The following is a 259761-nucleotide window of genomic DNA, read 5'->3' as shown; positions in this document are numbered from 1 at the left end:
TTGCCGTCCCATAAAGTGGGTAGGCTATCATAAAGAACTGTTCTGTCTCACTAATGGCTCGCTTAGCCCTAAGCAGGTGTATCTCGGGGTGGTCCCGTAAGTCAGTGTAATGGTGAATATAAGGCACCACATATGCCAAATGACATGATCCTGCCCAATTCCAGGGAAGCCACGGATAGGCATTGTTTCCACAGACAAAATAGGTACCATTATATGCAGTCACCTCGCTTATATAAGCGGCGGAGAGGCTAACCGGGACGGTGGCTTTCGGGCACTGGATTGTGACCTGTACCATGGCCCAAGCGTCATTAGTGATATCAATCTGCTGTATACGGTAGCTACGGCCAACAGGTATGGTTCCATTTCTTATCAGGCAGATAGATCCCCTTTGTTGATTTTTCACAATGAAGTAGGGTGGGGATCCTGATCTGTCATAGCTGGGCTGGTAATGTTTCTTAAAGATTGATAAAGTGCACCCTCCGCCCCCTAGCCTTAAAACAACATCACTATTGCTAATATTAAATGTACCCTGCATAGTGGTACCCAATGGGGTTGTGAATGTCAGTTTCCTTGTCCCTTCCTGGGTTCCATTCTGATTTAAAATCCATTCTATTATTTCCGGAGCTGATAAAAGGATAGGGAATAAAGGAATTCCTCCCTTTCCTCCGTGCATGGGAATGTGTGAACAGACCCAGCACTTGCTCAGATTCGATTGTGATGCATACAGATAAGACATATACACAAAGGTGTTCATACAATAAATAGACAGAGTCATCATGACAGAGATGTTCACTGTGTCCCATCCCTAAATTCTCATAATTCCATCTATACTTTCCCGCTATGGCTAACAGGGCCAGGGTCGTGAGAAGTAGCATGAAAAGCATCTTATCACTTATTAATAACCCGCGCGACCATTATAAAATGTTCCAAAGGCTATACCGCCCGCGCGCAACTTTCAGCGACCCCGTTCAGCTTGCTTGGAGGTCAGTCTTTGTCTGTACATTCCTGCAATTGGAGTCTATCACATATTTTTCCAATTAGCTTCAGCATATTCTTTCAACTGAGTTTAATGCGCAATATTTCCATATACCTTTCCCTCTTATGTCTATACAGGTACAGGTATCTTCACTAATTATAACTTCATACAGCCCATTCCATTTTAATACAAACCCTGATTTGTCAGGTAGTGTTTTCACTAGGATGTCAGGGAGCATTTCAAGCTTCCTCTCCGCGTCTGTTATTTCCTGATTGTCTTTTAACAATTTGCGCATCCCTTTTAGTTGGGTGCTTAGTTCCAAAACATATCTCCTGATTTTATCTTTTAGTGGACCTACATCGGTCCCACCTGTTATGATGCTTTCTGGTAATTGCATCACCCGTCCTGTCATTAGTTCATAAGGGGTTAATCTGGTTGTCCGGTTTGTGGTAGCCCTTAATCTCATTCGTATGGTGGGCAATACCTTTGTCCACATTTTTCCCCGATGTCTGTATGGCTTTAGCCATTGCATTATACATTTAACTACATGTCCCCCTTCCATAGAAAGCTTAGTGTGAATCAAATGACACTTTGCACTGGCTGCAGCTGGACATCCATTCATTTGTATATAACCCTATCAAAAGATATCGCTTTCCCTATTAAAATCACATGCCATACAGCTCCGAGTTTTATATGATGTATTCTTATATCTAATTTGATAATTTGGTTGCGCGTAAACATTACAGTACTTCACAAAGTACCACTAAAACACCAACATTTAGCTTGGAATAAATAGCCTTTTCTCCTACAGAATTATGTTTTTATCAATACACAATATATTATATAAATTGGTTAAGGCTTTTCAGGATTTGATTTTATTCTCGGGTCTATATGACAGTGATTATACTGTATAATAATCGAGCGACAGTTGTATCATGCCACTTTACACCTCATAACTGTGAAATCCAAACCCTCTTAATTTAAGTTGTTTCTATTTTTAAACTGAGCTCCAGATCAAAAGCCCCCGCATTTTAGAAAAATAACAGGCGCCAAATCAAAATGAAAGTAGGTACAATACATACTAGTTAATTGATTAAAATGTTTTGGCTTGATTCCTAGCTGGCTAGGTTTTAAGCTTTGCAGTGTTTTTATATTTGGAAAACCTTGAACAATAGATGGCACATGAAATTCCAATGGCAGTTCATATATTTTAACCAGTTACAGAATACTACACTATCAGACGTTCGTAAATCACTATATTCTGTGGATCTTGATACTACATTCTAACTGGGCAATTTGTATTGGTCTCCAGAAGTTAGTACTGTAGTCAGGCTTTCCTTTGGATGGGCTAGTCAGAACTATCTTCAATGTTAGATGATGTAATTTGTTGCATGTTAACGAAACATCATACAAGCCTTAAATTTCATATTGGTCCAAATGTTATTTAGAACTAACTGGCAACACAAGTTCCAACAATTCATGGTGTTCAATGGTTGGCAACAAATGCAGATTAAAAATACTCAATGACAACATCTTTATCTGTATTAACAACTGAGGTTTTAACTAATTAATCTCCCGCTGGAACTTGGAGTAATCAGAACTACGATTCATTTCACTAACTTGATATACTTTAAACTGACTCATAGACAGTATATTTACCTCATTCTTTTGTTTCTATTTTTCTACTGCTCCACAAAATTACTTTTTTTTTCCCTAACTTCTCAACTAACTCTCTTATAATTTCGACTTCAAGACAAGGAAAGAGCACATGGTCCTTCCGAGGTTTAACTCCTTTCTTAACCTTAAAACATTAAAACGAACAACAACAAAACATTCACGCAACCACTTTGTTAAACACACAGATACACATGGAAGCTTCCAACATTTATTCAAACTTAACATCTTAAACTGGGATAAACACTTGAGAATACAGAACGTTGATTAACAGTCGCTTTTATTCTTCTGTCTTCCAAACTGTAATTAAACTCAAAACAGAAGTAAATTCAAGAAATCTTATCATTTTACTTCCCCAGCCGCCCCCCCCACCGAGGTTAAACCAAGGTTATTAAACTCGCACACAGAGAAGCAATTCACTTTGATCTGCTATACCCTGTTCCACCACATGAGGCTCTCGATCGCACAATTACATCCTCCACCTTTCTCTCTCTCTCTCTGTTAAGAGAGACTTACAACCTGCTTGTTTTCTTTTAACCCTTTACTCCCCTCTTTGGTCTATCACGCTTCAAACTAACCAATTTAACCTGATTTGAGTCCCTTCTGTCTTTGCAGCGGCACTGGCGCTGGTGTCCGTTATATTCATCGGGGCAATGACGGCTACCTTAGATTTCTGGTGATTATCTACACTGGGTCAATTCCACCAATCCTCCTCCTGTTCATCCGTATCGGTATTTTGGAACAACATTGGCAAGCCAGATACCTCCGGTTTTTTATCTTTCCTTTGTTCGGCTTGCCGTACTAATCCTTTTTTCTCAGTCTCGTCTGTCCTTTGCAATCTCTCTTGTTCTACTCTATCTCTTTTGTCCTTCTCATATTTCTCACATTCCTACTTCAACCTTACCCAAGTCTTAGGGTTTCCCTCATTATCACATACATTGATCCCTTTTCTGCGTGCATTTTTCCCCCTCTTAACTGTTTTGTTGTGGTAATTCTGCTCCAGTAAGTGGGCGCATTCCCTAATACCCTCTGAATCTACCCTCTGAATCTGTTTTAAACTGGGTGAAGGGTTTATAATTTGCTTTTGGCTGCGCATCTGTTCCCCTTCGGGTTACTGGCGCTAAGTTGTGTTCTAGCACTTCCCACTCCTCTGGAGGAGCGGTTGGTCCCTGTTGTGCGGACTCATTAAGAGGTAGAGGAACAGTTTCCCCTCTCCATTGCTTGTCTTCTAACACGGGTTTTGTTCCTCCAGTTCCCTTATTCTGGATTCTAACTCTCTAATCTTTTCTTTATCTTGCTCAATTAGTCCAGCTAACTGAGGTATTAACAATACTCCTATCTTCTTTGTCTTGTTTCTCTTTTCTTTATCTATCCACTTTCTCTGCTGCTCTAAGGTCTGAGACGTATCCCAGCCATCCTTTTGCATCCTCTTTATTAATGCTTGTTTCATTGTCATGTACACTTCAATGAGAGGACCTGCAGATCCCCTCTTTACTTCATTATCTGCCATTTCGCAGACTTCACTACCCCCCTTTGGAGCCCTACAATCTCGGGTGAAGTGGCCTGGTTTCCCGCAATTGTAACAGGTACCTTTTGATTTAGTGGCCAATTGGTGAACTAAGAGAACTCCAATTTTCTTAGTTCTGTCTTTCTTTTCCTTTTCCAACCATTTCCATTGTTGGTTCAATGGGTGGTCTAAATCCCACCCCCCTTTGTTCATCTGTTTAATGAGTTTGTCCCTCTTAGTCATATATTCATTTATCAGGGACCCCGGGGGCCCCCACTGTCCTTGTCCCGCCATAACACCAATAAGTTTATACTCACCACCTGGAGTCTTCTATTCTCCTTTCTCCTAGGTGCTCTTATCCGAGTTCGGTGATACCTGTCAGGGGTGATCAGATCCCTCCGTACCACCACTTATACTATATTTTTATTAAGCCGGCTTTTACATGGAGGCTTTTCCTTCAACTCCGGCGGTCACTCAGACAGTTTCTATCTCACTCACGTCTGAACATCACACTTCAGACAACCTTTTTCTAGACCCTAACACACATTTCAATTTCCTGACCTCAGTGTGGGGGATTTCCCCTCTTAACATTCAGTCTAAGGCTGGGTGTTAGAGTCAATTGCCTCCTTGTCCGTATGTGCTCAGTTCAGTCATCTTTCATTAGTTCAGACACTCTCTCATCACAGATGATCACCCACTGTATTTTGACCGACTTTACTACGTTCGGTAATCTATTCCGGTGTCCCGGTCATGGCCATTCGACCGGACCTGTAAACAGATCCCGGGTTTCGGCACCAATTGTTGTAGGTAAAATAATACCTCTGAGAATAGTGGTAAGTCAAAGTACAGTGGTTTATTTGCACAATTGTGGAAGAGGTCCGATGCCTAACACGGCCTCAGACCTCTCAGTGAATACAGGTCAAGAGCACACATTTATACATATATTTTCACCCCTGGTCACGTCCTCATCTTCCCACGATTATTGCTGTCTCAGCGATTCCATCCTTTGCGTAGTCTGCGTAGTCGTGGCCGTCTCAAGGCTGTGTTTTGTCGCCTCTATGTGGACTCCTGTGGGTTGTTTAGATTATAAGTTTGCACAAACAGGTTAACTAAAACACAAGAGCCTATATAGCAATTTATATCAGTAGATGAATAGCATATAATGAATATATGAATCTATTGTTATACGATGACAGAAGGCATACATGTTAGCTCCAGCGTGTTAAACAAAGGTACATAATAGAAAGGAACATAAAATGGAGTCTGCTTAGCCACATTCCTGATATACAATTAGCTGGGAACAGCAAGGATAGCTGTCTCTCTTATCTGGTTTGGATACATGTAAACAGGCTTTATAGACATGAAGACACCGAGCTCTAACGGAAACATGAGCCCTAGAGTGCTTCCCACACAATCTCTAAGTATCATAGAGTTCACTCTAAGTGTTACAGAGTTCATTGACCCATTCCCGTCTTCACCTCTATTAAATCTCCCTTCCTCAAAGAACAGCACAAGCTTCTTCAACCTAACCTTGTTAAAATACCTAATCTCTAAACCCATTCTAGTAAATCTCTGCTGTCTCTCAAGAACCCTTAAATCATTCCTGAAGTGTGGTGACCAGAATTGGATGTAGTACTCTAGATGTGGCGTAATCAGATTATAAAGATGCAGCATAACTTTCCCGCTTTTGTACTCAAACCTCAATTTGTGAAGCCACAAAATGTTACAACTAAAAAATAAAATCAACTTGACTTCACATCAGAGAAGTAAAATAATTTACAACGTCTATTTTATACTCATAACATTCAGAATTAATTTGAGACAATTTAATTAACAGGCAAACGTAATCAAACACCACATTATATATTAAAGGGCAGATATGACCAAGACAGAGCCTTCGGATTTCTCAACAGCCCTTGTCAGTACACATGGCATGTTAAATTTCTGTCTTTTGAGGGATTTCAACTCTTTCAAAGATCTAGCCTCCGAATTCCTTCAAAAACCTTTCCACTAGGACTCCCTCAATGACTGCTCTTTCTAAATGGTTCAATCTCCTCCCAAGACTACGTTCTATTGGAGTCACAAAGCTATTTCTAATTACTGTCACATTTCGAGCTCTTTCACAGACTTTACCTTCTCTAAGCTGGCACTGCCCTGGTTTTCTCTGAACTCCAGAGTCCTGGCTGCACCGAGCTACAAATGGCTCCTGGAGTTTCTCTGAGCCCTAACTGACTGACACAGAATCAGTAACTTTCCACCATCTTCTCAGTTGGACCTCAGTTGTGCCTTTGTCCTATATGGACCACTGTTGTGTGTTTGTCATACCTGGACACATCCCCTTCCAGTTTGGTTCCTCCCCTCGGCACCTAGTATAAAGGTGGCTGTCTCCTCCCCCTTGTTCAGTCCAGGTCGGTTATTTGTTGGGATGTGCTCCTGATTCTGTTGTGAATAAAAGCCTACACTTGTATTGGCACACAGGCAGTCTTTTGCCTTATTGATAGCGCATCAATTTTATTCACAACAGTTGACCAACATGGAGCAGTTTCTAAAACCCGACAAGTTAACATTAGACCCTCAAGAGGTCGGAGCCTCTGATAAATTCGATCATTGGTTGGGCTGCTTCGAAGCATTCGTCGACATCGCTACGGCCATCGACACCGACGACGCTAAACTCCACGTGCTCCGCGCCCAGGTAAGCGAAGCTGTCTACGGTATCTTCCGGGACGCTGCTACATACGCGGACGCTATCGAACTCCTAAAAGGGCAGTTTCGAAAGAGCCCTAACGTGGTCTACGCCAGACATCTCCTAACTACCCGCAAGCAGCAGCCAGGAGAATCGTGCGCCCAATTTCTGCGCGCCCTGCGGGTCCTAGCTCGAGCTTGCGACTGTAAGGCTGTTACAGCAGCTCAGAACATGGAGGACCTGATCCGCGACGCCTACGTTGCGGGCATTGAGTCTACATACATTCGGCAGCGTCTGCTTGAACAAGATGGCCTGGATCTCCGGAAAACGGCCACGATGGCTGAAACGCTAGAAGCGGCCTCTCACAACCTCGGGTCCTACCCCGCATCCCGTTCTATCGACAGCTCCACCACGACGGCTGTTCCGGCAGGGCCCAAATGTTACTTTTGTGGCCTATCCAAGCACCCGCGGCGTCGTTGCCCGGCGAAGGATGCGATCTGCTCCGGATGCGGTAAGCTAGGCCAGGCAAAGCCGATTCCAAAGCCTCGTGGTGCCACGTGTGTTCCCCGGGCGCAGCCATCTTTAATGCAGGCGGCGGCTGCGCGCGAATCGCCATCTTTAATGCGGTCACTGGAAGTGCGGGAATCGCCATCTTTGATGCGGTCACCGGATGCCCGGGAATCGCCATCTTTGAGACTGTCATCAAGACGCGCCGAGCAGGAAGCTTTATCCGTGACATCATCAGACGCGGACGAAGATGGATTCTTCCTGGATTCGACGGTGGCATCGATTTGCCTGGACCAGTCGCAGCCTCATCAACTCTCCAAGTCAATAATGGAGATCAAGGTAAATGACCATGCAGCAAACTGCCTGTTCGACTGCGGGAGCACAGAAAGTTTTATACACCCTCGCACAGTGCGTCAATATGCCTTTCCCGTGCGACCCTGGAGCCAGACCATCTCCATGGCCTCGAATTCCCACTCAGTGGAGGTCCTCGGGTGCTGTTTGGTGACGCTGACGGTACAGGGCACAGTCTACGAGCGTTTCCGGCTCCTCGTGCTGCCGCGACTCTGCGCAGCTGTACTGCTGGGGTTAGATTTCCTCAGCCATCATAGGAGCGTCACCCTGCAGTATGATGGCCCTTATCCCCCGCTCTCCGTCTGCAAGGCGCTGTCACTGCAGCGCCCCTCGCGCACCACCTGCAGACTCTCTCTCCTTCAGTCCCTGTCTCCACTGTAGTGCGCCCAGAGCCTGTTGCGGCCCTCCACCTCCCAGCTCCGGTTCCCACTGTTCTCCATACGCCACCAGGGCCACAGCTCACTCCTCTCGCCCCTATGTACAGCTCGCTTGAGTCGCCGGAGCCATCGCCACGCAGTACCCGACGACTGGACGGGATGACGGATCGGTCCGCTTCACACCACTTGGCGCCTTCTCTCGACGCTCACTGTACGGAGCCTGGCCCGACATCGCTCCCTGCTCGGACGACTCTGCAACCTGCACTACGACGATCGCGACGGCGGATCAAGCCATCGGTTCGTCTGGACTTGTAATGTTGTTTCCGCTTCACCCCCATGTTGTTTTTTAAAGGAAGGGGTGAATGTGGTGGACCTCAGTTGTGCCTTTGTCCTATATGGACCACCGTTGTGTGTTTGTCATACCTGGACACATCCCCTCCCGGTTTGGTTCCTCCCCTCGGCACCTTGTTCAGTCCAGGTCGGTTATTTGTTGGGATGTGCTCCTGATTCTGTTGTGAATAAAAGCCTACACTTGTATTGGCACACAGGTAGTCTTTCGCCTTATTGATAGCGCATCACTACCCGGGACTTCACTGAACCCTAACTGCTTGGAGCCTGCTAAAAGTTGCTTGACCTGTGACCCACAAGGTCCAAACTGCAACAAACCCCTTCTACCAGCAAACACACAGATAAATTGAAACTAGAGAAACTTCTTGTTATAATGACCATGGTGGATACGGGGAATTGTCAATAGATCTCCCTGTGGACCTCGTGGAGCATGAATTCCCCTACTGAGCGAGCGGAGGCTTGCCCAATAGAGCGAGCGGAGTTTAAAACCAGCTGTCTCTTCCAGGACCGGGCATTGCCGGTCTCAGGGTTTTTACTTGTGTACTCTAGCCACAGAAGCAGTGCTTTATTCACTGTGTACATAAAGGGTGTTGGTGACGGAAGAGTGGCCTCAGCGAGCTTATTACATTGGCGACAACTAAAACAACTTTTCTCTTCCCTCTGGATCACCTTCATTGGCAAAACAAGCAATTATCCTCCAGTAAGAAAAATTGTCCGTCTTTGGTAAACATGAGGCCTATAACTTGGTAAAAGGCAACTATGACCTGAAGCCCTCTATTACACTCCAGCTATACCACTTTAACACAGCAGGGTGAACCCCTGGGAAATCTGTCACTGAACTTTTCACCAGGTTACAAAAATTGGCAGAGGACTGTGAATTTGGGCCATTCCTGAATGATATGTTGCAAGATAGATTGGTATATGGAATTAACAACGTGACTGCTCAAAAGAATTATTGGATCTAAAAAAGGCAATGGGGGAACTCTATCACTGGAGAATGCAGTGAAAGGAGCTCAGGAACTACAGAGGGCGTCAGACAGCAATGTCCTCTGATTAGGGGAAGGGACCTCATGCTGTGTTCATTCTTCATTTGAGAGCTTTTGTGTAAGTAAATTATCAGAGAATCCATTACAACATTGGAGCCTAGGTCATATCACCAGGCAGTCAAGGAAGGGCAGTGATGGTTTTAAGACTACTCGGGAGCATGTTCCAAAATGTTATAGATGCCAGACAATGGACTATTTCAAGCACTGCAAAAGACCACAACCAAGGCAAAGTTATAAGTACTGTTTAGGAAAGAAGCCAAGGCCAGTATTAGACTGTACCTTGCAGGTATATCCACTACTGGAAACAGAAATGATGCAATTAAACTGCATGTCCACAATAGAGGTCACCCCCATAATGGTGGAGATGTTAGTAAATGGCCACCCATTAAAAATGGAGGCGGACACAGGTACTGTGGTCTCCGTAAGCAGACCTCTGATCACCTCTGAACTGATATTTAGCTCCTGAGTTTAGAAGATGCGAAGGCCAGGCTAGCCACCTACATGGGGGAGCCATTACAAATAAGGGGCACTGTAGTGACTTACAGGCAGAAATCAACTCGACTCCCACTCATCATTATGTGTAGACAAGGATATAGCCTGATGGGAAGAGATTGGCTCCAGCACATCAGACTGAACTGGCTGAAGATCTTCAGGCTGGGCATGGGGGAACTGTACAAAGTTATCAACAAGTACCCTGAGGTTTTCCAGGAAGGACTTGGAAGAATAAGGGGAGCCAAAACCAAGATCTACATAGATCACAATGCTACATCTAAGTATTTTAGGGTGAGACCAGTTCAATATTTTCTGTTGGAAAACATGGAGACAGAACTTCAATGCCTGAAAAATCTGGGCATAATAAGGCACATACAATTTGCAGAGTGGGCCTCATCTGCTGTTCCTTTCCTTAAATCAGATAGTTCGGTCCGACTTTGTGGAAACTATAAGCACACAGGTTTTTAAACTTGGTAGATACCCCATGCCCTGATCGAAGACCTGTTAACAGGTGGTCAAGCATTTTCTAAATTGGATTTAAGACAAAATATCTCAAAGCCTTGTTCATTGTGGCTAGGGACTTCAACCAGGCCAAGCTCAAGAGTGCCCTATCAAGATACCACCACACGTCTCTTGTTCCACCAGAGTCCCAAACATTCTAGACCACTGCTTAACAAACATGCCTACTGCTCTATCGCCTGCCCGCACTTTGACAAATCAGACCACAAGGTGATGCGCTATCAATAAGGCGAAAGACTACCGGTGTGCCAATACAAGTGTAGGCTTTTATTCACAACAGAATCAGGAGCAGATCCCAACGGGTAACCGACCTGGACTGAACAAGGGGGGAGGAGACAGCCACCTTTATACTAGGTGCCGAGGGTAGGAGCCAAACTGGAAGGGGATGTGTCCAGGTATGACAAGCACACACAACGGTGGTCCATATAGGACAAAGGCACAACTGAGGTCCACCACATTCACCCCTTCCTTTAAAAAAAAAGACACGGGGGTGAAGCGGAAACAATATTACAAGTCCAGACGAACCGGTGGCTTGATCCGCCGTCGTGATCGTTGTAGTGCAGGTCGCAGAGTCGTCCGAGCAGGGAGCGATGTCGGCCCAGGCTCCATACAGTGAGCGTCAAGAGAAGGCGCTGGGTGGTGTGAAGCGGACCGATCCGTCGTCCCGTCCAGTCGTCAGGTACTGCGTGGCGACGGCTCCAGCAACTCATGCGAGCTGTACACAGGGGCAAGAGGAGTGAGCAGTGGCCCTGGTGGTGTATGGGGAACAGTGGGAACCGGAGCTAGGGGGTGGGGGGCCGCAACAGGCTCTGGGCACACTACATTGGGGACAGGGACTGAGGGAGGAAGAGGCGTAGCAGTCTCTGAGTGGACAACACCAGGGACCGTGGGGCGGAAAGACGTGGTGACCTCAGGGGCACCCGCGGGTGCCAAGTCACGGACAGAAACCGTGTCCTCCCGCCCATCAGGGTACGCTACGTAAGCGTATTGAGGATTAGCGTGGAGCAATTGGACCTCCTCGACCAAGGGATCTGCCTTATGGGTCCGGACATGCTTCCGAAGCAGGACGGGCCCCGGGGACATCAGCCAATCCAGGAGCGAAGTACCCGAGGAGGACTTCCTGGGAAACGAAAACATCCGCTCGTGAGGGGTCGTATTGGTCGCTGTGCACAAGAGTGACCTAATGGAATGTAATGCGTCCGGAAGGACGTCTTGCCAACGGCTGACTGGAAGGCCCCTAGACCGTAACGCTAATAGAACGGCCTTCCAGACGGTTGCGTTCTCCCGCTCTACTTGACCATTGCCCCTGGGGTTATAGCTCGTGGTGCGGCTGGAGGCAATGCCTTTGGCGAGCAGGTACTGCCTCAGCTCGTCACTCATGAAAGAGGACCCACGATCGCCATGAACATAGGCTGGGAAGCCGAACAGGGTGAAGAGCTTGTTCAGGGTCTGAATCACTGTAGCCGTGGTCATGTCCGAGCAGGGGAAGGCAAAAGGGAAACGTGAGTATTCATCAATGATATTCAGGAAATAAACATTGCAGTTAGAGGAGGGGAGGGGGCCTTTAAAATCAATGCTAAGGCACTCAAACGCGCGAGTGGCCTTTACAAGGTGCGCCCTACCTGGCCGGTAGAACTGCGGTTCGCACTCAGCGCAGACCCTGCATTGCCTGGTAATCGTCCGGACTTCCTCGAGGGAGAAGGACAGGTTACGGGACTTGACAAAATGGAAAAATCTGGTGACACCCGGGTGACAGAGGTCGTTATGGAGGGACTGTAGCTGGTCTAGTTGGGCGCTGGCACATGATCCACGGGACAGGGCATCTGGGGGCTCATTGAGCTTCCCGGGCTGGTACATGATGTCATATCTGTAGGTGGAGAGCTCAATCCTCCACTGCAAGATCTTGTCATTCTTAATCTTGCCCTTTTGCCTGGTGTTAAACAGGAAGGCAATTGACCGCTGGTCCGTAATTAAGGTGAATCATTGGCCCGCAAGATAATGGCGCCAGTGCCGGACGGCTTCCACGATGGCCTGGGCCTCCTTCTCGACCGAGGAGTGTCGAATCTCAGGGCCTTGTAAGGTCCGGGAAAAGAAGGCCACCGGACGGCCCCTCTGGTTAAGGGTGGCGGCCAGGGCAAAGTCAGACGCATCACTTTCCACTTGGAATGGGATGGATTCGTCCACAGCATGCATCGCGGCCTTCGCGATGTCCGCTTTGATGTCGTCGAAGGCCCGACGGGCCTCCTCCGCCAGGGGAAAAGAGGTCGATTTTAAGAGCGGACGGGCTTTATCCGCGTAACGGGGAACCCACTGGGCATAATAGGAGAAGAAGCCCAGGCATCTCCTCAGTGCTTTGAGGGTAGTAGAAAGGGGAAGCTGCATGAGGGGACGCATACGGGCTGGGTCGGAGCCAAGGACACCATTTTCTATCACATACCCAAGGATGGCGAGGCGGCGTGTCCGGAAAACACACTTCGCCTCATTATATGTGAGGTTCAGGAGAGTGGCCGTACGAAGGAATTTTTGTAGGTTGGCATCATGATCCTGCAGGTCATGGCCGCAGATGGTGACGTTATCCAGATACGGGAAAGTGGCCCGTAGCCCGTGCTGGTCTACCATTTGATCCATGGCCCGCTGGAAGACTGAGACCCCATTGGTGACACCAAAGGGGACTCGGAGGAACTGGTAGAGGCGGCCATCCGCCTCAAAGGCAGTATATGGGCGATCCTCCGAGCGGATAGGGAGCTGGTGGTAAGCCGATTTCAAATCGATCGTCGTGAAAACCCCATAGTGCGCGATGCGGTTGACTATGTCCGCGATACGGGGAAGAGGATACGCATCTAGTTGGGTATACCTGTTTATGGTCTGGCTGTAGTCAATCACCATGCGGTGTTTCTCCCCCGATTTAACTACGACCAGAGACTGGTGCTGGCCTGGATAATCCCTTCCCGGAGCAACCGTTGTACCTCGGACCGAATGAAGGCCTGGTCATCCGCACTATAGCGTCTACTCTTGGTGGCTATATGCCTACAATCCGGGGTGAGGTTATCAAATAAGGGGGGGGGTGATCTTGAGGGTCGAGAGACTGCAGGTGGTGCGCGAGGGGCGCTGCAGTGACAGCGCCTTGCAGACGGAGAGCGGGGGATAAGGGCCATCATACTGCAGGGTGACGCTCCTATGATGGCTGAGGAAATCTAACCCCAGCAGTACAGCTGCGCAGAGTCGCGGCAGCACGAGGAGCCGAAAACGCTCGTAGACTGTGCCCTGTACCGTCAGCGTCACCAAACAGCACCCGAGGACCTCCACCGAGTGGGAATACGAGGCCATGGAGATGGTCTGGCTCCAGGGTCGCACGGGAAGGGCATATTGACGCACTGTGCGAGGGTGTATAAAACTTTCTGTGCTCCCACAGTCGAACAGGCAGTTTTCTGCATGGTCATTTACCTTGATCTCCATTATTGACTTGGAGAGTTGATGAGGCTGCGACTGGTCCAGGCAAATCGATGCCACCGTCGAATCAAAGAAGAATCCGTCTTCGCGCCGTCTGATGACGTCACAGATAAAGCTTCCTGCTCAGCGCATCTTGATGCCAGTCTCAAAGATGGCGATTCCCGCGCTTCCAGTGACCGCATCAAAGATGGCGATTCCCGCACTTCCGGTGACCGCATTAAAGATAGCGATTCGCGCGCAGCCGCCGCCGCCTGCATTAAAGATGGCTGTGCCCGCGGAACACACGTGGCGCCACGAGGCTTCGGAAGCGGCTTTGCCCAGCAGACTTTAGCGAAGTGGCCTAGCTTACCGCATCCGGAGCAAATCGTGTCCTTCGCTGGGCAGCGACGCCGAGGGTGCTTGGGTAGGCCGCAAAAGTAACATTTGGGCCCCGCCAGAACAGCCGTCGCGGTGGAGCCGTCGGTAGAACGGGATGCAAGGTAAGACCTGGTATTGTGAGAGGCCGCTTCTAACGTTTCAGCCAACGTGGCTGTTCTTCGGAGATGTAGGTCATCTTGTTCCAGCAGGCGCTGCCGGATGTATGTAGACTCAATGCCCACAACGTAGGCATCGCGGATCAGGTCCTCCATGTTCTGAGCTGCTGTAACAGCCTTATAGTCACAAGCTCGAGCTAGGACCCGCAGGGCGCGCAGAAATTGGGCGCACGATTCTCCTGGCTGCTGCTTGCGGGTAGTTAGGAGATGTCTGGCGTAAACCACGTTAGGGCTCTTTCGGAACTGCCCTTTTAGGAGTTCGATAGCGTCCGCGTATGTAGCAGCGTCCCGGAAGATTCCATAGACAGCTTCGCTTACCCGGGCGCGGAGCACGTGGAGTTTAGCGTCATCGGTGTCGATGGCCGTAGCGGTGTCGACGAATGCTTCGAAGCAGTCCAGCCAATGATCGAATTTATCAGAGGCTCCAACCTCTTGAGGGTCTAATGCTAACTTGTCGGGTTTTAGAAACTGCTCCATGCTGGTCAACTGTTGTGAATAAAGTTGATGCGCTATCAATAAGGCGAAAGACTACCTGTGTGTCAATACAAGTGTAGGGTTTTATTCACAACAGAATCAGGAGCAGATCCCAACAAGTAACCGACCTGGACTGAACAAGGGGGAGGAGACAACCACCTTTATACTAGTTGCCGAGGGGAGGAGCCAAACTGGAAGGGGATGTGTCCAGGTATGACAAGCACACACAACGGTGGTCCATATAGGACAAAGGCACAACTGAGGTCCACCACACAAGGCTATGCTCCTGATCCCAGCTTACAAGCAAAAACTGAAACGGGACAATCTGATTGTGCTGGGACCTTTGCTGTTTGTAATATATATATAAACGATTTGGAGGAAAATGTAACTGGATTGATTAGTAAGTTTGCAGACGACACAAAGCAATGAGGACCATCAGAGGATACAGCAGGATATAGATCAGTTGGAGACTTGGGCGGAGAGATGGCAGATGGAGTTTAATCCGAACAAATGTGAGGTAATGCATTTTGGAAGGTCTAATACAGATAGGAAATATACAGTAAATGGCAGAACCCTTAAGAGTATTGATAGGCAAAGGGATCTGGGTGTACAGGTACACAGGTCACTGAAAGTGGCAATGCAGGTAGAGAAGGTAGTCAAGAAGGCATATGACATGCTTGCCTTCATCGGCCGGGGTATTGAGTTTAAAGATTGGCAAGTCATGTTACAGCTGGGGTAGAATATGGCCCTCCTCTCCTCCACTGCATCCAGCAGCTGTCCTGCTCCCTCTCTAAGAACTGTGGAACTGCTCTACACGGTGCCATCTTCCTGGCATGACTGACTGTGTGCGCATCATTAGCGCCTCAATATAGGCCCTGTTTAACAGCGGACAGCTGCAGCCACCTTGGGCAAGTCAGATACCTGGAACCATCTTGCTGGCATGAATCACATGGAGGCTCCTTCATTGCATTAAGTGTTCCCATTTTCTTGCTATTATGACACTTAGAATTTTTTTGGGAAGATTCCGACCTTTGATTATGAACCTGAAGAAATTCAAACAGACAAAATAACTTTAGCAAAGCTACAGCTAAAACAGAAATTACTAGAGCTAGAATTCCAAGCTAGGGAAAGGGAAGAAAGAAAAATGGAAAGAGAGAAAGAGGAAGAAAAGCAGGAAGAGAAAACAGTAAGAGAAGAAACACAGAAAGAGAGAGAGAAAGAGAATGGGAGAAAGAGGAAGAGAGAATGAGCTTTCTAAATATAACAGCAAAACATTGGAAAATGTTTGAACAGTGTGCCCCCCGTGCCCACTGAAAGCACTCCTAATCTTGGTCCATGTGTCAGGTTATTCAAGCTTGCCAATTAATCCTTTACAAAGAACAAAGAACAGTACAGCACAGGAAACAGGCCCTTCGGCCCTCCAAGCCTGTGCCACTCCTTGGTCCAACTAGACCAATCGTTCGTATCCCTCCATTCCCAGGCTGCTCATGTGACTATCCAGGTAAGTCTTAAACGATGTCAGCGTGTCTGCCTCCACCACTCTACTTGGCAGCGCATTCCAGGCCCCCACCACCCGCTGTGTAAAAAACATCCCTCTAATATCTGAGTTATACTTCGCCCCTCTCACCTTGAGCCCGTGACCCCTCGTGATTGTCACTTCTGATCTGGGAAAAAGCTTCCCACCATTCACCCTATCTATCCCCTTCATAATCTTGTACATCTCTATTAGATCTCCCCTCATTCTCCGTCTTTCCAGGGAGAACAACCCCAGTTTACCCAATCTCTCCTCATAGCTAGAATACCAGGCAACATCCTGGTAAACCTTCTCTGCACTCTCTCTAACGCATCCACGTCCTTCTGGTACTGCGGCGACCAGAACTGGACGCAGTACTCCAAATGTGGCCTAACCAGCGTTCTATACAGCTGCATCATCAGACTCCAGCTTTTATACTCTATACCCCGTCCTATAAAGGCAAGCATACCATTTGCCTTCTTCACCACCTTCTCCACCTGTGTTGCCACCTTCAAGGATTTGTGGACCTTTAGTTTGATGAGGACTTAGTGTAAAAAAATTGTAAAGAGGTTGGCTCTGATTGAGCCTGCCCCGCCAGCAATTTAGTGCCTCAAAAATCGAGGTATTCAAGAGATCACTTAGAACCCCCTCCCACCAGTAGCAATCCTCTCCCCTCAACCTTCTGCACCAGGGGTCAGCACCTGGGCTTAATGCTCTCTCCCCTGAGCAATGCACACACCTTGTTCCTCTGGGAGGTCTGCTCCCCAGATTTGTGCCTTGGGAGATCAGTTGGGTTTCACGCTGCTCTGGCCTCATGCCAATGTGAATGGATGATGAGGCTTGATAATTGTTATTGTATTCAAATAATGTTTCCAACATTCAACGTCAAGAAACATGATACATCACTGGTGGTGGGAGGGGACAATCACATTTATGTCGGTGTGAAATACAATTTGGACCTTTCATAAGATTTTCCACTCCCATCGCCAACCATATCTGACCAAAATGGAAGCAAAAAATTCAGTCCTCAGAGTGGAGGGGAGAAAAACTGGCAGTGAGAAGTAGAGAAGTATTAACTGAAAAGGAAGATATATGAGAGAGCAGTATCAAGGGAAATTGAATACTTAGATAGCTTGATAGAATTAAAGTAGGCAATATTAATTATTAGATGGGGGCAGAGTAAAGGGATAGTAAAAAAAAATAAAGAAAAGAATTAAGGTCCATGTATGTGAATACACAGAGTGTGGTTAATAAAATTAATGAACTACGGTAATATAAAAGCAAATTACTGCGGATGCTGAATCTGAAACAAAAACAAAAAATGGTGGTAAATCTGATAGCATCTGTGGGGAGATAACAAAGTTAATGTTCTCAGTCTAAATGACCTTTCATCAGACGATCCTCTCTGACAAAGGGTCACCCAGAAAATTTAACTCTATTCGCTCTCCACAGATGTTGTCAGACCTGCTGACATTTTCCAGCATTTTCAGTTGATGAACTATGGCACAGGTTGACAAATTGAATTAAAATATTATTGCTACAGCAAAGACCTGGCTCAAAGAAGGGCAAGACTAGGCATTTAATATTCCTGGGTGCAATTTGTTTAGGAAAGACAGGAAAGGAAGAAAAAGTGGGTGAGTGAGAGCATTGCTTAAAGGTAGCATTACAATACCAGAGAGAGAGGATGCTCCGGGGGGTCAAGGACAGAATTTTTCTGGCTAAAGGTAAGGAATGAAAAAGATTCAATAACATTGATTGGTGTAGTATACAGATCATCAACAATTGGAAGGGATGCAGAGAAACAAATATGTAAAATATATATACCAGGATGTTGCCTGGTATGGAGGGTCTTAGCTATGAGGAGAGATTGGGTAAACAGTGGTTGTTCTCCCTGGAAAGTCAGAGAATGAGGGGAGATCTAATAGAGGTGTACAAGATTATGAAGGGGATAGATAGGGTGAACAGTGGGAAGCTTTTTCCCAGGTCGGAGGTGACGATCACGAGGGGTCACGGGCTCAAGGTGAGAGGGGCGAAGTATAACTCAGATATTAGAGGGATGTTTTTTACACAGAGGGTGGTGGGGGCCTGGAATGCGCTGCCAAGTAGGGTGGTGGAGGCAGGCACGCTGACATCGTTTAAGATTTACCTAGATAGTCACATGAGCAGCCTGGGAATGGAGGGATACAAACGATTGGTCTAGTTGGACCAAGGAGCGGCACAGGCTTGGAGGGCCGAAGGGCCTGTTTCCTGTGCTGTACTGTTCTTTGTTCTTTGTTCTTTGTAAAGAAATTACAGAGAAGAGCAAGAATTATAGAGTAATTATAATGGGGGACTTCAATAAACCAAATATAGACTGGAATAGGAATAGTGCAAAAGGACAAGAAGAACGAGAGTTCCTGGAGTGTGTTCAAGATTAATTTCTGCAGTAATATAATTCTGGTCCAACAAGAGAAGCACACATTGTTGGACCTGGTTCTGAGGAATGAGTTGGCCAAGTGGATCAAGTATCAGTGGGAGGGCATTTAGGGACAGTGACCATTGTATCATAAGATTTAGGTTGGCCATGAAAAGGATAAGGGACAATCCAGAGCAGGGATAATTAACTGGGATAATTAACTAGGATGAGAATGCATTTGAGTCGAGTGAGTTGGAATCAATGTGGGCAGAAAAGACGGTGGCTGAATAATAGGTCACCTTCAAAGCGATAGTATTGCAGGCAATGTTAACGTATATTCCCTTGAAGGGGAAAGGTAAGAGAAATAAATCCAGAGTGCCCTGCATGATGAGAAAGATAGAGGTGAAGATGAAAAGGAAGAAGTGGGGGTCACGCATGCAAGTGCAGGAGTGGTTGTGTTTTTACAAGCTCTGGTGCTATTCACGGAGCTCTAGAGGTCTACAACACAGAAAAAGGCCCTCCAGCCATCTTTTAATCCACTTTTTATCCTGATGCACAATACATAATTATCCAATCCTGATGTATAATCTGTGCTATGATTCTGGAAGATCATGTCTTTATGCGAAGAGGAGCCCAGTTAAGTCTAGAAAATCCTTGTTTGATCGAGGTGGTTGGAAATAGCTAAGGTGGGGCTCAGTTTGTAGTGGCAGTTTTGCTGGTGAACAGGCGTATGCTTCAGTGATGCTGTTGGCATTGAGATGATGGCTGCAATTATGACTGAAGATGTGGACGATGGTCTCGGCTCCCTGGCGCAGATTTTTGGTGCTCACTTTGACGAACTGTGAGATATCCTAAAGAGAATGGAGAAGTGGAGAGGAGAATCCTGTCAATGGAGAGGGCAGTTCCCTTGGTGAAGGCTCACCTTCAGTGCTTGGAAATCCTGCTGCTTGGTGTGTCATACATGTTGGCTGACTCGAGAGATGGGGCCAGAGAAGGAGTATCCATGCGTTCAGTCTCCTGAGGGGTGCTGGGGATGAATTCCGGCTGAATCTGAGAATTGGCTGCCATGCTTTCACAATCCTGATTTGAAGGTTGGGCATCTCAAGTTCAAAGAAGCACATTGTATCCGGTCTTTGAAGCATGGGTCAAAGACTCCAACCACTGGCCTTACATTGTCTTGTCATCAGTATTCATCGAGAAGGGTTGGAGGCAGCCAGATGTGTCAGGTCCTTGCCACTGGGCTAGGCTTTTCTTTGATGGGGCTTTGAGCTAAGACATGACAGAGGTGCAGAGGCTTCGGTGAAACTTTGGATATATCCTGGATGTTGTTCAATGGTCCTGTCATGGCTTTGGCTAGTTGGAACATTCTCTCCATATCTACTTAGGTTTTCTCCGGGCACTCCTGTTTCCTCCCACAGTTCAAAGATGTATGGATTAGGTTGACTGGCCATGCTAAATTGTCCCCTAGTGCCGGGGGACTAGCTAGGGTAAATGCTTGGAGTTATGGGGCAAGGGCCTGGTTGGAATTGTGATCGGTGCCGACTCAATGGGCTGAATGGCCTCCTTCTGTACTGTAGAATTCTATGATTCTATGATACAAGAGGTGATGCCTACTACAACGATTGCAATGGTTGATAATTGGAATCATTTGTATGAATATTCATTTGTCTTTTCTGTATGTTTATGTGGAATAATGGTCACTCTGGGGATTTTTGGGGATTTGTTGCATTTTGTAGCAAATGTAAAATGAAAAACTTCTAATAAAATATCCTTTAAAAAAAAGGAAAAAGTGCATATATAACAGATGTCGGGTAGAAAATACAATGGAGAATCAGGCTGAATATAGAAGGATCAGTGGGAAAGTGAAAGAAAGAAACTAATAAAAATAACAAGGAGAGAGCATGAAAAGAGACTGGCAGCTAATATAAAAGGGAATCCCATGGTTTTCTCCAAGTAGAAATAAAAATAGAAATAAAAGTGTGATGGAAGGAAGACTAGGGCCAATTAGGGATAGCAGAGCTATTAAATAAGTACTATGCATCTGTTTTTACAAAGGAAGAAGATGCTATCCAGGCTGAGATGAGAAAGGAGGTAACTGATACACCAGAAAAATTTACAATTGGGATGGGGGCAGTATTAGAAAGACTATCTTGATTTAAAATTGAAAGGTACCAGAACCAATCAAGATACATCCAAGGATGCTGAGGGAAGTGAGACTGGAAATTGCAGAGGCATCGAATGATAATCTTCCAGCCATTCTTAAACACAGAGGTGGTGCCATAGGAATGGAGAATTGCAAACGTTACACCCTTATTCAGGAAAGGCTTTAAGCATAAAGCCAGCAACAACAAACCAGTCAGTTTGACTTCGATGGTAAGGAAACTTCTGGAAACTATAGTTTGGGACAAAATTAATAGTCACTTAGACAAGTGCAGGATAATTTTTAAAAAGCCAGCATGGATTCATTAAGGGAAAATCATGTTTAACTAACTTGCTGGAGTTTTTTGAAGACACTGTTGATGTGAAGTAAATTGATTTTGAAAAGGCATTTGATACAGTGCCACACAAACAGACTTATGAGCAAAATTCAAGCTCATGGAATAAAATAGAAAATGAGCACTTGGATAAGAAATCAGCTGAGTGACAGGAAACAGAGAGTAGTGATAAGTAGTTGTTTTTCCGATTGAAGGAAGGTTTGTAATGAAGTTGCCCAGGGGTCAGTGTTGGGACCCTTGCTTGTCTTGATACATATTAATGACCTATATGCAGGGCATGATTTCAAAATTTGCAGAGAATACGAAGATTGGAAACATTGTCAACTGTGATGAGGATAGGCTTTAACTTCAAAAGGAGATAGACATGTTGGTGTGTTGGGCAGACAAGTGACAAATGAAATTTAATGCAGAGAATTGTGAGGTGATTAATTTTGGCAGGAAGAATGTGGAGAGTCAATATAAAGTAAAGAAAAACGTTCTATAGAAGGTGCGGAACAGAGGTGTATATGTATATTAGTCATTGGAGATAGCAGAGCATGCTGAGACAGCAGCTAATAAAGTATATAGTATCTAAGGCTTTATTAACAGGAGCATGGAGTAAAAGAGTAAGGAGATCACGTAGAGCGTGTATATCACAGTAGTTTTCTGGACACCATATTTGAGGAAGGGTGTGGAGGCTTTGGAGATTCACAAAAATCATTCCAGAGATAAAGAACTCTAGCTATGAGGATAGATTGGAGAGATTGAGACTGTTTATCTTGGAGAGAAGAAGGAGACTTGCTAGAGCTATTCAAGATCCTAAGGGGTATGGATAGGGTAAACAGTGAGAAACTCAAGAGAGCATCGAGAACTAGAGGGCATAGGTTGAAAATAATTGTCAAAAGGATTAAAAGTGATGTGAGCACTTGGATAAGAAATCAGCTGAGTGACCTTCATCCAGAAGGTGTTTGGAGTCTGGAATGATCTTCCTGAGAGGGTGGTTGAGGCAGTTTCAATCGAGGTACTCAAAGAGAATTGGATTGCTATCTGAAAAGGAAGAATGTGCAATGTTCAGGCATAGGTGTGGGTCCAGGTACAATGCTCTTTTAGAGACCCAGTGCTGACTCAATGGACCAAATGCCGTCCCTCTGCAGTGTAAAGATTCCATGATTCTACGTGCTTTTTTGAAGATGCAGGGCAGGATATACGGCCTAGCTTGTCCCGAAACCATAAAACCCCGCCCGAGGTCAACAGCCATTTCCATGGTCCAACCCTCGCCCGCTCCAATTCTTGTGGTGGGCGAGACGGTAAAATGTCTAATGTTTATTTTTTCTGGCTGGCTTTTTAAAAATAAACTGAAATCCTTTTAAGGCAATGGAGACTGCAAGGTGGTGACAATATACAAAATTGCATTCCACTAGGTGAAATAGGAGTGTGAAATACCTCCAATTCCTGTTGGTCTTACACCATCCTGAAACTTTTCAAAGGTTTCTGAGATGAAAATGCAATTAGTTGTTCCAAAAACAATGACTGCTGCAGATGTGGATTCATAAAATTTCTCTGGAAGATACAGCCAGCAGGATATTTTAAGAGACTGTTATCAAGGCGAGAGATCAGAAGTCAGAATGTTGTACTGAAAATAGGCTGCAAAAGGTGTTTTTTCTATCCTCTCTCTCAAAAGTATTGTGGCTAGATTTGCAAAGTAAGAATCCTGAGAAGAGAAATCCACTGCAAACCAAGATTTGTGGGAATAAAATGCAGAAATCTGCACCATGTAAATATACCCAGGAAGACAACTGAACAAAATGGCTGCAATGTGAAATCATTGTATTGAGACCAACTGAAATACAGCTAACCACATACCCCTTTGTTTCACCTTCATCACAAACTGAAACAATCCTTAAGCCTTCTGCCATCTGTACTAGTATGTGTGGGCCTGGGGAATATGTATGGTTGCGATTTACTAAGCTTTTTTAAATTCAGAAAATAGTTTCAATAAACTTACCCTGTTCTTCAGTTAACCTAAAGAATCTATTTAACTAATTTTTTGTAATCTAAAAGCATACATAGTGGGACTCCCAGTATTGGCACAGCATATCCTCTCTAAATTCACAAAACAAATCCTGTTATTGTCAGACCTACAATGGTAAAATGGCGAGTCATTTTTACTCCTGCTCATGTGGTCATAACAATAACACCTGGATGCATGCAGCTCCAAAACACTCAATAAGCTCAAGAACACCATCAAGGGTAAAGCAATCCAATTGACTGGTACCTGTCATGGATCTGCCAGTAACAGCAGTAACAAGAGCTTAACAGAGCCTGATAAGATGTGATCTGCCCAGCAACAGTTCAAAATCTGCCTAGTGACAGCAGTAGCCGGCATTCAAAAGATGTGTTTTAGTTTATTTAGTTGTGTCACAAGTAGGCTTATATTAACACTGCAGTGAAGTTACGGTGAAAATCCCCTAGTTGCCATACCAGTGCCTGTTCGGGTACATTGAGAGATAATTTAGCATGGCCAATGCACCTAACCAGCTCGTCTTTTGGACTGTGGGAGGAAACCAGTGCACCCGGAGGAAACCCATGTAGACATGGAGAGAATGTACAGACTCCACACAGACAGTGACCCAAGCTGGGAATTGAACCAGAATCTCTGGCATTGTGAAGCAGCAATGCTAACCACTGTGCCACCGTGCTTTGCCCAGTAATGAAATTAGCAGGCATTTTGATAGAACCAGGTGTAAATCACCCTATTAGTAGGAAACAGCTTACCTAGATGACTGAGAGATCAGTAGAGATATACACAAGCTAATCTCTAGAGCCACAGAATTTGAGAAATGCCGACATACAAATACACAGAAGGAAAAATCAAAGAGGTAAAATGGTATAATTGCCAGCACCCTCAGAAACAGGCTGTTTACATCTAGCAGTCGAGAGGCAAGTTTACATCTAGTAGCCTGAGAGGCCAGTCCAAAACTTGTAAACCTTTACAAAGGTTTCCGCACTGACTTGGCTCTAAGACTTAGATGTGGGTCCAGCCTCCTAGCCTGGACTGAGTTTTGTAAAGGCAGTTTAAATATCTTTGCTGAACCAGGAAAACATGTTTTGCAGACCCAATACTCAGCCTTTTATTGTGTGGTAACTATGAGCTGGATTTGTCTTATCGATTTATCTAATTTGGATGTTGTTTGCAAAGGGGAGAGTCTTAAGGAGTTCAGGAATAGATATATTTTGGAACAAGGGATAATTTCTACATAAACTATGTGTGTTTAATGATTCATATACTGAATTGTCCTTCAACATCACCTTCCAAACCCGTGACTGTTGCGAAGTTGGGTAGAGTAATTGTAGATTGGTGTTTGTAAAATTGTAAAATGCTAGGTAGAAAGCATTGCATGGTCCCCTTAAAAGGTAGTGCTTTTTCTGTGCTTAGAGAGTTTTTAAAAATGCAAGTACATAGAGAGCCCAAAATTTGTATTGAAAGGCCAAGCAGCCGTTTTTACCAAGACAACAGGCTTTTGAATTTAGCCAATCAATTTGAATCAGGCACTTAGATACCAAGAACGTATTAAATTTAAATCTGATGGTTTTGACAACCTAGGACCAATCCTATTGTAGGAATATTGATATGGCATCATAGGTATAAAAGAAGGGGAAAGTGGGACAAAAAGAGGGACCAAATGCCACCTGCCAGAGATAACAGCTCACAGTTCTCAGAGAGAGAGAATTGCTGGCTTTCATAGGTTCATCCATGTCTTAGGGAAAGCACCATCGAGATAGCAAAAGTACCAAAGAAGTAAAAAAGAAATTCCAGACAGAAGAATCAACAGAGAAGGCCCAGAATATTTCGGAAGACACAAAACCTGGCTATAATTTAAAGAGTGACTAAATTATATTTTTGTTAATGTATGGGAATTGTATTTATTGGAATAGCATACCATTAGAATCTTGTTTTATTCAGGAATAGTTAATAGAAGTGTTTGGTAATAGTTTAGTTAATTTGTCCACTGTTAGTTTAAACAAAGAACAAAGAACAGTACATTACAGGAACAGGCCTTTTGGTCCTCCAAGCCTGTGCCGATCACATTTACCTATCTAGACCAATCGCTTATATCCCTCAATTCCCAGTTTGTTCATATGCCTATCAAGATAAGTCTTAAATGTGGCTAATGTAACTGCCTCAACCACCTCATTTGGCAGTGCATTCCAGGCCCCCACCACCGTCTGTGTAAAAAGTTTCCTCCACACATCTCCACTGAACCTTTTCCCCCTTATCTTGAACTTGTGCCCCCTTGTAATTGTCATTTCTGCCCTGGGAATAAGCTTCCAACTGTTCACACAATCTATACCTTTCATAATTTTATAAACTTCTATCAGGTTGCCCCTCAGCCTCCATCTTTCCAGGGAGAACAATCCCAGTTTATTCAATCTCTCCTCATAGCTAATACCCTCCATACCAGGCAACATCCTGGCAAACCTTTTCTGCACTCTCTCCAAAACCTCCACATCCTTCTGGTGACCAGAATTGGACACAGTATTCCAAATGTGGCTCACCAACATTTTATGCAACTGTAACATAATTTGCCAACTTTTATACTCAATGCCCCATCTGATGAAGGCAAGCATGCCATATGCTTTCTTCGTCACCTTTTCCACCTGTGCTGCCACTTTTAAGGATCTGTGGACCTGCACGCCCAGATCTCTCTGTGTCTATGCTCCTGATTGCTCTGTCATTTATTTTATAGCTCCTACCGTGGAGTGTGTGGGAAACAGAGTGTGAGCTATAAGGGCTTTGGCTCACAGGGCTTAGGCAGAAAGGGCGAGCAGGGGTGAGTTTAATTCATTTTTGCTGTTTCTACCTGGTACTGGCAAGGTATCTAGAGGGGATGGGTGTGCAGGCAGTGCTATGTTCCTCTTGCAGTATGTTTGAGGTGAGGGACGACGTCAGTGTCCCTGCTGAATACACCTGTGGGAAGTGCACCCATCTGCAGCTACTCCAAAACCGTGTTAGGGAACTGGAGCTGGAGTTGGATGAACGTAGGATCATTAGGGACGCAGAGGTGGCCATAGACAGAAGCTTTCAGGATACAGTTACTCCGAGGAATGAAAATAGATGGGTGACGGTGAGAGGGGCTGGGAGGAAGCAGTCAGTGCAGGGATCCCCTGTGGTCGTTCCCCTTAGCAACAAGTATTCCGCTTTGGATACGGTTGAGGGGGACGACATACCAGTGGTGAGCCGCAGTGAGAGGATCTCCAGCACTGTGTCCGTCTCTGTGACTCGGGAGGGTAAGGGGGAGAGCGGGAGGGCAATAGTTATTGGGGACTCGTTAGTTAGAGGGATAGATAGGAGGTTCTGTGGCAGCAAAAGAGACTCGAGGATGGTATGTTGCCTACCGGATGCCAGGGTCCGTGACGTCTCGGACCGTGTCTTCCGGATTATTAAGGGGGAGGGGAAACAGTCACAAGTTGTGGTACACACTGGTACCAACGACATAGGTAAGAGAAGGGACGGGGATTTAAAACAGGAATTTCGGGAACTGGGATGGAAGCTGAGAGCCAAGACAAAACATGTGGTCATCTCTGGTACGTTACCGGTGCCACATGATAGCGAGTTGAGGAACAGGGAGAGAGTGCAGTTAAACATGTGGTTGCTGGGATGGTGTAGGAGGGAGGGTTTCAGATACGTGGATAATTGGAACACATTCTGGGGAAGGTGGGACCTGTACAAACAGGACGGGGTGCACCTGAACCAGAGGGGCACCAATATCCTGGGAGGCAAATTTGATACGGCTTTTCAGGGGGGTTTAAACTAATTTGTCAGGGGAGTGGGAAAAGGAGTTGTAGTCCAGAAGTCAGTGTTGAGGGTGGTGAGGTATTGGGGAAGGTATCAAGGTCAAGGGTGGGTACTGGTAGACAGGAAGGTGGGTTGAAGTGTGTCTACTTCAATGCAAGGAGCATCCGGAACAAGGTAGATGAACCTGGGGCATGGATTGGTACTTGGGACTACGATGTTGTGGCCATTACGGAGACGTAGGTAGAACAAGGACAGGAATGGTTGTTGGACGTTCCGGGGTATAGATGTTTCAGTAAGTGTAGGGAAGCTGGTAAAAGAGGTGGAGGAGTAGCATTGTTGATCATAGTTTAACGGCTGCGGAAAGGCACTTCGAGGGGGATCTGCACACTGAGGTAATATGGGCTGAAGTTAGAAATAGGAAAGAGGCGGTCACGTTGTTAGGAGTTTACTATAGGCCTCCAAATAGTAATAGAGATGTGGAGGAAGAAATTGCTAAGCAGATTATGGATATGTGTGGGGGTCACAGGGTAGTTGTCATGGGGGACTTTAACTTTCCAAATATTGATTGGAACCTTTGTAGGTCAAATAGTTCGGATGGGGCAGTTTTTGTGCAGTGTGTGCAGGAGGGTTTCCTGACACAATATGTGGATAGGCCAACAAGAGGTGAGGCCACATTGGATTTGGTACTGGGAAATGAACCGGGCCAAGTGTTAGATTTGGTTGTGGGAGAGCACTTTGGAGATAGAGACCACAATTCGGTGTCTTTTGTTATTGCAATGGAGAGGGATAGGGCCGTACGGCAGGGCAAGGTTTACAATTGGGGGAGAGGTAATTATGATGCGATTAGGCAAGAATTAGGGGGCATAAGATGGGAACAGAAACTATCAGGGAAAGTCACTAATGAAAAGTGGAGCTTGTTCAAGGAACAAATACTGTGTGTCTTTGATAGGTATGTCCCTGTCAGGCAGGGAGGAAATGGCCGAGTGAGGGAACCATGGTTCACAAAAGAGGTGGAATGTCTTGTGAAAAGGAAGAGGGAAGCTTATGTAGGGATGAGGAAACAAGGTTCAGATGGCTCGATTGAGGGTTACAAGTTAGCAAGGAATGAGCTGAAAAAGGGGCTTAGGAGAGCTAGGAGGGGACGAGAAGTCCTTGGCGGGTCGGATCAAGGAAAACCCCAAGGCTTTTTACTCTTATGTGAGGAATAAAAGAATGACCAGGGTGAGGTTAGGGCCGGTCAAGGACAGTAGTGGGAACTTGTGTATGGAGTCAGTAGAGATGGGCGAGGTGATGAATGAATACTTTTCTTCAGTGTTCACCAAGAAGAGGGGCCATGTTTTTGAGGAAGAGAAGGTGTTACAGGCTAATAGGCTGGAGGAAATAGATGTTTGGAGGGAGGATGTACTGGCAGTTTTGAATAAACTGAAGGTCGATAAGTCCCCTGGGCCTGATGAAATGTATCCTAGGATTCTTTGGGAGGCAAGGGATGAGATTGCAGAGCCTTTGGCTTTGATCTTTGGGTCCTCACTGTCCACGGGGATGGTGCCAGAGGACTGGAGAGTGGCGAATATTGTTCCTCTGTTAAGAAAGGGAATAGAAATGACCCTGGTAATTATAGACCGGTTAGTCTTAGTTCGGTGGTTGGTAAATTGATGGAAAATGTCCTTAGGGATGGGATTTACGACCATTTAGAAAGATGCGGATTAATCCGGGATAGTCAGCACGGATTCGTGAAGGGCAAGTCGTGCCTCATAAATTTGATTGAATTTTTTGAGGAGGTAACTAAGTGCGTTGATGAAGGTAGGGCAGTTGGTGTCATATACATGGATTTTAGTAAGGCGTTTGATAAGGTCCCCCATGGTCGGCTTATGATGAAAGTAAGGAGGTGTGGGATAGAGGGAAAGTTGGCCGATTGGATAGGTAACTGGCTATCTGATCGAAGACAGAGGGTGGTGGTGGATGGAAAATTTTCGGACTGGAGGCAGGTTGCTAGCGGAGTGCCACAGGGATCAGTGCTTGGTCCTCTGCTCTTTGTGATTTTTATTAATGACTTAGAGGAGGGGGCTGAAGGGTGGATCAGTAAATTTGCTGATGACACCAAGATTGGTGGAGTAGTGGATGAGGTGGAGGGCTGTTGTAGGCTGCAAAGAGATTTAGATAGGATGCAAAGCTGGGCTGAAAAATGGCAAATGAAGTTTAACCCTGATAAATGTGAGGTGATTCATTTTGGTAGGACTAATTTAAATGTGGATTACAGGGTCAAAGGTAGGGTTCTGAAGACTGTGGAGGAACAGAGAGATCTTGGGGTCCATATCCACAGATCTCTAAAGGTTGCCACTCAAGTGGATAGAGCTGTGAAGAAGGCCTATAGTGTGTTAGCTTTTATTAACAGGGGGTTGGAGTTTAAGAGCCGTGGGGTTATGCTGCAACTGTACAGGACCTTGGTGAGACCACATTTGGAATATTGTGTGCAGTTCTGGTCACCTCACTTTAAGAAGGATGTGGAAGCATTGGAGAGAGTGCAGAGGAGATTTACCAGGATGCTGCCTGGTTTGGAGGGTAGGTCTTATGAGGAAAGGTTGAGGGAGCTAGGGCTGTTCTCTCTGGAGCAGAGGAGGCTGAGGGGAGACTTAATAGAGGTTTATAAAATGATGAAGGGGATAGATTGAGTGAACGTTCAAAGACTATTTCCTCGGGTGGATGGAGCTATTACAAGGGGGCATAACTATAGGGTTCATGGTGGGAGATATAGGAAGGATATCAGAGGTAGGTTCTTTATGCAGAGAGTGGTTGGGGTGTGGAATGGACTGCCTGCAGTGATAGTGGAGTCAGACACTTTAGGAACATTTAAGCGGTTATTGGATAGGCACATGGAGCACACCAGGATGATAGGGAGTGGGATAGCTTGATCTTGGCTTCAGATGAAGGTCGGCACAACATCGTGGGCCGAAGGGCCTGTTCTGTGCTGTACTGTTCTATGTTCTATGTTCTAAGACCATTCAGTTCCAAATGTGTATAGATCCTATGGCTACGAGAGGACACAGGTTTAAGGTGCTGGGGGGTAGGTACAGGGGAAATGTTAGGGGGAGGTTTTTCACACAGAGGGTGGTAGGCGAGTGGAATCGGCTGCCGTCAGTGGTGGTGGAGGCAAACTCAATAGGATCTTTTAAGAGACTCCTGGATGAGTACATGGGACTTAGTAGGATGGAGGGTTATAGGTAGGCCTAAAAGGTAGGGATATGTTCGGCACAACTTGTGGGGCCGAAGGGCCTGTTTTGTGCTGTAGTTTTTCTATGTTCCTATGTTTCTATTCCTAAGAATCTTCTCCAACAGTTTCGCTATCACTGACGTCAAGCTCACTGGCTTATAATTACCTGGGTTATCCTTGCTACCCTTCTTAAATAATGGGGCAACATTGGCTCTCCTCCAATCCTCTGGTACCTCACCAGTGGCCAACAAAGAAACAAAGATTTTTGTTAGAGGTCCGGCAATTTCATCTCTTGTCTCCCTCAGTAATCTGGGATAGATGCCATCTGGCCATGGGGATTTGTCTACCTTAATGCTTTTTAATTCACCTAACACTTCTTCCCTCGTAATGATGACTTGTTCTAAAGGGTTTACACACCCATCCAAGACACCATCAATCAACGTGTCCCTCTCCTTTGTGAATACCGATGCGAAGTATTCATTAAGGATCTCACCCACTTCCTTTAGTTCTACACATAATTTCCCTCCTTTGTCCTTGAGTGGACCAACTCTTTCTCCAGCTACCCTCTTGTTCCTAATATATGTATAAAATGCCTTGGGATTCTCCTTAATTCTGTCTGCCAGGACATTTTGTGACCCCTTCTTGCCCTCCTAACTCTCTGTTTGAACTCTCTTCTACTTTCCCTGTATTCTTCAAATGCTTCATCTGTTTTAATTGCCGAGACCTCATTTTCTTTTTGACTAGACTCGCAATTTCCCTGATCATCCACAGTTCCTGTATCCTGCCTTTCCTGTCCTTCCTTTTCATCGGCTCATGCCTGTCCTGCACTCAGATCAACTGCTCCTTAAAAGACTCCCACATGCCAAATGTGGATTTAACTTCAAACAGCCTCTCCCAAACAACAGCCTCCAAATCCTGCCTAATTTGGTTGTAGTTAGCCTTCCACCAATTTAGCACCATAACCCTAGGACAACACTTGTCCTTTTCCATCAGTATCTGAAAGCTTACGAAATTGTGGTCACTGTTCGCCACATGTTCCCCACTGCAACTTTGATGACCTGGCCAGGCTCATTTCCTAGTACTAGGTCCAGTATGCTCATCCCCAGTCTCTACACTTGCTGACCTACTGTTCTGATTCCCACTCCCCTGCCACATTAGTTTAAACCCACCCGAACCATACTAGCAAACCTCCCAGCCAGAATATTGGTCCCCCTCCAGTTCAGGTGCAACCCATCCTTCTTGTACAGGCCCCACCTTCCCTGGAAGACATCCCAATGATCCAAAAAACTGAAACCCTCCCTCCTGCACCAGTTCTTTAGCCACGTGTTCAGCTGCACTATCTCTCTGTTCCGAGCCTCACTAGTATGTGGCATGGGGAGTAATCCTGAGATTACTACCCGAGAGGTCCTGCTTTTCAATCTTCTGCCTAACTCCTTAAATTGTTGTTGCAGGACCTGGCTACTCCTTCTACGTATGTCATTCGTGCCAATGTGGACAATGACATCTGTCTGATTTCCCTCCCATTTTAGGATGCTTTGCACCCGCTCAGAGACATCCAGGACCCTGGCACCAGGGAGGCAGACTACTATACCGGAGTCCCTTTCACGGCCACGGAAGCACCTATTTGTGCCCCTAACTATTGAATCCCCTACCACTATTGCTTTGCTATGCTTTGTACCCACGGGCTGTACAGCAGGGCTAGCCGTGGTGCCTTCGCTCTGGCCACTGCTGTTGCTGTCCCCTGATGGAACTTCCCCCTCATCAGTATCCAAAACAGCATACTTGTTAGATAGGGGGACAACCATAGGGAACCCCTGCACTGACTGCCTACCCCATCTGGCGGTTACCCATCTATCGTCCTACATCTTGGGTGTGATCATATCTCTGTAGCTATTGTCTATAACAATTTCAGCTAATTGTGTGCCCCTCAGTGCCTCCAGCTGCTGCTCTGATCGATCCATGCGTTTGGTGAGCAACTGCAACTGGATGCATTTCCCACAGATGCAGTCCTCAGGGACATTTGAAATGTCCACGGTACCCCACATCGTGCAGGAGTAGCGCACAACCCCGCCAATTGATATCTCCCTCCCTCTATTGGTTGTTAGATTTTTAAAAACTAAATACTAGTTAGGCCCTTAAAAGAAAAAATAATACTGCTGCTGCTCTCACGAATAGACCCCCTAAAATTAGTGTGTCTCCTTACTGAGGTTGGTATAAATATTAAGTCTAGCTTGCTATCTTCTAGTGTAAAAAAAAACTCTTACCTTACAAAATATAGCTCAGATTCTCTCCTGTGAACCTGGGAATGAACGGGTTAAGGACACGGGTCACCTGATTTATAAAGAACCAATCAGGAACCTTTCTCTCTTTTGAAAGTCTGACGTCAGCGGAAGGTTTTCTTGGTGCTGCTGAAAATACACTTACCGGTCGCTAGGCTCCACCCTCCGGACTCTTCTCCCGCGATTCCCTGGTTGCTCCTGCTGCTAGAGTTCCCGAGAGAGACTGATAAATAAATTGTTACGTATTCATTTTATAGTGAGTGTCAGGGATTTATTTAACCACGAGAAGTGGCTGAACCGCAGGTCACACCACATCACACATTTTTTTTACAGATTATAAGGCAAGATACTCCTCTTTGAGTGTTTCGGTGTTAGTTCTCAGAGGGAGGGGATCAACCTCCACTTTATAACAGTGACCACTGCCTAGAAGGTCAAGTCACAGTAAGAAGTTTAACAACACCAGGTTAAAGTCCAACAGGTTTATTTGGTAGCAAAAGCCACACAAGCTTTCGGAGCTGCAAGCCCCTTCTTCAGGTGAGTGGGAATTCTGTTCACAAACAGAGCATATAAAGACACAACCTCAATTTACATGAATAATGGTTGGAATGCGAATACTTACAACTAATCAAGTCATTAAGAAACAAAACAATGTGAGTGGAGAGAGCATCAAGACAGGCTAAAAAGATGTGTATTGTCTCCAGACAAGACAGCCAGTGAAACTCTGTGGGGGTTACAAATAGTGTGCCATGAACCCAATATCCCGGTTGAGGCCGTCAAGGGCAGCAGATGCATGGCAAGTAACATTCACGCCACCCAAATGCCAGGCAATGACCATCTCCAACCAGAAAGAATCTAACCATCATCCTTTGACATTCAATAACATTACTATTGCTGAATTCCCCGCTATCAACAACGTGGGGCTTACCATTGACCAGAATTTGAATGGGACAAGCCATACTACATACTACAGCTACAAGAACAGGTCAGAGGCTAAGAATCCTGTGGCAAGTAACTCACCTCCTCACTATCCAAAGCCTGTTCACCATGTACAATGCGTAAGTCAGGAGTGTGATGGAATACTCTCCACTAACCTGGATGAGTGCAGCTCCAATAACACTCAAGAAACTCTATACCATCCAGGACAAAGCAGCCTACTTGATTAGAAACTTTCCACAAACATCCACTTCCTCCACCAACTAGGCAGTGGCAGCAATTTGTACCATCTACAAGATGCACTGCAGGAACTCACAAGGCTCCTTAGACAGCACGTTCCAAACCCATGACTGCTACCATCTAGAAGGACTAGGGCAGCAGATACCTGGGAACTCCATCATTTACAAGTTCCCCTCCCAGTCATTCACTATCCTGACTTAGAAATATATCACTGCCCCTTCATTCTCTGGGTCAAAATCCCGAACTGTCTCCCCAAAAGAACTGTTTTTACTTAAACTACAGGGACTGCAGCCATTCAAGGAGGCAGCTCACCATTTTCTCAAGATTAAATAGAGCAACTCACACCTCTGGACATGTAAAATAATCAGCTTCACACATGGAACGTTGGCTTCAGATGTGGCATCATTTCAGATTCATTTTAGTGAGCCTGACATTCGTGATGCGGGTGGGGACAGTCAAACTTATCTCGATGGTGTTCATGAGTCCTCTGTGCAGTTTAATGCTTTCCCTTTTATAGTGTGTTGACGTGATGTTTTTGGAACGGCTGAGATTGAGATGGAGATGGTTGGAGAGGGTTAACGTGTCCACTGACTGTGTAGATTTCTGTGTTGCTGGTTTTGCAGCCAGCCTCCCACTGATGCATAGATGGCACTGTGTGTTTTACTGACAAATTATCATTCCCGAACAAAGGGGCAGCTGATTTGTTTCATCGCATATTGAAAAAATATATTTACTGACATAACAAAGATAATTCGCGGGATCTGATGATTCTCTATTCATTGTCTGCGGAAATACTCTTCACCGAAAGAGATCTGCTGCCGTCCGAGAACAGCAGCAAGCCATGGATTCAGAATACCCTTCCTTTGAAAATCCTCTCTATACAGAACTGAAATATTTTTGCAAGAAGGTGAAAGGAGCTTGCATGGATTTGAAGGAAGATCTGATTCCCGACAAAGATGATCGATATTATAGGTGGGAGATCTCCCCTCTTTACCAGTTTAGTTAGTTATATAATAGATTTTTAACCGGAGAATTATGAAATAATTCAATGAATGCAATTATTTTTTGATACATTGTAAATCAATATTGACTATTGCAAGAAAATATTTCCTAATGTGATATTTATTTTAATTTCACTTCTTAATATTCCATCTTGAGAGATCGGCAACGTGTCTCTCAATTTGATGCTCATTTAGAGGGAGAAGTAAATTGCGGTAGTTTCCACCCACACTGGATTGCATTACATTGAAATAAAGGGCGACTGAATTGTTTATTGCAGGAGAAATGTGTTACGATTTGTCGACGAAGCTGATCACTAATTAAATCTTGCTTCCTGTTGGAATCTATAGCAACCAGAACAGTAGGTTGCAAATGTATTCAAGATGTACTAGGTGTAAAAGGCCAAGCAAAATTCAATCTTAACCCACCCATTGCTTCCCTTACGCAGGTGTACTGTTCTCAATGCGGTCTTGTGCCCGCGGAGGGGGAGCAGCAATTCCATAATACGTTACTACCATATGTTCGAAGATATGTTTTAATAACTCAGTTGCTGATGGTTACAGAACTGAGAACATGGCGGGGTTATGAATTAATCATGAAATGGTGGACGTATTACATTTAGTATATGTTTAGCTTTCATACATTCATACATATTTCTTTTACGTTTTATAGAGGTGCGAATGTGTCATATTTTAAAATCCGGACTGAGGAGAAAAAAGTGAAGGAAGGTCACAAGTAGTCTTGTTAAAATCGGAATTGTTACTCCAACATATTAGGCCCGATTTTACCATCAACTTGTGCCCGTTTTCGGGCGTGAAAAATTGTTAAAGTCAGGTGTGAGGCGAGTAGCGCGATCTGCGCCCGCCTCCATTTACCAAGGCCCGAAAATGGACGCGATCGGGACCGCGCCCAAATTGGCACGACGGCCATTTAAATGCATTTGAATGCATTTAAATTGAATTAATGGGCTGCACGTCCAACTTTACTGGCACTTCCCCCTTTACCACCGGATTCGCCAATCCCGAATCGGCGCGAATCAGACATGCTCAACAGAGTCTGATTCAGGCGCTCCATCAGTGAGGGTTAGTGAGGAGGTAAGTGCGTAGTGTCTGATGGCTCTCTGCTGCTCACAGGTATCCTTTCATTGCAGCCATTTTCTTTCTCGGGTTGGTGGCGGCTCTGCTGGGGGGTGGGGGGCTGTTGCTCTGCCGGGTCTCCAATGTCCAATTTGCAGCACGGACCCAGGTCTCAGCACTGACCTCGGGTCTTGCGGAGCTGCTGGGTCCTAGCGCACTCAGCTCATGTCCAGCTAAAGGATGTGCACAAAGCCCTTGCAAATTGCACTGCTGTGGCTTCTCAACTTTACAAGGAGCTGTAATTTTGGGGAGCATGTGACTGGGGCAATTAGGGAGGGCTGTGATTATGGGGAGCATGTAGCTGGAGGAATGGGGGGCTGTGATTATGGGGAGCATGTGGCTGGGGCAATTGGGGGGCTGTGATTGTGGGGAGCATGTGACTGGGGGAATTGGGGGTATGGACAGTGACTGTTGATGTGCTAGGGGCATGCAGCATTCTTTAATCTTTACATGTGTTCCTCCTGACACCCCCCCGCCCCGGCCTTCAGAGTGACGAGATGGCTTATGCGATGCAGCCAATCAATCTTGCTGTTCTTTTGGTTGCTGCTGGAGCTGAGGAGGAGGAACTGGAGGAAGAATTGTGGGCACAGGAGGTCCGGGCCTCACCACTTGCAAGAGTAGAGGGAGATGACCACCAAGAACAATACAATACAATACAGCACAGGAACAGGCCCTTCGGCCCTCCAAGCCCATGCCGCTCCCTGGTCCAACTAGACCATTCTTTTGTACCCCTCCATTCCCACTCCGTTCATATGGCTATCTAGATAAGTCTTAAACGTTCCCAGTGTGTCCGCCTCCACCACCTTGCCTGGCAGCGTATTCCAGGCCCCCACCACCCTCTGTGTAAAATATGTCCTTCTGATATCTGTGTTAAACCTGCCCCCCTTCACCTTGAACCTATGATCCCTCGTGAACGTCACCACCGACCTGGGGAAAAGCTTCCCACCGTTCACCCTATCTATGCTTTCATAATTTTATACACCTCTATTAAGTCTCCCCAGAGGCAGGAGGTGGCCACCATTCACCCAGAAGGGGGATGCAGGAGAAGGAGGGAGCAGAGAGCCTGGCAGTTTCGTGCACGTGTCTTTTGAACAGATGCCGGACACCGTGTGCCGCTGACATCTCTGCCTCTGAAAGGAGACAGTGCAACACCTATGCAACCTGTTTCAGGACCTGGCACCGAGAGGCAGGGGGGGCACCCACTCTCGGTGGCTGTCAAATTGACGGCCACTCTGAACTTTTATGCAACTGGCTCCTTCCAGACCCCTAGCAGAGATGTCTGCGGCATCTCCCAATTAGCTGTTCACACCTGTGTCAAGCAGGTCACAGAGGCCCTGTATGCCCGGGCTGGGCAGTACAACAAATTTAACCTAGGCCAGGCCCATCAGGGTTCACAGCCATTGCAGGAATGCCTACCGTACAGGGGGCCATCGACTGCACACACGTTGCTCTCAAGGCCCCCCCTACAGAATCCGCGGAGATTCATCAACGGAAAGGGGTTCCACTTCCTGAATGATCAACTAGTGTGCGACCATAAGATGAACATTATGCATGTCTGCACAAGACATCCAGGTAGTGTGCACAACAGCTTCATTGTCCGGAACTCAGCCATCCCGGAGGCATTTGAGGAAGAGCTGAGGCTGTGGGAGTGGCTCATGTGTGATATGGGTTTTCCGCTTCAGAAATGGCTGATGACACCTGTGCGGAGCCTGTTACTGAGGTGAAGACCCGCTATAATGAGGTCCATGTAGCTACCCATGTGATAAGGGAGAGGTGCATTGGGCTCCTCAAAATGCAATTCCGGTGCCTGGACCGATCTGGTGGTGCCCTCCAATATAGACCAGTGATCTCTTCCCGCATAGTGGCTCTACAGAGAGGTGACATATTGGAGGAGGAGGAGGATGTGGAGGCTGACCAGCTGGGCATCGCTGGGGAGGATGACTGGCAGGAGGAGGAGGAAGAGGAGGAGGAGGAAGAACATGCCGAGGAACACCAACCAGGCGCTGGAGGGCTGGCAGCTCAAATGAGGCATGCGAGGGCAGCAAAGGAGGCCCTGATCACCAGGCGGTTCAGTCGCTAGGTTTTTGTGTCTATGGGTTCCATTCCACCTCCCCCAAAAGCCCTTCCATCTCCTGCAACATTGTCACACCAGAGTGGTGGGCCTGGGTACTCTGTGTTAGCAAGTTTTTTGGCAGGCAGGAGGGTGATGATGACTCGCAAAGCATCATTATAATGATGCCCTCGTGCAAACTAGTCTGATTCCTATGTGAGCTCCGCATGTACGCTGGCACCTAGGCCTACGTCTGTGTAGTGGGCAAGGGATCTGAAACCCCTTACAGGGCCCTGGAACGGGTGGAGTGGGGAACGGGAGGGAATCACTCGTGGGGTCTGGGGAACCAATGCCTTCCTTTCCTCAGTGACACAGCAATGAGGCATCATTCCGGCGATCATCAATGGAAGAGGATTCCTATTCGAGACAAATCTGAGACAAATTAGTCACAGGTGGATGGTGAAAAAACATTTAGTTGCAATAAAGTTGTTTAAATCAGACATTCTAACATAAAAACTTGTGAACAGAAAATGTTAAGGTGCTTAAATATCTTTGTAACTAGTGCAACCCTTCACCAGTGCCATCTCAGTGCAACTACAACTTCCTAACCTTATGTGGCCTACCATACGTCTCAGTGGCTCCCCACATCGGAGGTGGAGGGGGCCAGCTTCCTGCCTCGCCCCGTTGCCTGTAATGCACGTGGCGGGCATCCTCTGGAGGCCCTGGACCTTGAGGGCTCTGGCCTGCTTCCAGGTGTCTGGGATGTTTCCATGACACCCGCTTCATCATGTCCCTGAGATTTACCGGTGTCAGGAAGGGGGGAGTCAGAAGGTGTAGCCACAGCCACAGTCTTCTGGCTGGAAGGCCCCGGCATGGGCTCTTGCCCTTCCTCCTCCCTTGGGGTTCATGTGGGCTCCTGGGTCACTCCATGGGACGGTGCTTCTGAACTGAGCTCTAGAAACCCCTACCATCACCTGGCACTGTCAGTCCTGGAGGACCACTTGCATCCTACTCATGGTGGTCAAGCCCTCTGCGATGGCCACTTGAGTTGGGGGCCACTCTCAATGGCTGTAGCAAATGTCCCCTGAGATTGGGCCACATTCTGCAACCCCTTAGCCATGGCTCTCTGAGACTGGACCATGCTCTGCAACCCCTCAGCCATGACCCTCTATGACTGGGCCACGTTCTCAAGGGCTGCTGCCATAGCCCGCTGTGTCGCAGTGCTGTCCTCCTGGGTCTCCTGCAAGCTCTTGAGCCTCTCAGCCATGGGCCGCAGAACCTCGAGAATCCTGTTCAGTCTCTCAGCTGTGGCCCTCTGGGACTCTGCTGTGGCCTGCTGTGACTCAGCCATCGCTTGGAGCCTGCCACTTATGGTGACGATTCCCTGCCCCAGGCTTTCCACTGCAGCCGCCACCCTTGCAGTGTTGGCCTGGGAAGCACGCAAGACAGCTGAAAGCTTTGGGACTCCTCCCAACAGCCTCGCAGTTGGTCCAGTGTGGCTGTCAGCCCCTCCTGCATTCCCTGGCTCTGATGCTGCATCTCCAGCAGCTGAGGGAGAAGTGATCTCAGAGGACCAGCATGTAGCCTGGGGCCAGCTGAGACCTCGCCTCCAGCAGGTCCCCGCATGCCAGAGGCTTCCGACGTTCCCTCCTCTAACCGATGTACATTATCAGATGCGTTGTGCTCACCAGAGAGTGACCCAGAAGCCTCACCACTAACTGGACCCACCGATGTGCCAGTATCTGGGATGGTGAGTTGTGAGGTGGCAGCTGACACCAAAACGGTGCCACCCTCGGAGGTCCCTTCACCCATATCCTCCAAGCATTCGTCCGAGCTGTCTGGACCAAGATGGGTGGGAGCCACAGTACGGGCCTGGAGTCTGGGGCGTCCGGATGTGTCCCTGCAACACAGGGCACAAGGTAAGGAAGGGAGAGGAATCCCGGATGTCAAGCACATGATTCACATTTCTCCATTGAACACAGAACAAAGCACCAAGAAAATTACATCACAGGAACAGGTCCTACGGCCCTCCAAACCTGTAGTGACCTGATTTGTAACCCCCTAGCCTTCTGGTGACCATATGCCTCTATTCCCATCCCATTCACATGGCTGTAAAGATGCCCTCAAAGGTCACTATCATATCTGCGTCTGCAACCTCCCCCGGCAGTGAGTTCCAGGGACCCACTACCCTCTCTGTGCAAATAAACATGCCTAAAGGAGTTCATCTTCTTTAAACCTTGCCCCTCGCACCCGAAACTTGTGCCCTGAGAAGTTGTCTCAAAGTGAGTGGAGGAATGACAAGTGCTCACGTCTAGATGGCAGCCCAACCATGCTGTCGCTGACAGCCCGCATCTCCCCTTCTCTTGAGAGCTCCAGCGCCCGCTCCTCAAAAGGAGTAAGGACCTGGATGTCTGGCTCACCACCCCCTGTCTTCGCCCTCTCACGGGTGTTATGGTTGGTCTTCTCCTGTGGAGACAGAAGGAGCCATGGAAGAAATGGTGGCGTGACTCCTGCAGAGTACCACGTGGGGTTGCAACAAGGATGAGTGTTGAACCCCATCTTGCATCTTCCCCCAAGTCTCCCCCAGATCCTCCCATCCCCAGCACCCTGCATGTTTCCAGCCCCTGATCCCCAAGCAGCTTCTTCCTATCCCCCCCTTAGAAGGCGAGCGCAATGGGGCTCTTCGGGGGGGATAGGAAGAAGCTGCTTGGGGATAAGGGGCTGGAAACATGCAGGGTGCTGGGGATGGGAGGATCTGGGGGAGACTTGGGGGAAGATGCAAGATGGGGTTTCAACACTCATCCTTGTTGCACGGATGAGGTCATTGACTTTTTCCGGCACTGCTTCGCGGTTCGGGGGGCCAGTGCCCTGGCATTGACCGAGGCGGCAGCTTCCTCCCAGGCTGCATTCCCATCAGAGCCTCTGGGTCTGCATCCTCCTGGGAGGGAAGAGGGTGTCCCACTTTGCCTCTGCTGCATCTAGCAGCCTCCCGAGGTCGCCCTCAGTAAATCGGGGGCCTTGTCGTGTGCACATTTTGTGCAGGAATGCCTGCCTGCACGTCCATTCTTGAGTTTTTAATGGAGCTGCCCCTCATTAGGGCAGATCAGCTGCAGGCAGTTTGGCAGACCATTCCAGCAAGTTACATGCAGTTTGCTTGTTAGCATTGAGGGGAAGGCAAGTGAGCACTTGCAGGTGTGCTGCTGGGGAGTGGTGGATCAGTGCCTCAATGATTGGGGACAGGAGTGCGGTTACAAGTGGTGTACCTCAGGGATCTGTTTTGGGGCCACTGCTGTTTGTAATATTTATTAATGATCTGGATGAGGGTATAGTTGGGTGGATTAGCAAATTTGCTGATGACACCAAAGTCGGTGGTGTGGTAGACAGTGAGGAAGGGTGTCGTAGTTTGCAGGAAGACTTAGACAGGTTGCAAAGTTGGGCCGAGAGGTGGCGGATGGAGTTTAATGCGGAGAAGTGTGAGGTAATTCACTTTGGTAGGAATAACAGATGTGTTGAGTATAGGGCTAACGGGAGGACTTTGAATAGTGTGGAGGAGCAGAGGGATCTAGGTGTATGTGTGCATAGATCCCTGAAAGTTGGGAATCAAGTAGATAAGGTTGTTAAGAAGGCATATGGTGTCTTGGCGTTTATTGGTAGGGGGATTGAATTTAGGAGTCGTAGCGTTATGTTGCAACTGTACACAACTCTGGTGCGGCCGCACTTGGAGTACTGTGTGCAGTTCTGGTCCCCACATTACAGGAAGGATGTGGAGGCTTTGGAGAGGGTGCAGAGGAGGTTTACCAGGATGTTGCCTGGTATGGAGGGGAGATCCTATGAGGAGAGGCTGAGGGATTTGGGATTGTTTTCGCTGGAAAGGCGGCGGCTAAGAGGGGATCTTATTGAAACATATAAGATGATTAGAGGTTTAGATAGGGTGGATAGTGATAGCCTTTTTCCTCTGATGGAGAAATCCAGCACGAGGGGGCATGGCTTTAAATTGAGGGGGGGTAGTTATAGAACCGATGTCAGGGGTAGGTTCTTTACCCAGAGGGTGGTGAGGGATTGGAATGCCCTGCCAGCATCAGTAGTAAATGCGCCTAGTTTGGGGGCGTTTAAGAGATCCGTAGATAGGTTCATGGACGAAAAGAAATTGGTTTAGGTTGGAGGGTCACAGTTTTTTTTTTTTTTTAACTGGTCGGTGCAACATCGTGGGCCGAAGGGCCTGTTCTGCGCTGTAATGTTCTATGTTCTATGTTCTAGGGGAGAGAGAGGGAGGTGTCACACGGCTATCAGAGTCCGGAGGAGATGGGGGCCTTGTGCGGGAGGGTCCAGGGTCGGGTGAGGGGGATCACTCTGCCTGATATCTGTAGGGGGAAGGGGGATCACTCTGCCTGAGATCAGTGGGGGGGAAGGGGGGTGCGCTGCCACTCTGCCTGAGATTGGTGGGGGGGAAGGGGGTCTGCTGCCACTCTGCCTGAGATTGGTGGGGGGGAAGAGGGGTCCGCTGTCACTCTGCCTGAGGTGGGTGGGGGGAAGGGGGGTCCACCGCCTCTCTGCCTGAGATTGGTGGGGGGGAAGGGGGAGGGGCCCACGATTGGTCTCAGTGGCGGAGGGGTGGGGCAATGTCTGTGGGGGCCAGGGGGAGGCATTATCCGGCCCAGGAAGGATGTGGCAGGGGAGCGTCATTCTATCATTTTTTGTCTGCGCATGCCCATTTGGAGGCGCCGATCGGAGCTGCAGGATTTTGGGCGCGTTAAGCCCCGCTCACAGGCTTGTGCAGCCCGGTTCAGAATCGCTGATATTTCTTCAGGCAGCATGTGTATGGGGGCGCCTGAGAATGGGTCTAAAAGCCGGACCTGAAACACTCCCATTTCAAGTCCATCCAGCACTTAGAATCAAAATGGTAAAATAGGGCCCATTGAGTCAGATTTTGAATCTATTGATCCCATTTGCACTGGGAGTAGGGATGTTGATCTGATATCTGATGGAAAACCTTTTATTTTAGGAATAATAAAAACAGAAAATGCTGGATAAACTCAGGAGGTCAGGGGCAAGGAGGAGTGCCCCTTGGATAGTGCCAGCATGGCACCCTGGCATGCCCACTGGGCACTCTGACACTGCCCACCAGCAACCAGGCAGTGCCAAGGGACAGGGCCTGAGGGGGCGGGGCCTACTGGGGCAGGGCCAGTCTGGAGCGGGCCAATTGGCAGTCGTGGGGGGGCCGCTGCCACTCTGCAGTTGCAATCAGTGGCAGGAGGGAGGGGGCACGTTGCCATCCTGCAGTTGTGTTAGGTGGGGTAGGAGGAGGGGAGCAGTCCGGGCAGGGTGGGAGCGCGGTCGGTCGCGGGGGCCAATCTGTTGGGGGGGCCACAATAGGCCATGGAGGCCAGCTTATATAACAGAGGCTGCGTGACAGGTCTCTCTGCTCTAAGAGAGACCTGCGCATGCACAATGGCGTCCTCTGCTGCTACCAGCCAACATTCAGTCGATTTAAGCCCCCCCCCCCCCCCCCCCCCCCCCCCCCTACAGACAAGAAATGTATTTTGAGGTTTTTGTCTGCCCTAATTGCATAAGATTGCAGATTTGGACGTGCACAAACAATGGATCAGAAACTTTCCCAATTTCATGCTCCTTCTAGACTTCAAATTGTTTTCACAAGATCACCATCCCCTTCTCCCTCCCCCAGATGTGGCTGAAAGAATAGAGCCTCAGGAGAAAAGAGTGAGTTTCATACACAGATTGTACAGCAATAGCTACTTGGCCTTTGGATTTTGATGGACTGCTGATGTCTCTTGTCCTGTTCCAGGATGCCCAATTGCAGGGAGAAGCTCTCAAAAGTTGCAATGGTACCATGAAAGTTGAAATGCCATTTCAATAGAAAACACCGTTCAATAATCAGCAAGGAGATACATAACTTCAAAGCGCCTCAGAGAACAAAAGAGAAAGACCGTCTAATACAGGTTTCATTCTGTTAAACCTCAGTCAAGAGTTGAAATGTTTAATACTAGGGGGCATGCACTTAAGGTGAGAGGCAGAAAGTTCAAAGGAGATGTGAGGGGCAAGTTTTTTACACAGAGAGTGGTAGGTGTCTGGAACACACTGCTGGGGTGGCGATGCAGGCAGATACAGGTATTAGATAGTGCGCAGGAGGCAAGTTACCTGGTGGCTGAGCTCGTAGTGAAATTGAAGAATCCACACTGCATTTCCAAAACTCTGAATCTGTTGACATAAAAAAGCATTGTGAGAGTAATGTTAGGAGCTGATGCTGCCAGGGAAATCAACAAAGTTCCTCTTTCTGATAGAACATAGAACAGTACAGATAGGAACAGGCCCTTTGGCCCACGGTGTTGTGCCGAACATGACGCCAAATTAAACTATTCTCTTTTGCCTGCCCTTGGTCCATATCCCTCTATTTCTTGCATACTTATGTGCTTATCTAAAAGCCCGTTAAACATTCCTATCATATCTGCCTCCACCACCACCCTTAGCAGCACATTCCAGATACCTACCACTCTCTGTGTAAAAGACTTGCTCCTCACATCTCCTTTGAACTTTACCTCTCTCACCTTAAGTGCATGCCCCCTAGTATGAGACAGTTCAAGTCTGGGAAAAAGATTCTGACTGTCAACCCTGTCTATGCCTCTCATAATTATATAGATTTCTATCAGGTCTCTCCTCAGCCTCTGCCACTCCAGAGAAAACAACCTTAGTTTGTCCAGCCTCTTCTTAAAGCCCATATCATCTAATCCAGGCAGCATTCTGGTAAACTTCTTCTGCATCTTCTCCAAAGCCTCCACATCCTTCCTGTAATGTGGCAACCAGAACTGAACGCAATACTTACTCTAAGTGCAGCCTAACCAAAGTTTTATAAAGCTGCAACATGACATCCTGACTCTTGTACTCAATGCCCTGACCAATAAATGCAAGCATGCCATACACCTTCTTTACCACACTATCTACTTGTGGTGGCACTTTCAGGGAGCTATGGACTTGAACCCCAAGATCCCTCTGTATCATCAATGCTGTTCAGGATTCTGCCATTAACTGTCTACTTACCCTTAACATTTGATGTCCCAAAGTACAGCACCTCACACTTGCTTGGATTAAACTCCTCCTGCCATTTCTCCATCCATATCTGCAACTGATCAATATCCCGCTGTATCCTTTGACACCTTCTACACTACACACAACTACACCTATCTTTGTGTTTGCAAACCCATCTACGTTTTCATCCAAGTCATTTATATATATCACAAACAGCAGAGGTTCCAGTATGGATCCCTCCAGAACACCACTAGTCATGGACCTCCAGCCAGAAAAAACACCCTTCCACCGCTACTCTCTGACTTCTATGGGCAAGCCAATTTTAAATCCAAGCAGCCAAGTCACGATGGATCCCATACATCTTAATCTTCTGGATGAGCCTACAATGAGGGAGTTTGTCAAACGTGTTACTAAAATCTATGCAGACAACATCCACTCCTCGACCCTCATCGACCACCTTCATCACCTCCTCGAAAATATCAATCAAGTTAGGAAGACAAGACATGCCCTGCACAAAGCCATGTTGACTTTCCCAAATTAGGTCATGTTTTTCCAAATGCATGTAAATCCTATCCCTAAGAATCCTCTCCAATAGCTTCCCAACCACCGATGTGAGACTCACCGGTCTTTAATTTCCTGGATTATCCCTATTTTCTTTCTTGAACAGAGGAACAACATTAGCTATTTGCCAGTCCTCTGAGACCTCTCCAATGCCTACCAAAGATACAAAGATCTTTGTCAGGGTCCCAGCAATCTCCTCTTTTGCCTTTCTCAATAACCTGGGGTAGATGCCATCGGGCCCTGGGGACTTATCCACCTTAATATTCTTCAAGAAACCCAACACAATTTCTTTCTTGATCCCCAAATGCCTTTGTATATTAGCATGCTCCACACTAATCTCACTATCCTAATTTATGTTGGGAAAGTTGAAATCTCCTAGAATAATTACCTGATTATTACTCTTGCAGACCTCTGTGAACTGTCTACATATTTGGTCCTCTATTTCCCATTGACTCCTTTGGGGCCTATAATGTATTCCCAATAATGTGGCTGCCCCCTTTATATTCCTGAGTTCTACCCACAAAGCCTTGTTTGAAGACCTTTCCAATATATCATCCCTCCTTATTGCAGTAATTGCCATCCTAATTAATAGTGCTACACCACCTCCCTTTTTACACTCTCTTCTGTCTTGCTTAAGGATCTTAACCCCCGAATGTTGAGTTGCCAGTTCAGCCCTTCCCTCAACTGTGTTTCTGTGACAGCAACAATATCACATTTCCATGTCAAACCATGACTTTAACTTATCAGTCTTAACTATTACACTCCTGGCATTAAAGTAAAGACCATCCAGCATTGCCGTACTCTCTTGCCACTTAACATAGCTGAACTCACTCTGACTTGCTTCCTTTACTGGAGCACGATGTGGTTAGCACTGCTTCCTCACAGTGCCAGGGACCTGGGTTCCGGTCTTGGGTGACTGTTTGTGTGGAGTTTGCCCATATCTGCATGGGTTTCCTCTCACAGGCCAAAGATGTACAGGTTAGGTGGATTGGCCATGCTAAATTGTCCCTTAGTGTCCCAGGATGTGTAGTTTAGGGGGATTAGTGGGGTAAATGTGTGTGGTTACAGAGTTGGGGTCTGGTTGGGATGCTCTGTTGAGAAGCAGTGCAGACCGGATGGGCCGAATGGCCTCCTTCTGCACTGTAGTGATTCTATGTCTCTATTTTACCAATACTTTGTGTCCCTTCCCCCTGCCAGACTAGCTTAAACTCCCTCCAACAGCATGAGAAACCTACCCCCAAGAATGTTGGCCCAATGTGGTTCAGGTGCAGACCATCCCGTTTGTACATGTTCCACCTTCCCCAGAATTGGTCCCAGTGATGCAGGAATTTAAAACCCTCCCTCCTCTTGTGCCACACTTTCAGCTGTCCTATTTCTATACTTGCTAGCATGTGGCACCGGGACTATTCCAAAAATTACAAGCCCTGCTTTTTAATCTACTGCCTAGCTCCCTGAATTCTTGATGCAAGACCTCATTCTTCACTTTTCCACATTTTTGGTACCAGCATGTACCACGACCTCTAACTCATCACCCTCCCCTTTCATGGTACCCTGCAGCCGTTCAGTGACATCCCTGACCCTGACACCAGGGAGGCAACACACCATCCTGGAATCACTTCTTCGGTCGCAGAAACGCCTGTCTCTCCCCTCACTAAAGAATCCCCTATCACTGTTGCTCTTCCTTTCTTCTTCTTCCCACCCTGTACAGTAAAACCACTTATGGTGCCAGAAGTTTAGCTCTGACTACATTTCTCTGAGATACCAGTGCCCTGATCAGCTTGCAAAATGGAATACCAGTTAGTGAGCGGGACCCCAGGAGACTCCTGCATTACCTGCCTGTTCTTTCTGGACCATCTGTTCATCGCCCATTCCTTTCTTTCCTCTAGTCCCTTGAGCTGTGGTGTGACCACCTCTCTAAACATGCTATCCACATAACTCTCAGCCTCTTGGATGTGCCACAGTATCTCCAGCCACTGCTCAAGCTCCGAAACACGGAGCTCCAGCCCCAGCAGCTGGGAGCACTTTCTGCACATGTGGTCATCAAGGACACTTCTGCATCCAGGGCTCCCCACATACAACAAGCTACATATAACATTCCACTCGGCTACCCTCCCCAGACATGTCTTAAATTTACAATAAATGCCTTAGTCTATAAGAAATCTAGTTGGAGATAATACATAATACCTTTCTTAATACAATAATACATTTGGAGTTTAGAAGAATGAGAGGTGACTTTATTGAGACATATAGGATTCTCAGGGGGCTTGATAGGGTAGATGATGAGATGTTGTTTTCCCTTGTGTGAGAGTCTAGGGCCAAAGGGTATAATCTCAGAGTAAGGGGTTGCCCATTTAAAACTGGGATGAGGAGGAATTTCTTTTCTGAGGGTAGTGAATATCTGGAATTCTTTACAACAGAGAGCTGGGTCATTAAATATGTTCAAAGCTGAAATAGGCAAATTTTCAATCGGTAAGGGAACCAAAGGTTATGGGGATAAGGCCGGAAAGTGGAGTTGAGGATTATATCAGATCCGTCATGATATCATTGAATGGTAGAACGGACTTGATGGGCTGAATGGCCTACTTCTGCTCCCACATCTTAAGGTCTCTGATTCCAGTATCTGCAGTATTTTGCTCATTTTACCAGACTAAAACCTGGAATTGACAAGTTGTCTTATGGGAAAGGTTGGGCGGACTAGGCTTATATTCCCTAGAGTTTAGAAGAGTAAAAGGTGACTTGACTGAAAGATATAAGATCTTGATGGGTCTTGACAGGGTGCATGTGAAGAGGGAGAATCTAGAACTCGAGAGCCACAGTTCAAAAATAAGGGGTTGCCCAGTTAAAATGGAGGTGAATTGTTTTCTTTCAGAGGGTCATGAGTCTTTAGAACTCTCTTCCTGAAAATGTCTTTGAATATTTTTAAGCCAGAGGTGGAGAAATCCATGGTAAGCAAAAGGGTGATAGGTTACACTTCTGATTCTGAATTATTGAAAGATTTCTCAGGACTTACCATAGCATAGAACATATATAGAACATAGAACAGTACAGCACAGAACAGGCCCTTCATAGAACAGTACAGCACAGAACAGGCCCTTCGGCCCACGATGTTGTGCCCAGCTTTATCTGAAACCAAGATCAAGCTATCCCACTCCCTATCATCCTGGTGTGCTCCATGTGCCTATCCAATAACCGCTTAAATGTTCCTAAAGTGTCTGACTCCACTATCACAGCAGGCAGTCCATTCCACACCCCAACCACTCTCTGCTTAAAGAACCTACCTCTGATATCCTTCCTATATCTCCCACCATGAACCCTATAGTTATGCCCCCTTGTAATAGCTCCATCCACCCGAGGAAATAGTCTTTGAACGTTCACTCTATCTATCCCCTTCATCATTTTATAAACCTCTATTAAGTCTCCCCTCAGCCTCCTCCACTCCAGAGAGAACAGCCCTAGCTCCCTCAACCTTTCCTCATAAGACCTACCCTCCAAACCAGGCAGCATCCTGGTAAATCTCCTCTGCACTCTTTCCAGCGCTTCCACATCCTTCTTATAGTGAGGTGACCAGAACTGCACACAATATTCCAAATGTGGTCTCACCAAGGTCCTGTACAGTTGCAGCATAACCCCACGGCTCTTAAACTCCAACCCCCTGTTAATAAAAGCTAACACACTATAGGCCTTCTTCACAGCTCTATCCACTTGAGTGGCAACCTTTAGAGATCTGTGGATATGGACCCCAAGATCTCTCTGTTCCTCCACAGTCTTCAGAACCCTACCTTTGACCCTGTAATCCACATTTAAATTAGTCCTACCAAAATGAATCACCTCACATTTCTCAGGGTTAAACTCCATTTGCCATTTTACAGCCCAGCTTTGCATCCTATCTATGTCTCTTTGCAGCCTACAACAGCCCTCCACCTCATCCACTACTCCACCAATCTTGGTGTCATCAGCAAATTTACTGATCCACCCTTCAGCCCCCTCCTCTAAGTCATTAATAAAAATCACAAAGAGCAGAGGACCAAGCACTGATCCCTGTGGCACTCCGCTAGCAACCTGCCTCCAGTCCGAAAATATTCCATCGACCACCACCCTCTGTCTTCGATCAGATAGCCAGTTACCTATCCAATCGGCCAACTTTCCCTCTATCCCACACCTCCTTACTTTCATCATAAGCCGACCATGGGGGACCTTATCAAACGCCTTACTAAAATCCATGTATATGACATCAACTGCCCTACCTTCATCAACACACTTAGTAGCCTGGAGGTTTAAAAGATTTGGCATACACACGCTAGGTCTCTCTCCTTGAACTCTGGGATTAGAAGCTGGACTTCAAATAGAGATTCAACGGAATCTTCTCCTGCAGTAAAGGATTTTACGTTTCTACCCTCAGCTTCCAAGCTGTTCCTTGGACTTTTTTTAAGCAAACAATTTTCCCCTCAGCCTCCAAGCTTCAAATCAGGTCAGACTACTTTGCTGAACTTTCCCTCAGTCTTCCAGCATTTTAGTTTTTCTTTGCATTTTCTGCAAGGTCTTGGCTTTCTTCATAAGTTGCCACCACGTTGTAGGGTGCTGGATACAGTAGGTCTGCAGAAGTCTTTGTGATGATACATAAGTTAAATAAAGTGTCTATTGACTCCATAGAATCCTTAGAATTCCTACAGTGCAGACTCTTAGAACTACTTACAAATATGCCACAAAGAATACAAGACTGCAGCATGTCTCCATGTTTCCGGCTCCACACAATTCTGTCCAAAACTAGACTGACCTTGGGTGTCGGTCATTTCCTGTCTGATATCACTGTGTTGGTGGTACTGTACTCTGTCCCACATCTATAGGAAAAACCTTTTTGTTGATGATGCACATACACAGGCACTTTTGGCATTGAATGCATCTCCCATTATAGAATCATAGAATCCTACAGCACAGAAGGAGGCCATTCGGCCCATCGAGTCTGCACCGACCACAATCCCACCCAGGCCTTATCCCCATAACCCCATGCATTTACCCTAGCTAGTCCCCCTGACACTAAAGGGCAATTTAGCATGGCCAATCCACTTAACCCACACATCTTTGGACTGTGGGAGGAAACCGGAGCACCCGGAGGAAACCCACGCAGATAAGGGGAGAATGTGCAAACTCCACACAGACAGTGAGCTAGGCCGGGAACCGAACCTGGGTCCCTGGCGCTGTGAGGCAGCAGTGCTAGCCACTGTGCCACCATGCTGCCCCATTGATCCAACTTTTTGCAATTCCAGAAGATCACCTTGCAGTGAATTCATGTGATTTGAGTTTTTCCTACTGGGCCAAGCATGCAAATAGTTGCACTGTTTTTTAAATTAGAAAAAAACTTACATATGTCAAGGCTAAATGGCACAGTAGTTAACACTGTTGCCTCACAGCACCAGGGACCTGAGTTCAATCTGGCCTTGGGTGACTGTGTGGAGTTTGCATGTTCTCCTCATGTCTCCGAGGGTTTCCTCCGGGTGCTCCGGTTTCCTCCCACAGTCCAAAGATGTGCAGGTTTGGTGGATGGGCCATACTAAATTGCCCCTTAGTGTCAGGGGGACTAGCTAGGGTAAATGCATTGGGTTATGGGGATAAGGCCTGGGTGGGGCAATGTTTTCACACAGAGGGCGCTGAGTGTCTGGAACAAGCTGCCAGAGGTAGTAGTAGAGGCGGGTACAATTTTATCTTTTAAAAAGCATTTAGATAGTTACTTGGGTTTGATGGGTATAGAGGGATATGGGCCAAATGTGGGCAATTGGGATTAGTTTAGGGGTTTAAAAAAAAAAGGGCGTCATGGACAAGTTGGGCCAAAGGGCCTGTTTCCATGCTGTAAACCTCGATGACTCTATGATAGGACAGGGGGCTGGAGTGAGCCTGGATAAGATGCTCTTTCAGAGGGTTGGTGCTCGATGGGCCGAAAGGCCTCCTTCTGCACTGTAGAGATTCTATGGTTCTATGTCTGTTCTCCCGTTAACAGAGACTGGAGCTCCTGTGTTCATTTCCATCTTCAAGGGATGTCTATTCACAGTAATTCTATCATTATTGGGCAAGTTTTGTTGTGATATTATTCAGTTCTAATGTCCTTTTCTCTGGAAGAGGGAATACCTCCATGCTACGGTCGGTACTGGCCTCGGCTTTTTTTCTAGGCAGGTCACGTTTCTAAAAGTTTGCCTTGGCTGTATCCTTCGTCAGTGTTTGCAATAATCCGTCGTCTGAAACTGCATCTTTCTGGAATACGTTCTACAGTATACTCTTGTGGTCGCTACTGCCTTTCCTTGACTGACTGATGGTGACATTAGCTGTCCTGTATCAAAAGAGGCTCTTGAACACCTGATTTACACATGCACTCTTCACTGAGGACTAATTCCCCCTAGTTAGAGGACATTGCTGCCTGATGCCCCCTGTAGTAACATAATAAACATAAAGAACATATAAAAGCTAGGAGCAGGAGTAGGCCATCTGGCCCCTCGAGCCTGCTCCACCATTCAATAAGATCATGGCTGATCTTTTTGTGGACTGAGCCCCACTTACCCACCCACTTACCATAACCCTTAATTCCTTTACCATTCAAAATTTTATCTATCCTTGCCTTGAAAACATTCAATGAGGTAGCCTCAACTGCTTCACTGGGCAGGGAATTCCACAGATTCACAACCCTTTGTGTGAAGAAGTTCCTCCTCAACTCAGTCCTAAATCTGCTTCCCCTTATTTTGAGGCTATGCCCCCTAGTTCTAGTTTCACCCGCCAGTGCAAACAACTTCCCTGCTTCTATCTTATCTATTCCCTTCATAATCTTATATGTTTCTATAAGATCTCCCCTCATTCTTCTGAATTCCAATGAGTATAGCCCCAGTCTACTCAGTCTCTCCTCATAAGCCAACCCTCTCAACTCCGGAATCAACCTAGTGAATCTCCTCTGCACCCGCTCCAGTGCCAGTATATCCTTTCTCAAGTAAGGAGACCAAAACTGTACACAGTACTCCAGGTGTGGCCTCACCAGCATCTTATACAGCTGCAACATAATCTCATTTTTAAACTCCATCCCTCCAGCAATGAAGGATTTGCCTTCTTAATTATCTGCTGCACCTGCAAACCAACTCCTTGAGATTCCTGCACAAGGACACCCAGGTCCCTCTGCACAGCAGCATGCTGCAATTTTTTACCATTTAAATAATAGTCCATTTTGCTGTTATTCCTACCAAAATGGATGACCTCACATTTACCAACATTGTACTCCATCTGCCAGATCCTCGCCCACTCACTTAGATTATCTATATCCCTTTGCAGACTTTCAGCGTCCTCTGCACACTTTGCTCTTCCACCCATCTGGTGGAGTTCTTCGAAAATGTGACTAAACACATTGACGAAGGGAAGGCGGTAGATGTGGTTTATATGGATTTTAGCAAGGCGTTCGATAAGGTCCCCCATGCAAGGCTTCTAGAAAAAGTGAGAGGGCATAGGATCCAAGGGGCTGCTGCCCGGTGGATCCAGAACTGGCTTGCCCAAAGGAGGCAGAGAGTGGGTATAGATGGGTCTTTTTCTAAATGGAGGTCGGTCACCAGTGGTGTGCCCCAGGGATCTGTTCTGGGACCCTTGCTGTTGTCATTTTCATAAATGACCTGGATGAGGAAGCGGAGGGATGGGTTGGTAAGTTTGCCGATGACACGAAGGTTGGTGGGGTTGTGGATAGTCTGGAGGGATGTCAGAAGTTACAGAGGGACATAGATAGGATACAAGACTGGGTGGAGAAGTGGCAGATGGACTTCAACCCAGATAAATGCGTAGTGGTCCATTTTGGCAGGTCGAATGGGATGAAGGAGTACAATATAAAGGGAAAGACTCTTAGTACGGTAGAGGATCAGAAGGACCTTGGGGTCCGGGTCCATAGGACTCTAAAATCGGCCCCGCAAGTGGAGGAGGTGGTTAGAAGGCATATGGTGTGCTGGCCTTTATCAATCGAGGGATTGAGTTTAGGAGTCCGGGGATAATGATGCAGCTATATAAGACCCTCGTCAGACCCCACTTAGAATACTGTGCTCAGTTCTGGTCGCCTCACTATAGGAAGGATGTGGAAAAGATTGAAAGGGTGCAGAGATTTACAAGGATGTTGCCTGGATTGAGTGGCATGCCTTATGAGGATAGGCTGAGGGAGCTCGGTCTTTTCTCCTTGGAGAGACGAAGGATGAGAGGAGACCTAATAGAGGTATATAAGATGTTGAGAGGCATAGATCGGGTGGACTCTCAGAGGCTTTTTCCCAGGGTGGAAATGTCTGCTATGAGAGGACACAGGTTTAAGGTGCTGGGGGGTAGGTACAGGGGAAATGTTAGGGGTAAGTTTTTCACACAGAGGGTGGTGGGCGAGTGGAATCGGCTGCCATCAGTGGTGGTGCAGGCGAATTCAATAGGGTCTTTTAAGGGACTCCTGGTTGAGTACATGGAGCTTAATAGGATGGAGGGTTATAGGTAGGTCTAGAAGGTAGGGACGTGTTCGGCACAACTTGTGGGCCGAAGGGCCTGCTTGTACTGTAGTTTTTCTATGTTTCTATGTTTAGTGTCATCTGCGAATTTTGACACACTACACTTGGTCCCCAACTCCAAATCATCGATGTAAATCGTAAACAATTGCGGTCCCAACACTGATCCCTGAGGCACACCACTAGTCACTGATCACCAACCAGAAAAACACCCATTTACCCCCACTCTTTGCTTCCTGTTAGTTAACCAATCCTCTATCCATGCTAATACATTACCTGTAACACTGTGCACCTTTATCTTATGTAACAGTCTTTGGTGCGGCACCTTGTCAAATGCCTTCTGGAAATCCAGATACACCACATCCACAGGTTCCCCATTGCCCACTGCACATGTAATGTTCTCAAAGAATTCCACCAAATTAGTTAAACATGACCTTCCCTTCATGAACCCATGCTGCATCCTACCAATGGGATAATTTATATCCAGATGTCTCGCCATTTCTTCCTTGATGATAGATTTAAGCATTTTCCCTACTACAGAAGTTAAGCTAACCAGTTTATAGTTACCTGCCTTTTGTCTACCTCCTTTTTTAAACAGTGGCGTCACATTTGCTTGTCAGGAGAATTTTACACAATCTATAGTAACTGAGCCCCTTTCTCTGCGTTCTTAACTGATGAGGCGATTTCAATGGTTTTATTTAAAGTCCAAATTGGTTCTGCCACCTGCTTCATTTGGGTACTTAGGTCATTTATGCCACATACCAATCTGTCTCATATTTCATTAAGAGGTGATCTGAAGTTGCAATGCTCAGCCAATTTCCACAATCAAACCAAGATCTCAGTGACAGGTTCCCTCGGAGTTATTGCTGAAGGAAATGCCTGGGATTATGGATGGTGTGACAGGGTCAGATGCTTTGTTGGAGAATGTACAGTCTCAATGGGCCGAATGGCGTCCTTCTGCACTGTAAGGATTCTATTCTAAGAGTGAAGGTTTCAACACAGTTCCTTGGAGACACTCTGGGGAGGATGTCTCTAAGATAGGATCGTTCCCCATCACAGACTACACTTTTGTTGGCGAGGTGTCAGATCCAGTTGAATGTCTCTGTACGGTAATTTTCTGTGATTTATTGTTGTTTATTAGGGGCAGGAATACCACTAATTTTAAGGGAAAGGTCAAAATGAAATAAATTGTGTAAAATTCTCCTGACAAGCAATATAGCTGCAGCAAACTGCTTCCGTGCTCTGACCATTGACACCATGATGCAGAGATGCCGGCGTTGGACTGGGGTAAACACAATAAGAAGTTTAACAACACCAGGTTAAAGTCCAACAGGTTTATTTGGTAGCAAAAGCCACTAGCTTTCAGAGCACTGCTCCTTTGTCAGGTAATTGGGAGTTCTGTTCACAAACAGGGCATATAAAGACACAAACTCAATTTACAAAATAATGGTTGGAATGCGAGTAATCAAGTCTTAAAGGTACAGACAATGTGAGTGGAGAGAGCGTTAAGCACAGTTAAAGAGATGTGTATTGTCCACAGATAGGACAGTTAGTGAGATTTTGCAAGCCCAGGCATGTCGTGCGGAACTTGGCTATCAGTCTCTGCTCAGCGACTCTGCGTTGTCATGTGTCGTGAAGGCCGCCTTGGAGAACGCTTACCCGAAGATCAGAGGCCGAATGCCCGTGACCGCTGAAGTGTTCCCCAACAGGAAGAGAACACTCTTGCCTGGTGATTGTCGAGCGGTGTTCATTCATCCGTTGTCGTAGCGTCTGCATGATCTCCCTAATGTACCATGCCTCGGGACATCCTTTCCTGCAGCGTATCAGGTAGACAACGCTGGCCGAGTTGCAAGAGTATGTACCGTGTACCTTCTGTCGTATGCTGGAGAAGCTACGACATCCTCTCCGGAGCCTTCAACATGTCATTGATGAAGACGAACATCTCGCCAAGGCCATCCCCACACCCCCACTTCTTGCCTTCAACCGCACAACCTCAAACAGACCATTGTCCGCAGCAAACTACCCAGCCTTCAGAACAGTGACCACGACACCACACAACCCTGCCACAGCAACCTCTGCAAGACGTGCCTGATAATCGACACGGATGCCATCATCTCACGTGAGAACACCATTGATGCGCGTTATCACACACGAGGCTTGATGCTCAGGAAATAAAGGCTTTTATTTGCTGTAACAAGGCAGCTACTAATTATATACACGATCCCAGACTGAGGGGTCCCAGACAGAGCAGAGACCTTTATACCTCTCCCAGGAGGCGGAGCCCGACTGGGATGTACCACAATAACTATGATACAAGGTGTAACAACCCAACCCTAACCCCAACAGCAACAAGTAGAACAACCCATCCCTAACCCCAACAGCAACATATATACATACTTGTAGTACTGGCCAGACCCTGGCTCCGTACTATCTAGTGGGAACCACAACCACTAGGTACACGGTACATACTCTTGCAACTCGGCCAACATTGTCTACCTGATACGCTGCAGGAAAGGATGTCCCCAGGCATGGTACATTGGGGAGACCATGCAGACGCTACGACAACGGATGAATGAACACCGCTCGACAATCACCAGTGTTCTCTTCCTGTTGGGGAACACTTCAGTGGTCACGGGCATTTGGCCGCTGATCTTCAGGTAAGCGTTCTCCAAGGCGGCCTTCACGACACACGACAACGCAGAGTCGCTGAGCAGAGACTGATAGCCAAGCTCCGCACACATTAGGACGGCCTCAACCGGGATCTTGGGTTCATGTCACACTATCTGTAAGCCCCACGACTTGCCTGGGCTTGCAAAATCTCACTAACTGTCCTGTCTGGAGACAATACATATCTCTTTAACCTGTGCTTAACGCTCTCTCCACTCTCACCTGTACCTTTGAGACTTGATTACCTGGAAAGACTTGCATTCCAACCATTATTTTGTAAATTAAGCTTGTGTCTTTATATGCGCTATTTGCGAATAGAACTCCCACTTACCTGACGAAGGAGCAGCCTCTGAAAGCTTGTGTGGCTTTTGCTACCAAATAAACCTGTTGGACTTTAACCTGGTGTTGTGAGACTTCCTTCTGCATTGACACCATGGCAGCCTCGGACCAGGACCACGGCGCTTGCGCCTGACGTGTGGCTGTGCGTGCGGCCGGCTGGCGGTTGTGAGGTGTAAGGGTTGAGTGACAGGAGGAAATCAGCAGAGTGTATTCGGGATCATGGAGTTGTAAGTTCAAAAGGCTGGCTTTCATGTTTTGGGGAAAGGGGAGTGAGACGGTTCCCAGTTCCTACTCCAGCTCCCGGAGTAGGACCAGCGGTCCCGGTCGCTGGATTCCCGGTGAACCGGGGCCTACACACCCGGGCGGTGAGGAGGCGGGAAGGGAATTGTGGAAATTCAATCAATTGGAGCTCCCGGTTTTGCAGCCTGGAAAGATGCGCCAGGTTTGGTTCTAAGATAACATGCAGAATATTCAACTTCTGGAATAGGACAAGGATCATTAACTAATTAAAAACTAACTTTAGGATTGATATGCGGAAGTTCTACGTCACGCACTTGAACAGAATCTCAAGGTGGAACTGTAGAGGTGAAAACTGGAATAATTCAGTTTCTGACAAGAGTAGGAACATTCGAAGATCCAGTTGCCATGTTTCCCAATGGGGGCATAAGTACTGTTCAGTATTTATCTCCCTTTGTGAAATTTCGGTCTCTTTCGTTAAAACGTTTATAGCTTTCACTGCCCAATAAACAGCTGGATAGTGGGAGGAGCTACCACTGTGGAGTAATAAAATTTTGGTAAGCTAATCGAAAAGGTGTATGATAAGTGAATTATCGGTGAAATAAAACTTCAGCAAAAATTAAACTATTTTAATGTGTACTGGTAAGAACGAATGCTTTTGTGAAATTTCCTGCCAAACTGCATTATGCTTCTTATCCTTTTGTTGGAATCAAGCTTTTTACTTTCATCATTCCTTAGACTTTGCAACTTTTTAAAGGTGACTGGTATTTTGGGGACATGGAATATTTATTGCCAGATTGTTAGTTCAGAAGAAGCTTTGTGCATATTTGCTACGATCTTAAAAGGGGTAATCAACACTTTTCTCATTCCTGTACCAATCTTGTACCAGTAATGTCATTGAAACGTTCAGTAGTTGGTGGAGAAAAATGATATTGAACTATGTGATGAATGAGTGTGTTTCTCATCTGAGCTTGGGGAAAAATGTAGTTTTCTTTTGGCTAACAGTGAACTTTACTAGCTGCATGATGTTTATGGTATGTTTGCTTCATGGCTGAGAAATATTGGATAGTTGGTTTCTAGAAGATCCTTTTAGGCAGGAAAGAATTGGATTTAAAAATCTTGCATGGCAAGTTGCTGTAGGTTTGGGGTGCTAATGATACAGTGAGGGAAAACAGGCATCTAGGATCTGAAAAAACAAGGCAAGCAACTATATTTCTTTGGATCAGAATGAAAAATTGTAGCATTATCACAAGGAATAAGAAGGAAGTGCAAATTAAAGTATGTGCTACGATCCCAGTTGGTGTTATAACTGGACGGGAGGATCCCAGAATGGAATCCTAGCTCAAAAGATTATAAGTTTTTAAATTTTTGATTTTATCAAATGTGGAGGAACAAAGAGTAAGAGGACTGCTAATTAGTTTTTAACAAAATAAAACATTTATTAAACATTAAAAAAATGATTTTAATACAATACTACTCTATTCAGCAACTGTTTATACCTGTCTGGCAGAAAAGCAAAATGGGTAAGAGGGCCAATCCATGGCTTACAAAGGAAATTAAAGAGAGTATCCGATCTAAGGAAGAAGCATAAAGATTAGCCAAGAAAAATAATAGGTCTGAGGATGAGAGCAGTTTAGAATTCAGCAAAGAAGGATCAAGGGATTAATTAAGAAGGGGAAAATACAGTACGAAAGTAAACTTGCAGGGAACATAAAGACTGACACCCTAAGAGTTTCTATAGATATTGAAGAGAAAGAGGTTGGTGAAGACAAATGTAGGTTCCCTACAGACAGAAAGGGGGAATGTATAATAGGGGACAAAGAAATGGCCAAGCAACTGAATGCCTTCTTCACCACTCAGTCCACCTGTGACTCCATTTTCAAAGAGCTATGAACATGTACCCCTAGATCTGTTTGGTCTGTAACTCTCCCCAACACCCTACCATTAACTGAGTAAGTCCTGCCCTAGTTCAATCCACCAAAATGCATCACCTCGCATTTGTCTAAATTAAACTCCATCTGCCATTCGGCAGCCCTCTGGCCCAATTGATCAAGATCCCGTTGCAATCGGAGATAACTTTCTTCACTGTCCACTATGCCACCAATCTTGGTGTCATCTGCAAACTTACTAACCATGCCTCCTATATTCTCATCCAAATCATTAATATAAATGACAAATAACAGTGGGCCCAGCACTGATCCCTGAGGCACACCGCTGGTCACAGGCCTCCAGTTTGAAAAACAACCCTCTACAACCACCCTGAAGCCAATTTTATATCCATTTAGGTACCTCACCCTGGATCCCTGAGAAACTTTCAGAAAGCGTTTGACAAAGTCCTGCACAAAAGATTATTGCGCAAGATTAAAGCGCATGGGATTGGGGGAAGTGTATTGAGATGGGTAGAAAACTGGTTGACAGAGAGGAAACAAAGAGTAGGAATTAATGGGTGCTTTTCATATTGGCAGGCAGTAACTAGTGGGGTGCCACAAGGATCGTTGCTAGGACCCCAGCTATTCACAATATATATTAGTGATTTGGATGAGTGAACAAAATGTAACATCTCAAAGTTTGTAAATGATACCAAGTTGGGTGGGAGGGTGAACTGTGACGAGAATGCAGAGATCCTTCAGCATCATTTGGACAGGTTAGGTGAGGGGGCAAATCAATGGCAGATGCAGTATAATTTGGATAAATGTGAGGTTATTCACTTTGGAAGCAAAAACAAGAATGCAGATTACTACCTGAATGGCTGTAAATTGGGAGAGGGGAGTGTGCAGCGGGACCTGGGTGTCCTTGTGCACCAATCACTGAAGGTAAGCATGCAGGTGCAGCAGGCAGTAAAGAAGGCAAATGGCATGTTGGCCTTCATTGCAAGAGGTTTCGCGTACAGGAGCAGGGATGTGTTGTTGCAGCTATACAGGGCCTTGGTGAGGCCACACCTAGATTATTGTGTGCAGTTTTGCTCTCCTTTTCTGAGGAAGGATGTTCCTGCTCTCAAGGGAGTGCAGTGAAGGCTTACCAGGCTTATTCCAGGGATGATGGGACTGATGTATGAGGAGAGCCTACGAGAGAGCGAGCTATCTTGGATCTGGTTTTGTGCAATGAGACAGGTAGGATTAAGGATCTTCTTGTGAAGGATCCTCTTGGGATGAGTGATCATAATATGGTGGAATTTCTGATACAGATGGAGGGTGAGAAAGTAGGGTCCCAAACCAGTGTCCTCTGCTTGAACAGAGGGGAGTACGATAGGATGAGGGAGGAATTGGCTAATGTAGACTGGGCGAGCAGACTGGTAGGTAGGACAGCTGAGGAACAGTGGAGGATTTTTAAGGAGATTTTTTAAAGTACTCAGCAAAAATATATTCCGGTGATAAAGAAGGACTGTAAGAAAAAGGATAACCGGACGTGGATAACAAAGGAAATAAAGAAGAGTATTAAAATAAAATCAGATGCGTACAGAGTGGCCAAAAATAGTGGAGAATTAGTGGATTGGGAAAGCTTTAAAGAAAAACAAAGAACGACTAAGAAAGCGATTAAGAAAGGAAAGATAGATTATGAAACTAAACTAGCTCAAAATATAAAAAATGATAGTAAAAGTTTTTACAAGTATATAAAAAGGAATAGAGTGGCTAGAGTGAATGTTGGACCCTTGGAAGATGAGAGGGGGGATTTAATAGTGGAAAACGAGGAAATGGCTGAGACTTTAAATAAGTTCTTTGTGTCGGCCTTCACGGTGGAAGACACAAATAGTTTGCCGAATATTAGAGATCGAGAGTTGGTGGGAGGGGAGGTCCTTAATACAATTACTGTTACTAAGGAGGTGGTGCTTGGTAGACTAATAGGACTGAAGGTAGACAAGTCCCCGGGCCCGGATGGAATGCATCCCAGGGTACTGAAAGAAATGGCTGAGGTAATAGCAGATGCGTTAGTAGTAATTTATCAAAATTCGCTGGACTCTGGGGTAGTGCCGGCTGACTGGAAAACAGCTACTGTTACGCCGCTGTTTAAAAAAGGAAGTAGACAAAAGGCGGGTAACTACAGGCCGGTTAGCTTAACGTCCGTAGTTGGGAAGATGCTAGAGTCCATTATTAAAGAGGAAATAACAGAGCACCTGAATAAGAATGGTTCGATCAAGCAGACGCAGCATGGATTCATGAAGGGAAAGTCGTGTTTGACGAATCTACTGGACTTTTATGAAGATGTCACTAGTGCGGTTGACAGAGGGGAACCGGTGGATGTGGTGTTTTTAGATTTCCAGAAGGCGTTCGATAAGGTGCCTCACAAAAGGTTGCTGCAGAAGATTGGGGTACACGGAGTTAGGGGTAAGGTGTTGGCGTGGATTGGGGATTGGCTATCTAACAGGAAGCAGAGAGTTGGGATAAATGGGTGCTTTTCTGGTTGGCAGTTGGTAACCAGTGGCGTGCCGCAGGGATCGGTGCTGGGGCCTCAAATGTTTACCATTTACATAGATGATCTGGAGGAGGGGACTGAATGTAGGGTATTCAGGTTTGCTGATGACACGAAGGTGAGTGGGAAAGCGAATTGCGTGGAGGACGCGGAAAGTCTGCAGAGAGATTTGGATAGGCTGAGCGAGTGGGCGAGGCTCTGGCAGATGGAATATAACGTTAGCAAATGTGAGGTTATCCACTTTGGAAGAAATAATAGTAAATTGGAATATTATTTAAATGGAGAAAAATTACATCGTGCGACTGTGCAGAGGGACCTGGGGGTCCTTGTGCACGAATCACAAAAGCTCAGTCTGCAGGTGCAGCAGGTGATCAAGAAGGCGAATGGAATGTTGGCCTTTATCGCGAGGGGGATAGAATATAAAAGCAGGGAGGTCTTGCTGCAACTGTACAAGGCACTGGTGAGGCCGCAACTGGAGTACTGTGTGCAATTTTGGTCCCCTTATTTGCGAAAGGATATATTGGCCTTGGAGGGAGTGCAGAGAAGGTTCACCAGGTTGATACCGGAGATGAGGGGTGTAGCTTATGAGGAGAGATTGAACAGATTGGGTCTGTACTCGTTGGAGTTTAGAAGGATGAGGGGTGATCTTATAGAGACATATAAGATAATGAAGGGGCTGGATAGGGTAGAGATGGAGAGATTCTTTCCACTTAGAAGGGAAACCAGAACTAGAGGGCACAGCCTCAAAATAAGGGGGGGCCGGTTCAGAACAGAGTTGAGGGGGAACTTCTTCTTCTCAGAGGGTAGTGAATCTCTGGAATTCTCTGCCCATTGAAGTGGTGGAGGCTTCCTCGTTGAATATGTTTAAATCACGGGTAGATAGTTTTCTGATCAATAAGGGAATTAGGGGTTATGGGGAGCAGGCGGGTAAGTGGAACTGATTCGCTTCAGATCAGCCATGATCTTGTTGAATGGCGGGGCAGGCTCGAAGGGCCAGATGGCCTACTCCTGCTCCTATTTCTTATGTTCTTATGAGAGGATTGTTTTCCTGGAGTTCAGATGAATGAGGGGGCATCTCATAGAGACTTAAAATTCTAACAGGACTAGACAGGCTAGATGCAGGGAGGATATTCCCGATGGTGGGGGAGTCTAGAACCAGGGGCCACAGTCTGAGGATTCGGGTTAGGCCATTTAGGACGGAGGTGAGGAGATATTTCTTCACCCAAAGAGTGGTGAGCCTGTGGAATTCATTACCACAGGAAGTCATTGCCAAAACATTGAATGTATTCAAGAGGTGGCTGGAAAGCACTTGGGGTGAATGGGATCAAAGGTTATGGGGAGAAAGCAGGATTAGGCTTTTGAGCCTAATGATCGTAATAAATGGCGGAGCAGGCTTGAAGGGCCAAATGGCCTCCTCCTGCAAAACATCATCTATGTTTTCTATGTTACTCCTTTAGCTTAACACTTACACACAGGTTTAAGGGTTACTATAGATAACGAAATACAATTGAAGCTGCAATAATCTCATCAGCACACAAAGTCAGTATTTGTGGACTTCTCCTCCGAATCCCCCCAGATGATTGTCATATGAGAGGGTCTAAATTCCACTTCCAGAAATAAACTTTAAGTAATCAGCATTTCAAAATCTACTTTGTGTTTTCCAAAGACCCGATTGGCTTCCACTTCACCTTTGGCAAAGACTCATTGCCAGGATTTCAAACCAACTCTTTGTCCCTTCCACAAGATCACTGTTTATCTACCTTTTAGGTCTCAGTCACTAATTTGCTATTTGTCACAGACAGTAATAAAACAATTACTGAAGTTACTGTTAGAAAGCCTTTTTCTAGTTGATCTCGAATCTATCTTGACTTTTCCTGGTTGTTTTAACAGAAGTCTGTTCTCCAGTAGCCTTTGATTACTGAGTTTTAGATGATCCAAAATCATCATCATTACAATTCTCAGCTTCAAGCAAATCTGAGTGATGCATCCTCTCTCTCTCTTCCAGTCTTCAACTCAATTGACCATTTTTGCTACAGATTTCTGCACAAAGGGAACTTTCTACTTCTCCCATAGGTTGCTTGGCAATTATCGGTAGTCTGCATTCTGAAACTCTAAAAACACACTAGAGTCTTGGTTGGATATTGAAATGAAACCCCCACACAGACAAACATTGTTTCCTCAGTCTGAAAACTAATCACAGCTTCCTTGCCAGCACAGAAACATTAAATTAAATGACTGTACCTTATTTCTAATGTTTACCCCTACAAATATAAATGCTAAATGGGATCGATTTTGAACAGATCTAGCAACTCAAAACTGGGCATCCATGAAGCACTGTTAGCGCCAAATTGTATACAGCCACAATCTGTAGTCTCACAGCCTGGCATACCTCCCATTCTATTTTTACTATCAAGCTGTGAGATCATCCCTGGTTCAATGAAGAGGGGAGGAGCAGTGCCAAACATACCTAAAAGTGAGGTATTAATCTGGTGAAGATACAACGCAGGATAGATGAAGATGCACTAGATGAAGCTAAGAGAATCCTCAACTAATGGGTCAGATCTAAGCTCTGCAGTCCTGTCACATCCAGTCATCAATAATTTTGGACAATTAACTAACAGAAGGAGGAGGCCCCACAAAGATCCCTGACCTCAATAATGGAGGCACCCAGCACATCAGTGGAATAGACAAGGCTAAAGCATTTGCAGCCAGAAGTGCTGGGTGTCTGACCCATCTCTGCCTCCTCTTGAGGTCCCCAGCATCACAGATGTCAGTCTTCAGCCAATTCACTTCACTCCATGTGATATGGAGTGAAGTGAATTGGCAGCGGCACGGTAAAGTGATATGGGTGGCACAGTGGTTAGCGTTGCTCCCTCACAGTGCCAGGGACCCAGGTTCAATTATTGGCTTGGGTCACTGTCTGTGTGGAGTTTGCACATTCTCCCCATGTCTGCGTGGGTTTCCTCCGGGTGCTCCGGTTTCCCCTCAGTCCAAAGATGTGCGGGTTAGGTGGATTGGCCATGCTAATTTGCCCCTTAGGAGAACTAGCTAGGGTAAATGCATGGAGTTATGAGGATAGGATAGGGCCTGGGTGGGATTGTGGTCGGTGCAGAATCGATGGGCCGAATGGCCCCCTTCTGCACTGTAGGATTATATAATAGACAATGGCTGAAGATACTGTGTACTGCAGAGGCTATAGACCCTGACAATATTCCAGCAACAGTACTGAAGACTTGTGCTCCAGAACTTAGTCAAGCTACAACACTGGCATCTGCCTGGCAGTGTGGAAAATTACCAGGTATGCATTGTTCACAAAAAACAGGTTAAATCATACCTGGCCCATGACTACCCCATAAGTCCACTCTTGATCATCAGCATAGTGATAGAAAGTGTTGTTGACAGTGCCATTAAGCAGTATTTACACAGTAATAAACTGCTCACTGATGCTCAGTTTGTTTTGGTCACTCCTAACCTTATTACAGCCTTGTCGTACATGGACAGAAGAGTCTGAAGAGGACTGCAGAGATGAGGTGAGAGTGACTGCCTTTGACATAAGGTCACATTTGACCAAATGCAGCACCAAAGAGCCCTGGCAAAACTAAAGTCAATGGAAATTAGATGGAAAACTCTCCACTGGTTGGAGTCATACCTTGCACAAAGGAAGATGGTTGTGGTTATCTGTCATCTCAACCCTGGGACAATGCTGCAGGAAAGATAGGGTTGCTAAGAAGGCGTACAGTGTGTTAGCTTTTATTAGAAGAGGGATTGAGTTTCGGAGCCATGCTGTCATGTTGCAGCTGTACAAAACTCTGGTGCGGCCGCACTTGGACTATTGTGTACAGTTCTGGTCGCCGCATTATAGGAAGGATGTGGAAGCATTGGAAAGGGTGCAGAGGAGATTTACCAGGATGTTGCCTGGTATGGTGGGAAGGTCTTATGAGGAAAGGCTGAGTGACTTGAGGCTTTTTTCGTTGGAGAGAAGAAGTTTAAGAGGTGACTTAATAGAGGCATTCAAGATGATCAGAGGATTAGATAAGTTGGACAGTGTAAGCCTTTTTCCTTGGATGATGATGGCTAGCACGAGGGGGCATAGCTTTAAATTGAGGGGTGATAGATATAGATCAGATGTCAGAGATAGGTTCTTTACTCAGAGAGTAGTAAGGGTGTGGAATGCCCTGCCTGCAACAGTAGTGGACTCGTCAACATGAAGGGCATTTAAAGGGTCATTGGATAAACATATGGATGAGATTGGAATAGTGTAGGTTGGATGGGTTTAGATTCGTTTCACAGGTCGGGGCAACATTGAGGGCCGAAGGGCCTGTACTGCGCTGTTATGTTCTATGTTCTAATACCTAGGCCCAACCATCTTCAGCTGCTTCATCAATGAACTTCTCTCCGTCATAAGATTTGAAGTGGGATGTTCACAGTTGACTGGGCTTGTTGATGGTATAGTAGTAATGTCACTGGTCTAGTAATTCAGAGATCTAGGCTAATAGTCTTTGATACATGGGTTAAAATCCCACCATGGCAGCTGGTGGAATTTAAATTCAGTTAATCTGGAATATAAAGCAATGATGACCATGAGACTATCATCGATTATTGTTTAAAAAAAACCCATTTCGTTCACTAACATCATTTACGGAAGGAAATTGCTAGACTTATCTAATCTGGCCTGTGACTCCAGATCCACAGCAAAAAATACTCTCAGCTACTTTCTGAATGGCTGAGCAAGTCACTCAGTTTATGGGAAATTAGAGATGGGCAGCAAATGCTAGCCTTGTTAGCACCACCCACATCTCATGAAAAGTAGTGTATTGTGATGAATAGAATACTGATTGGTGGACAGAAAACAAAGAATAGGAATAAATGGCTCTTTTTCCAAATGATGTGGAGATGCCAGCGTTGGACTGGGGTAAACACAGTAAGAAGTTTAACAACACCAGGTTAAAGTCCAACAGGTTTATTTGGTAGCAAAAGCCACACAAGCTTTCGGAGCTCCAAGCCCCTTCTTCAGGTGAGTGGGAATTCTGTTCACAAACAGGGCATATAAAGACACAGACTCAATTTACATGAATAATGGTTGGAATGCGAATACTTACAACTAATCAAGTCTTTAAGAAACAAAAATTCTAAAGAAACCAAAAATTAAGAAACAAAAGTTCTCCACTCACGTTGTTTTGTTTGGTCCCCAGTCATCGCCGTGCCCAGTGTACCTGAGAGCCTGTTCCTCTATTTCCACCCAGTCTACCCCATAATCGTTTTCCCCTTTTGACTCTATTGTCCCAAGTGTGTATCATTCCTTTCTGTGCTGAAAGCTGGGACTTTAATTTAGCAGTCTCATGCTGGCATTTGGAATGGTCCACATTGTGGACTTTATTTTCTTTACCTGCTTGGTGCAGGACTTTGAGCGTGACCTGTAAATTTGTGCATTTTTCTGATGATTCAGCTGCAGCTTTTTGGGCTATCTCAGGATTGCTGATTGCAACTGCGTCTCTAGGTAAGCCTTTTCACACTCGGCCTGGGACTGGCCCATGAGCAGTAAATTTGCCTGGTTTTTACCATTTTTTTAAACCTTCTATTAGTATATTAATGATAAAAGGTAAATTAAGGAAAAACTGGGACCTATCAGAGATGAAGAATGGAATTTGTGTGTAGATACAGAGGCTGTGGGAAGGGTTTTAAATAAATATTTTGTCTTCATGTTTACAAAGGAAAGGGATGATGCAGATTCAGTAGTCCAATGGGAACATTGTGAGATATTGGATGGGATAATCATAAAAAGAGAAAATACTCGAAGGGTTGGAATCCTTGAAAATTGATAAGTCGCAAGGGTCAGATGGATTGTTTCCGAGGTTGCTGAGGTTCAGGAAGGAGATTGCAGCTGCTCGGAGGATGATTTTCCAATCATCACAAGATACAGGGGAAGTACCGGAGAAGTACAAACATAGTTCCATTGTTTAAAAAGGAATCGAAGGAAATACCAAATAATTATACGTCAGTTAGTCTTACAAAGTGGTAGGCAAATTAGTAGAATCAATCCTAAGAGAGAGGATTAACTGTCACATAGAAAAAGGCATGGATTTGTCAGGAATGGTCAGTATGGATCTGTTAAAGGAAGGTATTGCCTCATAAGCTTGGTTGAATTATTTGAGGAAGTGACAAGGAGGGTTAGAATCATAGAATCATAGAAACCCTACAGTGCAGAAGGAGGCCATTTGGCCCATCAAGTCTGCACCGACCACAATCCCACCCAGGCCCTACCCCCATATCCCTACACATTTACCCGCTAATCCCTCTAACCTACACATCTCAGGACACTAAGGGACAATTTTAGCATGGCCAATCAACCTAACCCGCACATCTTTGGACTGTGGGAGGAAACCGGAGCACCCGGAGGAAACCCACGCAGACACGAGGAGAATGTGCAAACTCCACACAGACAGTGACCCAAGCCGGGAATCGAACCCAGGTTCCTGGAGCAGCGAAGCAGCAGTGCTAACCACTGTGCTACCGTGCCGCCCATTGATGACGGTAGTGCAGTGGATGTTGTATACGCGGATTTTAGCAAGGTGTTTGACATGATCCCACACGGCAGATTGATTAAAAAATTAAAAGCCCATGGGATGCCCATGGGTAATGTGGCAAACTGGATCAAAAGTTGGCTTAGTAACAGGAAACAAAGGGCAATGGTCGCTGGACGCCCTTGCAAATGGAAAGTTGTTTCAAGTGGTGTTCTACAGGGGTTGGTGTTGAGACTCCTGCTGTTTGTCTTATACAGAGGCTGTATAACATAAACTTGTGCAAGAAAGACAGGTTACACCTGAACTGGAGGGGCACCAATATCCTGGCTGGGAGGTTTGCTAGTATGGTTTGGGTGGGTTTAAACTAATGTGGCAGGAGGGTGGGAATCAGAAGAGTAGGCCAGCAAGTGTAGAGACTGGGGATGACCATGGTACCAAGGCCAGGTTGCCGAAGAGGAAGAGCAGGCTGGGGAAAGTCGAATTCAGTGGGCCCAGAGGTCTGGAGTGCATCTGCTTCAATGCAAGGAGTATAACAGGTAAGACATGAACTTAGAGCCTTGATTCTTGTGTGGAACTTGGATGTGGTTGCAATAATGGAGATTTGGTTAAAAGAGGGACAGGACTAGCAGCTAAATATTCCGGGATATAAGTGTTTTAGGTGAGACGGTGGGGGAGTTGCAATACTGGTTAGTGAACATATTACAGCTGTACAGAGGGAGGACACTTTGGAAAAATCATATAATGAGACACTTTGGGTAGAACTCAGAAACAGGAAGGGGGCAGTCACTATGATGGGGGTGTGCTACAGGTCTCCCAACAGCCCACAGGAAGTTGAGGAATGGATATGTAAGCAGATTGTGGACAGATGTAGAAGTAATAGGGTTGTTGTAGTGGGAGACTTTAATTTTCCTCATATTGACTGGAATCCCTTCGGGCTAGGGGTCTGGATGGCGAGGAATTTGTTAAGTGTGTCCAGGAAGATTATCTTTGGAATGATACGTGGATAGTCGGACTAGAGAGGGGACTATGGTGGACCTAGTACTAGGGAATGAGCCCGGCCAGGTCATCAAAGTTGCAGTGGGGCAACATGTGGCGAACAGTGATCACAATTCCGTAAGCTTTGGATACTGATGGAAAAGGATGTGTGTTGTCCGAGGGTTAATGTGCTAAATTGGGGGAAGGCTAACTACATCCAGATTAGGCAGGATTTGGAGGATGTTGTTTGGGAGACGCTGTTTGAGGATAAATCCACATTTGGCATGTGGGAGTCTTTTAAGGAGCAGATGATCTGAGTGCAGGACAGGCATGTGCCAATGAAAATGAAAGATGGAAAGGCAGGATACAGGAACCCTGACCAAAGAAATTGCGAGTCAAAAGAAAAAGGATGTATACATGAGGTCGAGGCAACTAAAAACAGACGAAGCATTTGAAGAATATAGGTAAAGTAGAAAAGTGCTCGAACAATTTCACAGTAACTTCATTGCAGTGTCAATGTAAGCCTTACTTGTGACTAATAAATAAATTTTAATTTTTTTACTTTACTTTCCAGGGAGTTAGGAGAGCAAAAAGAAATGTCCTTGGCAGACAGGATTAAGGAGAATCCCGAGGCATTTTACACATATATTAGGAACAAGAGGGTAGCTCGAGAAAGAGTTAGTCCACTCAAGGACAAAGGAGGGAAATTGTGCATAGAACCAAAGGAAGCAGGTGAGATCCTTAATGCATCGCTATTCACAAAGGAGAGGGACACATCGATTGGTGGTGTCTTGGAGGGGCTTGTAAACCCTTCAGAACAAGTCATCATTAAGAGGGAGGAAGTGTTAGGTGAATTAAAAAGCATTAAGGCAGACAAATCCCCGGGGCCAGATGGCATCTGTCCCAGATTACTGAGGGAGACAAGAAATGAAATTGCTGGGTCTCAAATAGAAATCTTTGTTTCCTTGGTGGCCACTGGTGAGGTCACAGAGGTTTGGAGGATTGCCAATGTTGTCCCATTATTTAAGAAGGGTAGCAGGGATAACCTGGATAATTATAGGCCAGTGAGCTTGATTTCAGTGACAGTGAAATTGTTGGAGAAGATTCTTAGAGATAGGATCTAAAGTTAAGTTAAAGTTTATTTATTAGTCACAAGTAGGCTTACATTAACACTGGAATGAAGTTACTGTGAAATTCCCCTAGTCGCCACATTCCAGCACCTGTTCGGGTCAGTACACGTCTTACATACTGTGGGAGGAAACCAGAGCACCCGGAGGAAACCCACGCAGATACGGGGAGAATGTGCAAACTCCACACAGACAGTGACCCAAGCCAGGAATCGAACCTGGGCTCCTGGCGCTGTGAGGCTGCAGTGCTAACCACTGTGCCACCGTGCCGCCACCAATATGCATTTGAACTGAATGGTCTTGATAGCGACAGACAGCATGGTTTTGAACGAGGGAGATCATGTCTCACTAATTTAATTGAGTTTTTTGAGGAGATGACAAAAATGATTGATGAGGGAAGGACCGTGGATGTTGTCCACATGTACTTTAGTAAAGCATTTGACAAGGTACCTCATGGCAGGCTGGTGCAAAAGATTAAATCACATGGGATCAGGGGTGAACTAGCTAGATGGAATCAGAACTGGCTTGGCCATAGAAGTCATGATGTGGAGATGCCGGCGTTGGACTGGGGTAAACACAGTAAGAAGTTTAACAACACCAGGTTAAAGTCCAACAGGTTTATTTGGTAGCAAAAGCCACACAAGCTTTCGAGGCTCTGAGCCCCTTCTTCAGGTGAGTGGGAATTCTGTTCACAAACAGAACTTATAAGACACAGACTCAATTTACATGAATAATGGTTGGAATGCGAATACTTACAACTAATCCAGTCTTTAAGAAACAAAACAATGGGAGTATCCGCAAGCCCACGGATAACCTCACGATGCTCCACTTCTCGGATACTCCCATTGTTTTGTTTCTTAAAGACTGGATTAGTTGTAAGTATTCGCATTCCAACCATTATTCATGTAAATTGAGTCTGTGTCTTATAAGTTCTGTTTGTGAACAGAATTCCCACTCACCTGAAGAAGGGGCTCAGAGCCTCGAAAGCTTGTGTGGCTTTTGCTACCAAATAAACCTGTTGGACTTTAACCTGGTGTTGTTAAACTTCTTACTTGGCCATAGAAGACAGAGAGTAGTGGTGGAAGGGTGTTTTTGTCTGACTGGAGGTCCATAACTAGTGGTGTTCCACAGGGATTAGTGCTGGGACCGTTGCTGTTTGTAATATATATAAATGACTTGAAGAAAACATAGCTGGTCTGATTAGCAAGTTTGGGGATGATACTAAGATTGGCGGAGTTGCGGATAGTGATGAAGATTGTCAGAGAATACAGCAGGATATAGATAGGCTGGAAAATTGGGTGGAGAAATAGCAGATGGAATTTAATTTGGACAAATGTGAGGTGATGCATTTTGATAGATCCAATTCAGGTGGGAGCTATAAAATACATGACAGAACCATCAGGAGCATAGACACAGAGATATCTGAGTGTGCAGGTCCACAGATCCTTAAAAGTGGCAGCTCAGGTGGAAAAGGTGGTGAAGAAAGCATATGGCATGCTTGCCTTTATCGGACGGGGCATTGAATATAAAAGTTGGCAAATTATGTTACAGTTGTATAAAATGTTGGTGAGGCCACAATTGGAATACTGTGTCCAATTCTGGTCACCACACTACCAGAAGGACGTGAAGGCTTTGGAGAGAGTGCAGAAACAGTTTACCAGGATGTTGTCTGGTATGGAGGGTATTAGTTTTGAGGAGAGATTGAATAAACTCAATCCATTGTTCTCCCTGGAAAGATGAAGGCTGAGGAGCGACCTAATAGAAGTTTATAAAATTGTGAGAGGTACATATAGGGTGAACAGTTGGAAGCTTTTTCCCAGGGCAGAAATGAGAGGTTGGGTAAACTCGGTTTGTTCTCACTGGAATAACAGAGATTAAGGGGTGACCTGGTAGAGGTTTACAAGATTATGAGTGGCACGGACAGAGTGGATAATCAGATGTTCTTTCCTAGGATAGAAAAGTCAAGTACTAGGGAACGTAGGTTTAAGGTACGTGGGAAAAAGTTTAGAGGCGATGTGCGAGGCAAGTTTTTTACACAGACGATGGTGAATGTCTGGAATGCATTGCCCAGGAAGGTGGTGGGAGCAGGTACGATAGCGGCATATAAGGGGCAACTAGATGAATACATGAATAGGATGGGAATGGAAGGATACAGACTCCGTAAGTGCGTACGGTTTTAGTTTAGGCAGACATCATGATTGACGCAGGCTTGGAGGGCCGAAGGGCCTATTCCTGTGCTGCACTGTTCTTTGTTCGTACCATGTTGTGGTCACTATCACTAAAATGCTCCCCCACTGCCACATTGAACACTTGCTTGGCTTCGTTCCCCAGAACCAGATCCAGCACTGCTCCATCCCTTGTTGTGCCTTCAACATATTGATACAAAAAACTCCCTTGAATAAACTTCAAGAGATCTGTCCCGTCCAAACACTTTACAACGTGACTATCCCAATTTATATTGGGGATGTTGAAATCCCCTAGCATAATTACCCAATTATTATTCCTACACACCTCAATGAATTGTCTACATGTTTGCTCTTTCCTGCTGACTCTTTGGGGGCCTATAAACACTCCCAGTAATGTGGCTGCCCCCTTTATATTCCTAAGTTCTACCTACAAAGCTCGTTGTCTGTGTGGAGTTTGCATGTTCTCCCCATGTCTGCGTGGGTTTTCTCCGGGTGTTCCCACAGTCCAAAGATATGCAGATTAGGATGATTGGCCACGCTAAATTAACCCTAGTGTCAGGAGGATTAGCAGGGTAAATACGAGGGGAGCGGGAATAGGGTCTGGGTGGGATTAAAACGGACAGCAAAAGCTTCTGTAAGTATGTAAAGAGGAAGAAAGTAGCTGAAGTGAATATTGGTCCCATGGAAGATGAGGCTGGGGGGGGTTAATAGTGGGGAGCGCAGAAATGGCTGAGACACCAAATCAATATTTTGCCTCAGTTTGCATGGTGGAGAACATGAGTACCATCCCAATAGGAGTAGAAAATGCAGAGGTTATAGAGAGGGAGGAGGAAAAAAACTACTTGGCACACTGTTGGGATTGTAGGCAGCCAAGTCCCCAGGGCTTGATGGCCTACATCCTAAGGTCTTAAAGGAAATGGCATTGGAAATAGTAGATCTATTGGTTACAATATTCTGAAATTCCTTGGATGCAGAAAAGGTTCCAGTGGATTGGAAAAATGCTATTATAATGCCCTTATTCAGAAAGGGAGGGAGGCAAAATGTAGGAAACTATAGGCCAATTAGCTTAACATCTGTTGTTGGGAAATTCTTAAAATCCATTATAAATGAAGTAATAACAGGATATTTAGAAAGTCAAAATGTATTTCAGAGTCAGTTTGGTTTTATGAAGGGTAAATCATGTTTTGACTAATTTGCTCGAGTTTTTCGTAGATGTAACAAGTGAGGTGGATAATGGGGGTCTGGTTGATGTAGTATATCTGGATTCCAAAGCATTTGATAAGGTGTCACACAACGTTGGTTTACATGGGATTAGGGGAAATTTAATAGTTTAGATAGTGGATTAGCCAACCAATAAAAAGCAGAGAGTCGGAATAAATGGGTCTCATTCTGGTTGGCGACATGCGCCTAGTAGGGCACTCCAGGGTTTGGTCCTTGGGCCTCAACTATTTACCATCTATATGAATGACTTGGATGTGGGGATAGTAGGTACCATAGCCAAATTTACAGATTACACTAAAATAGGTGGGATAGTAAGTTGCAATAATGAAATAGAAATTTACAGATGTTATGAATAGGTTAAGTGAATAGGGCAAAAGTTGGCAGATGGAGTTTAATGTGGTTAAGTATGAGGTTATCCATTTTGGGAGGAAAAACACAACGACAAATTATTATCTAAATGGAGAGAAACTATGGAGTGCTTTGGTGCAGAGGGATCTGGGCGTCCTCGTGCATCAATCGCAGAAAACTGGTATGCAGGTCCAGCAGATAATAAAGGCGGCAAATGAAATCTTGGTATTTATTGCTAAAAGTATAGAATATAAAAGTAGTGAATTTGCAGCTACTGTCCAAAGCATTAGTGAGACCGCATTTGGAATATTACATACGGTATTTGTCCCCTTAATTGAGGAGAAATGTAGTTGCATTTGAGGTGGTTCAGAGGAGGTTGACTAGATTGCTTCCAGAGATGAGGGATTTGTCTCTTAAAGAGAGATTGGGCAATTTAGGCCTTTACTCCTTGGAGTTCAGAAGAATGAGAGAAGATCTCGAGGAACGATGGAGGTTGAGGGGCGACCTGATATAAGTCTACAGGATTATGAGAGGCATGGACAGAATGGATAGCCAGAAGCTTTTTCCCAGGGTGGAAGAATCAATTACTAGGGGGCAGGGGGCAAGGTTTAAAGGAGATATACGAGGCAGGTTTTTTACACAGGGTGGTGAGTGCCTGGAACTCACCGCCGGTGGAGGTAGTGAAAGCGGATACAATAGTGACTTTTAAGGAGCGTCTTGACAAATACATGAATAGGATGGGAATGGAGGGATATGGTCCTCAGAAGGGTAGGGGGTTTTAGTTAAGTCGGGCAGCATGGTCAGTGCAGGCTTGGAGGGCCGAAGGGCCTGTTTCTGCGCTGTAATTTTCTTTGTTCTTTGTTTTTGTTTTTGTTTTTTGTATCTAATTGAGGTGTACAAGATGATAAGAGAAATTGACAAAGTAGATGTGGAGAGGATGTTGCCTCTTATAGGACAATCTAGAACAACTGGTCATAGTTTTAGGATAATGGGTGGTAGATTTAAAGCAAATTACTTCTCTTAAGGGTTGTGAGTCTGTGGAATTAAATACCTCGGAGCATTATGGATGCCGGGAGATTAAGTACATTTAAGGAAGTAGTGGACAGATTTTTAATTTAGTATAGAGTTGAAGAACTATGGTGAACGGGTAGGAGTTGAGGCTGAGATGAGATCAGCCATGATCATATTGAATGGTGGAGCAGGCTCAAGGGGCTAAATTGCCTACTCCTGCTCCTCGTTCTTGTGTTCTTATGTTCATTGCAGGAGAATTTGCGTTTGTTGCCATTATAAAGGGCTTGGTGAGACCAGACCTGGAGTACTGCATGCAGTTTTGGCCTTCCTACCTGAGAAAGGGTGTAATTATCATAGAGGGAGTGTGGCAGAGGTTTACTAAGCTGGTACCGGGGTTGGCGGGTCTGTCTTATGAGGAGAGATTGGTTCCACTGAACCTGTATTCACTAGAGTTTGGAAGGATGAGACTGATTCAAACATATAAAATTCGAAGAGACTTGATAGACGAGATGCAGGGAGAACATTTTTCTCTGGTTGGCGAGTCTAGAACCTGGGAACACAGTCTCAGGATATGGGGTAGACAATTTAGGACTGAGATGAGGAAAAATCTCTTCATTCAAAGGGTATGGTGGGTGCCTGGAACTCGCTGCCAAGGGAGGAAGCACTAGGAAGCAGATACGATAGTGACTTTTAAGGGGCATCTTGACAAAGACCCGACATGAATAGGATGTGAATAGAGGGATACGGTCCCCGGAAGGGTAGGGAGGTTTTAATTCAGTCGGGCAGCATGGCTGTGCTGTAATTTTCCTGTGCTGTAATTTTCTTTGTGCTTTGTTCTTTGGGAGTGAACCTGCAGAATTCTCTGCCACAGAAGGCTGTGGAGGCCAAGTCACTGAATGTATTGAAAAAAGAGCTAAATAATTTTTTAGCTTTTCATGGCATCAAGGGGAGAAAACGAGAATCTGGTGTTGAGATAGCAGATAAGCCATGATCATATTAAATGACGGCAGAGAAGGCTCAAAGGGCCGAATGGCGTCATCGTGTTCCCAGTTTCTATGTTTCTATGAATGGGTTATAGTATGGTATCGGCAGTTAAGCATTTAGAATTTGGTGGCATATATGACAGCTTATGATGTAACTTGAGAAGATTCTATTGAATGTAACTTTAGTTCAATCATTATAGATATTTTGTTTCTTTTTTATATTGACATTTTGCTGATCTGTTCTTTGCAGGATAGCACCAATGCGATTATATACGCTCTCAAAGAGGCACTTTGTTTTGGTGTTTGTTGTGTTCTTCATCTGTTTTGGGCTGATAGTTTTAATCGGAATAGCTGGTAAGTACAAAAGTACGGAACTTGAATTTTATACACCATATCGAGACACTAATTGTTAACAAAGCTCAAATAATATCTTTATGAAAAGGGATTTTGCTTTCCGAGATGTGATCATTTTTCTGCACGTAGTGATAGATCGTTTTTGAAATTTGACCTTGAAACATATGGGTGACATTGAACATTTTCTTTATGTCTATCCCTAATTGCCCTGAAAGAATTGAGTGAACAATGACCAACTTGTGTTTTTACAACAATCTGGTAGCTTTCATGTCATTTTCTTTTTGTGTCAGTCTGCAAATTACCTGACATTGTCCCTGTCAACAACTTCAGCCATAGAGCAAGCTCACATTTGTGTGTATATTGTGTGCATTTTGGGCACAATCCAGAAAATATTTCTTGTTAGAAACCCCAAATTTTCTGTAAACCAAGATGTGTAATCTGGCATAAAGACAGGAAGTGCTGGAAATGCTCAGCAGGTCTGGCAGTGGAGAGAGAAACAATGTAAACATTTCAAGTCCAATATGACTCCTCTTCAAAATTTATATGATCTGGCATAGGCTCATGATAAACTGAGTTTTTTTAACTATTAAGCTTCACATGGTTAAAAACATTGAATTACCACCATAAATTCTTGACCTCTTCAACTGGGAGACCATTAACTTTCGAACAAACCATGTAGCATAAATCTAAATTATTGAAAAATAAAATTAAATAGAAACAAAAATAACGCAGCTGAATTCAATTAAGTAGCAAAATGCTCTCAAATTATTGATTCCTTTCAATGTCATAACATTTCTAAAGGTTTTGTAACCTGTGATGTGATATGTGCCTTTTTGTGCAGTGAGGGGTGTCGAATTTATCGGAGTTTGCACGACCCAATCCACAGAGAGGCAATTGTTTGACAGTTGGAATTGACTGTTGGAGTCCGGGAGTCACTGAGTTTACAAGCTTTCTTGCTGTCCTGTGTATATAGTCGCTTTTCCCAAATAAATCTCCTGGTCGTTTATCTGTTGTTAGTCAATTTCTTGCAGTTATTACATTTGGCCATGAGGTAAAGCAGAACTTTTTTCTGTCATCTGCTACAAATCGGAAGAACAGACCTTGAATCGCAACTCTCTTAAGAAACAATACTGCAATAACTTGAGTGCCAATATGTCTTTAATTGGGAAGTTGGAACCATTTGACCCTAAAATAGAGCAGTGGATCCAATATATGGGGCATCTCTGATTATTTTTTAGGGCCAATGAAATTGGGACACAGGAAAAGCAGAAGGTAATCCTTCTAGCAGCCTGTGGGGCTCAGACTTATCATCTAATTTGAAGTCTGACTTCTCCAGAGGCCCCAGGTACAAGAATGTTCGAGCAGCTGGTTGAAATGGTCAAAGGGCATGATCATCCAAAACCATCAGTGATAATGCAGTGATATAAACTTAATTCGATAATGAGAAACCCAAGAGAAATGTTAGCAGCATTTATGGCACAGTTAAGGCAATTAGCTGAACAATGTGAATTTCGATCAACACACAACGAGATGTTAAGAGATAGGTTAGTTTGCAATGTGAATAACATCACAGCAGAGGCAGAAATTAGCTTGATAAGATTGCTCGGGCTGCAGAAAGCGCTGAAAAAATATACAGTTAGGTGGTGTCAACCAACTTTGGCAGGAAGCCACAGGAAGTTGTGGCACTTATGATGAGGGTGCTGAAAGCCATGAGTCAAAGAGCAGTGAGCAAGATGCACAGAGATACAGAAAGTCCAGTGTGCAGACCAAGAACTTAGAAGGATGCTACCGGTGTGGGGGAGAGCACCACCTGGAAAGCTGTAAATTTAAAGACGCAACTTGTTCTGCCTGAAACAGAGCGGACATATTAGGATTAAATACAGAGCCAAAGAAAACTTATCAAGGGCTAACATAAAAAGGAGTATAACTCTGGTGTATAGTTTGATAAACGACTCTAATAAGAATCTGAAGCTTACAGAGTAAAGAATACTAAAGTGAGCAAGTCAACCCCAATTGAGATAGATATACAGTCATAGAGGTATACAGCACAATTTGGATCTGCAGCAGTCAAAGACAAACCACCTAATTATTTTAATCCCATTTTCCAGCACTTGGCCCATAGCCTTTGCCTTGGCATCGCAAGTGCACATCTAAATACTTCTTAAATGTTATGAGGGTCTCTGCCTCCACTACTCGTTCAGGCCGTGAGTTCCAGACTTCCCACCATTCTCTGGGTGAAAAAGTGTTTCCCCACATCCCCATTAAACCTGACCTTAAATCTGTGCGATTCATCACACCACCAAGGCAAAATATTTCCTCCTGTCTACTGTATCTATGCCCTCATAACTTTATACATCTCAAACTTGTGACCACCCCTCACCCTGCTCCTTCAGCCCAGACCACACCCTGCTAAATCTCTTCTGCACCTTTTTCAACGCTATCATCCCCCTCCTATAATGTGGAGTACAGAAGTGCACACGGTACTCTAGCTGTGGCCTAACCAACGTTTTATATAGTTCCAGCAAAATGTCCCTGCTTTTAAACTCTGTCTCAGCTAATAACGGCAAGTATACCACATGCCTTCTTAACCGCTTTCTCCATCTGTTCTACTACCTTAAAGGACTGGTGTACATGCATACCACAGTCCTCTGATCCTTGGTGCTTCCCAGGGTCCTCAAGGTGTTAATGGTAAACAGTTGACCACTCAAAATGGAGGTGATATATGGGCTTCTGTCACTGTTGTGGAGGGCAGACATATTGATATTTACAAGGTGAGATCCAGCCCCTTAAATTAAAACGTGCAATGGCAAGGCGGGCCATGGACACTGGAGAAGCCTTGAAGATACTCGGTACGACAGCAGCACCAGTAACCTACCAACGTCAGTCAGCCCAGTTACCGATCATCATGGTCAAGTGCCAAAGCATCGCCATCAAGCCCACTCCTCACAACCATCACCCTCCCCCTCGTTTTATAGGCATCACTTTCACCCCTCCTTCAGAGGCATTGCCCTCCTCCCCCTTACAACCATCACTGCTTCCACCCTTGCAGCCATTGTCCCCTCCCCCTCAGCCACTGCTCTCCCCCTCACAGGCTTTGCACCCCCTCCCCCTTTACTGCCATTCCCTTCCCCCTTCCCTCATACTTAACACCTCCCCGCCCCCCCGCGCATAGCCATTGCCCTGCTATCAAACACCCCCCACCCCCGGCATTACCCTTACACAAGCATTGCCCACCTGTAAGGGGTTTTCCTGTGAGATTGTGAATTGCTAAAATTAAAGCTAAACACAGAAACTCACGAAACAAATGTCCTGTTCCAAGACGTGTCATTTATTGACCAATCGATCGAATGGGAGAATGATATTGAAGGGACATGAGATTGCTTTAGCAGAAAAGGCAAAGGAGAATCCAAAGAGATTCTACAAAAACATAAAAGGCAAAAGAGTAACTAGGGAGAGGGTAGGGTCTCTTAAGGATCAACAAGGTCATCTATGTGCGGATCCACGAGAGATGGGTGAGATCCTAAATGAATATTTCTCATCAGTATTTACTGTTGAGAAAGGCATGGATGTTAGGGAACTTGGGGAAATAAATAGGGATATCTTGAGGAGTACATATGACAGAAGAAGGTACTGGAAGTCTTAAAGTGCATCAAGGTAGATAAATCCCTGGGATCTGATGAAGTGTATCCCAGGATGTTGTGGGAGGTTAGGGAGGAAATTGTGGGTCCCCAAGCAGAGACATGTGAATCATCGACAGCCACAGGTGAGGTGCCTGAAGATTGGAGGGTGGCAAATGTCGTGCCTTTGTTTAAGAAGGGCTGCAGAGAAAAGCCTGGGAACTACAGACCGGTGAGCCTCACATCTGTAGTGGGTAAGTTGTTAGAAAGTGTTCTGAGAGATAGGATCTACGTGCATTTAGAGAGGCAAGGACTGATTAGGGAGAGTCAGTTTAGCTTTGTGAATGGAAAATCATGTCTCACAAATTTGATTGAGTTTTTTGAAGGAGTAAGCAAGAAGGTCGATGAGGGCAGTGCAGTTGACGTTGTCTACATGGACTTTAGCAAGGTCTTTGACAAGGTACCACATGGTAGGTTGTTGCATAAGGTTAAATCTCATGGGATCCAGGGTGAAGTAGCCAAATGGATGCAAAATTGGCTGGATGAGGGTAGTTTTTCAAACTGGAGGCCTGTGACCAGCGGTGTGCCTCAGGGATCAGTGCCGGGTCCACTGTTATTTGTCATTTATATTAATGATTTCGATGAGAACTTAGGAGGCATGATTAGTAAGTTTGCAGATGACACCAAGATTGGTGGCAGAGTGGACAGTGAAGAAGGTTATCGAGGATTGCAGTGGGATCTTGATCAATTGGGCCAGTGGGCTGACGAGTGGCAGATGGAGTTTAATTTAGGTAAATGCAAGGTAATGCATTTTGGTCGATCGAACCAGGGCAGGACTTACTCAGTTAATGGTAGGGCATTGTGGAATGTTATAGAACAAAGAGATCTGGGGTACAGGTTCATAGCTACTTGAAAGTGGAGTTACAGGTGGACAGATTGGTGAAGAAGGCATTCAGCATGCTTGGTTTCATTGGTCAGAACATTGAACCTAGGACGTCTTGTTGAACTTGTATAAGACATTGGTAAGGCCACACTTGGAATATTGTGTACAGTTCTGGTCACCCGATTATAGAAAGGATATTATTAAACTAGAAAGAGTGCAGAAAAGATTTACTAGGATGATTCCAGGACATGATGGTTTGAGTTATCAGGAGATTCTGGGACTTTTTTCTCTGGAGCGTAGGAGGCTGAGGGGTGATCTTTTCGAGGTCTGTAAAATAATGAGGGGCACAGATCAGCTAGATAATCAATATCTTTTCCCAAAGGTAGGGGAGTCTAAAACTAGAGGGCATAGGTTTAAGGTGAGAGGTGAAAGATACAAAAGAGTCCAGAGGGGCAATATTTTCACACAGAGGGTGGTGAGTGTCTGGAACAAGCTGCCAGAAGTACATAGAACAAAGAAAATTACAGCACAGGAACAGGCCCTTCGGCCCTCCAAGCCTGCACCAACCATGCTGCCCGACTTAACTAAAACCCCCTACGTTTCCGGGGACCATATCCCCCTATTCCCATCTCATTCATGTACTTGTCAAGATGCCCCTTAAAAATCACTACCGTATCCGCTTCCACTACCTCCCCCAGCAACGAGTTCCAGGCACCCTCCACTCTGTGTAAAAAATCTGCCTCGTACATCTCTTTTAAAACTTGCCCCTCGCACCTTAAACCTATGCCCCCTAGTAATTGACTCTTCCACCCTGGGAAAAAGCTTCTGACTATCCATCTGTCCATGCCTCTCAGAATCTTGTAGACTTCTATCAGGTCTCCCCTCAACCTCCGTCGCTCCAGTGAGAACAACCAAGTTTCTCCAACCTCTCCTCATAGCTAATGCCCTCCATACCAGGCAACATCCTGGTAAATCTTTTCTGTACCTTCTCCAAAGCCTCCACATCCTTCTGGTAGTGTGGCGACCAGAATTGAACACTATTCCAAGTGCGGCCTCACTAAGGTTCGATAAAGCGTCAACACGACTTGCCAATTTTTAAACTCAATACCCCGGCCGGTGAAGGCAAGCATGCCGTAAGCCTTCTTGACTACCTTCTCCACCTGCATTGCCACTTTCAGTGACCTGTGTACCTGTACACCCAGATCCCTTTGCCTATCAATACTCCTAAGGGTTCTGCCATTTATTGTATATTTTGTATCTGTATTAGACCTTCCAAAATGCATTACCTCACATTTGTGTGAGTAGTAGTAGAGGCTGGTACAATTTTGTCTTTTAAAAAGCATTTAGACAGTTACATGGGTAAGATGGCTACAGAGGGACATGGGTCAAATGTGGGCAATTGGGACTAGCTTAGTGATTAAAAACAAAGGGGTGGCATGGACAAGTTGGATCGAAGGGCCTGTTACATAAGAACATAAGAACATAAGAAATAGGAGCAGGAGTAGGCCATCTAGCCCCTCGAGCCTGCCCCGCCATTCAATAAGATCATGGCTGATCTGAAGTGGATCAGTTCCACTTACCCGCCTGATCCCTATAACCCCTAATTCCCTTACCGATCAGGAATCCATCTATCCGTGATTTAAACATATTCAACGAGGTAGCCTCCACCACTTCAGTGGGCAGAGAATTCCAGAGATTCACCACCCTCTGAGAGAAGAAGTTCCTCCTCAACTCTGTCCTAAACTGACCCCCCTTTATTTTGAGGCTGTGCCCTCTAGTTCTAGTTTCCTTTCTAAGTGGAAAGAATCTCTCCATCTCTACCCGATCCAGCCCCTTCATTATCTTATAGGTCTCTATAAGATCCCCCCTCAGCCTTCCAAATTCCAACGAATACAAACCCAATCTGCTCAGTCTCTCCTCATAATCAACACTGTTTCCATGCTGTAAACCTTTATGACTCTATGACTCGAATAGATGGCTCAGCACCCCACTAGGAATCTCTGGCAAACCCAATACTGCTCTAAAAATACAATGCATCCGGAAGGCCAATTTTCTAATTTCTCATAATTTTATTTCCTACTTTTCCGGTGGGCATGATCCAGTCAAGATTAATGCAAATTGGCCCCCGCCTCCCCTCGCGGCCCCGGCCCACCCGCCGGGGCCATGCCGGCTCCGGCCCCCCTGCCGGCAGAGGGCCAGCCGCCGGCCCCCCCCCCGCCGGCCCAGCAACCTCCCCCGCTGGGGCCCCGCAGGCCCCGCAATCCCCCCCGCCGGCCCTGCGATCCCCCCCGCCGGCCCAGGGCCCCGCCGGCCGCGGCCACCCCCCCACAGACACGGCACCAGGCACCTTCCGGCCAGGCTGGCCCCGCACGCCTATCGGCCAAGCTCGGCCGGGCCGGCCCCGGCCCGCCCCTCGGGCTTGGGCTCGGGCCCGGCCCCACCCCCCGGTCCGGCTGGCCTCGGCCTGGCCGGCCCTGGCCCCCCCTCCAGCCCCTGCCCCCCCCCCCCCCCTCCAGCCCCTGCCCCCCCCCCCCCCCCCCCCCCCCCCCCTCTGACCCCGTTTTCCCCCCCTCCCTCCAGCCCGGCCGGCCCCGGCCCCCCTGTCCGGTCCGCCCCAGGCCCCCCTCTGGCCCGGCCCGGCCGGCCCCGGCCCCCCCTCTGGCCCGGCCCGGCCGGCCCCGGCCCCCCCTCTGGCCCGGCCCGGCAGGCACCGGCCCCCCCTCTGGCCCGGCCCAGGCCCCCCCTCCGGCCCGGCCTTCCCCCCGGCCCGGCCGGCCACTGCCCCCCCTCCGGCCCGGCCAGGCCGCCCCCGCCTCCCCCGGCTCGGCCCGGCCGCTCCCGCCCCGGCCCGGCCCGGCCGCACCCCCCCGGCTCGGCCCGGCCCCCCCCACCACCCCCGCCCCGGCCGCTCCCGCTCCCCCGACCCGGCCCGGCCGCCCTTGCCCCCCTGGCCGCCCTGCCCCCTGGCCCCCCCCTATCTCCTGCCCGGCCGCCCCTCCCTCTGGCCCCATCGCCCTGCCCCTCCCCGCCCGTCGACCCGCCCCTCGCCATCCCGCCTTCACCGTCTGTCCCGCCCGCTGCCCCGGCCTGCCCCGCTCGCCGCCCCCGACTGCCTGCCCCACCCTGCCTGACTGCCCTCGCCCCTCCCCAGCCGGCCCCGCCATCCCCCCCCCTTGCCGGTCCCGCCACCCCCGTCAGCCGGTCTGGCTGCCCCCCCCCCCCACCACCCCTCTCCTCGCAGGTGCTGCTCCTGCTCCTCAAAGGCTCTCCCTCCTCTCACAGCCATCGTCTCTCCTTTCACAGGCATCACTCTTCTCCTTTCCTCACAGACATCACCTTTCCCTCACAGCCACCCTCTCGGGTGACACTACCGCTCCGCAGTTGACTTTCATTGTCACAATTGCCCTTACAGCTAATATTGCCGCTGTTGCTGTCGTCATTCGTCTGGTCACAGAGCATTTTCATCTTGCACTTATAAGCGCAAGAAGTATAAATTTTTTTTTCCGCTTTGAAATTTGGTTTTCTTGCATCTGTCCTGATGAGTTGAAGACAAAAAGCTTCCAACAGTATGTTTCTTATTTTCAGCAATACTTCCACCATTATCAGCACTAATTGGGTAGAGGAACTGGCTAGAATGCATTTTTTCGATGCAAAATAGGAGAGAAATTAATATGGAATATTTTCCAGTATCTCTTAAAATTGAGGCAGGTGGAAAGAGTTGCACTGATCTCCCTCATTGCTCACCATTCCTCCCCATCTCCTCACCATCCCACCTGAGATAGTTGTAATTTGTTTCTCATGATCTATTCCTTCTGATTGTAGGTCCAGAAATTATCTCATCCAGAGCATTGCCGCCAATTTCAGCCAAAATCAAAGATAGTCTGGTGAGTGTGTGCTGTGAAGCATTTTTTTGTTTCATACAGGATTTGGGAATCTGCGAACTAGCTTTCACTGTTCTGCATCCTTTGTTCCTGTTTGCTTGTTGTTGCCAGGGTTACTATGTTGGGGTCTTGGTTTACTGATCATAAAACAAATTATAACCCGTGAAATCATTGGATACTGTCAGTGATGCAACATAAAACCTGCACCAGGAGATTCCATGTTACATCATGGTAAAAGTTCTGGTTGGAAGCTTTTTCCCAGGGCAGAAATGGCAATTACAAGGGGGAACAAGTTCAAGGTAAGAGGAGAAAGGTTCAGTTGAGATGTGCGGGGCAAATCTTTTACACAGAGGGTGGTGGGGCACTGCCAAGTGAGGTGATTGAGGCAGACATGTTAGCGACATTTAAGACTTATCTGGATAGGCACATGAACAGGCGGGGAATAGAGGAATACAGGTGGTTGGTCTAGATTAGACAACGTGGTCAGCGCAGGCTTGGTGGGCCGAAAGCCTGTTCCTGTGCTGTATTGTTCTTTTGTCATCGCCCTCTGTCTCCTCCAATTTAAAGTTCAAAGTTTAATTATTAGTGTCACAAGTAGGCTTACGTTAACACTGCAATGAAGTTACTGTGAAAATCTCCTAGTCGCCACACTCTGGCGGCGCCTGTTCAGGTACAGTGAGGGAGAATTTAGCATGACCAATGCACCTAACCAGCACCTCTTTCAGACTGAGAGGGGAACTGGAGCACCTAGATGAAACCCACGCAGACATGGAGAGAATGTGTAGACTTCGCAAAGACAGTGACCCAAGCCGGGAATCAAACCCGTGCCTGGTGCTGTGAAGCAGCAGTGCTAACCACTGTGCTGTCCGTTGAATCCACTTTATCAAATTTTGAATCCACTTTATCAAATTACCATGTATCCCATGTGCATTTGCCTTCTTTATAATTCTCCCATGAAGAACCTTGTCAAAGGCTTTGCTGAAATCCATGTAAACTCCATCAACTGCACAACCCTCATCTACACACCTGGTCACCTCTTCAAAGAATTTAATCAAATTTGTTTGGCATGACCTCCCTCTGACGAAACCACGCTGACTATCCGTGATCAAACCTTGCCTCTCCAAATGGAAATTGTTACGACGCAGAGGTTAATCTCCTGAACCTCGCGTTGTAATCTGCTGTAATTATTTGGGAAGGTGTTATCTGTTCTTAATTAACGGTTAGAGGTTCATTAATATAAAGGCCTGACACTTGCTTTAATTGAATAATTAACGTATTTTATTTAAACAGCCAGGAACTTTAAACAGCCAGAAACTTTAAATCACGGGTAGATAGTTTTCTGATCGATAAGGGAATTAGGGGATATGGGGAGCAGACGGGTAAGTGGAACTGATTCGCTTCAGATCAGCCATGATCTTGTTGAATGGCGGGGCAGGCTCGAAGGGCCAGATGGCCTACTCCTGCTCCTATTTCTTATGTTCTTATTAACTAAACAAGTAACATATTAATTAAAGTACGTTTCAACTGAAATGCTGTACAGATGATACAAGGAACATGCATTACCAAAACCGTAATAACGGAAATAGAATAAATCAAAAATAATATATACCCAGGTCTGATAGCATTTGGAGGTTTTTGGAGTTCTTCGGTAGTTGTCCGCTGTCTGTAGGTCTTTCTGACTCAGTATCCTTCTGTTAGATAGCTGGATAATTCTCTTAAGAGATATTTAAACTGGCAGAGTGGTGTAATGCTCTAGAAATGAATGCTGGCTTATTTGACAGGCTGCCCTGGCCTCTGGAGATGTTCTTCCAGGATGTGCTCCCTTGAAATGGCTGTTGCTTTTGCCTTTATACTTGCTATGACCTCACAATTTTCTTACGCCACGATTGGTTTGAGGTTGTCAACACTATCAAATTCAAATCTGATAGGGTCTTAATTGTTGTGTTTTCTTTAAACTCATAGGCTGTTAGCTGAATGTCTTCTCTAAACTCATAGGCTAACAAAAATGCAAAAACCTGCAGAGCTGGTTACCAAGGCAACCATGATGCTTTCGGTCCTTTTGAAACAAATGTTGCAACCTGCAGTTTGTGTGCACAGAACTCAAAAAGAGCTTTTAAAGGGACCACACTGTTTTCTTTCCTTCTAACATTCTTTATAATTCTTTTCTATATAAACATTATTTATATCTTTAAAAACTCAACTTCACAACTAGATTCTATCCTTCAGAATTTTCTCCATTATTTTCCCTACCACTGATATGAGACTCACTGGTCTGTAGTTCCCTAGCTTATCTCCTCAATCCTTCTTAAATAGTGGAACCACATTAGTTGTTCTCATTGGATGAGTATTTGAATAGAAACACTGTGCAGGGGTACAGGGAAAAGACGGGAATGGCACTAAATCATAATGCTTATTTTGGGAGCTGGTGCAGACATGATGGGCCAAATGGCTTCTTGAGCTGTAACAATTCTGTGATTCTGAGATTGAATACATGCATTTATGGGCAAAGGAATAAAAACATATTTCAAATAACTGAGCTTCAGGAAACTGGCATCAAGCACAATCTAGAGCTGAACCCAAGCCAGTTTTTAGTATTCATTGTCAGTCTGGGTGACAAGAAGGTAAATTTTGGATTCAAGGAGATTTGAAGCATTTAAACTGAATTGTCCAAATCCCATATGGAATTGAATTGATTGTAATGTCAGTCAGTTGGTAGCTACTAATACCACCAAGTAATCGTTAAAGGTTAGCATTTAACTATTTTTTCCTTTGTCACCAGACTGGCCCTTTAAAGTTGCAAACACCTGGGTTATCCACGTACAATCAAGAACTCTGGTTAATGTGCCGCTTTGAACTGAACAAGTCCGCAGGTATGGTCATCCAAGTAAGGGGCAAGTTATTATACTTCATTTTATTTTACAAGTTTTTTAACAAGGCCTTTGATAAGATACCGCATGGTAGGTTGTTGCACAAGGTTAAATCTCACAGGATCCAGGGTGAGGTAGCTAAATGGATACAAAATTGGTGTAGTAAGAGTTTTAACAACGCCGGGTTAAAGTCCAACAGGTTTATTTGGTAGCAAATACCATTAGCTTTCGGAGCGCTGCTCCTTCGTCAGATGGAGTGGAAATCTGCTCTCAAACAGGGCACAGAGACACAAAATCAAGTTACAGAATACTGATTAGAATGCGAGTCTCTACAGCCAACCAGGTCTTAAAGATACAGACAATGTGAGTGGAAGGAGCATTAAGCACAGGTTAAAAAGATGTGTATTGTCTCCAGACAGGACAGCCAGTGAGATTCTGCAAGTCCAGAAGGCAAGCTGTGGGGGTTACTGATAGTGTGACATAAACCCAACATCCCGGTTTAGGCCGTCCTCATGTGTGCGTAACTTGGCTATCAGTTTCTGCTCAGCGACTCTGCGCCGTCGTGTGTCGTGAAGGCCGCCTTGGAGAACGCTTACCCGAAGATCAGAGGCTGAATGCCCGTGACCGCTGAAGAGAACAGTCTCGCCTGGTGATTGTCGAGCGGTGTTCATTCATCCGTTGTCGTATCGTCTGCATGGTTTCCCCAATGTACCATGCCTCGGGACATCCTTTCCTGCAGCGTATCAGGCCTGCAGCGGAGCAGTTGAACCAGGAGCACTCCTCGTCACATGGATGTCTCGGCACTCTACACCAGCATCCCCCACGATGATGGCATTGCTGCAATGGCCTCAGTACTCAACGCCGACAACTGCCAGTTTCCAGATGCAATTTTACATCTCATCCGCTTCATCCTGGACCACAATATCTTCACCTTCAACAACCAGTTCTTCATCCAGACACACGGAACAGCCATGGGGACCAAATTCGCACCTCAATATGCCAACATCTTCATGCACAGGTTCGAACAAAACTTCTTCACCGCACGGGACCTTCAACCGATGCTATACACTAGATACATCGATGACATTTTCTTCCTTTGGACTCATGGTGAACAATCACTGAAACAACTCTATGATGACATCAACAAGTTCCATCCCACCATCCGGCTCACCATAGACTACTCTCCGGAATCAGTTGCATTCTTGGACACACGCATCTCCATTAAGGACGGTCACCTCAGCACCTCACTGTACCGCAAGCCCACGGATAACCTCACGATGCTCCACTTCTCCAGCTTCCACCCTAAACACGTTAAAGAAGCCATCCCCTACGGACAAGCCCTCCGTATACACAGGATCTGCTCGGATGAGGAGGATCGCAACAGACACCTCCAGACGCTGAAAGATGCCCTCATAAGAACAGGATATGGCGCTCGACTCATTGATCAACAGTTCCAACGCGCCACAGCGAAAAACCGCACCGACCTCCTCAGAAGACAAACACGGGACACAGTGGACAGAGTACCCTTCGTCGTCCAGTACTTCCCCGGAGCGGAGAAGCTACGGCATCTCCTCCGGAGCCTTCAACATGTCATTGATGAAGACGAACATCTCGCCAAGGCCATCCCCACACCCCCACTTCTTGTCTTCAAACAACCGCACAACCTCAAACAGACCATTGTCCGCAGCAAACTACCCAGCCTTCAGGAGAACAGTGACCATGACACCACACAACCCTGCCACAGCAACCTCTGCAAGACGTGCCGGATCATCGACACAGATGCCATCATCTCACGTGAGAACACCATCCACCAGGTACACGGTACATACTCTTGCAATTCGGCCAACGTTGTCTACCTGATACGCTGCAAGAAAGGATGTCCCGAGGCATGGTACATTGGGGAAACTATGCAGACGCTGCGACAACGGATGAATGAACACCGCTCGACAATCACCAGGCAAGACTGTTCTCTTCCTGTTGGGGAGCACTTCAGCGGTCACGGGCATTCGGCCTCTGATATTCGGGTAAGCGTTCTCCAAGGCGGCCTTCGCGACACACGACAGCGCAGAGTCGCTGAGCAGAAACTGATAGCCAAGTTCCGCACACACGAGGACGGCCTCAACCGGGATATTGGGTTCATGTCACACTATTTGTAACTCCCACAGTTGCGTGGACCTGCAGAGTTTCACTGGCTGTCTTGTCTGGAGACAATACACATCTTTTTAGCCTGTCTTGATGCTCTCTCCATTCACATTGTTTTGTTTCTTAAAGACTTGATTATTTGTAAGTATTCGCATTCCAACCATTATTCATGTAAATTGAGTCTGTGTCTTTATAAGCTCTGTTTGTGAACAGAATTCCCACTCACCTGAAGAAGGGGCTTAGAGCTCCGAAAGCTTGTGTGGCTTTTGCTACCAAATAAACCTGTTGGACTTTAACCTGGTGTTGTTAAACATCTTACAGAACATTGAATACAGGAGTTGTTGAAGTTGTACAAGACGTTGGTAAGGCCACACTTGGAATATTGTGTCCAGTTCTGGTCACCCTATTATAGAAAGGATGTTATTAAACTAGAAAGAGTGCGGAAATGATTTACTAGGATGCTCCTGGGACTTGTTGGTTTGAGTTATGAGGAGAGGCTGGATAGACTGGGACTATTTTCCCTGGAGCGTAGGAGGCTTAGGGGTGATCTTATAGAGGTCTATAAAATAATGAAGGGCATAGATCAGTTAGATAGTCAACATCTTTTCCCAAAGTCTAAAACTAGAGGGCATAGATGTAAGGTGAGAGGGGAGAGATTTAAAAGGGTCCAGAGGGTCAATTTTTTCACACAGAGGGTGGTGAGTGTCTGGAACGAGCTGTCAGAGGTAGCAGTAGAAGCGGGTACAATTTTGTCTTTTAAAAAGCATTTAGACAGTTATACGGGTAAGATGGGCATAGAGGGAATGGGCCAAACGCGGGCAATTGGGACTAGCTTAGTGGTTTAAAAAAAAGGGTGGCATGGACAAGTTGGGCCGAAGGGCCTATTTCCATGTTGTAAACCTCTATGACTATATAGTTTGAACAGGTGTAAATGACTGATTGCCATCCAGTCTCAGATCTCAAATTTTAGACTGCAGTGTAGATTTTGAGATGAGCAGGAGGGCTCACCTTAACTTTCTTCATGCTGAACACTTTGAAAGGAGAAAATTAAAATTATGGACAAGGTGCTTTAGGACTGATTCATCATTCTGATTGGGTGTATTGTAGGAAATTGTAAGTGTGCCATCTGTGAATTACGACTAATCAAAATGAAGTTGAAAAATCATGTACTGTGATCCTGCTGTAAACTCTGTGCAACTGCTGCTCTCTGCATGTAGAGTTTCCACAATACTGGTGCACACAGTTATGGAAGGGGTGCAGAAATTGAAAATTTGTTGTTGCCAGTAGCCAACCACTTTGTGTGTCCATTATACTTAGCTTTCAGTTTTTCTTTAGTCTCACTTTCTTAATTCTGAATTTACAGCTATGTTGATTCCCCAGATTGGACACCTCTGATGAATCAAAGAATTATAATGAACAAATTCAAATAAGAATCCTGATCTCCTAGTAGGGGCATAGGAACAGGACTAGGAATAATATCTCGTATTCTGTAAGATCATGGCTGATCTGTGATCCAATGCCACAAACACATCTTTTCCCCACTTTCTTTTAATGCCTATTAACAAAAATACATCAATTTCCAATTAAAACTTAACATACAAATATAGAAACATAGAAAATAGGAGCAGGAGTAGGCCATTCAGCCCTTCAAGCCTGCGTTGCCATTCAGTATGATCATGACTGATCCTCAACACCATACTCCTGCATTCTTCGCACAGACCTTGACACCTTTAGAGTCTCAAAATATAATTTTTTATTAAATGTATTCAGTGACTTAGCCTCCACAGCCTTCTGTGGTAGAAAATTCCACATGTTCACCATCCTCTGTGTGAAGAAGCTTCTCTTCATCTCAGTTCTAAATGGCCCACCCTGTATCCTTAGAATTTACAGACCCTTGTACGAGATGCACAGTCTGAGGAAACAACATCCCTGCATCCAGTCTGTCTAGTCCTGTAAAAGTTTGATACGGTTCAATGAGATCCCCGCTCATTCTTCTAAACTCCAGCAAATACAGGCCTACTCGACCCAATCTCTCCTCAAATTACAATCCTGCCATTCCAGGAATCAGTGAGCTCTATACAGCTGCAGTAAGAAATCCATGCTCCTGTACTCAAGTCCTCTTGCAATGAAGGTCAATATACCATTTGTGTTCTTAACAGCTTGCAATACCTGCAAACATGCTTTCAGTGACTGTTTACAAGGACACCCAAGTCCCTTTATGCCCCAATCTATCCCAAATTCAATAATACTCTACCATTCTGTTTCTCTATCCGAAGAGGATAATTTCACATTCATCCATGTTATAAAGAACAAAGAAAAGTGCAGCACAGAAACAGGCCCTTCGGTCCTCCAAGCCTGTGCTGATCATGATGCCCTAACTAAAAAAAAACCTTCTGCCTTACTGGTTCGTATAAAGAACAAAGAAAAGTAGTTAGTTATAGTTAGTCTTGCTAGTTATACAGCATCTGTCATGTATTTGCCCACTCATGCAGCTTGCCTAAATTACCTTGATGCCTCTTAACATCCTCTTCACCATTTGCATTCCCATCAAGTTTCATATCATCAGAAAAGTTGGAAATGTTACATTTGGTTCCGTCATCCAAATCATTGACATATATTATGAATAGCTGGGGCCCAAGCATCGAACCCTGTGGAATCCCACTAATCGCCACCTTGCACTTCAAAAAAGACCAATTTAATCTTACTCTCTGTATCCTGTCTGCTAGTAAGAGTTTTAATAACACCAGGTTAAAGTCCAACAGGTTTATTTGGTAGCAAATGCCATTAGCTTTCGGAGCGCTGCTCCTTCGTCAGATGGAGTGGGAAATCTGCAGATTTCCACTCCATCTGACGAAGGAGCAGCGCTCCGAAAGCTAATGGCATTTGCTACCAAATAAACCTGTTGGACTTTAACCTGGTGTTGTTAAAACTCTTACTGTGTTTACCCCAGTCCAACGCCGGCATCTCCACATCCTGTCTGCTAACCAGTTCTCCATCCATGTCAATATTCTACCCCCAATCCCATGTGCTTTAATTTAGCACACTAGCCTCTGTTGCAAAGTTGGATAGAGTAATTGTAGCTTGGTGTTTGTAAAATTGTAAAATGCTAGGGAGAAAGCATTGCATGGTCCCTTTAAAAGATGGTGCTTTTTCTGTGCTTAGAGAGTGCAGTAAAAATGCAGGTACATAGGGAGCCCCAATTTGAAACATTTAATCGAAAGGCCAAGCAGCCGTTTTTACCAAGACTTTTGAATTTAGCCAATCAATTTGGATCAGGCACTTAGATACCAAGAACCTATTAAATTTAAATCTGATGGTTTTGACATCCTATTGTGGGAAATATTGATATATCATCACAGGTATAAAAGAAGGGGAAAGTGGTACAAAAAGAGAGAGCAACTGCCACCTCCCAGAGATAACAGCTCTCAGAGAGAGAGAGAATCGCTGACTCTTGTAGCTTCATCGATGTCTTGGAAAAAGCACCATCTAGATAGCAAAGGTACCAAAGAAGAAAGAAGTTCCAGACAGAAGAATCAACAGAGAAGGCCCAGAATATTCCGGAAGACACAAAACCTGGCTGTAATTTAGAAAGTGACTAAATTCTATTTTTGTTAATGAATGGGAATTGTATTTATTGGAACAACATACCATTAAAACCTTGTTTTATTCAGGAATAGTTAATAGTTAGAAGGGATTTATTCGGTTTGTTAATAGTTTAGTTAATTTGTTCATTGTTAGATAAATAAGTTGTTACGTGTTGATTTTAGGATGAGTGTCAGGGAGTTATTTTGTATTTAACAACAACAATTTGCTGAAGCGCAGGTCACACCACTTTTTACAGATTATAAGGCATGGTACTCCTTGGGTGTTAGTTCTCAGGGGGGCGGGGGGAATCAATCTCTGCTTTATAACACCTCCCCCCTTATGTGGGACTTCATCAAAAGCTTTCTGAAAATCCAAATACACCATTTCCTTATCTATTCTGCTAGTTACATCCTCAAAAAAACTCCAGTAATCATAGAAATCATAGAAACCCTACAGTACAGAAAGAGGCCATTCGGCCCATCGAGTCTGCACCGACCACAATCCCACCCAGGCCCTACTCCCATATCCCTACATATTTACCTACTAATCCCTCTAACCTATGCATCTCAGGACACTAAGGGCAATTTTTTAGCATGGCCAATCAGCCTAACCCGCACATCTTTGGACTGTGGGAGGAAACCGGAGCACCCGGAGGAAACCCACGCAGACACGAGGAGAATGTACAAACTCCACACAGACAGTGACCCAAGCCGGAATCAAACCCAGGTCCCTGGAGCTGTGAAGCAGCAGTGCTAACCACTGTGCTACCGTGCCGCCCAGTAGGTTTGTCAAACATCAATTCCCTTTCATAAATCCATGCTGACTTTCCCAACTCCCATTGATATTTTCAAAGTGAGGGTTGTCACATCCTTTAGCATTTTCCCTACCACTGTAGTCTGTAACTCCCTGTTTTCTTCCTCCCACCTTTTTTAAATAGCAGGGTAACATTTGTCACTCTCCAGTCTGCCAGGACTATTGCAGAATCTATAGAATTTTAGAACATGACAACCAATGCATCCACTGTTTCCATACCACTTCCTTTAGTATCCTAGGATGTAGATGTGTAAGGGGAGACGGTGGCCCAGTGGTATTGTCACCTGGGTTAGTAATTCAGAGCTCTGAGGACCCGGGTTCGAATCCCACCATGGCAGATGGTGAAATTTGAATTCCAATAATGTTCATAGATTCCCTACAGTACAAAAGGAGGCCATTTTATGGGGCGGCACGGTAGCACAGTGGTTAGCACTGCTGCTTCACAGCTCCAGGGGCCTGGGTTCGATTCCCGGCTTGGGTCACTGTCTGTGTGGAATTTGCACATTCTCCCCGTGTCTGCGTGGGTTTCCTCCGGGTGCTCCGGTTTCCTCCCACAGTCCAAAGATGTGTGGGTTAGGTTGATTGGCCCGGTTAAAAATTGCCCCTTCGAGTCCTAAAATGCGTAGGTTGGGGGGATTAGCGGGTAAATATGTGGGGGTAGGGCCTGGGTGGGATTGTGGTTGGTGCAGACTCGATGGGCCGAATGGCCTCCTCCTGCACTGTAGGGTTTCTATGATTTCTATGATTCTATGATTTCTAGATTGTCAAGCCTGCAGATTTATTGGCTTTCAGTCCCATCAATTTTTCCAGCATTTTTTTTGAGGCAATATTAATTTCCTTCAATTCCACCTCCTGACTAGATCCTTGGCTCCCTGGCATTTCTGGGAAACTATTTGTATCTTCCTCCATGAAGCCAGATCTAAAGTTGTTGTTTAATTGCTCTGCCATTTCCTTGTTAATATAAATTCTCCCGTTTCGGACTATTAGGGACCTACATTTGCCTTCATTCATCTTTTTCTATTTAGTAACTATAGAAACTTTTATGTTCCTTGCAACTTTACTCTCATAATCTGTTTTCCCTCTTAATCAATTTCATGGCCCTCCATTGCTGAATTCCAAACTTCTCCCAATCATCAGGCTTGCTTCTTTTTCTGGCAATTTTAAATGACTCCCCTTTGGATGCTTTTCTTGTTTTTTTGCACCAGAAAGGAAGGTATAACTGTTGCAACACATTTGTTTCTTAAATATCAGCCATTGCCTATCCACTGTCATTCTTAATAATGAGTTCTCCGATCTATCATAGCCAATGCATGGCTCATACCTTCATAGTTTCTTGTGTTTAGATTGAGGACCCTAGTTTCAGATTGGACTTCTTCACTTTCCATCCTAATGTAAAATTCTATTATGTTATGGTCACTGTTCCCAAAAGAACCCTGCACAACGACATTATTGTTGATACAGTGGTTAGCACTGCTGCTTCACAGTGCCAGGGACCCGGTTTCGATTCCCAGCTTGGGTCACTATCTGTGCGGAGTCTGCACGTTCTCCCCGTGTCCTCCCTGTGTCTGCATGGGTTTCTTCCAGGTGCTCCGGTTTCCTCCCACAGTCCAAAACACATGTTGGTTAAGTACGTGGACCATGCTAAAATTCTCCCTCAGTGCACCCAAAAGACGCCGAAGTGTGGCGACGAGGGGATTTTCACAGTAACTTCATTGCAGTGTAAATGTAGCTGTGATGTGGAGATGCCGGCGTTGGACTGGGGTAAACACAGTAAGAAGTCTCACAACACCAGGTTAAAGTCCAACAGGTTTATTTGGTAGCACAAGCCACAAGCTTTCGGAGCACTGCCCCTTCATCAGGTGAGTCTCCCCCCTCCCTCGTGCCGGCGTCTCCCCCCTCCCTTCGTGCCGCTGGCTCTCTCCCCCCCCCCCCCCCCCCCCCTCTGTTCGTGCTGCCGGCTCCCCCCCGCCCTTTGCGCCGCCGGCTCCCCCCTTCCCTTTGCACCGCCGGCTCCCCCCCTCCCTTTGCGCCGCCGGCTCCCCCCCTCCCTTTGCGCCGCCCCCTGGTTTGCACCCCCATCTCCCCGCCTTGGTTTGCACCCTCATGTGCCCCCCCCCCACCGGTTTGCACCCCCATGTGCCCCCCCCCCCCCGGTTTGCACCCCCATGTGCCCCCCTCCCCCCCGGTTTGCACCCCCATGTGCCCCCCCCTGGTTTGCACCCCCATGTGCCCCCCCCCCTGGTTTGCACCCCCATGTGCACCCCCATGTGCCCCCCCCCTGGTTTGCACCCCCATGTGCCCCCCCCCTGGTTTGCACCCCCATGTGCCCCCCCCCCTGGTTTGCACCCCATGTGCCCCCCTCCCCCCCGGTTTGCACCCCCATGTGCCCCCCCCTGGTTTGCACCCCATGTGCCCCCCTCCCCCCCGGTTTGCACCCCCATGTGCCCCCCCCCCCCCCCCCCCCGGTTTGCACCCCCATGTGCCTCCCCTCCTGGTTTGCACCCCCATGTGCCCCCCCCCTGGTTTGCACCCCCATGTGCCCCCCCTGGTTTGCACCCCCATGTGCCCCCCCCCGGTTTGCACCCCCATGTGCCTCCCCCCCGGTTTGCACCCCCATGTGCCCCCCCCTGGTTTGCACCCCCATGTGCCCCCCCCTGGTTTGCACCCCCATGTGCCCCCCCCCCTGGTTTGCACCCCATGTGCCCCCCTCCCCCCCCCCGGTTTGCACCCCCATGTGTCCCCCCCTCCCGGTTTGCACCCCCTTCTGCCCCCCCCCCTGGTTTGCACCCCATGTGCCCCCCCCTGGTTTGCACCCCCATGTGCCCCCCCCCTGGTTTGCACCCCCATGTGCCCCCCCCTGGTTTGCACCCCCATGTGCCCCCCCCTGGTTTGCACCCCCATGTGCCCCCCCCCCCCGGTTTGCACCCCCATGTGCCCCCCCCCCGGTTTGCACCCCCATGTGCCCCCCCCCCGGTTTGCACCCCCATGTGCCCCCCCCCCGGTTTGCACCCCCATGTGTCCCCCCCTGGTTTGCACCCCCATGTGCCCCCCCCTGGTTTGCACCCCCATGTGCCCCCCCCTGGCTTGCACCCCATGTGCCCCCCCCCCTGGTTTGCACCCCCATGCCCTCCCCCCCTGGTTTGCACCCCCATGCGCTCCCCCCCCGGTTTGCACCCCCATGCCCTCCCCCCCCGTTTTGCACCCCCATGTGCCCCCCCCCCCTGGTTTGCACCCCCATGCCCTCCCCCCCTGGCTTGCACCCCCACGTTCCCCCTCGTTTCCATTGGATTGAGAATTGGCTGACTGACAGAAACGAGGGGGTCGGAATAAACAAGTCCTTCTCTGGCTGGCGAAATGTAACTAGTGGGGTGCTGCAGGAGTCAGTTCTCAGACCTCAACTGTTTATAATCTGTATGAATGATCTGCACGCAGGGACAGAGTGTAGAGTAGCAAAATTTGCGGATGATACTAAAATAGGTAGGAAAGCAGGCAGTGAAGAGGATATAAAGATTTTAGAGACGGATATAGATCGGCTAGGAGATTGGGCCAAAAAATTGGCCGGTGGAGTTAAGAACAAAGAAAATTACAGCACAGGAACAGGCCCTTCGGCCCTCCAAGCCTGCACTGACCATGCTGCCCGACTTAACTAAAACCCCCTACCCTTTCGGGGAGCATATCCCTCTATTCCCATCCTATTCATGTATTTGTCAAGACGCCACCTCTGGCAGCATGTTCCAGGCACCCACCACTCTCTGCGTGAAAAACTTCCCCTGCACATCTCCCTTAAACTTTCTCCCTCTCATCTTGAATCTGTGCCCCATTGTAATTGACACTTTCATCCTTGGAAAAAGCCTCTAACTGTCCACCTTGTCTATGCCTCTCATAATTTTGTAGACTTCCATCAGGTAGTCTACAAAAGTAAAAACAATCCTAGTTCATTCAACCTCTACTCAGAGCTAACACTCTCAAGACCAGGGAACACCCTGATGAACCTCCTTTTCACTCTCTCCAAAGCTTCCATGTCCTTCTGATAATGTGGTGACCAGAACTGCATGCAATACTCCAAATGTGGCCTAACCACGGTTTTATATAGCTGCAACATGATTTCCCAACTCCTGTACTCAATGCCAGGCTGATGAAGGCAAGCATGCCATATGGCTTCTTAATCTCTTTGGCCACCTGTGTTGTCACTTATAGAGAACTGTGGACCTTCACACCCAGATCCCTCTGTATGTTAATGTTCCTAAGCTTTTTGCCATTTACAGTATAATTCACATCTAAACTTGATCCTCCAGAATGCATCACCTCGCATTTGTCTGAATTAAACTCTATTTGCCGTTTCTGTGCCCAAGTTTCCAATCTATCTATATCCTGTTGAATCCTCTGACAATCCCTGGCACTATCAGCAACTCCACCAATCTTTGTGTCATCTGCAAGCTTGCTAATCAGACCCCCCACGTTTTCCACCAGATTATTTATATATACTACAAACAGCAGAGGTTCCAGCACTGATCCCTGCAAAACATCACTAGCTACAGATCTTCATTCTGAAAAACACCCTTCCACCTCTACTCTCTGCCTTCTATAACCAAGCCAGTTTTGTACCCATCTAGCCAGCCCATCCTGAATCCCATGTGATTTTAGTTTTTGTACTAATCTGTCATTTGGGACCTTGTCAAACACTTTACTAAGGTCCATATAAACTACATCCAAAGCCCTTCCCTCATCAATTATCTTTGTCACGTCTTCAAAAAAACTCAATCAAGTTGGTGAGACATGACCTTCCCCATACAAAACCATGCTGCCTGTCACTAACTAGTCAATTTTCTTCCAAATGTGCATATATCCGGTTCCCCAGTATCTTCTCTAAAAGGTTCCCCAGCACTGACCACAGGCACACTGGCCAAAATTTCTTGGATTATCCCTGCCTCCTTTCTGAAACAAGGGAACGACATTGCCTATTCTCCAGAACTCTAGAACCTCACCTATGGTCAAAGAGGATGTGAAGATATCTGTTAAGCCCCAGCTGTTTCATTCCTCACCTCCCACAGTAACCTGGGATAGATCCCATCTGGCTCCAGGGACTTGTCTACCTTAATGCAATTTAGGATATTCAACATTTTCCTCCTTCAATATATTGACATTCGCTAGAGCATTCATAGACATCTATCTCTGACTTCAACACCTGTCATGTCCTTCTCCTTGGTGAATACCGATACAAAGTACTCGTTAGAGGTAGAGAGAAAATAGGGAACAATAGACCAGTGAGCCTAACGTCGGTACTGGGGAAGTTGCTGGAGTCTATTATCAAGGATCTCATAACTCGGCATTTGGAAGGCAGCAGTATAATCAGACAAAGTCAACATGGATTTACAAAAGGGAAATCATTCTTGACAAATCTATTGGAATTTTCTGAGGATATAACTAGTGAAGTTGACTGAGGAGAACCAGTGGATGTGATTTGTTTAGACTTTCAGAAGGCTTTCGACAAGGTCTCACATAACAGCCTACAATGTAAAGTTAAAGCACATGAGATTGCAGGTAAATGTCTTGAGGTGGAAAAAAAGCTGGTTAGCAGATAGGAAGCAAAGAGTTGGCATAAATGGGTCTTTTTTCTGATTGGCAGTCAGTGACTAGTGGGGTTCCGCAGGAACGCTAGGCTCCTAACTGTTCACATTATATATTAATGATTTGGAAGAAGGAACTGAATGTATTATCTCCAGATTTGCAGATGATACAAAGTTGGGTGGGAGGTGAGCTGTGAGGAGGATGCAGAGATGCTTTAGTGTGATTTGGACAGGCTGAATATGTGGGCATCTGCATGGCAAATGCAGTATAATGTGGATAAATGAGAGGTTATCCACTTTGGTAGCAATAATAGGAAGACAGATTATTACTTGAATGGATGTAAACTGAGAGATGTGAATATTCAATGAGACCTTGGAGTCCTCGTGCATCAGTCGCTGAAACTAAGTATGCAGGTACAGCAGGCAGTAAAGAAGGCAAATGGTATGTTGGCCTTCATAGCGATAGAATTTGAGTATAGGGATAGGAATGTTTTTGCTGCAATTGTATAGGGTGTTGGGGAGGCCACATCTGTAATATCGTGTGCAGTTTTGGTGTCCTTATCTGAGGAAGGATGTTCTTGCTATTGAGGAAGTACAGCGAAGGTTTGCCAGGCTGCTTCCTGGGGTGGCAGGTCTGTCATATGAGGAGAGACCAAATCGGTTAGGATTATATTCACTGGAGTTTAAAGGAGTGAGAGGGGATTTCATAGAAACTTACAAAATTTTAACAGGGTTGGACAGCGTAGATTCAGAAAGAATGTTCACAATGGTGGGGGAGTCCAGAACTAGGGACCATAGATTGAGGTTAAGGGGTAAACCTTTTAGAACTGGGGTGAGGAGAAATTTCTTCACCCAGAGGGTGGTGAATGTGTGGAATTCACTACCACAGAATATGGTTGAGGCCAAAACATTGTCTGATTTCAAGAAGAAATTAGATATAGCTCTTAGCTCTTGGGGCTAAAGGGATCAAGGGATATGGGAGGGAAGAGGGGATCAGAATTCGATGATCAGCCATGATCAAAATGAATGGCGGAGCAGGCTCGAAATTGAAATGTCAAATGGCCTACTCATGCTTCTTGTTTCTATGTTAAGGATCTCACCCACTTCGTGTGGCTCCTTGCATTATCCTTGAATGAGCCTATCTTTCTCTTGATACCCTCTTGCTCCTAATATCGGCATAAAATGCCTTGGGATTCTCTTTGACCTCGTTTACTAAAGACATTTCATGGCCTCTTTTAGCCCTCCTAATTCCACATTCATGTTCCTTCCTACTTTCACTCTACTCCTAAGGGCTTTGTCAGTTCCTTTTTCCTTTTGAGTAAGCTTACAATTTCCCTTGTCATTCATGGTTCCCGAATCCTGCCATTTCTATCCTTCATTTTTGCAGGGACATGCCTGTCCTGCACTTCAATCTGGAGTATTGTGTCCCGTTTTGGTCTCCTTTTTTGAGGCAGGATGTGGTGGCATTGGAGACAGATCAGAGGAGGTTCACCAGATTGATTCTAGGAATGAAAAAACAAAGAACAAAGCACAAAATAAATTACAGCACAGGAACAGGCCCTTTGGCTCTCCATGCCTGCACCGACCATGCTGCCTGACTGAACTAAAACCCCCTGTCCTTCCGGAGACCATATCCCTCTATTCCCATCCTATTCATGTATTTGTCAAGACGCCCCTTAAAAGTCACTACCGTATCTGCTTCCACTGCCTCCCCCGGCAGCGAGTTCCAGGCACCCATCACCCTCTGTGTAAAGGTATAGATGAGAGGCGGTGAATTTAAAACTGAGGTGAGGAGGAACTGCTTCTCGCAAAGGGTGAATTTGTGGAACTCGCAGCCCCATGGAGTATTGGAGTCTGAATGGTTCAATGGTTTCACGAAGAAGATAGATATAGTTCTAATGTTTTAAAAATGGGATATGTGGATATGGGGAGCAGGTGGGGTGGTGGACTTGAGACCAGGAAAAGATCAGCCATGATCTGATTGAATGGCAGAGCAGGCTGGAAGGGCTGAATTTGCTGCCATGTGCTCCTAATTCATATTTTTTGATGTTCCCCCCTCCTTTGCACCCCCATGTTAGGAATGGGTTAACATACCTTCCAATTAAGTCCGAAGATGATGTCAATTATCCAATAGAAGTCACTGACATATAAAGGGGTTACAAATGGCACTGGGAATTGGGGTGAATTGCATTTGGAGTTGATTCAGATAAAGGTAGTTTTGAAGAAGCAAAACGCGTGTTTCATTTGCTGAACAGCATCTCCCTCCTTTGCAGCCCCCAAGTCCCCCCTCCTTTGCAGCCCCCAAGTCCCCCCTCCTTTGCAGCCCCCAAGTCCCCCCTCCTTTGCAGCCCCCATGTCCCCCCTCCTTTGCAGCCCCCATGTCCCCCCTCCTTTGCAGCCCCCATGTCCCCGCTCCTTTGCAGCCCCCATGTCCCCCTTCCTTTGCAGCCCCCATGTCCCCCTTCCTTTGCAGCCCCCATGTCCCCCCTCCTTTGCAGCCCCCATGTCCCCCTCCTTTGCAGCCCCCATGTCCCCCCTCCTTTGCAGCTCCCATGTCCGCCCCAGGCTGGCGCCCCGCCCCAGGCCGGCGCCCCACCCCGCCCCAGGCCGGCGCCCCGCCCCAGGCCGGCGCCCCGCCCCAGGCCGGCGCCCCGCCCCAGGCCGGCGCCCCGCCCCTGGCTGGCGCCCCGCCCCGCCCCTGGCCGGCGCCCCGGCCGGCGCCCCGCCCCACCCCTGGCCGGCGCCCCGCCCCTGGCCGGTGCCCCGCCCTGCACCTGGCCGGCGCCCCGCCCCGCCCCTGGCCGGCGCCCCACCCCTGGCCGGCGCCCCGCCCCTGGCTGCCACCCTGCCCCGCCCCTGGCTGCCACCCTGCCCCGCCCCTGGCCGCCGCCCTGCCACTGGCCGCCGCCCCGCCCCTGGCCGGCACCCCGCCCCTGGCCGGCACCCCGCCTCTCGCCGGCGCCCCGCTCCTTGCCGGCGCCCCGCCCCGCCTCTCGCCGGCCCCCCGCCCTCTCCGGGGCTGCCCCCACGGCGCCCCCTCCGTGGCATGGACAGAGTAGATAAGGTGCTGCTGTTCCCCTTAGTTGAAGGGTCAGTCAGGAGGGGACATAGTTTCGATTTGAGAGATAGGAGGTTTAGGGGGGATGTGAGGAACAACTTTTTTGCCCAGAGTTTGGTGACGGTCTCAAATGCACTGCTTCAGAGGCAAGTTGCCTCACACCTTTTAAAAAGTATCTGGATGAGTACTTGGCACATTTTAACAATCAAGGCTATGGGCCAAATGCTGGTAAATGGGATTAGGACGGAGGACAGATGTTTCTCACATGTTGGTGCAGACTCGATGGGTCGCAGGGTCTCTTCTGTACTGTATGATTCTATGATTCTAACTCTACCCCATCCAAATCATTGACATGGATTGTGAATAGCTGGGGCCCATGTACTGATCCTTGGTGTACCTGCCAATCTGAGAATAACCTGTTATTCCTCCTCTCCGTTTTCTGTCCATTAACAAATCCTCAATCCATGCCATATATTACTCCCAATCCTATGTACTCTCATTTTATTTACTAATCTCTTGTGTGGGGGAAAATGTTTGAAATTTTGAAGATGTATATAAGGTTTTGCATTCTGAGAACCAAATTCTGGGGCGGCACGGTAGCATATTGGTTAGCACTGCTGCTTCACAGCTCCAGGGACCTGGGTTCGATTCCCGGCTTGGGTCACTGTCTGTGTGGAGTTTGCACGTTCTCCTCGTGTCTGCGTGGGTTTCCTCCGGGTGCTCCGGTTTCCTCCCACAGTCCAAAGATGTGCGGGTTAGGTTGATTGGCCATGTGAAAAATTGCCCTTAGTGTCCTGAGATGTGTAGGTTAGAGGGGTTGGGTGGGTAAATATGGAGGGATATGGGGGTAGGGCCTGGGTGGGATTGTGGTCGGTGCAGACTCGATGGACCGAATGGCCTCTTTCTGTACTGTAGGGTTCTATGATTCTATGTTTCTAACTCATAAACTGAAATTTGCAATATGCACATGAAAAATCCCATCCATTTTGTAAGGATGGTTATGACCCATGCATGGATTCAACTGTGGATTTGATGAGAATGCCAATTACCAATTATACTTGTAAATGCTATACCCAGCTTGTTGGACTCAGATAATTCACCAATCACAGTGGCAGTTTGTGAGCTATTCAGGGACATGGCTGACTCATGCATAGGCTTCATTTAATTTTAAAACTGGATGTGGGTAATCTTCTTTGGAATAATATATGAACAGTAAGGGTGTCTATTAAATCACATTTTGATTTTCTTCAGGTGTAGAATTCACAAAAAAGATTTCAATGATGGTTGCAATAAATGGAGTCATGCAAGATACCAGTGTACCAAACATCAGAGTTGATGCTCACAATCACACCCGATCACTTCACTGTACAAATGTAAGTTTTTGTAACTATTATTTGGAACTGTGATGCATAGTACTTTTTTAATTTTATGCACCTTCTCATATTTCCAAAAATGTATGTCATGATGGGAATTGAATAGCTCACTGAACTAACAGTGTAATTTCTTCCTTGGCACAGCTTTTGAATCCATTCTTGGCTAATGGAATGAAAGTCGCTCTGTAAAGATCTGGTGTTAGCAGTTTCAACACAGTTACACAGAAACATAGAAAAACTACAGCACAAAACAGGCCTTTCGGCCCCACAAGTTGTGCCGAACACGTCCCTACCTTTTAGGCCTACCTATAACCCTCCATCCTATTAAGTCCCATGTACTCATCCAGGAGTCTCTTAAAAGACCCTATTGAGTTTGCCTCCACCACCACTGATGGCAGCCGATTCCACTCGCCCACCACCCTCTGTGTGAAAAACTTCCTCCAACATTTCCCCCAGCACCTTAAACCTGTGTCCTCTCGTAGCAGCCATTTCCACCCTGGGAAAAAGCCTCCAAGAGTCCACCCGATCTATGCCTCTCAACATCTTATATACCTCTATTAGGTCTCCTCTCATCCTACGTCTCTCCAAGGAGAAAAGACGGAGCTCCCTCAGCCTATCCTCATAAGGCATGCCACTCAATCCAAGCAACATCCTTGTAAATCTCCTCTGCACCCTTTCAATCTTTTCCACATCCTTCCTGTAATGAGGTGACCAGAACTGAGCACAGTACTCCAAGTGGGATCTGACGAGGGTCTTATATAGCTGCATCATTATCCCCGGACTCCTAAACTCAGTCCCTCGATTGATAAAGGCCAGCACACCATACGCCTTCTTAACCACCTCCTCCACCTGCGGGGCCGATTTTAGAGTCCTATGGACCCGGACCCCAAGGTCCTTCTGATCCTCTACCGTACTAAGAGTCTTTCCCTTTATATTGTTGTTAAACTAAAACATTCACTTTGATTTACTAGGGAGTATTTTCACTTCACTGGTTCTGATGAAAATTCATCAACCTAAAGCATCAATTCTGATTCTCTCTGCCAGATCTACTGAGTATTTCCCACATTCTGTTTTTTTTTCAATTTCCAGCATCAGTAGTGTTTTGCTTTACTATTTTTGCATTATTGGGACTGGAGAAAGCAGAGGTAACTTTACCCAACATTTACTGCTGGAGGTGCCTGATGCAGGTACTGGGTGTGGTTCTGTTGGAAATCACCCCACATTGATTAGTAGAGGGTCAGGACTGGTGGAGACATCCCTGACTTAATCCTTTAACCTTATCTGCAAATAGTTCAATTAATTTGCTCTGTTGCATGACTGCAATCTCCTTCAGCCCTGTCTCTTTTGCATCCTCTGCTTTTCTGACCACTGTACATTCCTCTCATATTCTAATAAACTATCCTTTGAACTTTCTAAGTTTAAAAATAACTCAATGACTTGATTTTTAGGAACAGTAATATTACTGAGTGCTTTTTGACTGGGCCTTTTATTTAGAATCATAGAATCCACAGCGCAGAAGGAGGTCATTCGGCCCATCGAGTCTGCACCAACCACAATCCCACCCATACATTTACCCTAGCTAGCCCCCCACCCGACACTAAGGCGCAATTTAGCATGGCCAATCCACCAAACCCACATCTGATCTAAATAAAATCTATTAAAAATATATACATATGCAGCCTGTTATATACTGTTCAGATCAGTCATTTCATTTAAAAGATAACTCACATCATTGACCTTGATTACTGAGTTTATTGAACAGGAAATTATCCTGTTGTGGAATTCAAAGACAGCATCAGATGTTCTGTGCTGCCAATTTTGGAAATTAGCCATGTTCTGGTTGATCACTTGTTCTAGTGGTCCTGCAGCATCTACAGCTTGCCACCTGTAGAATCATAACAGCACAACAGGAAGCCATTTGCTCTTTGTTTGTGCCAGCTCTTTGGTAGATTTGTCCAACCAGCATCACTTAACTATTTTTTCCCTGCAGTTTCTTTTGCCTTCAGGAATTTGGCAGTATGGTGACACAGTGGTTAACACTGCTGCCTCACAGCGCCAGGGAATCAGCTTCAATTCCTGGGTCACTGTCTGCGTGGGTTTCCTCGGGTGCTCCGGTTTCCTCCCACAGTCTGAAAGATCTGCTGGTTAGGTGCATTGACCATGCTAAATTCTCCCTCGGTGTACCTGACAGGTGCTGGAGTGTGGCGACTAGAGGATTTTCACAGTAACTTCATTGCAGTGTAAATGTAAGCCTACTTGTGACTAATTAATAAACAAATACTCATCCAGGTACTTTTTAAAGGATGTGAGGTATCCCGCCTCCACCACCCTCCCAGGCAGTGCATTCCAGACTGTCACCACCCTCTGAGTAAAAAAGTTTTTCCTCAGATTCCCCCCCCAAACCTCCCTCCCCTCACTTTTAACTTGGGTCCCCTCGTAACTGACCCTTCAACTAAGGGGAACAGCTCTACCCTATCCCCCCTGTCCATGCCCCTCATAATTTTGAACACCTCAATCAGGTCACCCCTCAGTCTTCTCTGCTCCAATGAAAACAACCCAAGCCTATCCAACTGTTCATAGCTTAACATTCGGGCATCCAATTCCTGAGGTTGGAAGATACAAAGGCCAGACTAGCCACCTACATGAGGGAATCTTTGCAAATAAAAGGCACAATAATGGCCCCAGTAACTTATGGGCTACAATCAGCTTGTCTCCCTCTGATTGTTGTATGGGGACATGGACCCAGCCTTATAGGGAGAGATTGGCTCCAGCAGATCCAGCTGAAAAGGTTGGAGATCTTCAGGCCAGATGTGGGGGTACTCTACGAAGTTATTAGTAGATACCCTGGAGTTTTTCAAAGGGCTTGGGAAAAGTCAAAGAAGCCAAGGCCAAGATCTACATGGAGCCCAAGCTGCAGCTAGGTATTTTAGACCAGAAGACCATAAGACATAGAAGCAGAATTAGACCACTTGGCCCATCCGCCATTCAATCATGGCTGATATTTTTCTCATCCATATTCTCCTGCCTTCTCCCCATAACCCCTGATCCCCTTATTAATCAAGAACCTATCTATCTCTATCTTAAAGATACTAATGACCTGGCCTCCACAGCCTTCTGAGGCAAAGAATTCCACAGATTCTTCACTCTCCATCTGAAGAAATTCCTCCTCATCTCTGTTTTAAAGGATAGTCTTAAAGGATTAAGAAAGGGAATAGAAATGACCCTGGTAATTATAGACCGGTTAGTCTTACTTCGGTGGTTGGTAAATTGATGGAAAAGGTCCTTAGGGATGGGATTTACGACCATTTAGAAAGATGCGGATTAATCCGGGATAGTCAGCACGGATTCGTGAAGGGCAAGTCGTGCCTCACAAATTTGATTGAATTTTTTGAGGAGGTAACTAAGTGTGTTGATGAAGGTAGGGCAGTTGATGTCATATACATGGATTTTAGTAAGGCGTTTGATAAGGTCCCCCATGGTCGGCTTATGATGAAAGTAAGGAGGTGTGGGATAGAGGGAAAGTTGGCCGATTGGATAGGTAACTGGCTATCTGATCGAAGACAGAGGGTGGTGGTGGATGGAAAATTTTCGGATTGGAGGCAAGTTGCTAGCGGAGTGCCACAGGGATCAGTGCTTGGTCCTCTGCTCTTTGTGATTTTTATTAATGACTTAGAGGAGGGGGCTGAAGGGTGGATCAGTAAATTTGCTGATGACACCAAGATTGGTGGAATAGTGGATGAGGTGGAGGGCTGTTGTAGGCTGCAAAGAGACATAGATAGGATGCATATTTGGAATATTGTGTGCAGTTCTGGTCACCTCACTATAAGAAGGATGTGGAAGCGCTGGAAAGAGTGCAGAGGAGATTTACCAGGATGCTGCCTGGTTTGGAGGGTAGGTCATATGAGGAAAGGTTGAGGGAGCTAGGGCTGTTCTCTCTGGAGCGGAGGAGGCTGAGGGGAGACTTAATAGAGGTGTATAAAATGATGAAGGGGATAGATAGAGTGAACGTTCAAAGACTATTTCCTCGGGTGGATGGAGCTATTACAAGGGGGCATAACTATAGGGTTCGTGGTGGGAGATACAGGACGGATATCAGAGGTAGGTTCTTTACGCAGAGAGTGGTTGGGGTGTGGAATGGACTGCCTGCAGTGATAGTGGAGTCAGACACTTTAGAAACATTTAAGCGGTTATTGGATAGGCACATGGAGCACACCAGGATGATAGGGAGTGGGATAGCTTGATCTTGGTTTCAGATAAAGCTCGGCACAACATCGTGGGCCGAAGGGCCTGTTCTGTGCTGTACTGTTCTATGTTCTATGTTCTAAAGCTGGGCTGAAAAATGGCAAATGGAGTTTAACCCTGAGAAATGTGAGGTGATTCATTTTGGTAGGACTAATTTAAATGTGGATTACAGGGTCAAAGGTAGGGTTCTGAAGACTGTGGAGGAACAGAGAGATCTTGGGGTCCATATCCACAGATCTCTAAAGGTTGCCACTCAAGTGGATAGAGCTGTGAAGAAGGCCTATAGTGTGTTAGCTTTTATTAACAGGGGGTTGGCGTTTAAGAGCCATGGGGTTATGCTGCAACTGTACAGGACCTTGGTGAGACCACATTTGGAATATTGTGTGCAGTTCTGGTCACCTCACTATAAGAAGGATGTGGAAGCGCTGGGAAGAGTGCAGAGGAGATTTACCAGGATGCTGCCTGGTTTGGAGGGTAGGTCTTATGAGGAAAGGTTGAGGGAGCTAGGGCTGTTCTCTCTGGAGCGGAGGAGGCTGAGGGGAGACTTAATAGAGGTTTATGAAATGATGAAGGGGATAGATAGAGTGAACGTTCAAAGACTATTTCCTCGGGTGGATGGAGCTATTACAAGGGGGCATAACTATAGGGTTCATGGTGGGAGATATAGGAAGGATATCAGAGGTAGGTTATTTACGCAGAGAGTGGTTGGGGTGTGGAATGGACTGCTTGCAGTGATAGTGGAGTCAGACACTTTCGGAACATTTAAGCGGTTATTGGATGTTTATCCAATGTGTCTATCCATGTGTCTACATGGTCTACATGATGATGTCTATCCATGTGTCTACATGGAGCACACCAGGATGATAGGGAGTGGGATAGCTTGATCTTGGTTTCAGATAAAGCTCGGCACAACATCGTGGGCCGAAGGGCCTGTTCTGTGCTGTACTGTTCTATGTTCTATGTCTCTTTAGCCTGAGGTTGTGTCCTCTGGTGCTAGTATTTCCTACTAGTGGAAACATCCTCTCCATGTCCACTCTATCCAGGCCTCGCAGTATCTTGTAAGTTTCAATAAGATTCCCCCTCATCCTTCTAAACTCCAGTGAGTACAGACCCAGAGTCCCCAACTGTTCCTCATACAACAAGCTCTTCATTCCAGGGATCATTCTTGTGAACCTCCTCTGGACCTTTTCCAAGGCCAGCACATCCTTCCTTAGATTCGGGGCCCAAAACTGCTCACAATACTCCAAATAGGGTCTGACCTGAGCCTTTTACAGCCTCAGAAGTACATTAGAAGTAAAACATATAGTTACACAGACTCGATGGACAAGAGCCCTCTCGACATGAATGCTAACATTGCATTTGCCTTCCTAACTGCTGACTGAACCTGCATGTTAACCTTAAGAGAATCTTGAACAAGGACTTTCAAGTCCCTTTGTGTTTCTGATTTCCTAAGCATTTCCCCATTTAGAAAATAGTCTATGCCTCCATTCCTCCTACCAGAGTGCATAACCTCACACTTTTCCACATTGTATTCCATCTGCCACTTCTTTGCCTACTCTCCTAACCTGTCCAAGTCCTGCTGCAGCCCCCCTGCTATCTCAATGCTACCTGTCCCTCTACATATCTGCAAACTTAGCAAAAGTGTCTTCAGTTCCTCCTTCCAAATTGTTAATGTACATTGTGAAAAGTTGTGGTCCCAGCATCAACCCCTGAGGCAGACCACTAGTCACCAGCTGCCATCCTGAAAAAGGCCCCTTTATCCCCACTTTCTGCCTTCTGCCAGTCAGCCAATTCTCTATACATGCCAGGATCGTACCTGTAACACCATGGACTCTTAACTTGTGTAACAGTCTCCTCTGCGGCACCTTATCAAAGGCCTTTTGGAAATCTAAATAAATCATGTCCACTGGTTCTCCTTTATCTAATTTCCTTGTTACCTTCTCAAAGAACTCTAACAGATTTGTCAGACATGACCTCCCCTTGACAAAGCTGTGCTGACTCAGTCCTATCTTATCATGCACTTCCAAGTACTCCACGATCCCATCTTTAATAATGGACTCTAAAATCTTGCCATTTTAGAGCAAGACCAGTCCCTTACTCCATGTTGGAGAACTGAACTGAGTGTCTTGCAAGCTTGGATATAATAAGGCCCATGCAAATTACAGATTGGGTAGCGCATGTGGAATCCTAGAATTCTACAGTGCAGAAGGAGGCCATTCGGTCTATCGAGTCTGCACCGACCACAATTCCAACCCAGGCCCTATCCCCGTAATCCCACATATTTACCCTAGCTAGTCCCCCTTACATTAAGGGACAATTTAGCACGGCCAATCCACCACATCTTTGGACTGTGGGAGAAAACTGGAGCACCTGGAGGAAACCCACGCAGACACGGGGAGAATGTGCAAACTCCACACAGACCCAAGTGACTGAAGCCGGTAATTGAACCCCCGGGTCCCTGGCGCTGTGAGGCAGCAGTGCTAACATACTGTGCCACTATGCTGCCCCGACTAGTATGTAATCGCTATTCTTAAGCCTGACAAATCAGTTAGTCTTTTTGAGAACTATAAGCTAACAGTTAATTGGGTCTCCAAACTGGACAGGCACTCCATGCCCCAAATCTAATATTTGTAAGCTAAGTTAAGGCAGAAATATGTTCTCCAAGTTGGACATGAGCCATGCCTATCTTCAGCTTGAAATGGAAATATGTGATGATTAACACGCACAAGGTACTCTGTGTGTATACCTGTTTGCCCTTTGGGGTCTCATCAGCATGTGCCATCTTCCAAACGGTTATGGAAAACATTTTTCAAGGGCTACCCAAGGTAGCAGCCATGGGGCTTCAGAACAGGAACACCTGGCTAATGTAGAAGGAGTCTCAGTGTTGGGTCCCTTATTGTTTATTATGTACATAAATGATATAGATGATGATGTGGGGGAACAATAAGTGAGTTTGCAGATGACTTATAAAATCCTAACGGGACTAGACAGGGTAGATGCAGGGAGGATGTTCCCGATGGTGGGAGAGTCCAGAACCAGGAGTCACAGTCTGAGGATTTGGGGTAGACCATTTAGGATGCAGATGAGGAGACATTTCTTCACCCAAAGGGTGGTGAGCCTGTGGAATTCATTACTACAGGAAGTAGTTGATGCCAAAACATTGAATGTATTCAAGAGACAGCTAGATATAGCACTTAAGGCGAATGGGGTCAAGGGTTATGGGGAGAAAACAGGATTAGGCTATTGAGTTGGACAACCAGCCATGATCGTGATGAATGGCGGAGCAGGCTCAAAGGGCTAAATGACCTCCTCCTGCTCCTATCTTCTATGTTTCTATTTCAGCTCGATCTCTACTTTTGCATGTAGAGCATATGGGACTGGCCTTGCTTTAAAATATGTCGGTTGGACATCTGGGTCTCTGTAAATCTTTGCTTTGGCCTCTTTTATCTTTCCGAGGCCTGCTTGGAAAACTTCAGGGTACATTCCTATTACCTCATACCTCACCAGTACCCACCTTGAAAATTTGCTGTCAATTCAGGCAAATATTTTGTAACTAGTCCTTTCCCAAAAGGCTGGGCACTGGTCCTTGCATTACTGTCAATGCGAGAGGGGCTATCTGTTGCCCATACGTGACTGGAGTTACAGTTGTCCCGATTATGCATAATGGCTCTCCTGTATACATTGCCAATCTTGCCTTGGTATTTTACAGATTAAGTGATAAATTGCCCAATCGTAATCGCCTAAATTGATGTTCCCCTACGTTGGATATCGCTGCACCTGTATCCACCTCAATGTTTATTGGGTGTCCATTTACTTGGAGCTGGATCTGTATAGGGGCCACTTTGGGTGTGGTGATGCAATTTAATTGTACTATTTCCTCTTTTTCAGTTTGACTTATCTGTCAAGCCCTATTTTGAATGGCTTCACCCTTCGATCTGGGCGATACAGGCTCTTTGTTTCAGTAACCTGGCTTGGGGTGGGCTCCAATCAACATTCAATGTTGATCTGCTGGTCATTTGTTAAATTGTGGGACTCCTCCTTGTCTGTGACAGTTGGTGTCTCAGTGAGGGAGTGTTGCTCGGGCTGCAGTGGAGAGTGACAGTTGGGGAAGTGTGGGGAAGTTTTTTTTTTTTTTTTGTTTTTTTTTTTCTTTTCTTTTTTTCTTGCTGGTAATGGCTTCAGGGATGGCAGTTCAGGCAGTATGCTGCATCTCCTGTGGGATGTATGTGGTGAGGAAATCCAGTAGTGTTTCAGGAGATTTTAGTTGTAAGAAGTGCATTAGATTGCAGCTTCTGGAGGAGCGTGTAAAGGAGCTGGAGGGGGAGGTAGAGGAACTCCGCATAATTCGGGAGGCGGAGGTGGAAGTTGATAGGAGTTATAGAGAAATAGTAACTCCTAGAAATGAGGCTTGGGTCAATGCCAGGAGGAGGGGTAAGAAGCAATCGGGAAGACAATCCCCTGGGGCGGTTCCCCTCCATAATAGGTTTTCGGTGCTGGAGGCTACAGTTGAGAAGGAATCAACTGAGCATAGAGAGCAGATCTCTGGGGGTGAGCCGAGTGAGAAAGCTCAGGTGGTTAGGGGCTGTAAAAGACTGGGCCTTGTGATTGGGGACTCCACAATTAAGGGGACTGATAGGAGGGTCGGAACTAAAGGTAGGGACTCAGGGTTGGTGTGTTGCCTACCAGGGGCTGGGGTCCGGGATGTGTCTGACAGGGTATTCAGGACTCTTAGGGGGGAGGGAGATAAACCACAAGTTATTGTACATGTGGGGACACACGACATAGGGAGGATAGGGGAAGGGGATATTAGGCAGGGATTTATGGAGTTGGGGTGGAAACTAAAGGCCAAGACTGACAGAGTGGTTATCTCTGGACTCTTGCCTGTACCACGGGATAGTTTAGAGAGGAATAGGGAGAGGGAAGGTTTGAATTCATGGCTGAGGGGATGGTGCAGGAGGGAGGGGTTCAGGTACTTAAGCAATTGGGGCTCGTACTGGGGAAGGTGTGACCTCTATGAGAAGGATGGTCTACACCTTAATCAGAAGGGGACCAATATCCTGGGGGGTAAATTTGCTAAGGCCATGCAGGGAGGTTTAAACTGATTCGGGGGGGGGGGAGGGATCCTGAGTAGTGGGGCTGAAAGTGAGGGATGTATGGATGGGGACTGCAATGCACGGCATTGCAGAGGTGGGGTGGAGCAGGGTTTGAAATGTGTATACTTCAATGCCAGGAGTATTCGCAATAAAGTGGGTGAACTTGCAGCGTGGATCAGTACCTGGGACTTCGATGTTGTGGCTATTTCAGAGACATGGATAGAGCAGGGGCAGGAATGGATGCTGCAGGTCCCGGGGTTCAAATGTTTTAGTCGAAGTAGGGAAGGAGGTAGAAGAGGGGGAGGGGTAGCATTATTGGTCAGAGATTGTATCACAGTGTCAGAGAGGAGGTTTGATGAGGACTTATCTGTTGAGGTAGTATGGGCGGAGATTAGAAATAGGAGAGGAGAGGTCACCCTGTTGGGAGTCTTTTATAGACCTCCTAAAAGTTCTAGAGAGGTTGAGGAAAGGATTGCGGAGTCAATCCTGCTTAGGAGTGAAAGTAATAGGGCAATTGTTATGGGGGATTTTAACTTGACTAATATTGACTGGAATTGTTATAGCTCTAGCTCGTTAGAGGGGTCAGTTTTTGTTCAAAGCGTGCAGGAAGGTTTTTTGACTCAGTATGTAGACAGGCCAACTAGAGGTGAGGCTATATTGGATCTGGTGCTGGGAAATGAGCCAGACCAGGTGCTAGACTTGGAAGTTGGTGTGCATTTTGGTGATAGTGACCACAATTCGGTTACGTTCACCTTAGTGATGGAAAGGGATAGGCATGAACCTCGGGCCAGTGGTTTTAGCTGGGGGAAGGGTAATTATGAGGCTATTAGGAGAGAATTAGGAAACATAGGTTGGACTAGGAGATTACAGGGACTGGGAACGTCCGACATGTGGAGTTTTTTCAAGGAGCAGCTACTGCGAGTCTGTGATAGGTATGTCCCTGTCAGGCAAGGAGGAATTGGTAGGGCTAGGGAACCGTGGTGCACCAAAAAAGTTTCTTTGTTGGTTAAAAAGAAAAAGGAGGCTTATGTTCGGATGAGACGTGAGCACTCGGGTAGTGCACTAGAAAGCTTTAGATTGGCTAAGAGGGAGTTGAAGAGCGAGCTTAGAAGGGCTAAAAGGGGACATGAGAAGACTTTGGCGGATAGGGTTAAAGAGAATCCTAAGGCGTTCTATAGGTATGTCAAGAACAGAAGGTTGGTTAGGGCAAGTTTAGGGCCAGTTATAGATGGCAGAGGGAAGTTATGTGTGGAACCGGAGGAGATTGGTGAAGCATTGAACCAATATTTCTCTTCGGTGTTCACGCAAGGGGACATGAATATAGCTGAGGAGGACACTGGGTTGCAAGGGAGTAGAATAGACAGTATTACAGTTGATAAGGAGGATGTGCAGGATATTCTGGAGGGTCTGAAAATAGATAAATCCCCTGGTCCGGATGGGATTTATCCAAGGATTCTCTGGGGGGCAAGAGAAGTGATTGCAGAGCCTCTGGCTCTGATCTTCAGGTCGTCGTTGGCCTCTGGTATAGTACCAGAAGATTGGAGGTTAGCGAATGTTGTCCCATTGTTTAAGAAGGGGAACAGAGACTTCCCCGGGAATTATAGACCGGTGAGTCTCACTTCTGTTGTCAGCAAGATGTTGGAAAAAATTATAAGGGATAGGATTTATAGTTATTTGGAGAGTAATGAATTGATAGGTGATAGTCAGCATGGTTTTGTGGCAGGTAGGTCGTGCCTTACTAACCTTATTGAGTTTTTTGAGAAAGTGACCAAGGAGGTGGATGGGGGCAAGGCAGTGGACGTGGTATATATGGATTTTAGTAAGGCGTTTGATAAGGTTCACCATGGTAGGCTTCTGCAGAAAATGCAGATGTATGGGATTGGGGGTGATCTAGGAAATTGGATCAGGAATTGGCTAGCGGATAGGAAACAGAGGGTGGTGGTTGATAGTAAATATTCATCATGGAGTGCGGTTACAAGTGGTGTACCTCAGGGATCTGTTTTGGGGCCACTGCTGTTTGTAATATTTATTAATGATCTGGATGAGGGTATAGTTGGGTGGATTAGCAAATTTGCTGATGACACCAAAGTCGGTGGTGTGGTAGACAGTGAGGAAGGGTGTCGTAGTTTGCAGGAAGACTTAGACAGGTTGCAAAGTTGGGCCGAGAGGTGGCGGATGGAGTTTAATGCGGAGAAGTGTGAGGTAATTCACTTTGGTAGGAATAACAGATGTGTTGAGTATAGGGCTAACGGGAGGACTTTGAATAGTGTGGAGGAGCAGAGGGATCTAGGTGTATGTGTGCATAGATCCCTGAAAGTTGGGAATCAAGTAGATAAGGTTGTTAAGAAGGCATATGGTGTCTTGGCGTTTATTGGTAGGGGGATTGAATTTAGGAGTCGTAGCGTTATGTTGCAACTGTACACAACTCTGGTGCGGCCGCACTTGGAGTACTGTGTGCAGTTCTGGTCCCCACATTACAGGAAGGATGTGGAGGCTTTGGAGAGGGTGCAGAGGAGGTTTACCAGGATGTTGCCTGGTATGGAGGGGAGATCCTATGAGGAGAGGCTGAGGGATTTGGGATTGTTTTCGCTGGAAAGGCGGCGGCTAAGAGGGGATCTTATTGAAACATATAAGATGATTAGAGGTTTAGATAGGGTGGATAGTGATAGCCTTTTTCCTCTGATGGAGAAATCCAGCACGAGGGGGCATGGCTTTAAATTGAGGGGGGGTAGTTATAGAACCGATGTCAGGGGTAGGTTCTTTACCCAGAGGGTGGTGAGGGATTGGAATGCCCTGCCAGCATCAGTAGTAAATGCGCCTAGTTTGGGGGCGTTTAAGAGATCCGTAGATAGGTTCATGGACGAAAAGAAATTGGTTTAGGTTGGAGGGTCACAGTTTTTTTTTAACTGGTCGGTGCAACATCGTGGGCCGAAGGGCCTGTTCTGCGCTGTAATGTTCTATGTTCTATGTTCTATGATGCCGGGATATCCTGACTTCCTTGCTTGTTCACTCTTCCTTGTTGGGGGTCACAAATGTGTTCAGCTGGTGACCTGGTTCTGTGGCATGAGGGTCATCCAGGCCTGAGGATGGTGCTATAGAGTCATAGAGCAATACAGCATGGAAATAGGCCCTTCGTTCCAACCAGTCCATGTCGACCATGGTGCCCTCTCAGCTAGTCCCAATTGCTCATGTTTGACACAGCTCTTGGGCTCCTTTTTCCATGCTTTCATGAGACAAGTTCTATGGCTTTTTTTTGGTCTAGGTTTGGCTCTGTTAAAAGTCTCCTTTGGGTCGCTAAATCATTTATGCCACATACTAAACAATCTCAATATTTCAAGTAATGCTGGGCCGTACTTGCAGTGTTCCACCAATTTATGCAATCGTGTCAGAAATTCCACCATCGGTTCCCCAGAAAGTCTGCTTGTTGTACTGAACCTATACGTTGAAGTGTAATGGATGGTTTAGGATTATAATAGTTTGCTACCAAACTAGTGGGTATAGCAGACAAACAATTATTATCTGCAAAATACATGGCCTTTCGATCTGTGATGCATCTCCTATTAAAAGTCTATTAAAAGTCTTTGAATTCGCTGCTGCCAGATACGTCAGATTTTCTATAATGCTGAAAGTTGCAGTCCCACAAGCTGAAATTGGGATGACCTTTTGCCAGTTATCACCTATTCCATTCTGCCGCCAATGGCAGAGGAGCTGGGAGACATGGTTTTGTAGCCAGGGCTGAATATATGCAGAGGGAATCATCACCAGTTGGGTCCTTATACAAAATAGATTCTCCTAAGGTCCTCTGATATCTTAGTTGCCATCAGCCAGTTCTTGGTGATATACGTACATCGACAGAACCTTGAACATTGACTCCACATTTCCTCTCGGTACTGCCCATTTCCTGCAAGGGCGAGAGTGAACATCAATGAATCGAACTTCATATGGTTGAAACCCATACTATCATAATCATGGGCCTCATTTTGCAAGTATGCATGGTAATAAGTCATTCACAATCTGACATCCTTACATGAATTGTTCCACAGGAGCAGGCTGAGGGTAAGGGAGCTTGTTTGTGCATTATATTTATTTATTTATTTTTCAGTTAAATTAGTGAAACAAATCGGAGGTTTTTTTTCAAAACAGGAAGTAGGCCCAGCAGCAACCTGGGAAGGTTTTGGAGGGTTTAAAAGTAGGCCGCACCTTTGAGCGGGCAGCGTCGTTAGCGGGCAGCAGGGGGCAGAGTGAGAGCTGAAGGGCTTTGGCTCAAAACGGGCTTCGGCGAGAACAGGCAGAGGCGAGAGTAGGTTTTTTTTTCTTTTTCAGAAAGTTTATTCCTGTATTTCCCCAGAGTAAAAAAAAATGCCAGGCAGGATGTTGGAATGCTCCTCTTGCAGGATGTGGGAGATCAGGAAGACCTCCGGTATCCCTGACGACAGCACCTGCAAAAGATGCATTCAGCTGCAGCTGCTAGCAAAGCGTGTTAGGGAACTGGAGAAGGAGCTTGATGACCTCCATCTAATTCGGGAGAATGAGAAGTATATAGACAGTAGCTTTAGGGAGATAGTTACACCTAAGCAGCAGAGCACAGGAAATTGGGTTACTATAAGGAGAGGAAATGGCAGTGTGAAAGGACAGGCAGAGCAGGGTTCCCCTGTGGCCATACCCTTCCACAACAGGTATACTGAATTGGATACTGTTGTGGGAGATGCTTTACCTGGGACAAGCTACGACAGCCGGAACTCTGATACTGAGTCTAGTTCTACAGCGCAAAAGGGTGGGATGAAGAAGAGGAGAGCAGTAGTGATAGGGGACTCAATGGTCAGAGGTACGGACAGGAGGTTCTGTGGTCGGGACAGAGACTCCCGCACGGTTTGTTGCCTCCCAGGTGCCAAGGTCAGCGATGTCTCTGATCGCGTGCACAGCGTTCTAAAGTGGGAAGGTGATCAGCCAAATGTCGTGGTACACATCGGTACCAATGACGTGGGAAGGAAGAGTGAGGAAGTCCTAAAGAGTGAGTACAAAGAGCTTGGAAGGAAGTTAAAAAGCAGGACCCCAAGGGTAGTAATCTCAGGATTGCTACCTGAGCCACATGCCAGTGAGGGCAGGAGCAGATGCTTGGGCGGATGAACACGTGGCTGAGGAACTGGTGCAGGGGGCAGGGTTTCCAATTCTTGGATCATTGGGACCTCTTCTGGGGCAGGTGGGACCTGTACAAGAGAGACGGGTTACACCTAAACTACAAGGGGACCAATATACTTGCCGGGAGATTTGCTAGTGTTATTGGGGAGTGTTTAAACTAGATTTGCAGGGGGATGGGAACCAGAGTGCCAGAGCAGATAGTGGAGCAGGGGTAAAAAGACAGGTTAGTTCAAGCAAAATCACAAATGGAAGGGTAGAGTGTGTTGGAAATAATCTTTTGAGGTGTGTCTATTTCAATGCCAGGAGTATTGTGGGGAAGGCAGATAAGCTGAAGGCGTGGATAGACACATGGAAATATGACATTATAGCCATTAGTGAAACTTGGCTACAGGAGGGGCAGGGCTGGCAGCTCAATGTTCCAGGGTTCCGATGTTTCAGGCGGGATAGAGGCAGAGGGATAAAAGGTGGGGGGGGGGGGGTGGCATTGTTGGTCAGGGAAAATGTTACAGCGGTACTCAGGCAGGATAGATTAGGGAGCTTGTCTACAGAGGCCCTATGGGTGGAGCTGAGAAACAAGAAAGGTATGACCCCATTAATGGGGTTGTATTATAGACCACCCAATAGTCAGCGAGAATTGGAGGAGCAAATCAGCGGAGAGATAGCTGACAACTGCAAGAAACACAAAGTTGTGACAGTAGGGGATTTTAATTTTCTACATATAGATTGGGACTCGCATACTGTTAAAGGTTTAGATGGGGTAGAGTTTGTAAAATGTGTTCAGGAGAATTTTCTACATCAGTATATAGAGGTGCCAACTAGAGAGGATGCGATATTGGATCCCTATTGGGAAATGAGTTAGGGCAGGTGATGGATGTGAGTGTGAGGGAACACTTTGGATCCAATGATCATAATGCCATTAGTTTCAACCTGATCGTGGATAAGGATAGATCTGGTCCTCGGGTTGAAGTTCTGAACTGGAAAAAGGCCAAATTTGATGAAATGAGAAGGGATCTGGGAAGTGTGGATTGGCACAGGCTGTTCTCTGGTAAGGATGTAAATGGAAAGTGGGAGGCCTTCAAAGGAGAAATTTTGAGAGTGCAGAGTTTGTATGTTCCTGTCAGGATTAAAGGCAAAGTAAATCGGAATAAGGAACCTTAGTTCTCGAGGGAGATTGTAACACTGATTAAGAGGAAGAGAGAGTTGTATGAAATGTACAGGCAGCAAGGAACAGATCAGATGCTCGAGGAGTATAAAAAGTGCAAGAAGCTACTTAAGAGGGAAATCAGGAGGGCTAAAAGAAGACGTGAGGTTGCTTTGGCAGACAGAGTGAAGGAAAACCCAAAGAGCTTCTATAGGTATGTTAGGAGCAAAAGGATAGTGAGGGATAAAATTGGTCCTCTTGAAGACCAGAGTGGTAGACTGTGTATGGAACCAAAAGAGATGGGGGAGATACTAAATGGTTTTTTTGCATCCGTATTTACTGAGGAAACAGGCATGGAGTCTACGGAAATAGGGCAAACAGGTAGGGAGGTCATGGAACCTTTACAGATTAAAGGGGAGGAGGTGCTCGCTGTCTTGAGGCAAATCAGAGTGGATAAATCCCCAGGACCGGACAGGGTATTCCCACGGACCTTGAGGGAAGCTAGTGTTGAACTTGCAGGGGCCCTGGCAGACATATTTAAAATGTCAGTATTCACGGGGGAGGTGCCGGATGATTGGAGGGTGGCTCATGTTGTTCCGTTGTTTAAAAAAGGTTCCAAAAGAAATCCGGGAAATTATAGGCCAGTAAGTTTGACGTCGGTGGTGGGCAAGTTATTGGAAGGTGTGATAAGGGATAGGATCTACAAATATTTGGATAGACAGGGACTTATTAGGGAGAGTCAACATGGCTTTGTGTGTGGTAGGTCATGTTTGACCAATCTATTAGAGTTTTTCGAGGAGGTTACCAGGAAAGTGGATGAAGGGAAGGCGGTGGATGTTGTCTACCTGGATTTCAGCAAGGCCTTTGACAAGGTCCCTCATGGGCGGTTAGTTAGGAAGGTTCAGTCGCTAGGTATACATGGGAAGGTAGTAAATTGGATTAGACACTGGCTCAATGGAAGAAGCCAGAGAGTGGTTGTAGAGGATTGCTTCTCTGAATGGAGGCCTGTGACTAGTGGTGTGCATGATGTGGAGATGCCGGCGTTGGACTGGGGTAAACACAGTAAGAAGTTTAACAACACCAGGTTAAAGTCCAACAGGTTTATTTGGTAGCAAAAGCCACACAAGCTTTCGAAGCTCTAAGCCCCTTCTTCAGGTGAGTGGGAATTCTGTTCACAAACAGAGCTTATAAAGACACAGACTCAATTTACATGAATAATGGTTGGAATGCGAAGACTTACAACTAATCAAGTCTTTAAGAAACAAAACAATGGGAGTGGAGAGAGCATCAAGACAGGCTAAAAAGATGTGTATTGTCTCCAGACAAGACAGCCAGTGAAACTCTGCAGGTCCACGCAACTGTGGGAGTTACAAATAGTGTGACATGAACCCAATATCCCGGTTGAGGCCGTCCTCGTGTGTGCGGAACTTGGCTATCAGTTTCTGCTCAGCGCCTCTGCGCTGTCGTGTGTCGCGAAGGCCGCCTTGGAGAACGCTTACCCGAATATCAGAGGCCGAATGCCCGTGACCGCTGAAGTGCTCCCCAACAGGAAGAGAACAGTCTTGCCTGGTGATTGTCGAGCGGTGTTCATTCATCCGTTGTCGCAGCGTCTGCATAGTTTCCCTAATGTACCATGCCTCGGGACATCCTTTCTTGCAGCGTATCAGGTAGACAACGTTGGCCGAGTTGCAAGAGTATGTACCGTGTACCTGGTGGATGGTGTTCTCACGTGAGATGATGGCATCTGTGTCGATGATCCGGCACGTCTTGCAGAGGTTGCTGTGGCAGGGTTGTGTGGTGTCTTGGTCACTGTTCTCCTGAAGGCTGGGTAGTTTGCTGCGGACAATGGTCTGTTTGAGGTTGTGCGGTTGTTTGAAGGCAAGAAGTGGGGGTGTGGGGATGGCCTTGGCGAGATGTTCGTCTTCATCAATGACATGTTGAAGGCTCCGGAGGAGATGCCGTAGCTTCTCCGCTCCGGGGAAGTACTGGACAACGAAGGGTACTCTGTCCACTGTGTCCCGTGTTTGTCTTCTGAGGAGGTCGGTGCGGTTTTTCGCTGTGGCGCGTTGGAACTGTTGATCAATGAGTCTAGCGCCATATCCTGTTCTTATGAGGGCATCTTTCAGCGTCTGGAGGTGTCTGTTGCGATCCTCCTCATCCGAGCAGATCCTGTGTATACGGAGGGCTTGTCCGTAGGGGATGGCTTCTTTAACGTGTTTAGGGTGGAAGCTGGAGAAGTGGAGCATCGTGAGGTTATCCGTGGGCTTGCGGTACAGTGAGGTGCTGAGGTGACCGTCCTTAATGGAGATGCGCGTGTCCAAGAATGCAACCGATTCCGGAGAGTAGTCTATGGTGAGCCTGATGGTGGGATGGAACTTGTTGATGTCATCATAGAGTTGTTTCAGTGATTGAAACAACACGAGGACGGCCTCAACCGGGATATTGGGTTCATGTCACACTATTTGTAACTCCCACAGTTGCGTGGACCTGCAGAGTTTCACTGGCTGTCTTGTCTGGAGACAATACACATCTTTTTAGCCTGTCTTGATGCTCTCTTCACTCCCATTGTTTTGTTTCTTAAAGACTTGATTAGTTGTAAGTCTTCGCATTCCAACCATTATTCGTGTAAATTGAGTCTGTGTCTTTATAAGCTCTGTTTGTGAACAGAATTCCCACTCACCTGAAGAAGGGGCTTAGAGCTTCGAAAGCTTGTGTGGCTTTTGCTACCAAATAAACCTGTTGGACTTTAACCTGGTGTTGTTAAACTTCTTACTAGTGGTGTGCCGCAGGGATCGGTGTTGGGTCCATTGCTGTTTGTCATCTATATCAATGATCTGGATGATAATGTGGTAAATTGGATCAGCAAGTTTGCTGATGATACAAAGATTGGAGGTGTAGTGGACAGTGAGGAAGGTTTTCAAAGCTTGCAGAGGGATTTGGACCAACTAGAAAAATGGGCTGAAAAATGACAAATGGAATTTAACGCAGACAAGTGTGAGATATTGCACTTTGGAAGGACAAACCAAAGTGGAACGTACAGGGTAAATGGTAGGACTCTGAAGAGTGCAGTTGAACAGAGGGATCTGGGAATACAGGTACAGAATTCCCTAAAAGTGGCGTCACAGGTGGATAGGGTCGTAAAGAGTGCCTTTGGTACATTGGCCTTTATAAATTGGAGTATCGAGTATAAAAGTTGGAGTGTTATGGTAAGGTTATATAAGGCATTGGTGAGGCCGAATTTAGAGTATTGTGTACAGTTTTGGTCACCTAGTTACAGGAAGGATGTGAATAAGGTTGAAAGAGTGCAGAGAAGGTTCACAAGGATGTTGCTGGGACTTGAGAAGCTGAGTTACAGAGAGAGATTGAATAGGTTGGGACTTTATTCCCTGGAGCGTAGAAGATTGAGGGGAGATTTGATAGAGGTGTACAAGATTTTGATGGGTATAGATAGAGTGAATGCAAGCAGGCTTTTTCCACTGAGGCTAGGGGAGAAAAAAACCAGAGGGCATGGGTTAAGGGTGAAAGGAGAAAAGTTTAAAGGGAATATTAGCGGGGGCTTCTTCACGCAGAGAGTGGTGGGAGTGTGTAATGAGCTGCTGGATAAAGTGGTAAATAAAGTGGTAACTTTTAACATTTAAGAAAAACTTGGACGGGTTCATGGATGAGAGGGGTGTGGAGGGATATGGTCCAAGTGCAGGTCAGTGGGACTAGGCAAAAAATGGTTCGGCACAGACAAGAAGGGCCAAAAGGCCTGTTTCTGAGCTGTAATTTTTTATGGTTCTCTGGAATGTCTGTGACTGTGCCATTCCTGGCCTCAATATACTTTTGCTTACCACACAAAGCACATCCTGTGACAGCAGAATTAGTGGGTACAACAGACAAACAATTATTATCTGCAAAATACATGGCCTCTCGATCTGTGATGCATATACCTTGGACAATGTGTGACAGTGCAACGCGGAAGAATGCCTTGCACTTCTGCTTGAGATGCATCTGCTACCCAGTGTCTGTTAGTGGAGTCTGATTGTTGAATCTCGCTTAAAATCAAGCTTGGATGGTCAGTGAAAGAGTTTTTGACCTTTTGAATCTTATGTGGTACAGCAGAGAAGGAAGAAGTTCTTCAAAGCATTACAAATCAGCTGACATCCTTGATCCCGTTGACGGCATGGATCTCAAAAAGCCACCTTCATTATTCCTACTAAGAGCACCTTCATAATTTTACCATTCTTTTTGAGATCTCTAGTGTCATGTACATGTAAGTAATATATTAAAGAAGTGCTTAAATATGCTATATACAACGTGAAAGGTATAACAATGGTGAACCCTTTGATGCTCAAGGTGAGATGGCACCCTTGCTCTCACGCACTTCTGCAAAGAGCTCATGTGTTGCTTGTTTGGACGCTCCTGGCTGCAGAAATCAAAATTAAACTGGAGCGTGGTAAATAGGCTGGAGGATTCGAGAACAAGTTTACAGGATGTCCTGGAGAGATCTAAGGATGTACTCAAGGGGACACTGTGAGATGAAAGGGATCAAGATAAAGATTCAACGAAAGTCAGTGGCTTGTCCAAGGAGTCTGAAGGTATGTCCGACGCCATACACCATTCGGCTGAAGGTAGAGGCCGATTTGAACGACTGTTGATCATGGAATCCGTCTTGACTCGTGAATGAACCTCCCCAATCGTGCCCCTTAGATATTTTTAAAGATCGGATTTGTGGAACTTGGAATTGTCCCATCTCTGCACACCTCACCAGGGAGTAAAAATCTCTTGTTCTCTCTGCACAGATGCTGTCAGACCTGGATGAGTATTTCTAGCCTTTCCTGTTTTTATTTTAAATTTCCAGCATCAGATGTATTTACCTTTTATGGAGGAGAAGTACTAATCTTTCAATTAGGCGCTGTAGTCTTCTGTCTTCTAAACAACTGTGTATCATTGCGCTGCCGCTGCTGGTGGGTTTGTTTTGTCAATGTACATACCCAGTGATGGTGATAGTGGTGACCAGGACAAAGTCACATTCATGGAATCATACTTTGTAAGCAATGTCAGGCTGGGGGACAGCTCTCCCAATTTTGGCATGAGCCACAAACTTTTCTAAATGCCTGTTCACTCTTTTCCTGATTATGGATTCCAAAGCCTACCCCACAACTGATTTTTTTATTAACTAGCCTGTGGTTGCCAGGACTGTCCTTACACCTGGATATAGAACATAGAACATAGAACATAGAACATTACAGCGCCGAACAGGCCCTTCGGCCCACGATGTTGCACCGACCAGTTAAAAAAAAAAACTGTGACCCTCCAACCTAAACCAATTTCTTTTCGTCCATGAACCTATCTACGGATCTCTTAAACGCCCCCAAACTAGGCGCATTTACTACTGATGCTGGCAGGGCATTCCAATCCCTCACCACCCTCTGGGTAAAGAACCTACCCCTGACATCGGTTCTATAACTACCCCCCCTCAATTTCAAGCCATGCCCCCTCGTGCTGGATTTCTCCATCAGAGGAAAAAGGCTATCATTATCCACCCTATCTAAACCTCTAATCATCTTATATGTTTCAATAAGATCCCCTCTTAGCCGCCGCCTTTCCAGCGAAAACAATCCCAAATCCCTCAGCCTCTCCTCATAGGATCTCCCCTCCATACCAGGCAACATCCTGGTAAACCTCCTCTGCACCCTCTCCAAAGCCTCCACATCCTTCCTGTAATGTGGGGACCAGAACTGCACACAGTACTCCAAGTGCGGCCGCACCAGAGTTGTGTACAGTTGCAACATAACGCTACGACTCCTAAATTCAATCCCCCTACCAATAAACGCCAAGACACCATATGCCTTCTTAACAACCTTATCTACTTGATTCCCAACTTTCAGGGATCTATGCACACATACACCTAGATCCCTCTGCTCCTCCACACTATTCAAAGTCCTCCCGTTAGCCCTATACTCAACACATCTGTTATTCCTACCAAAGTGAATTACCTCACACTTCTCCGCATTAAACTCCATCCGCCACCTCTCGGCCCAACTTTGCAACCTGTCTAAGTCTTCCTGCAAACTACGACACCCTTCCTCACTGTCTACCACACCACCGACTTTGGTGTCATCAGCAAATTTGCTAATCCACCCAACTATACCCTCATCCAGATCATTAATAAATATTACAAACAGCAGTGGCCCCAAAACAGATCCCTGAGGTACACCACTTGTAACCGCACTCCATGATGAATATTTACTATCAACCACCACCCTCTGTTTCCTATCCGCTAGCCAATTCCTGATCCAATTTCCTAGATCACCCCCAATCCCATACATCTGCATTTTCTGCAGAAGCCTACCATGGTGAACCTTATCAAACGCCTTACTAAAATCCATATATACCACGTCCACTGCCTTGCCCCCATCCACCTCCTTGGATATAGAGTCATGGAGATATACTGCACAGAAACACGCTCTTCGGTCCAACTCGTCCATGCTGACCAGGTTTCCTAAGCTGAACTAGTCCCATTTGACTGCATTTGGCCCATATTCCTCTAAACCTTTCCTATCTATGTACCTGTCCAATTTGTTGTGATGCAGAGGTTGATCCCTTTTTGAGAAGCCACGCCAAATCACCCAAAAAAGAATACCTCGCTTCGTAATCTGTTAAGTGTTTGGGAAGGTGTTAACTGTTCTTCATTAACATTTAGAGGTTCATTGATGGAAATACCTGACACTTATTTTAAGTAAATAATTAAAACGTTATTTATTTAACCAACTGCTAACTTTAAGTAAACAAGTAGTATATCAATTAAAGTAGGGTTCCACTGGAATGCTGTTCAAATAAATACAAGGTTCATTCATTACCAAAGAAATAATAATGACAGAAGTTAGTCACTCTGAAAGAAATATACAAAAAGTTTTATGGCTTTGGAAAAACCTTTGGAGTTCTGGTGATTTGGATGAGAATATAGGGGGCATGGTTAGTAAGTTTGCAGGTGACACTACGATTGGTGGCATAGTGGACAGTGAAGAAAGTTATCTCCAATTGCAACGGGGTCTTGATCAATTGAACCAGTGCACTGACGAATGGAGTTTAATTTAGACAAATGCATTTTGGTAGATTGAACCAGGGCAGGACTTACTCAGTTAATTGTAGGGCATTGGGGAGAGTTCCAGAACAAAGAGATCTAGGGGTACATGTTCAAAGCTCCTGAAAGTGGCGTCACAGGTGGACAGAGTGGTGAAGAAGGCATTCGGCATGCTTGGCTTCATCGGTCAGAACATTGAATACAGGAGTTGGAATGTCTTGTTGAAGTTGTACAAGACATTGGTAAGGCCACACTTGGAATACTGTGTGCAATTCTGGTCACCCTATTATAGAAAGGATATTATTAAACTAGAAAGAGTGCAGAAAAGATTTACTAGGATGCTACAGGGACTTGATGGATTGAGTTTTAAGGAGAAGCTGGATAGATTGGGACTTTTTTCTCTGGAGCGTAGAAGGCTGAGGGATGATCTTATAGAGGTCTATAAAATAATGAGGGGCATAGATCAGATAGATAGTCAATATCTTTTCCCAAAGGTAGGGGAGTCTAAAACTAGAGGACATAGGTTTAAGGTGAGAGGGGAGAGATACAAAAGTGTCCCACACAGAGGGTGGCGAGTGTCTGGAACAAGCTGCCAGAGGTAGTAGTAGAGGCGGGTACAATTTTGTGTTTTAAAAAGCATTTAGATAGTTACATGGGTAAGATGGGTAGAGAGGAATATGGGCCAAATGCGGGCAATTGGGATTAGCTTAGGGGCTTAAACAAATGCGCGGCATGGACAAGTTGGGCCGAAGGGCCTATTTCCATGCTGTAAACCTCGATGACTCTGTGATTCCGCTGTCTGTAGCTCTTTCTGATTTGGTACCCTTTTGTTAGATAGATGGAGAGTTCACTTAAGAGAGGCTTTTTAGCTGGCACGGAGTTGCTGTTCCCTCTCTAGGTGTTGAGGTGGCAACATTTCAGTGGAACTGCAGGCAGGCAGTTGAGTTCCTCTTGATAACTGTGATGACCTATCAATTTTCCTACACTAGGATTGATCTGACGTTGTCAACAACAGCAAATTCAAATTTGATTGGTTCCTGATAGCTGAGTGCCTTCTTTAAACTGATTGATAGGCTGTCAAAATTCAAAAACCTGCAAAGCTTTTACCAATGCAACCCTGATGCTTGGTCCTGGTTACAAATGTTGCAATTTGTGTACCCGGTAGGCAGCTGCATTTTAAACATCCAAGCCCTGACACAAAACCAGCTTCTGAAGGGACAACACTTCACAAACTCAACTTCACAACAAATTGTCTTTAAAATATTGTAATTGTACCCATCTCTACCTTTTCTTCTGGCAGCTCATTCCATATATGCACCACCTCTGTGTGAAAAAGTTTCCCCTCAGATCCCTTTTAAATCTTTTCCCTCTCACCTTAAACCTATGCCCTCTTGTTTTGGACTCCCTTACCCTGGGGAAAAGACCATGGCTATTCACCTTACCTATGCCCTTCATAATTTTATAAACCTCTATAATTCACCCCTCATCCTCCTATGCTCCAGGGAAAAAAGTCTCAACCTATCTAGCCTCTCTTTATAATTCAGACCTTCCAGTCCTGGTAACATCCTTGTAAATCTTTTGTGTACTTTTTCCATTTGAATAATATATTGTCAGATTTCTGTTTCTTAGTGAACACCAATACAAAGAACTCATTCAGTATTGTAGCCTTGTTCTGCACCTGTAAGAACTTCTTACCTTATAGGACCCTACTGCTGCAACAGGTCCACAGCAGACGCCAACTCCCTGGCCCTGCACTCAACCCTGGAACACCTAGATAACAAAGATACCTATGTCAGACTCCTATTTATTGACGACAGTTTAGCCTTCAACACCATTATTCCTACGAAACTCATCTCCAAACTTCTGGGCCTGGGCTCCTCCCAAAGAACAGTACAGCACAGGAAACAGGCCCTTCGGTCCTCCAAGCCTGTGCCGCTCCTTGGTCCAACTAGACCAATCGTTTGTATCCCTCCATTCCCAGGCTGCTCATGTGACTATCCAGGTAAGTCTTAAACGATGTTAGTGTGCCTGCCTCCACCACCCTACTTGGCAGCGCATTCCAGGCCCCCACCACCCTCTGTGTAAAAAACATCCCTCTAATATCTGAGTTATACTTCGCCCCTCTCACCTTGAGCCTGTGACCCCTCGTGATCGTCACTTCTGATCTGGGAAAAAGCTTCCCACCGTTCACCCTATCTATACCCTTCATAATCTTGTACACCTCTATTTGATCTCCCCTCCTTCTCCGTCTTTCCAGGGAGAACAACCCCAGTTTACCCAGTCTCTCCTCATAGCTAAGACCCTCCATACCAGGCAACATCCTGGTAAACCTTCTCTGCACTCTCTCTAACGCTCCACGTCCTTCTGGTAGTGTGGTGACCAGAACTGGATGCAGTACTCCAAATGTGGCCTAACCAGCGTTCTATACAGCTGCATCATCAGACTCCAGCTTTTATACTCTATACCCCATCCTATAAAGGCAAACGTACCATATGCCTTCTTCACCACCTTCTCCACCTGTGTTGCCGCCGTCAAGGATTTGTGGACTTGCACACCTAGGTCCCTCTGTGTTTCTATACTCCTGATGGCTCTGCCATTTATTGTATAACTCCTCCCTACATTATTTCTTCCAAAATGCATCACTTCGCATTTATCCCGATTAACTTCCATCTGCCACCTCTCCGCCCAATTTTCCAGCCTATCTATATCCTGCTGTATTGCCTGACAATGCTCATCGCTATCCGTATGTCCAGCCATCTTCGTGTCATCTGCAAACTTGCTGATGACACCAGTTACACCTTCTTCCAAATCATTTATATATATCACAAATAGCAGAGGTCCCAGTACAGAGCCCTGCGGAACACCACTGGTCACAGACCTCCAGCCGGAAAAAGACCCTTTGACTGTTACCCTCTGTCTCCTATGGTCAAGCCAGTTCTCCACCCATCTAGCCAGTTCTCCTTGTATCCCATGAGCGTTAACCTTCTTAACCAACCTGCCATGTGGGACTTTGTCAAATGCCTTACTGAAATCCATATAGACGACATCCACGGCCCTTCCTTCGTCAACCGTTTTTGTCACTTCCTCAAAAAACTCCTCCAAATTTGTAAGGCACGACCTCCCTCTTACAAAACCACGCTGTCTGTCACTAATGAGATTGTTCCTTTCTAAATGCGCATACATTCTGTCTCTAAGAATCCTCTTCAACAACTTCCCTGCTACGGACGTCAAGCTCACCTGCCTATAATTTCCCAGGTTATCCCTGCTACCCTTCTTAAACAACGGGACCACATTCGCTATCCTCCAATCCTCAGGGACCTCACCTGTGTCCAAAGAAGCGACAAAGATTTCCGTCAGAGGCCCAGCAATTTCATCTCTCGTCTCCCTGAGCAGTCTAGGATGGATGCCATCAGGCCCTGGGGCTTTGTCAGTTTTAATGTTCCCTAAAAAACCACCACTTCCTCCCTTGTAATGGAGATTTTCTCTAACGGGTCAACACCTCCCTCCGAGACACTCCCGGTTATCACGTCCCTCTCCTTCGTGAATACCGATGCAAAGTATTCATTTAGGATCTCCCCTATTCCCTTGGGTTGTAAGCATAATTCCCCTCCTTTGTCCCTGAGAGGTCCGATTTTCTCCCTGACAACTCTTTTGTTCCTAACGTATGAATAGAATGTCTTAGGATTCTCCTTAATCCTGCCTGCCAAGAACATCTCGTGACCTCTTTTTGCCCTTCTAACTCCCCGTTTGAGTTCTTTCCTACTCTCTCTGTATTCCTCCAGAGCTCCATCTGTTTTCAGTTGCCTGGACTTAACGTACGCCTCCCTTTTCATTTTAATCAGATCCTCAATTTCCCTGGTTATCCACGGCTCTCGAATCCTACCTTTCTTATCTTTCCTTTTACAGGCACATGCCTGTCCTGCAGCCTTATCAATTGTTCCTTAAAAGACACCCACATGCCAGACGCGGACTTACCCTCGAACATCCTCTCCCAATCAACGTCCACCAATTCCTGCCTGATCCGGCTATAGTTAGCCTTCCCCCAATTTAGCACCCTGCCCGTAGGACAGCACTCATCCTTGTCTATTACTATCTTAAAGTTAACAGAGTTGTGGTCACTATTTGCCACATGTTCCCCTACCGAAACTTTGACGACCTGACCGGGCTCATTTCCCAGAACTAGGTCCAGTATAGCCCCCTCTCGAGTCGGGCTATCTACATACTGCTCCAAAGAACCTTCCAGTATGCATTTTACAAATTCCTCCCTGTCCAGAACCCCAGCTCTAAGCACTTTCCAGTCTATACCAGGGAAATTAAAGTCCCCCACTACAACAACCCTATTATTTCTGCAGCTATCCAGAATCTCCTGACATATCCTGGAGAGATGTAGGAATAACAGAGTTGTCGTGATGGGAGATTTTAATTTCCCAAACATAGATTGGAATATCCCTAGGGCTAGGGGTTTGGATGGAGAGGAGTTTGTTAGGTGTGTCCAGGAGAGTTTCCTGACACAGTATGTGGATAAGCCTACTAGAGGAGAGGCTGTACTTGATCTGGTGCTGGCTAATGAACCTGGACAGGTGGAGGATCTCTCGGTGGGTGAGCATCTTGGGGATAGCGATCATAATTCTATCTCCTTCACGATAGCATTGGAAAGAGATAGGATCAGGCAGGCTAGGAAAGTGTTTCTCTGGAGTAAAGGGAAATACAGTGTCATCAGGGAGGAAATTAGACGGGTAAATTGGAAGGAGGCATTCTTGGGGAAAAGTACCGAAGGAAAGTGGAGGATTTTCAAGGAATGTTTGTCTGGAGCTCTGCATGACAACGTTCCGATGAGACAGGGGGGTGTTGGTAGGGTACGGGAACCGTGGTGCACGAAGGTTGTGATGAACCTGGTGAATAAGAAAAGAGAGGCGTACAGAAGGTTCAAAGAGCTAGGAGGTGTTAAGGATTTAGAGGAGTATACGGGATGTAGGAAGGAGCTTAAGAAGGAAATTAGGAGAGCGAGAAGGGGTCATGAGAAGGCCTTGGCGGGTAAGATTAAAGAGAATCCCAAGGCTTTCTACAAATATGTCAAGAGTAAAAGGATGAGATGTGAAGGCATAGGACCCTTAAAAGGTGAAGGGGGAAAAGTTTGTGCGGAACCGTTAGAAATGGCGGAGCTGCTTAATGAATACTTTACCTCAGTATTCACGGTGGAAAGGGATCTGGGTGGTTGTACTGCTGGTTTGCGGTGGACTGAAAGGATCGAGCATGTGGACATAAAGAAAGAGGATGTGTTGGAACTATTGAATGGCATCAAGGTTGGTAAGTCGCCGGGACCGGATGGGATGTACCCCAGGTTACTGTGGGAGGCGAGGGAGGAGATTGCGGAGCCTTTGGCGATGATCTTTGCATCGTCGATGGAGACGGGAGAGGTTCCGGAGGATTGGAGGATTGCAGATGTGGTCCCTATATTCAAGAAAGGGAACAGGGACAGCCCGGGAAATTACCGACCGGTGAGTCTAACCTCAGTGGTTAGTAAGTTGATGGAGAGGATCCTGAGAGACAGGATTTATGATCATCTAGAGAAGTTTAGTATGATCAAAAGTAGTCAGCACGGCTTTGTCAAGGGCAGGTCGTGCCTTACGAGCCTGGTTGAGTTCTTTGAAAATGTGACCAAACACATTGACGAAGGAAGAGCGGTGGATGTGGTCTATATGGACTTCAGCAAGGCGTTCGATAAGGTCCCCCATGCAAGACTTCTTGAGAAAGTGAGAGGGCATGGGATCCAAGGGGCTGTTGCCTTGTGGATCCAGAACTGGCTTGCCTGCAGAAGGCAGAGAGTGGCTGTGGAGGGGTCTTTCTCTGCATGGAGGTCAGTGACCAGTGGAGTGCCCCAGGGATCTGTTCTGGGACCCTTGCTGTTTGTCATTTTCATAAATGACCTGGATGAGGAAGTGGAGGGATGGGTTGGTAAGTTTGCTGACGACACCAAGGTAGGTGGTGTTGTGGATAGTTTGGAGGGATGTCAGAAGTTGCAGCGAGACATAGATAGAATGCAAGACTGGGCGGAGAAGTGGCAGATGGACTTCAACCCGGATAAGTGTGTGGTGATCCATTTTGGCAGATCCAATGGGATGAAGCAGCAGTATAATATGAAGGGTACCATTCTTAGCAGTGTAGAGGATCAGAAGGACCTTGGGGTCCGGGTCCATAGGACTCTTAAATCGGCCTCGCAGGTGGAGGATGCGGTCAAGAAGGCGTACGGCGTACTGGCCTTCATTAATCGAGGGATTGAGTTTAGGAGTCGGGAGATAATGCTGCAGCTTTATAGGACCCTGGTTAGACCCCACTTGGAGTACTGCGCGCAGTTCTGGTCACCTCATTACAGGAAAGATGTTGAAGCCATTGAAAGGGTGCAGAGGAGATTTACAAGGATGTTGCCTGGATTGGGGGGCATGCCTTATGAGGATAGGTTGAGGGAGCTTGGTCTCTTCTCCCTGGAGAGACGAAGGATGAGAGGTGACCTGATAGAGGTTTACAAGATGTTGAGAGGTCTGGATAGGGTAGACTCTCAGAGGCTATTTCCAAGGGCTGAAATGGTTGCTACGAGAGGACACAGGTTTAAGGTGCTGGGGGGTAGGTACAGGGGAGATGTCAGGGGTAAGTTTTTCACTCAGAGGGTGGTGGGTGAGTGGAATCGGCTGACGTCGGTGGTGGTGGAGGCAAACTCGTTGGGGTCTTTTAAGAGACTTCTGGATGAGTACATGGGATTTAATGGGATTGAGGGCTATAGATAGGCCTAGAGGTGGGGATGTGATCGGCGCAACTTGTGGGCCGAAGGGCCTGTTTGTGCTGTGGCTTTCTATGTTCTATATCCTTTCCTCCACTTCCCGTGGGCTGTTGGGTGGTCTGTAGTACACCCCCAGCATAGTGACTGCACCCTTCCTGTTTCTGAGTTCCACCCACAGTGACTCAGTACATGACTCCTCTAAGTTGTCTACCCTCTGCACCGCGGTAATATGCTCCCTAACTAATATCGCTACTCCCCCACCTTTTTTAGCCCCTCCTCTGTCTCGCCTAAAACACTTATACCCCGGAATATTCAGCTGCCAGTCCTGCCCTTTTAACCAAGTCTCCGTCACCGCAACCACATCCAAATTCCGCGTAAGCATTAAGGCCCTAAGTTCGTCTGTCTTACCCGTTACACTCCTCGCTTTGAAGCAGATGCACTCCAGACCTCCAGGCCCACTCAGGTCATCCTCCTCCAGAGTGCTCCTCTTCTTAGCTAGCCTTGCCCTGGCCCCCAGCTCAACCCCAGCCCCAGTACTTACTGACCTATTGTTTTGTTCCCGACCCCCCGCCACACTAGTTTAAATCCTGCCAAAACACTCTAGCAAAACTCCCAGCCAGGATATTTGCTCCCTTCCAGTTAAGGTGTAACCCATCCTTTCTGTACAGTTGCTATCCTGACTTGAAGACTTCCCAGTTATCTATGAATTTAAAACCCTCCCTCTTGCACCAGTCCTTTAGCCATGCGTTCAACTGTAGAATCTCCCTGTTCTTAGCCTCACTTGCACTAGCCACTGGGAGCAGTCCAGAGATTGCTACCCTGGAGGCCTTTTTAGCCTAGCACCCACCTCCCTGAATTTCTCTCGTATGACCCCCCTGCTCTTCCTACCTACATCATTTTCACCAATGTGTATAATTACGTCCGTTTGACTACCTTCCTTTTTTAATATGCTTCCTACCCTCTCGGAGACATCCAGTACCCCGGCACCAGGGAGGCAGACTACCATCCTGGATTCTCGTTCGCTCCCACAGAACCGCCTGTCCGTGCCTCCCTCTGCGACTGGATCCTGAACTTCATAACTCACAGACCACAATCAGTAAGGATAGGCAATAACACCTCCTCCACGATCATCCTCAACACTGGTGCCCCACAAGGCTGTGTTCCCAGCCCCCTATTATAATCCTTATACACCTATGGCTGTGTGGCCCAACATTTCCCTCCAACTCGATTTTCAAGTTTGCTGACGACACCACCGTAGTGGGTCAGATCTCAAACAATGATGAGACAGGGTACAGGAATGAGATGGAGAATCTGGTGAACTGGTGGGGCGACAATAATCTCTCCCTCGATGTCAACAAAACGAAGGAGATTGTCATCGACTTCAGGAAGCGTAAAGTAAAACATGCCCTGTCTACATCAATGGGGACAAAGTAGAAAGGATCAAGAGCTTCAAGTTTTTAGGTGTCCAGAACAATCTGCCCTGGTTCCCCCCATACACTATAGTTAAGAAAACCCACCAACGCCTCTACTGTCTCAGAAGACTAAGGAAATTTGGCATGTCCGCTATGACTCTCACCAACAAAGAACAAAGAACAATACAGCACAGGAACAGGCCCTTCGGCCCTCCAAGCCCGCGCCGCTCCCTGGTCCAAACTAGACCATTCTTTTGTATCCCTCCATTTCCACTCCGTTCATATGGCTGTCTAGATAAGTCTTAAACGTTCCCAGTGTGTCCGCCTCCACCACCTTGCCTGGCAGCGCATTCCAGGCCCCCACCACCCTCTGTGTAAAATATGTCCGTCTGATATCTGTGTTAAACCTCCCCCTCCCTTCACCTTGAACCTATGACCCCTCGTGAACGTCACCACCGACCTGGGGAAAAGCTTCCCACCGTTCACCCTATCTATGCCTTTCATAATTTTATACACCTCTATTAAGTCTCCCCTCATCCTCCGTCTTTCCAGGGAGAACAACACCAGTTTACCCAATCTCTCCTCATAACTAAGCCCCTCCATACCAGGTAACATCCTGGTAAACCTCCTCTGTACTCTCTCCAATGCCTCCACGTCCTTCTGGTAATGTTGCGACCAGAACTGGACGCAGTATTCCAGATGCGGCCGAACCAACGTTCAAAACATCTGCAACATCAGACCCCAACTTTTATACTCTATGCCCCGTCCTATAAAGACAAGCATGTCATATGCCTTCTTCACCACCTTCTCCACCTGTGACGTCACTTTCAAGGATCTGTGGACTTGCACACCCAGGTCCCTCTGCGTATCTACACCCTTTATGGTTCTGCCATTTATCATATAGCTCCTCCCTACATTATTTCTACCAAAATGCATCACTTCGCATTTATCAGGATTGAACTCCATCTGCCATTTCTTTGCCCAAATTTCCAGCCTATCTATATCCTTCTGTAGCTTCTGACAATGCTCCTCACTATCTGCAAGTCCTGCCAATTTTGTGTCATCCGCAAACTTACTGATCACCCCAGTTACACCTTCTTCCAGATCATTTATATAAATCACAAACGGCAGAGGTCCCAATACAGAGCCCTGCGGAACACCACTAGTCACAGGCCTCCAGCCGGAAAAAGACCCTTCCACTACCACCCTCTGTCTTCTGTGACCAAGCCAGTTCTCCTCCCATGTAGCCACCTCCCCCTTTATCCCATGAGATCCAACCTTTTTCACCAGCCTACCATGAGGGACTTTGTCAAACGCTTTACTAAAGTCCATATAGACGACATCCACGGCCCTTCCCTCGTCAACCATTTTGGTCACTTCTTCAAAAAACTCCACCAGGTTAGTGAGGCATGACCTCCCTCTCACAAAACCATGCTGACTATCGTTAATGAGTTTATTCCTTTCTAAATGCGCATACATCCTATCTCTAACGTTTACAGATGTATCATAGGAAGCATTCTTTCTGGTTGTATCACAGCTTGGTATGGCTCCTGCTCTGCCCAAGACTGCAAGAAACTACAAAAGGTCGTGAATGTAGCCCAATCCATCATGCAAACCAGCCTCCCATCATTGACTCTGTCTACACTTCCCACTGCCTTGTCAGGGGAGTGGGAAAAGGAGTTGTAGTCCAGAAGTCAGTGTTGAGGGTGGTGAGGTATTGGGGAAGATATCAGGGTCAAGGGTGGGTACCAGTAGACAGAAAGGTGGGCTGAAGTGTGTCTACTTCAATGCAAGGAGCATCCGGAACAAGGATGAACTTGGGGCGTGGTTTGGTACTTGGGACTACAATGTTGTGGCCATTACGGAGACGTGGGTAGAACAAGGACAGGAATGGTTGTTGGATGTTCCGGGGTATAGATGTTTCACTAAGTGTAGGGAAGCTGGTAAAAGAGGTGGAGGAGTAGCATTGTTAATCAAGGATAGTTTAACGGCTGCGGAAAGGCACTTCGAGGGGGATCTGCACACTGAGGTAATATGGGCTGAGGTTAGAAATAGGAAAGGAGCGGTCGCGTTGTTAGGAGTTTACTATAGGCCCCCAAATAGTAATAGAGATGTGGAGGAAGAAATTGCTAAGCAGATTATGGATATGTGTGGGGGTCACAGGGTAGTTGTCATGGGGGACTTTAACTTTCCAAATATTGATTGGAACCTTTGTAGGTCAATTAGTTCGGATGGGGCAGTTTTTGTGCAGTGTGTGCAGGAGGGTTTCCTGACACAATATGTGGATAGGCCGACAAGAGGTGAGGCCACATTGGATTTGGTACTGGGAAATGAACCGAGCCACGTGCTAGATTTGGTTGTGGGAGAGCACTTTGGAGATAGTGCCCACAATTCGGTGTCTTTTGTTATTGCATGGAGAGGGATAGGGCCGTACGGCAGGGCAAGGTTTACAATTGGGGGAGAGGTAATTATGATGCGATTAGGCAAGAATTAGGGGGCATAAGATGGGAACAGAAACTGTCAGGGAAAGGCATTAATGAAAAGTGGAACTTTTTCAAGGAACAAATACTGGGTGTCCTTGATAGGTATGTCCCTGTCAGGCAGGGAGGAAATGGCCGAGTGAGGGAACCATGGTTCACGAAAGAGGTGGAATGTCTTGTGAAAAGGAAGAGGGAAGCTTTTGTAGGGATGAGGAAACAAGGTTCAGATGGCTCGATTGAGGGTTACATGTTAGCAAGGAATGGGCTGAAGAAGGGGCTTCGGAGAGCTAGGAGGGGACATGAGAAGTCCTTGGCGGGTCGGATCAAGGAAAACCCCAAGGCTTTTTACTCTTATGTGAGGAATAAAAGAATGACCAGGGTGAGGTTGGGGCCGGTCAAGGACAGTAGTGGGAACTTGTGTATGGAGTCAGTAGAGATAGGCGAAGTGATGAATGAATACTTTTCTTCAGTGTTCACCAAGAAGAGGGGCCATGTTTTTGAGGAAGAGAAGGTGTTACAGGCTAATAGGCTGGAGGAAATAGATGTTTGGAGGGAGGATGTACTGGCAGTTTTGAATAAACTGAAGGTCGATAAGTCCCCTGGGCCTGATGAAATATATCCTAGGATTCTTTGGGAGGCAAGGGCTGAGATTGCAGAGCCTTTGGCTTTGATCTTTGGGTCCTCACTGTCCATGGGGATGGTGCCAGAGGACTGGAGAATGGCGAATGTTGTTCCTCTGTTTAAGAAAGGGAATAGAAATGACCCTGGTAATTATAGACCGGTTAGTCTTACTTCGGTGGTTGGTAAATTGATGGAAAAGGTCCTTAGGGATGGGATTTACGACCATTTAGAAAGATGCGGATTAATCCGGGATAGTCAGCACGGATTCATGAAGGGCAAGTCGTGCCTCACAAATTTGATAGAATTTTTTGAGGAGGTAACGAAGTGTGTTGATGAAGATAGGGCAGTTGATGTCATATACATGGATTTTAGTAAGGCGTTTGATAAAGTCCCCCATGGTCAGCTTATGATGAAAGTGAGGAGGTGTGGGATGGAGGGAAAGTTGGCCGATTGGATAGGTAACTGGCTGTCTGATCGAAGTCAGAGGGTGGTGGTGGATGGAAAATGTTCGGACTGGAGGCAGGTTGCTAGCGGAGTGCCACAGGGATCAGTGCTTGGTCCTCTGCTCTTTGTGATTTTTATTAATGACTTAGAGGAGGGGGCTGAAGTAAATTTGCTGATGACACCAAGATTGGTGGAGTAGTGGATGAGGTGGAGGGCTGTTGTAGGCTGCAAAGAGACATAGGTAGGATGCAAAGCTGGGCTGAAAAATGGCAAATGGAGTTTAACCCTGATAAATGTGAGGTGATTCATTTTGGTAGGACTAATTTAAATGTGGATTACAGGGTCAAAGGTAGGGTTCTGAAGACTGTGGAGGAACAGAGAGATCTTGGGGTCCATATCCACAGATCTCTAAAGGTTGCCACTCAAGTGGATAGAGCTGTGAAGAAGGCCTATCGTGTGTTAGCTTTTATTAACAGGGGGTTGGAGTTTAAGAGCCGTGGGGTTATGCTGCAACTGTACAGGACCTTGGTGAGACCACATTTGGAATATTGTGTGCAGTTCTGGTCACCTCAGTATAAGAAGGATGTGGAAGCGCTGGAAAGAGTGCAGAGGAGATTTACCAGGATGCTGCCTGGTTTGGAGGGTAGGTCTTATGAGGAAAGGTTGAGAGAGCTAGGGCTGTTCTCTCTGGAGCGGAGGAGGCTGAGAGGAGACTTAATAGAGGTTTATAAAATGATGAAGGGGATAGATAGAGTGAACGTTCAGAGACTATTTCCTCGGGTGGATGGAGCTATTACAAGGGGGCATAACTATAGGGTTCATGGTGGGAGATATAGGAAGGATATCAGAGGTAGGTTCTTTACGCAGAGAGTGGTTGGGGTGTGGAATGGACTGCCTGCAGTGATAGTGGAGTCAGACACTTTCGGAACATTTAAGCGGTTATTGGATAGGCACATGGAGCACACCAGGATGATAGGGAGTGGGATAGCTTGATCTTGGTTTCAGATAAAGCTCAGCACAACATCGTGGGCTGAAGGGCCTGTTCTGTGCTGTACTGTTCTATGTTCTATGCCTTGGCAAAGCAGCCAGCATGATTAAGGATCCCACGCACCCCAGACACTCTTTCTTCCAGCTTCTTCCGTCAGGAAAAAGATATAAAAGTCTGAGGTCATGTACCTAACGACTCAAGAACAGCTTCTTCCCAGCTGCTATCAGACTTTTGAATGGACCTACCTTGCACTATGTTGATCTTTCGCGACACCCTAGCTATTACTGTAGCACCACATTCTGGACTCTCTCGTTTCCTTCTCTATGAACGGTATCTTTGTCTGTATAGCACGCAAGAAACAATACTTTTCACTGTATAGTAATACACTTGACAATAATAAATCAAATCAAATCAAAGGACCCGGTCCCCCTCTTGTTTCCCACTGGTAATTAAATGCCTGTACGAGAATTTGGGGTTATCCTTTATGTTGACTATGGTTCTATTTTCATACGTTCTCTTTGCCAGTCTTATTTACCTTTTTACTTCTGCTCTCGACCTATTTGCCTGACCTGCATCAGGCACTCTCCTTTATTGTTTCATGCAAGGTGGTGGGTTCTAAGTATCATTATGCAGTGAATTGCCCACAATGAAAGAATCCTATGTTTGAAGTAGCACATGAAACAGATATTTCCGAAACTGAAAATGATGATGTGTGACTTCTATGAAGTTGGTCAATGGGAGTTTGAATCCTGTGAAGACAGATCCATTCACCTGCACAGTTTTAGATAGCAGTTGCACTTCCACAATGTGGGGTGGGCTGGCTTAACTGCTACCTGGAGCCTCTCGACAAGGCAGATTGGAGGAAGGTTAAGGTGTCCGGAAGCTCTCCCTACTTCAGTTTTGGGGATGATAACATATATAACATAAAGCTAAACCTCCCATGCAAGATAGCTGGGATCTGTCTCCTTATCAATACTGATGTGGTCTCTAGTGAAATATTATTAAACAATGAAAGGAACACAGCTGAAACTAGACATGGGAAATGACAGAATATTCAGGAAAACTGTGGATCTGCATTTTATTCGGTCAGGCCTTTACTGCCTGTCATAAAGGAGGCCAGACGTTTCTCATCAAAGAGTTAAAACAGTCTTGTTAACTTCTGAAGAAAGAAGTTTGGTAGACAAGACAGAACAGGCTAGAATTGCCATTAGGAGTAGAAGCCCCTGTTATTGAGACATTTTAGTAGTTGCCAAAAAACGGGAGACCAGCGGATAAAGGATGTGAAACTAAAAGAGTTAGAAAGAATTCAATGTATACTCAAAAACCAGACAGTGGACAGTCAGCCTTATCACAGGTGGACATGCACAGAAAACGTGCTTCCTGACGGTATATTAAAAAGCTAATGCTAGAAGAGTAGCTCATAGTTTTTGTGAAAGATTTGATAGTCAAAGTGTCAGGGACTGCAGGAAAAAATTCTTAATGATTTTGTTCGCTTATTTAGCAGCATATTCCTGGGAGTGCAAATTTTTTGATATAAAAGCTGCGTTTTGGAGAGTGAAAAGTACCATTGTGGGCGGTATGGTGGTTCAGTGATTAGCACTGCTGCCTCACACGCCAGGGTCCCAGCTTCAATTCCGGTCTCGGGTCACTGTCTGTGTGGAGTTTGCACCTTCGCCCTGTGTCTGTGTGGGTTTCCTCTGGGTGCTCTGGTTTCCTCCCACAGTCCAAAGACGTGTGGGTTAGGTTGATTGGCCATGCTAAATTAACCCTAGTGACAGGGGGATTATCAGGGTAAATGGGTGGGGTTGCGGGAATAGGGCCTGGGTGGTATTATGATCGGTGCAGACTTGATGGTCCAAATGGCTTCCTTCTGTACTGTCGGGATTCTATGATTGTATGAAAAATTTCAAAGGCAACTGTTTTTGAAATCACCTAAAGAAGCTGGCAAATGGCATTTACATTGTTGGGCAATTGCAATATTAAACAGGTGATAGATATTAGTCCACCTATAAATAAGGAACTCAGAAGACTATGAATAGGGACAGCTGGAACACTGAGAAGAGGAGGAACTGGGTTTGTCCGTTACTTTGCTCTCTTGGAAATAAACCTGCTTTAAGGGTATAGGCTAGCTTCAGACTAATTTTTCCTTAATTACAATTATTAGATATAACAGTGTTTATATTGGAGTAGAGGGTCAATGTTCAAAATTTGCCAGTGATACCAAACTTGGAGTTGTAGCAAATAGTGAAGATGATACCAATTAATTGCAACAGGACATGAGTTAGCAGAATTGGCAGACAAGTGGCAGATGTAATTTATCACAGAGAAATGCAAGGTGATCCATTTTGGCAGGAAGGATTGGGACAGGCAGTAAAGACTTAATGGTACAGTTCTAAAGAACATGCAGGGACCCAATGGTTGTACATACATGTACATACAATATTCTGCTTGTGTCACAGCTAGAGCTTTATATAGGTACAACATTGCTTCCATACTTTTTTATTTATGAACCCAAGATTTCAATTTATTTTCTCACTGCTCATTTGATATGTCCTGCAAACTTGAAAGATCTGTATCCAGTTGAGGTCAATGCACTTTAGGGCCCGCACTTTCCAACCATTCTTGCAGGCTGGATCATCAAGGGTGCATAGAACAGAAATACCGTTGACAGCAGCGGGATCAGAAGATCCTGCTGCCGGCCTATGGCGGGCCATCTCCATTGCCGCAAAATCCATGGTGGAAAATCCATGAAGGATATGAGTGTAGAGAGCATTTACTAGATTGGCTCCAGTGAGGAAGTATTTTACCTACAAGGTTAGGTTGGGAAAATTGGCATTATTCTGCTTGAAGCAAATCTGATTGAGGTGAGATTTCATAGAGGTATAGAAGTTATGACAGATTTTGAGAAGGTAGACAAAGAAAAGCTCTTCCCATTAGGGACTGGGGGGCACAGATTTAAGATTTTGGGCAAGAAATGCAGGGGTTGTGAGGAAGAACTTTTTATGTAGTGAGTCACAATGAGCTGGAAACACATCCAGTGGGGCGGAAGTAGAGATATGAATGATTTAAAAAGGAAATTGGTTGGACGGCACTGTGGCACAGTGGTTAGCATAGCTGCCTCACAGTGCCAAGGACCTGGGTTCAATTCGGGCATTTGCACATTCTCCCCGTGTCTATGCGGGTTTTTTCTAGTTGCTCCGGTCCCACAGTCCAAAGATGTGTGGGTTAGGTTGATTGGTCATGTTCAGTGTCAGGGAGATTAGCAGGGTAAATATGTGGGGTAATGGGGATAGGGGCTGGATGGGATTGTTGTCGGTGCAGGCTCAATTAACTCTTTCACCATCGGGATTCTATGATCTATTCTTCTATGATCGATGACACTTGAGGGAACTAACTTACGAGTTGAGGACAGAGTGGGGGGTATGGAACATTCTGGCTTGCCTCAGTGGACTGAATGGCCACCTCCTCGTAGAGCATTAAGACTCTGAGATCCTCCTCCTCCCCACCACCTTTCCTTTCTTCCATACTTGTTTAAAACATGTTACTTCTCCAGCATTTTCCAGGACTGGAAGAAAGATAACCTACCTGAAACTTGGACTGCTTTTCTCTCCACAGATGTTGCCTGACCGGAGTATTTCTTCCATTTTGTGTTTTATTTCAGATTTCCACTTCCGCAATGTTTTACTTTTGTCATGGAACCATCTACTAATCCAGACTTTGCAACTGCATTGCAACAGAGTTTTAAATGCTTATACAGGAAGCTTTAATGTTATATTTTGATATAAGTTTGGCCAAAAAGCTTGAACGCAAGAAATGTGTACATGCACAAAACCTTTCAGAGACATACAATTTGTGACCATAATTAGCCAGCTACATTCAATGAAATTACATGGTCACTGGAATGTTTTAATTCACTGTTGAAGTTTGACTAATATGCATTTCTACATTTTGTTTAAGTGGCTCTGTGATGAAATAATTGTGCTGCACCTCGGTTATCTGAACTACACAGAATACATGATCACTGTTACCTTCTACAATTTAGAAAATCCTCAGTTTTCAATAAAGAATGTGAATTTCACTGTAAGTATGCATCCATTTAAGTGCTTGATTATTCCGGAACTAAAATTGCAAAGTAACATTAGTGTCGCACAAGTGAGAATCTAACCATTTCCTCTTGACATTCAATGACCTTACACTCGCTGAATCCCCCACTATTAACATCTAAGGTCGGGAGTGGGATGTCGAAGGGTTGCCTCCCCTCTCTACTAAACTCGACAGCCATATAAATATTGTGTCGACAAGAACAGGTCAGAGGTTAGGAATGTGAATTCTGCTGAGTAACTGGGCCGATTGGGCTGGAAGAAAAGGTTGGCAGGAAAAACTGTAGCTGAACAATGGGCTACCTTCAAAAAAGATATGGTCTGGGCATAGTCGAGTATATTCTCTTCAAAGGGAATATTCGGGCAAACAAATCCAGAGCTGCCTGGATGAAAAATAAATAGAAATATCAGGAGATGTCATTAAAGCCTTCCAAAAAATAATAGGATAGAGTGTTCGGAAAGTGTTAGGAATCTAACTTCAGGCACAGCAAATAAAGGGATGACAATGAGAAGGGAGACGATTAATGCAGGACTGAGAGTGTTGTATTTGAATGTGCGCAGTATATGAAAAAAGATAAATGAGCTGGAAGCGCAGGTTGAAATTGATGGGAACGATGTTGTGGGCATCACAGAGACGTGGCTGCAAGGGGATCAAGGCTGGGAACTAAATATACAAGGAAACACATCCTATCAAAAAGACAGGCAGGTGGATAGAGGGGGTGGGGTTGCCTTGTTAGTAAGAAATGAAATGAAATTGATAGCAAGAAATGATGTAGGGTCAGAAGATGTAGAATCAGGTGTGGGTAGAGTTGAGCAACTGCAAAAGTAAAAATACCGTAATGAGAGTTGTGTACAAGCCTCCGAACAGGAGCCAGGATGTGGAACACAATCATTGAATCATTGAAACTCTACAATGTAGAAGGAGGCCATTCAGTCCATTGAGTTTGCACCGACAACAATCCCACCCCAGGCCCTTTCCCCACACATTTACCCCGCTAACCTACACATCCCGGGACACTATGGGCAATTTAGCATGGCCAATCAACCTAACCCGCACATCTTTGGACTGTGGGAGGAAACTGGAACACCCGGAGAAAACCCACGCAGACACGGGGAGAACGTGTAAACTCCACACAGACAGTGACCCAAGGCAGGAATCGAACCCCGGTCCCTGGAGCTATGAGGCAGCAGTGCTAACTGTGCCACCGTGTCACCCAGGTAAGATGCCAAGATACACCAAGAGATAAAAATGTGCAGGAAAGACAAGGTTACAGTGATCATGGGGGAATTTTTAAAATTTTAAGTTTATTAATGTCACAAGTAGGCTTACATTAACACTGCAATGTAGTTACTGTGAAAATTCCCTAGTTGCCACACTCTGGAGCCTGTTCGGGTACACTGAGGGAGAATTTAGCATTGTCAATGCACCTAACCAACATTATGCAGGTGGACTGGGAAAATCAGGTTGGTAGTGGATCCCAAGAAAAGGAATTTGGCATGTCTATGAGATGGCCTTTTGAAGCAGCAGGGTATAGGCAATTCTGGATTTGGTGATGTGTAATGAGGCAGCCTTGATAAGGGAGCTTAAGATGAAGAAACCCTTGGGAAGCAATGATCATAATATGATAGAATTCACCCTACAGTTTGAGAGGGAGAAGCTGGAATCAGATGTAATAGTATTACAGTTGAGAAGAGGCAACGACAGAAGAATGAGGGAGGAGATAGCCACAGCTGATTGGGAGAGGAACCTAGCAGGAAAGATGGTGGAACAGCAATGGCAGGAGTTTCTAGGAGTAGTTCGGGAGACAGCAAAATGTCATCCCCAGGAAGAAGAGCATAGTAAGAGAATGAGAATCTCATTCTCCCCTTGCCGCAGATAGGGGCCAGCACGGTGGCACAGTGGTTAGCACTGCTGCCTTACAGTGCCAGGGACCCGGGTTCAATTCCGGCATTGGGTCTGTCTGTGTGGAGTTTGCATATTCTGCGTGGATTTCCTCCGGGTGCTCCGGTTTCCTCCCACAGTCCAAAGATGTGCGGGTTAGGTTGATTGGCCATGCTAAATTTGCCCTTAGTGTCCTGAGATGCATAGGTTAGAGGGATTAGTGGGTAAATATGTTGGGATATGGGGTAGGGCCTGGGTGGGATTGTGGCTGGTGCAGACTTGATGGGCCGAATGGCCTCTTTCTGTGCTGTAGGTTTTCCATGATTCAATGTTTCCTCCCACAATCCAAAGATGTGCAGGTTAGGTTGATTGCCATGCTACATTAACCCTTAGTGTCAGGGGATTAGAACATAGAACATAGAACAGTACAGCACAGAACAGGCCCTTCAGCCCACGGTGTTGTGCTGAGCTTTATCTGAAACCAAGATCAAGCTATCCCACTCCCTATCATCCTGGTGTGTTCCATGTGCCTATCCAATAATCGCTTAAATGTTCCTAAAGTGTCTGACTCCACTATCACTGCAGGCAGTCCATTCCACACCCCAACCACTCTCTGCGTAAAGAACCTACCTCTGATATCCTTCCTATATCTCCCACCATGAACCCTATAGTTATGCCCCCTTGTAATAGCTCCATCCACCCAAGGAAATAGTCTTTGAACGTTCACTCTATCTATCCCCTTAATCATTTTATAAACCTCTATTAAGTCTCCCCTCAGCCTCCTCCGCTCCAGAGAGAACAGCCCTAGCTCCCTCAACCTTTCCTCATAAGACCTACCCTCCAAATCAGGCAGCATCCTGGTAAATCTCCTCTGCACTCTTTCTAGCGCTTCCACATCCTTCTTATAGTGAGGTGACCAGAACTTCACACAATATTCCAAATGTGGTCTCACCAAGGTCCTGTACAGTTGCAGCATAACCCCACGGCTCTTAAACTCCAAGCCCCTGTTAATAAAAGATAACACACTATAGGCCTTCTTCACAGCTCTATCCACTTGAGTGGCAACCTTTAGAGATCTGTGGATATGGACCCCAAGATCTCTCTGTTCCTCCACAGTCTTCAGAACCCTACCTTTGACCCTGTAATCCACATTTAAATTAGTCCTACCAAAATGAATCACCTCACATTTCTCAAGGTTAAACTTCATTTGCCATTTTTCAGCCCAGCTTTGCATCCTATCTATGTCTCTTTGCAGCCTACAACAGCCCTCCACCTCATCCACTACTCCACCAATCTTGGTGTCATCAGCAAATTTACTGATCCACCCTTCAGCCCCCTCCTCGAAGTCATTAATAAAAATCACAAAGAGCAGAGGACCAAGCACTGATCCCTGTGGCATTCCGCTAGCAACCTGCCTCCAGTCCGAAAATTTTCCATCCACCACCACCCTCTGTCTTCGATCAGATACAGTAAGAAGTCTCACAACACCAGGTTAAAGTCCAACAGGTTTATTTGGTAGCAAATACCATAAGCTTTCGGAGCACAGCTCCTTCATCAGATGGAGTGGATATCTGTTCTCCAACAGTGCACAGACACAGAAATCAAGTTACAGAATACTAATTAGAATGCAAATCTCTACAGCCAGCCAGGTCTTAAAGCTACAGACAATGTGGGTGGAGGGAGCATTCAACACAGGTTAAAGAGATGTGTATTGTCTCCAGACAGAACAGCTAGTGAGATTCTGCAAGATCAGGGGGAAAGCTGTGGGGGTTACTGATAATGTGACATAAATCCAACATCCCAGTTTAGGCCGTCCTCATGTATGCGGCCACATTGTGTCATTGTCCTCATGTGTCCACCCACATTGTCTGTACCTTTAAGACCTGGCTGGCTGTAGAGATTTGCATTCTAATTAGTATTCTGTAACTTGATTTCTGTGTCCCACACCTTCTTACTTTCATCATAAGCCGACCATGGGGGAACCTTATCAAACGCCTTACTAAAATCCATGTATATGAGATCAACTGCCCTACCTTCATCAACACACTTAGTTACCTCCTCAAAAAATTCTATCAAATTTGTGAGGCACGACTTGCCCTTCACGAATCCGTGCTGACTATCCCGGATTAATCCGCATCTTTCTAAATGGTCGTAAATCCCATCCCTAAGGACCTTTTCCATCAATTTACCAACCACCGAAGTAAGACTAACTGCTCTATAATTACCTGGGTCATTTCTATTCCCTTTCTTAAACAGAGGAACACTCTCCAGTCCTCTGGCACCATCCCCGTGGACAGTGAGGACCCAAAGATCAAAGCCAAAGGCTCTGCAATCTCATCCCTTGCCTCCCAAAGAATCCTAGGATATATTTCATCAGGCCCAGGGGACTTATCGACCTTCAGTTTATTCAAAACTGCCAGGACATCCTCCCTCCGAACATCTATTTCCTCCAGCCTATTAGCCTGTAACACCTTCTCTTCCTCAAAAACATGGCCCCTCTCCTTGGTGAACACTGAAGAAAAGTATTCATTCATCACCTCGCCTATCTCTACTGACTCCATACACAAGTTCCCACTACTGTCCTTGACCGGCCCTAACCTCACCCTGGTCATTCTTTTATTCCTCACAAAAGAGTAAAAAGCCTTGGGGTTTTCCTTGATCCGACCCGCCAAGGACTTCTCATGTCCCCTCCTAGCTCTCCTAAGCCCCTTTTTCAGCTCATTCCTTGCTAACTTGTAACCCTCAATTGAGCCATCTGAACCTTGTTTCCTCATCCCTACTTAAGCTTCCCTCTTCCTTTTCACAAGACATTCCACCTCTTTCATGAACCATGGTTCCCTCACTCGGCCATTTTCTCCCTGCCTGACAGGGACATACCTATCAAGGACACCCAGTATTTGTTCCTTGAAAACGTTCCACTTTTCATTAGTGCCTTTCCCTGACAGTTTCTGTTCCCATCTTATGCCCCCTAATTCTTGCCTAATCGCATCATAATTACCTCTCCCCCAATTGTAAACCTTGCCCTGCCGTACGGCCCTATCCCTCTCCATTGCAATAACAAAAGACACCGAATTGTGGTCACTATCTCCAAAGTGCTCTCCCACAACCAAATCTAACACTTGGCCCGGTTCATTTCGCAGTACCAAATCCAATGTGGCCTCACCTCTTGTCGGCCTATCCACATATTGTGTCAGGAAACCCTCCTGCACACACTGCACAAAAACTGCCCCATCCGAACTAATTGACCTACAAAGGTTCCAATCAATATTTGGAAAGTTAAAGTCCCCCATGACAACTACCCTGTGACCCCCACACATATCCATAATCTGCTTAGCAATTTCTTCCTCCACATCTCTATTACTATTTGGGGGCCTATAGTAAACTCCTAACAACGTGACCGCCTCTTTCCTATTTCTAACTTCAGCCCATATTACCTCAGTGTGCAGATCCCCCTCGAAGTGCCTTTCCGCAGCTGTTAAACTGTCCTTGATTAACAATGCTACTCCTCCACCTCTTTTACCAGCTTCCCTTCACTTACTGAAACATCTATACCCCGGAACGTCCAACAACCATTCCTGTCCTTGTTCTACCCACGTCTCCGTAATGGCCACAACATCGTAGTCCCAAGTACCAATCCACGCCCCAAGTTCACCTACCTTGTTCCGGATGCTCCTTGCATTGAAGTAGACACACTTCAACCCATTCACAACTCTTTGAAGTTTCTTGTGGTCTTAGCTAGAGCAGGAGCCATACCAAGCTGAGATACAACCAGAAAGAATGCTTCCTATGATGCATCTGTAAAAGATGTTGAGAGTCGTAGTGGACATACCAAATTTCCTTAGTCTTCTGAGAAAGTAGAGGTGTCGGTAGGCTTTCTTAACTATAATGGGGGGACCAGGACAGGTTGTTGGTGATCTGGACACCTAAGAACTTGAAGCTCTCAACCATTTCTACTTCATCCCTGTTGATGTAGACAAGGGCATGCCCTCCACTATGCTTCCTGAAGTCGGTGACTATCTTCTCCGTTTTGTTGACATTGAGGGAGAGATTATTGTCGTTGCATCAGTTCACCAGATTCTCTATCTCTTCCTATACTCTGTCTCGTCATTGTTTGAGATCCGACGCACTATGGTGATGTCATCAGCAAACTTGAAAATCGAGTTGGAGGGGAATTTGGCCACACAGTCATATATGTATAAAGAGTATGGTAAGGGGCTGAGGACATAGCCTTGCGGGGCACCAGTATTGAGGGTGATCGTGGAGGTGTTGTTGTTGCCTATCCTTACTGATTGTGGTTTGTGGGTTAGGAACTTTAAAATTTAGGAATTTCAAGATCCAGTTGTAGAGGGAGGAGCCAAGACCCAGGCCACGGACTTTGGAGATGAGTTTCATAGGAATAATGGTGTTGAAAGCTGAGCTGTAGTCGATAAATAGGAGTCTGACATAATCTGCTGTGGAACTGTTGCGGCGGTAAGCGAACTGTAGTGGATCCTGGCAATCTGGGAGGCCAGAATTGATTTATGCCATGATTAACCTTTCGAAGCACTTCATAATGATGGATATCAGTGCCACAGACAACAGTCATTAAGGCACACTTTTCTTTGGTACTGGGATGATGGTTGTCTTCTTGAAGCAGATAGGGACCACAGATTGTTGTAAAGAGAGGTTGAAGATGTCTGCGAATACCCCTACCGGCTGATCGGCACAGGATCTGAGTCCTCGTCTGGGTACCCCAACCGGGCCAGTCGCTTTCTGTGGATTGACCTTCGAGAAGGCTGCTCTGACATCTGCAATGGTGACCTCAGATACAAGTTCATTCTAGGCTTCCAGGGTGGAGGGCGTACTCTCGCTGACCTCTTGCTCAAAACTGGCAGAGAATGTATTGAGCTCATCAGGGAGGGGTGCATTGGTGCTGGTGATTTTAAATGCCTTCATCTTGTAGCCTGTTATGTCCTGCAGACCTTGCCTTAGTCGGCGGGGGTCCGTGCGGCTAGCCTGGGACTCTAGTTTGGTCCGTTAGTGTCTTTTGGCAACTTTGATGCATCTCCTTAGATCATAGAAATCATAGAAACCCTACAGTGTAGAAAGAGGCCATTCGGCCCATCGAGTCTACACCGACCACAATCCCACCCAGGCCCTACCCCCATATCCCTACATATTTACCCGCTAATCCCTCTAACCTACCCATCTCAGGACACTAAGGGGCAATTTTTTTAGCACGGCCAATCAACCTAACCCGCACATCTTTGGACTGTGGGAGGAAACTGGAGCACCCGGAGGAAACCCACGCAGACACGAGGAGAATGTGCAAACTCCACACAGACAGTGACCCGAGCCGGGAATCGAACCCAGGTCCCTGGAGCTGTGAAGCAGCAGTGCTAACCACTGTGCTACCGTGCCGCCCAGATCATATCTGGCTTTCTTGTATAGCTCAGGGTCATAGAGTCATAGAGGTTTACAGCATGGAAACAGGCCCTTTGGCCCAACTTGTCCATGCCGCCCTTTTTTTTAAACCTCTAAGCTAATCTCAATTGCCCGCATTTGGCCCATATCCCTCTATACCCATCTTATCCATGTAATTGTCTAAGTGCTTTTTAAAAGACAAAATTATACCCGCCTCTATTATTGCCTCTGGCAGCTTGTTCCAGACACTCACCACCCTCTGTGTGAAACAATTGCCCTCTGGACACTGTTGTATTTCTCCCCTCTCACCTTATACCTATGTCCTCTAGTTTTAGATTCCCCTACCTTTGGGAAAAGATAGTGACTATCAAGCTGATCTGCGCCCCTCATTATTTTATAGACCTCTATAAGATCACCCCTCGGCCTTTTACGCTCCAGAGAAAAAAGTCCCAGTCTATTCAGCCCCTCCCTATAACTCAAACCATCAAGTCCCGGTAGCATCCTAATAAATCTTTTCTGCACTCTTTCTAGTTTAATAATATCCTTTCTATAATAGGGTGATCAGAACTGTACACAGTATTCCAAATGTGGCCTTACCAATGTCTTGCACAACTTCAACAAAACGTCCCAACTCCTGTAATCAATGTTCTGACCAATGAAACCAAGCATGCTGAATGCCTTCTTCACCACTCTGTCCACCTGTGACGCCACTTTCAAGGAGCTATGAACATGTACCCCTAGATCTCTTTGTTCTGTAACTCTCCCCATTGCCCTACCATTAACTGTGTAAGTTCTGCCCTGGTTCAATCTACCAAAATGCATCACTTCGCATTTATCTAAATTAAACTCCATCTGCCATTCGTCAGCCTACTGGCCCAATTGATCAAGATCCTGTTGCAATCGGAGATAACTTTCTTCACTGTCCACTAGGACAGTGCTCTGTCCACTATGCCACCAATCTTGGTGTCATCTGCAAACTTACTAACCATGCCTCCTATGTTCTCATCCAAATCATTAATATAAATGACAAATAACAATGGAGCCAGCACTGATCCCTGAGGTACACCACTGGTCACAGGCCTCCAGTTTGAAAAACAACCCTCTACAACCACCCTCTGGCTTCTATCAAGACAGTAAGAAGTCTCACAACACTAGGTTAAAGTCCAACAGGTTTATTTGGTAGCACAAGCCACAAGCTTTTGGAGCACTGCCCCTTCATCAGGTGAACCGGCATCTCCACATTCTGTCAAGAAGCCAATTTTGTATCCATTTAGATATCTCACCCTGGATCCCGTGAGATTTAACCTTATGCAACAACCTACCATGCGGTACCTTGTCAAAGGCCTTGCTAAAGTCCATGTTGACAACATCAACTGCACTGCCCTCATCTACCTTCTTGGTTACCCCTTCAAAAAACTCAATTAAATTTGTGAGACATGATTTTCCACTCACAAAGCTATGCTGACTGTCCCTAATCAGTCCTTGCCTCTCTAAATGCCTGTAGATCCTGTCTCTCAAAATATCTTCCAACAACGTACCCATCACAGATGTGAGGCTCACTGGCCTGTAGTTCCCATGTTTTTCCCTGCAGCCCTTTTTAAACAAAGGCACAACATTTGCCACTCTCCAATCTTCAGGCACCTCACCCGGGACTATTGATGATTCAAATATCTCGGCTAGGGGACCTGCAATTTCCTCCCGAGCCTCCCACAATGTCCTGGGATACACTTCATCAGGTCCGGGGGATTTACCTACCTTGATGCGCTTTAAGACTTCCAGCACTTCTTTCTCTGTAATATGTACACCCCTCAAGACATCACTACTTACTTCCCCAAGTTCCTTAACATCCATGAGGTGTTGAAGTCAGGGTCACCTGACTTGAACGCCTCAGACCTAGGCTCCAGCAAGCAGTGGATATCCCTGTTCATCCACGGTTTCCATGGCAACCATGACTGATGAGGGATGTCAACAACAGCATAAAAACACACAACGTAGCAAAGATTAGTGGGAAGCCAGGGGATTGGGAAGCCTTTAAAGACCAACAGAGGACAACTAAAAAATAAATAAGAGGAAGAAGCTGAAATATGAGGATAAGCTAGTGAGGAATGTAAATGAAGATTGTAAAAGTTTTTTTAGATATATAAAGGGTTAGAGAGAGGAGAGAGTTGACATTGGACCGCTGGGAAATGACGCTGGAGAAGTAGTAATGGGAACAAAGAAATGGCGGAGGAACTGAATAGGTAATTTGCATCAGTCTTCGGGAAGCAGAGGTGAGTATGGTGGCCAGTATAAAGGAAAAGATGCGAGGGAAGCTGAAAGGTCTGAGGTGGATAAATCACCTGGACCAGATGGACTACATCCCAGAGTTCTAAAGGAGATAGCTGAAGATATAATGGAGGCATTAGTGGTGGTCTTTCGAGAATCACTGGAGTCGGGGGGTCCCAGCGAACTGGAAAATTGCTAATGTAACACCCCTGTTTAAGAAGGGAGGGAGGCAAAAGACGGGAAATTACAAACTGGTTAGTCTGACCTCAGTCTTTGGTAAGATTTTAGAGTCCATCATTAACGATGAGTTTTCGGAATACTTGGAAGTGCGTGGTAAAATAGGGCAAAGTCAGCATGGTTTCATCATGGAGAGGTCACGCCTGACAAATTTGTTAGAATTCTTTGAGGAGGTAACAAGCAGATTAGACAAGGGAGAGCCAGTGGATGTTATCTGCTTTGATTTCCAGAAGGCCTTTGACAATGTGCCGCTGAGTAAAATAAGACCCCATGGTGTTAGAGGCAAGGTACTTGCATGGATAGAAGATTGGCTGACTGGTAGAAGGCAAAGAGCAGGGATAAAGGGGTTCTTTTCAGGATGGCAGCTGGTGACTAGTGGAGTTCCACAAGGGTCAATGTTGGGACCGCAACTTTTCACTCTATACATAAATGATCTGGATGAAAGAACTGAGGACATTGTGGCTAAGTTTGCAGATGACACAAAGGCAGAGGGACAGGTAGTATTGAAGAGGCGGGGAGCCTGCAGAAGAACTTGGACAGGTTAGGAGAGTGGGCAAAGAAGTGGCAGATGGAATACAACATGGGGAAGCGTGAAGTTATGCACTTTGGTAGGAAGAATAGAAACATAGACTACTTTCTAAATAAGAAGAATTCAGAAATCAGAAGAAGCGCAAAGGGACTTGGGAGTCTTAGTTCAGGGTTCTCTTAAGGTTAACTTGCAGGTTGACTTGATAGTTAGGGAAGCAAATGTAATGTTAACATTCATTTTGTGAGGACTAGAATACAAAAACAGGAATGTAGTGCTGAGACTTCATAGGGCTCTGGTGAGACCATACTTAGAATATTGTGAGCAATTTTGGGCCCCGTATTGAAGGAAGGATGTGCTGGCTGGCCTTGGAGAGGGTCCAGAAGAGGTTCACGAGAATGATCCCAGGAATGAAAGGCTTGATATATGAGGGGCGTCTGAGGACCCTGAGTCTGTACTCAATGAGTATAGAAGGATGACGGGGATCTTGTTGAAACTTACAGAATAATGAAAGGGCTGGATAGCATGGACATGGGAAGATGTTTCCATTAGTAGGAGAAACTAGGACCCGAGCGCATAGCCTCAGAGTAAAGGGACGACCCCCTCTAGAACAGAGATGAGGAGGAATTTCTTCAGCCAGTGGATGGTGAATCTATGGAATTCATTGCCACAGAAGGCTGTGGAGGCGAGGTCATTGAGTGCATTTAAGACAAAGATAGATAGGTTCTTGATTGGTAAAGGGATCAAAGGTAATGGGGATAAAGTGGGAGAAAGGGGTTGAGAAACTTATCAGCCATGATTTATTGGCGGAGCAGATTCAATGGGTCGAATGGCCTAATTCTGCTCCTGTAGAGGTGTATAAGATGTTGAGAGGCATAGATCGGGTGGACTCTCAGAGGCTTTTTCCCAGGGTGGAAATGTCTGCTACGAGAGGACACAGGTTTAGGGTGCTGGGGGGTAGGTACAGGGGAGATGTTAGGGGTAAGTTTTTCACACAGAGGGTGGTGGGCGAGTGGAATCGGCTGCCGTCAGTGGTGGTGGAGGCGAACTCAATAGGGTCTTTTAAGAGACTCCTGGATGAGTACATGGAGCGTAATAGGATGGAGGGTTATAGGTAGGTCTAGAAGGTAGGGATGTGTTTGGCACAATTTGTGGGCCGAAGGGCCTGTTTGTGCTGTAGTTTTTCTATGTTTCTATGTACCTTATGGTCTTAAATTAAGATAAGGAACAAATTATGGATTGCCCATTTTCCTTTTCTATCATCATCCTAGACAAGCAAGAGGGTAGCCAGGGAGAGGGTTGGCCCACTCGAGGACAAGGGAGGGAATCTATGTGAGGAGCCAGAGGAAATGGGCGAGGTATTAAATGAGTACTTTGCGTCAGTATTCACCAAAAAGGACTTGGTGGATGATGAGTCTGGGAAAGGATGTGTAGTTAGTTTGAGTAAGGAGTCTAACAACACCAGGTTACAGTCCAACAGGTTTATCCACATCATAGTTAGTTTGAGCCATGTTGAGATCAAAAAGGAGGAGGTATTGGGGTTCTTGAGAAACATTAAGGTAGACAAGTCCCCAGGGCCTGATGGGATATAGAACCATAGAAACATAGAAAACTACAGCACAAAACAGGCCCTTCGGCCACACAAGTTGTGCCGAACATATCCCTACCTTTTAGGTCTACCTATAACCCTCCATCCTATTAAGTCCCATGTACTCATCCAGGAGTCTCTTAAAAGACCCTATTGAGTTTGCCTCCACCACCACTGACAGCAGCCGATTCCACTCGCCCACCACCCTCTGTGTGAAAAACTTCCCCCTAACATTTCCCCTGTACCTACACCCCAGCACCTTAAACCTGTGTCCTCTCGTAGCAGCCATTTCCACTCTGGGAAAAAGCCTCTGAGAGTCCACCCGATCTATGCCTCTCAACATCTTATATACCTCTATTAGGTCTCCTCTCATCCTACGTCTCTCCAAGGAGAAAAGACGGAGCTCCCTCAGCCTATCCTCATAAGGCATGCCACTCAATCCAGGCAACATCCTTGTAAATCTCCTCTGCACCCTTTCAATCTTTTCCACATCCTTCCTGTAATGAGGCGACCAGAACTGAGCACAGTACTCCAAGTGGGATCTGACGAGGGTCTTATATAGCTGCATCATTATCCCCGGACTCCTAAACTCAATCCCTCGATTGATAAAGGCCAGCACACCATACGCCTTCTTAACCACCTCCTCCACCTTCCTCAGGGATCAGTGCTGGGATCACGATTTTAGAGTCCTATGGACCCGGACCCCAAGGTCCTTCTGATCCTCTATATACCCCAGAATACTGAGAGAGTCAAGGGAGGAAATTGCTGGGGCCTTGAGATCTTGTATCCTTGTATAATGTGGTCTTTGTATCCTCACTGGCTACAGGGGAGGTCATGATGTGGAAATGCCGGCGTTGGACTCGGGTAAACACAGTAAGGAGTCTAACAACACCAGGTTAAAGTCCAACAGGTTTATTTGGTAGCAAACGCCACGAGCTTTCGGAGCACTGCTCCTTCATCAGATGGAGTGGAAATTCATCCAGAATGGATTCAGAACTGGTTTGCCCAAAGGAGGCAGAGAGTGGGTATAGATGGGTCTTTTTCTAAATGGACGTCGGTCACCAGTGGTGTGCCCCAGGGATCTGTTCTGGGACCCTTGCTGTTTGTCATTTTCATAAATGACCTGGATGAGGAAGCGGAGGGATGGGTTGGTAAGTTTGCCGACGACACGAAGGTTGGTGGGGTTGTGGATAGTCTGGAGGGATGTCAGAAGTTACAAGTCAGAAGAGGGACATAGATAGGATGCAAGACTGGGCGGACAAGTGGCAGATGGACTTCAACCCAGATAAATGCGTCGTGGTCCATTTTGGTAGGACAAATAGGATGAAGGAGTACAATATAAAGGGAAAGACTCTTAGTACTGTAGAGGATCAGAAGGACCTTGGGGTCCGGGTCCATAGGACTCTAAAATCGGCCCCGCAGGTGGAGGAGGTGGTTAAGAAGGCGTATGGTGTGCTGGCCTTTTATCAATCGAGGGATTGAGTTTAGGAGTCCGGGGATAATGATGCAGCTATATAAGACCCTCATCAGACCCCACTTGGAGTACTGTGCTCAGTTCTGGTCGCCTCACTATAGGAAGGATGTGGAAAAGATTGAAAGGGTGCAGAGGAGATTTACTAGGATGCTGCCTGGATTGAGTGGCATGCCTTATGAGGATAGGCTGAGGGAGCTCCGTCTTTTCTCCTTGAAGAGACGTAGGATGAGAGGAGACCTAATAGAGGTGTATAAGATGTTGAGAAGCATAGATCGGGTGGACTCTCAGAGGCTTTTTCCCAGGGTGGAAATGTCTGCTACGAGAGGACACAGGTTTAAGGTGCTGGGGGATAGGTACAGGGGAGATGTTAGGGGTAAGTTTTTCACACAGAGGGTGGTGGGCGAGTGGAATCGGCTGCCGTCAGTGGTGGTGGAGGCGAACTCAATAGGGTCTTTTAAGAGACTCCTGGATGAGTACATGGAGCTTAATAGGATGGAGGATATTGGTAGGTCTAGAAGGTAGGGATGTGTTCGGCACAACTTGTTCTATGTTTCTATGTTTCTAAAACTGGCTCGGTCAAAGAAGACAGAGGGTAGCAGTGGAAGGGTGCGTTTCTGAATGGAGGGCTGTGACAAGTGGCGTTCCTCAGGGATCGGTGCTGGGACCTTTGCTATTTGTAATATATATAAATGATTTGGAGAAAAATGTAACTGGTTTGATTAGTAAGTTTGCGGACGACACAAAAGTTGGTGGATTTGCGGATAGCGATGAAGATCATCAGAGGATACAGCAGGATATAGATCAGTTGGAGACTTGGGCGGAGAGATGGCAGATGGAGTTTAATCTGGACAAATGTGAGGTAATGCATTTTGGAAGGTCTAATACAGATAGGAAATATACAGTAAATGGCAGAAGAGTATTGATCGGCAAAGGGATCTGGGTCACTGAAAGTGGCAATGTAGGTGGAGAGGGTTGTCAAGAAGGCATACGGCATGCTTGCCTTCATAGGTCAGGGCATTGAGTTTAAAATTGGCAAGTCATGTGGCAGATTTATAGAACCTCAGTTAGGCCGTACTTGGAATATAGTGTTCAATTCTGGTCGCCACACTACCAGAAGGATGTGGAGGCTTTGGAGAGGGTACAGAAAAGATTTACCAGGATGTTGCCTGGTATGGAGGGCATTAGCTATGAGGAGAGGTTGGAGAAACTTGGTTTGTTCTCACTGGAGCGGCGGAGTTTGAGGGGCGACCTGAAAGAAGTCTACAAGATTATGAGGGGCATGGACAGAGTGGATAGTCAGAATACAGGTACAGAATTCCCTAAAAGTGACGTCACAGGTGGATAGGGTCGTAAAGAGTGCCTTTGGTACATTGGCCTTTATAAATCGGAGTATCGAGTATAAAAGTTGGAGTGTTATGGTAAGGTTATATAAGGCATTGGTGAGGCCGAATTTGGAGTATTGTGTACAGTTTTGGTCACCTAGTTACAGGAAGGATGTAAATAAGATTGAAAGAGTGCAGAGAAGGTTCACAAGGATGTTGCCGGGACTTGAGAAGCTGAGTTACAGAGAGAGATTGAATAGGTTAGGACTTTATTCCCTGGAGCGTAGAAGATTGAGGGGAGATTTGATAGAGGTGTATAAGATTTTGATGGGTATAGATAGAGTGAATGCAAGCAGGCTTTTTCCGCTGAGGCTAGGGGAGAAAAAAACCAGAGGGCATGGGTTAAGGGTGAAAGGAGAAAAGTTTAAAGAGAATATTAGGGGGGGCTTCTTCACGCAGAGAGTGGTGGGAATGTGGAATGAGCTGCCGGATAAAGTGGTAAATGCGGGGTCACTTTTAACATTTAAGAAAAACTTGGACGGGTTCATGGATGAGAGGGGTGTGGAGGGATATGGTCCAAGTGCAGGTCAATGGGACTAGGCATAAAATGGTTCGGCACAGACAAGAAGGGCCAAAAGGCCTGTTTCTGAGCTGTGATTTTCTATGGTTCTATGGAAAGGTAGGGGGTTTTAGTTAAGTCGGGCAGCATGGTCGGTGCAGGCTTGGAGGGCTGAAGGGCCTGTTCCTGTGCTGTAATTTTCTTTGTTCTTTGTTCTAAACCTTTGATACAATGATTGCTATCCCCTAAATGTTCCTCCACTGACACTTGATCTTCTTGGCCCACATCATTTCCAAAAACCAGGGGCGGAATTTTCCTGTCCCGCCTGCCACTGGAATCGTAGCAAGCGGGACACGGACCATGCAAAGGTCCATTGACCTTGGGTGGGATTTTTTATTCCTTGGCTCTAGCCAAATTGATTCTGGCTTTGAACTTCTGAGATACATTTAACTCTCTCATTCTTTTGAGGAATACCTCTGAGTTAATGATGTAAGTTCCGAAGTTCAATCTTTGGAGTGCACCATTTTTCGTAGTTGGGTTTCCTGAGTCCTCTTTCCTTTCTTGTTCTTTTCCTTTTATTCCTACACTCGTCAGAAGATACTATCTTGACAGAGAGTTTTCCGACATCTGAAGACTGTTGGTTATCTAATTTCACGATGTAATGACATAAGGAAGGTAACAGGCATAAATCACACATCCTACACTTTCAGCAGAAGACAAATAGCACAATGAGCTTATTCATATCCTGACATAGAGTCATAGAGGTTTACAGCATGGAAATAGGCCCTTCGGCCCAACTTGTCCATGCCGCCCTTTTTTTTAAAACCCCTAAACTAATCCCAATTGCCTGCATTTGGCCCATATCTCTCTATACCCATCTTACCCATGTAACTATCTAAATGCTTTTTAAAACACAAAATTGTACCCGCCTCTACTACTACCTCTGGCAGCTTGTTCCAGACACTCACCACCCTCTGTGTGAAAACATTGCCCCTCTGGACACTTTTGTATCTCTCCACTCTCACCTTAAACCTATGCCCTCTAGTTTTAGACTCCCCTACCTTTGGGAAAAGATAGTGACTATCTAGCTGATCTGTGCCCCTCATTATTTTATAGACCTCTATAAGATCACCCCTCAACCTCCTATGCTCCAGAGAAAAAAGTCCTAGTCTATCCAGCCTCTCCTTATAACCCAAACCATCAAGTCCCAGTAGCATCCTGGTAAATCTTTTCTGCACTCTTTCTAGTTTAATAATATCCTTTCTATAACAGGGTGACCAGAATTGTACACAGTATTCCAAGTGTGGCCTTACCAATGTCTTGTACAACTTCAACAAGACATTCCAACTCCTGTATTCAATGTTCTGACTGATGAAACCAAGCATGCCGAATGCCTTCTTCACCACTCTGTCCACCTGTGACTCCACTTTCAAGGAGCTATGAACATGTACCCCTCGATCTCTTTGTTCTGTAACTCTCCCCAATGCCCTACAATTAACTGAGTAAGTCCTGCCCTGGTTCAATCTACCAAAATGCATCACCTCGCATTTGTCTAAATTAAACTCCGTCTGCCATTTGTCAGCCTACTGGCCCAATTGATCAAGATCCTGTTGCAATCGGAGATAACTTTCTTCACTGTCCACTATGCCACCAATCTTGGTGTCATCTGCAAACTTACTAACTATGCCTCCTATATTCTCATCCAAATCATTAATATAAATGACAAATAACAGTGGAGCCAGCACTGATCCCTGAGGCACACCGCTGGTCACAGGCCTCCAGTTTGAAAAACAACTCTCTCCAACAACCCTCTGGCTTCTGTCAAGAAGAGCCAATTAGGATAGGGAACTTTGCTACTTTGATATTTATAAAATTTGCGGCTGAGGGTGCACAGCATTTTGATAATGATCAACTTGAGGAGATTGATGTTCTGCTCAAGTTGGATTCCTCAAGCTTGTTTGCTGAATTGTCATTGGGTAACTACAACATATTACTCACCTTTTGTGCTGTGAAAAATCCATGCTGAATTTCAGTGAGGTTGCATCTTTGTCATGCACTAAAATGTTTTTGAACCTTGTCTTCAAATCATTATTGATTTCCCAATGCTCAAGTACACAGCCAACGTCCTGTACCAGCAGTAAATATACGTGATCACTTTTGCATGAGTGGATTAGTGACAATCGTGAAATCACTGTAGGCTTATTGAAATTTGGATTGATTTTGATTTTGTGGCTTTATCAAATATCTAGTACATGGGTGGTACAGTGGTTAGCACTGCTGCCTCACAGCGTCAGGGTCCTGGGTTTAATTCTGGCCTCAAGTCACTGACTGTGTGGAATTTGCACGTTCTCCCCATGTCTACGTGGGTTTCCTTTGGGTGCTCCGGTTTCCTCCCACAGTCCAAAGAGATGTGCAGGTTAGGTGGATTGGCCATGCTAAATTCATCCTTCGTGTCAGGACCTGTAACGACTTGATTACCTGTTAAGACTTGCATTCCAACCATTATCTTGTAATTGAGTCTGTGTCTATATATGCCCTGTTTGTGAACCCAACTCTCCACTCACCTGATAAAGGAGCAGTGCTCCGAAAGCTTGTGCTATCAAATAAACCTGTTGGACTTTAACCTGGTGTTGTGAGGCTTCTTACTGTATCAGGGGGATTGGGATTAGCAGGGTAGATAAGTGGGATTACGGAGATAGGGCCTGGGTGTGACTCGATGGGCTGAATGGCCCCCTTCTGCACTGTAGGGATTGTATGGATTGTATATATAAGCTATAGAAAGTGATATTAAAAGCTTTTTCCAACTAAAAATGTCTTGATAGTTTCATAATGTTTAATTAAAGCTTTAAAAGCAAGTCAGATTTAAAATATGCCTTCTCTGTAATGCCAGTGTTAAATTTTCTTTTGACAGCTGAAGATGTATGATGCCTTGTTTTCACAAGTGGAAATCTGGTTCCGGTTCATCTTTGTAGTTTTCACCTTCATGGTCACAGTAAGTATAGCCTGTGCTACTAGTTATTAGTCTCCTGATACATGATGTCTTGATGTTAAGAATGATGGTGCTCAAAGTCCTTTATATCAAAATGTAGGCAGCTTTATATTGTATGTTACATATTTTTACAATGTGAGCTGAATTAAAGGATAATGTACTGTTAGTTGTGGTGCTAAATGAAAAGGCTTGTGTGCAATAAAGTCAATTTTGGATCAGTTTACATTTTTTTCCTGATTTTTATTGATTCATGGGATGTGATGTTGCCCCACTTTAGTCCATATGAACATCTTTTCTATCCCTTTGTTGCCTCTTGCCTCAACTATTCCAATAAAAACAGAAAATGCTGTAAATACTTAGCAGGTGAGGCACCATCTCTGGCTTTTCTAATTTTATTTAAAATATCTAGTATCTACAGTATCTTGCTTTTGTGTCAACTATTCCAATGCTCTTCTGACAGAACACCCATCCTCACTCTAAAAATTGTTTTGTTTTCTATCTTCACATTCTTTTTTCCCCTTGAAGAATGGTATGGAATGTTGCAAGAATTTTGCAACCCGATTGCAACCTGCTTGGAGCTGCGTGAATGCTCCTTTCATGGCCAGAAGGCCTTGGAATAGGTCTTGATCCCAGCTCAGATGCAAGAGTGCTCTTAAAAATTTCAAGTAATCTAAAAGGTTGCTGCCCATATTCTATACCATTCGAAGTCACACTCATTCATTTCCCCTATCCATGTTGACCTACATTGGTTCAAATTTGAAATTTTTGTCCTTGTGTTCCATGGTCTCACCTCTTCCCCATGTCTCAAATCTGCTACAGCTCAATTATCTCCTCATTTCCTCCAAGAATATGTCTTTCTTCTGAGTTTAACCTCACATCCCTGCCCCTCTTGCTTCACTTCACCCTTGACTTCAGCTGTCTAGGTTTGAAGCTCTGGAATGCCCTCAACTAAACCATTTCACCCATCCATTTCCCTGCTGAGCTTCTATCCCTTTGACTAGTTTTATAGTCAACCCTCCTCATTTCTCTTTTTTTGCCTAATTGGCTATGTCACTGCACAAAATAAATAATTCTGTGAAGTTTCACCTGAAAAGCCTGCACCTGTCTCTTCTACGTTTTATTTGCTACCAAATAAACCTGTTGGACTTTAACCTGGTGTTGTGAGACTTCTTACTGTGTTCACCCCAGTCCAACGCCGGCATCTCCACATCATCTTCTACATTTCCCAGCTTCTTTTGCATACTTGCCTGAATGAGGAGACTTACTCATTGTGCAAATTATCTACTCCAGTTTTCAGCAGGCGGGATTGACTACAGAAGCAGAAAATCCCACGAGAGTCCCAAAACACATTTTACACCAGTGCGATTTCCTGTAGCAATTATCTCCCCCCACCCTCCCTGCCAGTGCAGTAATGGGATTCCCAAAGTTCACCATTGGGATCCCCATTAGAATAAATTTAAATGTCAAAATTATGCCTTTATGCCTTACTATTTTTAATTCTTTTGTATTGGGACATCCTTGCCTTTTAGAACCCAAGTTACTGATGGAGTGGGCTCTGTCAGCATGATGTCATGCGACCCGATCCTTGAAATATTTTTTCAGTGTATCTAGCAATATGGTGGAGGAAGCCACCATTGGCGCCAGTGGCTCCCATGCCCTTTTACCTGTAGAATTCGTTTTTCGGAAGTCGGATCAAAAACTGAAGAGACACGGGTTTCTCCGAAAGCCTTCTTTATTGCATCGGAGGAGAGATCGCAAGACCATGCACATCCAGCATGGGTTCGTGAGTCTCTCTCCGACTTACAACACAGTTTTCAGTTATACCCGACGGAGATACATCCACATACTTCTGTTAGCCAATAAGGGCGTAGCTGTATTGTTACATTTTGATTAGATTACTTTCAAGAACAAAAAGCAATAGCCACGTAAAGACATGGCTATTAAAGTTTCTTAGATTAATTTCAAGAACAAAAGGCGATAGCTACGTAAGGACATGGCTATTAAAGTTTCTGATTAGATTACCTTCAAGGACAAAAGGCCAATTGATAAGGCCCTGCCCTCCGAAGCCAGAACCACAATTACCTATTAGCAGTTTCTTTAACGTGATCATTAGTTTCGCTTGTTGCCCTCGCCTCAGGCCCTTTCCAAAACCAGTTTATCCCTCAACTGATTTCTAGTTACGCATCCCAATTTTAACCCTTTCCTCTTGTGAATCTATCTTATACACATTCTCATACCCACCCACTCCCACACTGCAAAAATATGAGAAAATTCCACCCTTAGATACTACAAGTATTCACGTCACACAATCAGACTATACATCCCAAAATGTCATTGCAAGTTGCTCAACTCCCATAATATAGTGGTAGGCTGACACTTCTGATTTCAGTAAAGTTATGAACAGAGAATGAACTTATCAGCACAAAGGGGATGATCAGTCATGCTGTTAATTATTTACAAAAGCGGGTGCAAAGATAAATTTTCTTCTGGATATGGTCTTCTAATTGAATATCAGGTCCAGGTGAAAATAATTCCCCCAGAATAACTGCCAACACTTCTATTTGTACTAGTGCTATTTATACAGGCAAACTCTACTTCTCACAATGTCCCTAAACTCTTCATGGAATCAGAAGAAGGCCATTTAAGAAACATTGAAAATCGTTGCAGGAGTAGGCCATTCGGCCTTTCGGGACCAGCATTCAATATGATCATGGCTGATCTTGCACTTTCAGTATCCCACTCCTGTTTTCTCTCCATACCCCTTGATCCCTTTAGTTGCAAGGCCACATCCAGGTCCCTCTTGAACATTTCTAATGAACAACAGCTTTCTGTGGTAGAGAATTCCAAAGGTTCACAACTCTCTGAGTGAAGAAGTTCTTCCTCATCTCAATCCTGAATGACTTACCACTTATTCTTAGACTGTGACCCTCTAGTCCTGGATTTCCCCAACATCAGGAACGTTCTTCCCGCATCTAGCCTCTCCAGTCCCATCAGTGTTTTATATGTTTCTACGAGATCCCCTCTTATTCTTCTAAATTCCAGTGAGTACAAGCCCAGTCGATCTAGTCTCTCTTCATATGTCAGTCCTGCCATTCCAGGAATCAGTCTGGTGGACCTTTGCTGAACTCCCTCAATTGCAAGAACATCCTTCCTCAGACTAGGAGACCAAAACTTGGTGAGGCCACACCTCAAGGTGTGACCTCACCAAGGCCCTGTATAACTGCAGCAAGACATCCTTACTTCTATACTCAAATCCTCTTGCTATGAAGGCCAGCATGCAATTAGCTTTCCTCACCACCTGCTGTACCTGCATGCCAACCTTCTGTAACTGTTCCATCATGACACCCAAGTCATATTGCACTTCCCCTTTTCCTAAACTGTCACCATTTAGATAATAATCTTCCTAAATAATTAACAGCATGGGGGAATTATTTTCACCTGGACCTGATATTCAATTAGAAGACCATATCCAGAAGAAAATTTATCTTTGCACCCGCTTTTGTAAATAATTAACAGCATGACTGATCATCCCCTTTGTGCTGATAAGTTCATTCTCTGTTCATAACTTTACTGAAATCAGAAATGGGGGTAGGGCCATGGGGCGGCACGGTAGCACAGTGGTTAGCACTGCTGCTTCACAGCTCCAGGGTCCCGGGTTCGATTCCCAGCTCGGGTCACTGTCTGTGTGGAGTTTGCACATTCTCCTCGTGTCTGCGTGGGTTTCCTCCGGGTGCTCCAGTTTCCTCCCACAGTCCAAAGATGTGCGGGTTAGGTTGATTGGCCAGGTTAAAAATTGCCCCTTAGAGTCCTGAGATGCGTAGGTTAGAGGGATTAGCAAGTAAAATATGTGGGGATAGGGCCTGGGTGGGATTGTGGTCGGTGCAGACTCGATGGGCCGAATGGCCTCCTTCCGCACTGTAGGGTTTCTATGAACTTCTATGAACTTCCTGTTTTTGCCACCCCTTGAGGATAGCTTCACATTGATCCGCATTATATTGCATTTGCCAAGTATTTGCCCACTCAGCCAGCCTGTCCAAGTCACCCTGCAGCCTCTTAGCATCCTCCTCACAGCACACACTGCTTAGTGTTGTCTGCAAATTTGGAGATATTGCATTCAATTCCTTCGTTCAAATCATTAATATATAGTGTGAATAGCTGGGGTCCCAGCACTGAACCCTGCAGTAGCTCACCAGCCACTGCCTGCCACTCTGAAAAGGACCCGTTTATTCCCACTCCCTGCTTTCTGTCTGCCAACCAGTTCTGTACACACGTGAAAACATTACCTCCAATACCATGAGCTTTAATTTTGCTCACTAACCTCTTGTGTGGGATCTTGTGAAAAGCCTTTTGAAAGTCCAGATACACAACATCCAATGGTTCACCCTTGTCCATTCTACCGGTCACATCCTCAAAAATTTCCAGATAATTTGTCAGGCACGATTTCCCTTTAGAGAATCCATGCTGACTTGGACTGATCCTGTCACTGTTTTCCAAGTGCTCAGTTATTATGTCCTTAATAATTGACTCCAGCATTTTCCCTACCACCAATGTCAAGCTAACTGGTCTATAATTCCCCGTTTTCTCTATCCCTCCTATTTTAAAAAGTGGGGTTACATTAGCTACTCGCCAATCCTTTGAACCTCTTCCAGAGTCTCTGGAAGGCCCAGCCACGTCTGTGGTGACTCTTTGATGGATCAATTCACCTAGTTCCATTCCGCTGTCTTTTTCCTGAAGCTCTGCATTTATTTTCTTTTCAGATAATCAATACCCTTTTGAAAACCCCTACTGATCCTGCCTCCACTACAGTCTCAGGCAATGCATTCCAGGTCCTAACTATATGGTGAACCAGTGGATGTTGTGTATCTGGACTTTCAAATGCATTAAAACGTTTTTCTTCATGTCACCATTGCTTCTCTTGCCTTAAATCTATACTTTCTGGTTCTCAATCCTTTTACCAATGGAACAGTTTCTCCCTGTCTATTCAGTCCTCCAGACTTCTCAAAATTTTGAATATCTCGATCAAAATTCCTCTCAACCTTCTCTTCCCCAAGAAGAACCGTTCCAACTTCTACAATCCTTTGCGTAACTTAAGTTCCCTATACCCGACACCATTCTCGTGAATCTTTTCTGCACCCTCTTGTGTTCAAACGCCTTCACTTCCCTCCTAATTTAAAAATTCTGGACTCTATTCCCTGCTGTGTTCTATATCCAGAAATAATGAAAGTACTCCAACCCCTGACTATCAGGTTATAATGCCATGGGACATCAGCTCATGATTCAAAATGTTGTGTCTGTGCGATTTTAACGTTGTATAATTAGAAGATTCCAGAAGCATTGCTCATTGGTCTGTATAACAATCATACGATCAACATTGAACAGCCATTTCCAGCAATTAATTTCAGAAAAACAGTTGTGTTGCTTGATCTGTTTTTGCTGCCAGGATTACCAACCTCCTAGAGTGCTCGGACTCTTGCCACCCACTCTGACACTCCACTTAGCAGCAGCTTTCTTGGCAATCTGACTTCTGACTTGCCCACCTCAACTTCTCTCATATTTTTAAGAAGTCTACTTGCTGCACCATACAGACCCTCCACACATCCTTGTCAACTGTGAACAACACCATAGGAGATCCATTGGTAAATGACAAATAAAGAGGAGTAAAATTGGTGTCAAAATTGAAACTTGAATAATTTTGTTTTCTGACAGTGATATTTTGTTCCTAAGTTTGTGACTGATTGAAATGTTATTGTACCTGAAGAATTTTTTTTGATTCCACAGTGCTTGTTTGCTCACTCTTTGAGGAAGTTTTCAATGAAAGATTGGGCAATTGAACAGAAGTGGATGTCCATTCTACTGCCTTTGTTACTGCTTTATAATGGTACGTGTCAGCACTTTTTAGATGTTGCACTTCTTGGCATGGGACATTTTGTTTTCTAAATTGAAATGTTTTTCTCTTTATATTAGCAAGGCTGTTATTTGTTCATTGTGCCAGTTATCTTGTGAAGCAATGGCTGTTGTTTTACACGTACTGTCCTTTCTGCCTTTTATTCAAGTTCAAATCAATACTTGTGAAGGTCTGAGTTTTTAACAAATTTATTCTGAGCTCACGCACAACTTTTTCACTTGGTTTATGTTAGCCATTTTATCTTCGGCAAATGCTTTTTCTTTCTTTGAATATAATCTTCTCTCTTTACTTTCTATTTTATGTCTTGACAACTATTGTGATCAAATACCCTTCTTGTTCAATTCAGTAGCTGACCAAGGGAGACAATAGAGACTGAACTTATTTCAGAGTGAGGCATTATTTACGGTAGAAGTTTATTTATTTGCCTCTGCCTTCCCTAAGCGTTCACTAAACCATTCTTCTTCCTTTAAGTTGCACTGGCATTCATCAAATAATTTGAGCAATCTTCTTAACTCCCTTGCTTTAAAAATATATAAACATGACATATACTCATTCATATAAATAAGGCAATCATGCCTGCAAGCACAATGCAGAAATGGTGCAACTTCCAATGTGAGATCAAGAATTACTATCTGCAGACATTCTTACTGATAGATCAAAAACTACTACCTGTGTTGTGCAGCCAGTCTTTTCAGGAGATTGGGAATCCAAAGGGATCCCAGTGAATAATGCTCCTTGAACTGTTTGATGTACTTGAAAACACAGGGCGGCACGGTAGCACAGTGGTTAGCACTGCTGCTTCACAGCTCCAGGGATCTGGGTTCGATTCCCGGCTTGGGTCACTGTCTGTGTGGAGTTTGCACATTCTCCTCGTGTCTGCATGGGTTTTCTCCGCGTGCTCCAGTTTCCTCCCACAGTCCAAAGATATGCGGGTTAGGTTGATTGGCCATGCTAAAATTGCCCCTTAGTGTCCTGAGATGCGTAGGTTAGATGGGTTAGCAGGTAAATATGTAGGGATATGGGGGTAGGGCCTGGGTGGGATTGTGGTCGGTGCAGACTCGATGGGCCGAATGGCCTCTTTCTGTACTGTAGGGTTTCTATGATTTCTATGATTCTAGAATCCCAACACCTATTCACTAGCTAGGTGCCCATTTTATTTGGCAGCATATGTTGCCATGGTGCTTTAAGAGAGAGTGCAGAGAAGGTTTACCAGGATGTTGCCTGGTATGGAGGGTCTTAGCTATGAGGAGAGATTGGGTAAACTGGGCTTGTTCTCCCTGGAAAGACGGAGAATGAGGGGAGACCTAATAGAGGTGTACAAAATTATGAAGGGTGAACAGTGGGAAGCTTTTTCCCAGGTTGGAGGTGACGATCACGAGGGGTCACGGGCTCAAGGTGAGAGGGGCGAGGTATAACTCAGATATCTGAGGGACGTATTTAAAGCAGAGTGTGGTGGGGGCCTGGAATGCGCTGCCAAGTAGGGTGGTGGAGGCAGACACACTGCATCGTTTAAAACTTACCTGGATAGTCACATGAGCAGTCTGGGAATGGAGGGATACAAACGAATGGTCTAGTTGGACCAATGAGCGGCACAGGCTTGGAGGGCCGAAGGGCCTGTTTCCTGTACTGTTCTTTGTTCTTTGTTAAAGTTCAAGTGCAGTGTTTATATAAACTGTTTGATGCACTGTTTTCTTTTTTTTAGATCCATTCTTCCCACTCTCATTTCTTGTAAATAGTTGGTTTCCAGGAATGCTTGACGACCTATTCCAAGCGGTCTTTCTGTGTGCATTGTTGCTGTTTTGGCTCTGTGTTTACCATGGATTTCGTGTGCAGGTAAAGAATTGCAGTGGAGCTTTGCAGAATTTGTTGCCTGCCAAGCAAACACCTCCCCTTCCCAAGCACCTCTTTCTTCCGTTCCCTACCATTCTGTCATCTTCCTCTGGCCCCAATAGTCCCAATGCATCTGTACTTCACTAGCCCACTTTTCCCCACCAAGTCATAGTCATAGAGTTGTACAGTACAGAAAAGGCCCTTCGGCCCATCCAGTCTGCACTGACAATAACTACCACTAAAGTCGCACTAATCCCATTTTCCAGCACTTGTCCCATATTCTTAAATGTTATGATGTTTCAAGTGCTCATCCAAACACTTTACAAAGGTTTTCAGGTTTCCGGCCTCTATTACCTTCCCAGGCAGTGCAATCCAGATACCCACCACCCTCTGAGTGAAAAAATGTTTTTTAGATCCCCTCTGATTTGTGGGCGCAACTACTTTAAACAGCAATAACAATGTATGATAGCCAGCCACTAAAGTTGATATTAGGGTTAGATGAGCAAAAGTCAGGTGAAAGTGATAGATTTTAAAGGAGGCAAACAAGTTTGAAAGGTGTCGGGAGGGAATTCGAGCTTTAAGGCCTATGCAACTAAAGGTGCGGCCACCAACAGAGATAGAAATAGACCGTCTTAATAATGGTATTCAACTAAGATTGGAGACTCACTCAAGGTCAAATGTGGCACCTAGGTTGCAAACAAACCTAATTATCTGGATAGACATGTGAACAGACGGGAAATAGAGGGATACAGGCGATTGGTCTAGATAGGACAACATGATCAGCGCAGGCTTGCAGGGCTGAAGGGCCTGTTCCTGTGCTGTACTGTTCTTTGTACAAGTAAAAACTAATGCTGTGTTTTTAAATGAGGTCACTAAAGGGCAGTATGTGGATGAGAAATAAGGGGGGAAACCAATGCTACGTTCTTGGGTGTTTTATTGGGAACTATGACACAAAGGCAGAGAGAGATAAGGATGTAGTCATCAGTTTGATAAAATCTTGTGGCAAACAGAGGATCAAAGGCTAGATAAGATTTTGAGAGTGCGATTATTAGTGAATTGGATAATAGTTTCTTCCAGAGACAGATATAGTAGAGTTAGAGTGTAGGAAGAGATATGGGTGGTGAGTGATACAAAGGAAACAATCAGTGATGGCCTTATTTGCAATTGATACAATGGGACTAATAAGACCATAAAAGATGTCAAGTCAAGAGAAAGGCTAGGTCTAGGGAGTTTAAATGAATTGGGGAATTTACATAGAAGGAGAGATTTTGGGATGATAAGAGGGCACTAAACATGGGAAAGAGAGCATGATGGGTTTAGGTGGAGGTTGAAATCACCAAGGACGAGAAGTCATTCAGTGCAGAGGCTGAGGGAAGAAAGCAATGAAGATATCTTGATGATAAAATTTTTATCATACTTCAGAGGGCAGTAGCAAATGGTGGTTTGGAAAGAGGTGTGAGGAATGGAACATGATGAGATCTCACAGGAGGGAGACCTTATTATCTGGTGAGAAGAGCCACACTGCCACTGCTGTGTAAAAACTCTGCCTCATACATCTCTTTTAAAACTTGCCCCTCGCATCTTAAACCTATGCCACCTAGTAATTGACTCTTCCACCCTGGGAAAAAGCTTCTGACTATCCACTCTGTCCATGCCTCTCATAATCTTGTAGACTTCTATCAGATCTCTCCTCAACCTCCGTCGCTCCAGTGAGAACAAACCAGGTTTCACCAACCTCTCCTCATAGCTAATGCCCTCCATACCAGGCAACATCCTGGTAAATCTTTTCTGTACCCTCTCCAAAGCCTCCACATCCTTCTGGTAGTGTGGCGACCAGAATTGAACACTATATTCCAAGTGCGGCCTCACTAAGGTTCTATAAAGCGTCAACATGACTTGCCAATTTTTAAACTCAATACCCCGGCCGATGAAGGCAAGCATGCCGTATGTCTTCTTAACTACCTTCTCCACCTGCATTGCCACTTTCAGTGACCTGTGTACCTGTACACCCAGATCCCTTTGCCTATCAATACTCCTAAGGGTTCTGCCATTTACTGTATATTTCCTATCTGTATTAGACCTTCCAAAATGCATTACCTCACATTTGTCCAGATTAAACTCCATCTGCCATCTCTCCGCCCAAGTCTCCAACTGATCTATATCCTGCTGTATCCTCTGATGGTCCTCATCGCTATCCGCAAATCCACCAAGCTTTGTGTCGTCCGCAAACTTACTAATCAATCCAGTTACATTTTCCTCCAAATCATTTATATATATTACAAACAGCAAAGGTCCCAGCACTGATCCCTGAGGAACACCACTTGTCACAGCCCTCCATTCAGAAACATACCCTTCCACTGTTACCCTCTGTCTTCTTTGACCAAGCCAGTTTTGTATTCACCTTGCCAGCTCACCTCTGATCCCATGCGACTTCACCTTCTGCACCAGTCTGCCATGAGGGACCTTGTCAAAGGCCTTACTGAAGTCCATGTAGACAACATCCACTGCCCTACCCTCATCAATCATCTTCGTCACTTCCTCGAAAAACTCGATCAAGTTCGTGATCAAGCTCGATCAAGTTTGTGCTGAAATCTTATCCGGGCCCATAGCCTTTGCAGTATCTAGTGCCTTCAGCCATTTCTTGATATCATGTGCAGTGAATCGAATTGGCTGGAGATCTGTGATGCTGGTGACCTCCAATGAGGACAAGATGGATCATCCATTTGACACTTCTGGTTGCAGATTGTTGCAAATACTTCAGCCTTATGTTTTGCACTGATGTGCTGTCCTGCCCATCATTGAGAGTGGGAATATTTATGGAACGTCCTGCTCCAATGAGTAGTTTAATTTTCCAGTGCCTCAAGGAGCCTGTGGGAGGAGGCCAATAAAGGCACAGACAGAAACTGTAGGCTTCTCCGATTGGGAGTCGAGCCTAGTTTGACAGCAAGAAAACAGGAAGGTGGGGGAGTATTGGAGGGTTGGGAAAGAGAATTGGGAAAGCAGAGTACCTGAGTGGAGAACTGAAAAGAGACATGATTATAGAAAATCTAAGAGAGGTAAATCTAAAGCGAGCACAGAGGTGAGCACTGCTGCCTCACAGCGCCAGGAACCAGGGTTTGATTCTGGACTTAGGTGACTGTCTGTCTGTGTGGAGTTTGCATGTTCATAGAATCCCTACAGTGCAGAAGAGACCATTTAGCCCTTTGGGTCTGTACTGACTCTCTGACAGAATATTTTATGCAGACCCTCTTACCTGCCTTATCCACATAGCACCACACATTTCCCATGCCTAATCCATCTAACCTACACATCTTGGGTCACTAAGGGGCAATTTAGCATGGCTAATCCACTTAACCTGCACATCGTTGGACTGTGGAAGGAAACCAGAGCACCTGGAGGATACCCATGCAGTCACGGGGAGAACATGCAAACTCTAGTCAGAAATCAGAAAATTTCTAACAGTCATCAAGGCCGGAATTGAACTTGGGTCCCTGGAGCAGTTTTGTTTTCCACTGTGCCACCCGTTCGCCTCTTGTCTGTGTTGGTTTCCTCTGGGTGCTCCGGTTTCCTCCCACAGTTGAAAGATCTGCAGGTTAGGTGAATTGGCCATGCTAAATTGTGTCCAAAGATGTGTAGATTAGATATATTAGCCATGTGTTGGGTTATGGGAATGGGACAGGGGTTGGGCCTGGATAAGATGCTCCTTCAGTGAGTCAGTGCAGACGGGCTGAATGGCCTCCTTCTGCATTGTAGGGATTCTATAGAAAAAATGTTAAAAAGAAAGAGAGAAAGTAGAAATTGTTTAATGAGCTCAGGTCCAAAGCAACAAAGCCAATGTGTGTGCAAGGGGACTTGGAGAGCTCTAGTTACATGGATCAAGTTAAAAATTAGTTCATAAATGCATGATGGTAAACAGGACATAGAATCAAAGTGCAGAAGGAGGCCTTCGGCCCGTCGAGTCTGCACCAATCACAATTCCACCCAGGCCCTTAACCCCTTATATTTACCCTGCTAATCCCCCTGACATTATGGGTCAATTTAGCATGGCCAATCAACCTAACCCGTACATCTTTGCGTGTGGGAGAAAACCAGAGCACCAGGAGGAAACCCACATAGACACGGGGAGAATGTGCAAACTCCATACAGTCACCCGAGGCCGGAATTGAACCTGGGTCCCTGGTGCTGTGAGGCTGCAGTGCTAACCACTGTGCCACTGTGGACATAATAGGAAGGGGCTCAGAGTTAACTGTGGAGGCCCAAGGAAGAAGAATGGTGGTTTAGGTAGGTTGGGACCAGCATGGAGCATCAATGAATTGTTGTCCTAATTCCGAGACCAGTGCAGTGAGCGAAATTTAGAAGCTGTTTGAGGGTAGTGTGTCAGAGGATGCTCTGACAGAGGAGTTATCATAGGAGGGAGTCAGTTGAAGTATAGGAAAATGATGGCAGAGTTGGAGGGCAGCAAAAAATCCAAAAGCAACTCAGGTTAATGATTTTCTGACTAGCATTTGATGTTATGCATTTGTCCAAGTCTAATCAACTGTGTATATTTTTATTTCCCATTCAGGGAGAAAGGAAATTTATGACTTTCTATTTGCCCAAACTGTTTATTGTTGGCCTCCTTTGGTTGGCTGCAGTGACACTGGGAATTTGGCAGACGTAAGTAGCATCAATTTTACTTAGACCCTTTAACTGAAAACTGTTGAAGTTAATTTGCAGATTAACATTTTATATGATTCTGGTTCCAAGATCTGTTACCCAGCTTGGACATAACAGCTTTTGTCATAATTTCAGCATGAAGTGACGGATTGCTGGTAATTATAGAGTCATAGTCACAGTCATAGAGGTCTACAGCACAGAAAAAGGCCCTTTAGCCCATCACAACTGCACGGGTCAAAGACAAACCACCTAACTACTGTAATTCCATTTTCCTGCACTTAGTCCACAGCCTTGCATGCCTTGGCATCGCAATTGCACATCTAAATACTTCATAAATGTTATGAGGGTTCTTGCCTCCACCACCCTTAAAGCAATGAGTTCCAAACTCCCACCATCTTCTGGGTGAAAAAGATTTTTCTTATATTCCCTCTAAATCTTTCTTTAAATCCCCTGGTCATTGATCCCTCCACCAACGGGAAAAGTTTCTTCCTGTTTACCATATCTGTGCCCCTGATAATTTTATACTTCTCAATCATGCTCCCCTCAGTCTCCTTGCTCCAAGGAAAACAACCCCAGTCTATCCAATCTCTCTTCATAGCTAAAACTCTCCAGCCCAGTAAATCCTTGTAAATCTCTTCTGCACCCTTTCCATTGCCATCACATCCCTTGGATTTCAGAACTGCACACAATACTCTAGCTGTGGTCTATCCAGCCTATCCAATGTTTTATATAGTTTCAGCATAACCTCCCTGCTCATAAACGCTATACTTTAACTAATAAGGGCAAGTATACCATATGTCTTCTTAACCACTTTATCCACCTGTCCTGCTAGCTTAAGGGACCGAAATACAGGTATACCCAGGTCCTTCTGATTCTTGGTGTATCCCAGGGTTCTGCCATTCATCATATATTGCCTTGTCTTGTTTGTCCTGCCCAAGTGCATCTCCTCACACTTATCCGGATTGAATTCCATTTGCTACTGATCAGCCCATCTGACCAGCCCATCTATATCCTCCTGTAATCAAAGACTATCCTCCTCACTATTTGCCACCCTAGCAATTTTAATATCATATGCAAACTTACTGATCAACCCTCCTATATTTAAGTCTAAATCATTTATATAAATCGCCAACAGCTTAGATATTTGAAGGTATCAGCACCCTTGAGCATCAGATTGTCTGTGCTGAAAGATGGTGGTACTGGACCATGACATTTTACTTTCTGATGCATTTCGTCAAACCAAACTATTCACAGGCATGAAATAGTCTATCCATTTGCCATTGAAGGTGTTCCTTAGTATAGAATGCTAATGTGGCAACATCAATGTAGGACAACTCTCGTAACAAGGACAGTGCACTTTTGTCTTGAATTTCAGGTGGCCAAATCTGAGCAACATTCCATCAATTCTGTTATGTAACTAAACACGCTCTGTTGATGAGCTGAAGACGTATGACAGCAGCAAAGAGAAGAATATGCAAAGGAGTGTTGGTACCTGACACAACCCTACTAGAAATATTAGGGGTCTCTCATATTGCCATGTGATAGCTAACCTTGTCCACCAGTTTGTCATGTAAAGAGGATCACACTGAGCAGCTTCAGAGGGCAGCCAATTTTCTCAAGCACTTAAATAGAATGCCTCTGCTCATTTGGTCAAATGTCTTTGGTGAGACCAAAGAAGGCAATATGTAGTGTTCTCCTTTGTTACGGCATTTCTCTTACAGAAACCCGACTTGAGAGCACAAAACTGAAAGTCAACCAAATCTGCATCCTCAGTGCATTCCTCTACAGTCAGGAAACATAGGCAGGAGAAAAGGCTTAGATTTCTACTTAGTAAAATGTCATGGTCCAGTACCACCATCTTTCAGCACAGACAATCTGATGCTCAAGGGTGCTGATACCTTCAAATATCTAAGTTTCTACTTCACTGTCTCTGAAGTATGCACAGCATCTCTTGGTAGGGCAAGGTCACCATCTCAGAGATCCTGGAGCATGCTAATTCCATCAACACATCAACAAATGTCGCTAGCTTGGCCATATTCACCAGGAGGATGACAGCCGTGCACCCAAAGATCATCTATACTATCAGCTAGTCACTGGGATCCGACTTGCTTGGCATCCATATCTCCACTACAAGGATGTCTGCTGGTGAGATATGAAGCTGGTAGACATTGACGCTGACAGCCATGAGACTGTTAATAATGACCATAACCTCTAAACGTTGAGTATATGGAGAGGGTGTTGGAAGAGCTTAACAGAAATACAAAGCTCAGCTGGCTGAGATGAGGGCCTGGAAAAAAGAGACAAAAAAATTCTGAACCTTCTCAGCTCACTGTCTTCCTCTGCAGCAAATGCAGCAGAGACTGCCATGCCAAAGTAGGGCTCCTGAGCCACACCAGATGATGTTCAACACCATGGCCCAAACTGTTGTCTGATGTGATGGAAATCAGCCAAAGTGATAATTGGTGAAACTTTTTTGCTTGATAGCAGCAAATCTATAACGAGCCACAATATCCATAAGCCTATATTATAGAGTATTATATTTGAATGTACATACTGATGTCTTTAGCGAGTATGAGCATGTGCGAGTGACATCATCAGTAGCATGGGCTTTCGTGGGTCTAGTCTTATCATGAGGGACCTGTGTAACTAGTTGCCACCAGTTCTGAGTTCATGCTGTACAGCATTTTGATATTTCTATAAGTAAAGAGATATGAATATCACAGCATGTTCAGTTATCCAAGTTACCATGTCTTTTTGATGAGGAGAAAACAACAAAAAAGAAGGAAAATAACAAATTGAGGTTCAGCATGGCACTACAAAGATCTGCATAGTGAATAGCTAGTTTGCAACGTAAGCGGCGGTCAAGGGCTCTGATCAGTGGGTTTATGGATTTACTGACGAAAAACAGGTTAGCTGCACCATTGCTATGTTTGAGACTATTGATTGGCCATGCTAAAATTGCCCCTTAGTGTCCTGGGATGCGTAGGTTAGAGGGATTAGCGGGTAAAGTATGTAGGGATATGGGGGTAGGGCCTGGGTGGGATTGTGGTCGGTGCAGACTCGATGGGCCGAATGGCCTCTTTCTGTACTGTAGGGTTTCTATGATTCTATGATTTTTATGATCAGTCAGTTTTGTGGAAGAGAATGGGGATTACTGAATATGTGAAAAGGTTGGAACACTTTTTCTTGGCAAATGGAATGGCTCATGAGGCTAAAGAGCGCTCATTTCTCCTGAGACTTACAAGCTAGTGAAGCATTTCGCAACGCCATGGAAACCAGGGGAGGGTCATTTCATTTATGGATTTAGTTGCACTCGCTCAGAATCACCACAATTCTAAGTGCTAAGTGATTGTCCAGTGGTTCAAATTACATAGTCATTTTTGGAAGACAGGACAGTCTGCAGCTAACTTTCATGAATTATGCCAGCTCTCTGATCATTGTGAGTTTGGAATAGTGTTGTAGGATATGCTTTGGACTGACTAGTCTGTTGCATTAATGAGAGTAAGAAGTCTCACAACACCAGGTTAAAGTCCAACAGGTTTATTTGGTAGCAAATACCATAAGCTTTCGGAGCACAGTTTTAGGAGCTGTGCTCCAAAAGCTTATGGTATTTGCTACCAAATAAACCTGTTGGACTTTAACCTGGTGTTGTGAGACTTCTTACTGTGCTTACCCCAGTCCAACGCCGGCATCTCCACAGCATTAATGAGGACAGCATTCAGCATTGTTTGTTGGGAGAAACCACATTGACTTTCAAGAAGGCTCTAGAAATTTCTCAGGACATGGAAATGGCTGTCAGCAATGCAAAAGATATTTAAAAGGCCAATGGCAGTGCGCAGGCGGGTGCAGTGCACCAAGTCAAGAAACAGGCTGCAAGCAAAAGGGTAAAGGCAATAGAATGTTTCAGGCATGGAGGGACACACTATGCAAATCATTGCAAATTTATGGATGTTGTCTGTTACTGGTGCAACAAAAAAGATCATTCAACTAAGAAATGCAGCAGTGCAAAGAACAAGTCAAAGGCTGAGCAGGGAAGTTCAAATTTGAAAAAGCCTCAGTCAGCTACACATCACCTGGAAAGCCCAATGCAGGCAGGGGAGCACCCTTTCAATATGTTTTATGTGAGTGAGGATGCGGGAGCCTATCTATGCTGCAGTGGAGGTTGTTGGAAAACAAATCAGATGGAGGTGGACACAGGAGCCTCTTCATCTGTAATTAGTGAGGAGACTTATAGGAAGACTTGCCTAAGCAGGCCCCAGCCTTTACTTAGGCAGAGATCCAACTTAGGATGTACACCGGAGAGGCTCTGTCATTGCTTGGGGCATTACAGGCAGACATTACATACAACAGCCTAGAAGCAAAAGCACGGCTCTTGGTGGTGAAAGAGAAAGGGCCTAGTCTACTAGGGAGTGACTGGCTTCGTAAAATTCCATTTAACTTGACTGAGATAAAGCACACCCAGAATGTCATTCAGAAATATTCTGAGATTTTCAAAGATGAACTGGGTATATTGTTTGCCACTACAGTTAAGTTGTTTGTGGATCCTCAGGCTTTTTCAATCCCAGGACAGTGCCCTATGCCATGAAATGCAAAGTGGCAGAGAAGTCAAAGAGACTTGGAATCATTGAGCCCATTCAATTCTCATTGTACAGCTCCAACTGTTCCTGTTCTTAAAAGTGATCGTATTGTGCGCATATGTGGAGATTACAAACTTATCATTAATTGGGCCTCCAAACTGGACGCTTACCTGTTGCCGTGGGTGGAAAATCTGTTTCAACCCTTACAGGAGGCAAAATGTTCTCAAAACTTGTGTCAGGGGGATTAGCAGTGTAAATACGTGGAGTTACGGGGATAGGGCCTATGTAGGATTGTTCTCAGTGCCGGCTCGATGGGCCGAATGGCTGCCTCCTGCACTGTAGGGATTCTGTGATTATTCTTCTATGATTCTAAGTGTTTGAGAGACAGGGCTGTGCCTGAAGCGTAGAAGGAACAGAATGTGGAATATTTGGGCCACAAAGTCACAGTACAGGGTTTGTCCCCGGGGGCAGACTAAGTCAGAAGTACAAAGAACAAAGACCAGCACAGGAACAGGCCCTTCGGCCCTCCAAGCCTGTGCCGATCATGATGCCCTAACTAAAGAGTCAATTACTATGGGGCATAGGTTTAAAGTGGGAAGGGCAAGGTTTAAAGGAGAAGTACGAGGCAAGGTTTTTACACAGAGGGTGGTGGGTGCCTGGAATTTGCTGTCAGGGGAGGTAGTGGAAGCAGATACGATAGTGACTTTAAAGGGGCGTCTTGACAAATACATGAATAGGATGGGAATAGAGGGATATGGTCCCTGGAAGAGTAGGGGGTTTGAGTTAAGTCGGGCAGCATTGTTGGTACAGGCTTGGAGGGCTGCAGGGCCTGTTCCTGTGCTGTAATTTTCTTTGTTCTTTGTTCTCTTTGTAAACAAAAAAAACCCCTTCTGCCCTTCCTTGGACCGTATCCCTCTATTCCCTCTCTAATCATAAACCTATCCAGATGCCTCTTAAATGTGCCTGCTTCCACCACCACCTGTGGCAGCATGTTCCAGGCACCCACCACTCTCTGCGTGAAAAACTTCCCCTGCACATCTCCCTTAAACTTTCTCCCTTTCACCTTGAATCTGTGCCCCATTGTAATTGACACTTCCACCCTTGGAAAAAGCCTCTGACTATCCACCCTGTCTATGCCTCTCATGATTTTGTAGACTTCCCTCAGGTAGTCTACAAAAGTGAAAACAATCCTAGTTCATTCAACCTCTACTCAGAGCGAACACTCTCAAGACCAGGGAACACCCTGATGAACCTCCTTTTCACTCTCTCCAAAGCTTCCATGTCCTTCTGATAATGTGGTGACCAGAACTGCATGCAATACTCCAAATGTGGCCTAACCACGGTTTTATATAGCTGCAACATGATTTCCCAACTCCTGTACTCAATGCCAGGCTGATGAAGGCAAGCATGCCATATGGCTTCTTAATCTCTTTGGCCACCTGTGTTGTCACTTATAGAGAACTGTGGACCTTCACACCCAGATCCCTCTGTATTTTAGTGTTCCTAAGGGTTCTTCCATTTACAGTATATTTCATACCTAAATTTGATCCTCCAAAATGCATCCATGTCCGGATTAAACTCTATCTGCCATTTCTGTGCCCAAGTCTCCAATCTATCTATATCCTGTTGAATCCTCTGACAATCCTCAGCACCGTCAGCAATTCCACCAATCTTCATGTTATCCACAAACTTGCTAATCAGATCACTCACATTTTTCTTCAGATCATTTATATCTACTACAATTAACTCTGTTTTCTATAACCAAGTAAGAGTTTTAACAACACCAGGTTAAAGTCCAACAGGTTTATTTGGTAGCAAATACCATAAGCTTTCGGAGCGCTGCTCCTTCGTCAGATGGAGTGGAAATGTGCTCTCAAACAGTGCACAGAGACACAAAATCAAGTTACAGAATACTGATTAGAATGCGAATCCCTACAGCCAGCCAGGTCTTAAAGGTACAGACAATGTGGGTGGAGGGAGCATTAAGCACAGGTTAAAGAGATGTGTATTGTCTCCAGACAGGACAGCCTGCAAGTCCAGGAGGCAAGCTGTGGGGGTTACCTTTAAGACCTGGTATCTTTAAGACCTGGCTGGTTGTAGGGATTCGCATTCTAATCAGTATTCTGTATCTTGATTTTGTGTCTCTGTGCACTGTTTGAGAGCACATTTCCACTCCATCTGACGAAGGAGCAGCGCTCCGAAAGCTTATGGTATTTGCTACCAAATAAACCTGTTGGACTTTAACCTGGTGTTGTTAAAACTCTTACTCTGTTCACCCCAGTCCAACGCCGGCATCTCCACATCATTCTATAACCAAGCCAGTTCTGTGTCCATCTAGCCAGTCCATCCCAAATCCCATGTGATATTAGTTTTTGTACCGGTCTGCCATGAGGGACCTTGTCAAACGCCTTACTAAAGTCCATATAAAGTACATCCACAGCCCTTCCCTCATCAATTTTCTTTGTCACCTCTTCAAAAAACTCAATAAAGGAAGCTCCAAACCCCAGAAGTGTGTCTGAGCTCAGGTCATTTCTGGGCATGATAAAATACTACAGGAAGTTTTTGCCAGACTTTTCAACAGTATTGGTGCCACTGTATCTACTACTTCATAAAGAAACAAAATCGAAGTGGGGGCCAGCACAATGGAAAGCATGTGAAAGCGCGGCTACAATCAGCTAATCTGCTGGTTCATTTTGATCAAGACAGAGAACTCATTCTCTAATATGATGCCTCACCGTATGGCACTTGGGCAGTACTCTTTCATGTGATGGAGGACAGGTTAGAAAAATCCATTGGTTTTGCATCACATAAGCTGACAACAGCTGAGAAGGAATATTCACTGTTAGACAAGGATCTATCGTTTTCACTATGAAGTGGTTTCATCATTAACTTTATGGCCGTTCATTTACTGATGTACGACCACAATCTTTTCAATGAATCCAAGTGCATTCCTCCCATGGTCTCAGTGAGGATACATTGCTGGGCTCTCACATTGTAAACCGACCAGTATAACATTGTGTGCAGGGCAGAGAAAGACAATGCAAACGCAGGAATGTTGAGTCATCTTCCTTTACCAAACTTGCCGACCAAGACATTTTTTCCTCCAGAGACAATTTTATGAGAGACTTTCACATTCTCCAGTGAATGCTAAACTGAAAAGGCAGTGGACAGACCAGGACCCTGCTCTATCCCAGGTGAAGAGATTCTTTATGCAGGAATAGCCTACGGTTATAGGGGATGATGAATTGAGACCATATATAAAGTGGTTATATGTTTATATGGGCGGCACGGTAGCACAGTGGTTAGCACTGCTGCTTCACAGCTCCAGGGACCTGGGTTCGATTCCCGGCTTGGGTCACTGTCTGTGTGGAGTTTGCACATTCTCCTCGTGTCTGCGTGGGTTTCCTCCGGGTGCTCCGGTTTCCTCCCACAGTCCAAAGATGTGCGGGTTAGGTTGATTGGCCATACTAAAATTGCCCCTTAGTGTCCTGGGATGCGTAGATTAGAGGGATTAGCGGGTAAAATATGTAGAGATATGGGGGTAGGGCCTGGGTGGGATTGTGGTCGGTGCAGACTCGATGGGCCGAATGGCCTCTTTCTGTACTGTAGGGTTTCTATGATTCTATGATTCTATGGAAAGATGAGCTGAGTGTGCAGGATGTTTGTGACTTTCGAGAGTCCAGAGTGGTCATCCAGCCCCTGGTCATTCACAAGTTTTGGATGAAATTCATGCAGCTCACCTAGGTGTCTCCTGAATTAAAAAGTTAGCCAGGTTATATGTTTAGTTGCCTAATATGGGTCATGACTTGACAAGCAGAGTGAAATCCTGTCGGATCAACTAAAGGATTGCGCTGCCAGCACCACTACATTTGTGGGAGTGGCCTGATCATCTGTGGTGTCGACTTCATGTGGACTTTGCAGGGGCTTTCATGGGTAATATGTTTCTATCATTGTTGATGCACATCATGAGCAACATTACAGCTCGCATTATGATAGGGAACATGTCTATGTTTGCATTGTACGTCACATTTTTGCAACTCATTGTTTACCTAATTCTCTTTTTTCTGAGGGAGGAATAGTATCCATAGAATCCCTGCAATACAGAAGGAGACTATCTGGGCCATCGAGTCTGCACCGACTCTCCGACATTGCATTTTACCTAGACAACCCCCCACACTATTCCCATATCCCCATGCATTTACCATGGTTAATCCACCTAACCTACTCATTTCATTTAGATAAATGCAAGGTGATGTATTTTGGTAGATTGAACCAGGGCAGGACAGTTAATGGTAGGGCGTTGGGGAGAGTTACAGAACAAAGAGATCATGGGGTACATGTTCATAGCTCCTTGAAAGTGGAGTCACAGGTGGACATAGTGGCGAAGAAGGCATTCAGCATGCTTGGTTTCATCGGTCAGAACATTGAATACAGGAGTTGGGACGTCTTGTTGAAGTTGTACAAGACATCGGTAAGGCCACACTTGGAATACTGTGTACAGTTCTGGTCACCCTATTCTAGAAAGGATATTATTAGACCAGAAAGAGTGCAGAAAAGATTTACTGGGATGCTACCGGGACTTGATGGTTTGAGTTATGAGGAGAGGCTGGATAGACTGGGACTTTTTTCACTGGAGCGTAGGAGGCTGAGGGGTGATCTTATAGAGGTCTATAAAATAATGAGGGGCATAGATCAGCCAGATAGCCAATATCTTTTCCCAAAGGTAGGGGAGTCTAAAACTACAGGGCATAAATTTAAGGTGAGAGGGGAGAGATACAAAAATGTCCAGAGGGGCAATTTTTTTCACACACAGGGTGGTGAGTGTCTGGAACAAGCTGCCAGAGGTAGTAGTAGAGGCGGGTACAACTTTGTATTTTAAAAAGTATTTAGACAGTTACATGGGTACGATGGGTATAGAGGGATATGGGCCAAATGCGGGCAATTGAGACTAGCTTAGAGGTTTAAAAAAAAAGGGTGGCATGGACACATTGAGCCGAAGGACCTGTTTCCATGCTGTAAACCTCTATGACTCTATTTTAGGACACTAAGAGACAATTTAGCATGGCCAATCCACCTAATGATGGCAAGCAATAGTTGTGATTCAATAACTACATTCATCTGTAAATATGCTTGTGAAGGATCAATGTTAGTGAATTTCTGCCCAGGAAACAAATGAGTCCATAAGAAATAGGAACAGGATTTGGCTGTTTGGCCCCTCAAACATGCTCATAGGATCATAGCTAAGCCAACATTTCTCTTGTCCACTTTCTTGCCCTTTCCTCGAAACCTTTGATTCCCTTCCTGATCAAAAGTCTACCTATCTCAACCTTAAATATACACAAGAACTCTTCCCCCACAGTTAGACCATAAGATATAGGAGTAGAATTAGGCCATTCGGCCCAATGGGTCTGCTCCACCATTCAATCATGACTGATAAGTTTCTCAACTCCATTCTTTTGTTTTCTCCCCAGAACCCTTGATCCCTTTACCAATCAAGGACCTATCTGTCTCTGTCTTAAACACACTCAATGATCTTTCCTCCACAGCCTTCTGTGGCAATGAATTCCATAGATTCACCACCCTCTGGCTGAAGAAATTCCTCCTCAGTTCTAAAGGCTCCTCCCTTTACTCTGAGGCTGTGCCCTATGGTCCTAGGCTCTCCTACTAATGGAAACATCTTCCCCACGTTTGCTCTATCCAGGCCTTTCATTATTCTGTAAGTTTCATTGAGATCCCTTTTCATCCTCCATAGAGTACAGACGCAGAGTCCTCAGATGCTCCTCGTACGTCAAGCTTTTCATTCCCGGGATCATTCTTGTGAACCTCCTCTGGACCCTCTCCAAGGCCAGCACCCCTTCCCTTAGAAAATGGGCCCAAAATTGCTCACAATATTCTAAACATGGTTTCACTAGAGCCTTATAAAGCCTCAGGAGTACATCCCTGCTTTTGTATTCTAGTCCTCTTGAAATGAATGCTAACATTGCATTTGCTTTCCTAACTACCAAGTCAACCTGTAAGTTAACCTTAAGAGAATCCTGAACTAAGACTCCCAAGCGCTTTGCGCTTCTTCTGATTTCTGAATTCTCACCCCATTTAGAAAATAGCCTATGTCTCTATTTTTCCTACAAAGTGCATAACCTCACACTTTCCCACGTTTTATTCCATCTGCCGCTTCCTTGCCCATTCTCCTAACCTGTCGAAGTCCTTCTGCAGCCTCTCTGTCTCTTCAATACTACCTGTCCCTCCACCTATCTTTGTATCATCTGCAAACTTAGCCACAATACTCTTAGTTCCTTCATCTAAATTATTTACGTATAGAATGAAAAGTTGTGATCCCAGCATTGATCCCTGCAGAACTCCACTAGTCACTGGCTGGGCCATCCTGAAAAGGACCCCTTTATTTCCACTCACAGCCTTCTACGAGTCAGCCAATATTCTATCCATGCTAGTACCTTGCCTGTAACACCATGGGCTCTTATCTTACCCAACAGCCTCCTGTGCGGCACCTTGTCAAAGACCTTCTGGAAATCCAAGTAGATAACATCCACTGGCTCTCCCTTGTCTCACCTGTTCATTATCTCCTCAAAGAATTCTAACAGATTTGTCAGGCATGACCTCCCCTTGATGAAACCATGCTGACATCGCCCTATTTTACCATGCACTTAGAAGTATTCCAAAATCTTATCCTTAATAATGGACTCTAAAATCTTACCAACAACCGAGGTCAGACTAATCAGTCTGTAATTTCCCGTCTTTTGCCTCCCTCTCTTCTTAAACAGGGGTGTTACATAAGTGATTTTCCAGTCCTTTGGGACACCCCTGACTCCAGTGATTCTCCTTTAGAACTTTGGGGTGTAGTCCATCTGGTCCAGGTGATTTGTCCACCTTCAGCTTCCCTAGCACCTTCTCCTTTGTAATGGCCACCACACACACCTCTGCCCCAACTCCTGAATTCTTGGTATGTTACTGGTGTCTTCCACCGTGAAGACTGACACAAATTACCTATTTAGTTCCTCCACCATTTCTTTGTTTCCCATTAATACTTCTCCAGCATCATTTTCCAGCAGTCCAATGTCCCCACTCTTGCCTCTCTCTTACCTTTTATATATTTAAAATAAACTCTTGCAATCTTCATTTATATTCCTGGCTAGCGTACCCTCATATTTCAGCTTCTCCCCCTTATTTCATTTTTTGGTTGTCCTCTGTTGGTCTTTAAAGGCTTCCTAATCCCCTGGCTTCCCACTAATCTTCGCTACATGGTATGCTTTTATACTGTCCTTGACTTCCTTAGTCAGTCATGGTTGCCTCATCCTCCCCTTAGTATGCTTCTTCTTCATTGGGATCAAATTTTGCTGTGACTTCCTTCTTCATTGACATGAAATTTTGCTGTGTCTCTCTACAGTTCTTTGTGTCAAGGAGTTCCAAAGACACTCAATGCTCTGAGAGAAGAAATTGTTCCTCATCTCAGTCTTAAATTTGCTCCCCTTTATTCTGAGACTATCTCCTCTGGTCCTAGACTCTCCCATGAGGGAAAACATCCTCTCAACATTTACCCTGTCAAGCCCTTTTAAGAATCCTATATGTTTGAATGAGATCACTTCTCACTCTTCTAAATTCCATTGAGTAGAGTCCCAACCTGTTTAACTTTTCCTCATAAGACAATTTCTCCATACTAGGGATCAGCCTAGTGAACCATCTCTGAACTGCCTCCAATTAAATAATGTCTTTCCTTAAATAAAGGAACCAAAACTGCTCACAGTATTCCAGATATCGTCTCACCATTACTTTGTACAGTTGTAGTAAGACTTCCCTACTCTTATACTCCAACCCCCTTGAAATAAGAGCAACATTCCTTTAGACTTCTTGATTACCTACTGCACTTGTGTGCTAGCTTTCTGTGTTTCATGCACAATTACCCTCAAGTCCCTTTGTGTTGCAACTTTCTGCCGTTTTTCTCCATTTAAACTATACTCTGTTCTTTTGATCTCCCTTCCAAAATGAACAACTTCACATTAGACTCCATTTGCCAACTTTTTGTCCACTTACTTAACCTGTCAATATCTCTTTGTAAACTGTTTGCATCTCTCTCGTGACTTGCCCTTCCACCTATTTCTGTGTTATCTGCAAATTTGGCTACTGTAAATTCACTTCCTTCCTCCAAATTTTTAATATATATTGTAAACAGTTGCTGTCCTAATTCCACATCCCTGTGGAATCCCACTGGTTACTGGTTGCCAATCTGAAAAAGTGTCTCTTATCCCCACTCACTGTTTCTTTCTCATTAGCTAAATCTTTATTCATCTCTATGTCCAACACCATGAGCTCTTATCTTATGACTTAACCTTTTGTGAGGTACCTTGGGCCCGATTTTACCAAAACTTCGCGCCCGTTTTTGGGCGCGAAATCGCAGTAAAGTTGGGCGTTGGGCCTTTAACGCAGTGTGCACCCGATTCCTAGCAGAGTGCGGCTTTACCAATGGGCCCGCGCCTGGATCGGACGGCCCGCCGATTTAAATGCATTTGCATGCATTTAAATCGACTTAATGAAGCGCACGCCCAACTCTACCATCAAATCCCACTTTACCACCGTGCGGCCCAATCCTAGTCCGCGTTTTTAACGACCTGGTAAATAAAAGTCGGAAGCCGGCGCTTCCTCAGTGAAGGTTGGCAAGGAGGTAGGCGCGTTGTGTTCGAAGGCTCCCTGGTACTTACGTGTGTCTTGAGTCGCGGCCATTCCGTTGTCCCGGGTCCGTGGCGTCTCTGCAAGTGTGTGGGGGGGAGGGGGGGCTGTTGCTGTGCACGAACTCTGATGTCCGTGTGGCAGCACGGACCTCGGGTCCTGCAGTGCAGCTGGATCCTAGCACTGCAGCTCACTTCAGGCTGAAGGTGTGCGCACAGTGCAGATAGCACTGCTGCAGCCTTCCAATGTTACCAGGGGCTGTGACTGTGCTGCATGTGGCTGGGGGGCATGGGGGGGGGCTGTGACTGTGTGCAGCATGTGTCTGGGGGAGCTGGGGTAAACACACATGGAACCGGCAGCTTGCTGGGGGGCATGGGGGGGGGTGGCGGCGGGGGGGGGGGGGGGGGGGGGGGGTGTGTGACTTGATGGAACCTCAGAACCAGTGTTACAACCTGATCCAGTTGTGCCAGCAAGAAGCGCTGTGGGTTTCCCAAAGATAAAGTAATAGAGGGATACAGACCGAGTAAGAGCAGAAGGTTTTTTTAGTTTAGTTGGGTCATCATGATCGGCATGGGTTTGGAGGGCCGAAAGGCCTGTTCCTGTGCTGTACTTTTCTTAGTTTTTTTAAATATAAAGATGTGCACGTTAGGTGGATTGGCCATGATAAATTACCCCTTAGTGTCCCAAGATGTGTAGGTTAGTGGGAATACAGGGATAGGGCCTGAGTAAGATGCTCTGTCAGAGTGTCAGTGCAGACTTGATGGGCCAAAAAGCTTCCTTGTGTACGATAGGGATTCTATGATTCTATTCTATGAATGAATTGTCTGATCAGCCAGTAACACACCAGAGTGTTACCCCCCAGGAAACAGTGGAAACAGAGGACGGTGAAACGTCAGTACAAGGAGCGAGTCCTTGTGAAATAAGGCCAACGGTAAGCACCTCAATAGAAGATCCTCAGTTACCTGAGTTACTTTGCTCCGCAAGAAATAAGCCATCACCAGACAGACTGAGTTATTGATGGACTAGTGTAAAATAATTCATTATCATTAATAGAATAGAATCCCTAGAGTGCAGAATGAGGCCATTCAGTCTATCGAGTCTACACTGACTTTCCAAAAGAACATCTTACCCAGGCCCAACGCCTGCCCTATCCCCAACCCTGCCTATTTACCATGGCCTATTGATCTAACCTACAGATCTTTGGGCACTACAGGGCAATTTAGCATGATCAGTGCACTTAACCTGCACGTCTTTGGATTGTAGGAGGAAACTTAGTTAGACCGCACTTGGAATATAGTCTTCAATTCTGGTCGCCACACTACCAGAAGGATGTGGAGGCTTTGGAGAGGGTACAGAAAATATTTATCAGGATGTTGCCTGGCATGGAGCGCATTAGCTATGAGGAAAGGTTGGAGAAACTTGGTTTGTTTTCACTGGAACGACGGAGGTTGAGGGGCAACCTGATAGAAGTCTACAAGATTATGAGGGGCATGGACAGAGTGGATAGTCAGAAGCTTTTTCCCAGGGTGGAAGAGTCAATTACTAGGGGACATAGGTTTAAAGTGCAAGGGGCAAGGTTTAAAGGAGATGGATGAGGCACGTTTTTTACACAGAGGGTGGTGGGTGCTTGGAACTCACTGCCGGGGAGGTAGTGGAAGCAGATACAATAGTGAGTTTTAAGTGGTGTCTTGACAAATACATGAATAGGATGGGAATAGAGGGATACAGTCCCCGGAATTAGGGAGAGTCAACATGGCTTTGTGCGTGGTAGGTCATGTTTGACCAATCTATTAGAGTTTTTCGAGGAGGTTACCAGGAAAGTGGATGAAGGGAAGGCGGTGGATGTTGTCTACCTGGATTTCAGCAAGGCCTTTGACAAGGTCCCTCATGGGAGGTTAGTTAGGAAGGTTCAGTCGCTGGGTATACATGGGGAGGTAGTAAATTGGATTAGACACTGGCTCAATGGAAGAAGCCAGAGAGTGGTTGTGGAGGATTGCTTCTCTGAGTGGAGGCCTGTGACTAGTGGTGTGCCGCAGGGATCGCTGTTGGGTCTATTGTTGTTTGTCATCTAAATCAATGATCTGGATGATAATGTGGTAAATTGAATCAGCAAATTTGCTGCTGATACAAAGATTGGAGGTGTAGTGGACAGTGAGGAAGGTTTTTAAAGCTTGTAGAGTGATTTGGACCAACTAGAAAAATGGGCTGAAAAATGGCAAATGAAATTTAACGCAGACAAGTGTGAGATATTGCACTTTGGAAGGACAAACCAAAGTAGAACGTACAGGGTAAATGGTAGGACTCTGAAGAGTGCAGTTGAACAGAGGGATCTGGGAATACAGGTACAGAATTCCCTAAAAGTGACGTCACAGGTGGATAGGGTCGTAAAGAGTGCCTTTGATACATTGGCCTTTATAAATCGGAGTATTGAGTATAAAAGTTGGGGTGTTATGGTAAGGTTATATAAGGCATTGGTGAGGCAGAATTTAGAGTATTGTGTACAGTGCAGAGAAGGTTCACAAGGATGTTGCCGGGACTTGAGAAGCTGAGTTACAGAGAGAGATTGAATAGAACATAGAACATAGAACATAGAACATTACAGCGCAGAACAGGCCCTTCGGCCCACGATGTTGCACCGACCAGTTAAAAAAAAAAAAAAAAACTGTGACCCTCCAACCTAAACCAATTTCTTTTCGTCCATGAACCTATCTACGGATCTCTTAAACGCCCCCAAACTAGGCGCATTTACTACTGATGCTGGCAGGGCATTCCAATCCCTCACCACCCTCTGGGTAAAGAACCTACCCCTGACATCGGTTCTATAACTACCCCCCCTCAATTTAAAGCCATGCCCCCTCGTGCTGGATTTCTCCATCAGAGGAAAAAGGCTATCACTATCCACCCTATCTAAACCTCTAATCATCTTATATGTTTCAATAAGATCCCCTCTTAGCCGCCGCCTTTCCAGCGAAAACAATCCCAAATCCCTCAGCCTCTCCTCATAGGATCTCCCCTCCATACCAGGCAACATCCTGGTAAACCTCCTCTGCACCCTCTCCAAAGCCTCCACATCCTTCCTGTAATGTGGGGACCAGAACTGCACACAGTACTCCAAGTGCGGCCGCACCAGAGTTGTGTACAGTTGCAACATAACGCTACGACTCCTAAATTCAATCCCCCTACCAATAAACGCCAAGACACCATATGCCTTCTTAACAACCTTATCTACTTGATTCCCAACTTTCAGGGATCTATGCACACATACACCTAGATCCCTCTGCTCCTCCACACTATTCAAAGTCCTCCCGTTAGCCCTATACTCAACACATCTGTTATTCCTACCAAAGTGAATTACCTCACACTTCTCCGCATTAAACTCCATCCGCCACCTCTCGGCCCAACTTTGCAACCTGTCTAAGTCTTCCTGCAAACTACGACACCCTTCCTCACTGTCTACCACACCACCGACTTTGGTGTCATCAGCAAATTTGCTAATCCACCCAACTATACCCTCATCCAGATCATTAATAAATATTACAAACAGCAGTGGCCCCAAAACAGATCCCTGAGGTACACCACTTGTAACCGCACTCCATGATGAATATTTACTATCAACCACCACCCTCTGTTTCCTATCCGCTAGCCAATTCCTGATCCAATTTCCTAGATCACCCCCAATCCCATACATCTGCATTTTCTGCAGAAGCCTACCATGGTGAACCTTATCAAACGCCTTACTAAAATCCATATATACCACGTCCACTGCCTTGCCCCCATCCACCTCCTTGGTCACTTTCTCAAAAAACTCAATAAGGTTAGTAAGGCACGACCTACCTGCCACAAAACAGGTTGGGACTTTATTCCCTGGAGAGTAGAAGAATGAGGGGAGATTTGATAGAGGTGTATAAGATTTTGATGGGTATAGATAGAGTGAATGCCAGCAGGCTTTTTCCACTGAGGCTAGAGGAGAAAAAAAACAGAGGGTATAGGTTAAGGGTGAAAGGAGAAAAGTTTAAAGGGTATATTAGGGGGGGCTTCTTCACGCAGAGAGTGGTGGGAGTGTGGAATGAGCTGCCGGATAAAGTGGTAAATGCACTTTTAACATTTAAGAAAAACTTGGACGGGTTCATGGATGAGAGGGGTGTGGAGGGATATGGTCCAAGTGCAGGTCAGTGGGACTAGGCAAAGAATGGTTCTGCACAGACAAGAAGGGCCAAAAGGCCTGTTTCTGAGCTGTAATTTTCTATGGTTCTATGGAGGGGTAGGGGGTTTTAGTTCAGTTGGGCAGCATGGTCGGTGCAGGCTTGGAGAGCCAAAGGACCTGTTCCTGTGCTGTAATTTTCTTTGTCCTTTGTTGGAGCACCTGGAGGAAATCCATGTAGACATGGGAGAACGTGCAAACTCCACACAGTCACGCACCAAGGCTGGAATCGAACCCGGATTCCTGGCACTGTGAAGCAGCAGTGCTCGCCACTGTGTCACCATGCAGCTTTAGCAATTGTATAATTTAATTAATCCAATGTGTAATAAGGGACTTAAAGGGGGAGGAAATAGTAGTTAACCTCTTTAAGGACTAGCCCGTTTAAGAGGTGTCCTCTGAGGGAGGTGTCATGTGACCCACAGGTCCAATCAGGAAAGGAGTTGGGAATTCACCGGGACGTATTGGAACTTGTCGCATCAGTTGGACCTTGGAGCTGACCACCGAAAGACCTTTTAAAGCACTGTTGTTTATAGTTGTAATGAATCGTTGTGTTTTATAAGTTAACTGATGGAGCCAATCATTAAAGTTATTACACAAATCGTTTCACTTCAGAAATATGTCAATGCCTAACAAAGATTTCCAAGTGTATTATGTTGGTACTTGTTATAAACCTCCATTTCTTTTGAAATGCCCATTAAATCGGTCAGTATTCTGATGGAATTTGCACATCCAAATTGGATGCTGACTTGTCTTTTTTTGTTTCATTTTAATTTCTATTGCGACTTTTCCCTTTCATTATAAAATCTTTTTGGAACTTTTTCAGAGTTAATGAGTTACGTGACCCATCATATCAATACAGAGTGGACACAAGCAACTTCCAGGTGACCAGTTTTCCATTCTTAATAGCTCATAAATGCAGCTCAGATAAACTTCATGAATATATACTCTAGGTTGGAAGATGTTTTTCAGCAATTAGTTTTTACATTATAGTGTGTACATTAATTACATTAATTTACATTATAGTGACTGCCACAGACTGAAATATGTATAACAGTAAGGGTTTGCTAATAATTTGATTCTATAATAGTTAATAGACTATGCAAATAAAAAGCTGCATTTGCACATAGTATTAAAATTATCTTTGAAATTTTAGCTTGAGTTCTGTTTCGGGTGCAAAATTAAAGGGTCATATAAGCATCCAAACTGCTGTATGGGAAAGTGAACTTCGACCCATTACAGTGATAATTTTTAAAGTTCATGGGACTGACTCACATGGGAATGAGTCTGCCAATTTATGCTGATCAGTGTCTGCTGAAGATAGAATTTGGACAAATTTGGACCAAGCTTTGTTTTCTTTGATATGATGCAATTCCCAAATATCCTTATACCAGATGAAGTCTTGTTTGGGATGGCACTGAAGATCCCTTGAAATTATTTGGAGAATTTGGTCATTGTTTGGCTAATATATTAAATAGAAACATAGAAAATAGGGGAGGAGCAGGCACTCGGTCCTTTAAGCCTGTTCCACCATTCAATATGATTATGGCTGATCAACCAACACAATACCCTGATCTTGCCTCTCCCCCCCCCCGATATGCTTTGATCCCTTTCATCCCAAGAGCTGTATCTATTTCCTTCTTGAAAACATAGTGTTTTGGCCTCTACTGCTTTCTGTAGAAGCAAATTCCACAGGCTTACCGTTAGCTGGGTAAAGACATATCTCCTCATCCTAAAAGGTTTACTCCTTATTCTTAGACTATGACCCCTGATTCCTGACTCCTCCACCATCGGGAACATCCTTTCTGCATCTACCATGTCTAGTCCTGCTAGAACTTTATAGGTTTCTAAGAAATCCCCCCCTCATTATTCTGAACTCCAGCTTTTATAATCCTAACTGACTCAATCTCTTTTAGTACGTGAGCCCGCCATCCCAGGAATCAATCTGGTAAACTTTCACTGCACTCCCTCTGTAGCAAGAACGTCCTTCCTCAGATAAGGGGACCAAAACTGCACACGATCTTCTAAGTGTAGCCACACCCAGACCCTGTATAATTGCGGCAAGACATCCCTGCTCCTATACTCGGATCCTCTTGCTATGAAAGTCAACATACCTTTCGGCAAGGTCCCTCATGGTAGGCTCATCCAGAAGATTAAGATGCATGGGATCCACGATGACTTGGCCTTGGATTCAGAATTGGCTTGCCCATAGATGTCAGAGCGTAGTGGTGGAAGGATGCTTTCCTAGCTGGAAGTCCGTGACTAGTGGTGTTCCGCAGGGATCCATGCTGGGACCTCTGCTGTTTTTGATATATATAAACGACTTGGATGAAAATCTATCTTTGTAATGTCTGACAGATGCAGTGTAATGTAGGTAAATGTGAGGTTATTCACTGAGGTAGCAAAAACAGGAAGGATTATTATCCAAATGGCTATCATCTAGAATCTATGATTCAATGAGAGGGGAATGTGAAATGAGATCGGGGCGTTTTCGTACACTGAATGTAAGCATGCAGGTGCAGTATGCGGTAAGATGACAAATGGTAAAGAAATGGAATAGAACACACAACAGTACAGCTCAGGAACAGGCCCTTCAGCCCACAATGTTGTGCCAAACATGACGCCAAATTAAGATGGGTGGGTTATTAAGTTTGCAGACATTACAAAGATAGATGATTGTGGATAGTGTACATAGAACATAGAATAGTACAGCACAGAACAGGCCCTTCGGCCCACGATGTTGTGCCGAGCTTTATCTGAAACCAAGATCAAGCTATCCCACTCCCTATCATCCTGGTGTGCTCCATGTGCCTATCCAATAACCGCTTAAATGTTCCTAAAGTGTCTGACTCCACTATCACTGCAGGCAGTCCATTCCACACCCCAACCACTCTCTGCGTAAAGAACCTACCTCTGATATCCTTCCTATATCTCCCACCATGAACCCTAAAGTTATGCCCCCTTGTAATAGCTCCATCCACCCGAGGAAATAGTCTCTGAACGTTCACTCTATCTATCCCCTTCATCATTTTATAAACCTCTATTAAGTCTCGTCTCAGCCTCCTCCGCTCCAGAGAGAACAGCCCTAGCTCTCTCAACCTTTCCTCATAAGACCTACCCTCCAAACCAGGCAGCATCCTGGTAAATCTCCTCTGCACTCTTTCCAGCGCTTCCACATCCTTCTTATAGTGAGGTGACCAGAACTGCAGAGGGATCTTGGGGTTCAAATCCATAGCTTGGATTTGGCCACACAAGTAGATAGGGTGGTAAAGAAGGTATATATCATGCTTACCTTTATTGGTTGGGGCATTGAGTACAAGAGTCAGCATATCATGTTGCAGCTTTAAAAAACTTTGGTTAGGCCGCACTTAAAGTATTGCGTTCAATTCTGGTCACCACATTACAGGAAGGATGCGGAGGCTTTGGAGAGAATGCAGAAGTGGTGGATTAGAGAGCAGGAGCTATAAGGAGGCTGGACAAACTAGGGTTGTTTTCTCTGGAATGGTGAAAGCTGAGGGGAGACCTGATAGAACTTATGAAAGGGATAGATAAGGTTGGCAGTCAAAATCTTTTTCCCAGTGTTGAAATGTCAAATACAAGGGGGCATGCACTTAAGGTGAGAGAGGGTAAGTTCAAAGGAGATGTGAGGGGTAAGTTTTTTTTTAAACACAGAGAGTGGTAGGTGCTGCTAGGGGTAGTGGTGGTGCAGGCAGATATGATAGGGGCTTTTAGATTAGCGGGTGAATATGCAAGGAAAAGAGGGATATGGTCTAAGGGCACCAGAAGGGATTAGTTTAATTTGGCGTCATGTTTGGCACAACATTGTGGGCTGAAGGGCCTGTTCCTGTGCTGTACTGTTGTGTGTTCTATTCCATTTCTATACCATTTGTCATCTTACCGCATGCTGCACCTGCATGCTTACATTCAGTGTACAAAAACACCCCGATCTCATTTCACATTCCCCTCTCATGGAATCATAGATTCTAGATGATAGCCATTTGGATAATAATCTGCCTTCCTGTTTTTGCTACCTCAGTGAATAACCTCACATTTACCTACATTACACTGCATCTGTCATGCATTTGTCCACTCACTTAGCTGCAAATCTGGAGATATTGCCTTTAGTTCCCTCATCTAAATCATTGATATTTATTGTAAATAGCTGGAGTCCTAGCACTGGTCCCTACGATACCCCACTAGTTATTGCCTATCATTTGGAACTAGACACGTTTATTCCTACTCTTTGTTTCCTGTTTTCCAAATGTTTTCTACCCATCTCATTACAGTACACCCAATCCTTACAATAATGCCTGTGACACTGCATTCTGCACCCTCTCCTTTCCTTCTCCCCTATGAATGCTTTGTCTACATAGTGCACAAGAAACATAGAACAGTACAGCACAGAACAGGCCCTTCGGCCCATGATGTTGTGCCGAGCTTTATCTGAAACCAAGATCAAGCTATCCCACTCCCTATCATCCTGGTGTGCTCCACCTGCCTATCCAATAACCACATAAATGTTCCTAAAGTGTCTAACTCCACTATTACTGCAGGCAGTCCATTTCACACTCCAACCACTCTCTGCGTAAAGAACCTACTTCTGATATCCTTCCTATATCTCCCACCATGAACCCTATAGTTATGTCCCCTTGTAATAGCTCCATCCACCCGAGGAAATAGTCTTTGAATGTTCACTCTATCTATCCCCTTCATCATTTTATAAACCTCTATTAAGTCTCCCCTCAACCTCCTCTGCTCCAGAGAGAACAGCCCTAGCTCCCTCAACTGTTCCTCATAAGACCTGCCCTCCAAACCAGGCAGCATCCTGGTAAATCTCCTTTGCACTCTTTCCAGCGATTCCACATCCTTCTTAAAGTGAGGTGACCAGAACTGCACACAATATTCCAAATGTGGTCTCACCAAGGTCCTGTACAGTTGCAGCATAACACCACGGCTCTTAAACCCCAACCCCCTGTTAATAAAAGCTAACACACTATAGGCCTTCTTCACAGCTCTATCCACTTGAGTGGCAACCTTCAGAGATCTGTGGATATGGACCCCAAGATCTCTCTGTTCCTCCACAGTCTTCAGAACCCTACCTTTGACCCTGTAATCCATATTTAAATTTGTCCTACCAAAATGAATCACCTCACATTTATCAGGGTTAAACTCTATCTGCCATTTTTCAGCCCAGCTTTGCATCCTATCTATGTCTCTTTGCAGTCTACAACAGCCCTCCACCTCATCCACTACTCTACCAATCTTGGTGTCATCAGCAAATGTACTGATCCACCCTTCAGCCCCCTCCTCTAAGTCATTAATAAAAATCACAAAGAGCAGAGGACCAAGCACTGATCCCTGTGGCACTCCGCTAGCAACCTGCCTCCAATCCGAAAATTTTCCATCCACCACCACCCTCTGTCTTCGATCAGATAGCCAGTTACCTATCCAATCGGCCAACTTTCCCTCTATCCGACACCTCCTTACTTTCATCATAAGCCGACCATGGGGGACCTTATCAAACGCCTTACTAAAATCCATGTATATGACATCAACTGCCCTGCCTTCATCAACACACTTAGTTACCTCCTCAAAAAATTCAATCAAATTTGTGAGGCACGACTTGCCCTTCACGAATCCGTGCTGACTATCCCGGATTAATCCGCATCTTTCTAAATGGTCGTAAATCCCATCCCTAAGGACCTTTTCCATCAACTTACCAACCACCGAAGTAAGACTAACCGGTCTATAATTACCAGGGTCATTTCTATTCCCTTTCTTAAACAGAGGAACAACATTCGCCACTCTCCAGTCCTCTGGCACCATCCCCGTGGACAGTGAGGACCCAAAGATCAAAGCCAAAGGCTCTGCAATCTCATCCCTTGCCTCCCATAGAATCCTAGGATATATTTCATCAGGCCCATGGGACTTATCGACCTTCAGTTTATTCAAAACTGCCAGTATATCCTCCCTCCGAAAATCTACTTCCTCCAGCCTATTAGCCTGTAACACCTTCTCTTCCTCAAAAACATGGCCCCTCTCCTTGGTGAACACTGAAGAAAAGTATTCATTCATCACCTCTCCTATCTCTCCTGACTCCATACACAAGTTCCCACTACTGTCCTTGACCAGCCCTAAACTCACCCTGGTCATTCTTTTATTCCTCACGTAAGAGTAAAAAGCCTTGGGGTTTTCCTTGATCCGACCCGCCAAGGACTTCTCATGCCCCCTCCTAACTCTCCTAAGCCCCCTTTTCAGCCCATTCCTTGCTAACTTGCTAACCCTCAATCGAGCCATCTGAGCCTTGTTTCCTCATCCCTACAAAAGCTTCGCTCTTCCTTTTCACAAGTCATTCCACCTCTTTTCTGAACCATGGTTCCCTCACTCGGCCATTTCCTACCTGCCTGACAGGGACATACCTATCAAGGACACCCAGTATTTGTTCCTTGAAAAAGTTCCACTTTTCATTAGTGCCTTTCCCTGACAGTTTCTGTTCCCATCTTATGCCCCCTAATTCTTGCCTAATCGCATCATAATTACCTCTCCCCCAATTATAAACCTTGCCCTGCCGTACGGCCCTATCCCTCTCCATTGCAATAACAAAAGACACCGAATTGTGGTCACTATCTCCAAAGTGCTCACCCACAACCAAATCTAACACTTGGCCCGGTTCATTTCCCAGTACCAAATCCAGTGTGGCCCCACCTCTTGTCGGCCTATCCACATATTGTGTCAGGAAAACCTCCTGCACACACTGCACAAAAACTGCCCCATCCGAACTATTCAACCTACAAAGGTTCCAATCAATGTTTGGAAAGTTAAAGTCCCCCATGACAACTACCCTGTGACCCCCACACATATCCATAATCTGCTTAACAATTTCTTCCTCCACATCTCTATTACTATTTGGGGGCCTATAGTAAACTCCTAACAATGTGACCGCTCCTTTCCTATTTCTAACTTCAGCCCATATTACCTCAGTATGCAGATCCCCCTCGAAGTGCCTTTCCGCAGCCGTTAAACTATCTTTGATTAACAATGCTACTCCTCCACCTCTTTTACCAGCTTCCCTACACTTACTGAAACATCTATACCTCGGAACGTCCAACAATCATTCCTGTCCTTGTTATACCCATGTCTCCGTAATGGCCACAACATCGTAGTCCCAAGTACCAACCCATGCCCCAAGTTCATCTACCTTGTTCCGGATGCTCCTTGCATTGAAGTAGACACATTTCAACCCACCTTCCTGTCTACTGGTACCCATATTTTTCACTGTATCCTAATACGTGTGATGATAATAATTGTATTATAATTCTATGTTTCCAAGAAGGAGTTAGATATAGCTCTTGGGGTGAAGGGATCAAAGGAGGAGGAGGTTCAATCCCATCAATTTCTCTAATGGCATTTCCCTACCAATAATGATTTCCTTCAGTTCCTCCCTCTCAATAAACCCTGTGTTCCCCAATATTTCTGGTATGTCATTTGTGTCCTCTTTGTGAAGACAGAACCAAAGTATGTATTTAGTTGGTCAGCCATTTCTTGTTCCCCGTTATAAACTGGGAAATTTTCACAAATCTTTTTCTCATTACATAGTAAGCAAGCTTACTCTTGTACTCTCTTTTCCCCTTCTTACTCAATCCCTTGGTCCCCTTGGCTGAATTCTAAACTGCTCCCAATCCTTAGGTCTGTTGTTTGTTCTGACCAATTTGTATGCCTCTTGCTTGGATCTAATACTAATTCCATGTCCAATCATCATCAGAAACAGGTTAACTAGTTATTCATTTACCGTTTATGGATTTTGTTGTGTTGTAAGCAATTGGCATGTTGACTAATTAACATTAGTGTCTAAATCAGGAAATAATTGGTTATCAAATGCTTTGGGACATTCTGAGGACATCTCCGTGGACTGTATAAATGCAAGTGTTTTGTAGGATTTAAGTGTTCTATTGAAAAAGATATATAAACTTGCTTTGTTGTACGAAGAAAATGTCTTTACATTTCATTTCATTTTTGCTACTGTTCTCTAGGGAATGAAGATTTTCTTCCTGATAGTGGGTTCCTTGTATATATTATACCTTGTTTTCCTGATTGTGAGGGCCTGCTCTGAATTGAAAAATATGCCATACTTTGGTACGTGTAATTTAATGCTGCATGCAACTTCTGCTAAAATATTATCTTATTTAAAATGACTGAGAATAGTCCTGGTTGCAAAAGGGTATATTATTATAGCTTTATGTTAAACATAAACCAAAATGAAGGTTAATCCAAGTTCTCATTAACCTATATGGCCTGAACTTTGTACTCCCCACCCTCCGATCTGCAATTGCAGGGGCGAGGTCCCCCTTAATTTACATAGTGGTCCTAATTTAATATCCTGGCACTGATATGGGGCACAATCAGCAATAGTTATTTGGACACCACTGAAGTAGAAGTTGGTTTGAATTTTCCTCCAGTTAATTGGATATTTCCTTCTTTTCCATTTACACATTAATGGAAACAATTTTTGACTGTTTACTGACAGTAACATCCTCCGGTTTAATTCACCCCATTACCGGTGGCTCTAACTCTCAGCACAACTTCCATTTACCATGTTATTATTACTCAGTTGCTGGGGGTCCCGCTGCAACAAGTTTTGTAGAAAATGCTGCAGTACTCCTCCCTGCACCTTTCCCACTTCATCAACACCTTTTCCACAACTCACTCTACATACCAGTGTGAGGGGGTATTGGCACATCTGGGAGAGGGAAGAGTGCGAAAGACTTCCTGGTCATACAGACAGAGTCAAACAGTGCAGAAAAGGCCCTACGGCTCACTGAATCTGCACTGACAATATCTACCACAAAAGGTGTGCTAATCCCATTTTCCTACACTTGTCCCATATCCTTGAATATTATGATATTTCAAGTGCTCATCCACATATTTTTAAAGGTTGTAAGGTTTCCAGCCTTGATTATCTTCCCAGGCAAGTGCATTCCAGATTCCCACAACCCTCTGAGTGAAAAAGTTTTTTCTCAAATCCCCTCTGAATCTCCTGCCCCTCACTCTAAAACTATGCCCCCTCATGATTGACCCCTCAACCAAGGGGAATAGCTGTTCCCTACTCACCCTGTCCCCCTTAGCCTTCACTGCTCTAAAGAAAGCAATCCAAGCCCATCTAGTCTTTCCTTATAGCTCAAATGCTCCATTCTTGACAACATCCTGGTGAACACACGTCTGTATCCACCCTAGTGCAATCGCATCTTTCCAATAGTGAGGTGACCAGAACTGCACACAGTACTCCAGTTGTGGGCTAACCAACGCTCTGTACAGCTCCAACATTAGCTGCTTGCTCTTATACTCTATACCAACACTGATGAAAGCAAATGTTCCCAATGTCTTCTTAACTATCCCACTCACATGATCTGCCACCTTTTGGGATCTGTGAATAATTATTCCAAGATCTCTCTGTTCCTCTGAGCTCCCCAGTGTCCTGCTATTCATTAAATACTGTCTCATCTTGCTTCTTCTTCCAAAGTGCACTCATCTGCATTAATCAGCCACCGCTCTGCCCATCTGGCCAACCCATCTATATCTTCCTGTAACCTACAACCATCTTACCTCAATAGAACATAGAACACCACAGCGCAGAACAGGCCCTTCGGCCCACGATGTTGCACCGACCAGTTAAAAAAAAAAACTGTGACCCTCCAACCTAAACCAATTTCTTTTCGTCCATGAACCTATCTACAGATCTCTTAAACGCCCCCAAACTAGGCGCATTTACTACTGATGCTGGCAGGGCATTCCAATCCCTCACCACCCTCTGGGTAAAGAACCTACCCCTGACATCGGTTCTATAACTACCCCCCCTCAATTTAAAGCCATGCCCCCCATCTTCTTCACTATTAACCACCCAACCAATCTTGGTGTCATCTGCAAACTTGTTCATCATTCCTTGCACATTTTCATCTATATTGTTTATGTATATAACAAACAATAAGGGTCCCAGTACTGATCCTTGTGGTACACCGCTTCACACTGGCATCCAGTCACTTGAACAACCTTCTACCACTGCCCTTTGAGTCCTATTGTTAAGCCAGTTTCTGATCCATTTTACCAAGTTTCCCTGAATTCCATGTGCTTTAACCTTCTCAATCAGACTCCCATGTGAGACCTTGTCAAAAGCTTTTCTATAATCCATATAAACTACATGAACTGAACTTCCCTCATCCACACACTTGATCACATTTTCGAAAAATTCTAACAAATTTGTTATACAAAGAACAGTACAGTACAGCACAGGAAACAGACCCTTCGGCCCTCCAAGCCTGTGCCGCTCCTTGGTCCAACTAGACCAATCGTTTGTATCCCTCCATTCCCAGGCTGCTCATGTGACTATCCAGGTAAGTCTTAAACGATGTCAGCGTGTCTGCCTCCACCACCCTACTTGGCAGCGCATTCCAGGCCCCCACCACCCTCTGTGTAAAAAACATCCCTCTAATATCTGAGTTATACTTCGTCCCTCTCACCTTGAGCCTGTGACCCCTTGTGATCGTCACTTCTGATCTGGGGAAAAGCTTCCCACCGTTCACCCTATCTATCCCCTTCATAATCTTGTAGACCTCTATTAGATCTCCCCTCATTCTCCGTCTTTCCAGGGAGAACAACCCCAGTTTACCCAATATCTCCTCATAGCTAAGACATACCAGGCAACATCCTGGTAAACCTTCTCTGCACTCTCTCTAATGCCTCCATGTCCTTCTGGTAGTGCAGCGACCAGAACTGGACGCAGTACTCCAAATGTGGCCTAACCAGCGTTCTATACAGCTGCATCATCAGACTCCAGCTTTTATACTCTATACCCTGTCCTATAAAGGAAAATTGTATTCAAATTCCACATTTGCTGTGGTGGGATTCGAACCCAGGTCCCCAGAACATTAATTGAGTTTGTGGATTAATAACCTGGCAATATTACCACTAGGCCATTGTCTCCCCGGTAAAAAACATGAGCTGAAGTTTCTGGATTAATAGTCTAGCCATAATACCACTAGGCCATCACCTCCCATGCATGAACTCCCTCTGAAAAAGCTATGCTGACTATCACTGATTAATCCATGCCTTTCCAAGTGGATATTAATCCACTCCTTCATAATTTTCTCCAATAGTTTCCCTCCCACTGACGTGAGACTCACCGGTCTATAATTTCTTGGTTCATCTCTACCATCTTTTTTGAAAAGTGAAACCATATTAGCCATCCTCCAGTCCTCTGGCCCTTCCCCCGTGGACAGAGAAGAATTAAAAATTTGTTTCGGAGCCCCTGCAATTTCTTGCTTCGCTTCCCATAGCAGCTTGGGATGCAATTTATCCGGGCCAGGGAATTTGTCCATTTTTAAGCCTGTCAGAGCCTCCAATACCTGGTACAGTGTATGGTATCACTGATTTAAGATAGGCATGTAATGATTATTTTAAGCATGGCTTCAATACATTTTAACTCTACTTCAGTTCAGAAAATGTAATACTCCTATGAAAGTTTGTGGCTTGCTTTCCTTGTACTGTTTGTTTTATTGAGTCTTTTATTAAACTCTCTTTCCAAGTTTCACTTCTCTGTTTCAATAAAATACAAATCTCATTCTTTATATTTCAGATGACATCTCTCTCTCTCTCTCTCTCTATATATATTATATATATTTTTATATATGCTTTTTGTTTCAGATCTCCGACTGAAATTTTTGACTGGGCTAACATTTATTGTGCTGGTAATAAGGTAGGAGAGACAGTCTGGATGGAAGTAAGCCAGTATCTCAGTTAAATAATAAAGAAATTGTTGGGGCTATATTGGGCCATGTAAGGTCCATTTTTCAGATGGCTGTCTAATACTTGAAAATGCGTCGGTGATGTGGTGCAATTGCACTGGAAGGGGATTACATGTGTGAAATTAATAACTGCTGGCAGCATGCAAACATCAATCAGTGTGCAATGGTGAATTGATGCCAGCACTGCCCTTTCGGAATACCATGCTCCAGCCTATGCTGTGAATTAACAATGCTGTACACAGTTTAAACACATGAAGAAACTAAACCACCATTTCTACTATACTGTGGAGGAGGAATTCCTGGAGTGCATATGGAATGATTTGCTGGACCAATATGTTAAGTAACCAACTAGAGAACAAGCCATCCTAGTCTGGGTATTGTCTAATGTGAAAGGAATAATTGGCAATCTAGGTATGCAAGACCCATTGAGGATGAGCGACCATAATATGATAGAATTTTTCCTCAAGCTGGAGAGTGACATAATTCATTCTGAGACCCGGTCCTGAATCTTAATAAAGGAGACTACGATGGTATGAGGCACGAATTGGCCAGAAAAAACAACAGACGTGAAGATTGGGAGCAGTTTAGAATTGAGCAAAGGAGGATCAAGAGATTGATTAAGAATGGGAAAAATAGAGTATGTAAAAACTGACTGTTAAAGCTTCTGCAGCTATATGATGAGAAAAAGATTGATGAAAACAAACAGTCTCTGTAACACTCACTCACACAGTCCCTGTAAATCTCACTCACACAGTTCCTGTCACACACTCACACAGTCTCTGTAGCTCTCTCACAAATCTATGTAACTCTCACTCACACAGCGTCTGTAACTCTCACTCACACAGTCTCTATAACTCTCTCGCACAGTCTCTGTAACTCTCTCTCGCACAGTCTCTGTAACTCTCTCTCGCAGTCTCTGTAACTCTCTCGCACAGTCTCTGTAACTCTTTTTCGCACAGTCTCTGACTCTCGCACAGTCTCTGTAACTCTTTTTCGCACAGTCTCTGACTCTCGCACAGTCTCTGTAACTCTCACTCGCACAGTCTCTGTAACTCTCACTCACACAATTTCCATCACTCTCACTCACAGTCTCTGTAACTCTCACTCACACAGTCCCTGTAACTCTCACTCACACAGTCCCTGTAACTCTCACTCACACAGTCCCTGTAACTCTCTGTCACACAGTCCCTGTAACTCTCACTCACACAGTCCCTGTAACTCTCACTCACACAGTCCCTGTAACTCTCTGTCACACAGTCGCTGTAACTCTCTGTCACACAGTCCCTGTAACTCTCACTCACACAGTCTCTGTAACTATCTGTCACACAGTCTCTGTAACTCCCACTCACACAGTCTCTGTAACTATCTGTCACACAGTCTCTGTAAATCTCACTCACACAGTCTCTGTAACTCTCACTCACACAGTCGCTGTAACTCTCTGTCACACAGTCTCTGTAACTCTCACTCACACAGTCTCTGTAACTATCTGTCACACAGTCCCTGTAAATCTCACTCACACAGTCGCTGTAACTCTCTGTCACACAGTCTCTGTAACTCTCACTCACACAGTCGCTGTAACTCTCTGTCACACAGTCTCTGTAAATCTCACTCACACAGTCGCTGTAACTCCCTCTCACAAAATCTCTGCAACTCTGACTCACACAGTCTCTGTAACTCTCTCACGGTCTCTCTTAATCCCTTTCGCAGACTCTGTAACTCCCTCTCACAGTTTCTTTAACTCGCTCTCACAGTTTCTGTAACACCCTCTCACCTTCCGTGTAACTCCCCCTCACAAACTCTGTAACAATCTCTGTAACACTCACAGTCTCTGTAACACTCAATCACACAGTCCCTGTACCTCTCACTCACACAGTCCCTGTACCTCTCACTCACACAGTCCCTGTTACTCTCACTCACACAGTCCCTGTTACTCTCACTCACACAATCCCTGTAACTCTCTGTCACACAATCTCTGAAACTATCTGTCACACAATCTCTGTAACTATCTGTCACACAGTATCTGTAAATCTCACTCACACAGAATCTGTAAATCTCACTCACACAGTCTCTGTAAAACTCACTCACACAGTGTCTGTACCTCTCACTCACACAGTCCCTGTAACTCTCACTCACACAGTCCCTGTAACTCTCACTCACACAGTCCCTGTAACTCTCACTCACACAGTCCCTGTAACTCTCTGTCACACAGTCCCTGTAACTCTCTGTCACACAGTCCCTGTAACTCTCTGTCACACAGTCCCTGTAACTCTCTGTCACACAGTCCCTGTAACTCTCTGTCACACAGTCCCTGTAACTCTCTGTCACACAGTCCCTGTAACTCTCTGTCACACAGTCCCTGTAACTCTCTGTCACACAGTCCCTGTAACTCTCTGTCACACAGTCCCTATAACTCTCTGTCACACAGTCTCTGTAAATCTCACTCACACAGTCCCTGTAACTCTCTGTCACACAGTCTCTGTAAATCTCACTCACACAGTCCCTGTAACTCTCTGTCACACAGTCCCTGTAACTCTCACTCACACAGTCCCTGTAACTCTCTGTCACACAGTCCCTGTAACCCTCTGTCACACAGTCCCTGTAACACTCTGTCACACAGTCCCTGTAACTCTCTGTCACACAGTCCCTGTAACTCTCTGTCACACAGTCCCTGTAACTCTCTGTCACACAGTCCCTGTAACTCTCTGTCACACAGTCCCTGTAACTCTCTGTCACACAGTCGCTGTAACTCTCACTCACATAGTCGCTGTAACTCTCACTCACACAGTCGCTGTAACTCTCACTCACACAGTCTCTGTAACTCTCACTCACACAGTCGCTGTAACTCTCTGTCACACAGTCGCTGTAACTCTCACTCACACAGTCGCTGTAACTCTCACTCACACAGTCCCTGTAACTCTCTGTCACACAGTCCCTGTAACTCTCTGTCACACAGTCCCTGTAACTCTCTGTCACACAGTCCCTGTAACTCTCTGTCACACAGTCCCTGTAACTCTCTGTCACACAGTCCCTGTAACTCTCTGTCACACAGTCCCTGTAAATCTCTGTCACACAGTCCCTGTAAATCTCACTCACGCAGTCCCTGTAACTCTCTGTCGCACAGTCCCTGTAACTCTCTGTCACACAGTCCCTGTAACTCTCTGTCACAGAGTCCCTGTAACTCTCTGTCACAGAGTCCCTGTAACTCTCTGTCACAGAGTCCCTGTAACTCTCTGTCACAGAGTCCCTGTAACTCTCTGTCACAGAGTCCCTGTAACTCTCTGTCACAGAGTCCCTGTAACTCTCTGTCACAGAGTCCCTGTAACACTCTGTCACACAGTCCCTGTAACTCTCTGTCACACAGTCCCTGTAACTCTCTGTCACACAGTCCCTGTAACTCTTTTTCGCACAGTCTCTGACTCTCGCACAGTCTCTGTAACTCTCACTCGCACAGTCTCTGTAACTCTCACTCACACAATTTCCATCACTCTCACTCACAGTCTCTGTAACTCTCACTCACACAGTCCCTGTAACTCTCACTCACACAGTCCCTGTAACTCTCACTCACACAGTCCCTGTAACTCTCTGTCACACAGTCCCTGTAACTCTCACTCACACAGTCCCTGTAACTCTCTGTCACACAGTCGCTGTAACTCTCTGTCACACAGTCCCTGTAACTCTCTGTCACACAGTCCCTGTAACTCTCACTCACACAGTCTCTGTAACTATCTGTCACACAGTCTCTGTAACTCTCACTCACACAGTCTCTGTAACTATCTGTCACACAGTCTCTGTAAATCTCACTCACACAGTCTCTGTAACTCTCACTCACACAGTCGCTGTAACTCTCTGTCACACAGTCTCTGTAACTCTCACTCACACAGTCTCTGTAACTATCTGTCACACAGTCCCTGTAAATCTCACTCACACAGTCGCTGTAACTCTCTGTCACACAGTCTCTGTAACTCTCACTCACACAGTCGCTGTAACTCTCTGTCACACAGTCTCTGTAAATCTCACTCACACAGTCGCTGTAACTCCCTCTCACAAAATCTCTGCAACTCTGACTCACACAGTCTCTGTAACTCTCTCACGGTCTCTCTTAATCCCTTTCGCAGACTCTGTAACTCCCTCTCACAGTTTCTTTAACTCGCTCTCACAGTTTCTGTAACACCCTCTCACCTTCCGTGTAACTCCCCCTCACAAACTCTGTAACAATCTCTGTAACACTCACAGTCTCTGTAACACTCAATCACACAGTCCCTGTACCTCTCACTCACACAGTCCCTGTACCTCTCACTCACACAGTCCCTGTTACTCTCACTCACACAGTCCCTGTTACTCTCACTCACACAATCCCTGTAACTCTCTGTCACACAATCTCTGAAACTATCTGTCACACAATCTCTGTAACTATCTGTCACACAGTATCTGTAAATCTCACTCACACAGAATCTGTAAATCTCACTCACACAGTCTCTGTAAAACTCACTCACACAGTGTCTGTACCTCTCACTCACACAGTCCCTGTAACTCTCACTCACACAGTCCCTGTAACTCTCACTCACACAGTCCCTGTAACTCTCACTCACACAGTCCCTGTAACTCTCTGTCACACAGTCCCTGTAACTCTCTGTCACACAGTCCCTGTAACTCTCTGTCACACAGTCCCTGTAACTCTCTGTCACACAGTCCCTGTAACTCTCTGTCACACAGTCCCTGTAACTCTCTGTCACACAGTCCCTGTAACTCTCTGTCACACAGTCCCTGTAACTCTCTGTCACACAGTCCCTGTAACTCTCTGTCACACAGTCCCTGTAACTCTCTGTCACACAGTCCCTATAACTCTCTGTCACACAGTCTCTGTAAATCTCACTCACACAGTCCCTGTAACTCTCTGTCACACAGTCTCTGTAAATCTCACTCACACAGTCCCTGTAACTCTCTGTCACACAGTCCCTGTAACTCTCACTCACACAGTCCCTGTAACTCTCTGTCACACAGTCCCTGTAACCCTCTGTCACACAGTCCCTGTAACACTCTGTCACACAGTCCCTGTAACTCTCTGTCACACAGTCCCTGTAACTCTCTGTCACACAGTCCCTGTAACTCTCTGTCACACAGTCCCTGTAACTCTCTGTCACACAGTCCCTGTAACTCTCTGTCACACAGTCCCTGTAACTCTCACTCACACAGTCGCTGTAACTCTCTGTCACACAGTCTCTGTAACTCTCACTCACACAGTCGCTGTAACTCTCACTCACACAGTCGCTGTAACTCTCACTCACATAGTCGCTGTAACTCTCACTCACACAGTCGCTGTAACTCTCACTCACACAGTCTCTGTAACTCTCACTCACACAGTCGCTGTAACTCTCTGTCACACAGTCGCTGTAACTCTCACTCACACAGTCGCTGTAACTCTCACTCACACAGTCCCTGTAACTCTCTGTCACACAGTCCCTGTAACTCTCTGTCACACAGTCCCTGTAACTCTCTGTCACACAGTCCCTGTAACTCTCTGTCACACAGTCCCTGTAACTCTCTGTCACACAGTCCCTGTAACTCTCTGTCACACAGTCCCTGTAACTCTCTGTCACACAGTCCCTGTAAATCTCTGTCACACAGTCCCTGTAAATCTCACTCACGCAGTCCCTGTAACTCTCTGTCGCACAGTCCCTGTAACTCTCTGTCACACAGTCCCTGTAACTCTCTGTCACAGAGTCCCTGTAACTCTCTGTCACAGAGTCCCTGTAACTCTCTGTCACAGAGTCCCTGTAACTCTCTGTCACAGAGTCCCTGTAACACTCTGCCACACAGTCCCTGTAACTCTCTGTCACACAGTCCCTGTAACTCTCTGTCACACAGTCCCTGTAACTCTCTGTCACACAGTCCCTGTAACTCTCTGTCACACAGTCCCTGTAACTCTCTGTCACACAGTCCCTGTAACTCTCTGTCACACCCTCCCTGTAACTCTCTGTCACACAGTCCCTGTAACTCTCTGTCACACAGTCCCTGTAACTCTCTGTCACACAGTCCCTGTAACTCTCTGTCACACAGTCCCTGTAACTCTCTGTCACACAGTCCCTGTAACTCTCTGTCACACCCTCCCTGTAACTCTCTGTCACACAGTCCCTGTAACTCTCTGTCACACAGTCCCTGTAACTCTCTGTCACACAGTCCCTGTAACTCTCTGTCACACAGTCCCTGTAACTCTCTGTCACACAGTCCCTGTAACTCTCTGTCACACAGTCCCTGTAAATCTCACTCACACAGTCCCTGTAACTCTCTGTCACACAGTCCCTGTAACTCTCTGTCACATAGTCCCTGTAACTCTCTGTCACACAGTCTCTGTAACTCTCTGTCACACAGTCCCTGTAACTCTCTGTCACACAGTCTCTGTAAATCTCACTCACACAGTCCCTGTAACACTCTGTCACACAGTCCCTGTTACTCTCTGTCACACAGTCTCTGTAACTCTCACTCACACAGTCCCTGTAACTCTCTGTCACACAGTCCCTGTAACTCTCTGTCACACAGTCCCTGTAACTCTCTGTCACACAGTCCCTGTAACTCTCACTCACACAGTCCCTGTAACTCTCTGTCACACAGTCCCTGTAACACTCTGTCACACAGTCCCTGTAACTCTCTGTCACACAGTCCCTGTAACTCTCTGTCACACAGTCCCTGTAACTCTCTGTCACACAGTCCCTGTAACTCTCTGTCACACAGTCCCTGTAACTCTCTGTCACACAGTCCCTGTAACTCTCTGTCACACAGTCCCTGTAACTCTCTGTCACACAGTCCCTGTAACTCTCTGTCACACAGTCCCTGTAACTCTCTGTCACACAGTCCCTGTAACTCTCTGTCACACCCTCCCTGTAACTCTCTGTCACACAGTCCCTGTAACTCTCTGTCACACAGTCCCTGTAACTCTCTGTCACACAGTCCCTGTAACTCTCTGTCACAGTCCCTGTAACTCTCTGTCACACAGTCCCTGTAACTCTCTGTCACACAGTCCCTGTAACTCTCTGTCACACAGTCCCTGTAACTCTCTGTCACACAGTCCCTGTAACTCTCTGTCACACAGTCCCTGTAACTCTCTGTCACACAGTCCCTGTAACTCTCTGTCACACAGTCCCTGTAACACTCTGTCACACAGTCCCTGTAACACTCTGTCACACAGTCCCTGTAACTCTCTGTCACACAGTCCCTGTAACTCTCTGTCACACAGTCCCTGTAACTCTCTGTCACACAGTCCCTGTAACTCTCTGTCACACAGTCCCTGTAACTCTCTGTCACACAGTCCCTGTAACTCTCTGTCACACCCTCCCTGTAACTCTCTGTCACACAGTCCCTGTAACTCTCTGTCACACAGTCCCTGTAACTCTCTGTCACACAGTCCCTGTAACTCTCTGTCACACAGTCCCTGTAACTCTCTGTCACACAGTCCCTGTAACTCTCTGTCACACAGTCCCTGTAACTCTCTGTCACACCCTCCCTGTAACTCTCTGTCACACAGTCCCTGTAACTCTCTGTCACACAGTCCCTGTAACTCTCTGTCACACAGTCCCTGTAACTCTCTGTCACACAGTCCCTGTAACTCTCTGTCACACAGTCCCTGTAACTCTCTGTCACACCCTCCCTGTAACTCTCTGTCACACAGTCCCTGTAACTCTCTGTCACACAGTCCCTGTAACTCTCTGTCACACAGTCCCTGTAACTCTCTGTCACACAGTCCCTGTAACTCTCTGTCACACAGTCCCTGTAACTCTCTGTCACACAGTCCCTGTAACTCTCTGTCACACCCTCCCTGTAACTCTCTGTCACACAGTCCCTGTAACTCTCTGTCACACAGTCCCTGTAACTGTCTGTCACACAGTCCCTGTAACTCTCTGTCACACAGTCCCTGTAACTCTCTGTCACACAGTCCCTGTAAATCTCACTCACACAGTCCCTGTAACTCTCTGTCACACAGTCCCTGTAACTCTCTGTCACACAGTCCCTGTAACTCTCTGTCACACAGTCTCTGTAACTCTCTGTCACACAGTCCCTGTAACTCTCTGTCACACAGTCTCTGTAAATCTCACTCACACAGTCTCTGTAACTCTCACTCACACAGTCGCTGTAACTCTCTGTCACACAGTCTCTGTAACTCTCACTCACACAGTCGCTGTAACTCTCTGTCACACAGTCCCTGTAACTCTCTGTCACACAGTCCCTGTAACTCTCTGTCACACAGTCTCTGTAACTCTCACTCACACAGTCGCTGTAACTCTCACTCACACAGTCGCTGTAACTCTCACTCACATAGTCGCTGTAACTCTCTGTCACACAGTCCCTGTAACTCTCTGTCACACAGTCCCTGTAACTCTCTGTCACACAGTCCCTGTAACTCTCAGTCACACAGTCCCTGTAACTCTCTGTCACACAGTCCCTGTAACTCTCTGTCACACAGTCCCTGTAACTCTCTGTCACACAGTCCCTGTAACTCTCTGTCACACAGTCCCTGTAACTCTCTGTCACACAGTCCCTGTAACTCTCTGTCACACAGTCCCTGTAACTCTCTGTCACACAGTCCCTGTAACTCTCTGTCACACAGTCCCTGTAACTCTCTGTCACACAGTCCCTGTAACACTCTGTCACACAGTCCCTGTAACACTCTGTCACACAGTCCCTGTAACTCTCTGTCACACAGTCCCTGTAACTCTCTGTCACACAGTCCCTGTAACTCTCTGTCACACAGTCCCTGTAACTCTCTGTCACACAGTCCCTGTAACTCTCTGTCACACAGTCCCTGTAACTCTCTGTCACACCCTCCCTGTAACTCTCTGTCACACAGTCCCTGTAACTCTCTGTCACACAGTCCCTGTAACTCTCTGTCACACAGTCCCTGTAACTCTCTGTCACACCCTCCCTGTAACTCTCTGTCACACCCTCCCTGTAACTCTCTGTCACACAGTCCCTGTAACTCTCTGTCACACCCTCCCTGTAACTCTCTGTCACACCCTCCCTGTAACTCTCTGTCACACAGTCCCTGTAACTCTCTGTCACACAGTCCCTGTAACTCTCTGTCACACAGTCCCTGTAACTCTCTGTCACACAGTCCCTGTAACTCTCTGTCACACAGTCCCTGTAACTCTCTGTCACACAGTCCCTGTAAATCTCACTCACACAGTCCCTGTAACTCTCTGTCACACAGTCCCTGTAACTCTCTGTCACACAGTCCCTGTAACTCTCTGTCACACAGTCCCTGTAACTCTCTGTCACACCCTCCCTGTAACTCTCTGTCACACCCTCCCTGTAACTCTCTGTCACACAGTCCCTGTAACTCTCTGTCACACCCTCCCTGTAACTCTCTGTCACACCCTCCCTGTAACTCTCTGTCACACAGTCCCTGTAACTCTCTGTCACACAGTCCCTGTAACTCTCTGTCACACAGTCCCTGTAACTCTCTGTCACACAGTCCCTGTAACTCTCTGTCACACAGTCCCTGTAACTCTCTGTCACACAGTCCCTGTAAATCTCACTCACACAGTCCCTGTAACTCTCTGTCACACAGTCCCTGTAACTCTCTGTCACACAGTCCCTGTAACTCTCTGTCACACAGTCCCTGTAACTCTCTGTCACACCCTCCCTGTAACTCTCTGTCACACCCTCCCTGTAACTCTCTGTCACACAGTCCCTGTAACTCTCTGTCACACCCTCCCTGTAACTCTCTGTCACACCCTCCCTGTAACTCTCTGTCACACAGTCCCTGTAACTCTCTGTCACACAGTCCCTGTAACTCTCTGTCACACAGTCCCTGTAACTCTCTGTCACACAGTCCCTGTAACTCTCTGTCACACAGTCCCTGTAACTCTCTGTCACACAGTCCCTGTAAATCTCACTCACACAGTCCCTGTAACTCTCTGTCACACAGTCCCTGTAACTCTCTGTCACACAGTCTCTGTAAATCTCACTCACACAGTCCCTGTAACTCTCTGTCACACAGTCCCTGTTACTCTCTGTCACACAGTCTCTGTAACTCTCACTCACACAGTCGCTGTAACTCTCTGTCACACAGTCTCTGTAACTCTCTGTCACACCCTCCCTGTAACTCTCTGTCACACCCTCCCTGTAACTCTCTGTCACACAGTCCCTGTAACTCTCTGTCACACCCTCCCTGTAACTCTCTGTCACACCCTCCCTGTAACTCTCTGTCACACAGTCCCTGTAACTCTCTGTCACACAGTCCCTGTAACTCTCTGTCACACAGTCCCTGTAAATCTCTGTCACACAGTCCCTGTAAATCTCACTCACGCAGTCCCTGTAACTCTCTGTCGCACAGTCCCTGTAACTCTCTGTCACACAGTCCCTGTAACTCTCTGTCACAGAGTCCCTGTAACTCTCTGTCACAGAGTCCCTGTAACTCTCTGTCACAGAGTCCCTGTAACTCTCTGTCACAGAGTCCCTGTAACACTCTGTCACACAGTCCCTGTAACTCTCTGTCACACAGTCCCTGTAACTCTCTGTCACACAGTCCCTGTAACTCTCTGTCACACAATCCCTGTAACTCTCTGTCACACAGTCCCTGTAACTCTCTGTCACACAGTCCCTGTAACTCTCTGTCACACCCTCCCTGTAACTCTCTGTCACACAGTCCCTGTAACTCTCTGTCACACAGTCCCTGTAACTCTCTGTCACACAGTCCCTGTAACTCTCTGTCACACAGTCCCTGTAACTCTCTGTCACACAGTCCCTGTAACTCTCTGTCACACCCTCCCTGTAACTCTCTGTCACACAGTCCCTGTAACTCTCTGTCACACAGTCCCTGTAACTCTCTGTCACACAGTCCCTGTAACTCTCTGTCACACAGTCCCTGTAACTCTCTGTCACACAGTCCCTGTAACTCTCTGTCACACAGTCCCTGTAACTCTCTGTCACACAGTCTCTGTAACTCTCTGTCACACAGTCCCTGTAACTCTCTGTCACACAGTCTCTGTAAATCTCACTCACACAGTCCCTGTAACACTCTGTCACACAGTCCCTGTTACTCTCTGTCACACAGTCTCTGTAACTCTCACTCACACAGTCGCTGTAACTCTCTGTCACACAGTCTCTGTAACTCTCACTCACACAGTCGCTGTAACTCTCTGTCACACAGTCCCTGTAACTCTCTGTCACACAGTCCCTGTAACTCTCACTCACACAGTCGCTGTAACTCTCACTCACACAGTCGCTGTAACTCTCACTCACACAGTCGCTGTAACTCTCACTCACACAGTCGCTGTAACTCTCACTCACACAGTCGCTGTAACTCTCACTCACACAGTCGCTGTAACTCTCACTCACACAGTCTCTGTAACTCTCACTCACACAGTCTCTGTAACTCTCTGTCACACAGTCGCTGTAACTCTCACTCACACAGTCGCTGTAACTCTCACTCACACAGTCGCTGTAACTCTCTGTCACACAGTCCCTGTAACTCTCACTCACACAGTCCCTGTAACTCTCACTCACACAGTCGCTGTAACTCTCTGTCACACAGTCTCTGTAACTCTCACTCACACAGTCGCTGTAACTCTCACTCACACAGTCCCTGTAACTCTCTGTCACACAGTCTCTGTAACTCTCTGTCACACAGTCTCTGTAACTGTCTGTCACACAGTCCCTGTAACTCTCTGTCACACAGTCTCTGTAAATCTCACTCACACAGTCGCTGTAACTCTCTGTCACACAGTCCCTGTAACTCTCACTCACACAGTCGCTGTAACTCTCACTCACACAGTCGCTGTAACTCTCTGTCACACAGTCTCTATAAATCTCACTCACACAGTCGCTATAACTCTCACTCACACAGTCCCTGTAACTCTCTGTCACACAGTCGCTGTCACTCTCACTCACACAGTCGCTGTAACTCTCTGTCACACAGTCTCTATAAATCTCACTCACACAGTCTCTGTAACTCTCTCACGGTCTCTCTTAATCCCTTTCGCAGTCTCTGTAACTCCCTCTCACAGTTTCTTTAACTTGCTCTCTCAGTTTCTGTAACACCCTCTCACCTTCCGTGTAACTCCCCCTCACAAACTCTGTAACAATCTCTGTAACACTCACAGTCTCTGTAACACTCAATCACACAGTCCCTGTAACTCTCTGTCACACAGTCCCTGTAACTCTCTGTCACACAGTCCCTGTAACTCTCTGTCACACAGTCCCTGTAACTCTCTGTCACACAGTCCCTGTAACTCTCTGTCACACAGTCCCTGTAACTCTCTGTCACACAGTCCCTGTAACTCTCACTCACACAGTCCCTGTAATTCTCTGTCACACAGTCTCTGTAACTCTCTGTCACACAGTCCCTGTAATTCTCACTCACACAGTCCCTGTAACTGTCTGTCACACAGTCCTTGTAACTCTCTGTCACACAGTCCCTGTAACTCACTGTCACACAGTCCCTGTAACTCTCACTCACACAGTCTCTGTAACTCTTACTCACACTGTCCCTGTAACTCTCTGTCACACAGTCCCTGTAACTCTCTGTCACACAGTCCCTGTAACTCTCTGTCACACAGTCCCTGTAACTCTCACTCACACAGTCCCTGTAACTCTCGCTCTAACAGTCACTGTAACTCTCTGTCACACAGTCCCTGTAACTCTTACTCTCACAGTCCCGGTCACTCACTCACACAGTCCCTGTAACTCTCACTCACACAGTCCCTGTAACTCTCACTCACACAGTCCCTGTAACTCTCACTCACACAGTCCCTGTAACTCTCACTCACACAGTCCCTGTAACTCTCACTCACACAGTCCCTGTAACTCTCGCTCACACAGTCCCTGTAACTCTCTGTCACACAGTCCCTGTAACTCTTACTCTCACAGTCAAAGAACAAAGAACAGTACAGCACAGGAAACAGGCCCTTCGGCCCTCCAAGCCTGTGCCGCTCCTTGGTCCAACTAGACCAATCGTTTGTATCCCTCCATTCCCAGGCTGCTCATGTGACTATCCAGGTAAGTCTTAAACGATGTCAGCGTGCCTGCCTCCACCACCCTACTTGGCAGCGCATTCCAGGCCCCCACCACCCTCTGTGTAAAAAACGTCCCTCTGATGTCTGAGTTATACTTCGCCCCTCTCAGCTTGAGCCCGTGACCCCTCGTGATCGTCACCTCCGACCTGGGAAAAAGCTTCCCACTGTTCACCCTATCTATACCCTTCATAATCTTTTATACCTCTATTAGATCTGCCCTCATTCTCCGTCTTTCCAAGGAGAACAACCCCAGTCTACCCAATCTCTCCTCATAGCCAAGACCCTCCATACCAGGCAACATCCTGGTAAACCTTCTCTGCACTCTCTCCAATGCCTCCACGTCCTTCTGGTAGTGCGGCGACCAGAACTGGACGCAGTACTCCAAATGTGGCCTAACCAGCGTTCTATACAGCTGCATCATCAGACACCAGCTTTTATACTCTATACCCCGTCCTATAAAGGCAAGCATACCATATGCCTTCTTCACCACCTTCTCCACCTGTGTTGCCACCTTCAAGGATTTGTGGACACCTAGGTCCCTCTGTGTTTCTATACTCCTGATGACTCTGCCATTTATTGTATAACTCCTCCCTACATTATTTCTTCCAAAATGCATCACTTCGCATTTATCCGGATTAAACTCCATCTGCCACCTCTCCGCCCAATTTTCCAGCCTATCTATATCCTGCTGTATTGCCCGACAATGCTCTTCGCTATCCGCAATTCCAGCCATCTTCGTGTCATCCGCAAACTTGCTGATTACACCAGTTACACCTTCTTCCAAATCATTTATATATATCACAAATAGCAGAGGTCCCAGTACAGAGCCCTGCGGAACACCACTGGTCACAGACCTCCAGCCGGAAAAAGACCCTTCGACCACTACCCTCTGTCTCCTATGGCCAAGCCAGTTCTCCACCCATCTAGCCACTTCTCCTTGTATCCCATGAGCCTTAACCTTCTTAACCAACCTGCCATGTGGGACTTTGTCAAATGCCTTACTGAAATCCATATAGACGACATCCACGGCCCTTCCTTCATCAACCGTTTTTGTCACTTCCTCAAAAAACTCCACCAAATTTGTAAGGCACGACCTCCCTCTTACAAAACCATGCTGTCTGTCACTAATGAGATTGTTTCATTCTAAATGCACATACATCCTGTCTCTAAGAATCCTCTCCAACAACTTCCCTACCATGGACGTCAAGCTCACCGGCCTATAATTTCCTGGGTTATCCCTGCTACCCTTCTTAAACAACGGGACCACATTCGCTATCCTCCAATCCTCAGGGACCTCACCTGTGTCCAAAGAAGCGACAAAGATTTCCGTCAGAGGCCCAGCAATTTCACCTCTCGTCTCACTGAGCAGTCGAGGATAGATGCCATCAGGCCCTGGGGCTTTGTCAGTTTTAATGTTCCCTAAAAAACCTAACACTTCCTCTCTTGTAATGGAGATTTTCTCTAACGGGTCAACACCTCCCTCCGAGACACTCCCGGTTAACACGCCCCTCTCCTTCGTGAATACCGACGCAAAGTATTCATTTAGGATCTCCCCTATTCCCTTGGGTTCTAAGCATAATTCCCCTCCTTTGTCCCTGAGAGGTCCGATTTTCTCCCTGACAACTCTTTTGTTCCTAACGTATGAATAGAATGCCTTAGGATTCTCCTTAATCCTGCCTGCCAAGAACATCTCGTGACCTCTTTTTGCCCTTCTAACTCCCCGTTTGAGATCTTTCCTACTCTCTCTGTATTCCTCCAGAGCTCCATCTGTTTTCAGTTGCCTGGACTTAACGTACGCCTCCCTTTTCATTTTAATCAGATCCTCAATTTCCCTGGTTATCCACGGCTCTCGAATCCTACCATTCCTATCTTTCCTTTTTACAGGCACATGCCTATCCTGCAGCCTTATCAATAGTTCCTTAAAAGACTCCCACATGCCAGACGCGGACTTGCCCTCGAACATCCTCTCCCAATCAACATCCACCAATTCCTGCCTGATCCGGCTATAGTCAGCCTTCCCCCAATTTAGCACCCTGCCCATAGGGTGAGTCCCGGTCACTCACTCTCACAGTCTCTGTAACTCTCACTCACACAGTCTCTGTAACTCTCACTCACACAGTCTCTGTAACTCTCACTCACACAATCTCTGTAACTCTCACTCACACAGTCTCTGTAACTCTCACTCACACAGTCTCTGTAACTCTCACTCACACAGTCTCTGTAACTCTCACTCACACAGTCTCTGTAGCTCTCACTCACACAGTCTCTGTAACTCTCACTCACACAGTCTCTGTAACTCTCACTCACACAGTCTCTGTAACTCTCACTCACACAGTCTCTGTAACTCTCACTCACACAGTCTCTGTAACTCTCACTCACACAGTCTCTGTAACTCTCACTCACACAGTCTCTGTAACTCCTCTCTCAAAATCTCTGCAACTCTCACTTAAACAGTCTCGGTCACTCTCTCAGTCTCTCTTAATCGCTTTCGCAGTCTCTGTAACTCCCTCTCACAGTTTCTTTAACACCCTCTCACAGTCCGTGTAACTCCCCCTCACAGTCCCTGTAACTCCCTCTCACACAATCTCTCTAAGGCTCACTCTCACAGTCTCAGTAACTCTCTCACACAGTCTCTATAACTCTCACTCACAGTCTCTGTAACTCTCACTCAGTCTCTGTAACTCTCATTAATAGTCTCTGTAATGCTCATTCACTGTCTCTGTAACGCTCAGTCACCGACTGTCTGCAAGTCTGTCTCACAGTCTCTGTAACTCTCACTTACACAGTCGCTGTAACTCCCTCTCACAAAATCTCTGCAACTCTGACTCACAAAGTCTCTGTAACTCTCTCTCACGGTCTCTCTTAATCCCTTTCGCAGTCTCTGTAATTCCCCCTCACAGACTCTGTAACTCCCTCTCACACAGTCTCTGCAACATTCACTCACACAGTCCCTGTAACTCTCACTCTCACAGTCCCTGTCACTCACTCACACAGTCTCTGTAACTCTCACTCACACAGTCTCTATTCGGTTACATTTACTTTAGCGGTGGAAAGGGATAGGTATATACTGCAGGGCAAGTGTTATAGCTGGGGGAAAGGAAATTATGATGCGATTAGGCAAGATTTAGGATGCATAGGATGTGGAATAAACTGCAGGGGATGGGCACAATTGAAATGTGGAGGTTCAAGGAACAGCTACTGCGTGTCCTTGATAAGTATGTATCTGTCAGGCAGGGAGGAAGTGGTCGAGCGAGGGAACCGTGGTTTACTAAAGAAGTTGAATCTCTTGTGAAGAGGAAGAAGGAGACTTATGTAAAGATGAGATGTGAAGGCTCAGTTAGGGCGCTTGAGAGTTACAAGTTAGCCAGGAAGGACCTAAAAAGAGAGCTAAGAAGAGCCAGGAGGGGACATGAGAAGTCTTTGGCAGGTAGGATCAAGGAAAACCCTAAAGCTTTCTATAGGTATGTCAGGAATAAAAGAAGGACTAGGGTAAGATTAGGGCCAGTCAAGGACAGTAGTGGGAAGTTGTGCGTGGAGTCCGGAGAGATAGGAGAGGCGCTAAATAAATATTTTTCGTCAGCATTCACACAGGAAAAAGACAATGTTGTCGAGGAGAATACTGAGATACAGGCTATTAGACTAGACGGGATTGAGGTTCATAAGGAGGAGGTGTTAGCAATTCTGGAAAGTGTGAAAATAGATAAGTCCCCTGGGCCGGATGGGATTTATCCTAGGATTCTCTGGGAAGCTAGGGAGGAGATTGCAGAGCCTTTGGCTTTGATCTTTATGTCGTCATTGTCTACTGGAATTGTGCCAGAAGACTGGAGGATAGCAAATGTTGTCCCCTTGTTCAAGAAGGGGAGTAGAGACAACCCTGGTAATTATAGACCAGTGAACCTTACTTATGTTGTGGGCAAAGTTTTGGAAAGGATTATAAGAGATAGGATTTATAACCATCGAGAAAGGAATAATTTGAATCGGGATAGTCAACACGGTTTTGTGAAGGGTAGGTCGTGCCTCACAAACCTTATTGAGTTCTTTGAGAAGGTGACCAAAGAGGTGGATAAGGGTAAAGCAGTTGATGTGGTGTATATGGATTTCAGTAAAGCGTTTGATAAGGTTCCCCACGGTAGGCTATTGCAGAAAATACGGAGGCATGGGATTGAGGGTGATTTAGCGGTTTCGATCAGAAATTGGCTAGCTGTAAGAAGACAGAAGATGGTGGTTGATGGGAAATGTTCATCCTGGAGTTCAGTTACTAGTGGTGTACCGCAAGGATCTGTTCTGGGGCCACTGCTGTTTGTCATTTTGATAAATATCCTGGATGAGGGCGTGGAAGGCTGGGTTAGTAAATTTGCGGATGACACTAAAGTCGGTGGAGTTGTGGACACTGCAGAAGGATGTTGCAGGTTACAGAGGGACATAGATAAGCTGCAGAGCTGGGCTGAGAGGTGGCAAATGGAGCTTAATGCAGAAAAGTGTGAGGTGATTCACTCTGGAAGAGTAACAGGAATACAGAGTACTGGGCTAATGGTAAGATACTTGGTAGTGTGGATGAGCAGAGAGATCTCAGTGTCCATGTGCATAGACGCCTGAAAGTTGGCACCCAGGTTGATAGGGTTGTTAAGAAGTCGTACGGTGTGTTAGCTTTTATTGGTAGAGGGATTGAGTTTCGGAGCCATGAGGTCATGTTGCAGCTGTACAAAACTCTGGTGCGGCCGCACTTGGAGTATTGCGTACAGTTCTGGTCGCCACATTATAGGAAGGATGTGGAAGCATTGGAAAGGGTTCAGAGGAGATTTACCAGGATGTTGCCTGGTATGGTGGGAAGGTCTTACGAGGAACGGCTGAGGGACTTGAGGCTGTTTTCGTTAGAGAGAAGAAGGTTAAGAGGTGACTTAATAGAGGCATACAAGAGGATCAGATGATAGGGTGGACAGTGAGAGCCTTTTTCCTCAGATGGTGATGGCTAGCATGAGGGGACATAGCTTTAAATTGAGGGGTGATAGATATAGGACAGATGTCAGAGGTAGGTTCTTTACTTAGAGAGTAGTAAGGGCGTGGAATGCTCTGCTTGCAACAGTAGTGGACTCGCCACCATTAAGGGCATTTAAATGGTCATTGGATAAACATATGGATGATATTGGAATAGTGTAGGTTAGATGGGCTTTAGATTGGTTTCACAGGTCGGCGCAACATCGAGGGCCGAAGGGCCTGTACTGCGCTGTAATGATCTAATGTTCTAAAATGTAGGTCCCTTATAATCAGAAACAGGGGAATTTATAATGGGGAACAAATAAATGGTTGACCAACTAAATACATTATTTGGTTCGTCTTCACAAAGGAGGACATAAATAACATACCAGAAATGTTGGGGAACACAGGGTATAGCAAGAGAGTGGAACTGAAGAAAATCACTATTAACAGGGAAATGCTGTGAGAGAAATTGATGAGATTGAAGGCCGATAAATCCCCAGGGCCTGATGATCTACATCCCAGATTATTTATGGACGTGCCCCTAGAAATAGTGGTCATCTTTGAAGATTCTATAGACTCTGGAACAGTTCTTATAGATTGGAAGGTAGCTGATGTAACCCCATTATTTCAAAAGGGTGGTCGAGAGAAAATGGGGAATTATAGACCAGTCATCCCAACATCGGTAGTGGGGGAAAATCTGGAGTCCATTATCAAATGTTTTGTAGCAGAGTGCTTGGAAAACAGTGGTAGAATCGGACAGATTCAGCGTGGATCCACAAAAGGCAAATCATGCTTGAACAATCTACTGGAATTCTTCAAGGAAATAACTGGTAGACTTGATGGGAGGGAGCCAGAGGATGTGGTTTATTTGGACTGTCCCACATAAGAGATTAGCATGTAAAATTAAAGGGCATGGGATGGGGGAAAGTGTATTGAACTAGATAGAAAACTGGTTGACAGGCAGGAAACAAGGATTAAAGAACAAAGAAAATTACAAAGAAAGGAACAGACCCTTCGGCCCTCCAAGCCTGCACCAACCATGCTGCCCGACTTAACTAAAACCCCCTACCCTTCCGGGGACCATATCCCTCTATGCCCATCCTATACATGTATTTGTCAAGATGCCCCTTAAAAGTCACTACCGTATCCGCTTCCACTACCTCCCCCGGCAACGAGTTCCAGGCATCCACCACCCTCTGTAAAAAATGTGCCTTGTACATCTCCTTTAAACCTTGCCCCTCGCACCTTAAACCTATGCCCCCTAGTAATTGACTCTTCCACCCTGGGAAAAAGCTTCTGACTATCCACTCTGTCCATGCCCCTCATAATCTTGTAGACTTCTATCAGGTTGCCCCTCAACCTCCATCATTCCAGTGAGAACAAACCAAGTTTCTCCAACCTCTCCTCATAGCTAATGCCCTCCATACCAGGCAACATCCTGGTAAATCTTTTCTGTACCCTCTCCAAAGCCTCCACATTCTTCTGGTAGTGTAGCGACCAGAATTGAACACTAAGCAAGTGTGGAATACAAGGAAATTAGAAAAAAACTTAAGCAAGCAGTAAGGACGGCTAAAAGGGGTCACGAAAAAACATTGGCCAGCAGGATTAAGGAAAATCCCAAGGCTTTTTATACATATATAAAGAGCAAGAGGGTAACCAGGGAGAGGGTTGGCCCACTCAAGGACAAGGGAATCTATGCGTGGAGCTAGAGGAAATGGGCGCGATATTAAATGAGTACTTTGCGTCAATATTCACTAAACAGAAGGACTTGGCGGATGATGAGTCTGGGAAAGGATGTGTAGATAGTTCGAGTCATGTTGAGATCAAAAAGGTGGTGGTATTGGGGTTCTTGAGAAACATTAAGGTAGACAAGTCCCCAGGGCCTGATGGGATATACCCCAGAATACTGAGAGAGGCAAGGGAGGAAATTGCTGGGGCCTTGAGAGAAATCTTTGTACCCTCACTGGGTGCAGGGGAGGTCCTAGAGGATTGGAGAATAGCCAATATTGTTCCTTTGTTTAAGAAGGGTAGCAAAAATAATCCAGGTAATACAGGCCGGTGAGCCTTACATCAGTGGTAGGGAAATTATTGGAGAGGATTCTTCGAGACAGGATTTATTCCCATTTGGAAATAAGTGGACGTATCAGTGAGAGGCAACATGGTTTTGTGAAGGGGAGATCATGTCTCATGAACTTGATCGAGTTTTTCGAGGAAGTGACGAAGATGATTGATGAGGGTAGGGCAGTGGATGTTGTCTACATGGACTTCAGTAAGGCCTTTGACAAGGTACCCCATGGCAGACTGGTGCAGAAGGTGAAGTCGCATGGGATCAGAGGTGAGCTGGCAAGGTGGATACAAAACTGGCTCAGTCAAAGAAGACAGAGGGTAGCAGTGGAAGGGTGCATTTCTGACTGGAGGGCTGTGACAAGTGGCGTTCCTCAGGGATCAGTGCTGGGACCTTTGCTGTTTTTAATATATATAAATGATTTGGAGGAAAATGTAACTGGTTTGACTGGTACGTTTGCGGACGACACAAAGATTGGTGGATTGGCGGATAACGATGCGGATCATCAGAGGATACAGCAGGATATAGATCAGTTGGAGACTTGGGTGGAGAGATGGCAGATGAGCTTAATTTGGACAAACGTGAGGTAATGCATTTTGGAAAGTCTAATACAGATAGGAAATATACAGTAAATGGCAGAACCCTTAAGATAATTGATGGGCAAAGGGATCTGGGTGTACAGGTACACAGGTCACTGAAAGTGGCAATGCAGGTGGAGAAGGTCATCAAGAAGGCATATGGCATGCTTGCCTTCATCGGCAGGGGCATTGAGTTTAAAAATTGGCAAGGCATGTTGCAGCTTTATAGAACCTTAGTTAAGCCGCACTTGGAATATAGTCTTCAATTCTGGTCGCCACACTACCAGGAGGATGTGGAGGCTTTGGAGAGATTTACCAGGATGTTGCCCTGGTATGGAGGGTATTAGCTATGAGGAGAGGTTGGAGAAACTTGGTTTGTTCTCACTGGAATGACGGAGGTTGAGGGGTGACCTGATAGAAGTCTACAAGATTATGAGAGGCATGGACAGAGTGGATAGTCAGAAGCTTTTTCCCAGGGTGCAAGAGTCAATTGCTAGGGGGCACAGTTTTAAGATGCGAGGGGCAAGGTTTAAAGATGTACGAGGCAGATTTTTTACACAGAGAGTAGTGGGTGCCATGAACTCGTTGCCGGGGGAGGTAGTGGAAGCGGATACGGCAGTGACTTTTAAGGGGCGTCTTGACAAGTACATGAACAGGATGGGAATAGAGGGATATGGTCCCCGGAAGGGTACGGGTTTTTAGTTCAGCTGGGCAGCATGTTAGGTGCAGGCTTGGAGGGCCGAAGGGTCTGTTCCTGTGCTGTAGTTTTCTTTGTTCTTTGTTCCCCCACCAGTCCTCAGGCAATACACATCCCCATTCCACAGGTAAGCTTCCCCCTTTCCCCACTGCACAGCCAAGTATGTCCCCCCTGGCAAGTCAGCAGCGCTCTCCACCTGTTCAAGGACAAGTCCCCACTTCACATTCAGGTTAGCATCCTCCCCAACCCCACACCCCCAACCCCACACCCCAAAGAGAAAGTCACCTCCTTGCTTCACAGACAGGACTCCCAAGCTTCTCAGACAAGATACCTCCCCCAGCCTCGGACAATAATCCCCCACCACCCACAGGCAAATCCGCTTCCCCCTCCCCCCTTCACAGGCACGTCGGCCCCCTCCCACGGGCGCCTCGGCCCCCCCGCGGGCGCCTCGGTTGCCCCCCCCCCCCCCCCCCCCCCGTGGGCATGTTGCTCGACCCCCCCCCCCCCCCGCGGGCGGGGCGCGTCGGTCGCCCCTCTCCCCCCCCCCTTGCGGGCGTGTCGGTTGCCCGCCCCCCCCCCCGCCACTGGCAAGTTTCTCCCCCTCTTCACGGGCAAGTCTTCCCTCTCCCCAACTTCATGGGCAAGTCTCCCCTGCCACTTAACAGGCAAGTCACTCCCCCTTCACAGCTATATATTTTCCCCACCCCCATCTGCCACATCCCCCTTACCTGGCAAGCCACTCCCCCACCCCCCATTCCCCCTTCACTGTCAAGTCTCTCCTCCCACCCCTCCTCACCCTCCACAGGCAAGTCTCACTCCCCCGTTCAGAGGCATGTCTCCCCACTTCACAGGCAAGTCCTCTCCCCCACTTCACAGGCAAGTCCTCTCTCCCCCCCCCCCCCCCCTTCACCGGCAAGTCCTCCCCCCCCCCCCTTCACAGGCAAGCCTGTCCCCTCCCCCCTTCACAGGCAGGTTTTCACTCCTCCCACCTTCGCAGGCCCCGGGTTGTCCCCCTTCGCAGGCAAGTCTCCCTTCCCCCCCTCCCCCCTTCGCAGGCAGGTCTCCCTTCCCCCCCCACCTTCACAGGGGAAAATCCCCTTCCCCCCCCTTCACAGGCACATCTGCCCCCTCCCCCCCTTCACAGGCACTTCTGCCCCCTGACCCCTTCACAGGCACTTCTGCCCCCTGCCCCCTTCACAGGCAAGACTCCCTTCCCCCCTCTTCCCTCTTCACAGGGGCAAATCCCATACCCTGCCTTCACTGGCAAGTCTCCCTTCCCCCTTCACAGGCACTTCTGCCCCCTGCCCCCTTCACAGGCAAGTCTCCCTTCCCCCCTTCCTTCTTCACAGGGGCAAATCCCCTACCCCCCCTTCACTGGCAAGTCTCCCCCTTCCCCCCTTCACTGGCAAGTCTCCCCCTCCCTGACTTAACAGGCATGTCACTCCCCTCTCACAGCTATGTATTTTCCCCATCGCCATCTCCCACATCCCCCCTTACATGGCAAGCCTCCCCACACCCCCCCCATTCTCCCCTTCACTGTCAAGTCTCTCCCCCTCCCCCCAAGTCCCCACCCCCCCTTCATGGGCAGATCCCCTCTCCCCCCCCCCCTCCCCCCCCCCTTCATGGGCAGATCCCCCCCCTCCCCCCCTTTCACGGGCAATTCCCCCCCCCCCCCCCCCCCTCCTTCATGGGCAAGTCCCCTCCCCCCCTTAGTGGGCAAGTCCCCTCCCCCCTTCATAAAGAACAATACAGCACAGGAACAGGCCCTTCGGCCCTCCAAGCCTGCACCAATCATGTGTTCCTAACTCGACCATCCGTTTGTATTCCTCTATTCCCAATCTGTTCATGTGGCTATCAAGATAAGTCTTAAATGATCCTAGCGTGTTTGCCTCAACCACCTTGCTTGGTAGTGCATTCCAGGCCCCCACTACCCTCTGTGTAAAATACGTCCCCCGCATATCTGTATTGAACCTTGCCCCCCTTACCTTGAACTTATGACCCCTTGTGTTTGTCATTTCTGACCTGGGAAAAAGCTTCCAACTGTTCACCCTATCTATGCGCTTCATAATTTTATGAACGTCTATTAGGTCGCCCCTCAACCTCTGTCTTTCCAGGGAGAACAACCCTAGTTTACTCAATCTCACCTCATAGCTAATACCAGGCAACATCCTGGTAAACCTTTTCTGCACTCTCTCCAAAGCCTCCACGTTCTTCTGGTAGTGTGGCGACCAGAACTGGACGCAGTATTCCAAATGTGGCCTAACCAACGTTCTATATAACTGCAACATCATATGCCAACTTTTATACTCTATGCCCCGTCCTATAAAGGCAAGCATGCCATATGCCTTCTTCACCACCTTTTCCACCTGTGCTGCCACCTTTAAAGATCTGTGGACTTGCACACCCAGATTCCTTTGTGTGTCTATACTCCTGATGGTTCTGCCATTTATTGTATAGCTCCCCCCTGCATTAGATCTACCAAAATGCATCACTTCGCATTTATCTGGATTAAATTCCATCTGCCATTTCTCCGCCCAGTTTTCCAGCCTATCTATATCCTGCTGGATTCTCTGACAATGTTCATCACTATCTGCAACTCCAGCAATCTTTGTGTCGTTCACAAACTTGCTAATCAGACCAGCTACATCCTCTTCCAAATCATTTATATATATCACAAACCGCAGAGGTCCCAGTACAGAGCCCTGTGGAACACCACTAGTCACAGACCTCCAATCAGAAAAAGACTCCTCCACTGCTACCCTCTGTCTTCTATGGCCAAGCCAGTTCTGTACCCATTTACCTAGTTCACCTTTGATCCCGTGAGAACAAAGAACAGTACAGCACAGGAAACAAGCCCTTTGGCCCTCCAAGCCTGTGCCGCTCCTTGGTCCAACTAGACCAATCGTTTGTATCCCTCCATTCCCAGGCTGCTCATGTGATTATCCAGGTAAGTCTTAAACGATGTCAGCGTGCCTGCCTCCACCACCCTACTTGGCAGCGCATTCCAGGCCCCCACCACCCTCTGTGTAAAAAACATCCCTCTGATATCTGAGTTATACTTCGCCCCTCTCACCTTGAGCCCGTGACCCCTCGTGATCGTCACCTCCGACCTGGGAAAAAGCTTCCCACTGTTCACCCTATCTCTACCCTTCATAATCTTGTACACCTCTATTAGATCTCCCCTCATTCTCCATCTTTCCAGGGAGAACAACCCCAATTTACCCAATCGCTCCTCATAGCTAAGACCAGGCAACATCCTGGTAAACCTTCTCTGCACTCTCTCTAACGCCTCCACGTCCTTCTGGTAGTGCGGCGACCAGAACTGGACGCAGTACTCCAAATGTGGCCTAACCAGCGTTCTATACAGCTGTATCATCAGACTCCAGCTTTTATACTCTATACCCCGTCCCATATGCCTTCTTCACCACCTTCTCCACCTGTGGTGCCACCTTCAAGGATTTGTGGACTTGCACACCTAGGTCCCTCTGTGTTTCTATACTCCTGATGACTCTGCCATTTATTGTATAACTCCTCCCTACATTATTTCTTCCAAAATGCATCACTTCGCATTTATCCGGATTAAACTCCATCTGCCACCTCTCCGTCCAAATTTTCCAGCCTATCTATATCCTGCTGTATTGCCCGACAATGCTCTTCGCTATCCGCAAGTCCAGCCACCTTCGTGTCATCCGCAAACTTGCTGATTACACCAGTTACACCTTCTTCCAAATCATTTATATATATCACAAATAGCAGAGGTCCCAGTACAGAGCCCTGCGGAACACCACTGGTCACAGACCTCCAGCCGGAAAAAGACCCTTCGACCACTACCCTCTGTCTCCTATGGCCAAGCCAGTTCTCCACCCATCTAGCCACTTCTCCTTGTATCCCATGAGCCTTAACCTTCTTAACCAACCTGCCATGTGGGACTTTGTCAAATGCCTTACTGAAATCCATATAGACGACATCCACGGCCCTTCCTTCATCAACCGTTTTTGTCACTTCCTCAAAAAACTCCACCAAATTTGTAAGGCACGACCTCCCTCTTACAAAACCATGCTGTCTGTCACTAATGAGACTGTTCCGTTCTAAATGCACATACATCCTGTCTCTAAGAATCCTCTCCAACAACTTCCCTACCACGGACGTCAAGCTCACCGGCCTATAATTTCCTGGGTTATCTCTGCTACCCTTCTTAAACAACGGGACCACATTCGCTATCCTCCAATCCTCAGGAACCTCACCCGTGTCCAAAGAAGCGACAAAGATTTCCGTCAGAGGCCCAGCAATTTCATCTCTCGTCTCCCTGAGCAGTCGAGGATAGATGCCATCAGGCCCTGGGGCTTTGTCAGTTTTAATGTTCCCTAAAAAACCTAACACTTCCTCTCTTGTAATGGAGATTTTCTCTAACGGGTCAACACCTCCCTCCGAGACACTCCCGGTTAACACGCCCCTCTCCTTCGTGAATACCGACGCAAAGTATTCATTTAGGATCTCCCCTATTCCCTTGGGTTCTAAGCATAATTCCCCTCCTTTGTCCCTGAGAGGTCCGATTTTCTCCCTGACAACTCTTTTGTTCCTAACGTATGAATAGAATGCCTTAGGATTCTCCTTAATCCTGCCTGCCAAGAACATTTCGTGACCTCTTTTTGCCCTTCTAACTCCCCGTTTGAGTTCTTTCCTACTCTCTCTGTATTCCTCCAGAGCTCCATCTGTTTTCAGTTGCCTGGACTTAACGTACGCCTCCCTTTTCATTTTAATCAGATCCTCAATTTCCCTGGTTATCCACGGTGAGATTTAACCTTTTGCACCAGCCTGCCATGAGGGACCTTGTCAAATGCTTTACTAAAATCAATGTAGACGACATCCACGGCCCTTCCCTCGTCAATCATTTTTGTCACCTCCTTAAAAAACTCAGCCAAATTTGTGAGGCATGACCTCCCTCATACAAAACCATGTTGTCTATCGCTAATGAGACTATTCAGTTCTAAATGTGTATAGATCCTATCTCTAAGAATCTTCTCCAACAATTTCCCTACCATGGACGTCAAGCTCACTGGCCTATAATTACCCGGGTTATCCTTGCTACCCTTCTTAAATAACGGGACCACATTTGCTATCCCCCAAATCCTCTGGAACCTCACCTGTGTCCAATGAAGAAACAAAGATTTCTGTTCGAGGCCCAGCAATTTCATCTCTTGTCTCTCTCTCAGTAATCTAGGACAGATGCCATCTGGCCCTGGGGATTTGTCTTCCTTAATGCTTCCTAAAACACCTAACACTTCCTCCCTTGTAATTGCGATTTGTTCTAATGGGTCTACACATCCCTCTGAGACACTACCAATCAACGTGTCCCTCTCCTTTGTGAATACTGATGTTCATACTGATGATATTAATTTAGGATCTCACCTACTTCCTTGGGTTCTAAGCATAATTCCCCTCCTTTGTTCTTGAGAGGTCCGACTCTTTCTCTGACAACCCTCTTGTTCCTAACGTATGTATAAAATGCCTTGGGATTCTCCTTGATCCTGTCTGCCAAGGACATTTCGTGACCCCTTTTTGCCCTTCTAACTTCCTGTTTGAGTTCTTTTCTACTTTCTCTGTATTCCTCCAGTGCTTCATCTGTTTTTAGCTGCCTGGACCTTATGTATGCCTCTTGTTTGTTTTTGATTAGACCCACAATTTCTCTGGTTATCCCCGGCTCTCGAATCCTACCTTTCCTATCCTTCCTTTTTACAGGCACATGCCTGTCCTGCACTCCTATCAACTGCTCCTTAAAAGACTCCCACATGCCAGATGTGGATTTACCCTCGAACAACCTCTCCCAGTCAACAGCCACCAAATCCTGCCTAATCTGGCTGTAGTTAGCCTCCCCCCAATTCAGCACCTTACCCATAGGACAACACTCATCGTTTTCCATGACTATCCGAAAGTTTACAGAATTGTGGTTACTGTTTGCCACATGTCATGGGCAAATCCCCTCTCACCCCTTCATGGGCAAGTCTCCTCCCCCCCTTCACGGGCAAGTCCCCTCCCCTCCCCCCCCTTCACAGGCAAGTCCCCTCCACCCCCTTCACAGGCAAGTACCCCCCCCCCCCTTCACGGGCAAGTTCTCCCCCCCCCCCCTTCATGGGCAAGTCCCCTCCCCCCCACTTCACGGGCAAGTCCCCCCCCCTTCACGGGCAGGACTCCCCCTCTCCCCCCCCCTCCCCTTCACTGGCAGGCCTACCCCTCCTCCCCTTCACTGGCAGGCCTACCCCTCCTCCCCTTCACTGGCAGGCCTACCCCTCCTCCCCTTCACTGGCAGGCCTACCCCTCCTCCCCTTCACTGGCAGGCCTACCCCTCCTCCCCTTCGCAGGCAGGCTCCCCTCCCCCACTTCGCGGGCAAGCCTCCCCCTCCCCCCCTTCGTGGGCAGGCTCCCCCTCCCACCTTCGCGGGCAAGCCTGCCCCTTTCCCCCTCCCCCCAACCCCCCCTTCGCGGGCAAGCCTCCCCCTCCCTCCCCCTCCCTCCCCCCCTTCGCGGGCAAGCCTCCCCCTCCCTCCCCCCTTCGCGGGCAAGCCTCCCCCTCCCCCCCCCTTCGCAGGCAAGCCTCCCCCTCCCCCCCCCTTCACGGGCAAGCCTCCCCCTTCCCCTCTCCCCCCTTCGCAGGCAAGCCTCCCCCTCCCCCCCCCTTAGCGGGCAAGCCTCACCCCCCCCCCCCCCCCCACCTTTCGCAGGCAAGCCTCACCCTCCCCCCCCCTTTAAAGGCAAGACCCATCCCTCCTTCACATGCAAGTCCCTTAACTCCACCACTTAACAGGCAAGTCACTCCCCCTTCACAGCTATGTCTCTTCTCCCCTTCCATCTCCCACATCCCCTTTACCAGGCAAGCCCCTCTCCCCCCCATTCTCACCGCACCCCCCCCCCCACCCCCCCCCCAATTTTCCTCCTTCACTGTCAAGTCTCTTTTCCCCCCCCCCCACACCACCCATCACCCCTCTCAGGCAATTCTCCTTCCCATCCTCAGGCAAGACTCCCCCCTTCGCTAGCAAGTCCTCTCCCCTGCTTCACAGGTAAGTCCCCCCCCTCCCTTCACATCCAAATCTCCTTCTCCCCCCCCCTCAGCCCCCACAGGCAATTCTCCCTCCCATCTCTGGCAAGTCATCCCTCCCTCCTCCACAGGCACGTTCCCCCAGATTCACATGCAAGTCACCACCCTCCCCTCCACAGGCAAGTCCCCCTAGATTCACATGCAAGTCACCCACTGTCTCCCTCTCCACAAACAAGTCCCCCCCCGCTCCCCTCTCCACAGGCAATTTCCCTCCCCACTGCACAGGCATGTCTCTCTCTCTCAGCTCCACAGGCTAGTCCCCCCTCTTCACTGGCAGGTCACCACCGCTCCCCACCCCACTTCACAGGCAAGACCCCCCGCCCCCCCCCCCCCAAATAACTAGCAAATCCTCTCCTCCACAGGCAAGTTTTTTCCCCTTTCCGTCCACTTCACTGCGACAACCCCCATCCCCTTCACAGACAAGCCTCCCGCACTTCACAGATGAGTATTCCCCCCATCTTAACAGACAAGTCATTGAAACCCTACAGTGCAGAAGGAGACCATTTGGCCCATCGAGTCTGCACTGACAGAGAACTTTACCCAGGCCCACACATTTACCATGACCAATCCACTTAACCTGCACATCTTTGGACTATGGGAGGAAACCGAGGCACCCGGAATTAACAAGGGGAGAACGTGCAAACTCCACACAGTCACCCGAGGAATTGAACCCTTGGCTCTGTGAGGCAGCTGTGCAAACCACTGTGCCACCATGCCGCCCAGTCTCCCCCTTCACAGAGAAGTCTCCCCCCACTTCACAGATTAGTTCCTCCCACTCCCACTAAGAGACTGAGGGATTAAAGAAAAGGATGGTTAAAGTAAAATAAATTCCCACCACTTCTTGCAACCATCAATTGTTTCAGTCCCATAGCTTCAGTGATGTCCTTTTCAACGATAGCTGACATTGTCTCCTCAATGAGGGCTTAAATTCCGAGGGACACTTATGCTCCTTTAGTTCTTTGCTGCTGCTGGCTGTTATGCGCCAATCTCTTCTGCAGTAAAGGGAGAACTATTTCAGTGCGTGTTCTTCAATGTGTTTGGGTGATTTGGCTGCCATGATTGTCTCTTCTTTTTTTTCAGCATTGTAATATTATACCTGAGGTTTGGAGCAAAGGTCCTGCAAGATAACTTTGTAGCTGAGCTTTCAACTCATTATCAGAACTATATCCTTTAGTGTACTTCAGCTTGTTTCTTCCTGGCAGTGGTTAATGCTTGGACTACACTAAAAAAAATTGGATTATGATGTAACACTAGCTAATGCGGCTGTATAAAGATGCCACGCCCGTACAAGTTTAGTATGTAATTTGAGTAATTCCATTTAGAAAGAGTAAGTGGAATAGGATTATATTTATTTGCTCTTAATTGGACAGAGAGAAAAACCCTAAAGGACGAAGACTTGCAGTGGAACCTGGAAACTAGGATCCGATGATGGGCGGCACGGTAGCACAGTGGTTAGCACTGCTGCCTCACAGCACCAGGGTCCTAGGTTCAATTCCGGCCTTGGGTCACTGTCTGTGTGGAGTTTGCACATTCTCCCTGTGTCTGCGTGGGTTTCCTCCGGGTTCTCCGGTTTCCTCCCACAGTCCAAAGATGTGCGGGTTAGGTTGATTGACCATGCTAAATTGTCCATTATCATCAGAAGGATTAGCAGGGTAAAATGCATGCAGTTGCAGGAATAGGGCCTGGGTGGGATTGTTGTCAGTGCAGACACAATGGGCCGAACGGCCTCCTTCTGTACTGTAGGGATTCTATGATTCTATGATGTACGGTGGTGGTGGGGAGGAGGGGGGGGCCGTTGTTGGGGCAGTGCAGTAAGGGTACAGTGGTCAGTCTAATAAGCTCAGACAGATCATTAACCATCTGTACGAAACCTCTTGTAGAAGGATAGTTTGACAGGACGCATTTGTATGTAAATTCAGTTACCACCTCCTGGTATTTTGGATAAGTCAAGAAAGCTGCATTTTTAACTTTTCAGATGTATTTATGAATATTTCCTTGTTCCTAAAAGTGCCTTCTGTCAGTTTTCTTGTGTTGAGCCAATGCCTATTGTCACATGGTGTGTTGTTTTACACTTTAATGAGTTATTTTTAATATTGTAGTACAGTGTGTTTGATTCACTTCCTTTACTAAGGCTACCAGCTGAATTTTTATCTTTCTATGGCCTGTTGAACTACTACCTGTATACATTGGCGTATGTTTATTCACCTTCGAAGAATGCCGTGTATGGTATGTGAAACTTTTTATGCATGCATTGGTGTTTGGTTAATTTTTGAATAAACATTGTTACAGATATGATGCTGAGAATTTTTCAAACTGCTGTATAGCAGTTATGTCCAAAAAAATCCAAAAGCAAATAGATATCTTTCGGTTTGAAGTTAACAATTGATTGGATTGGTTGAATGAACAGACTTTTATTATGATAGTGGCTATTTGGGACAATGATTAAATTTCTGCCTTTAATAAAAGAAAAGCGCTTGCATTTTATACAGTTCAATAATGCACTTAAATGGACTGTGAAGTCAGTGCATTTGAAGTGTAATCACCATTATAATTTAGGGAAAGAGACCAGGACAGTGTACATTATGAAACCAATAGTAAGAAAAAACTTGGCTTGTACTTCCTTTAATTTTAGACAGTGAACTAATTGAGATGTTTAAAATAATGAGAATATTCAGAAGGTAAGTATAGGCGGCACGGTAGCACAGTGGTTAGCACTGCTGCTTCACAGCTCCAGGGACCTGGATTCGATTCCCGGCTCGGGTCACTGTCTGTGTGGAGTTTGCACATTCTCCTCGTGTCTGCGTGGGTTTCCTCCGGGTGCTCCGGTTTCCTCCCACAGTCCAAAGATGTGCGGGTTAGGTTGATTGGCCAGGTTAAAAATTGCCCCTTAGAGTCCTGAGATGCGTAGGTTAGAGGGATTAGCGGGTAAATATGTGGGGGTAGGGCCTGGGTGGGATTGTGGTCGGTGCAGACTCGATGGGCCGAATGGCCTCCTTCTGCACTGTAGGGTTTCTATGATTTCTATGATATAGTTTTTCTGATGGGAAATACATAAGTAACAGCATAATATTAGTTAGGAATTTGTGGGGGACATGGTGGCAAACACTGCTGCCTCACAGCGCCAGGGACCCAAGTTCAAAAATAGCCTTGGGTGACAGTCTGTGTGGAGGTTGCATGTTCTGTGTGGGTTTTCTCCTGGTGCGAAAAGGATAAATAGGTTAGTCACAAGGACTTTAAACTAGCAAGTGGGGGGGAAGGGAAGGGAAGAGTAAAACTACGGGAAGTATAACCATTTAATGGAAAGCAAAGCAGCAGGTTAGCATGTGAGGAGGAGGTTTTAACTACATCAAAAATTAGGAAAAAAGTTAAAAGGGAGGAGTACTCAGGAGATGTTATTAATAAAGATGTTAGGATTAAAAAAGGTACAAAAACTAGCAGAAGGGCACTTTTTCTGAATGTTCATAGCATTCGAAATAAAGTAAATGAGTTGACAGCAAAAATTATCGCAAATGAGTATGATTTAATGGCCATTACAGAGAAATGGTTGCAGGATGCTCACATTTGGGAGTTAAATATCCAGGGGTATCAGATTATTCGGAAGTACAGACAGGAAGGTAAGGGAGGTGTTGTAGCTTTGATATTTAATGATGACATCAGGGCGGTAGTGAAAGATGATATAAGTCCTATGGAGAAAAGCGTTGAATCCATTTGGATGGAAATTAGAAATAGTAAGGAGAAGTCACTGATAGGTATAGTCTATAGGCCATCAAATAATAAAATCATAGTGGGGTGAGCAATTAACAAAGGAATAACTGATGCATGTAAAGATGGTACAACAATTATCATGGGGGATTTTAATCTATATGTTGATTGGTCAAACCAGGTCGGTCAAGGCAGCCTTGAGGGAGGAGTTCATAGATTGTATCTGTGATAGCTTCCTCGAACAGTATGTAATGGAACCTTCTATGGAGTAAACTATCCTAGATCTGTGTAATGAGACAGGAATAATTAATGATCTCACAGTTAGGAATCCTCTCGGAAGGAGTGATCACAGTATGGTTGAATTTAAAATACAGATGGAGCAGGAGAAGGTAAAATCTAATACCAGTGTCTTGTGTTTAAACAAAGGAGACTACAATGAGATGAGAGAGGAGTTGGCTAAGGTAGGTTGGGAGCAAAAACTTTGTGGGACAATTGAGGAACAGTGGAGGACTTCCAAAGCGATTTTTCAGAGTGCTCAGCAAAAGTATATACCAGTGATAAGGAAGGGTTGTAGAAAAAGGGATAATCAGCCATGGATATCCAAGGAAATAATGGAGGGTATCAACCAAAGGTTAGTGGGAAACTAGAGGATTGGGGAATCTTTAATGGTCAACAGAAAGCCACGAGAAAGCTATAAAGAAAAGATAGATTATGAGAGTGATATCTTCTCAAGGACAACTAGGATGGGCAATAAATGCTGGCCATTTGTGTCTTCACAGTGGAAGACACAAATAACATGCCAAAAATTGATGACAAGGAGGCTATGGAAGGTGAGGATCATTATCACTGAAGAGGTAGTGTTGGTCAAGCTAATGGAACTAAAGATAGACAAATGTCCTGGCCCTGATGGAATGCATCCCAGGGGACTAAAAGAGATGGTGAGGGAAATAGCAAATGCACCAGTGGTAATTTACCAAAATTTGCTGAACTCTGGGATGGTTCCACAGATTGGAAAACAGCAAATGTGATGTCACTGTTTAAAAAAGGAGGGAGAGGAAAGGCGGGTAACTATAGGCCGGTTAGCTTAACTTCTGTAGTCGGGAAAATCTTGAATTTATCATCAAGGAAGAAATAGCGAGACATCTGGATAGAAATTGTTCCATTTGGAAGACGCAGCATGGGTTCATGAAAGGCAGGTCATGTTTAACTAATTTACTGGAATTCTTTGAGGACATTATGAGCGTGCTGGACGATGGGAAACCTGTGGATGTGGTGTATCTGGATTTCCAGAAGGCATTTGACAAGGTGCCACTCCAAAGACTGCTGGATAAGAAAAAGGTGCACGGTATTGTGGGTAATGTATTAGCATGAATAGAGGATTGGTTAACTAACAGAAAGCAAAGAGTGGGGGTAAGTGGGTGTTTTTCTGGTTGGCAATCAGTGACTAGTGCCTCAGGGATCAGTGTTGGGACCGCAATTGTTTACAATTTACATAGCATCATAGAATCCCTGCAGTACAGAAGGAGTAAGAGTTTTAACAACACTAGTTAAAGTCCAACAGGTTTATTTGGTAGCAAATGCCATACAGAAGGAGGCCATTCAGCCCATTGAGCCTGCACCGACAGCAATTGCACGCATGCCCTATCCCATAACCCCACGTATTTGCCCGACTAATCTCCCTGACTATAAGGGACAATTTAGCATGGCCAATTCACCTAACCATGATCATTTGGAGTTGGGGACCAAGGGTAGTGTGTCAAAATTCGCAGATGACACTAAGATGAGTGGTAGAGCAATGTGTGCAGAGGACACTGAAAGTCTGCAAAGGGATATAGTAGTATAAGTGAATGGACGAGGGTCTGGCAGATGGAGTACAATGTTGGTAAATGTGAGGTCATCCATTTTGGTAGGAATAACAGCAAAATGGACTATTATTTAAATAGTAAAAAATTGCAGCATGCTACTGTGCAGAGGGACCTGGGTGTCCTTGTGCAAGAATCTCAGGGAGTTGGTTTGCAGTAATTCAGAAGGCAAATGAAATTTTGTCCTTCATTGCTAGAGGGACGGAGGTTAAAAACAGGGAGGTTATGTTGCAGCTGTATAAGCTGCTGGTGAGGCCACACCTGGAGTACTGTGTACAGTTTTGGTCTCCTTATTTGAGAAAGGATATACTGGCACTGGAGGGGGTGCAGAGGAGATTCACTAGGTTGATTCCGGAGTTGAGAGGGTTGGCTTATGAGGAGAGACTGAGTAGACTGGGGCTATACTCATTGGAATTCAGAAGAATGAGGGGAGATCTTATAGAAACATATATGATAATGAAGGGGATAGATAAGATAGAAGCAGGGAGATTGTTTCCACTGGCGGGTGAAACTAGAACTAGGGGGCATAGCCTCAAAATAAGGGGAGCAGATTTAAGACTGAATTGAGGAGGAACTTCTTCTCCCAAAGGGTTGTGAAGCTGTGGAATTTCCTGCCTGGTGAAGCAGTTGAGGCTACCTCATTGAATGTTTTTAAAGCAAAGATAGATATTTTGAAAGTAAAGGAATTAAGGATTATGGTGAGCGGGCGGGTAGGTGGAGCTGAGTCCACGAAAAGATCAGCCATGATCTTATTGAATGGCGGGGCAGGCTTGAGGGGCCAGATTTCCTACTCCTGCTCCTCTTTCTTATGTAAGGTGACATCCACACAGGGAAGGAGCTGATTGATGAATGCTGGTGAGAATTTTTTGGACCTGGTCAGAAACGAGTCTTCAGTTTATTTCTAGTAGTTTTAGATAGTAATCTACCAAAGAAGGCTTCACTTCAGTTAAATGCATGTTGTGCACCAATGTGATAATCCAGAATGCTTCTCATGTCCTGGATAACCACTGTGCAGGAAGTGTTGTCTGTTGGAGGGGCTTGAGGTTCAATTTTGGAGCTTAAGCAGCAGCTAGTGACTCGACAGTGCATCCGTGAGTTCTGTGGATTGCATTTTGCAAGAGGTTGTCACCCATCCCCCACCCTGGCTTCAAAATGTGTAGTCATGATGTGGAGATGCCGGTGTTGGACTGGGGTAAACACAGTAAGAGTTTTAATAACACCAGGTTAAAGTCTAACAGGTTTATTTGGTCTCAAATGCCATTAGCTTTTGGAGCGCTGCTCCTTCGTCAGATGGAGTGGATATCTGCTCACAAACAAGGCACACAGAGACACAAAATCAAGTTACAGAATACTGATTAGAATGCGAATCTTTACAGCTAATCAAGTCTTCACTCCACCTGACGAATATCCACTCCATCTGACGAAGGAGCAGGGCTCCAAAAGCTAATGGCATTTGCTACCAAATAAACCTGTTGGACTTTAACCTGGTGTTGTTAAAACTCTTACTGTGTTCAAAATGTGTAGACAGAGAAGGACTGGGTGATCAACAGACCAGTATTCAGTTCTAGTACTAGTGAGCGTGATGGTCCCTCTGTGGAGTGCAGCCAGTGCCCAGTCAAAGGCACCATGGAAGACTCAGGTATACAGGGAGACGGCGGGAGGTTAGAAAATAAATAATAATGTGATTCAATAGATAGGAGAACAATCAGGGGTTTCTGCAAGTGTGATTCCAGGCTTGAATGCTGTCTCACCATGCTGTTGATTTGTAGAACCTCAAAGGACCTTTACTTTACACTTGGTGTGAGACACTATAGTGAGTAAAGAAGTAAGAGGATACTGCAGGTGATTGCATGGCAGAAGAGACGGTGCAGAAGCAGGGCTTTAGGTTCCTGGCCAAATAAATAAGGCACCAGGAAAAGTGGGACCTGTAGAAACCATACAGTTTGCACATCATCAGAACCAGAACCAATATTGTTGTCTGGAGGTTTGCTTCTGTTGTTGGGAAAGTTTAAACAGGCTTGGCGGGGTATGAGAATCTGCGTGTAGATTAAGAGGGAGAGAAATAAAAATGGAAATGAAAGGCAGATTATTCGGTGAATATTTAAGGCAGATGAAACAAAGGCTTAGAAATAAACCACAAAGGCATTTGGCAGTACTTAATGGTATATACCTCAATGCAAGGAGTCTAATAGGCTGAGGGTACAGATAGATACTTCCGGGGTAATATCACAGTTATTACTGAAATATGGATTACAAAGGGCAGAAATGAATACCTCAATTCTCATAGTTTTAAATGTTCTGAACCATGAGGACAGTGTAGAACTTCAAAAGGACATATACATGTTGATGGAATGGACTGACAAGTGACAGATGAAATTTAATGCAGAGAAGAGTGACCTGAATCATTTTGATAAGAAAAAGAATGAGAAGAAGAAAGAAAGAAAAAGAATATAAAATCAAGGGTGTAATTCAAGAGGGCACAGGAATGACCTGGTGTATATGTGTGTAATTATTTAAGGTTGCATCGATTTGATTTATTATTGTCACATGTATTAGTACAGTAAGAAGTCTCACAACACCAGGTTAAAGTCCAACAGGTTTATTTGGTCGCAAAAGCCACTAGCTTTTGGAGTGCTGCTCTTTCGTCAGGGACAAACCTGACGAAGGAACAGCGCTCCGAAAGCTAGTGGCTTTTGCTACCAAATAAACCTGTTGGACTTCAACCTGGTGTTGTGAGACTTCTTACTGTGTTTACCCCAGTCCAACGCCGGCATCTCCACATCATGGCATGTATTAGTATACAGTGAAAAGTATTGTTTCTTGCATGCTATACAAAGCATACTGTTTATAGAGAAGGAAAGGAGAAAGTGCAGAATGTAGTCTTATAGTCATAGCTAGGGTGTAGAGAAAGATCAACTTAGTGCGAGATATGTCCATTCGAAGGTCTGATGGCAGCAGGGAAGAAGCTGTTCTTGAGTCGGTTGGTACATGACCTCAGACTTTTGTATCTTTCTCCCAACAGAAGAAGCTGGAAGAGAGTAGTCCGGGGTGCATGAGGTCCTTAATTATGCTGGCTGCTTTTCCAAGGCCGCGGAAAGTATAGACAGAATCAGTGGATGGGAGGCTGGTTTGCGTGATGGACTGGGCTTCATTCATGACCTTTTGTAGTTTCTTGCGGTTTTGGGCAGAGCAGGAGTGATACAACCAGAAAGGATGCTTTCTATGGTGCATCTGTAAAAGTTGGTGAGAGTTGTAGTGGACATGCCAAATTTCCTTAGTCTTCTGAGAGAGTAGAGGCGTTGGTGGGCTTTCTTAACTATAGTATAGGCATGGGGGGACCAGGACAGGTTGTTAGTGACCTGGACACCTAAAAACATGAAGCTGTCGACCATTTCTACTTCATCCCCATTGATGTAGACAGGGGCATGTTCTCTACTACGCTTCCCGAAGTCGATTTCTATCTCCTTAATTTTGTTGACATCGAGGGAGAGATTATTGGCGTTGCACCAATTCACCAAATTCAGAGAGGGGGGGGTTAATGAAGCATGTGGCTCTGGGCTCGGTCAGTAGGGGCATAGAGTACAAAAGCAAGGATGTTATGATAAACTATTATAAAACAGTAGTTTGGGTTCAATTTCTGGCACCACATTTTAGTAAACACATGAAGGAATTGGAGAGGATACAAAAAAGATTCATGAAAACGGGGAGAGGAACTTCAGTTACATAGATTGGAGAAGAGAAGGTTAAGAAACTAATTGATAGAGGTATTCAAAACCACGAGATTCTGGATAGAATAGAGGCAGAGACTGTTGCCATGTTACAGTGACACAGTGGTTAGCACTGTTGCCTCAGCGCCAAGGACCCGGGTTCAATTCTGGACTTGGGTCACTGTCTCTGTTGGATTAGCACGTTCTCTCCATGTCGGCGTGGATTTCCTCTGGTGCTCCGGTTTCCTCCCACAGTGTAAAGATGTGCAGGTTACGTGGATTGGCCGTGCTAAATTGCCCCTTCGTGTCTCAAGATTAGCGGGATTTGTGGGGTAAGTAAGTTTAAAGTTTATTTATTATTGTCGCAAGTAGGCTTACATTAATACTGCAATGAAGTTACCGTGAAAATCCCCTAGTTGCCACACTCCAGCACCTGTTCGGATATACTGAGGGAGGAGTTAGCATGGCCAATGCATCTAACCAGTACGTCTTTCGGACTGTGGGAGGAAACGGGATCACCCGGAGGAAACTCACGCAAAAACGGGGAGAACGTGTAGACTCCGCACAGACAGTGACCCAAGCTGGGAATTGAATCTGGGTCCCTGGCTCTGTGAGGCAGCAGTGCTAACCACTGTGCCACCGTGCCGCCCATCTACATGGGGTTATGGGGTAAGCCTGGATAAGACTCGATGGGCCAAATGGCCACCTCCTGCACTGTAGGGATTCTATGATTAGTGGAAGGATTGAGAATCAGAGGACAGAAATTTAGGATAATTGCTACAAGCAGCAATGCCAACACAATGGTAAGGAAAACCTTTTGACCCAGTGAATAGAGTCATAGAGGTTTACATCATGGAAACAAGCCCTTCAGTCCAACTAGTCCATGCTGCCCAGTTTTTACCAATAAGCTAGTCCTAACTGCCCACGTTTGGCTCATATCCCTCTATACCAATCTTACCCATGTAACTATCAAAATGCTTTATAAAAGACAAAATTTCACCCGCCTCGACTATGACCTCTGGCAACTACAGTTTGTCATTTTTATTAATGACCTGGATGAGGGCATGGAAGGATGGATTAGTAAATTTGCGGATGACACTAAAGTCGGTGGAGTTGTAGACAGTGCGGAGGGAAGTGGCAGGTTACAGAGTGACATAGATAAGCTGCAGAGCTGGGCTGAGAGGTGGCAAATGGAGTTTAATGCGGAAAAGTGTGAGGTGATTCACTTTGGACGGAGTAACAGGAATACAGAGTACTGGGCTAATGGTAAGATACTTGGTAGTGTGGATGAACAGAGGGGTCTGGGTTGCCATGTGCATAGATCCCTGAAAGTTGGCACCCAGGTTGATAGGGTTGTTAAGAAGGCGTACAGTGTATTAGCTTTTATTGATAGAGGGATTGAGTTTCGGAGCCAGAAGGTCATGCTGCAACTGTACAAAACTGGTGCGGCCGCATTTGGAGTATTGCGTACAGTTCTAGTCGCCGTATTATAGGAAAGATGTGGAAATGTTGGAAAGGGTGCAGAGGAGATTTACCAGGATGTTGCCTGGTATGGTGGGAAAATCGTATGAGGAAAGGCTGAGGGGCTTGAGGTTGTTTTCGTTAGAGAGAAGAAGGTTAAGAGGTGACTTAATAGAGGCATACAAGATGATCAGAGGATTAGATAGGGTGGATAGTGAGAGCCTTTTTCCTCGGATGGTGTTGGCTAGCACGAGGGGACATAGCTTTAAATTGAGGGGTGAGAGATATAGGACATTTGTTAGAGGTAGGTTCTTTACTCAGGAGAGTAGTAAGGGCGTGGAATGCCCTACCTGCAGCAGTAGTGGACTCGTCAACATTAAGAGCATTCAAATGGTTATTGGATAAACATATGGATGATATTGGAATAGTGTAGATTAGAGGGGCTTTAGATTGGTTCCACTGGTCGGCGCAACATCGAGGGCCAAAGGGCCTGTACTGCGCTGTAATGTTCTATGTTCTATGTTCTAACTCATTCCAGAAACTCACCACACTCCGTGTGAAAAAATTGCCCCTCTAGACCCTTTTGTATTTCTCCCCTTAAACCTATGATGATAAATAAGGGAAAGTGTGGGGTTGAAGTTACATGGTGTTGGGTGAAGGTTGCGCAGTGTGGGGTGAAGGTTGCACGGTGTGGGGTGAAGGTTGCGGGTTGTGGGGTGAAGGTTGCGCGGTGTGGGGTGAAGGTTGCACGGTGTGGGGTGAAGGTTGCGCGGTGTGGGGTGAAGATTGCGCGGTGTGGGGTGAAGGTTGCGGGGTGAAGGTTGCGCGGTGTGGGGTGAAGGTTGCGCGGTGTGGGGTGAAGGTTGTGGGGTGAAGGTTGCGCGGTGTGGGGTGAAGATTGCGCGGTGTGGGGTGAAGGTTGCGCGGTGTGGGGTGAAGGTTGCGCGGTGTGGGGTGAAGGTTGCGGGGTGAAGGTTGCGCGGTGTGGGGTGAAGGTTGCGCGGTGTGGGGTGAAGGTTGTGGGGTGAAGGTTGCGCGGTGTGGGGTGAAGATTGCGCGGTGTGGGGTGAAGGTTGCGCGGTGTGGGGTGAAGGTTGCGCGGTGTGGGGTGAAGGTTGCGCGGTGTGGGGTGAAGGTTAGAACCATAGAAAACCATAGAAAATTACAGCTCAGAAACAGGCCTTTTGGCCCTTCTTGTCTGTGCCGAACCATTTTATGCCTAGTCCCACTGACCTGCACTTGGACCATATCCCTCCACACCCCTCTCATCCATGAACCCGTCCAAGTTTTTCTTAAATGTTAAAAGTGACCCCGCATTTACCACTTTATCCGGCAGCTCATTCCACACTCCCACCACTCTCTGCGTGAAGAAGCCCCCCCTAATATTCCCTTTAAACTTTTCTCCTTTCACCCTTAACCCATGCCCTCTGATTTTTTTCTCCCCTAGCCTCAGCGGAAAAAGCCTGCTTGCATTCACTCTATCTATACCCATCAAAATCTTATACACCTCTATCAAGTCTCCCCTCAATCTTCTACGCTCCAGGGAATAAAGTCCCAACCTATTCAATCTCTCTCTGTAACTCAGCTTCTCAAGTCCCGGCAACATCCTTGTGAACCTTCTCTGCACTCTTTCAATCTTATTTACATCCTTCCTGTAACTAGGTGACCAAAACTGTACACAATACTCCAAATTCGGCCTCACCAATGCCTTATATAACCTTACCATAACACTCCAACTTTTATACTCGATACTCCGATTTATAAAGGCCAATGTACCAAAGGCACTCTTTACGACCCTATCCACCTGTGACGTCACTTTTAGGGAATTCTGTACCTGTATTCCCAGATCCCTCTGTTCAACTGCACTCTTCAGAGTCCTACCATTTACCCTGTACGTTCTACTTTGGTTTGTCCTTCCAAAGTGCAATATCTCACACTTGTCTGCGTTAAATTCCATTTGCCATTTTTGAGCCCATTTTTCTAGTTGGTCCAAATCCATCGGCAAGCTTTGAAAACCTTCCTCACTGTCCACTACACCTCCAATCTTTGTATCATCAGCAAACTTGCTGATCCAATTTACCACATTATCATCCAGATCATTGATATAGATGACAAACAACAATGGACCCAACACCGATCCCTGCGGCACACCACTAGTCACAGGCCTCCACTCAGAGAAGCAATCCTCCACAACCACTCTCTGGCTTCTTCCATTGAGCCAGTGTCTAATCCAATTTACTACCTCCCCATGTATACCTAGCGACTGAACCTTCCTAACTAACCTCCCATGAGGGACCTTGTCAAAGGCCTTGCTGAAATCCAGGTAGACAACATCCACCGCCTTCCCTTCATCCACTTTCCTGGTAACCTCCTCGAAAAACTCTAATAGATTGGTCAAACATGACCTACCACGCACAAAGCCATGTTGACTCTCCCTAATAAGTCCCTGTCTATCCAAATATTTGTAGATCCTATCCCTTATCACACCTTCCAATAACTTGCCCACCACCGACGTCAAACCTACTGGCCTATAATTTCCCGGATTTCTTTTGGAACCTTTTTTAAACAACGGAACAACATGAGCCACCCTCCAATCATCCGGCACCTCCCCCGTGAATACTGACATTTTAAATATGTCTGCCAGGGCCCCTGCAAGTTCAACACTAGCTTCCCTCAAGGTCCGTGGGAATACCCTGTCCGGTCCTGGGGATTTATCCACTCTGATTTGCCTCAAGACAGCGAGCACCTCCTCCTCTTTAATCTGTAAAGGTTCCATGGCCTCCCTACCTGTTTGCCCTATTTCCGTAGACTCCATGCCCATTTCCTCAGTAAATACGGATGCAAAAAAACCATTTAGTATCTCCCCCATCTCTTTTGGCTCCATACACAGTCCACCACTCTGGTCTTCAAGAGGACCAATTTTATCCCTCACTATCCTTTTGCTCCTAACATTCCTATAGAAGCTCTTTGGATTTTCCTTCACTCTGTCTGCCTAAGCAACCTCATGTCTTCTTTTAGCGTCCTGATTTCCCTCTTAAGTAGTTTCTTGCATTTTTTATACTCCTTGAGCGTCTGATCTGTTCCTTGCTGCCTGTACATTTCATACAACTCTCTCTTCCTCTTAATCAGTGTTACAATCTCCCTCGAGAACCAAGGTTCCTTATTCCTATTTACTTTGCCTTTAATCCTGACAGGAACATACAAACTCTGCACTCTCAAAATTTCTCCTTTAAAGGCCTCCCACTTTCCATTTACATCCTTACCAGAGAACAGCCTGTGCCAATCCACACTTCCCAGATCCCTTCTCATTTCATCAAATTTGGCCTTTTTCCAGTTCAGAACTTCAACCCGAGGACCAGACCTATCCTTATCCATGATCAGGTTGAAACTAATGGCATTATGATCACTGGATCCAAAGTGTTCCCTCACACTCACATCCATCACCTGCCCTAACTCATTTCCCAATAGGAGATCCAATATCGCATCCTCTCTAGTTGGCACCTCTATATACTGATGTAGAAAATTCTCCTGAACACATTTTACAAACTCTACCCCGTCTAAACCTTTAACAGTATGCAAGTCCCAATCTATATGTGGCAAATTAAAATCCCCTACTATCTGCATCCCAAAGTACTCAAGGAAGTGACCATAGAAATAGTGGACGTATTGATGATCATTTTCCAGCATTCTTATAGGCTCTGGAAGAGTTCCAGTGGATTGGAGAGTAGCTAATGTAATCTCACTTTTTAAAAAAGAAGGGGGAGACAGAACCACAATTTGTAGACCGGTTCGCCTGACATCGGTGGCAGGGAAAATACTGAAGTCAATTAATAAGGATGCAATAACTGGGCCGAAGGGCCTGTTCTGTGCTGTACTGTTCTAATAACTGAGCATTTGGAAAGCGGTGACAGGATCGGTCCAAGTCAGCATGGATTCACTAAAGGGAAATCGTGCTTGACAAATCTTCTGGAATTTTTTTGAGGATGTGACCAGTTGAGTGGACAAGGTGAACCAGTGGATGTTGTGTATCTGGACTTTCAAAAGGCTTTTGACAAGGTCCCACGCAAGAGATTAGCGAGCAAAATTAAAGCTCATGGTATTGGAGGTAATGTATTCACGTGGACACAGAACTGGTTGGCAGACAGAAAGCAGAGAGTGGCAGGCAGTGGCTAGTGGGCTACTGCAAGGTTCAGTGCTGGGACCCCAGCTATTCACACTATATATTAATGATTTGAACGATGGAATTGAATGCAATATCTCCAAATTTGCAGACGACATTAAACTGGGTGGCAGTGTGTGCTGTGAGGAGGATGCTAAGAGTCTGCAGAGTAACTTGGACAGGCTGGCTGAGTGGGCAAATACTTGGCAAGTGCAATATAATGTGAATAAATGTGAGGCTATCCACTTCGGTGGCAAAAACAGGAAAGAAGATTATTATCTGAATGGTGACAGTTTAGGAAAAGTGGAAGTGCAATACGACCTGGGTGTCATGTTGGAAGAATTGCTGAAGGTTGACATGCAGGTACAGCAGGCGGTGAGGAAAGCTAATAGCATGCTGGCCTTCATAGCAAGAGGATTTGAGTATAGAAGTAAGGATGTCTTGCTGCAGTTATACAGGACCTTGATGAGGCCACACCTTGAGCATTGTGTGCAGTTTTGGTCTCCTAGTTTGAGGAAAGATGTTCTTGCTAATGAGGGAATCCAGCGAAGTTTCACCAGACTGATTCCTGGAATGGCAGGACTGACATATGAAGAGAGACTGGATGAGAGAGAATCTCATAGAAACATATAAAATCTTGATGGGACTGGACGCAGGAAGAATGTTCCTAATGTTGGGGAAGTCCAAAGCTAGGGGGTCACAGTCTAAGAATAAGGGGTAAGCCATCTCGGACTGAGATAAGGAAGAACTTCTTCACTCAAACAGTTGTGAACCTGTGGAATTCTCTACGACAGAAAGCTGTTGGGGCCAGTTCATTAGATATCTTCAAGAGGGAACTGGACGTGGCCCTTGTGGCTAAAGCGATCATGGGTTATGGAGAGAAAACGGGAGTGGGATACTGAAAATGTATGATCAGCCATGATCATATTGAATGGTGGTGCAGGCCCAAATGGCGTACTCATGCACCTATTTTCTATGTTTCCATGTTTTGTAGCCAATCATATGACCTTCATGGTAATAAAACACTGTTTGCTGGACATCTAACTTTCACCAAATGATAGGATGACATTGAGTTCAGCTCTCACATTATAGTGGGTATGAACAAACTGGGGTTTCAAGGTTAAAAGTAAAAATTACAGGCTACATGGTATTGCATCCACATGCCCAATTGAGATATAGCACTCTAAAATGGTTGTTAGTGTTTCTTTCATTGCAATTTAAGTCTGAAGGTGCCTGTGTACCAAGTAATGCACAACTTATTTTTAGAATTGGAGTTAAAATTGCACTATGCTTTCAATGCCGTCTAATGGAGTGAGTACATGGACTGGAGATATTTTTAAAATCTTGTTACATTTCAAATTATATTCAAGATTGATCCAATTTAGAGGCATTGACATATGGATTGTCGCTGGACAAGTAATCCAGAGACCCAAGGTAATGATTGGGGGACCCAGGTTCGAATCCCACCCATGGCAGATGGTGAAATTCAAATTCAATGAAAATCTGGAATAAAAGTCTAATGATGACCAATGTCAATTGTCCCAAAAACTCATCTGGTTCATTAAGGTTCTTTAGGGAAGTCATTACCTGATCTGGCATGTGACTCCAGATCCACAGCAATGTGCTTGACTCTTAAAAGTTCTTGGGGTGAGCAATAAATGCTGCACATGAGAAAGGCAGTGAAGAAGAGAGTCAGGGAAGGATCCAACAAGTGGGAACGTTGGGGAATGAGTGGGGTGGCGAGTGGGAGTTAAGTAGAAAATGTTATATTTTGCTTATATTTCAAAATTTATTTTATTCTGGAAGTTATTTCATTTCTGAATATAGGAATTCAGTATTTCAACGTAATATGTTTTCTGAGAAGAAAGATCTTGCACACGGTTTTACATTGTAATGGAAAATATAATTTGTTTAATGTTGTTTCTTTAAAGTTGCACTTTTCAGGAACACGCTATAATGTTTAGCAGGAAATTATTGTACCTAGACTCTGAGGGATAAATTAGGAGGAGAAATTGCATAAACTAGAATTGTATTCCCAAGAATTTGAAAAGTTAAGGACTGATTTGATCAAACTTTCAAGGCATTAAGTAGAACAGATTGGGTAGCGAGGGAAACTGTTTCCATTGGTTGGGGTCTCACATTAGGTCACACAGTCGAAAAATTAGAGCCAGATCTTTCAAGAATAAAACTAGAAAAAATTCTTCCAAAGCTCATGGATCAACTGTGAGCACATTAAATTGTAGACAAATGTGAGAGAGTAAATAAAAGCAAATTACTACGGATGCTGGAATCTGAAACCAAAAGAGAAAATGCTGGAAAATCTCAGCAGGTCTGGCAGCATCTGTAAGGAGAGAAATGAGCTGACGTTTTGAGTCCAGATGACCCTTTGAGATTTTCCAGCATTTTCTCTTTTGGTTATGAGAGAGTAAATGGCCTATTCCTGTTATGTTAGCTTTTTCAAAGAGTGAGCAAAGGCACAATGGACCAAACAGCCCTTTGTGAATTAGCAACTGACTTTCACCTAAGGTATTAAATATAACTTTTCTCTCGACACATCACAAAGATTAGTGAATCTTTAAGTACATAAGCTTGCTATACGTCATCTCTTGTATATTTACATGCATACACACATACATGCATATATATATACATACGTAGAAAGTAGGAGTAGGCCATTCATTATGATCATGGTTATCAGCAAATTCAATACCCTTCCCCCAATAACCCTTGATCCTTTTAGCCCCAAGAGCTATATCTAATTCCATCTTGAAATCACACAATGTTTTGGTCTCACCTACTTTCTGTGGTAGTGAATTCCATAATTCACCACTCTCTCTAGGTGAAGAAATTTCTCCTTGCTTTAAAGGTTTACCCCTTATCCTCAAACTATGACCCCTAGTTCTGGACTCCCCCACCATCGGGAGTATTCTTTCTGAATCTACCCTGTCTAATCCTGTTCAAATTTTATATGTTTCCATGAGAATCCCCCCTCACTCTTCCAAACTGTAATTAATATAATCCTAACCAAGTTAGTCTCACCTCATATGACAGTCCTGCCATCTCAAGATTCAGCCTGGTAAACCTTCATTGCACTTCCTTTATAGCAAGAACATCCTTCCTCAGATAAGGATACCAAAACTGCACACAATACTCCTGGTGTGACCTCACCAATGCCCCATACAATTGCAGTAAAACATCCTATTCCTGTACTCAAATCCTCTCACTACAAAGGCCAGCATACCATTTGCCTTCTTTACTCCCTGTTATACCTACGTGCTTGCTTTCAGCAACTGATGCACAAGGACACCAAGGTTTTGCGGAGTATCCACCTCTCTCAATTTACACACATTCAAATAATTGCTACTGAAGTGAATACCTCACATTTATCCACATTATACTGCATCTATCATACATATGGCCACTCACTTAGTCTGTCCAAATCACAATGAAGCATCTTTGCATCCTCTTCACAGCTCACCCTCTCATCCAACTTTGTATCATCTGCAAATTTGGAGATAATACACTTAATTCCCTTGTCCTTACCATTAATATATAATGTGAACATTTGGGGTCCTAGCACAGTTCCAAGCGGTCCTAATATTTGAGACAATACTTCGACCAGACCAAGTCAAAGTGGCCACCTGGATTTTTTTTTATTCGTTCATGGGATGTGGATATCGCTGTCTGGGCCAGCATTTATTGCCCATCCCTGAGGGCAATTAAGAGCCAACCTGAATCTGGAGTCACATGTAAGCCAGACTAGGTAAGGCTGAAAGTTTCCTTCCCTAAAGCTCATTAATGAACCAGATGGGCTTTTACATCAATCATTAGACTTTTATTTCCAGATTCTTATTCAAATTTCACCATCAGCCATGGTGGGATTTGAATCTGAGTTCCCACAACATTTCCCTGGGTCTCTGGATTACTAGTCCAGCGACAATACCACTATGCCACTGTCTCCCGAAAGAAGGAATATGGAAGCAGTGTTTCAGACATCTGACTTTATTTCAGCTATTACCATTAGTTATTTTGGTATGTTATGGAAATGTTGCTGTTTTCATGTCACAATATTGCAAGAAGCTGCAGATCCTTAAAGCACTTGGAAATGCTAATCTCTTTAGATTGAAGAGCTGTGAAATTTATTTTCAGATAAGCTTTTGTAGAGAAAGTTATTTTACTAATATTCTCTCTCTTTAGAATCCCAGCTAAAGGATAACCCAGCCTTTTCCATGTTAAATGATTCTGATGATGATGTGATTTATGGGTGAGTTACATTCTGACATGGTTTATGACCATAACTGGGACATTTTTGACAATTTAATCATCAATTGTTGTTCTAGAAAATTTTATTCCTTTTAGGAGTGTAACATTTTAGTTCTGCAAGCGTTCAAGTGCTGATTGTAAGATTATTAATTTCCCGCTCAGCCTCTTCAAATGTTGTAATGAAAACTGTGCAGTGCCTCTGAGAGACTGTTTCCCAGGCAGTGTTTTTTTTGTAAATGTGATGCTGGCCTGGGGATTCTCTGCACCTTGAGCAATGGGCTAGCTTGTGGAAAAAAAAGAGAACAGTATTTTGATTCTGCACCACGCAAGGAAATGAAAGGTATTGATTAGAAGATAGAAAGGAAAATGCTCCATTTTTGGTGCATACCTATTCTGGTCCCTGCTTCGACATAATTCTTGGGTTTACACCGAGAAAAGGTGAAAGTTGCATTGGTTGATTTTGTTTTTTCTTCAATAATGTGGCGCAGTGGCACGGTGGTTAGCACTGCTGCCTCATAGCGTGGAGATGCCGGCGTTGGACTGGGGTAAACACAGTAAGAAGTTTAACAACACCAGGTTAAAGTCCAACAGGTTTATTTGGTAGCAAAAGCCACACAAGCTTTCGAGGCTCTGAGCCCCTTCTCATGGGTTCAATTCCTGGTTTGGGTCACTGTCTGTGCATGAGTCTGCACGTTCTCCCCATGTCTGCGTGGGTTTCCCCCGTGTGCTCCGGTTTCCTCCCACAGTCTGAAAGGCAACTAGGGGATTTTCACAGTAACTTCATTGCGGTGCTAATGTAAGCCTGCTTGTGACAATAATAAATAAAATAGTTGTGTATCTTCACTTTCTGGGAGTGTAAGATGTATCATGATCTAAAAGTTCAAAGAAGAGTGTTTCATTTGTTCCACGTGAAACATTCTGGACCTAGCTTAGCTAGGCAGGGACAAGTTAAAATTTATTCATTAGTCACAAGTAGGTTTACGTTAACACTGCAATGAAGTTACTATGAAAATCCCCTAGTTGCCACACTCCAGCGCCTGTCTGGGTACACTGGGGGAGAATTTAGCATGGCACACCTTTCGGAGTGTGGAAGAAAACCGGAGCACCCAGAGGAAACTCACGCAGGCATGGGGAGAATGTGCAAACTCCACACAGACAGTGACACAAGCCAGGAATCGAACCCGGGTCCCTGGTGCTGTGAGGCAGCAGTGCTAACCACTGTGTCACCATGCCGTTCTGATGATTGACATGGAAATATAGATAATAGACCAGGAATAGGCTATCCGACCCTTCAAACCTGCTGTGCAATTCAATACAATCCTGGCTCATCCTCCATCTCAACACCATACTCGTGCATTCTCCAAATACCCCTTAACACCTTTGGCGTCTAGAAATATACATATTCAATTACTTGGCCTCCACAGCCTTCTATGGTAGAGAATTTCACAGGTTCATCATCCTGAGTGAAGACGTTTCTGCTCATCTCAATCCTAAATGGCCCACCCTGTATCCTGAGACTGACCACTTGTTCTAGACAACATTCCTCTATCCAGTCAGCCCAGCCTGTCAGAATTTTATACGTTTCAGTTAGATCCCCTCTCATTCTTCTAAATTCCAGTAAATGTAGGCCCAGTCAACCCAATCTCCCCTCACACAACAATCCTACCATTCCAGGAATCACTCTGGTGAACCTTTGCTGCACTCGCTTTATGGCAAATATATCCTTTTTCAGATAAGGAGATCAAAACTACACACACTACTCCAGGTGCAGTCTCACTAAGGTTCTGTCAAGACATCCTTGCTCCTGTGCTCAAGTCCTCTTGCAATGAAAGCCAACATAACACATGCTTGCTGCACCTGTATGTTTGCTGTCAGTGACTGGTGTACAAGGACACCTAGGCCCCTTTGTGCATCAACATTTCCCAATCTATCACTATTTACATAATACTCTGCCTTTCTGTTTCTGCATCCGAAATGGATAACTTCACATTTATCCACATAACACTGCATCTGCCATATGTTTGCCTATTCATAGAATTGCTACAGTGCAGAAGGCGGCCATTCTGCCCATGGAGTCTGCACTGACTCTCTAAAAGAACATCTTACCCAGGCCCTACCTCTGCAGCTCTGCGCATTTATCATGGCTAAAATAACTCAACTTGTCTAGATCACCTTTATCACCAAACATCCTCCTCGTCACTCACATTCCCACCAATGTTTTATGTCAGCAAACTTGGAAATATTACTTCTGTTTATCCAAATCAAGGACAGAAATTGTGAATTTCTGGGGCCCAAGAACTGATCCTTGTGGGACCCCACAAGCCACCGTCTGCCACTTCAAAGAAGACCTATTTATTCCCAATTTTTATTTCCTGACTGCTAACCAATTCTCAATCCATGCCAATATGTTACCCCCAATCCTATGTGTTTTTATGTTGCGTATTAACTAATGTTGGGACTTTATCAAAAACTTTCTGAAATTCCAAAATGCGCCTTGTCTATTCTAGTTATGTCCTCAAATCCAGTAGGTTTGTCAAGCATGATTTCCTTTCAAAAGGCCATGTTGATTTTGTTTACTCTGGTTGATATTTTCTAAGTGTCCTGTTATTGCATCCATTATAATAGACTCTTAATATTTTCCCTACTCCTGATATTAGGCTAACCGATATGTAATTCCCTGCTTTTTTTCCCTCCCTTTTTCCCTCCTTTTTTAAATAGGGTTACATTTGCCACCCTCAAATCTGTCAGGACTGTTCCAGAATCTACAGAATTTTGGATGATGGCAACCAAAGGATCCATTATTTCCATGGCCATTTCCTTTAGAATCCTGGATGTACCCTGACATTCAGTAGGTTCACTTATGGAATGGTTAGCTATGCAGGGGCTAGTATTCTTTCCACTAAGCTCCACAAACAAGGTTACTGTAGCCCGGGCTGGGTTAACAGTGCTCTGCTGGAAGGTTGCAAGATCTTAGCACTCTTGGAGCTCTTTGTAATTTTGGTTTGATTCGATAATTCTCAAATTCCAGCATATCAGATATTCAATGGACCAGCTAAATGTTTCTTGGCCATTGTGATTGAACTACCAAAATATGGACCTTTCACAAGGTTTATCAGGATATGACAGTATAGTGGTTATATTACTGCAGAGAATCCATAAAGTATGGAAGGAAGCCATTTGGTCCATCAAGTCTGCATCAACTCTCCGAAAGAGCACCTTACTCACCCCATCCCCAAAGCCTTGTGCATTTATAGAAACATAGAAAACTACAGCACAAAACAGACCCTTCGGCCCCACAAGTTGTGCCGAACATATCCCTACCTTTTAGGCCTACCTATAACCCTCCATCCTATTAAGTCCCATGTACTCATCCAGGAGTCTCTTAAAAGACCCTATTGAGTTTGCCTCCACCACCACTGACGGCAGCCGATTCCACTCGTCCACCACCCTCTGTGTGAAAAACTTCCCCCCAACATTTCCCCCAGCACCTTAAACCTGTGTCCTCTCGTAGCAGCCATTTCCACCCTGGGAAAAAGCCTCTGAGAATCCACCCGATCTATGCCTCTCAACATCTTATATACCCCTATTAGGTCTCCTCTCATCCTACGTCTCTCCAAGGAGAAAAGACTGAGCTCCCTCAGCCTATCCTCATAAGGCATGCCACTCAATCCAGGCAACAACCTTGTAAATCTCCTCTGCACCCTTTCAATCTTTTCCACATTCTTCCTGTAATGAGGCGACCAGAACTGAGCACAGTACTCCAAGTGGGGTCTGATGAGGGTCTTATATAGCTGCATCATTATCCCCGGACTCCTAAACTCAATCCCTCGATTGATAAAGGCCAGCACACCATACGCCTTCTTAACCACCTCCTCCACCTGCGGGGCTGATTTTGGAGTCCTATGGACCAGGACCCCAAGGTCCTTCTGACCCTCCACAGTACTAAGAGTCTTTCCCTTTATATTGTACTCCTTCATCCCATTCGACCTGCCAAAATGGACCATGACGCATTTATCTGGGTTGAAGTCCATCTGCCACTTCTCCGCCCAGTCTTGCATCCTATCTATGTCCCTCTGTAACTTCTGACATCCCTCCAGACTATCCACAACCTCACCAACCTTTGTGGCTAATCATGGCTAATCCACCTACCCTACACATTCCTGGATACGAAGGACGAGTTAGCATGGCTGTTACATCTAACCTGCACATCTTTGGACTGTGGGGGGAAACCAAAAATCCGTGCAGACACGGGTAGAACATGCAAACTCCACACACAGTCACCCAAGGTGGAATCAGACCTAGGTCCTTGGTGTTGAGGCAGCAATGCTAGCCACTATGCCACCATGTCGCCCAGAGCCTGGAGTTATGATCTGGAGACAAAGTCACACCACAGCAGCTGGGGAAATTTAAATTCAGTTAACTAAATAAATCTAAACTAAAACAGAAGCATTAGTAATCGTGACCATGAAACTACTAAATTGTCTGTAAAAAGTCCATCTAGTTCACTCACTAATATCTTTAAGGGAGGGAAATGTACCATCCTTACCCAGTGTAATTCCAAAGCCACAGCAATATGATTGATCTTAAACTGCATTTTAAATGGCCTAGCAAGTACCGGTATGTTGAAGAGGAGGCTTACCATGACCTTCTCAGGGACAATAAGTGCTGGCCTTGCCACTGACTATGAATGAATAAAAGAAAATTGAAATAGTGCAGCAGGTATTTCTTTAATAACTTTGAACCTTTTCTGTGCTAGGAGTGATTATGAAGAAATGCCTCTACAAAATGGCCGTGCCATTAAATCTAAGTATAAGGATGAGTCTGACAGTGACTGAAGTACATCCTCAGACGACTAATCGTTACCAAGAGTGCATACAATATGCTGAATGCTGAAAATGAATGGAACTGAATTTTCTTAGAAATATTTTTCATGCCATCATCCTCTTATCTAGCTCAATTCCTGGAACTAAAATCATCCCATCGTGACTTCACAAGTAAATATGACTTAAATTTGACTTACCAATCACCTCATCTTGCTGTTCTATTTTCATTTAATGCCTTCTGACTTGTGAGCAATGGAGCAACTGTGCATGTTGAAAATGAGGTTTATTTTTTTCTTCTAAAGGGAGTAGTTTTTTTTAAAAATCTGAAACCAACTCATTAAGTGTCTAAAATCATTTGTACCTTGTGAACAAATGTAGTGTCATGAATGTTTGTGTTGTGAACCTGTTTTTAGGCTAGACACTAACTTACAAGATTTTCCTGGTTCTGCAGCAGGGTTTGGGTGTAATGTTTTTAAAGCAAAACATAGAATGCTGCTTGTGAATAAGTTTATTTGTTGCATTTTTAAAATCAAAGAAGTCTTACAGAAAATACATTCGGCAGCAGACTAGGGGCTGAAATTCTTTTTCCTATCAACATTAGCACAAAAAGCAAATCCGAATAGAAAATATTCTACTTTACAAAGTGGGATTTCCTTTTTTAGATTGTTGAAGCCTGGAATTTCAACTTCAATTTTAGTTGATGCTGCTTTTAATGAGGCTGTACATTGTACCTTTGTTAAATGAAATTTATACAGTTTTGGAGCTGATATCTGCAAGAAATCTGCAGAAGTTCATTTGCTCTGATCATGTCATTGCAGCAGGTTACTGTTTTGGGGGTTTGTTTTTTCACGACACCAGTAAAAATCAACTTCCCCTGCTCCATAATAGTAATTTTTTGACTATTAACAAACCTTGGGAAGTTTCTGTATCCTTAGGTTGGCTGACTTATTTGTTTTGATGTAGTACTTAATATTAAACTTTGGGAAGTATTTTTCTGCAATATTAACTGTAAATTACAATTAAATATGGACAATTCAAATTGTGAGTACCTTGTTTCTCTTCTCCCTATATATCTTAATGTTTATTGGTATTCTATCCTAACCAATTCTATATTTATTAAACTTTTGCTTCTACTGGAAACTACATTTGCTGGTTTTCTTCGAAGAACAAAGAAAATTACAGCACAGGAACAGGCCCTTTGGCCCTCCAAGCCTGCACCGACAATGCTGCCCGACTGAACTAAAACCCCCTATCCTTCCGGGGACCATATCCTTCCATTCCCATCCTATTCATATATTTAAAGTTCCAGTTTAACAAAGCAAAAATAGTTCATTTAAATATAATGTTGTAATCATGTTTAAATGTGAGATTTTGAGTGTCTCCTAATGTTGATATAGTACAATCATGGGAATTAAGAAGTGCAATGCAAATGACACGAATTTAATGATTCTTGATCTATGTCCTCAGAAAGAAAAGACTTAGAATCATAGAAACCCTACAGTGCAGAAGGAGGCCATTCGGCCCATCGAGTCTGCACCGACCACTATCCCACCCAGGCCCTATCCCCACATATTTTACTTGCTAATCCCTCTAACCTACACATCCCAGGACTCTAAGGGGCAATTTTTTAACCTGGCCAATCAACCTAACCCGCACATCTTTGGACTGTGGGAGGAAACCGGAGCACCCGGAGGAAACCCACGCAGACACGAGGAGAATGTGCAAACTCCACACAGACAGTGACCCGAGCCGGGAATCGAACCCAGGACCCTGGAGCTGTGAAGCAGCAGTGCTAACCACTGTGCTACCGTGCCGCACTTACATTTATAAAGCACCTTTTCCCTCTTTAGGACATCCAAAAACACTTCACAATCAATAAAGTATCTTGGAAGCAATAATACTTATAATACAAATGTGGCAACACTCTTAAACTTTTAAGAGATAAATGAACACCAACGCAAAAGCAAAATAATGCAGATGCTGGAAATCTAAAATAAAAACAGAAAATGCTGAAAGTACCCAGCAGGTCAGGCAGCATTTGGAGAGAAATAGAGTTAAAGTTTCAGAACTGATTCTGATAAAGGATCAATGACTTTGGGTTGGACTTTTGGGGAGGTAGTGGAATGTCAGGTCAGGAAGCTGTTTCCTTTAAAATGGTCTTCTCACGCTATATTTTTATGGTGGGGATAGGATGGAGTCGAGGCCCACTGCCTCCAAAGACGAGCACAAGATTGCAAAGGAGGCAGATAGATGGCAAGGCTGGCAAACTAGAATGCCCACCTCCACTTACAGGGATATGAGCCCTGGGGGGAGGTGCTAGCAGGCCTGGGACTGAGGTCTCCGGGCCCGCTAATGATATAGAAATGAAGATTTCCATATTGTAATCAGCTCCGGGCCGATTTGCGGGGTGGACCTGATTACGTGAAAAAACTTGGTGCCAGAGACGCGTGGAGGCCGTGAGGCCCAATAGGAAGCCTGTGAAACAGCCACCATTGATGTCTCCCAGCCCGCTGCACTGCTCGAATAGTGCAGCAGGCTGGGAGAATTGCCCCCCTTATTTTTGAAGGACAGTGCCCAAAATCATATATTGCAGTAAGACCACATATAACTTAAAATAGAGCATCTATGTATTGAAACTGAAATAACTTTTTTTTTGTATCTGGAAGCCTGTCAATGAAAGAATTCCAGGAGCAGATTACTTTCTTTTGGTTCCCCACTTGGCAATATGGTGCGCAACTCCTCTAAGAGGCTGTGAACCACATCTGCTTATCGAAGGAGCCTGACTCCACTAAAATTGTGCAGTGTGGGGTTTAAATTGCCTGCCTCCTACACAAGCCAGCAAGGGTCTTGCACACAGATGGGCCACCTGCACCCTTATCCTAACTTATCCTAAATCTGGCCATTAGCTCTATTTTTCTACATAGATGTTGCCTGACCTTTTGAGCATTTTTAATATTATCTGGTGCTAGTGTTTGAGGTGGCTTATTACAACCACTTTGAAAACATTTGCAAAATGTTTTAAAATGCATACCTCTGTGAGATAGCATTTTGTCTACAAAATTAATATTTGGCAAGCGATAATAAAATATTACAATTACTTTGAAAACAATTACAGAATAACTTAAAAGGGGATAAGCACTTCGCCATGAAAACAATATTTTTCCAAAATGACAGAAACATTGTTTAAAAAATAGCCTGAAAACAATTGCAAGATTACTTAAATTACTTAACTCGTTGAGATTAAGCACTTGGCAGGAACAAATGTTTTTCCAAAAATGACTCAAATATTAGAATCACTGTGAACACAACTGAAAAATCTAAAAAATGCTTCTTATGTTGAAATAAGCACTTTGGCCCACAAAGCAAAATAGTTTGCTAAACAACAGTAAAATATACTCAGAATCTCGCTGAAAATAAGCTCACTGAGTTAAGTACTATGGTTACAAAATTAATATTTTGCTAGAGATAGTAAAATATTATCACTTGAAAACAATTGCAAAGTTATTTGAAATGCTTCTCACTTTGAGATAAGCACTTTCCATGTAACAATACTTTTTCCAACAATGTCTCATATTATTACGACCACTTTGAAAACTTCTGTAAAATCACTGAGTGCCATGGTGGCACAGTGGTTAGCACTGCTGCCTCACAGCGCCAGGTTCAATTCCGGCCCGGGTTCACTGTCTGTGTGGAGTTTGCACATTCGCCCTGTGTCTGTGGAGGTTTCCTCTGCGTGCTCCGCTTTCCTCCCTCATGCCAAAGAT

General features: G+C 45.7%; 1 protein-coding gene across 4 annotated transcripts; it reads left to right on the top strand.

The window, feature by feature from the left end:
- The first annotated feature begins 57147 nt into the window (after positions 1-57147).
- tmem181 (transmembrane protein 181) lies at positions 57148-257047 on the top strand. Of its 4 annotated transcripts, none has more exons than XM_078230008.1 (18): positions 57163-57285; positions 69773-69930; positions 76325-76428; positions 84751-84812; positions 87589-87679; positions 104093-104214; positions 143576-143698; positions 161886-161966; positions 167742-167841; positions 169571-169701; positions 174263-174354; positions 192635-192692; positions 199839-199941; positions 203503-203554; positions 233101-233183; positions 234157-234246; positions 251109-251175; positions 255931-257047. In XM_078230008.1, exons 3-18 carry the CDS (start codon positions 76335-76337, stop codon positions 256007-256009), a joined length of 1428 nt encoding a protein of 475 aa, XP_078086134.1. In that variant the 5' UTR covers positions 57163-57285; positions 69773-69930; positions 76325-76334; the 3' UTR covers positions 256010-257047. The 4 variants fall into 4 exon arrangements, with proteins under 4 accessions (XP_078086133.1, XP_078086135.1, XP_078086134.1 ...); XM_078230005.1 differs by lacking the exon at positions 69773-69930 and adding an exon at positions 65185-65232; XM_078230007.1 differs by lacking the exon at positions 69773-69930 and having other exon boundaries at positions 57148-57285.
- The last annotated feature ends 2714 nt before the right edge of the window (positions 257048-259761 follow it).

The sequence above is a fragment of the Mustelus asterias genome, chromosome 15, assembly GCF_964213995.1.
Source record: "Mustelus asterias chromosome 15, sMusAst1.hap1.1, whole genome shotgun sequence".
Taxonomy (NCBI): domain Eukaryota; kingdom Metazoa; phylum Chordata; class Chondrichthyes; order Carcharhiniformes; family Triakidae; genus Mustelus; species Mustelus asterias.
Note: the sequence above shows the minus strand (reverse complement) of the source record. Positions and strands in the feature narration are given on the sequence as shown.

Excerpts from the sequence above, each read along its gene's own strand:
- tmem181 (XM_078230005.1), top strand. Across the intron at positions 143,699-161,885 it reads TAAAGAATGTGAATTTCACT|CTGAAGATGTATGATGCCTT; the intron begins GTAAGTATGCAT and ends TTCTTTTGACAG. Across the intron at positions 161,967-167,741 it reads TTTTCACCTTCATGGTCACA|TGCTTGTTTGCTCACTCTTT; the intron begins GTAAGTATAGCC and ends TTGATTCCACAG.